Genomic DNA, 288,358 nt, shown 5'->3' with positions numbered 1-288,358 from the left:
AAAAATAACAGAATGTGGGGTTTCTTTTTCAGAAGAGAGAGAAAGAGCTTTACTCCCTGCCCTACAAAGACTGAAACTCATGCTGCTTTTAAAATGAATCCTGAGATTCTCATGTTGTCACATGAAACTGAGAGCTGGGGATTTAAGATAATGATGGAACAGGGTGAGACTTGCAAAATTCTGCACATTGATAACAGTGGGTTTATAATAGCTACATAAAAGGCAGCCCATCCTAAGCTACAATGCCCTTGACAAACTTTTAAATACTTTCAGTAGTCCTAAGGAGGCTCAATCGATTAACCACTGACAGTCCTACCAAAGCAAATATGACAAAAATCTAACAAGACTTGCAATCTGAACAGCTATAGTATCTTGACTGCAATTCCTTCCCTCCTCCCCTTTGCAAGCAAGCTGGGAGAAAAGGTACGCCTTGAAGAACAGCTTATAAGAAACCGAGACTTCTGTGTAGTTAAACTTCTTACATTACTGTTGATGAAATTTGCATATTAGGACTTTAAAGAACACGATTGATTTTCTTCTTTTTGGCCACTTTGTTGGAGTATGACCATGACTCACCACCCCCCACTCCAAATCACTCATGGTCTGGTAGGAGCTTGGAATCACGCATTGTTAATGATGTGGTAGCTTGACCCTAGCTAGATGCCAGGTGCCCACCAAAGCTACTCTATCAAACCTCTTCATCAGCTGGACAGGGCAGAGAAAACATAACAAAAGGCTCATGGGTTGAGATGAGGACAAGGAGAGATCACTCACCAATTACTGTCACGGGTAAAACAGTCTCAACTTGGGGAAACTAGTGTAATTTATTAACAATCAAATAAGAGTAAGATCATGAGAAAATAAAAACTAAATCTTAAAACACTTTCCTCCCACCCCCTTCTTCCTTCTGGGCTTAACTACACTCCTGATTTCTCTACCTCCTCCCCCCAGCGGCACAGGGGAATGGGGAATGGGGGTTGTGGTCAGTTCATCACATGTTGTCTCTGCTACTCCTTCCTCCTTCCACACTCTTCCCCTGCTCCAGCATGGGCACCTTCCCATGGAAGACAGTCCCCATGAACTTCTGAAATGTGGGTCCTTCCCCCCGCGGGCTGCAGTTCTTCACAAACTGCTCCAGTGTGGGCTTCCCATGGGGTCACAGTCACCTTCAGGCATCCCCTTGCTCCAGCATGGGGTCCTACATGGGCTGCAGGTGGATATCTGCTCCACTATGGACCTCCATGTGCTGCAGGGGGACAGCCAGCCTCACTACGGTTGTTCATTATGGGCTCCAGGGTTCTTTCTGCTCCAGCACCTGGAGCACCTGCTGCCCTCCTTCTTCAGTGACCTTGGTGTCTGCAGAGTTGTTGCTCTCACACCTTTTCACTCCTCTCTCCAGCTGCTGTTCCGCAGCAGTTCTTTTCCCCATCTTAAATATGTTATCCCAGAGGTGCTACCACTGTTGCTGATGGGCTTGATGCTGGCCAGTGGTGGGTCCATCTTGGAACCACCTGATACTAGCTTCTAGTAGCTTCTCACAGAAACCACCCCTGTAGCACCTTTGCTACCAAAACCTTGCCAAAAATACCAATACAGTTAATAACTATCCTCACAGGTTTCCATATGCTATATCTTCTCCTTTAAAAGCCAGTGAAATAGCGCTTCACTGTAGACTTTATTGCATAAATCTGGCACCATTTTCTGCTGTAAAGAAGCAAGGAAGTGTCAGATGTCACATGGCATGTAATGTCATAAAAGGTCCATGCAGAAAAGGCATCAGGGAGTTAAGCATCTGGTTAAAAAAACCCTTCCCCCCCCCCCACCTTTTCCCTTTTTTTCCCCCTTTTTTTTTTTCTCTTGGTTTCCCATGGATGCACTGCGAAGACAGTTCAAAAAATAGGTATAAGAATGAAGTAGGAAGCTCTGTTCGAATTGCAGAGGGAGAGAGAGCATCAGCATGCTGAAATGACATCTTCCCCTCTTTGTACCTGTACTTCACAGCAAAAAGAGAAGCTGACAAAAACAGTGCTTGCAGTATCCCAGAAATAATGGAGATGATACTCCCAGAAGACAAGATGAGGCACATTAAAGAAAAGGTGAAAATGAACAGCACACATCCCTGTTTTACCTCCTATATATCACTGCTTTCAGCAACACAAACATCAGAAAAGCAGACACAGTCTTGTTGCTTATTCTCCTGGTTACTGCTCCCAGGACCGTATGTACTTCACATACAGTTGTGGATTAAACACAAAAGCAGTCCTGGCTGCTGGAGACTCCTACTTTTTCACCTGTGTGTGCTAGGCTCTGGGATATGGAGTCAGATGCTCCTTTTCTCACCTTGCCACAGTGAGTATTATGTTGTATTATGCATATTCAGCTATTTGGACTCCACACTTCCACTACTCTCATTATTCACAAATGTATATTACCTGATTTGGTCCCTTTTACAGCCTGACAGGTAGTGTTTACATCTGTTCCCACAGTAAAATTCCATACCAGCATGAAGTCTTGGTTTCTATACTGTTTTGTTAGCTACATACACAAAACTTTGCCCTTTGGTCTTTGCCACTCTGCCTTATGTTATAAAGTTCATTTCTATAGTCTTTCCCTGGAATGGTTTTGATTGATTGGGGTGTGGTGGGGACGAGTGTTGTTGAGGTTTGTTCTGTTGTGGTTTTTTCGAGGGGGGTAGCCTTTCCAGTAACATACCAGTTGGGGTCTCAGATAGTATGAAGATCTTTCCCATTAAATTTCAGCTCAGATGCTGCTGGCTGGAAGGCTATTCTGGGACCTTGGATTTACACGTCATATTTTCACTACTCTGGCCACTGCTTTTTTCAATCTGGACAAACAAATGGGTAAAATGACCGGACTTCTCATATTTCCAGCAGTAGGCTCATTCCTCTGTGTTATTTGCTACTCCAGAGCCTGCTGAATCACAACCGGGGTGCTGTCTGCTTCCTCTTCACTGGAAGCCTGCCCCTCTCAGAGTCTGGTTGCTATGGAGTTACTTGCTGCCTTTCAGTCTGGAGATGTCTGACGACTTTGGCCACTTCTACCTGTGGCATTTGATTCTTGTGTTGATGCCTTTGCTCTCAGCCCTGTGTCCCAGTTCCTTGGTACTGCTCTGTTCCAGCTTACAGATCCATTCCATTTCACTTGTTAGTGTAATGGCTTTATTAAGCAGCACTCAGCCAATTTAGGCTGCAGAACAGCTGTTACGAGGGGGCCCTGTTTGAGAGAGACATGCGTTCGTCAGGAGATGAGGCCATGCATTTGTAAACAAGTAAGGATTTATATAGAAACAGAAGTTTGTTTAAGAATACTGGGATTTGTTTTCTTTTTTCTTTTAATAATTGGACTTCAGATGAAACAGAGATAGGAAGGAAGTAATGCACATAATACACAAAAATAAGTGGGAATAAGGGGAGTGATTTGAGAAGAAAATTGAAAGCTTAGTTTTTCAATTCTGTGGCTTTGGTAATTGTCTTTAAGAATGTAAATGCATTTGATTCTTCTGAGGGAAAAAGATTTCTTTTTAACAAAATTTACACCATGATTTTTTTTTTGTAAATGATTTTTCAATACTTCAATTTATTCCTTGCATACCAGATAGTCTCATCTTTCCATTATATTTCATAGTTGTGTTCAGTGGTTTTCATTTGCTAGCTTGCTACTGTAAATGGAATTCATTAATCTGAGGCAAAAGTAATTATAACAACATAAAATATCAAATTATTAAGCTGATACTTTTCTCTGTTGAGATGGGTTACTTCAATTCATTCATCATCTCATAGAAACACTAAGTTACTTCAGAAGGAATATGTCCTGAATTTAAATCTGAGGACATATCTAAAAGTATGCCTTGTACTTAAGGAAAAAAAAAAAAGCATTCAAGGATGATATCTGCACTATGCCTGATATATTAAAAACTGACTGTTAAATGTCCAGATATTTCACTTCTTTTTTAAAACATTACTCTCGCGTTGAATCAAAATTCACAAAAGTGAATTTTATCACTGTCCAAAGTGCCTCTGTGGTCCAGGAAAGCCCAGGGACTGGCTGATTTCTTTGAATTGCCTCAAAACTGGGCAGTGGAGCCCATTTCACTTTCCCTTCCTTTCCTGAGTGTCATGGAAGCAATCTTTTCAACTACACTCCTCTTGACACAGTCAGAGCAAGGAGATCTTTCTCACGCTCAGCAATACAGAGTGCCAGGTTTGTTTCCCTAGGACCTTTAAACTTGCTGTGCCCAGAGGGAGGTAGATGGCTTTGCTGGGGCACAGCTCATGGGGATACTGCCATGAGCACCAAGGCAGAATGAGCAGCATATGCTGTGGGTCCCTGTTTGCTGTGTTAGAAAAAGGCGTGCATGCATGGATGGATGCTATCCTATAAGATGGCGGTTGTTCCCTTTGTTACAAATTCATCACTGGAGCCTCTCTTCATGGAAAACAACACAACTGAAAAAATCACATACAGTATAAGTTTATGTAACCTCCATTTTCCTCTGATTTATTTGGATGCTAAATAAATTGCATATGTAAACATTGCACAAGACACTAATTTTTCCTGTACTGACAGGATGTCAGTAATGACATGGACTTTTCCACAGCAGTGGTGAATTTTTATTTCACATATCACATAAAATCTGATGGAACAAAACCCAACAAAAACAACCCCACAAAAAATGCCCACCCCCCCCAGCCCCCTGAAAACATTTTTAATTATAGTTTTGAGTAAACCATAAAAGTTGTTGATATTCTGTGGTTTTAGAAGTAAAAAATGAAAGTCTCACAAACACAATGCTTTTGAGAGATCTATTTACTATCTTTCTATGAATGTGTAGTTCAGTGTTTTTACATATCTGTACATATTCAAGCATATTTTAAAATTGAGATGTATGCCCTTGAAATGTGTGCCCTTGAAATTGCTAAATATGACAGTGCCAAGAGAATGTCTTCAGAAACACTCCACTTCTACTATTTTGCTGAAAAACCTTGCTCTGTTTTCTAGAAGTGAGGCCTGTTTTTTACAATTGAAGTGACTGCAGGAAATGGAGTGTTTTGCCCTGCCACTTGGCTGGGACTAATCTAACATTATAATCCACTCGGAATTAAATCCTTTTGTAGAAATATGTGTATTTATATGGAGCAGACTAAGAAAGTCATGATACGAAAATAAAAGTACTTCAGTTACAAGAACATACTCAAAGGAACATGCACTGCAATGCTGGAAGAGGATCTCTGGTTTGCTGTAGAATCTTCTAGTTCAGAAAGGGATGTGCAACACTACAGGAAGTAATGCTACCCTTCCAGCTAACAGAAATCTTGAATACCCAAACTAAAAATATCATCATCTTGATCAGAAATCACAAGACTCTCAAAAAGACTGTAAAAATCTAAGGGTTCTTTACTTCAGCTTTTAGTTACTAAGATTAAAAAAAAATTGTATCCGATATCATAGCTGAAATTCTAAATTTGCATGACATATCAAAGAGAAGAGCAAGTGTCATTGCTCTATCATTAAAATAGCAAGAATAAACTGCGTGGGGCAGATTAAATCATCCAAAACCAAAGCAATTTGTTTTTTTTCACTGAAGTTCATGTGCTATTACAAATTCTCAGTGTCATGCTATAGAATTAAGAGATTGCTTCACTAAAAAAAAAATTGAAAGTGGCTGTATTTGCATTTTTAAAAGGGATTCAGTTTGTGGACTCTCTTAATTTTAATTGTCTCTGTATTGAAAACAGAACCAAAATGCAGTTTGTGTGAAGTCTTTTTATCTGTAGTCTGTTATTTCCCATTTTCTGCACCTGATTGTCAAGAATAAATAGAAAAATATCAATAGCTTCCAGTGATAGTTCAGCCAGGTGAGAATCAGAGCACATTCCCTTAGGAAGTCCTGAGATGGTGACATTTGTGTCAGCCTAAATCAACTAGTCAAACTTTTTTATAGGACAAACTCTTCTGAGAGAGCAAAAAAATTATGATTTAGAAATGACATACTTCCTTGTTTTAATTGAATTTGGTGTTCAGCTGAACATCCCTCTGTTGCCACATCACTGCCTAGGGGCATACTTCATGCTTTTCTCCTCCATTTCTTGTGCTGTATGACATGGCTTTATCAGAAAATAAATTTATTAATGCCATAACCTGTCTAGGAAAGTCTGGGACCACAGGAAACCCAAACAGCATTGTATGCATAGCATCACAATATCACTAATATGCAGAGCTACACATTGAACAACTTGTAAGAAAACTGTATTTGTGATGGTTTAAAATATTTTTATTAGATTCAAATTTATTAATCTAAACCAATTTTTTTCTCACTTCCGTAGAGAAATTTCTATTTAGAAAATTCTTCATTTACTATTCCTTACCTAAGTGCAATTTCTGTGTTTGGCTCACAGCACCTATATATAAAAGGAAAATAAAATTGAAAACTATGATTGAAACTGTGGTGCTAGATATTTATGAAACCTATTGAAGAGAGGAAAGAACCTCTGTCTGTCTCTTGCATCAGGTTTTGCTCTGTGCTGGATGTCAGTAGAACTACACTGGTAGTCATGGGTGAAAGGGAGCCAAATGTCAAGCTGAAGGGTCTTTAAGTGACAGTAGAGCACAGTGCATCAGAAATTGTGGTCTGTAAGCATGCTGTGGACCACCCTTTAGCTGCATCCTTGCCAAAGCAAAGGCCAAGATTCTCCATTTATTTACTTCTGTGTATAAACACTAACTGTAAGAAGTCCCTACAGGATTTTCTGAGGACAATGTCAGTCCCATTTGCTTAAAAGGATAGTGGTTAATCTTCTTGGAAAATACTTTTAACTTCATGAACTAGAACAGAACCCAGTATCTAAGCTGACTACTAAAACTTGAATCACTATTAGATGTAATGTAAAGTTGTACTACGTTACTGAAATACATCTTTAAAATTAGCAATACAACATGTTTTCTTTTGGTCTGTCTGTCACATATACATGTCTTATGGGAAAAAAAACCAAACCCAACCTAAAATAAAGGAAAGATTTTGGCTGAGGAACCTTCATTTGTTACTGTGATTATTTTGAGAACAGGGTGGAGGGTATTATTTTTTTTTTTTTAGCTGAACAGTCTGAAAACCTTAAATTTTCCATTTGGTGTTTTTCTTTAACATTTTTGGGTGACAATTTGCCACATGAATCACCTGTGGTCAGGGCTCTAGGAGTCAGATACTCTCACTGACTTAAATAGTGTACAACTATTTAAGTACAGTGTACAACTGTTCCAAAAAACAGAGGAATAATGCAATTTGAGTGCTTTACAGAATGAATGACACTTCATTTCGTTCAGAAAAGTCCTTCCTGAAATTGCAAAATTATGAAATTGACCTTATTTCACCTTCCTGACCAAATCCCCACCAAAGACATTGAAAAGGAAACCGGAAACATCGATGTCTATACTTAAATGGTCTGGCCACAACTTAGGTAGCTATCTCTGTGTTTAATAGTTTTTAAAGAAGTTTTTAGTCTGTTGAAGTCTGTACAAAGATACCCGTGTGTACCGGGTGCAGGCGCCTATGTGCTGTCAGCACCAGCAGCAGTGAGGCGCTGCTCGGGCGTCCCCTGTGGGGAGCGGCCGCTGCTGCCGGTGCCGGACACAGCCGGTCCCAGCCGGCTCCACCGGCCCCAGCGCAGGGCAGAGCTGAGACCCTCAGCCACGGGCGGGCGCCTCTGGGAAAGCCTGGGTAAGGAAGGGCAAAACGCTGCCCGGCAGCCAGGGCTGAGGGGAGCCGGGTGAGAAACAGCCCTGCGAGCCCCGAGGGCAGAGCGGGAAGAGGGCAGGAGGGGCTCCGGGCGCCCGGCAGAAATGCCCCTGCGGCACCGGGCGGGACCCCGGCGGGGCGGGGGTTTCTCTGCAGCCCGTGGGAAAGCCCCAGTCTGGGCCCCGTCCACTAACTCCCACTTTAAACAACTAGGTTTCCACTCCAAATAAGCATTGCATTCAATCCGTACAGGTGTTGTAATGCAGTTTAAAAGGATGCTGACCTGAATGGCTAGACATTGTGACCCTTGGGGCAAATACGCATTGAAAAGTAAGGCAAGGTACAACCTCAGGATACTAAGCTCTCTGGCTTCTATCCGACAAAGCGTTTTAACACACTCCCCAGCCTAGACTGATTCTGGAGCACTTGACTTCAGTCCAAAGACCTTAAAAACTGATGACAGTGGATAATACCATAATCATAAGGAGCATTGTAATACAGAGTTTAGTTTTGAATGGAAAATACTGATGTGTGTATTAAAAAAAATGCTTCACAGTAGACAAAACTACCACACATTTAATAAGCATTTAATGAACAATAAAAACAATAAGATGAAAGTTACAATCAGCTCTCTTTATTCTTCTGTATTTGTTTAAGCATCATTTGTTTAAACATAATTTGTTATTATTACCATACCATTGAGAAATAATTATTGTGCTCAGAGCATTGGCAATGAAATGCTGACAAACATCTTAATTGTAAATCTCTGAAGATTTGATTCGTATTAATACGGAAATTAAATTTTAAAAGGCTAATGATGGACTTTGCGGTCTGTTATCCTGCATCCTAAGCACTTAAGAGTTTGACACAGATCAACTTTTTCATCAGTATTCCTGAGGAGATTGCCTTTATTTTAGTTCAGAAAGTAGTGGCCTATTTGCTCAATATATGTATATTAGAGGTATTGCTGTTTTAGTACAACACTGGAAATTGCATCTCTGCTAAAGCATTCCTGAAACCACTGACTCACAGCTGGGATATTATTCGATGTGGATGGGTCATGCAGGTTGCACTGGGATTCCAGCAAAGGGATTACATGTTGCCTATGGCTAGCTGTGTGCCATTGGATTTTCTTCCTCTTCATATTGGATATGGCTACTCTGAGGGCACAGATTGCTATGCAGTATGGTCCAGGTCCTCCTCATCCCTTCCTTATGCAGGTCATGACCAGACAATGCATAATAGCAGTGGAGAGTTCCTCCCACCCCAAGCTGGTCCCAGCAGCCAGGGTGCACTCCCGGTTCCTACAGTTACAGATACATTTTTTTTCTCCCTAAAAATACTCAAACTTTCCAAAGGCCTATCTTCTAGAAAGCACTGGATTTTACTTGGAAATCAAAACTCTAGGGATAGCTTTTTTTTTTTTTTGTTAAAGTACTAGTGTCATTTGCATTCACAGCTTCATGAGGAGATATATATTTCATGAAGAGATGCTTTTAAATGTTCCTCTTTGACTGAAGCTTTCAGTACTCTGTGGATTTTTAAGAATTATCTTTAAAGAAATATCGAGCATAGACAGGTAGATAATATACACATCTTCAAGGCATGTGTCGTTTTCTGTCTTAAATCAATCGTTCATTCAAAATTGATAGTATATTATAATTCAGGAAATCCTAGTGCAGGAGTCATTATAATGAGCAATCCTAATTAACTAGAAGAACAGGTTTGTGTTCATGTAAGTTAAGACAAGTTTTTTCTTTCTTTGGGAGTCATTCTTTCCTCCTCTCTCTTCTCCTTATCTGAAGCCAAAAATTTTCAAGCAGCTTGTCATCAGATATGTCTAAAGCGCATATATCCCTAATGGATGGCATCTGATAAATTCTTTTCAATGTCTTACAGGAAAGAGCAGCTGCAGCAAGCAGCTGCAGTTTGCTTGATGTTGTTCATCAAAGTTTCATTAACAACAATGGCACATACCCAGGATGTGTGAATATTATCTGTCTTTGAGTATTCTTGAGAATAGGGCATAACAATTTTTATACCATTGGATGAGGTTATATAGAAAGGACCACTGTTTGACTGGGTTATAGGGTTTATATAAAAATATGCTAAAATGGCTCTTCAGTTTAAAATTGGTCTTCAGAAGTTTCTTTAAATTGTTTGAGTTCACGTCCACCTAGGGCAATATTTTATGTAGAAAGACTTAAATAATAGGTCAGGATTTAGAGGAAAGAGAACGAGCTTGTTTTCCTAATGGGAAGCCTAATAAGAGTATGAGTTATCTTCATGTCATAAAAGCCTTGCCACCAATATTAATGAGTGCCATTATCAGATTTTCCTGTCTAGATTCACCTGTAGGCATAGTGACCAGGGAAGGTGTATTACAGTAAACACCTAGACTACATAGTGGTAGCATTACATAGTGTTTTTAAAAGCTAAATTAGTAACTCAAGAACAGAAATTTCACTACCTGAGATGGTAAATTAATGAAGTTCTACAAAGACATGTGCCAGCAGACTCTGTTTAAAATAAAATATTTGATTCAATCACTGCTTAGCAGCAGATAGTGTTTTCTTACCCTCCCATTTTATATGTTTGTATATTATGACAGACTTCACATATTCATTGCTCAAAAAGTAACACTTAAAATTAAAAACATATGTTATTTGCTTAAGTATACCATCAAGAAGGAAAGCAAGCATACTTGTTGGTCTTACAGGCATTTTCTAAAGACTGGATACTTCAGACATAATTACTCATCTTCCTTCCCTTTCTTCTCCAAATCTTCACTTAATCAGCCATCTACAACCTCCTTTATTCTTAATTTGGCTGGCACACACTTCCAGCTTGATATGTCTATCGCTTAACTACATTTCTAATACATAATTATTCATTAGTAATGGACATATATAAGTTCCAGAGTAACACTAGATGTGGATGATGCAACTGTCCATTGGACATCTTAATTTCTTTTGGCTCCAGCCACGACTGCTTGTTGTACTCAGTATGATGGGCTTACATGGCATTCATTTCCAAGATTCCTCTTGATAATCCACATGTGGAAATGAACTCTCTTTACCTGTCAGAAATTGTCTAGGGTCAGTTGTGTCCGTTTTTGCACAGAAAATCTAGCAATGGCATTTATGGTTTTATCCATTGGTACAGTTCTAGGAATAAAAAATGAGTACTAATTTCCTAATACTTCCCCAAAAAGTTATCTAAGCTTGGAAAGTCTGTTTCGAACTGCATTCTCAAGTTCCTTTTTCCTGCACAAGTACCCACAGTATCCAAATGGAAAAATGTGCAATCCAGTCAGTGCTCTGCATATATAAATCCTAAGGAAGTCCTCTCATTTGTTAATGTAAAAATCCTGTCTGAGTCAGTGTTCCAACATCGTTACTACACTCAAAGTTTAAAGCAGTGATTATGGTTGATTCACTGTTAGCATTTGTGCCACGACATACATGCAAAATAACATGAGTTCTACTCTGCCTAAGAAGATTCCAGAAATTTCAATTTTCCAAGATTAGTCTTCTGTTAGTCTGCAAGTTATGTGTGACAGATCCTTGCCATAAAATTTTGTATCTGTCAACAAATAATTTGATGAAGCCCAGTTTATTGGTGGAGATGCACAAATGATTTCACTGTTGCTGGACCTTTTGACTTGCAGGTTTTTTCCTTAAAAACAATGCTTATACTGGCTCTTTGTTGCATATCGTAGCATCTTTTAACATCTCCCAGTGGATGCTGAGGTCTATATTCATTATTTGACCCAAATCATCTTCTTCATCTGCTAGTCACCAGGTGTGTTCTGACAGGTCTGTATTTTGTTAGCATGCAGGCTAACGAAAGGACTTGGGGATGATGGTTCACAATCCATACTATCCCTTTACCCAGAAATGTTTTGTTTGTTTTTCAGTGTTTCACCTAATATCGTTGATGTCTAAAGAAAAAGATATTACAGTATTTCTCAAATATCCTACCATCTGCCTTGAGCTCCAGCAGATGTGTTTCTAAATACATTCCTGATTGGTTTGAATATAATTTTCTTTCCTGAGATATTCACAACTGCTTTTTTTTTTTTAGTTGATGTCTGAAAACATTTTAAGGACATCTGGTTATACAGTATCTGCAAGGAGGATGAGAATCATCTCACACTTGAGATGACTCTTCTAAAATCATGACATGTTTATCAACCCAGTGACTTCATTAAGTTATCAACAACATCTGGTGGGATTATTTTACCATCTGATAGACTGGCAAGGTCTTTCAGGTAATACTCACTGGATTATTCAGCTTTCTTAAGTACTTCATGCAAGATTTGAAAGTGTCCTCAGTCTTTTCAAATGCCAGAGTCCTAGAGATTTGCAGAAGTTATTAAGGTGTTATTAAGTTATGCCAGATTTCTCAGCAGTCTCATGAAAGTTCTTCATTGCTTAGGAATTAAGCAGTACCAATTAAAAAATTCTGTTTAAGACCTGTAGTCTGAGAGTTTTTGTTTGCTGTCTCTTCTATTGCCTGATATATTGAGGTTCTCCAGTCTGAGCCAACAAGCTTACAAGCTGAGTAGCTGACAAATATATCCATCGTCTCTTCCTAGTCACATAGTACATATTTCAGATTATATATTAAAACTCAGGGAATCATGGAATGGGTGGAGTTCACACAGAGAATCCAAAACTTGTTTCGCCCTTCTCATAAACCGCAAAAAAATGTCAAATTGGTGTAAAAAATCCAAAATAGTGAAAAGCTTCTGTTAGCATCCTCTCTTTGATAACTGAGGTGCCCTTCAAATAGATACATGCTTTATGAAAATGAGCAATTATAAAAGACTTAATCAAAAAGCACTTAGCAGATGTTATATCAAGTACTGCTGATACATTTAAGTGCATCTTCCAAGTGGGCAACATTAGCAATATAATTATCTTGTCGGCAAGGAAAAAATTCACTCCATGTTAATCTAAGAAGTGTTTTTTATACAAGTTCAGGACTTACATGTTCTCCAGTGGCTGGTTCATAACAACTGATGAAGGGCAGGTTTATTTTAGGGGAATGAGTAGTAGAACAGATGATAGAATTTCTTATCAAAGCTAACTAAAACAACACCGCCAGCCATGGGATTATCTCATAAATCAAGTCTGGTATTGGTTTGCTGTGGAAGGAGGCAAACAGACATAGTATGTCAATCAATGACAGAATCAGTATGTCAGTCTTTTTTTTCTTTATTACGTGCACTATGCTGACAGTGTTCTTTTCCTGTACATTAAATGGAGAAACTTCAATCCTTTCCTAGCATTTTAATAGGACAGAAACAATATAGTTGTATTGATTATTCTGTACTTACTTTTTGCGCTATTAGCTAATGTCTTTCTGGATGCTAATCTAGTTAAAAGAGACAGAAAAACAACTTCCTCTATACGAGGCAGCATTCTTTCCTCAGATCTGTCAATTTTATTCCAAGATGGAGTTTCTGTATAGAAAAGGTTGAATATTTGTTGTGGAATGAAAGGGTTGTATCTGTCCCTGTCATAATTCAGTGACATGAACAATGTTCAGAGTGTTTTGAAGGTTCAGAGTGTTCAGGATGTTGTTGAGTGTTCACATTTTGCATGTTCAATTCAAAATATTTTTCATACTCCTGATTAACAGAATCCTGAATGAGGAATATTAATATTTATTATACCTAGATTAATAAACTGGGCACTTCTTCTGTCCTTATGACAGTGTTTAAAAAAAGCTTCTAGCTGGAGCACTTACATTTATTGAATCTTTATTCAATTTTTAGAGGGAAGGAAGCCATGACTCATTCACACATCATACTTAAATGTCAACTATAAACTTGCCTTACTTAAAATTGTTTGTTTTCCTGCTATTTTTGATTTGGATCATTTCAATTCCATCTTTATGTCTTTAAGAAAACTTTTTGGGATAAGCAATAAATTCCCTTTTGGTTTTTTTCCAACAAGAGAGTGTGTAGCGTGCCTATAACCTTACTTCTAGTTTATGACTCTTGGCGTTTTTTCAGTACACTGACTTTCATATGTTTTCTAAACAACTTTAATCCTTCTGTGAGGTCAGTAATTCTTAATATTTTCAAACTAGCAAAGATATTATTTGTGATGAACAGAACCATTTCTTCACAGTGTTTTTCAGAATGTTCAGAATATGGATTATGTCACTCTGTTGTTATTTTGACTTCTTCACTGCTATTACAGAAATGTACCTTTTGATGAGAACGAGCTTCTTCATCAACAGTCTGTTTAATGTGTAAATTGAGGACCTCATCTACCTTTTTCATCATTATACAGATTTGTACATCTCCACCTGCATATAAAGTATTTTCTTTAACTGTGTTGTTGCTCCTTCTCCTTTCATTTAGATACTCACTTTTCTTAGCCAAAACATCTATCCCTTATGTTAAATCACTTGGACCCTCACTGATTTTCTCTTGTTTGTGTAATTTTATGTCTGCCCTTTTGACAGAAGAGTATCCAAAAGTTGGTTAATATGGATATGCTTACTATTTCTGGTGATATCATATCTGCATTATTCGTCCCTTGCTGAAGTTGTCAGTAATGCCAAATTGGGATATGACTGTGAATCTCAGAAGAGGATGCCGTGAATTTATGTCCCAAAGTGACATTCAATTGACAAATTAATCTTCTGGATTTCCGACAATTATTCATGCCTTTCATGCACATTTGAAAGATATGTGTAGGATCTATCTTCACTGTCTAATTTCATAGATGAGACACTTATGCTTCAAATCTGCAATAAAATACTGCATTGATTATAACTTACATTATGCAAATGAGAGAGGTACTAGCAATAAATAAAAAGCCCATTCTTGTGTTGTGACATCAGATTTTAAATAGAAACTCTGTTAACACATACAAATAATCCTCCCAGACTCAGTTTGCCACCTCAAATGATAGTTGTTACGATCGCTTCATTGCCTACAGCTCTGAGTGAGTTAGAGGGCTAGAAATGGTATAACCATAATGAAAGTATATTAACATATCCAATCCAAAAACATGTTAACAGAAGCAATAACCCTCCTCCTGAACAATTCCTGGGATGAGATTCTCAAATTCAATTTATTTCTCATGGTCTAAGGAAGTATAAAAAAGCTGGAAAAACTGCTTATCTGAATCTGAGCACTTAAATATGTTTTCATGATGCACCAGAAAGAACGAAAGTTCAAGTAAGGTATTTTTCCCTTTTGCTTGTCACTTGTGCAATGGGGGGATAGTTTGTGAACAGTGAGGTAACAGGTATTTTAAAGTTTGGACCAATTATATTTTGTTTTGGAAGAACAGTTCTACTTCACAACAAATATATGTTTTCCATGTCCTAAATGATTGGTTTCCACCTTTCAAACATATTACTTTACAAAGACATCATTTTTCTTTGTGATAAAAATTATGGGAGGGAAGAGAAGATGTTTATATAGTACAAAAGAAAACAATCACTAGAAGGGGTCTTAGTGGCTACCAACCTGCTAAGAGTGCAGTTGCCTGAACAAAAGACTTAGGCCTATTACAACTATCTGCCCACTTATTATAAAGGCAGGCTTTTCCTAAAGTCTCTAGAAACCACTCTTATTTGCAATATCTGTTTCCTTGGGGACAAAAGAAAAAAAAAAAAGGTCAGAATATGTTTGACCAACTGTCTGTTTCTTTCAATTTCTTGACTCTGAAAGCCACAGAGTGAGTGATGTGGTATTGGTGATAGCCCTGCAAAAGCTTAAGGCTTTTGCTGCAGTAGGTGAGAAAAGTAAGCCCACAGGAGAGCTGCCAGGGCCATCAGGCCTCCCTGTGGTCAGCAGCTGACAAGCAGCAGTTCCCTGAGAACAAGAACCACAGCAGTAGCAGCATGCCTTTTTTTCTCTCAAGGCTCTGGCATTAACATTTTTGCAACTCCTGTTTTGTGGTGTCTGGCAGGCAGCTTGCTCTAATCAATACTTCTTCTTTTGCCTGTGTCTAAAGCTGGAACTGAAGCAGATCTGTACATTTGAGGCAATATAATAGCAAGACAGATCCTTGTAGTTAAGAGCTGCTCAAGGACAAGTCACAGACAACTGGGACATTAACTGTGTAAAGTAAGTTCGTTTGCAGGGTGAAGAACTTCACTCAGCTAAGCCACAAAGCCTTGGCAGCCTTCAAAGAATCACAGAATGGTTAAGGTTGGAAGGGACCACCAGAGGTCATTTAGTCCAATCGTCCTGCTCAAGCACAGTCACCTAGAACGGGTTATTCAGGAGTGTGCTCAGATGGCTCATGAATATTTCCAGGAAAGGAGACTCCACAACCTCTCTGGGCAACCTATTCCAATGCTCAGTCACCCTCACAGTAAAGAAGTTCTTGCTCATGTTCAGGTGGAAGTTCCTGTGATTTAGTTTATGCCCATTGCCTCCTATTGCCTGGAACCACTGAGGAGTCTGGCCTCATCCTCTTGACACCCTCCCTTCAGATACTTATGTACACTGATCAGATCCCCCTGAGCCTTCTCTGCAGGGGACCTTAGATACTATGATTTTTTTGAAAATAAAAATAAAAATCCAGTCATACATTTTAGGCAATTTGTTAAAAAATATGATTACACAGACTTTCCTTCCAGACAAAATGTGATAACATATGGCCTGCCTGATTAGTGCTTCATAAATCACTGCTGTATGTGATCATAAATGACATATGAAAGGAAACTGTGGTGTAATACTTTATACCTACTTTCATGCTGCACGTGAAGCTCCTCTCAAAAAAAGCAGAATAATAATGTCTGATTATTACCTACATGAAAAAATTAACAAGCTCATATAAAATTCTAAATCAAGCAAGCAGACCGTATTGGCAGGTGTTTGTATGATGTAATACACTTGAAGAACATAGAAGTGCTTGGTAAGGATACTATACAAAGCTGTTAGTGTCATACTGGTCAACTGAAGTGTAATGTATCTGAAGAAAGGATGAAAAAAAATTGAAGGGAACAGTCATGGAAAATTTGTATATTATTTGGGTAAACAAAGCTTTTGTAAGCTGATTCAGGTGAACATTTACGCTTTTTCATATTAAGGTAGCTTCATAACTCAGTCTTTAGAGAACAGGCTTAGCTCTCTGGTGATGACTTGCATTTAGAAACTAAACATATAAATCTATATATTTAATGCAGAAGCTTATTTTATACATGTGAGATTTTCAACTTTTCACATGATATGTTTGAATCACTAATTGCTAATTGCAGATTCTCTCACTGTTCGTTTTAGTGACATATTTGTACCAGCTACTGAAAGATTGCATCAAGAACATCAATTGGTGCATAAATATTTATGAATACTTAAGTGGAATAATCAAGTGTAATAAACTCTCCAGAGATACTGCTGGTATCTGAAGCGAATTTTAAGAATCAAAAAATGTGTACACATGTGCTGTGAAAAAGGTTAACATTTGCCTTGCCAGAGTCCCTCTCTTATTGGAGGAATTAATTTGCTTTTGAGATTTCAAAACAAACTTTTAACTTAAAACACTTGTTGAGATTGGGATGAGATCTCTAGGCTAGTAAGCATTTTACTCCCAATTTACTTCTTGAGAGATAGCAATGATTTAAGTCACAATCATTTGTGACTTAAAATTTTATTATCACTACAGGTTTTTTCCTTCAGAAATACAGAGCTCCTTTAATTTCTTATGGTTTTATTAGCAACAGAGGATAGTAGACAGCCCTGCTTGGTAAGAAAATTAAGCACAGCAGTAGGTACCTACAAGGCACCTTGTTCCACCCCATAAAGAAAGATACTTGCCTTTCAAATGGCAAATTGAACTGTGCAAAGTGGAGAGAGATGTTTCCCATTCTTGCTTCCCTTTAAAAGGACAGCAAGATATTGCTGCTGGATATCTAGAGGAATTTGCCATTGTTGTTGCTAATTGTGTGAAGTTGACCTGGTTTTTCCTTGGGCTGAAAATGAAGTATTGATTATGAAATTTCATAGCAAAATGTCTCTGACAACTCACTGGCTGCTAGGAAGCATAATTATGGGTAACAACTATATTACATTATATGTGAAATACAAAAAAACCTGATTCTGCATAATGATGACACTTACTGAAAACTTTATGGAAAAATAAGGTTTTTGGCAGAAGTAAAGACCTGGAATGCAGATACAGCCAATCCCTCATATTCTGTCTTGCTGCCAGCATGCTTAACCTCTTTAATTCATTATTTTAAACTCCAGTCAGTCCAAAATCTTTCTATTAACTTGCTGCTTCCAGAGCTGTCAACTTTTAGGCTTGATAGACAGCTGTAACCTGTCTGCTTCACTGGAAAGAAAACATTATTCAGGAACCCTGCCTTTAGGCTTTATATCACCATTTCTGGACCACAGCCTTGTCTGAGGGCTTTACTTTTACTATAGTTCTTTACATTTCTAGTCTTAATGGGCTGATTTGTTAGACTTTAAATCTAGCAGTATGATATTTAGGACTGATAAAAATCTTAATTTCAATTCTGCAAGTGATTCCCTCCAGCCTTTTAGTACAGAGACTGGAATTTTTGTTCCAGAAAATAATATTCTGCCCTTCTCCCTGATCCACAAAAATTCCATGAATTAAATATAAAACTAGCAATTCATTTGACTTATTCCTGCATTACTCTTTATGAAACCTCTTTCACTGTGCTGTCAAGGCTTTGAGAGTCTTGCATATTATTTTTTGTTGCTACATAACAAAGCTGATGGCCCAAAAATCCTGATTCAATTTTGGCAGTTCTAGGATATGATCTTGAAATGAAGTCAGTGATGACAAAGATCATTGCCAAAGTTGAAGATCAAGAATTGACACAAAGTAATAGAGGTTAGGGTCAGTGGTGTGTATGCGCTAAAGAACTGATTCATGTGCTTATATTCTATTAACTTATTTAATGCTGAAGTGATTTGCTGAGTTTGTCCCTGGAAGATTTTCATTTCAGTTCATGCCAAGCAATAAGCAGCACAGGATGTTTCCATTGGTCTTACAAGAAACTGGTAAAGTATTGTCATTCAAAATGATCCCAGTCACTCTATCAAATAAAACATAAAATATTGAGGTTTTTCATGATAATCATATAATCCATTTTGTACCACATCCCCTCTCTGTAGTTCAGGCAAGTAGTTATTATAGGTAAGGTACTCAGAGGGAACTGTCATTGCTTGTGCTATCCCTATTCACTGAATAAGAGTCTTCAGCATCCAGAGCTTGGTCTCACATATTTCATTACAATTAAACACAGAGATATAAATAAAAGAGCTTTGATGTTCCAGTTTTATTTTAGTTTCTAAAGGCATTTCATAAAACTCTGTAATGTATGTTCACCCAGTGATACTGATTCTCTTTAAATACCTTTCAATATTAGCAGTGACATGATAATTTTTTTCCATTGAAAATGTTTTCCTCAGTGATAGTTAATCAGCTTCTATGTCAATTATTTTTACTCCATTTTGTGGAGAGATGGATTACCAGGCACAGTTAGATACATAGTTGCAGAACAGGTTTCTATAAATGTATAACTATATTCTATTAGTACTCATCCCTAAATAATAAAAAAATGCATATTTGTAACTATTTTTTTTCCAACTCTTCATATAGGAGGAACAACATTTAATTGTTGTGTTGCTTTGAAAGAAAGGAGCAAAACTACTTACTAACCAGGCTTTTAAGCCTTCATTTAATTTTCCTTTTCTCTTGGGCCATAAAATAACTCATGAAACATGAGATATTTATTATGACTAATTAATCCCCATCTGATGTTTTTGCTAATATTATTACCATATTAATTAGCTAATTACCCTAACATTGCCAATGGTAATAAAATGATAGCAATACTGCAACCATTCTTGTTGAGCTGTAGTCTGGCAAACCTCATTGCATTTAAAGTAGTTCTGAAACAACATACAGTTTTTTTGGAGAAAACAAGGTAAGAGTTGCACCCTATATCAAATCTATTTGTTTGATACAACAGAAAGTCTAAACTGCAAGGTAACTGCAAAGCAACATGCTTATTATACCAATGTGTGTAACTTTGCATACCAATATTCCCTTTCCCACCTATAAAAATAAAACAGGTACCAAAATAAAATTTTATTTTCTCCTTAGACAAGGAGAAAATAGCTCAAAATAGCTCAAAAATTCACCATACTGCAACTGAATACACTGGTTGCTAGATTGATAGATATCAGTTAGGTAATCAAGAAATTATTGTGATGGGATTCTTTAGAAGACTGACAAATCAGGCCAGTTTTCGAACTTTACTGAATGAATCAGTGGCACACTTCTTGCTACAGTTGTACTTAAAAATATTAATCATGATCACTGCATATGCAAAACTGTTAGTCTTTTATACCTACGTTCTGAATTATCTGTGAGTATTCAATAACGTGGAGCTAATGACGTATAGCTGGCAACAACTGCCTTGCTTCTTGGTGGTTTTCGTCACTGACATCCAAGAGATCAGGCTGGACAGTTCTTTGATGAGAGGCCAAAACCAAAGTGGTTTTGTCTTCTTTCTTCTCTGATTTTCTGTACTTATGTCTGATGTTTTTATGCCATTCTCCTCTCCCCCATAAAAGGGGAGTCTAATTTGTCCCAGTCCGGCTGAGTTTCCCTTGTTTTGCCAGTTATCCTTTTGTATATGCAGCACATCCTATTTCCACTCCGTTGTACTCTTCTCTGTCTTGTGCTTTTGTGTTAATTGGATGCCCTTTACATGCCGCCACACCCCACTTTGTTTGCACCTTTGTGGTCATACTGCTTATATAATTACTAAAATGCTTGTACACTTACTAAAATGCTTATACATTGTGTCTGGCTAGGCCATGATACAAAATGTGAGCACATTGTTGTTAAACTACTTTAGTTTACTTATAATCAGATTAAAGGCAAGTTAATATTATTTACATCCTTATGAATACACTTTCAATTTGTAGGTGGTTTAGTTACAAGGTCTAGGTGCAGAGTGTCAGCTCATGTTGATCGTGAATGAAAATGATTACCCTGACATTTTTATATGGTACCTATGCAAGGCTTGTTTGGTTAACTCACTTCAATGAATAGTGAAAAAGTGTTAATGTGTATTCAATGTCTCAGGTCTGAAATATAAAATGATTATATTTCACTATAGTGTTGGTAAAATAAAAAGGACATCACTTTGATGAATAAACATATCTTAAAAACTACTTTGTTCTCTGTCTACCTCCACAATGTTAGCATTAGACTTGGTTGTAGTTTTAAACTTGTGGAGATAGTAGAAAGCGTCTTTGACGAGTTCAGATTTCTGGCCTAATCATCTAAACTGAGTCCATGAAAATAATCTGTTTGGGGTAATTCCACAAGAATGAGGCTGTGTCAAAGTGAGGCTTGTCCTGGCATGAGTTAAATGTTCCATGCAGTCTTCACTCAGTACTCTATCCAGGCAGTTCCCTAGCTGAGTTCAAACTGCTCATACAAACAGGTGGTCACCACAACATGAAAGGATCAAGACAGTAGAAAAATATTCAGTGTTTACTTCTCAATTTCATAGCTCTCCTCTGAACCAACCTGAATCTCACCAGACCTCCTGAAGTGGGTGATACCACATTATCGACACAGAACACATGCACTACATTAGTCATGCTACAATGGCATTTATACTCCACTTGCTTATCTTAAGGAAAAAAAAAAAAAAAAGTCATAAATCCTACTTGAAACTTTCCAGAACTTTCTGCTTCTAGTTTTTCCTCTGTGCTTGCTCCCACTGGCCGATAACCCTAGGACCTGATATATTGCCTCCACAAGCACATGGCAAAACTTGCTCTAAATGAAATTTTGTTTGGGTTTGTGTACCATTCCTGTGGACAGCTAAAGGAAAGTCTTTCAATAAGGTTATTTTCTTTCGTTATGTTCTTCAAGACACTCTTGAGAGATAGCCTTGTGTGATAATGAATGCATTCATCTGAGGGCACTGTGAAACAAAACACCACAAGAGCACAGAAAGCAGCCTATTCTGTGACTTTTCGCTAGGATAACTTAGGTGAAAATATGGGGAATCTTGACTACTTGTTTGTGCAAAGCCACTTTATATTCTTGCGAGGTGCCATAGTTGAATCTCATTCATTTACAGCATTGAGAATTATTAGTGAATAAGTCTAAGAACAAGATAGTAATGGAAGTGAATTTAATCTTACATAAAAAACTACATAGGCTATGTATTTATAAGGTATTTAATGCTTTAATCAATAATTTTGTTATTTTGCACTTTGAAAGTTGGTATTAAAATGCATTGGTTTTGAAAGGTATAAATGGCTTAGAAAAAATGTGTTTATTAACTTCTTTATCTTAAAAATGAAAAAGCTATTACCCTGTCCATGCGGGCATTCTGGAAATGCACACACAGCAGTATAGTATATGCAAATTGACTGAAAAACTGTGTTATAGCTACCAATGACCTTTCTCAAACATATCTCTTGAATATGAGCTCCATGTTATGTTTATTTCAGTTAGAAGGATTTATAAAATGCTCTTAAGAAAGTTCTTCAACTTATTAGATAACATTTGAAGTTCAAGGGGATTTTCTTGACTGCTTGTTACTGAACAATGTTATCATGGTTGTCAATACAATACACATAGGTACATACCGTGTGTTGGTGATTAAACCTCTTTAAACTCTCTGATATTGTGGAGAATGCAAAATTACCTTTAGCAGATTGAGGGGAAAAAAGAAGTTATTACTAGAGCTGCTCAGCAGAATAATGGTCACTTTCAAGTTAAACATTCTCTTTTCAATCTACTTGTCACGATATGTCTGTAGCTTACTCCCACTCCATGCAGGAAGCCATTCCCTTCATCTGTGTTGTGCCAGAAGATGTATCACTGGGTTGGACATGGGGTCCATTTGGCTCAGTGTCCATTCTCCAACAGTGTCAAAAAAGTTGTCACTACAAAGAACATACAAGCTTGGAGGCTCTGCGCATCCTGTTCCTATGAGTCTTAACACTACCCTCAGTTATTGGATGAGAAATGTCAGAGAGCACATACATATCTGCCTTGTCCGCTTACAACCTGTTTATGGGCCTGTTGTCCATGCAGTTGTTTAAATGCTTGCTGAACCTGCTGATGCTGTATACCTCCAATTTTACTGTTTCAACAAGTTCCAGAGGATTACTTATTGTTACCTAAAGTATTTACTTCTATGTTTTAGAACAATCTGCTATTAGTTTCCACTGCGCTCTAGTTCTACTGTTAAATTTTCAATCAATTCATGATTTTGTAAATCTTAATCCTATCTCTCTCAGCTGTCTTCTTTCCAAAAAATCTTAGCATTTTGGTCTGTGTTTATAAGCAGCTGCTTCATCCCCTTGATCATGCATGTGGGTCGAGGCAATTCCAAGGACAAATACAGGCTGGGGGCAGAATGGATTGAGAGCAGCCATGAGGAGATCGACTTGGGGGTGTGGCTGAGAAGCTCAACATGAGCCATGTGTGCTTGCATAGGTGGAGGAAGGTGATTCCCCCCTCCACTCTGTTCTCATGAGACCCCACCTGCAGTACTGTGTTCAGCTCTGGGGTCCACCAACATAAGAGGGAGGTGGACCTGCTTGAGCAAGTCCAGAGGAGGCCATGAGGATGATCAGAGAGCTGGAGCACCCCTCCTGTGAAGATAGGCTAAGAGAGTTGGACTTGTTCAGCCTGGGGAAGAGAAGGCTCCAGAGAGACCTTAAAGCAGCTTTCCACTACCTCAACGGGACTTATGAGAAAGCTAAAGAGGAAGTTTTTACAGGGCATGTAGGGATAGGACAAAGGGGAACGGCTTTCAACTGAAAGAAGGTAAATTTAGATTACCTATTGGGAAGAAATTCTTCATTATGAGAGTGGTGAGGAGCTGGAAGAGGTTGCAGAGGGAACTTGTGGATGCTTCATCCCTGGAAGTGTTCAAGGCCAGACTGGATGGGGCTTTGAGCAACCTGGTCTAATGGAAGGTGTCCCACCTGTGGCAGGGGTGTTGAAACTAGATGATCTTTAAGGTCCCTTCCAACTCAAACTATTCTGTGAGTCTATGATCATTTTGTTTATCCTTTCCTGAAACATCTCATAGTCTTCTACACCCTGCTTGGACCGGAACTGTACAGACTATTCACGAGATGGGCAAAACAGGTTTTATTCAGAAGCAAAAAAAAAAAAAAAAAAAAGCCAAACTTTCTATCTTATGCGAATTATTTTCCTTTTTCCTTTTTTTTTTTTTCCCGGCTGCCACGACACACTGAACTAATGATTTCAGAAAATTGCTGATGACAGCTCCAAGATCTCTTTCCTGAATTGTAATTCCCAGCTCTGACTTCGGCTTTACTTAAATATGAGTTAGATTCTTTTCCCTAGCTTTTCATTATGTACATTGAAGCTTACTTGGCATTGTTTCATTGAGATTCTACCTGGTATCCCTCTGACAGACAGTATAGGTCAAATCCAGGTACATTTAATGAGGAAGTTAACTTGCATAGTTATTTTAGATTGAATTTTAATGGTTTGTTGTTTAAATGATGCAGCACATATATTTAAACTATAGCGAATTCTGATTCTGTACACTGCTGTAAATCAGTAGTATCACACACAGTAGGCTCATGGAGAGCAGAATCTGACCCATATTTTCAATTACCTAGTGTTTTTTTCTAGTGAGGACTGTACAACAACCTTCAGTATTAAATATGACCTTTCTATTTTTCTGAGTTAATGAATGAAGATCTTCTCATTCAGTAGCTCCAGCTATCTATAAATTATTATATGACAAAAAAAAAAATAAATACATTTCTAAAACCTCCGAATTCATTTTGAAGAAACTTATTAAATCTTAGAAGACAAGGGTGTTGTATCTATGAGGGTAGATGTAACCCTGGAAGATGAGCCTAGAGCTCCCAGCAAGAGCACACAATGCACTTAATTGTGCTGGATAAAAAGCCTTTTCTAAAAGGAGATAATAGGTTTGTTGTTGGTTTCAGAACAGTTCTTGGAGGCCAGTGTCTTGAACTGTCACAAAATGTTGCATCCATCTTATCTATTAACAGCCTAGGGAAGACCATTTCCCATGCAAGACCATGCAAATGTTTTGGGGCTGGAATTCACTTCTCAGGGTTACAGCTTTTAATGGACTGACTGTCACTGATAAGAAAATGATGGAGGAGCACAATGTTCTTGCAATCTCATTAGCTGGGTGTATTGTGTGATGTTAAAGTTACCAACCTGCAGAATACTAACACACACCAGCTGCAAAAGAGTGAAGGAGAAAGCAATTTAAAGTTATACATGAAACTTTTATACTCTAGCTCTTGATTTGACATAACAGTTAGCAGTGCCTTTTTTTTTTTTTTTTTCTTCCTTTTTCCTTGTGTTCTGTGCTTACCTCTTTTGGATACAGTTTAGTTGATGTTAATAATAATATGCAAACACTCCCTCAACAACAACAACACCACCAACCAACCAACCAACCAACCAAAACCCTTGCAACACAAACAGAAGCAGTATTTTCTGGATGTGTTTTCTTGTTCCAATGACAAATTTTCTTTTTACTTCCTTCCCTCCCTCCCTCCCATGTTATATCTTTCAATAAAGCTGCCTTCTTTTTGAGAAAAGGACATGAAAATACCCAATAAGAAACAACGGGAGACTCACTCCTTACAATTGCTTGACAGCCTAATACAGTTATTAGAGTGTAAATGTGACATTTTAAATTTCTTACCTAGGGGAAAATCTATCCAGAGAGGCTGACCTTTAGTCATTTACACATCTGCAGTAAGTCCAACACTGATATTTTATAATTGCCTGTCACATGTATTGTTAAATATGATATAAATATCCCTCAATACATCTCCAATCTAATCAATAGTTTTTCTATCAAGATAAAATACTTTATGCAGTAGAAACTTTCATTTGGAAGTCTTTCTTTTTAACTAGGGTGCAAGCTGGCATCTCTGCAAAGGAAACACAGACTAAAACCCAAGAAACACTGAAATATTTATGTTTTTTTCCTTCAAACCACTCATGCTAGAGATATATAAAGTGGGGTAAACTAGACATTTCAGGCCATGGCACTTTGTAATTATTAGCTAAGAACTGTCTATGATAGTCTTGTCTCTGTACTAACTTTAGTACAATCTCGTGACAGGTTAGTGTATGTTCTTAAGGACGTTGCTCTTACGGTCTTGTTAGATCTGTTTCATGGAAAAGTTCAATTTCCTCAAGATTCTGCAATCATTTGCTTCTGGCTGTTCCTTCCCTTGAGAGATGTTGACATCTCAAGCATACATGTACCTTTAGATGAAAAATGCACATCTGTGGTAGAGATACTGTTTCACCACATCCTAGTGCTATCCTAGCAGCAGCAGCTAGTATACCATCACTCTCCATGTGGTTCAGTGTTGTGGTTTACGCCCATCTGGTAACTCGGCACCACACAGCTCGTTCACTCACACCACCCCTCCCCCCCCCCTCTGGGCAAGATGGTGGGGAGAATCGAAAGAATATAAACCCCACCGACTGAGATAAGAACAGTCCAATAACTAAAGTCTAATATAAAACTACTGCTAATGATAATAATAATAATAACAGAAAGAACATGGGGACAGAATGCAAAACTAAAAGGGGAAAGGGAAGAAACAATAAACACAAGTGATGCACAATACAGTTGCTCACCACCCACTGACTGATACCCAGCACAATCTGCCACTGGGCAGCGATCTGCCACTTCTGGGTAAGTCCCCCAGTTTATATACTGGGCATGATGTTTTGTGGTACGGAATACCCCTTTGGATAGTTTGGGTCAGGTGTCCTGTCTCTGCTCTCTCCCAGATGCTTGTGCTGCTCTTCACTGGCAGAGCATGAGAGGCTGTAAAGTCCTTAGTTAGGGTAAAAAGTCAGGGTAAGCATTACTTAGCAACAACTAAAACATTGGTGTGTTATCAACATTGTTCTCAGACTAAAGCCAAAACACAGCACTGAACCAGCTACTAGGAGGGAGAAAAGTAACTGTTGCTGCTGAAACCAGGACGTTCAGGAATGACCCATGGGAACATTCTAGAATAAGGGGATAATACTCAGTTTAGAAGCAGGTAGGGAAATTAGTGTTCTTTGCTGGTGGTTAAGAAGAACTCTGAGTCAAAATGAGGTATATAAACCTTTGTTACCATAAAAGGTAAGAAATATATCTGAGAATGCAACCCTAGAGAAAGCAGAGGAATTTGCAACCAGCTCTTTGTGGGGCTCCTAGCATGGTCAAGTGTTGTTTTGAGCCAGAGGACTTTAAAAGCCTACGAATAATCTCAGCAGATTATCCCTCAAAGGCTTTTAAGCATGTGGCAAATTTCTTTTAAACACATTGTAGCCCATTGTCTCTGGGGCCAGCTCAGATACCTGTAAATACTAAGTATGATTTTCTATATGTAAAAGCACCAATTGCGTCCATGCATGCTCATCTGCATATCACAGAACTGTAAAAACGTAACCTTTTTTTATAACATGGATGATTTTGATACAGAAATGGGAAAATGCTGCACTCGAATTAGTAAAATCAAACATGAGGGTACACAAGAATGTACCAGAGCACACGGATAATTGTTTCCCTTCGTTATAGAGCTGTGGAACCACAATTTAATTTTTCCCATTATACTTATGTACAGAACTGTATGTTCTATGTCAATGCCAACAAGGGACTCTAAAGCTTAGCTTTCTAGATAAAAATTTCTCTACCTTTTGATTTAGAGTGAGGTGACTATCTACTTCTGTTTTCTGGACTGTTTTTGCAATGTCTGGGTCTTTTGCCATCAAAACCAGGATACTGAACTAAAAATCACCTGCTCCAGTACATTCTTTCTCCTTGCACTTCTTGTGTAATAAGGATTCGTTAGAACAATTTGTGTTATCTGATGTCAGAATTACTGACAGAATCTAGATCTTCAAAACATTGTTTGTGACTTGGTTTGGTTTGTTTTTTTTAATCAAGTAGGTATAGTGATACGGATTACTTTTCCCTATAAAACAAAACAAAATGATAGGTCGCTTATGTAAGTAAATGTCACAAAAAGCTTACCAAATACATGACAATTCTTGAATCACCTTTGTTCTCTTGAACTAGAGAAAATCCAGTTTTTCAGTGGTCACAGAAAAGAAATAGGGAAGACTTAGGAAGCGTCTCCATACCTGTAACACAACGCTCTTCTCTCTGCAAACCCTTTGAATGTCACATGCAGCACAGTGCACATTTTTGGAAATGTCACAGCAGACTTGCTTCTCCTAAACAACAGACGACTGGAGGAAGAGTTTTTCTGGCAGAAACTAGTACCTCATGATATCTGAGCTTTAAGTATACAATAGGAGTATATTATTGCATACTTATACAATAGTACAGTAATAGAGAAATGAAGCTAATATTTTCAAAACTTGATTCTTAGAAGTTAGCTGCATTCAGAATTAAATGCTTAATTTATGAAAGGTTTCCATTAGGGACTGATTTTTGTATCCAGAATGAAAATGCTGTGAGCTTAAAGAGGAGATTGAGCTAAGCAGAATCAAATCTATTAAGCCTTCTGGAGGAAAAGCTAATATGTAAAAGATGTTTAAGTTGGATGATTTTTTTGATTGCAAACCTTAGTGCTTCCTTTGAGTATTATGAAAAGTTCCCAAATTTCCTGAATCCCCCCTGCTTTTGAACTTCCCCTTCTGCCGTCCTCTTTCAACTGCATTTGGTTTAAAGGTTTTCAAGGGCACATTCACTGTCTTTTCTTTGAAGTGAAGCCTAAGTCCTGAAAGTCTTAAGTGGTGAGAATTTATTAGTTAGAAAGAGTGGGAAAGAGTAAGAGTTTTCTGGTATTCTAATCAGAAAACGTTATGAAACATTCCCCACACACACACTTCAAATGAAAAATTTTCATTAGAGTTTTAAACTTGAAAATGCTGACAAGTCTTATTCAGAAGATTCAATATTTGTATTTGTATTTTTGTTTGTTTGTTTTAAGGAACTTTGAAACTCTTGTGGGATTAAGATGAAGTGCCTGTACTGAATGTTAATTAAAACTGGTCACTGCATTCTGTTTAGTAAAAATCCCAGCTCAAGCATGTGATTAAATGTTCCAGACTTACAATTGTATCTCTGGATAACCATAAACATATTTTGAAATTAAACCCTTGGTTGGTGGTAGAAGATGATTTATACCTGTCACATGTCAGTGGTGAAACTTTAAGTTAATTTCTTTTTATCTCTAGCTTTTGAGGTATTCACTCTCTTGAGTGCTTATTATGTTTTTCCCAGCTATTTTTGTCATGAAGAATCAGTTAATTCAGAAAAAAAGAGGTCGGGTATGCTGGAAAATGTAGCAAACCTCACTGCGTCATGTTTTAGTACACAGTAAATGTCTTTCAGTGAGAGATGTATGAAAGCATATTTATGTGAAAATCGTCCTTTAAAATATTTTTGCTTTTACTTTTGCATTCTAAATTGGTTACATTTTTAAAAATGTCCCTCATGTCATGAGAGAAGGGAACTCAGAAATGCTCTGAAATGTTTTTGACCAAAGTACAGCTGCAATTCTAATTTCCCAGTTAGGTCATATTTTTTTCTACAATCTTGTTAGCCAGTTCTTTCCTTGACAGGAGGGGAAGAAATGCATCCATTAACAGTATTTAGAAATTGTGTAAGAGCTCACTGTATAATAAAAAGAATACTTATATATGACAATTTTACTTTTTAATCTCTTAGCTAGACTATTGTGTCTTCTTGCTAGTGTAGGCCCTTTCCAGTTACTGGAATATTTCAGCCCGTTCTGGCATCTGGATTTCCAGCATGATAGATATTTTATTTGCTACATGAAGTGTTGTCACTAGCTCTTGCCGCTTGTGAGATCCGTGTAACAGTGAGCAAAGCAGGCCCTGGCAGATACCAATGGTGAACTGATTCCTTGCCTCTTTCCTCATTTCACCCTTCACTTGCAAGGAAAGTGGAATTATCCCAGCTCTTTACTGCTTGTCAAGTCGCGGTCTAATTGACTAGGATTACTCTGAAGAAGTATCATCAGTGAGGTCTTTATTGCCTTTAAATTCTGCTTTCTGTGTACCTTCTGCATACTTTTCAGAAACAAAGAAATATATCTTCTACATTCATCAGAAGGACAAATGAAATTTTAGCTTGCAATCTACATGCTTGAGAGTACATTATGATATTTCTAGCAGGGCTGAGGAAAAAAAAAGTCCATTTTTAAGCTGGTGTTAATTATCCCTAGGCTGATATCAGTAAGAGCAGCTTCATATAACTTGATTATTAAATGTTGATTTTTAATTAAGAGGTATTTGAAATGTAATAGGAGCTTTCATCTGTGTAGAAAGGATGCTTAAAATATTTTACTTTCTACTATTTGCACTGTTCCATTTTTTAATTACTATCTTTTTTTACAGTGAATTTTTGCAGTATATAAAATTCAATAGATACTCCTTTGTAGCACCTTTTTAATAGTTACTATTATAAAAGCTGAGCACTCTGACCCTAATTAACTTCGTGTGTTATATTACACTACGTGAAGGGACCAGCTAAATTTTCCTTGCCGATCATAATCAAAAGCCTGTTTGTTTAGCAATGACTATTGTAATAAAAAAGAGAGAGTGAGAAAGAGAGAGGCAGTATTTATAGAATTGTGTCTGTGCCTATACCACGAAGAGGTCTGTTTTCAGAGCAGGGCACAAAGAAAAAGCCTCTCAGCTCCCAGTGATGTTAATGGAAGTTCTCCAGCTATATCCCTGAACAACCCTTTGAAAACATACCCTTAATGTAGATAAAAGTGTAGGCTTCTTTTTTCTTTCAGCAAAGAGGAAGTCTAGTAGGATTTGTTGTGCCCCTCCTCTCATTCCGATATACTATCTTAAGTGGGCTCAGTGAAAATTCTGCTGAGACAGATTTACACTTTTCCTACAAAAACAATTCCCCTTGGTTCAGGGGGGGGAAGAAAACAACTCACAAACAAAAAACAGGCTTCATCAGCTTTCTTTTTTTTTTTTTTTTTCCCTTTTTAATGATAGTAAGCTTGCTTTTCTTCTTTCCCTGAAAAGCATATCTACAAAGGAGACGTGAAACTGTGATATAAACTGCTGTCACGTTTGGGGGAAGGCAAGTCACCTAGTGTGGACCTTGGAGGCTCCAAGAGCAAACACTCTAGGGCAGTAATCTTCCTGTCTTTATTGTTTACTTACAGACAAAGTTTTCAGCAGGTTGTTAAAAGGAAGCAGATCTGAACAGGTTGCTCTTCATAATCTGCTGCGGTAATCTGTCAGTTCTTGCTTAAGGGGAAGATGGGGGCACCCACTGGGCCTGGACTCTGAGGAAATGCTGGGTCAGAAACCAAATGCATACCCAGAAAAGAAGGCTAAATTTCCTTTAAATCTTCTTTCATTTAATTTTTTTCCCTGTCATAAGAATGGACCAGTTCTCCATTTGAAAATAAGATTCTATGAGGAAGTTGAGGCAGTTTTTCACTAATGACTCACTTTGTATTTCATTTTACACTCAGTAAAGTTCTTTTAAAAGTAATGTTACTATTCTTTTAATGTATTTAATAAGATGGTATAATTTAATCTCTGGTATCAAATTAACTTCTTATTGTAATAAATTTATTAAAGTATGTGAGAACCTATATTTTATATGTGTAAAGCAATTGGTTTAATGTTTTTGTTTTCTTTTTCATGAGACATCTTAAAATTTCTGCTTTCCACTCCATTTTGGAGTGGAACTAATGTTCCAATTGGCAAATTTTCCTTGGAAGGTAATTCTGCTGTTTTGGCTAGTTCTACTCTGTAGGATGGGGTTTTGACTGTGCCGAAAGAGTGAAATCTGGGATTTGCAGAATAATTGATTATGTCAACTGAGAAGTCAGAAAATGTGTAATGATTATGAATACCAGGAAGGAAAACAAACCCAAAATGTTATTTTCTTAAAAAAAAAAAAATTAACAGAATCATGCAATTTTAATGTCATAGAGCTTTAAAACAGCTATGTTTTTGTAAGATAAGGATTGATGCATTCTGCTTACATCTCATGGTTAATTAGGGCAGACTGAAATATTGCATGGGAATTGTGATTTATTTTTTTTTTTTTATATTCAGTTACTGCTCGGTCGAAGGAATAGGGTGACTACATATTCAATTTGAGTCATAATTTACTGTAAGACAAAGCCTATATATATAAGCTAAACTAAGATTAAATGTATACAAATAAATATATGATATTGTATCTCATTTCTTTCTTATGCCAATATTGTATGGAGGCAGAGATCCTGACATGCAAGAACTTGAAGCTATGTTAATTTATGTATAGCAGGAATCTTTGGGTAGCAAAGTAAATCCAGCCTGCATACTTCTAGGATTACAGCTGATTTATTTGAAAAGGGAAGACTGTTCACAGTATTTTACTCTTTTTTTTTTTTTCTAGCATTAAATAAATACCTTTTGAATAAAAATTCTGCATTTCCTTCTTGAAAGTATGCATTTTAGTTTTCTGATTTGTAGGCACATTTTTTTTCAAACAAGATATTTAAGCATTTGTGGAAATACAGACTGTAATTAATAATTTTCTTTTAGGTAACCTTACTTTCATGAAGGACTGGAGACAGATGGGTATGAAAGGCAGCCTTTATACTGTGTGCTTTCTGGTTTCTGCCTAGTTTGCAAAAAACGGCCTGTACCTTCCACAGACCACCGCTATAACAAGAATGCTTATTAGTTAAACTGCTTTTTGTCTTTGTTTTTATTAATTTCACCTTCATCAAAAAGAACACAGATCTACTCTTCAAAGTGCAGACTTGCATTCATTTTTTCCTAGTGATAGGGTATTTGCCAGTCAAACTTAGTTGCAGATGATCACCCAGATGTGTCAAACTACTGAAGTTTAATCTTTTTTTTTTTTTTTTGTAAATTATGGAAATTGTCCTTGATGGAAAAATATTCACTGCATCATTTAAGAGGAAGCAATTTCCCATTATAAGCCCTGTACTGTTTTCTATCAATTTTAAAGAAAATGAGTTCCTTGATCATTTACAGCATATTTTGAAACAGTTTTTACAGCCATATTTTAAAGACAGAGTATTTGTCACAAATGTTTCAAAAATACTCTCGAAATACTTAAAGAACTTTAAATCAGGATATTAAGTATTCAAACAATAAACACAAGAATACTTCAGAGCTCCAATTCCAGCTGTTGCTCATTCCAGCTATGTTCCAAACCCATAACAAGGTGAGACCTCAGTCCTTTCTTCCCTTCCCCTTCTCTCCACCTCCCTGGCTCTTCAACTAGGTACAGCCCAGATGTACTATAAAAGATGTATATCTGACTATAAAATATTTACACAGGGCTAAACAGCACAGGGCTAGTGGCACACAGTGACTTTAAAAATATTCATCCTCTAAAGGCGTTAAAAGGCATTTAAAGACATTGTGAAATCCGCATGTCCTAGTGGACTGTTAGTTTACTCAGGATAAGGGGAAATGGTGGACCAAAAGCAATCTCAAAAGCAGTTTAGGTCATGGCAAACTGGAACTCACATGAGTTGCTAAAAATCCCTAATTCTTCAGGAAGTCTCACTGCGGATAGACCACAGACTTTACGTAAACAACTAAACATAAGCAGTTGTACTTTATTTTCTACTATGTAGTTTCTGAATTGCAAAGTGATGATGAGGATAATTGTCAGAAAGAATCAGTAAATCCCTGGTGAAATCCCTGGCAAATTTCTAATACTCTCATACTTCAATTCAGGGACTCAGAGTCCCTGTAGTTATATGCTGTCTCTCAGACTAACCTGCAAAAGGCTACAGGGATAATCAAGGGACTGGAACATCTTTCATACAAGGAGAGGCTGAGAGACCTGGGACTGTTCAGCCTGGAAAACAGAAGGCTAAGGAGGATCTTATCACTGTGTATACATATCTGGTGGAAGGGAATGCAGAAGGGCAAGCCAAAATTTCTCAACGGTACTCAGTGAACAGAAAAGATGCAACAGGTACAAGGTGAAACACATGAAATTCCACACCTAAAGTATGAGTGTAACCAACCACTAGAACAGGTTGTCCAGAAAGGTATTCAACCATGGAGGTATTCAAAACTCAATGGCAAGATCCTGGACAACCTGCTCGAGCTGATCCTGCCCGGAGCAGGATCCCCTGCTGTTGGACTAGACAATTTCCAGAAGTCTCCTCCAATGCCAGTGATTCTGTGAGTCTATATATTGCAGCTCATGAATTTACGAGTGAAATCTTGGCCCTAGTTGTGAAAATAGAAACTTTTTTTTGGCATTGACTTAGAATTATAGAATCATAGAATAATTAGGATTGGAAGGGACCTTATGATCATCTAGTTCCAACCCTCCTCATCCAGGACGTCAGGCATTTTATTCAGTATGCTAGCTTTTCAATACTTTTTGCAAAGAGAAATTCATTCTGCAAGTTTATTTTTACTTTTGTTCTCTGCTAAATGATGATGTATCAGCTTGGTTGACCAAAACAGTTAGCTTGATATTTATGGCCTTTAGGTGCACTGCATCTAATCTTTGTGGAAATATGCTCATTCTGCTTTGATGGAAAACTTATGTCTGTTGTTTTGGTTGGCTTTGCCTAATCTAAAATCTATTATCTCAACAGAAACTAAGCATTCTGCCTGAATACGACAAAAAACCCCAACAACCCTTGGTTTCAATTCACTGAAATTTCTACCGTTTTTTTCTTGAATACCCATTGAGAAATATAATGAACTTTTAAATTTCAACCTGTGCATAAATATTGACATTCTAAACCTTCTAGCACCAGGAACTGTGACAGTCTTTTTTTCCCCATGTTCAGTGCTCCAAAAGGTCACCTAAAACAATAATGCACTCATCACCTAATAAGAGAACACTGTGTTTTCTTAAAGCTTGTTGAAACTTCAGGTCAATGACTGATAGAATGAGGCTGCGAACCATGCCTTCTCAATACACATCTAAACACTGCCAGAACCTGACTGCAATAACTAGTAGTCACAAAATGTAACACCTGCAATCTTACCAGGTGACAGAAATACCACACACACACACAAAAAAAAAAAAGATTGTCACCATCCCTGCATATAAATGTGAAATGAGAAATCATGCAACTCTTCTATGTTCTGGTTGTTACAGGAAGAGTGGCAATTTCCTCCCCCTCAAATTGCTAGCCCAACCTTTATTACACTGCTTTTCAATTCATTCTGTTAATATAAAAGAGAGGCAGAAGGTGCAAATGAAACCCACTGTTTTTACGTAAGCAAAAGTGTTTGGATCTAAACTGTTGATTCTGCCTCAAGAAATGGGCTGACCTTTCCCTTGAGGCTGAAATTAGTGGCTCCCTGTTCATTTATAGCTTAAATACTTCTCACTTAATTGGTCATCTCCACTTCAGGAACCTGGGTTTATTTTGTTACCTAGCATTTTCCTGGTTTTCTCCTCTTTTTAATATCTTATTTGGATATTTAATGCTTAACATTGAGAAGCTACTAGAAAAGAATCTCTCTTTGAAGGACATATATGAATTAATAGAACAGCACTGTTTGAAGAGGACAAAGTCTGTCCCCTAATATTTTGGGGTTTATTTAATAAAATGTAATATGATTTTCTCTGCATAAATCAATTATCTCTATTTTCCTCAGTTTCTGCCTTATAATCAACCTCCTTTGCAATTTCATGCAGATACAAATTCCTAAATTATCCCGCTTATTTGGATAATAGGAGTCAATTAAATTTGTACTATGGGGGTTCTTCTCTTCATGCAACTCTATTTCCCATAGGATTTTTTTTCTAAAGCAATCTTTTAAATAAATATAACAGACCTTGCAAAATCAAAAAGAGTCTTTGTACAGAGTACCACCACTCAACTCACTGGAAACCTTATAAGCCCTTTCTTAACTCTAAATTACAGTGGGGGTTTTTTCAGTACTTCAAATCTCTGAAGAACATTTCACTTGAAACTTTGTCTTACCTCATAGATATACAAATCTAGGCTTTTATATTAAGGACAAAGGGTACAGGTAAAGAAACATACAGTTACAAAAAGGTTATATGGAAATGAGCAGAATCATTATGAATGACAGCTTAATACATAACTTCTATTTTACAAAAGTGATAATCTGGTCTCTTGCATGGTTAACCCTGCAATTTTGCTCTATGCCCTGGAAGTAACACCTGAAATTCCAGAGTGACCACCATTCTTACAGACTATAGGCACAATTTGGTCCCTATCTGAAATAACAAAGTTATAAAAGTTGAAATAACTTTTTTTTCCCCCAACAACACTGTTTACAAACAGATTTCAGAACTGTATCAATTTATGTAAAAAAACCCAAACAGTACTAAGTTACAGTGAATGTGAGTAATGACAATACAATGTTTCATAAATTTCAACCCTGTTATTTCTTAACTTACATAGGAATACAAAAGAAGGGGTTGTTACAAGCAAAATTGGTGAGAAGTTCAAGAAACCTGGTAAAGCATCTGTTGTTCATCTGCTTGGCCCTCTCTATTTTATGTTCACTTGATATTACACTGACTAATAGAGCAAAGAACAATATCTCTTAAAAACTGAAAAAACTTGAACTGATGATGAGTCATTACTCGAATATAATGAAATAAAGAGTGGACAATTAAGCTGAAGCAAAAGCTGTGTGTACAGATCATAGAGACTTTTCTGAGGCTTTCGTGCACAAAGTATTTACCAAGCTAAATCACAGATCTGTTGAAGTCAATGGGAATTTATAAATCCCCTAGCTTCCTCAAATAGTAAGAACAGGAAAATGATATAAAATTTAAGTATGTTTTAAAGTAGAATATAAGAAATAGGCTTCTAAGAAGTAAAAGAATCAACCCGAATTCTTGCTATTATAAAGCTGCTTTCTTTCCTCTTTTGTTTATACCATGTTCCTAGTAATATCCATGTTGCTGGGATGCTTTTTTATATGTGTCAGCTACTCAGGTTTTCCATATTGTGTTCCAGTTTTCCTTTCATGATTGGACGCTAGATCTACCCTGTCAAAAGTATTTCTTTTATTGATTATTCTAACTCTAATTATATCATAGGACACATATGTATTTATTCTATTAAGAATACCTTCAAATAAAGGTTCTATATTGCCTAGAACCATAGATTTTGCTCAGCTATAGGCATTAATCACAGTTACAGGTTTTTATTGATGAATTCTCCTCCATTTTACAGTTAAAACCAAATGGATATTGCTTTGGATATTTGCTTCTCTAAAAGCAATCCATTTAAAGAGCCTGTGCAGCTGCAAGACCAAGCTTAAAGTATTAGTTGGGTGGCAGTTATTTTTCAAATCAAATATATTATTGAATCTTTATAAGTAAATAATGAATACAAGTTTGCATAATTAATTTTTTTCTCCTTTGTTAATTTTTTTCTTATTTTCATACTTATGGGTTCCGCAACAATGTATTCGAGGTAGAAAAAATTCTTTAAATGCTTATCACAAATTATAGCTTATTCAAATAAGTTAATTTATTACAACTGCACAAGGGGATTTTATTAAATATTCATTTTCTTCTATCTGCACTGATATTAGTAATTTAAGTTTGGCTATAGTGTAATCAATTACAGTGAAACATGCTGTGAGAAAGTGAGCCTAGCACATTAATTTAATCTATTTTAGCTACTCCTGCTGTCTCCGAAATCATTTCTATGGTTACAAGGCATTTGTCAAAGATTTCTAAAAGAAAACATCCTGTGTTGCTGATTCTTCTCTAAATAAGGCTAGCATTTTATTATTCTCTCTTGAAACACCTAGTTTGGGATTTCTGTATCTCTAAACATTTCTCACTTTGTAGAAAAGAATTAAAACATTGTCATCAATTGGCATTTTCTATACACAAAATGCATGGTAGCTGCTTGTAGAACAGATACAAGAAACATGCAAATGTTTGTAAGTAGCTAGGAGAACTTGACTTGTCTCATCTGAGATATCAAAGTACTCAGATTCTTTTCACCTCTTCAGGATATGTGCTGACAGATTCCACCACGGGTTTTATAGCTGTAAGAGTTCTAGGCTGAGATGGCTGTAAATTGGTACCGATAATATCAAGAAGGGATAAAGGGCTGGAATTGTAATCTCTTACTATGAATGCACACCAGCTTTGGTACTGCATTTGATACAGCTCATGTGTGGTCCCAAGTGGTAGAAACTCAGAATGGGAAGAGTTATCCTCTTGACAGTTGAGTGTAATTGGCATCAGCCTTATATAGATTGGTTTTGTGTGAAATGCATTCTTTTCAGTCATCATTTGAGAGAAAAGAATACAAGCTGCTCTGAGACTCCAATATGAAATATCACCAGTAGCCTAAAAAATAGGCCATGACTACTCCCCACTTTAATCTTGCATAAATTTGCACTGCTGCCCAAAGGAACAACCTCTGACTCTTCCACTTTCTTTCTCCCTTGTGCCAGAACAAGAGTTCATGAGTCGGAATAGCAAGCTGGCTCTAAATTCCTATTTTGTGTTAGAATTCACATAAAAAAAGTCATATAGTAGTCACTCTAATTGAGATCCAGGCTGCAATGTTACTCTTTTATCCTTTATGTGCAGAAAGATCAAAACTCCATCCTCCAAATTAGTCTCTTGCTTACCAGTTTAACACAAAATAAATATAATTTATTTTTTCTGTGAAGAAATGATGTGATCTTTTCAAGTTTTATTTTATTTATTTATTTACTTGTTTGTTTGTTTGTGGGTTTTTGTTTGTTTGCCACAGGGGTATGGCAGTATTGTTACTTACTTATGTGATGGCACAAGTTAGTTCAGAAGGTACCTGTGGTCGACCTAGTCCATCCCCTGCTCAAAGCAGGTCTAACTTCATAGTTCACTTGGGTTGCTGAAGGCTGTGCCCAATTGAATTATAAAAAACTTCAAGTTTTAGGATTTCATGGCCTTTCTGGGCTTCTGCCCCAGTCCTTAACTACTTTCATGGTGCTTATTTACTTATCTAGTTGGAATTTGCCTTTTGCAACTAATGTCTGAACTCTGTTCCTTTCTTCTTTATAGTAGCTCATTAGGTAGTTGAAAATAGCAATTCGATCCTCCCCTGCCTAGTCACCTCTCCTCTGCGCTAAACAAATCCATTTCCCTTTTCCTCTTTTCATCTATCACATGCTCCAATCCCCTCACCATCTCAGCAGCATAGTACTAATGAGTATATCACTGAAAAAGTAAATTTGATCAAAGACAAATGAGGAAACTAAAAGAATAAGCAAAGTGATCAAAGTAGTGCTAGGCACATGTCTCTGGTTGGAATGGGGAAAGAACTGTTAATGTAATATTTTTCTGGAAAAAGAAGTTCAGCCACTTAAAATCTTTCTCTGAAGACAATCAGCCATGAAGAACTTAGGCGTTAACTCCCAGACTTTGAGCAGCAGGCTCTTTCTCCTCTACAGAAACTTGTTCAACCTCCAATTTTGGTATAAAGACCTCACCATTGTCTGCAGAACATTTATATGGAGCTCAGATTCCTTGAAAGATTATGAACTAGACTAAAGCCTTTCTTAATCTTGTGATTCTACGTTATAGTCACTGCATTTCAAAATAGAAGATCTAGATTTTTTCCTACTTCTAGAATTTATTAATATTCTTAATATTCTTAAATTTATTAATATTCTTTAGTATTCTTAAGTACACAATTTGATGGAAGGAAGCAGTGAAAAAAACCAAGAAGTTGGTGGGAAAAACAAATCCCTTACAAGATAAAAAAGGTTCTTTTCACTGTGCAAATTCTGACTTTAATAATAAAGTAAAAAACAAAACCAGCCCTTCTAACCCTCTGTCTCATGAAACTAAATGTACCTTCCAAGTATTAACTGCCCTATTGCTTAGATTAGTGTTTGTGCTAGAGATGAGATACAAACACAAATTAAATTTTTAATGTAAATTAATTATTTCTTTGTGTTATGTACACAGAGCCATGGCTCTATTTTGAGGTCAGGTGATGGCAAGCCTATGAATAACACCCAAAAGCTGACAAGAATCTAATCCTAGTATTAAAAAGAGCAGAGAAAACTGGAGCACATTCATAAAGTGAGGGGTTAGTTGCTCTCTTTATTTTTCTTATATGCATGGAATATGGAAATGGACATTAATTCATCAAAGGAACCTTGCAATAATGAAAGTATTAGCTTCACTTAATATAAAAATTTTTTGAAATTTAAAGAGTAATGCTTACCAGTTCTAGGTGAATGCATATGTTCCTGAGACATGGTAAGCCATGATTTACTCTTCGACTGTGCTGTATTAATCCAAATGATGAAGATATTGTTAAAAGACAATAAGGACCACCATTCTGTCACTGGAATTTTAGCAGCAGACACTGCAGAACATATCGTCTTGGGCATACTTATGTTCTGTGATTTGCCGGTTTAACTTTAGTAGCAATTTCCCAGGGGTTTTGTTATAATGAAGAGTTTCTCTAGATGCAAATGTTCCAAAACCTATCCAAACCATTAAGTTAAAAATTTTTTAGAGAAGTGGGATCTAAATTTGCTCATCCTGGTGATTCAGAGAGTAAAACAGAATCATAGATTGAGGTTTAAGAATTTGTTGGAATTTTCAAAGACATTCTGTTGCTAATATAGATCTACTGCTATTTGTATCAATAGGAGAGAAACTGCGTATGACACACAGTAACAGAAAAAATTAAATGTTGAATACTTTGAAAAATACTATAAAGTACTTGATTCAGCATTTTTATTATTTATGTGATTTAGATGCGTTACCAAAAATCACAGAAGGTAGGCCCTTTCATCTAGAAAGACCTATTGCAGTGTGAGGGGAATTTTGCTTGGGGAATAAAGTCAGACCTCAGTTCCTAGTTTTCCAAAGAAAATCTGGCTACTTGAATCACTATGAAAATAAAGATTATTTTTTAGAACTAAATAGGACAGTATAACGTGCAACATATTAAGTTTGGATTCTGTGGTAAAGTAGAACATTTTTTGTAGATACATAGATTTTCTACTGTTTTATAATTTTAGCACCTTTCTCTTCAAGCACACACTTACACTTCTGAGAACACACAGTCACACTGAATACTTGGCCACAGTCCATTGATCACAGATGAGATTATTTCCTTCCTTCTGGTCACTGGCAGTGAAATGCAAGCAGAATGACAAGGCAGGTCACTGCCTCTACCAGCCTCCAGGTGCTGGGGCTACTAGTCCTCAGCTACACCAATTTTTAAGAGCTTTTTCCACTAGTCCAAATAAGGTATCGAACTGCTATATTGACTAATCTAAGAATTATCAAGAGTTCCTCAAAAGATCCTAGCAAAATATATCTTTTTTCAGTCAGGATGCTATCCTGGAAGACGTCATTTTCTGTCAGTTTGGTGTAAAAGGTTCTGCATTTTTTTCACCCACAAATGCGAAAATTCACTCATGGGACTTGACCTGAATGCAGCTAGGAATCTTGATTTAAGATTTCTAATTGCCGTATGACTCAAACTCCATATGAAAACACTGTGAAAGCAAGGGCGGGGTGGGTTTTTTTTGCTTTTTCTCTGGCATTTATACAGTGAGAAATAAACAGCTGGGGTAAGCAGCAGGCTTTTCAATATGTTTTATTTATTTATACACAGAACTTTAAGCATATGTCATATTGATGGCATTTACATCATAATATATGTTGTTCCCTATAGCTGTGCAAATTCATCAAAAATTGTCTGAATATCTACTGAATGTTAAGGCAGGAACAGCTTACCAAACTTTTTTTTCCATCTGGTTCTTATCCTGCAGGCTCAGCTTTTCTGCATAAAGCACTCAGTGAAGCAAATGTATGTTTTAAAATGTAATAGTCTGCCTCTGAAAGAAAGTGGTTCCTTTCTCAGTCCAAAGGAAAGAAGAAATAGACATGAGAATTTAGTTTGTTCAATCCATGAGAACAAAAAGGATAGAAGGAAAACATCCACAGGAAGAACTAAGAGGATTGCATCTAGGTTAAATTAAATACCTTAGAAAATATGGTTTTGTACAACACCTTGTACAACAAATACAACTTTTCAGTTGTATAATTCTCTTTTAGATTGAGATGTAAATATATATTCAACAGTTATTTTTACAGTCAGGTTCTTTAGTTTTATCTCTCTGACATGTTAATACTTTGCCCTTCATTATGTGGTATCTAAGATAATGGGGCTACTAAAGCCTGCAGCTCTGTGGCCATAGCCTGAGAATTACTATCAAGAAATATTGTACAGGGCTTCTACTGGCCTGTAGGATTGCAATTAGTCCATGCATGCTTCACTCATGATTCCCTGGGGAGACTATGTGCTGTTGGAAAACTCCATCTACCTGTCCAAATTAGAATAAAAAAGTACTGATTTCTCTGATCTTTGACAATGTTTGAGAATCTGGTTTGGTTTGGTTGAGTCTAGGTCAAGCCTGTTTCATGCCTACCCAGACACCATCAGTTTTAATAAAAATTGTACAAGATGAAAAAAAGATCTACCTCTGCATTAAACGACTAAAATGTTTTCTTTTAAGCAGTAGACATACTTGAAATATTCTTTACATAACAGCATAATACTAAGTGCCATTTTCTATCTTGCATAAGCACACAAGCACCATAACAGTCACAGTCCACTTACTACTACAAAGCATGGGAAGACAATATTCAGAAAAATGGAGCCAGTGAATAGTACTGTAACCATGGCAGCAATTGTCTGGTATCTCACACATGCAGTATAGAATGAGAAGACACATACCTTTGCACTCAGGGGGATACACTGTCCAAATACCAGTGACTCACCTTCTTTTTTTTTGAGCACACAGAGCAGTGATAGGTACCTTCTGTTAAGAAAAATATGACAAGTTGGAAATACGGCAGGTGAAATGGAAACCTAGATAAGATAGAATCTTCCTTTTATTCCCAATAGTTAAACTTTATTTATTTCCTGGCAATGCAAAGATTTTCAAGATTGAAGATAGTAGAAACACTTTTTATCCTATGTATCTTGGAACCATGAATCTTGTTAAGAAACAAGTCATCTCAGTATAAGTCAGTTTTGCAATATGCCTACCATCTAAGCTGTAAAATAATCAGTGTTTAATAAAAGGTTTTTCTTAGCACGCTAACTTTTAGAAAGCATACAAATTATGCCATATGCATTTAGTTCTAGTGATATCTTGATTTCTGAATTTGTGACCCAGTTTTCTGGCCTCCAGAAGCAATTTCAGGAGTGTCTACTTTTTGCATTAGTCACTCACTGACTCACTGACCATTTTAATATGTTAAAAAAAAAAAAAAACCTACAGAAAAAAAAAAAATAGTTCCAATTACATGGTTGGCACCTGAAGTTTTCTTCCTTGGGCGATGGTATCCAGAGTTATGTGCTTAGCTTGTTAAATATTCACAAGCTCAGTGGAAATGCTGAAAATAAACATGACATTTTATCCTTGGCAAGACAGATAATAAGCTGGAAGAATTTCTTTTTACCATTCCAAAATCATTCTTTGTTCTCTACCTCATGTTTATTTCTGCAAATAATAAAAAGAAAGAACTCTCATTTCAAAATCCACCTGTATTTTGTTACTACATGGTGAAATACAGAACAAAAAAACATCAACTAGAGTCCTTGAGCTTACTCACAGTCCTATAATGATGTAGCTGAGTGGAATTCTTTCACTGATACAAAAGAGTCCACACAAATGCAGACATAATATAAAAATGTGTGTATGCTATAATTCAGTATCATCATCAGGAAATTATCATGAAATTGGTTTGTCTAATGAAAATTGGCTCGTATGCGTCCCATTTAATACAAACCAGAAGATATTACTGGTTACAGTAAAGCTGAAGAAGTGGACAAAATACTGGCATGCGAATTTTTCTGTTCATAAATGCAAGAAAGCATCTAGTGAGGAGAAAAAAAAATTGACATTCACTATTGAACATGAAATATGTCAAAAGTGTGCCTCTCTGGATTGCTCAGCAAAAAACGTTTTCTCACTGCAGTTCTAGAAATGAACCACAGAAGGATTAACGAAGACTAAATAAAACCTAAAATGAAGGATAAACAAATAAATATGCCTGAATACATTTTACATACTGTAGACCATAAAAAACAACAGCATATTCCCACTTGTAATACTATGCTTTGATATGGACCTTAAAAGATATATATTCAAATATAAATAAACATGATTGCATCAGAAGTTTGATGACTGTCATACAAAAGTTAAGTAAGATTACTCTTAATAATTTTATTTGAAACAGGACAAAGAAGACAGGCAAAAATTAGACATTCCAAGAATATAAATGTAATCTTGCTGTCTTAGAATAGCAATAATAAAACCTTTCAATTAATCTTATATAGTCACGCCCTTAGCAGAGGTGTTGGAACTACGTGATCTCTAAGTTCCTTCCAACCCAAACCACTCTATGGTTCTATGATTCTATGATCTGATGATCCTTCAGAACATGTTTTAAAAAATGTGTCTTTGTAGAACATACTTATTTTGTGGACCTTTCTGCCGCAAAATTTCATTAGACCAACAAAATTCAGTAGTATACCCGTACCAGTATACCACTGAAACACGTGATAAAGGTTTATGAAAATTTCCATGGTTAAATCATACTGACTGAAATATTAATTCCTTGAATTCCCATGACTCAGAATGTATCTTGCCTTCTGATTGTCAGAGAAGAAACTTTAGCTAAGCATTAAGTTCAGCTATAGCTGCCTATTGTGAAATTTTCTTGTGCCTTTCTCTGAAAGTCCTGCTGGCTGTAAAAAGAGACAGAGCAATGAAAGACAACACACTCCAAATAGTAATTGCTGGTTTTTCTTCTTTTTATTTTTTTAGGTAAGATGAAATACACCTATTCATACTTAATTTTTAGTTTAAAAATGCACTCTTGGTGGCATCCAGATGGTAAATAAAATTAGCTAAATCTTGCTCTGTTGTGCATTTAGGCAAAACAAGAATCAAGATAAAATAGAAATTAACCGACTTTATTTTTCAGCTGTTCATTTCATTTTACTTTTATTTAAAAACTTTACAACTGTTTTACACAAAAATGAAAGATCTCCCTTCTTTCTGGAAAAAAACAAATTATGGTTTTTAAGTTGCCAGAAAAATTATGTGACATTTAATGTTGCTTTGTGCCCAGGAATGCCACTGCCTTGTACAGTGCATACAACCATATGCACTGCAGGGCTAGATAAATGGAGGCCAGTGAGGGCTACACATTTCTTCTTCTAAACCTTCTTATAGCCACTTCATTGAGAAAGAAGATAACAGGGCAGGGCAAAAAGTATGTACTAAAATTGTTTGCCATTTCTCATTGCACACTTACTCAATCACAATGTAGGACAAGCACCATAGGGAATATTACTAGAGGTAAGCAAGGAACTTCTCAAGTACTTTTTGCCATAAGGGCATTTAGATATCCATGCAGCATTTTTTTTTCTTATTAGTCCCTTAACAAAACCATTCCTTCTTTAGTGAAAAATATTTGCTCTCGCTAAGCTGCCTGTAGGGATTCTATAGGAATGATTTAACAGTAGCCAGAAAGCAAGTAAGCTTCGTCAGAGGCATGAAAATGAAATGTAATCATACCTTGATTTAGTTGGTGGAATTTTAATGGAGGACTCCATACAAATCTCAGAGGTACATCACTGCTTTAATTGTTTAAATTTAGTTATTACTTCTGATATGAAACAGATGTTTTTCTTGGTAACCTCATCTACCTGAATATCACTTTGAAACATATGCTGAATGACCACCTTGAAATTGGGTCAAGGGATTAAGAAGACAGCCAGATGGTTGTTTAATCTAAACCAATACTGTTAGGAGGTTTTTTTAAAACATGTTTAGTAACACTTATAGTTTTTGCATATTATGTTGTTTCAAAGTTTGACTGGTAGCCTGCTGGTGTTCTTGGATTTTCAGTGCACCAGGAGAGGGTTAACATTGATTTCTCTATAGTAGCTCCTGTTTGATATGAAACTTTTTTCTTTTTTCCATTTGACTGTTGAAATGGTGGTGGGAGAGAACAGCCCTAAGAAAAATGAGCATATATATCCGTTATTTTATAAAGGTACAGAGCAAAGTTCATCTCCGTAAGCATGTGAGTAATAAACATTCCTTTTTTAGTAGCATAAAAGCTTATAATTCACACAAGAGTTGTAGAGCTATCAGTCCTACTGGTCAAAAAAATCATGACTCAGACTCTCTGCAAGATCATGAGGTTGAACTCAAAACTAGGAAGCTTAAAAATTATTTTCAAGTATTTGTCAAGGTGTTTTGGCTTTGGAGGCTTTGGGGGTGGGGTGGGGGGGGGTGTTCCTTGGTGGTATTATTTATCTTTATGGAGACATTCATTTTATGGAGACTTTCAACCTGAAACTCATCCTTAAATATCCCATCAGCACTGTTTTCATTCAAACTTATTTTGCTCTTTCTTAACCTGTGAACCTGCTGCTTTTATATTTCTTTCAATGATGTTGTTCATTGTTACTTATGATTGGAAGTGCTATTGAAGTTTCCTGAACACATATCTTTGTCCATGTAGATTTTGAGAACTTTCTAACTGTATCTGGCATTTCCAAACATGCAGCTGAGAAATGCACAGCAACTCCAGACAACCTGTAACTTCTCTGGAAATGACAAATATGAATCTTATATATGTAATTACCTATTATACAAGCAACATACAGTTGCTCTGTTCATTTGCAATATGATCAGCATTTCCTAAACAAAGCAATAAAGTGTCATTCATGAATAGGATCTGCAGGCATGTGTGCCCAAGTGAATCAGAATTTACAGAACATATGCACCATTGCATAAGTACACCTATATCTGCTGAGGTATTCTCAAACAGATATATTTTTGCATTCCCCTGCCTCCACTGTAAAGACCATTGGGAAAAGAAAAAAAATAAATAAATAAGGGAAACATTGAATTTAACCCAGTAATGCTTTTTTCAATAAAAGTAGACAAATGAAGTCATTATACTGGATTTCTTGAAATCAGTTCTCCTCTGTTTCTGTTCTACCAATAATACAGTTTTGTCCTAATATGTAAGTAGAAGACTGAACTTGTGGAACAGAAATTGTCTCATTGTTAATCAATCAAAGCCATGGTTTAATATGATTTAGGGCAGTGAAATAATGCTTCTCAGTGAAGCTTGATTGCTAGTACTGACATCACCACTTTTATTATTTTCACTGCTTTGGAAACCAATTGACATTCAGTTCAGAAATAACTCTTGTTTGCGCAGCCAAACTGGCTTCTATGCTCTCCCTGTGAGCTGACAGCTGGCTTGCAACAGATGATGATGAGTAATCAGCTGATCATGGCTGAAAACAGAACCATGCACCTGGAACTGTCTTAAATTCACATTTCTATTACATTTGGAATAGTTACAGAGGCCTCAAGAATTGATATAATATCGTCATATGTCTCATCAATATTAGCTTTTGCAAATTCAGTTACTTCCAACTGAATTTGCATAGCTGAGTTTACCTGTGCATATTTGGGAGACTCTTCTCTAGTTCTGAAAATGGAAGCATTCACACTGTCTTTTACATCTGCGGGGTTTTTGTGTCCAGAAAATATTTCATCATACTAAAGTTAAAAAGAGATAGTTATCATCAGAGATTAATGTCTCCACATTCAAATAAGAAAGCCTCCCATAGGTTTGGTTCACCAGCCCACACTTTTGCTTTCAGGATTTTTTTTACCCTCTCTCACCGGGTCCTCCATAACTATAAATCTTGGTGATATTGGCGTAAATGTTTATGACTTAGCTACTGAAATGCTTGTGTTGAATATTTTTTCCTAAGAGTTGCACACATGTAAAATGAGGAAATGACATATTAGCTGATTTTATTTGTTGACATGTCAATTAAAAAATGGAATAATAAGATTTTAGTTTTGTGATACTGTTGCTCAATTTCAGTGGTTGGATTGCTGTTGCTTCTGCCTAGTCATATATTTAGGAGAAGTAGCAAACAATATCCATAATTAGATAGCTGAAGAACATCAACATATATGCTCCACTATGTGATATGTACACCAACAAAGATCTTTGAATTTGTCTGAAATGTAGGAAGAAGCCTACAAAAAAGGAATTTTGTGATCTTTGATTATCCAAGGACATTATTACTGAAGGAACTGCTAACTGACATTACTGATATTATACTATTCATATGGTATTTTTATGGGTTATTATAGTATATATACTACCAGGGTCCTATGTATAATCTCCCTTGGTAAATAAGCAGTAGGCATGTCTCTTTGAAAATGAGGGAGTCTTTCTAGAAATTCTAACTGGATGTTACACCCCAGTTGTACCTTGCAACAGATATTTATCAAGAAGTAAAAGCCTTATGGAAAGGTTTGCTCTGAGGGGACAGACACATGGATGCTGGTGAGAGAATTAAATTTTCACATTTTAAATTGTGAGATATCTGTGTTTTAATGGACTTGGGGGGAAAAAAAAACCCAACAAACAAAACCTGAAGCAATCTGTGACAGCAGCTATATTTGATTCTCAGTTGCTCCCAGTGGTGTTGTACTCCTCTTAGAAGAGCGGAGTCTGTGGCCCAGTTTAACAATGTGTAAGAATACCTGATGGATGGGAGTAAAGAATGAGGAGCCAGACTCTTCTCAGTGGCATCCAGTGACAGTACAAGAGACAATAGGCACAAACTGAAATTCCTTTAAACATGAGAAAAAAAGTTTTCAGTAGGAGAGTGGTCAAGCACTGGTTATGCAGAGAGGCCATGGAGTCTCCATTCTTGGAGACATTCAAAAGCCAACCGGGCCCAGTCCTGAGCAGCCTGCTGGATTAGATAATCTGCAGAAGTCCCTGCCAACCTCATCACTGACTCTGCAGCTATCGTGGAAGGACCTCTGTGTTGGAGGAAATTGCATTTTTTCCTGGGAAACAGGCAGGTTTGTCCAAGAGGAGAAGTTTGTAGGGACTGTAGGATGCCGAGAGCAGAAGACATGAGAGAGAGGAAGGTCAGCACCTCACACCGGTCCTGTGAAAGAGGAGAAGGGAGGGAGGTAGCCAGCAGCTGGGCCTCAAGGACAAAGGAGAGAAAACTTCCTAAAGTGCAAATACTGGTATTCTGACCTTGGTTTGGTTGTTACAGATAAACCTACACACTACACATTTCACTTTAATGACCTCATCACAGAGATGACTTTTTAGAGTTGTTCACTTTCCCATTTATATAATCATATATTTAAATTCTGGCTGCTGATGCACCAGCTACATTATGAAGTCTAATCAACTCTTCAGACACATGCGTATAATCAACCATACATCATGAATACAAAACCACTTACTTTCTGTTCATGACCATTTCATCTATTCTTGTCTTATCTATTATCATTGTGTGTCATATCCAGATGTTTTCTCAGAAAAACCCTGTAAGATTTTATTAAAAGATATCCATCACATCAATAAGGAAAACCGGACTTGTGAATTTCTCTTAACTCTCTTTCATACCAGGATGTGTTTTACACGCAAACAAAGCAGCTGAAAAATGTTTCAATCAACTTCTATAATCAAGGGTATATTTTCTGCTTTTTCAATGTAATGGCCTCACAGTGATAGCAGATAACATACTGCCCCTGTTTTCATTAGAGTATTCGTTTTCTTTATTTTGAAAGTAAATTAAAATTTAGCACATCATCAGCATACACTGTAGTATTTTGAAGAATATCAACCACTTTGTGGTGGCAATGAAGAAGCTTTGCTCTCCCTGAAGTTTCAGTGAGAGAACCCCAACTGCGTGAAAACTTCCTCTGTGTGTAGAGTATATTGCACTTAAGAGCCGAACAAACAGAGGAAACGAAGTGTGCTGTTACTACCTCTAGAGTATAGAGAGTTGTTGAAATACGTCATGCCAGGATAAGCAGAAAAAAAAAGAGGCTTGTTTTCCAAAGATGTGTTCGGGCAAGAGCGTTACAGCTGATGACAAATCTCAGAAATAGCAATCTTATGAGAAACCAGCGTTATATCATTGCTGTGGGCAGTAGCTGAGGGAGCTCAGTACTGGAGCTGCCTGAGATTGATTCCAAAGTATAGCATCTCTCTTCTAAAACAAATATACTTTACCTGTGTTTGTTACTGCTCAGTGAATAAGAATAGTACAAGATTGCAGAATTAAAAATGCATAGACAAAATACATGTTAAAAAAAGCTAAAAGAATTTAGCAACTGTTTTGGTTTGATATAGCCACTATATGTCTTCAGCAGCAGCACAGAATGTGGCGGAATGTTACCTATATTAGCCTGGACATCAATTTCCCGTCATTTTTCTTTCTCAGAGAATTAGGATGTTTCTCCAAGATTTTATGCAGACTTGGTCAATAATATTGCCATAAGAAAACTTACAGTAGATGGCTCTGTGTTCTCCAAAAATGATGGGATTCAATTCACAGTCTTTTGAAGAAGAGTTGAAGTATCATAAGATGATTTTGCCAAGCCCCTTTACTCAGGCCTGTCTTTTTCTTTCTTAAGAGTTACAAAGAAAAGTGGTGAAAGTTGCAAAGAAGATTCAAAGAAGTAAAAAAAAGAGGTGCCCTTACAGAAAAATCACTATGACAGCAGAAAATAGAAAGAGAAGGATGTCAAGCATCTGGGGCTGTCAAGAGGCTAAGGAGAACAAATTTTAAGTTCACAGGTGGACTCTCCTTACTGCTATTACAACCTAGGGTAGCCACTTTCAGTGTACTATCCAGTGTCAATCTATTTTCCACTCCCAATAAGAGGTCTCCTGCCTGCTCATGTCAGGACTGTTAGTTCACCTTTGAAATATTGCTCCTCATCTATTTTTTCTTCAAAATGAATTTCCAGAACTCTCTTTTCCCTTTAAAATTCTCAGCCCTGATCCTGCTCTTATTTTCTCCAGCACCTATGGCTCTCCCCAAGACACTTGTGCCTTCTTTAAAGCTTCCGACATTACAATCAAATGCCTATTTAAAAAACCGTTTTCACTTTTTTTCTTTTTTTAATTTTTTTTTTATTTTAATTTTATTTCTACAATTAGGACTGCAAAGAAAGAATGAATCTGGCAAAACTAGAAAGGGTAGAGATAAAGCAGAACCCAAAAGTTTTCTTTTTTTTAAAAAATGTGATTTTTCTTAAAACTAATTTAACAGAATTTGGATTACTTAAGGCATAGGATTTTTAATTTTATACTCCTTTTCTTCCCACTGCTATCTTCTTCATATATTCCTGTTTCATTTCCCTGTTTCCTAACAATGGATTATAATTTGGTCCTAGCATTCTTCTGGAATATTTTTTATATCTACCGTATTTTCTTTAGTTTGTCTTTTCCATGCATCCTCTTTTGGAACGACACAACACCAACACGAAACAAGACTGAAGCAAATGCAGAAAGTCAGCAAACATGTTTTAGAAGAGTATTGACTATGAAAAACAAGAACAACAAACCATAGGACTTTAAAAAAAAATTACTCAAACCTTTATGATACTTACAGCACTAATGTGAGAATCAACAATTTTGAAATTATAGGTTCTTTGCAGAAGTGGCCAAAAGGGAGAAATTCTGCTCTGTCATAAAGGAGAAATAATCTGGCCCTTACTATAGGCTTAACTAGAAAAAAAACCCAAAGCAATAAAATGCAGACTCCAGGCCATTTTATCTGTTGTTTTGTTGTTTGTTTGGTTTTTTGTTTGGTTTTTTTTTTGGTTTTTTTTTTAATTTACAGTGAGCCTTAGCATTCTAACAGATACTGGGTGTCAGCTGAAGTTGCACAGCAGAAAATGCTTATCACCCAGCCCTGGAATAAATGGGTAGTTCAGTTATGCCTGTACTGGAGTAGCAGTATCTGGCAGAGTAATGGGGAGACACTTAGTGATGCTATCAGCTTCAGCAAACTAATTTTAATCTATTGCCATAGGTCACTGGGGCCCTTAGCCTGCTAAGACTTTATACACATTCAGCAGTTCCACCGAGAGTCTTTACAACAAAAATATGTAGTTAGTTGGTAAGGTATGACAGCAAACACCAGTCTTCTGAGTACTGTGAGTCATGTAATTCGTGCAATAGAAAAACCTAGAAGGTCACTTTTGCGGAGAGCTTCAATCAGGAACTTGCTTCAGAAGTGGACAGCTGAAATATTATATAGGCAATTTTAACTTTAATCAGTGCCTGGATATGCTACTTTGGAGTGAGTCCATCAAGACTTAGTTTCTTGTATCTGAGAACATTCATATGGATCCATTAAACTGGAGTACATACAGAATAAAGAGAGAAAAAACAAGAAAAAACTCCAAACTAATGATTTTTTATAACATACACGAATTATGATAAAAATTTCTTAAAGAATTGTTAAAAAAGAGGCCAAATTTAAAAATTCTTCTTTAAATAAGAAAACTGCCACAGTGAAATTTCCATTCAGTAACTTGATACTTGTATAAGAATATAGAACTGCCATAAAACAAAACCTTTTCAGTTTGTATCTGAAAGTTTATTTTTACTTTTCCTTCTTAGTAAAAAGACATTACTTCTTCTCAAAAAGAGGTTTATCTTGATTTTATGAATTACAATTTCTGTTCCTGGGTGTTCTTTTCTTTAAAACCCTTTCTAGGATTTTTTTTTTTTCAACTTTGTTTTAGGATGTCAAAGTCAGTAATAATTGTACCTTCTCAGTGCCCGGAAAGTTTAACTGCTTATTATAATGGCAGTATTACCTTAATATAAATACTTACCCAAATCAAGACATTTTTGATTGTAGAACAAGGTTTAGCATGTCAACACTTAATCCAATTTCTTATTTTTAATAAAACTTAAGCAATTTTTTTTTCTGTTTGCACATTATGCTAGATGATATGCAGTTTTTATGCAAGATTCATGAGGAGAACACAACTATTTACAGCATGCAAATGATATGTAAATATGCCCCTGCTTTCTGACGGAGTCATTGATGCTCAAGGATATCCTGCCTTTCCCAAATGAGATGCAAAGAATGAAACGCTCTCAAGTTCAGCAACTGCCAAACTCGACATCTAATACAGCAATGTCTAGCTTTCTCGACCCTGCAAGTTGCATAGGAAAGTCACCATGTGTCTGAAAAGCATGAAACATTTATTCTCTAACTAAGAAGGGCAGACAGGTCCTTGTGAATGGTACAAAGGTGGAAGAGAACAAAAAGTATAGGAGACCTCCCTAGGAGATCTCAGTGCTCTATTACTGGAGGGAGGATGGACTCACACCTTGATCACTGAAACAGCTTTTGATTTCAGCTTCAAAAGAGCCTTGTGTCATCACATAGTCAGGGATTTGGATCAGGCAGAAGCCCATGTCCTGCACTTCGCTGTCACGTTGTGCACCGCTGCCATAGAAATCTCACTTAAATTTACTGCTCTTGAGCCTACTCCAGAGGTAATACTTAAATGAATAAGGTAATCTCATGGCCAGCCAGTCATCAGGTGTCAGTTATATTTAAAATAAAATCTATGAAGAAAAATCTTACATTTCTACCAGTTGGGGTCACTTATCACAGGATTTGTCTGTCAAACCGCCATTTACAGGAAGAAGGTAAACAGCAATAGCACTAATAAGCAGCAAAGAATAGTTCTGAGCAAAAAGAAATGACATCAAAGGTTCAATGTCCGTAAAGAAGCCTAGACAAAAGAAAGAGCTGAATAGTTGTGACTCTCCAGTGTTTATAAAAGCAGTTATGCATAGTGCACGGTGAGTGTCCAGAATAAATTATCTCTCACTTAGAATTAAGGATGCATGAAATATGACCAGAAATAATTTTGTTATGAGTCTATAGGTTGGGTACCACATCCTGTGTTTGTATAGCATTGCTGAAGTTAATAGAAGTCAGCTCATTAACCTCCTCAGGAGTTCTTACGCTAAATATTATATGAGCTATTTTATGTGTTCAACTTCTATGTCTCACACACTTCATACAAAGGAAATGTAAGCAGTTCTCCTTCCGATTGTATTCAATATTTTATGTGCTGAACATACAGAGAGACTCAGTTTCTTCACTTTCCTTTTTTTTTTTTCTGTAATTAACATAACACTATATGAAATAACAGGTAATATGGAAAATTGGTATATCCTAACAGAATTACTGCTTTTCCAGCAACCACACATTACTTTAGATAGTTGGCAATATTTTTTATGTTATTTCCTAAACTCTGTTTCAACTATAAGAGAAATTGCAATTACTTTGATGACATAAAGGAAGGTATGGTAATTATTAACTACTTGATTTTTCACAGTGAACTGTGAATAAATATATTTGCTCTTTATTTTGGTAATTTATTAATCTGCATTCTATTTAGTTTCCATTGGAAGCTATGAGAAAGAGCTCCAAATATGCAGGTTGTCCAACTGCGCTGTTTCAAAAATTGCTGCACACTGAGCAATGCCTTTCTTATTGCAACCACTACTGTGTTAAATGCACATTCAGCTTGTGTAAACTGCACTAGAACTCCATTCAGCTAGCAAAATGTTACATATCCACAGCCCATTTCCATGTGAAAGGCTTGGATCAACCAGGTACACACCCAAATTCAGTGGTTACTTATCTCAGTCATACACCAGATCTGGGAAAAAGTGGCAGATAAAGACAAACGAAAAAAAACCTGCCACTCTCCCTTTTGGAGAAACAGTGGAGAAATGTTTCTCTAGGCTGTTTCATCTAATTCTTTCTCCCTCATATCCCTGCCTAATATATTTAATTGAGAAAGTGGATTCAATTAAACTTAATCTCCACTTCCCCACATTTTCTTAGCCCCTTCATGCATTTTTTTTTTCCTGTAAATTTAATATACTAGTGCTTTCTTATCCACAATACTGGCTTTGCTCCTCAGTGGAATTCAACCATGATGGACACTCTGAAAACTTCTTCTTCCTCTGTTGCACTTAAAAGCATTTTCCACTGCTCTTTTAATGTGCCATTCTCAGCATGTCAACACTTTTCAAAAGGTGGTATAATGTTGCATCGAATCTAAAATTAATGAAATGAAGCATTTTTATATAACACTTCAGCTGCTCCTCTGTCTTTTTTTCAATATAAGTCACTTTATAGTATGGTCTGAAGGATGCCAGATTGCTCAGTCTTACCCTGAGGGAAAGATGTGAGGCAGCTGCTTGTCTCACTTTTTCTTTCCTCCTGCTCCTCCTCATCCTAGAAAGGCAGCAGCAAGTGGAGGAATGAGCAGCCAAAAAACCTTACTTAGTCCAAGGACAAGACTGTTTGCTCTTGTAGGTACCTCTCAATGTGTGGCAAAGAGGCTGGGAGGGGAAAGTATTACAACTGATTGCCAGAAAGCCAATGGCTAAGCTTGGAGAGGAAAGGAGAAGAGGGCTGGAATCCACTACTAGAAATTGAGGGCTTTAGGACCCCTTTTCAGACAATGTACTGTAATTTGTCCCTGCTGCAAGGTGAAATCCCCATGCAATCTGCTAGCTCTTGTGCTTTGGAATAGACAATTCGCTAGAGTGTTGTAATTGTCCACTATGTTTTAGATGAGTTTACAGCCAGGATTGGTTTCTTTTCCATTTAATCTACTTCTATAACCTCTTAAAAGGAAAAAAAAAAAAAGTTCTCACTGCTTAATGAAAAGAAAAAACAAAATACGAGCTTTGTCACAGAACTGTAAGAAGCCTTTAAATTTTAATAATTCATGGCTAGGAAGAAAAAATATAAATTTCCTTTTTGTGCCACATTCCCAATTTTATATAAAATTTACACAACATGCAGTTAATCAGCTTAAAAATAAACTGTTAATACACTTCGCTTGCAAAGGGCAGACCATTAACAGAAAGTTTACTTTAGGCCTTTAAAATTCTTCCCCTATCTTCTGCTCTCTCTGGCTCTGCAACCTCAGGGGATGTAATCCCTTAAAATGCAGCTCATCTTCAATTAGCAGAGAGAACATATGTATGTTCTTCACTGAAATCCCCAGGTATCATGCAATGCAGTTCACTTCAGATTTTACAGTTAATTAAAGCCTCATACACATTTTCTGATTCTCCAGCTGGCACTAGAGAGGTTTAAAGCTTAGACCACTTTAGCTATTACTCTGCTAAAAAGCTTGCTAATAAACATTAATGTCCATGTGGCTTTCTTGCTGACCAAGACACTGTAATGGGAAGTTTATAACTACTGATCTTCTCATAAAAACAGGAGGAGAAGAAACTGAGGTTGCAGGAGGGACAACGGTTTTAACTGTCTGCTTAGAGCTAATCCCCCATAGGCATCAGTAATGAGAGTTCACTGAGAAAATGTACCTTGAAAATGTGAAAATGAACCTTGAGGAGAGGTTGGAAAACATTTCCAGGTTATAACCTTGAAAACAATAAGTAAAAAGTCCCTTTCTCTGAATAATGTGCTTAGAACTTAGGGTAAGTACATGTGACTTGCTGACATTCATAAGAATCAACAGCATATTCTTTAAAGGAAATAAAGCACTTTGTTTTCTGCCCAACCCCTTTCATCAGTCAGTGAAAGTACAGTATGTGTTGAAACATTTCTTTTTGCCTCACAGTCCATTTGATCTCTTAGGATGAATATTCAGTGCTTTTTTTTTTTTTTTTATTCTATTAGACTGTTTCCCAGTCATGTTTCTCTTCAGAAGAGGAATTCTGAATAACTCAGTGCTCCTTTCTGCTTTTTTTTTTTTATCCCTCAGCTAATATTGATCCTTCTTTTACCAGGTTGCTCCAATCACCATTTAAATATCTCAGTCTCTTTCCCCACTTCTGATTGCGGCTTCTTTTTTCTCCACATTTGTCCAGTCTTCCCTCAATATCCCATTTTTTTATTTTTCAACATTCATGTACTTCTGAACTTTCACTGGAGCTAAGGCAGTTAACTGAGCCACACTTGGCTTAATACTCAGCCTCTCTGAAGCTGAGAAAGAATTCATTCATAGAAGAATGAAGAGGATTTTTTGATACTTGAAATATTTCTTTTCCTAAAGTTCCAAAATAATGTATTAATAATTGAAATGATACACAATCAGGATGGTAATCCACCTTACCCTTTCCTATCTTTAATGCAGTAAAAGGCATGTGAAAGGATGTAGATTTCTGAAGCAATTCTTTTTGTGTAGTCAGTATGTACTTGACTACTTTGGGAATTATGTTCTTCATAATTTTTTTTTCAGGTAAACCTCTCTAAAACACTGGGCATCTGAAAAATACCTTACTACAGGTACTAATTTCCTGTGCATCCTTGCTGGAACATTTCCTGAATTATTTTGACACTATTCCTGTGATTCTAAGTTCAAATGGTTTATGACAATTATTTTCTTTTGATCCTTGTCCTTTATTTAGTCTCTTTCAGAAGCACAGCATGTATTTCTTTGATGAAAAATGTGAATCTGCAAAAGCTAAGAAAGATTCCACTGGATCTGTGTATATTTAACTTGACCTATTTTTACATCTGCAATAACATGCCTCATTCAACATTCTAGATTTTTTTCTTTATTTTTGGTGGATTTGTGTTTTTGTGGGGCTCTTTGCTTTATCTTTGGATGTATTTGGAGTTGATGAAGAGTTATTACATAATTCTATACATTTGAAACTATTTAAATAACAATACCTTTTGCACAGAAAAAAATGATTGTACTCCATAGTTTCCCTTTTGAGGAAAGCTTATAGCTCTCGTATGTCATCATGTAAATGAAATGGCTTGTACAACTTGGCAGTAGATGGCTAGGAGTCCATTGCTGGTAGTGGAAATGAAAAAAGCAACTCTCTTTTTCTGTGATTCATTCTAGTCGGAATAGCAACCCGTTGTAACTTGGTAAAGTGAGTAGAAATGTACTTGAACCATAAATATTTACAGTTAACAAAATAACTCTTTTGTAACACAAGGTCAGGGAAAAATTATACAACCACAAAACCTTAGATTTCCTGTTAATACTGTACAGTAGTATAATTTCTAACAACTCCTCTGCCAAAGATTAAGAATGCTGAGCAGGTTTATTACAGATTCTCATTTAATAGCCAATTGGGAAGAAAGACAAGGAAAAGAAGTACTGTATTTTCCATGTAAAATGGGTATTTTTCTGCTCATTCAGCTATAATGTTATTGCTGAGTAAAGAAAAATTGCAGAAAGAAATGTTTTCCGTCTCTGTCAATACATAACATTTCACCTGTGTGTATGAGAGCTGGAACACTTGCTGCACCAGTTTTCCTATTAGTAATCTTTAATTTTTCCAGATTCTGGGGAAAATAGGAGATTTTTCTTTAAGAGTACCTTCAGAATCTTTTTTTTTTTTTTTTTTTTTTTTTGGTAGGGGTATGTGTATTTCTTTAATGGAATACAAATTGGTAAAATGGGCTAAGTTCTAAATGTTGTAAATTTTTTTTTTCTTTTTTTTTCTTTTGCATGATATAGAGTGAGTTTTCCTTTCTCAACAGTTTTTAACATACTTATCTTAGCATTTTAGTCTCTTTTGGTAACTAAGTGTCAAAGCAGTGAACAGTTTAGTGGGATTAAGAAAAATTACATGGGTAAATACTAAATAATGAAGAAAAGCTTATGTATCATTACAGAATTATTAGACCTGAAATATCTCAGGACTAACCACCCAGCAGAGAAACACATTCAGATCATTATATTATGCTTTACTATCTTAAAGTTCAGAAAATTTCAGGAAGCATTGTATGTAAATTCTGCATAATCTGTATAAACTGGTTTTAAGCTATCTTTTAAAATCTGCAATTATATCAATACAAATGTGTCTACATTTTTAAGGTACATAGAGGAGGATTTATGATTTAGGCTTGGATTCATCTATATCAAATACATTTGTGAATGATGCCCTTAAGAACTTAGTAATGCTCAATGCCTCATGCCTCTGATATGGTTAGTAATGTACATGGGCTACAAGACATATTTTTTTAAGGGAGGGTATGTGATTGCTGGTGTGAGCATCAGAGGAACATGAAGACAAATCTGTACTTTAAAAGTAACAGGAAACAGTTATTTTCTATAATTTGTAAATGTGTGCATACAGTTTGGCAGGGTTCCCCTCTACCACACTTCGCCTCTCCTTTAAGCTCATATTAAAGCAAAAATCATACATGGCATCTGGAAGGATGTATGTGAGCAAGAGAGGGAAAAGGTGCTTGGAAATCAGTTGCTGTGAATGTCAGTGTTTTGTCAAGGGTGGACAGTCCCTACTCTGCCCTTCTGATTCCTACTTTGGTTTCATTTGTGTCTGTAATAGCTCATCTGCTTGCCAGTTTTTGGTTTTATATTTAAAGAAAAAACACCAACACTTTCATTTTAATAAATCTGAGATTACTTTTTTTTAGTGTTAGCCAAGTGTGTGCTGTATGTATTTTAAGATTTTCTTTAGTTTATTGGTCAGAGGATAGTAGGGAAAGGCAAATTCAGTTAGAAAGTGGTATATAATAACCCATTCACTTTACAGTTAATAGCAAATAAACTATAATATGTTAGAATTTACAGTTCTTCATAGAAAATAATTTATGCTGGTGATTTATTTTTCATTTTTAGGCCCTGCTTTTATCTTCCTTTCACAGGTAGATTTTCATATTTGTTGAAAAGGATTACAAATATTTCCATCAGCACCTGATTAAGCATTTTAAATCCGTTCATTTTGTAGGGGTTTTATTGTTTCACTGTTTATCAGAGCATTTTCAAGAAAGCATAATCTGTGAAGAATGGAGTTGAAGGTATCTTCTGATCATGTCCCATTGTATTTTCTCTTACTATTTAATGTAGAAAATATTAGCTTATTTTATAGTGAGATTGATTTGACAACGTTGGGTCCTAAAACATGCATAGATTTCCATATGGTATATGTCAATGAGAACATGCATCTCTGATAAGGACATGTGGTCAAGTTTCCTCTGCAGTTTAAAAAAAGACATGCAGTCTTGTTTCCTTTGCAGAACTAGACCTGAAGGAGACAGGGTATTAACTGAAGTTAACAAACATGTCAGCATGTTTAGGTCCTAAACATTAGTTACAGTGAATAAACAGAGACTCTTCTCATAAAAATTCTAATGTTTTCTTCTTGTAAATGTACCAGATGTTGAGTCATATAACGTAGGAGGTTTAACATTAATTATTTAGATCATTTGTCTGTCATTATATTCCCTTATGCCATACAAGTTTGAAGGCAATAAATACGAGTGTTAGAGGAAGATAGAGTTTTTCTGAGAAAAACAACTTGATATCATCTTTGTTTAAATTTTTTATGAAAACACAACAAAAAAAAAGAAAGGTGAGTCTTGTTTTTACGACATACAAATGCTCATTAAATAATGGACATACACAGATTGTGAAATTGGATGAAGAAGATGGCTGCAATCTTTCTGAGAGGTCTTTCTGATGGCATTTCAGATAGAAGGGATAGATCAAGAGTTTCCATAGCTCACAGTAAAGATCAAGAGAAAAAAGCCAAGAGAAACAAAGACCTGCCCATCACTGAGAATGAAATTTCAGCCATGCAGGGCGCTGGGAGACTGCAGGGGCAAGAACAAAGGGCTGTGTTTCTCTGATCCATGTCAGAAGGTTTAGTAATTGTTTTAAGAAAATGGTCAGACTAGATGACATTTGGAAAAGAATGAGTCTGTGAGGAAAAGTAGATGATGGGAGAAAGTGAGAGATGGTTGCTAAAAGAAATGACTAGTCATAGAACCAATGTTCACCTAAAAGATCATAATAGAATTATAAATTGTTTAGTAAGTCAATTTTATGTGATAAACTATAAAAACTGCGTTCATATACTACTTCCATGGGACAATTTCCCATTCTGGGGAGAGGGGAGGAGGGGGAAATGAGAATACAAATGCTAGTCCTTTTGTGTTTGACCAGGCATCTTATTAAATGGAAAACTGAGGATTGGTGTTTACTAGTGAACTTGTAATAATTACTCAACAGAAAATGGTAACAGTGATATTTCCAACCAGGAAAAGAAAAAATAAAGGTTTAAATGATGAGGCATGTTTATAAGAAGATTGACCTAATATTCTAATAAGCACTACTGCCCCAAGATAAAGATGAAAAAAGACACTTTAAAGACAAGCTCAGCTTTGGAAAAAAATAAATAAATAAAAATCTGCAGTTTGCACTTAGTCTTTTACAGTCTGTATTCTAATTTATACAGTGTGAGTTAAAGTTACAAGCATAAATAGGGCACATAATGTATCTTTTACAGAATATATCAAAGTTCTCAGGAAGCCGGATTTAGGGCTTATATAAAGATACACAGTAATCTATTTCTGAGATATTCCTCTCTTTCCCTCTTCAAGGCAAATAAAAAAGGCAAATGGATTTTCTGGAAATGAAAAAGGAGGTGCTCCCTTTCCTGAGCAATAATGTCAGCTGAATGCCAAACTGGTTACAGAACCTAATGCCCCCGTATTTCAGAGCCACAAATGACACCTATGGAATGTTCTACATGTATTCCAGACATACATTTCCAGAATGTGATGACAATGATACGAACAGCTTGTCAAGCTACATGTGATGGTATAGTTGGCTTGTTGAAACAGCTAGCTGATACAATGAATTATAAAGAAAACCTTTATAAGAGGAAAATGAGGGGAATCCTGGAAATTCGGAATGAAAAAGAGTTGATTGCTACGTTCAAACTTATGTTGAGCTCAGCATTTCTTGAAATAAGGTTATGGACCATGAGGACTAACAGGAGCTGTTTGTCCTTCAAAATTCCATAAAGAAATATGTGTGTCACAGGCTATAATATAGTCTTTCTGCCATTTCTCCCCAATAGAAATTTACAATCTTAAATGAACATATAGTATTACTACTGAATTTAATGGAATTGTTATTGAATTCATTGCAACATATCTGTAATTCTCTTCCTCACTATTTCAAACACTATCTCAGAGGCTATCAGGGTTGCGGGTTTACTGGAGGTTATATTGGTGGTGTTAGGAATGCGCAAGCATGGGTTTTGAATTTCCTTCTGCTAGTCCCAGTAAGCTTCATATTAATATATTAGTCATATATTTGTTATGTAAGTGTCATAGCTAAGTAGTACTACTTTATTGTTTTTATTAATGTGGGCATGTTCCTCCCAGAAATATTACTTACATCTCTTTATTGATTTCTTTCATTGGAATGTGATCCTGAAGAACTCCAACTCATGAGAAAAAGACCTATAAAAAGATATTCAGCTATTCAGGGTATTATGAACCACTCTTTTACTAAGTACTTACGTAATGAACAGTTTACAGGATAAGGCCCAATCTGCATGAAAGGCTTTTCAATAAATATGGAGTATAAAGAGCTGAAAATGTTCATTCATGGAAAACATGAAACCGCTAATTAACCTATGTGACTAGAGACTACACAAAGAGCCCTAAATTCATCTCTGAAAAATCCTTGATTCTCAACATGTAAAAAAAATAAAAAGATTTGTCAGACTCTGTAGATTTGTCAATTCTAAAAACATTGCCATTTTACAAATAGATTATGTTTGCTTTAATTAACACCATGTTCAGATGACAACACACCATGCTGTCCATATGCTCCATTTTGACAATAAATGAGGCACTAATTCTTCCTGCTTGTAGTATTATGACAGATAGTAATCTTACCATATTTTTCTCATGCTGTCTTCAGTTTTTGCTTTTTTGTGTTTGGGGGTTTTTTTAATCTTTCTTTGCCTTCATGCAGATATTTTTTCAAATGTTTTATCAGAAAATTGTGATTTAAATACATAAATAGGATACGGAAGTCATAAGGGAAAGGGCAAGAGAAAGGGAAAAGGAGGAAGACAAAAGGGATGAGGAAGAAGAGAGAACAGTAAGGGAATGGGAAGGATGATGATGATTTAAGGCAAGCAAAAATTAATTCCTTAACCAAGGAATCTCTGTTTTCACTGTAAAGATAACAACCCTTACATTCTCGTAAATGCATTTAATGGTGTTTTCTCATGAAAATAAGTTGATATAAAAATAACCATTTAACCACACCAGAGATGTATAGATTTGAAAACCTGCTTGACCATTACATGCTACTCCTATATTTTCTTCCCTGTATGACTGGAAAAATTAATGATAATAAGAATATTGTTAGACATGTGGCTCAATTCAGGTTTAAGGTTTTGGTGTCTTCCTTAAGAATAGACTCCTTGGGGTTTTTTTGCAATGTGTCTTTCATAATATACATAATACTTATGTTTCTCAAGTGTAAAAACCTTCTTATTCAGAAGAACCAGAGGAAGACATGAACTTGAAAAATGATAAAACAGATATAAAAAGGTGGCAATGAAGAATGGTAGGAAGATAATGAAAGGTCAATAATAAGTGATTCAGATACTGAAAGCTCATTTAAGGCAATGGCAATCTTGCCATTAATTTAAAGGAACTTTGGAAGAGATCCAGAGAGAAGAAAATGAAAAGAAATGCAGTATCTGGAAATAAGAAGGGTTATATTAACAAATAATGACAAAAAAAATTATAAAACTTACTATAAGAATGGAAAAAAATTAGAAACAAAAGTTGCAAGCAATACAGGCACACTAACACTTTAGAGAAGTTGTACTAAAATCCTTACCACCTATTTCATTATTTCTTCTGTACCAGTACAAGCAATAATGATTACAGATTTAGTCACATAAAGATATCTTAGTAATTTGGTCACTTTTATAACCCACGGGGACTTTATGAAAAGGGAATGAAGGACAATAATATTGAATCACCTGAAAAACAGCAGTTCTGTTACACTTCAGCTCCAAGGTGTGATTCCACATGATATATATCCCTGTAAGGACAACACTTGTGAGTGTTCCTCGGTGCTGTGGCAGAACTGATCTGAAGGCCAAAATGACTCCTCCTGGCTGGCCAGGTGAGGCAGGTTTCGAGTTCAGTTACAGGGTTGTAAAATGCTGTACGACAAACCAGTGGGGCTGGGGCTCCTTGGGGCAGGCACGCACCACCACTGATGGTCCGCAGAGGCTTCCTTGCATTTGGGCTAGCCAGCAAGCAAAGACCTGACCACGTTCCAAAGCCATTTGTCATAGAATCATAGAATCATAGAATCAACTAGGTTGGAAAAGACCTTTAAGATCATCAAGCCCAACCGTTACTCGAGGACTGCCAAGACTACCACTAGACGATGGCACTGGGGGCCTGCCTCATCTACATGTTTTTTGAACACTTCCAGGGGCAGTGATTCCACCTCTTCCCTGGGAAGCCTGTTCCAACACCTGATCACCCTCTCAGTGAAGAAATTTGTCCTAATATACAATCTAAACCTCCCCTGGCGCAGCTTGAGACGATTAGCTCTTGTCCTATCATTTGTTACTTGGGAGAAGAGACTGACCTCCACCTCACTACAACCTCCTTTCAGGTAGTTGTAGAGAGCGGTAAGGTCCTCCCTGAACCTTCTCTTCTCCAAACTAAACAGCCCCGGTTCCCTCAGCTGTTCCTCATAAGACTTTTTCTCCAGATCTTTCACCAGCTTTGTTGCCTTTTTCTGGACCTGCTGCAGCACCTCAATGTCTTTCAAAACTGAACACAGTATTCGAGGTGCAGTGCCGAGTACAGGGGAATGATCACTTACCTAATCCTTCTGGCCGAGCTATTTCTGATACAGGTCATAGAATCATAGAATCATAGAATAGTTAGGGTTGGAAAGGACCTTAAGATCATCTAGTTCTAGTTCCACTTCTACTTTTTGTCGTGCATCTGAACTATCTCCAAAGATAAAGCAGCATGAAAACAGCAGTAAATCTAAGACACTATGTAAGCAGGTAAAATTTAGTTGGTGACTGTGCAGATTAAGTTATCAAAGAAGCAGTAATGAACAGGCAAAAATATCTTATCCTGAATCTCACTGTTCCGTGGGAAGACAACATCAGAGACACCCGTGCCCTTTGGAAACTGAGACAGTGTCTAGACTTCAGCACAGTAACAAGACACTAATTCAAATGGCAAAACAGAATGCTGCTCTTGTAATGCTGTTCAAATACATTAAAAAATGTAGATCAATAACATCAAATTAAATTGCTTAGGGATTATTTAGAGGTTTCTCTTTTACCAGCAGTCATGTGTTTAAGGACTGTCACAAACTGTTCCAAATATTAGGAGCATCAACTAGGCAAAATAAAATTTTTATTTGCAAATAAATATGCACTAAAATAACAGCTAAATGTAAGTAATATTAATTCATACTCTGACAGCTGCACAGCTGAAAAATTAATAAAGCTTCTGCCCTTGTTTCCTCTGGTCCTAACCTGCCCTCTGCTTAAACTGTTCTGGAAAACTTGATTCTGTCTGGGGCACTTGGACAATCGTTGATTTTCTCAAGGACTGCAGTGAATCCAAAAATTTCACTTCTTTGTTATACTGTCGGAAATGTTGGAAGGGGGTTGCTGTAACCTTACATCTGCCCTTTCTTCTGACCCCTGCTTTTTTTTTTTTTTTTTTAAGTTTTAAGCTTTCCAATTTGACTGTTGTAGTCAAAATACTTGTATTATGGTTCCCTGTTTTCCTTATTTTTGGCAGAGTGCTTTCCCTATTTGTCTGAGACTATACTTCAGCAGTTCTGACAACTGTTACTATTCTATTTATCATAAACATATGCATTATACAGTATTTCATTGTCTGTTTTATGAAAGAGTAGTGCAAAGCTGTTAGACTTTGCTCATCATGGCTAACATCTCCCATTAACTAATGAAAATGCTACTACCCACACTAGAGCAGTCTGTTCCTGAAGGGCTGCACCCCATAGAAGGGACCCATGTGAAGAACTGCAGCCTGTGGGAAGGACTCACGTTGGAGAACTTAGTGGAAGATTGTCTCCCATGGGAGGGACCCCACACTGGAGCAAGGAAGAGTATGAGGAATCCTCCCCCTGAGAAGGAAGGAGCGGCAGAGACAATGTGTAATGAACTGACCACAACCCCCATTCGCTGTCCCCCTGTGCCACTGGCAGGGAGAAGGCAGAGAAATCAGGAATGAAGTCCAGAAAGAAGGGAAGGTTGGGGGGAAAGTATTTTAAAATTTGGGTTTATTTTCTCATTGTCCTACTCTGATTTGATTGGCAATAAATGAAACTCTTTCCCCATGTCGAGTCTGTTTTGCCTGTGATGGTAACTGGGGAATGATCTCTCCCTGTCCTTATCTTGACCCACAAGCCTTTCATTATATTTTCTCTCCCCTGTCCAGTTGAGGAGGGGAGTGATAAAGCACCTTTGCCAGCCAGGATCAACTCACCACAGAGTTAGAGAGAAGCACTGCTGATGTTGCAGGTGAATATGTAAGAGGAGGGGGAGGAATGATGTCAAAACCATGAAGGATAGTAAGCATTGCAAGTGAAATTCCTAAAGGATGAAAGGTTTATATCTTTTTGTGCGCATGTTTAAGACGGGACTTGACTTTTAAGAGATTTCATGTGGTTTTGGATCCAGAAGTTTTCCTTAAAAGGAAAAATAGAACAAACTGAAACAAAAACCTATAGAAAATGAAAGGCCTCAAAGTAATTATTTTAAAAAATCTCATGATTTTTGAATCATTTCAAGACTTATAATACTACTTTAGGTTTCCCTTTTGGATCACCTGTGATTGATGTTAATGGCACTAATTCTGTTCTCTTAAGTTAAGCAGCATTTGTAGGAGTCAGAGAAGAATGAATCAAAATTGAATCAGAACTACTGCAAGAGTAGAGAACAGCTTTCAACAGAAGATAACTCTTACGGTTACTATTTATGAACCAAGATTAGATATCACTCAATCTTGTGTCAGTATCTTGGCAATATCCTTTGGTCTGGTTCAGATTTCTGGGGGTATTCCCTAGAGGAGACAAAAATGCTCCTTCATGTTCTCAAGGGAATCCTTGAACCATATGTTTTGCCCCATATCTATTACTATTTCCTGTTCAAGTGTCAACACACATCATGACTACATTAAATAGAAGGTTATTCTAACCTGAACCTCCTTGTACAATTAGCACAGACACATGATTATATTAATGTAATTACATTTTTACCACTCTAAAATCTCCATTGCACCGTATGTTCTGATGTACAAAACTTTTAGTTTAAAACACTGATCCTTGGTATTCAGCCTTCCCATTTCCTTCTAAGCAGCGTGGTAGCATTCTCAGTGTTTAAAAAAGACCTGCTTCAAAGGATGCCTTCTGAAGTTTCATGCAATTTTACATCTGTATCTCCTTCTTTTCTGTTTTGTGTAAACACTTTCATGCTAATTCACCTGCTCTTTCAATAAAGCTTTCCAATCTAAGAAAGAAAGTATGGTGGATATCTCTAAAGTTTTCAGGGGATTTTTAAGACATCTGTTCTTTTTTTTTTTTTTCTTCAGGAAGCCTCTGCCTTCAGTTAGGGATGTAGGCCTGATAAACATTTTACATAGGAATATGCAAATGTTTCCAGTCATGAAAACATGCAGGCAAGGTATTCTAAACTCAGGAAATATAATCCAAATCACAGAAATTCAGATAATAGCATTAGGGATTAATAATTATATGAACTATGCAAAAATACTGATAAATTTCTAAATTAGGAGATTAACCCAGGTACACTGAAAAGCTATTATGGCTGTGTAAAAAAAACTATGCAAAATGGACATGAACCTCTCTCATTTTTCATTGTCTCTAATGCAACATCCAGCCTGTGGAATCTGATACAGTGAAATTTGATAAAGAACTCCAATCTGACAGAGCTAGTTTTTTGGTTTTTTTTCTTTTCTTCCTTTTAGCAAGTGCTTTGTTTATGTACAAAAGTAAAATTACTTGGGAAAACCATACATGTACTCTTTTTTCCTTCCATTTGCTATATCCTTTTCCTTTTTACAGTTCTTTCTTTAGTCTTTGTAAATGTTATTTGTCAATGTACTCTCCAGACTTGGAGCAGATTGGATATTACTAAGCAGCATCACTTTGTCAGAGCTGAAAGGGCTCCCTAGCCATAACATGTCTGGTGGTTGGTAAACGTTAAACACCAACCTCGCTCTACTCTGTGGGCTGTTTCTCACACTACTGCTGCTCAGCCAGTCAACCTGCAGGGAGTAATTAAGGGTGAGTACAACTGACAAAGGCTGTGAAAGCAGCAGGAAATCATTTTACTGAGCTGATCTTTTTCATTATTCTTACTATTACTATTTTTATTATTTCTTTCCTCTCTGCTTTAACAAAACAAGTTGCTTCACTTCCCCTGTAGGACTAGTAGTCAAAAACAGTGAGGTGCAGACATATCAAGTAAAAGTCAGTCCTGTTAACCAGAGAAAAGTCTTTAGGTCACTTGCTACCATGATCATAATTAAGCAGTGTATCTTGGGGCTAGTTAAAGGTTAAATGAGTGGAAAGAAGGGGAATAAGTGTATTGAAAAACAAGGAGACAGAAACGAATGTAATCTTTTCAGAAGGTTAGAGATGGGACACGGTATGGTTTATTGTATGTGTGCATGGTCACAGGGTTGGAGAGCCCTGGAATGGAGTGCAGAAGTTGCCCTGGCACTTCTGAAGTAGGTCACAGCTATTGCAATATGGAGAAGAGATTGGTTCTACAAACAAGCAAATTATTGTATATTAATATGTTAAGGCACCAGTTCATTAGACTTGCTAAACATTATTAGCAGGTGAAATGACATTTCTTTTTACATGCCTAGTGGACAGCTTTTTTCTGGAACTTTAACTAGCAGAAAGTGACCACACTGGATTACAAAGATATGGATTATCTAAAGTAATGGCTAAGGAGGCTGCAGGTTGTCCCTCTATACAAACATAAGCACCCTATTTTGTATTAACACATTCTATGGTTATATGGTTATATACACACATGGTATGTACATGCTCTCCTGAACCTGTGAGATTTTAGCAGTTACAGATTCACATACACATCCACCCTCACAGGACAACTGTGTCTCTCTGTGTGGTTGAGTAAAAGTACTATGAGGGCTATTGTTTGGCTTTGGGTTTGGGGGTTGTTTTTGTTTGTTTCTGTTTGTTCTACAGTGAAAAAAACCCCAAAGCAATGGCTTCTTTCAGCAGAATAAGTCAATCATGCCTTCTTTTAACTAGTGTGATGTATACTGAATCTTTATTGTGCCTTTGCCACACAACAGGCATTTGTTCTGAAACATAATCCTAGCAGGCCAAGGAACGTCTATGCATCATTTATTTAATCATCTATATATATATATGTGCTAAGAAACCCACCTGGCTGGTATGCTCAAATACCTATGGCATGACAAACAAACAAATGAAAAAAGCCCCAACAAAGCTAAACCTACCTAAGGTACAGCAATTTTACTTTTTTCATTCTGTACCTGTTGTAAAGATATATAACCACTGACTTACAGCCTAATGTGAGGTCAGGGATGTCTTTTACGTATTGTTAAATAGATTATGAGAAGACTACTTGATATGTTTAGTTATCTAGATGCTGAATCTTTATGAACTTACTTACACATCATTAGAAGAATATATAAGTATTTAATAACTGAAGGCTGAGAAACCCTGGGTCATATGGTTTTGTGTGAGGTGTCCCTGCCTATAGCAGGGGGCTTGGAACTAGATGATCTTAAGGTCCTTTACAACCGTAACCCTTCTATAATTCTATGATTCTATGATTCTAAATACAATAAAGTTAGAATATGTAAGATTTTGGTTCTGTTTTTTTTTTTTTTTTTAGAATTGTGTGATTTACTGTTTATTGAAGGAGATTATAAACTTTGATGTATAATGACAGTATCAGGGATTATATTGCTTGCATTTTAGCCATAATATTTCTGCTGTTACTAACTTCAATCACATTAGTTTCTTGAAACTAAAACAGTACAAAACCCTCACTGTGCTTGAATTGTCAAAATTATTGAAGTTGTCCTTTTTTAGGTAATTTAATTGTTGAAAGATGGCCTAGAAAAGAAATATCATTATTCAGATGTTTTCAGACAGAACTACATTAGTACCTTGATAAAAAGACTGTTCTTCCCTGCAGGTGGAAAAGTAACCACTTCCTTTGTCCTGCTTCTCCTGTTGATTCACTTATATCCTGAAGTTTTCATGTCTACCCATATCCTGAAGTGTAGTTTAAACCCAACATCTGTTAATCCCTGGTGTGTTTACACAGCAAATGGTTAAAAACACTGTTAAAGAATGATTATTTGGTTAAGTTCGTGATTTGGACATGAGTCCGTGTTAACATGATGGACATAAAACATTCTATGAAGGTCCCTAATGAACCCTATGGAGGGATTAAGCCTTTTGATGACTATATCAGTTGTATCACTGTAGGAGAATACTGTTAAATTATGATATGAATGGAGAAGTTTTGTGTTGTTTTTGTTTTTTTAAAAAACCCCGATTTTTAGAGTATGTAATGCATAAATTATCAGAGCTTCTTTCAGCATATTTTAATTTACTCATCATTTAATGTAACAAAAAAAAAAAAAAGTAAGCCTCTCAAGATCCTCTTGAGATTTGCATAAAACTGTTTAAAAATACATAGTCTCTCAGCTGAACTCCTGACTTTTATATTTCTTATAGCCTTCCATGTTTAACTATAGCTCTATCCTTTAGGGGAAAAAAAAAAAAAAAAGGCTTCAAAATTCCTACATTGTTTTTGAAGAAAATTTTAAAAGAATCTACATACTATTCATGCCTAATAATAAGAATACAGAGACAGTGTTTGAAATTAGCTTTTAAAGTTTTTCAAAAGAGATTTCAGACTCCAATGTAAGATAGCTTTTCCTTTCTCTCCAAATATGAATGTCTCTCTCTTTCCCCATTCTATACAGCTGCAGTTTAGAGCCACAAGTGAAGGAATGAGAGAGACCTATACTGTCCTGTTATGCAGTCAGTATTAAATCCTGGATTAGTGACAGGTTTAAGTTTTAGTATTTCATGAGCCATCTGACTTTGAATGGGTGCTTTATCACATTAGAAAGAGGAAAGTCTTCTCTTGCAATGAGAGATGGCAATCCTTTCTAGGTCTGGCAGGCTGGAAGATATAGGGTCATAAAATCACGACACTGGAAAGCAATCTTAGGTAATATTTAAAGGCCTGCACTGTTTGTTTTTTATAACTTTTCTCCCCCTCTAACCCTTCAGAGTTCAATTTAATGTTAAGTTTTAGTCTAGAACAAAGAATAGACAAAAGATTCAAATTTGTAAATGCTCTACTGATGAAATATGCAACAGAAGAAAATTAAACAATGAAAATTTAGAGGTTTTATGAATATTTATATTGCTTTATTTTTCCTCTTTGGACTAATGCTGACTTGAAACATATCTCAAAGGCATACATGAAGAAAAACACAAGCACACGTCTAAAGATTATATGCCTCCAGACACTAACTGTCAAAAAATGTACCTCAAAAGAGATTCAGATTTGAAAAACTTGCATTTCAGGCTCAAGATTAATAGCAATTAAAAAATACTAAGGTTCCTTATCTTATACTCAGAAGTTAGTTAGAAAATAAAAGTAACCTAAGAAGTATCCTGTGGAGAAAGACTTTGGGTCAATGAGAAACTGAATGTGAGCCGGCAATGCGCGCTCATGCATACTGGGCTGCGTCAAAAGAAGTGTGACCAGCGGGCTGAAGGAGGTGATTCTGCCCCTCTACTCTGCTCTTGTGAGAGCACACTTAGAGTACTGTGTCCAGTTCCAGTATCCTCAACATAAGAAGGACATGGAGCTGTTGGAGCAAGTCCAGAGGAGGGCCACAAGGGTGATAAAGGGGCTGCAGCACCTCCCATATGAAGACGGGCTGAGAAAGTTGGGGCTGTTCAGCCTGGAGAAGAGAAGGCTGTGTGGAGACCTCATAGCAGCCTTCCAAAATCTGAAGGGGGCCTCCACAAGGATGCCAGAGAGAGACTCTTCATCAGGGACTGCAGCGATAGAACAAGGGGAAACAGATTTAAACAGGGGAAGTTCAGGTCAGACATAAGTAAGAAGTTCTTTACAGTGAGGGTGGTGAAGCACTGGAACAGGTTGCCCAAAGAAGTGCTAAATGCTCCATCTCTGGCAGCGTTCAAGGCCAGGCTGGACAGACCCTTGGGCAGCATGGTCTAGGATGAGGCATCCCTTCCTATGGCAGGGGGGTTGGAACTACATGATCTTAAGGTCCTTTCCAATCCTAACCTTGCTATGATTCTATGATTCTATGAAGACAAGACAGGTAAGTGAATGTGATAGCAAGAAAAGAGATGAGAGATGAGCAAAAACAGAGAACAGAGGGAAACAAAAACATGGTTTTACTTGTTATCTGGAATTTGTTCTGGAAGCACCAAGAGACAGCAAACATGGAGCCTTTTGATTCTGTTTCAGTAATGCTGCTTTCCAGTTGACAAGCACACTTGTGTGTACAGGACATATACTTTTTCAAAACTCAAGGTAACCAGATGGGAACACTAACAACTTAAATTTTTAAGTAAACATTTGGATTAACAAGAGGCATGAAATACTTCATGGCGAAGGATATTTTATTAAAATATGAAACACGCATGAAATCATGAGCTTTAAGGAAAATGTTTTCTCAGCCACAGCAACTATGTAATATTGAAACTGCAGCATTATAGTAAATATTAAAAATAAATATATATTATGGTGTGCAAAAAAAATGCAAGTTCATTTTTGAAATGCTTATTATTTATGTGATTTATTTTACATATAATTTACAAATTTGAAGGATAAGAAATATTAATTTCTATATGCACTCCAATAGATAAATTTAAATATTAAATATTATTTTCTTATTATATTATGCATGTTTGAGTATGCACTGATGTGGACACATTTATGTATGATTCCAAACATTAGACCATTAAATTTACAAAATATTTTAAATAATTTATGTGCAGAGGTTTACATATTAATTCTTAGAATGATAAGCAGATAAGCTGAATATATTTGAAAATGTAGTGAGCCAAGTTCTGTTCTGTTCTTGCTAACATTAATACACTTTCATTTAGATAAATCAGAAATTAGTTTAACCCCACTATCGTACCTTTAAAGACTAATCAAATAAATCTCTATAATAGCATTAAGCTTCATTTGGAAAGTTCACAATCCATAATTAACTCATCTCTAAAAATGTAGTTTCAGAACAGCTTACAGTTCAAATCATACATGTACATGGAATAATTGATTTGTTCAAACATGCCAATTTTAAACATTACTTAGAAATGAACTTAAAGATTCACATAATTTAAGTACTTTTATAAGAGCACTAACTATTAAATAATAGCCTAACCTTTAAGAAAAATTGTAACCAATACCAAAATTAAAAACAGGTTCTAAGATTCAGTTACTGATCTTTCTAAAAGGGCAGAATGAAAGCAAACAAAATTCCTTACAGTCACATACTCTTATTTTCTTTAAACTTTTTTTCTGGGTTTCTTTCCCTTGTATTTAATTTTATTTCATTATGTGCAGCAAGACTAATTTTTCAACAAACTATTTTGATTGTGCTCATTTGGTTTTGCCCACTTTGACCGTTATATTTTTTACCTTGAAGTATTTTTGCGACAGAATTAATTTTAATTTATTTTGTTTTATTAAGCTAAGGTTGTCCAGTGTTTTATACGTAAGCAATTAAATAGTGTTACTTAATCTTGTGAGGTCTAGAGGTCCTGCAGAATACTTAGATTTTACTAACGATATATGAAACACATATTTTTTTCTATGAAATAATGAATTGATTTATTGCATTAAACTTTACATTTTCTAATAGTATTTAATTTTTAAAATGTTACAATGAATAATTTTTGCCTTTGCTCCATAGAAAGGCAATTGTAAGAATTTTCAGGGAAAAAAACCCAACTTCTTTTACCTGAGAATTTCATAATGAAAATAGCAGACTAAAACCGAAGTTCTGAATCAACAGAAAGGTCTTTTTCTGTGTTGGTTTTTTTTTTTTTTTTTTTTGTTTGTTTTTTGGTTTGTTTTGTTTTGAAGGTTTTTTTAGTTGATAAATTATTTGAACAGTGATATAGAGACAAACAAAGAATGTGTTAGTCCTAGTCTTACTTGGATAATGTGTCCCTTGTTTTGGTTTGCTGGTTTTGGTTTTTTTCTTTATTTTTTTTAACTTTGGCTATGTTCTGATATGTTACCATCTCAATTAGTCACCGCCTTTCTTCTTCAAGGAAGACAAAAGAAAGGGAAAAGGAGAGCTCTCATTTCACCACCTTCTCTGCAGATTCACTCGGTATTCTAGTAAAGAGGAGCTTAATTTTGCATCAGGTGACAGGAGGCAAAAGGCCCTAGATAAGCATGTACAACAGTTACTCAAACAGAAAAATAACCAGACAATTTTGGCAATAAGATCATAGGAAGAACAAAAAGGAAGACTGGGTTTAGCGACAGCTCTGGCCATCTGGCTGCTATGTGTACTGGTGCCTTTTATGTCTAATAAAAAGAAGGTGGTAAAAGTTTTAATACGGAATGATAATATGCTGTAATAATCATAACAGACATTTAGAGAAATGATTCAAATTAAAGTGATTTTTATATTAAGTGCTGTGAGCTATTTAGGAAGGGTAGTGTTAAAAAAAAGAAGTCATTCCTTTGCATATCAAGGATGGGACTGTTCACTCTGAAGACCAATATGCAGAGGAAGTTAGGACTGAAGAAAGCCTGGCTAATACCAGAAAGAAAGCACTAATACAGCTGCCAATATGCTATGGATGTACTACAAACCTTGAAACCAGAATCAGCTGAGCAAGACTTACCAGTGATTTCCAGAACAGGATAATTAAGAAGCAGAACCTGCAGGATTTGTAACTATAGAACCAACCTTAAGATAAATAAATACCTGATTTATTCTCCTATATGGTTACACTGTTTAATGAACCATACTGTTCATGTGAGATGAATATTAAATAAAATACATTTTATGCATCTTGTGGCTTTATAAATATGGCATATATTCAAAATATTAAGTAATTCATCTAAAGCATTGCTTCTTTCAGGGCAACAGATCCCTGTATTGAGATGAATGACTTACTTCTATTTACCAAATTTACTAGATAGGGATTTATCCTAGCCTGCATACTAAAGCATACAACTCATATTTCCCTGACAAGAAGTCTCAGATAGTTAAAAAAATCTTCATATTGTTAAAGGAGATTTAGCTAGGGAGGCATCTGCTGAAAATCAAAATATAAAAGGGCAAATGCTATGTAGCAAGTACTTGTTACTCATCAGTGATGACTTTTTAATATAAAACCCAGAGAAAAATCACCAATCAGCTGGAAGGAGCCAATTAAAAAGGTGAATATGAGGGACAAGAGACAAGAGAGAGACCTTTGGACAGGGGTAAAAGCATAACAATAAACCAATAGCAGACAGTTGGAACTAGATGATCTTAAGGTCCTTTCCAACCCTAACTATTCTATGATTATATGATTCTGTGATCTTCAAGGTTATCCATGGAATACAGGTGGAAATAATCATCTGCAAATATAAAGGATATGAGAAAACTGGTTGTACTGCTGAAAAGGAACTGGACATTACAGTATGTCACAAAGCTGAGCAGATATCAAAAAGGTGATGCTATAAAAGGCAAAGAAAGGCAATACTCAAATATATAAACAAGTGAGGTATTGCCTGTGAAAAACAGAAAACATTCCATTCTAAGATGTTCATAAGATATTGGTCACTGGGGGGAGTACTGCATTCAGCCTTGGAAATCCTAGGCTGGGAGAGAAGTAGATGACTTAAAGAGAGTGCTAGAAAAGGAATAAAAATGAACATAAGTTGAGAATGTGTGACATAGGTAGAAAGGAATTAAAACTCATAACAACTACTTGGTCTAGAAAGTACCAGACTGAAGAGTATGAGGAGAAGCCATCATAACTGTTTTCAGATACATGACAAGCTCCTGAAAAGAAGGGTGGCCTCCGTGACCTTCCTGAATGGTGCGCTATAAACATGTGGTTCCATGTCTGTGATGAGTAGAATGAGAAGATTTAAGATTAAACTGCAGCAAAGATCATTCAGGGTAGATTAAAAAAAAAAAATCCTCATACCAGTATACCAGTAAACCACTGGTATAAGTTTCGTGGAAATGTGACTGCATTAGGCTAACATATCTGAAATGACACAGATAACTTTGGTCTTAGCTGGTACAGGGGATGGACAATATTATGATTGAAGCTATTCTCAGATTTATATTTTTCGTAATTTTTCTGGATTGACATAGTTTCTAAACGCAATAAAACTAACTTTTATATACATCAAATCTTAATAGTTATAAAGGATAAGCAAAAAATGCCCACAAATCTCACTGAACAAAATTCTGTAATGTCATTTTCAGAATGATTGTGTCACCATTATGGGTGTACATGCTGAATGCATAGAGTCCACATAGCTTTGCTGAATCAAAAACCAATGAAGAAATAATAGAAATGTAGAGATATGCAACTAGTTAATGTTTAGGCTATGGGATACATAATGAGCAACTGCACCAAAGTCTCATCCAGGATAATATAAATCATACCTGTACACAAAGGAAATCATGCTGCTCAGCATTATTGAGTTACATGGGCCTCCGTAGTTTGCTGTAACAGGTTTCAAGGTGGAAATGCTCTTTGGAAGCTTTTCTAACATCTACACACCCCACCTTGCACCAACTTGCTGGCTGTGGCTGAATCTTCATTTTGCTACAGGGAAGATATAATTTGCTATCACTGTGCAGTTACTGGTTCTTTGCATCAGTGAGTAAGAAAGCAGTCAGGGAAGAAAATGTGACTTCAAAACCACTATGGTGTTTGAAGTGCCCTGACTTCCTGTACTGTTTGTTCTGATGATGTGTTGCCTGGGGAATGCAGAAAAGCAAGTTTCTCTCCTGCACCTGTAATCTGCTTGACACAAAGAACAGTGATCAACTATCAGGGAGCTACAAATCATCTCCCAGTTCTGTTGACCAGTTAATATTCACCTCAGGAGGAGGTAACATGCCACTGAAGTGATAATGTACACCAGCAAGTTATGACAAGATCATTCAAACTGCAGTACGCCATCCCTCTCCCATACCCTGCTTCTACCCTACCCTGCCTGGGAAGGAGCCAGAGAGTTGGTTCCATCATATGTAGAAGAGATGACTTTTCCACTCAGAGGATGCTTTGCTTTTGCTCCTTTCTGACCCAATTATGCTACTTGAAGGCAGCTGATATGGCTGTTTTGTGTCTGAAAAGTACCCGCTGAACTTCTAATAGACCGTCAAGGACTCTGAGCAGTCAAGGTCTGCTGCGAGCAGTTTCAATAGGTAACAGGTCCTCCCTTTGGCCTGTCACTTAAAGAAGTGAGAAGGAAAGCAGGTGACACTGAAAAAGGATGCTTGCTGGTGCAGAAGAAAAGGACAACCTCTGCTCTTGAATGAGAAGAGACAGAATGCTGCTAGAGGGGAAATCTGTAAAAGGGTCCTGAACCTGGAACCAGCAGCTGCAACCAGCAACATGGGATCACCCTACTGCAGAGGCAGCTTTGGTGAGAAAAAAAAAAAAAAAAGAGGAAAAATGATTGCTTAGAGACCGGAGTTCATGGATACGTAGCATAGTTAGCTGCTAACAGCTAGTATCATTAAGTGTTAAAGGCATTACTAACAGCATCAGCTGTTACCACTGTTGTGTATGTTAGGTCACATATCTCTGAAAATCTAACCCTTATTCAGCATTAGTATGCAGCGTTGTGAAATACCAAATATATGAAGCAAACCAGCAGGGGTGCTGCATTTGTTGTGTTGAAAATCAGAAATGTTCTAATAATTTACTAATTAATTCATACTAAATTAAGGAATAAGTAGGAAGAGCAGGGGCTCAATGACATTTTGCATATCATACACGAGTCCTTGGTATGTAATAGTTTGGTTTGTTCTACCTTTTCCTTTATCCCTGATGTCACCAACATGCATTTTAAAGGCTTGCATGGGATTTATTCTTTTTGTTTCCATGGCAGCAGTAAGACTGATCCCTCAGATACAGAAATATCCATTTATTCTGAAAATTGTTTCCTGGCAAAATTGCCTTGGATCAGAATTCTGCAGTTGAACATGCAGGAATTTTATCTTTACATATATCATGTATAGATTTCTTTTTGTATGTAGTCAAGGACAGAGACATTTGGCCTGCTTCCTGGGCTATCAACTGTACTAGCTGATGCTTTTGTTATGCTCCAATTTCTATCTTGAATTCGGAGTTAACTTTTTTGCTGGTCTTTGGACTAGTATAACCACACTTTTGGCTGTGCAGCTTGTAGCATTTCTGTTTCCAGCAAAATGAATGCAAATTTTGTTACTTCAACAGAGGAAAGCAAGAGCACATCTGCTATTTAGCGTATTTGATGATTTTAGTTGAATGATGATAGACTTTGCAGGGAATTATTTATCTGATTTTGTGGATTCATCTTCCAATCAGTTATTCAAAAAGTTACAGATGATATTTTTGTTGCATTTATGTTGGGCCTCATTTTATTTTACAAAGCACTTAATTAATCTTGCAAATCGATATTAAAAAAAAAGAAAAAAATCCCTTTGCCTTGCTTGCTAAGCCATCCATTTTATTTACAATTCCTTCTTATCCTTGATTAAAATTGAAATCAGATAGGTTTGCCTGCAAGCATAAGGGAAATCAGGCTCAGACACCTGAGAAGAAATGAAATTGGACCAGGAATAAATGCTTCTAGGTTAGCAACTGTGGTGAGATAAATGACAGAGGTAGGAGTGAAGAAGTTCTGTGATGATGTCCTCAGTGTTTCCTATGGTCAGCAGCTCTGTCTTTTTTTTATTCACTCTGTACCCCTTCAACCTCTGACATAGTAATAGGTTAAGCTACGAAATGCCACTCATTTACATGGGGGTAAAATATTCAAATGACTTGCTAAAGGAGCTTAAAGCACTATAATTAACCCATCACAAAATAAAATATACCACAAATGCTTTTTAAAGTTTAATCTACTAATGAAGCTCAGCATGCATTAACATTTTCCCCTTTTTTTATGTGTCATACATCAGTGGTTAGATAAACATGCTGATTGCCATCAGTTTTATGTCACTTTGAGAGTCCAGGTTGATAACTGCCATTAATCACAATCTCAGCAGCACAGCACTTTGAACATATCTACCACAGAGCTCTGACAGCAGTGACCAATAAGGGACATAACTTGTTCTAGTGAATACAAAAAGATGTGCTTCATTGCTTTATCCACATACCATTTCAACCACAGAGAAACTGTAAGAACCGTGAATATTAAAGATGCAGTTTGTATGCTTTGTACTCAGGATAGTTTTTTCCCTTAGGAGCTAAAATAGAAACTTATAGTGATTAAACCAAGAGTGGCTTTGTTCATGCTTATTCGTATTGTATCAACTATGATAAAAGCCCTCTGGCCTGTGAGGCCATGTATTTTCTAACTGAGAGTCAAAGGGAGATAAGCTGTTGCAGAAAAAGTGAGCTATGCACTGACAAATAGTTAGGAGAAATACCAGTGCTGGGAATATCATTATCAGGAATTGTTCATAAAAGAACTTTGGTCCCAGTTCAGCAATTTCACAACATTCCAGGTCTAACAATGGAACAATTACTGAACATAAAGCTTCTGAACAAAAGACAAAATTTAACATGAATTGTTTCAAGCTTCATGATTTTGATAACTTGTTTGTGGTGTTTGTGGGTTTTTTGGTTTTTTGGGGTTTTTTTGAGGTGGAAAGGGAGGGCCTAGTTTATGTTTCTTTGAACATTGAACTATTATTGACTCTGCATGATATGATATATTGCTTGCTTTATTGTGCACCTGCAATTGGTATCCATAGTTACATAATTACTGCATCTTGGGCCTGGGATGAAGTGAACCCCTTGAAAAAATAAGGAACTCATGGGCACAACCAGATCCTGTTCATATTTGAAAGATTGAAAGAGAACATTTGGGATTGGCAGTACTAAAGGATGAGTTATTTGACAGCTTGACAAAGTGACCATTCAGTTGCCTAACTTAGCAAAAGAACTAACTTTTAAAGTGTCCTGAAATGATCTGCCTTCATTTTAATTCTAAAAATTACACACACAGGTCAAAAAGACCTTGGCCCAGGTAAAGATCCCTCCTCTGAGCATGCATAGTGATTAGAAGGAATGACACAACAAATATTATAATTATATGTAGATTACAACCAATCATTGAAACTGGGAGTGTACTGCCTTATGACTTTTGTATGTAAATCTAAGAAGCCAGCATTAGTGTGCTTGATTTGTGGAAATGCACCATTGAGCACCCTGTGCAGAATAAATACAGTATCTCTCCTCAGTGTGTAGCATTGGTTTACTGTGCACCAGGCATGAATCTGCTTTTCAGACAACATACAGATTACATATACAGATGTTCTGAGCTATCAGATCTGCCATGACCTATCTATAAGAAAATGTGAGTTCATTCGCATGCATTTTGGTGACTACCTGAATGTCTATATACATGCGATAGTTCCCTTAACATATGTCAAATCCTTTATATATTTAAAAGGCCTTTTTTTTTTCTTGTTCTCTAGCTACTTCAACAGTTCAGATGGAACACTGCCTGCTAATAGGTCCCTGAGAAAGTTACAAAGTGAATCAGCTAGATTGATATTTCTCTGTAAACCAGTTATACTACTATCATTCAATAGGGGAAAGTCAAACATTATTAATGTTATGGAAAAAAACTGAAAGGGAAGATGAAGTAAAAAAATTAAACTTTATTATGACTTTATACATGCCATGTTAAAGAGATTCCATATGTAATATATGTAACTATTATTCTACTTAATGCTTAATTTATTTTATAGACATAAACTATCATTCCTTAGTGTGAACATTACTGTTCATGTAAGATTAATGTTGCTACATACAACATGAGCATGAAACACAGGAAGTATAAGCCAAAGCTGAAGATTTTAGAGCCTTATGGAATAAATCTATGGGATGTATAAAAAGGCTGAAGAAGTTAAGTGAAATTGAAAATCATTGTCCCTGAAGGTGTTTAAAATTGGGATATATGTCACTGTGAATAGAAGCTGACTTAGCCTATATTCAGTCTTCTTATTTTTAGACAGAATATTCGTTTTTTAATTTTAAATATTTACAGCCATTCTTCTCCAATTTAAGTGACTGACCTTCTTCATAGTTCATTAATGTAGAACTTTTTACTGTCTTTTGAACTGACTATACTTTTGCCCAAACATAGAATGAAAACAATTTTAATGGCCTATGATACTGAGGAGGTGAGACCAGATTAGATAAAGGTCTCTTTTGTCCTTAAAAAATGCTTACATAGAAGTTTTTTGCTGGAAATGTCGTAACAATAATCCTGTCTGACTGCATGTTATTAAATTAAATCATATGCTTAGTGAAAGCTTACTTGTTTCTTAAAAAGTACAATTAAATCAAAAGTATTGCATTTAAACATATGAGGCAAATTTTGAGCCCTCTATTTTACTCTTTTCAGATTAGGTTTTTACCTACTATCCACAATGACTGTTTCTTGCAGGCATATGCTAAGGGGTACATTTCATGTCTGAAACATCTTCCCAAGCAAAGAAAGGTGTATATTTTCTTTACTGAAGTAGTTTCTTGGAAAACATTTCTGTTTGTTTTTTCTTTTTTTTTTTTTTTTTTTTTAATTTGGAGCTTTTGTGTTTGGTTTTTTTTTCCTATAATATGGCATTTTGTTTCAAGTTCATATGTAACTATCAATTTGTTTGGCTAGAAGGGTAAAGTTATTAAAATAACACAGCCATACCTCCTATCTGAGTAGAAAGTGCTAAATTACATAACAATCCTTAGCTCCTAGGAAAATTTGGCTATTGGTAGGTTTCATCTCCTTTACAAGATGACTTCTTCCTCCTTGATTAAAGGGATGTAATGCCAATCATGACCTCTGGCCTGGAGGAAGTGTTTTTCACTGTCCTGAGCAGCAGATGTGTAGTTCTGCTGGCGATAAGACAAGACTATAACTTCAATTCCCAAAAGAAAACACAGTAACAGTCACTTTTTAGAGCCCTGACCTCTCTTTCTGTCTTGCTGTGCTCAGATTTCTTTTATTCATGAGCAGATCTCATGCAAACACTGGGTCAGCCTTGAAGAAATCACGTGGCTGCACATTGTAGTAGGCAGGCAGGCTTACATGGCACATCCCCAGGTCTCCTGAAGGTTGCATGCTAATTTTAAAAATACATCAATATGTGATCCTTGTGAGGATCCTAGGAATAAGATATACAAGGACCTGTTACAACTCAGAGGATAAACCTTTAGGGAAGAACCAAAACTATTTTTAACATTCACTTCCTTTAGAGGTGGTAGGATCTCCGAATCAGTCAGATTTTCTGCTCACTGGATGGATCATCCAGCAGCGCCATTCTGCTTCATTTCCTTGTCCTGGAATGAATCCCATTTGCGTCAAATGCAGATAATACATGTAAAATATATATGATATCATATCTTTTAGGCATATATAACTTTCATACTATATGAAAGGCAGACATTTGTCTAGCTTGTGTGTGACTATGCTTATTCTGCAGCTGAAATCTGCTCTGTATACATCAAACTTGCTTTCTGAGCTGTGAATTCAGCTACAATGGAAGACAGCGACAAAGGTACGCCTGATTAGCTCATTCTCTGTCTCTTTCCACTACAACACAAAGTATGTTCTTGAAAAGTAAAGACGGTATTTTAGACATGCATTCACTCCTGTTTTCTCCTGCAATCAAAACATTATTAACTTTTCAATTTTAATTTTACACTATTCTAAATCATAAGGAAGAAAATGGGACGTAAATGGCTAGATAAAAATAAAAGGAGATAGCTCTATTTGTACTGCCTTCAGTCTAGAGTGCTTCCTGCTTATATTTTTCCAAAAATTTCCTTTTACAAATTAGTTGGAGAATTCCTTTTTTTTTTTTTTTAGATTAAACTACAGACTCTCATAAATGTGGTATTTAAAGTACTAAGTGAGGAAAAACAAAACGCAACTCACAAAAAAGCCCTCAACCAATGGCCCCCAAACAAACAAGCAAACAAAACCCCCTTAGATACTGAAAATTTGATTCAGTGTAAAAATATAGCCATTTTTTTCCAGAAGTTCCCAAGAAAATATAGGCTAAGGAACAATGAGATTGCCTCACAGAAAATCATAATACACCACTTTGAAGTTTTGCCAAAACATAATGTTTTTTTTAAATATTTGTACTTTCATTTGACAGTTTTTGAAATATTGTATTGTTGTGACTGTGACAGTACTGCTATGTGGTTATTTTTTTATCCTAATGTTTATTATAAGCACTAATAGTTTTTAGTTTGTTTATATTCAAAGACCTTTAGGTGTCTCACGTAAGGCTATTTATAACCTTGCTAAAGTCACACAATCACCTTTGAGTCCATTTTGTGATGTGGCCTAATTAAGCACAAACTTTTGATATTGTTTCATTTTAATCCAAAGCACTTTATATGTCTGAATTACTAATCCAGAAAAGTAAAAAGTATCCTCAGGACATCATGAGTACTGGAGGATTGACTGAAGTCCTCTATCAGCAAATTCTTGTTTTGCATATTTGTGCCTCAGGTACTTCCGCGATATTCAGTTTTCTGCACCTGTGGGTGCTCTCTCAGGACAAAAAACAATCCAAGTTCAAATGATTCCTTGGCTTATGTTAGTTTTCTGAAATAGTGAAGTATATCCCAAAGATCAGATAAAAAGGTGACATTTTCTAGCTTCTTCACTATATGTACTAAAGATTGCTTGAGTACATATTTGCCAAAGCAAAGGATTTAGCTCACAGATTTTAAATGGTGAGAGCATTTTGGTTCTAAATAGCACTATCAGTTCAACTTAAATTACTTGGAAGGTAATTTTTCAATGTGTGGTTGGGTTTTCTAAGTGAACGTGATGACCACTTCTGTGGCACTCCAAAGTACCTTTTGGTTTTATTTGGCTTTATCAGTGCTGTGCATTTAGCTGTCTACTGTTCCTACACTGACAAACAAAACCCTGAATGACACTTTGTGTGTGTGGAAGTGATCAGAATGTAAGATCATGTACGTGACCTATATTGTTGGAAATGCTATATATCAACTGATACATACCTTACACTTCAGCTGCCCTCACTCAGCTAATATTCTTAATATCTGGGATCTGCTGCAGCATAACTTAGGTTTTTCAGCCAAAGGACATTCCTGTATGGTCACTTTTCTGTAACCCTAGTAACTTGTTTCTCATGCTTGGTATAGTATTTCACCTTTGAAATAACACATGCTGCAAAGGAATTTAAAAGAACAGGTTTTTGTGTTTCAGCTGCTGCCAACCAACTGCTCCTTTTTGAGTCTGTAGAGTATGATAGATAAAAAAGATTATATACCATGTTTTCATTTCTTCTCCTTGGAGTAACCACCATCTGGTAAAAAATGATAGAATCACTGCTGTTTTAAGCATAGCAGAATACTAATTTTACTTGAACTTATTTAAGATCTGATGTCTGTTAACACCTGATAGGGCTCTAGCAAGTTGTCGAAGATGTAAAAAGAAGTCACTAACTCCTCAAGTTACCATATGTAGCAGAAAATACTATTAAATGAATGAACCTCAGTGACTAGCTTTGTTTTTTGGGCACACTCAGGCATTCTTGTACTTCCCAAGTCTCCCTCATTTCTGTATATCTAAGGAGTAAAATTGTAATCTATATTACTAACAATAGAGACAACAGAAAGGATAACATGCAAACAGAAGATTCATCTATGTTTTTCACTACAAGAATACAGCATATGGCAGCAACATATATTAATACACATACTTTATATATGTATAGAAAAATAGGCAATGGATTTCAGACACCAGGTTTTCATAAGGTAAAGGTAGAAATCAGTGAAGTTTATGCATTTTTACTTCTTCACATTCACAGGCAGTATTATTGAATGTATTTTGAAAGCTGAACAAAACCATTCATTGTGTCTGAAGAGCACTCTGAGCTATTTCTCTACATAAGCATTTTTCCACACAAGTGGAAATCTGTAGGAAAATATCAAATAACTTTTCTCTAACAAATGCAGAGGAGAAAGCCTGTAATACCAGCTCAGTCAAGTGACAAGAAGTTAAACATGTTCTTATTTTACTGGGGGATAATGTTACCACTGTTGTGCTTTCAGTCAAAGATGATTAATCCTGTGTATCCTGGAACATTAGTATTTAACATCACACTAACACTTCTTCTAGCACTTGAACTTTTACAACTTATATTCAAAACTGTTGCAAGTTTAGCAACAAATACCAACAATCTGCCTTGAACATCCTTCAATTCTGGGCAGTTATACCCTTAAATTGGGAGTGATTGATTCTGAGAAATACATTATTGTATTAAATACAAATACAAATGTAGGGGTTAAAAAAGGCATAGACGTAAAGCCTTACTTTGTATAGTGTTGTCCCATCACATACCTTATAATACGTCAACATGACTTTTCTTTGTCATCCTGATGCTACTTGGTCTTATAGTTCTTTACCTGCAAAAAAACCCTACTGAAGTAATTAAATTCATCTGAGGTGTGACATCCAGAAATACGGTACTTACAACTCCTACAAACCAACATTAACACAATCATTTCACTGTATTCATTCTTCTAAAATGTACCCTGCAAATCTTCAAAATTTACTGTTTCTTTTACTGAACCACTGAAAGATGCACACAGAGGCCACATTAAAGCAACAGTATGAAGTGAAGTCTCTTCTCCAACAAAGATAATTGAGCAAAGGCGCATTTACAGAAGGCTGACAGGAAAGATTGCAGTGTTAGAGAGATCCATTTCTTATTTAAACCTTTTTTCCCCTGTAGCATCTTGCTTTAGCTGACTAGAGAATGTTTTGATTTGACTAAGTTTTCTAAGTTACTGTAATTATCTGTCTTTATAGGATTCTAGAAAGCATAAGGTTTGTATCAAGTCCATCATAGATGATGAAATAGAATGTCAGAGGCCGGAGAAAAGTGGTATTCCCTTCCCCTCAATGATTGTGTTCAGCACAGTGCAGAGAAACAGCAAAAGCTGCCACTGTGGGGCCATGGCATAGCTTTCCAACTTACCTTCTCTCCATTTAAAAAACAAAACGGAACTAGACAAAAAAAAAAACCCCTCAACAACAAACCTCAAAAACAATCATAGAGAGCAGGGGAAGAGAATGGACAAATGACTTCCCAGCAGCCACAGAAGGAAAGGTCAAAACAGATATATGAATGAAGGTCTGCAAGGCCCTGGGGTTAGCGTCAGCACTGCAGGAGAAGCCGTCCTCTCTGCAAGAGATGTGGAGTAATGTTGATTGAATGTCCATGCTGTAGAACACCTACATTTTATACTGTACCATGATGGATTTTTTCACCTAGCTTTTATCTCAAAAGCTTGATTTTGAAGCCTTTGTTCCCTTTATTATTTGCTTTTTGATTAAACACCACCCATTGTTATATATTCTCAGAAATGCTGGCCCTGCAGCAGTTATAGATTGATAGCTAGATGTGGAAGAATAGGACGGTGAAGGGAAAAAAAGAAAAGGAGGAAAGTTGCTCACAGTTAAGTGAGAAAGAAAGTTAATAAAAATAGGTCAGGCAATTTCAACTCTTTCTCATATGAAACAAATGGGCTAATCCTAAGTAGGAGTCACACATCAGGATCTTCAGCATATCTGGGGCTTATTAAGAAGTGGCACATAAGTAGAAATATAAAAATCCTTTTTCACTCATATCAGGAAGTTTGCGGAATAATAGATGATCTTGCAAAGAATTTGTATTACGCCTGGCTTTTTACTTAGGATTGAATAAATATTGCAAAAATTAAAATAATCAGTTATCCAGGTCATGTACTCCGTAATGATTAAGTTTGAAGAAGTATATATGGCGATATCAGAATTTTTCTTAAAAATCTGTAAAACTGTAGTCTAAATGGTTGAAAAAAAAAATCCCAGAAGATGATGGGTTTTTTCCCCCTCAAAGGACAGTCACTTTGGTTACATAGTTCCTGGAGACAGAACATTCCATAATATAATGAAACAGTGTCCAAAGTAACTCACTTAAAAAGTCTACAAATGGAAATCCTACTGAAACTCCTACTTAACGGTCTGCTGTAATTAAACTCATCATGAAATTGTTTAAAAAAGAAAAAAAAAGGAAAGTATTTAAAATGCAGAAGGGGAAGAAACTTTCAGATTCAGGCAGATAAATAGAGGATATTCAAGTGGAACGAAGTTACTATTCAGGAAAGATTTTGCTAGTTGTATTTGGATCACAAGCTATAAAAACTGTTAGCATGTGTCACTGTATCTAATGGTATATGGGTTCAATCAGAGCACATAGAATGCCAGATGGGACTTGAGGAAGCTGTCAGCAGAAAGAAACTATACTCTCTGATTTTTGCATTCCTGTGCAAAAAGCCACTACTGTCAATTGTTTTCATCTGTAAAGCCAACGCTTTTGTTATAAATCTTGGCGTGATCTGGGATTACAAAGCCAGCATGCACCAGATGGCTGAAGAGATTCAGGCCAGGTCTACAGCCTCCTGCCAGCCCTGTTTCAGCAATCAGGAATACGCAGAAATGTGATCCCTGTTAAACATGTCTGGGTGAGCAGATGCTCCTCACATATAGACACAGAAATTACACTGGCAAAACAGTAGTTTGACTGGTGGTACAGATGCTTGATAAAGGTAAGGAAGAAGGTTATTTAGACCAGTGCAAAGTGCAGCATTGCTACAAATCTGCTGTGCTGGTTTTGGCTGGGATAAAGTTAATTTTCTTCATAGTAGCTGTTTTGGATTTGTGCTGGAAACAGTGTTGAGAATATAGGGATGTTTGAGTTATTGTTGAGTGATGCTTACACATAACCAAGGCCTTTTCTGCTTCTCTGGACACACTCTAATAGTTTGACATCCTTCTTATATTGACGTGCTCCAAACAATGCACAGCACTTGAGGTGGGGCCGTGCCAGTGAAGTGTAGAGTGGACAGTCACCTTCCTCAGCTGGCTGGCTATGCTGTGCTTAATGCACCCCAGGGTACAGTTGGCCCTTTTGGCTAACAGGGCACACTGTTGACTCATATTCAACTTGCCATCAATCCAGACCCCCAGGTCTCTGTCTGTGGAGCTGCTCTCCAGCCTCTCATCCCCCCATCTGTATGTATAACTAGGATTACCCCACCCCAGGTGGAGAATCCTGCACTTGCTCCTGTTAAATTTCATACAGTTGATGATAATTTCCCAGCTCTAGTTTATCCAGATCTCTCTGTGAGGCCTCTCTGCCCTTGAGCAAGTCCATAGCTCCTCCTAGTTTACTATCATCAGTGAACTCACTTAATGTACATTTGATTCCTGTGTCTAGATTATTTACGAAAATGTTAAAGAGCACTGGGCCCAAAATTGACCCCTGGAGAACCCCACTGGCAACTGGTTCCCAGCCTGATGTAACCCCATTTTCTGTAACTCTTTGAGCCCAACCTGTCAGCCAGTTACTCACCAAAAATATTATGGATGTCAAACACATTTATGTGACACATCCAGCTAACATCAAGCTATTTTTTGGGGGTGGGGTCTGAGTCCACTAGACAGAAACGAGTGAGGCTGTTGCAGCTCCATTTGCTCAGGTCCAGTCAGTAGTAAGGCTGAGCATGAACACAATAACTACAGTCACACTGTACCCAATATACAAACATATACACAGGTAGCTACACAAATTAAGACAAACACTCATACAAACACAGATGGCTCAAATGGGCAAATCTTGTCCCCCTCTATGGCAATTCAGGGCAAAGATTGACTAGTGAGAAACATACACATGCATAATGTGGGAATATAAACATATATGTATATATTTTCTACCTACTAAGGACAGTAGCTTTCCCTACGCACTCAGCCTGTCTAGCAGTTGACTCTCAGACCATGTCACTCTCCCTGCTATTCAGCCCAGGTTCATGGCCACTCCAATAACTGCTTCCCAAGCCACTTATCCTACTTGCTGAGTATCCCAGCTTGACATACATACTCACAGAATATGCACACAGCCTGGTCTTTCTAGCCACTGACACCACAGACACACAAGCCTTCTGAGCCCTCGCCCCACACTAGTTGCCAGCTGTCACACACAGACATGCACACAGATGGAGTCCCTCACCCAGGAAAACAGTAGAAATGGCATTTAATAAGAAAACAGGACAGACACAGAGCATGGCTGGACCAAGATACTGCCCAGCCACCTGTTTACATGTGACTGGCCCCTTTTATCCCACAAACACCTTGACCTTTCCTGCCTGTGATTCTTCCTAGTGTGACACCTGGACACAGGGGCTGAGGATCTCCTGGGACAAGCCTAACAAGATCTGGGACTTGTGCCTCTGATGGGGTTATTTGGGGTCCCCCACTTGTCACTGTGCCTCTGCGCTCCTTTGTAAAGCAGGATGAGCCTTAAATCACATAAACACACTTTGTTAACTTAAAAATATAGGTTTATGACTGTAATGATAGTTTGCCCCACTCCAGACAAAGACAATAATTCTGTAATCATGTTATAGAAATTATCAGGCTGTGTTTAACAGAGCTATTATCATTTGTTACAAGTCGCTCTAGTCACTCTGGGTAGGAGTTGTAAATCGCCTGGAAATTGTTTTTACCTAAAACCATCATAATATATTGAATTTGATATAGAAACACACTTGTGCGTGTATGTGCTAATCTCCTTCAATAAACAGCTAAAACATTTTAGACAATATTTCCCCTGTGTATTACATATTAATAGAAGGAATACCAATATCTCAGTAACAGATCCAGAAGGGAGAAAAGAAGAAAAGCTTATTGAATTGTCTTTGCAACTCAGAACTAAGCTGTGGGGGTCTCTGCCCATTCTTATCTCCTGTAAAAAAGTGGAGATGATGGACTATGCCAGCAATGCATGAATAACAGAGCTAGCAAGTATGCATGTATTCCATTTAGTTCATCATCTTTCCAACAGAATATAATTCAAGAGGATAAATGCCCTGTCCAAGTCAAATGAAATATCATTTACAAAGTTTCTTATGTATCCTCTCTCAAGGGACAGGGCTGTTGTAAGGAAAGGCCTACCATTGATTGAGCTTTAGAATGTTTGAGTACAAAGACAAATGCATTTCATATACAATTTGCATTACCAAGACTCAAAGAAAATCCAGAGTCCTGTGTAGCTTAGCTCATTCCCAATACAGATAAATTTTAAAAATTTCATTTAATTGATGATTCCTTAATAGAAAAAATAAATTAAAAATATAAGCATATAAAAATAAATAAATTAAAAATGTAAGTTCATATAAAATCAAAAGAGGCCATGGTATCTTGTTTAGATACTTGACAATCCATACATATCCACACTTCTCATACTACGAAATAACAGAAAAGTTTTAAGGCAATAGCACTGTACAATATGGATGATGCATAATCTAGAGAATGAAATCTTGACTCCACTGACACTTGCAGGGAAACTGCTAGCTCTGAAGGAGCTGAGGCTTCACCCGAAGCATTCGAGAGTGACAGTAGCTCTTCAGCACAGTACTTTTCAAAGTAATGTGTTCAACTCATCACTACACTGTCATATCCTCTACTACCTTTTGTTAAAACAGATCCCACTTATGAAGAGTACTAGAAGGGAACAGGGAGGAAGCAGTGCCCAAATGTTTAATGAAATCTCATCACTGGCCCGGATCCCTCTAGGCTTTCCAGCAGGGCAACAAATAACAACAGTACATTTCAAAGAATGCACAGACCATGCTGTGACATGTCATCATTCCTATGGGCTCCATACATGACAGAAAGACAGTGTACAGAGAAACAGCCAATTACAAAGCCATGTCCAGCTATCTCCACAGCTCATCTTTAGCTCTTCTCAAAGCTTCCACTAACCAGTCCTCAAATCTGACTTTTCGTCGTTTTAGAGATACAGGCTGTTTTAATTAAAAACCCAAGACTGGGGGCTGTGAAATGCATGATTGCACGAAATAAGTGGTCCAGATGTCATTCAGCCTGTTTCCTTTGGGAAAAACAAAATATGAAAAAAAAGTCATGTGCATTAGGTAACGTCAGGGAAATAGCTCCTGTAGATTCCTATTGAATTTGGTTTCTCTCCAGTTATTAGGAAAAAAGATATTCTTTAATATGTCTTTTAACAACAAAAATTGACTTCACATTTCGAGTATACTGTATGTGATTATGTTCCTTTATAATTAAGGTCATTTCCCTCCTTTTCCTATTACAGAAAGAATAAAGCATAGAATGTCAGCATAATTAAGAAAACAAGTGCATCACATTCATACATACTAATCCCAAAACAACATTAATGAATCTTAACAATTTTTCAAGAACCCTAGTGCTACTGGACTAACAACACCTTGTTCAAACTGTACTTGTGGAAGTCATTGGAGCTATGGTAAATTCTACCAGCTGGGAACATGGCTCACTGTGTTTCAAGTTATTGCTTTCTATGTCTAAACTAGTGACAAAATATTTCTATCAAGAGCTTCTGAGACGCTTTCAGACAATTACTACCATTCACAAATGTTTTAGAGAAAGCTAATGAAAAGGCAGTGCTACAATCACTACTTGCTCATGTTAAAAAAATAAAAAATCCTTTCTATCCTTTCTATCTTTTAAGGACATATTCTCGGTTTCTATAAATTGGTGCAAATACTGATTAAGCTGTACTACTTATTCTCTCTTATTTTTGGTTAGGCAACTTTGAGTTCAGTTTTTCTTGACTTTCTTAGTTCTACACATCAACGTTTCTCAAAAGACTCATTTTATATAAAAAAAAAGTATATACCTTTTTTTTTTTTAAGTGTGTTGGGATCACCATGTTGACAAACCAAACCCTAAAAAATAACAAAACCAAACACCAAAAGCCAACACAATGACAGTTAAAGCTTTGCTACACAAACAAGTGCCATAATTTTATAAAATAAGTGGATTAGTTCCTGCTCTCCAGAGGCTGGGTTTAATCTGACACCTATCATCAAAGACATATTCCATGGAAATCCCAGTGAATGAGACAAATTTCAGCTGAAGTAGTGTTTGCTTATATATAAGGAGATGTTTCTAATGCAGAACATCAACAAAGTGAATTAGGGGAGGTGCTGACAGTAACAGATCATATCATACAGTTTCATGCAGGAGGCATCATTTTGCTGGTTCTATCATAAGCAGAGAATTAAAAAGACAGAATCAAGAACTGTGGACTTATGTACATCCTAGAAATTTTATAGTGGAATAAGCTGTATGACACAGTAGGAGAGCTTTGTAGTAAGTAAAGTTTTTCAAATAAATTATTGCCTAAGATGTAGAAAAAGTTTGGACGTGCGTATCAGGGAAACACTGCCTATGACTATACTAACAAATTAAATTATGACAAGGTTATTTCTATGCACCGGAACTCAGTTACCTAAGTTGTTAAAATAGTGCCTGCCATTGTTTTGGCCTACACTCTCCCAAACAACATCTGTATATGTTTAGGGAATTATCACACACTTGCAGGTACGTCATTTTTGGATATGTCTTACCTATGAGAATCTTCTTTTGGATAGTTTATTAGCATGGACATGGGCCATTATGTGTCACGTCATCTCAGGAAATGGCCACTGACACATTTCATTTAATAATATAGCCATACTCTCTATAATTAGTACTTTGTTCTTTATTTTCATAACAAATTCATCATGGGGCAATCATACGATCAGCCTGTGTTTGTGTCTGCCTGTTACATTCTACAGATTTCAGCCAATTTCAAATTAATTGAGAAGTAAATCCCTACAGGTTTAATGAAAACAGGAAAATGAGTAGAGAAATTAGACCTAGAAGTGTCTCCTTTTATGGAAAGGTTGTAATATGAGCTTACCCCTCACTGACACTAGAAAATCTGCATAACAGATCAACTTTGAGAAACAAACCTATAGAAAATTTGGCTTAATTTTCATTTCTGCTTACTGAAATGTTCATTGATTATTTGTTCCAGTATCTTCGAAATAAGCAGATTTAGACTCTCCAATTTTTATTTCCCCATTTCATTCTATCCTGCTGTCCTTACCACCTCCAGGTATTTCTGTCTCTTGCTGGTTTTGATTATTTCTGAATCAAGACATTATTTGAGATTATAAGTGGCTGCTATTTTAGGGAGCTATAGGATAATAACTAAGGTCTTGCGTAGACAGTCTTGTGGTAATTTAAGGGAATCTGTGACCATGTTTGTGTGGTGATGTGTCCTTAAGACAAATGACACTAATAGCCCCTGTGCTGTTCCAAGCATAGGGACTCAAATCTGACAGTCTGTGGCTGTATGTTCACATAGGATTCTTTATGGATTTTCTCTCCCCTCCATCCTGAAGGTCTGCAGGTGATGGAATGTTTAATCATATATAGCATGGAAAAATATGGCTAGAAATGATAGCAAGAGGCAATCTACTTCATTTTCGTGTTCTAATTTCATGTGTGTTGGTCCTGAGAGACATTTATCTGATCTATTCTTAGAGATCATCGGTGGTAGAGATTGCACAACCTGCTGTTCACCTTTCTATGGCCTGTGCTGAGTAACTACTGAAATGCTTTCTGAAGTGAGTATCCACATGGCACTGTGTATGCTGGAGACTCTTACTATTTCTGTCTTTCAATTATTAGTTACTCAGAACCGATCTATTGATATTACTGAATATATTCTGTCAGGGAAGGGGGGGAATTGTATCCTTTAATGTGAATAATAGTGGGATAGCTATTATATTTTTGTAAGACCTTGAGTAACTCCTGTAAGTTTACAATGGTAGAACTCACACAATTATTTACAAAGGTAGAAATGAGAAAATGTGGCCCACAGATCTTGAATGCCTAATTACTTTTTATACATCTATTTGAAGGCATGTTAAAAAAATGTGTCAAGAAGTTTTTATAGTTGCTATCATAGTGTTGTTTTTCACTGAATTTACCGCGCTTTAGCTGCTGTGTACGTGTTATCTATAGGTCTTTAAACTTCAAAAAAGAAATCAGATATGTAGACAAAAAGCTGCATAACACTCACATTTCGGAGAAAAAAAGTACATTCAAACTGCATTTACTTTAGCCTCTGTGGGACACTGAAGCACTTGTCAAAGTCCAACAGGCTTACTGAGCTTCAAGGATTCATGGGATTTAAATGACTCTCTCTGGGGGAAATCAAGTGTGCAGGAGACCCCCCATGGTCCCACTGTCTAATTAAAGAGAACTTTCTTCTTGATCGTCCTCGTGTAAATATACAATAAGGCATCAGACTAGAATCATCCTGTTTACACATCATCTGCCAGTCAGGAAAATCAATGATGAAAGCAAACACTTTATCTGCTGAATATGTTGTGGCTCATCTAACAGATTTCTTCATGAAGAGTTGGATCTCCATATGCAGACTGGGAAGCCTGAAGCAATTCTGAATTCTCTTAAGATGCTGTTTTCAGCAGGGAGGTAAATTCTCAAGTTAAAAAGCTCTAGGAAACTTAATTTTTGGACATAAACTATTTTATTCTGTGTGTAGAATTCTTATAGTTGTAGTCACTCTTCTTTCCAGAATCAGAGATATCATAAGAAGTATTCCTTTATGAACAACCGTACACATAATAAAGACTTCATATTTTTAAACTTGATGCTACCAGCATCAGCCATTGAACTAAATAAAAGCAGACCACTCTCCAGTCTAATGAGATAAAGCAAAATGGTTTTACAGTGGCAAGGTAGTAGGATCTGTTCTGAAACATCACTGCAGTAAAAAAATGACATTAATTTCATAAGTAATCAGAACTGTGTATGTTGGCATATTTGCCTATGTTTGAAAATTGTGCTTTTAAACCATTTAGAAAAGAAATAAAGGCTTTTGGAATAGGTCAGGAAGATAAATTTAATTCAGAATTTTATAAATCATCATATCACAGTTCTTATTCTGGGAGACTCACTGTATATAAAGCTACAAACAGCTAATATTCATTTGCTTTTGATAGCTTCTCCAACTGCCTTCCTATTTCACTTTATTAGTTCAACTTTATTTCTGATTTTATCATCATCATCAGACTTCAAGCTGGTTCATGCAACTCTTCCCTGCCTTTATATTTTCTTTTTCATATAAACAGGAGTTTTTCTTTCTCCAAGAACTGCCAGAAGTTTCTCAAAGGCATGGAAATCCAACAAGTGAGGCATCTTTTGAAGAAGCTACAAAGGATTGTATGAAGTATGAATGATACTAATTAGACCCTGTAACTTTAAAACAGTTTGAAAATTTGGGAACTTCTAAAGGCAAGATAATCTCCTTTCTTCCTAGCTTGCCTTTTAACCTTCAGTGATTACTCTTTATTCTCAGACTGTAACCAAAGAAACAAGCCCAGATGAATGCACACACTATTTAGCATTTTTACTGGGGACAACTGCCAGTTCTTTGATGTACGCTATTGTCACATTCTTTGCTTTGGTGTTAGCAAATGTGATCCTTACACTAAACCTCTACTTTTGCTCCATTCATCTTGCTTTGTGTTAGCAGAGAGGCTCAGCTAAAGCACAGAACCATTTTATTAGTGAGAGAATTTCCTCAAAGGGTATGAACACCTACATTAATATGATCTGATAAATCAGAATGTAGACTTACACATTTTTTCATACAAAAACAAAGGATATTTTTTTCTTATATTCCACTAGAAAGAGGAATTCTCTAACCTACGCTAGACAGACCAGACTGGATGATCATTGTGTTGTCTCCCTCTGTAAACAAATATGCATTTGGGAAGACAGCTTAACCAAAGACACCAAAAGGAAAGGAATTTTGAAGAATAAATACTTATATTCAAAATAATAGCACTTCAGATCAATGCCATACCATTCTATTATGCCACTTCATCATGATCTCCTTATGCATCTGCTGTCCTATATTATGTTTACAAACCTCCAGTCCTCCACTTGATATGTAGGCAACTAACTACCATTTCCTTATCACTGGTGATTTAGTATTTAACTTTTGATACTGACCTTCATGACTCTGCCACATGGAATAATGTGAGGACACGTTCAAGTTGAGCAGCCTGCTGTTGGAGAGATTGCTTCTTCCTTCATGGCAGATTCAATTTGCTCTAGGCCATTCATACCGACTGCAACTTTGTGATTTTCTCAAAGCAATCTTTGTCCCACATACTTAAATTTCTGGGAGAAAACCATCCATGCTATTCAATTTATTGCCACCTCCTTTAATGCCACTACAGTTCCTCAGTCTTGCAATCTCATCCTTTTTTATTTTTTTTCCTTTTGTTCACAGTAATGCTCAATAGTAAGTATTCACCAGTCTGCCATGTCTTTGTGTTCTGTGCAAAGAAAATCAATGTCATCACTTAAATTCTTTTTTTTCTTATTTCTTCCCTCTCCCCCTGCCCCCAAATCTTCTTACTGTGCATTTTTTTCCTAGCTGTTAAATTGGATCAACCTCTCCAAACAGATAGAAAGGCACCAAGAACCATCGCTTCACACTGACTGCTGCCAAATATTGAATTAATATAATCACTTTGCTCCTTGATGTTAGACTGCTGACATCTTCCTAACATTTTGCTCACCTCATACCACTTCAGAACAATCTGTAGCTCACAAACACATAAGCTCCAGTGCCTTCCAAAGAGTGTTTCTATTTCATGGTGCAGTCAGAAGTGGATGAACAACAAAAGAAGACCAGCATTACCACAGCACTTATCACACCATATCTGAGCTGATAGCACCTGCTGAAATGACATACAGCCTTTATACAATATCACACTGGATTATTTTTTCCAACTAAGAATATGGCGATACTTCATGTAAATCACACATAACGTAAATCATACTCTTGGAAGTCAATATGGAAGAAGTTCTTGGTAGTACTCTGAATTTTGAGGCACAGTCTTGAACCAGACCTGACTCTCTTGCCTTTAGTGCCTCCTTTGGTGACTTGCTGCTGTGACATGTTGAGGCAAATATAACTCAATCTTTTTACCTCTTTTGATCTGGGATCTTCTTCTCATACTATCTACATATCTGATTGTTTGAGTCAAAGTATTATCTTTTTGCTGTTGATATTCCAGTTCTCATTTGCTGGTCTGGAGTTTTCTGAAATCCCTATTTTTCTAGCAGCCTCCTTGTGAATGAATAGTACTGGAGAAAGTTTTGCATTTTCAAATGGTTCCTCAGAGCATTGACGTGTCTGAGTCCTATAAACTTCTGATTAAATTTCCCTTGGGATTCTCATTTTACTGTAGGGTTTTCTGGTACCTCCGTACTGAATCTAGTCTTTAGTACTTACAGATTTGGTTCAAGCAAGCCTAATGTTACAACATAAGCCCTACAAATAAGGCAACCTTTAACAACAGTATTGACATACACCAAAGATTTTCATAAATTTTCTTGAATAACTGACACTATTTAGCAAAGGTCACAACAAGTATTTCTGGATTTCCTATTCTCTACTTCTTTTGAGTATAGTTAGCAATATACAGCATCATGATTGCTAGATGAGTCTCAAGCAAGCCAAATATTCCATCTCCTGTACCTGTGCTAGCAATTCCAAAAGGGACAGTGGCTCTTTCCACCACTTCATGTTCACAGTGAAGTTGAACATGATGAGAAGAAAGAAACAAGGACCTTGCTTAAGACACACAGCTTAAGTTCAGTTTAGCAAATGTTTACAGGAAGGCAGGCATATGTCTACCTTTCCTAAACTGACTCAGATTTAGGGCATAACAGGACCCAGTCATCAACCCAATAAAAAAACGTGTCCTGAAGCAACACTGAAATGGAGTTATCAGAAATGGAGTTAATAAATCAGAATGTTGAAAATGCAATAGTTAAAGCAATTGAAAACTGTCATTAAACCATAAAACAATTGACACTAGGCTTAGAACATCTTATTATGCATGATCCTATCCCAAATAACAAAATTAATTTTACACATCATGCTACTGTGTGTCAGTTACTGACTGCTAGGTATGAGGAACTGATTTAATGTGCACAGATTGTTCCACAGCTGTTTACTTAAGGGTTACTTGTATCCTACTTCTACCAGCTACTGTCAGACAGAATATTGGCTGTGGATCACATCCAGTAGGGCAATTCTTATGGCCTTAATTTTACAAACATTAATTTATACGTGCATTGTATTTGTATTTACAGAACCCGTAAAATATTTATTTTAAAGTTTTACAATAAATTTGCTTGGAGGAAAGTGAGGAATAATGAATAATGGCATGGAGCATGAAACTTTTAATTGACAACTCCAAACTAACTGTATACTCTTTTGTTCACCTACTTTCAAAAGACTGTGAGGATGAAAAGTAAATTCTGAGCTCACACAGTTGGTTGCAGAAATGGAAGATATATGTCTAGAGAACTCGCTGGTATGGTATCTTGTGTAGGCATTCTATGAGCACAGAGAAGAGTCTCTGACCCAGAGAGAAATATACACTATAGATGCAGAAAAAATTATAACTCTAAGTTATTTAGTATTATTTAATTAAAAATCCTACCAACAGACTGCTAATCTTCCTTGAATAAATTTGTTTAATACTCGTATTACTAGAAGGGATTAATTGTACACTATACAAGCTGCCTCTATAAAACACTGTTGTAGACTTTCTTTATTCAAATAGCTTCCAGCTCCCTGTTATGGTACAAATGCATGTATAAGAAAATTGCAATTACATAGCTGTCACAGCTATGGGAGTAATTGCCTCTTTGCCCTATGCTGATGTCCCATCTAGGAGAACAGAGACTGGAGAAAATGTTTTTTCAGCTTTTCAATAGTTGCGTCCAGCTCTTGAGGGCAGGCTTCCTTCCCAAAGAAGGATTGCTACCTGTGCAACCCTGAGTATCTGTAAGATAGGATTTGGCTGGGTTTGCACTTAGACTCATCAACCAGATGAGGTCTGACATTCAGAGGTCCGGATATAGGGTCCACCTATAGGCTTTGAGACATTCCCTGGTCACCTGCATTTTTTGAATCTAAGTCATAAATTTCCCAGAGATTGTTTTATAAGATCTTAAGTTTCAGTAACCATTATCAGAAGATTTGACTAAGGTTGTGGTTCTTTGAGAAAGTAGAGTCAAGAATCATTGTGTAAAAGGGGAAGTGGGGGGAGGGAGGAATCCCAAGGTGATTTCCTGTATTTGCATATCTGAAGTTTCTTATTGTAATGGAAAGTAATCTATTTAAATTTAAAATGTTAAATCCTAAATAAAAAGAAATTGTAATATATTATGTACAACAATAGGTACACCCCTTTATTACTGATAGGTTTGGCGTTAACATTTATGTATATTTTATTTTGTGTATGGACAAACAGAACAAAATACAGTCCTTATCTGTATATATTTTCCTGTTTAACAAGAAGGACAATATAAGATTGTTTTCTATAGTTTGTCGAATTTGCTTGGTATGTGACTAAAGGTATATGTAATCACATGGTCTCAGTTTTTAGACTGTCTGAAGGTTCTGTTATACTATTTCAATATTAATTACAGCATTTCAATTAAATTTCATATCGAAGCACAAAAAATTGAAGTAATTCGGTGTTATTGACCTGATAATTTTGTTTCTGGTTTTAATCATTCTCAGCATATGACTCCCTCTATCACTTTAAGTGCAGGGAATAAACTGCTGCAGTAGACCAGGAGTCAGAGTGCATATATGCGCACAGCTACAACATTGTCTAATGCTTTGGCCAGCAATGCATATATCTTAGTAAAACTGAACATTTAGAATTACTCCTCTCTCTTAAATAAGTTCTTACATATGTTTGGACATATAAAACAAATAAACCCATATTTGTATATATGTATACTTGCATATGCATAAACCATCTCTCTATATAGTATGTGTGTATATATACATGTAAGTATGATGCTTTAAAAAAACAATCAATCTTGAATACACTGAGGACATTTCATATTTGAAGATCTAATTTGGAAAGTTACCAGTAAATATCTAGATGCCACCTTAAAAAAGCATTCAGATGTTAGTGGCAATGCCTGGCAAGATTAAAAACGTCAGAGATACTGCAGTTTCAGTGGAAAAAAGAAGACATATCAAGCAACTTTATCCTAGCATAATCTGCTTCTTTGATTGTCTCTTTCATTTAGCCTGGCTGTTGCACTATATGTAACTCATGAAAAGAAAAATAAATAAGTCTGAACTTAATGGTTGTTGAATTTAGGAGAACTTTACATCATTCTACCTGCCTGGTAGACTTATGACTTTCCGTCGTAAGAATTTTATTTGTGCAAATGCTTAGTTAAAGGGGAATTGTAAACATTTAAAAAAAACCCACGTCTTTGCTGTGCGTATAGACAATAAACACCGTATGAGCCTTCTTATGCCAGCTGGAGGGTTTGAGAGGAAGGAAGGGAATCTCAAATCATTGCTCCAGGTGAGATGGGAGCCTCTAGGTGAGGGCATGCAGGAAATAGCGGTGAAACTAGCCATGCCTTCATCCCAGCAGTCCTCTCTCACCTCTTACAGTGGAGAGGTAGGGAGAAGAGACTGACAGGACCTTAATCTCCTCTTCCCATCCCCACTAGCACCCACTGCTACAGCATGACTGTGTCTGCATCAAGTACTGCCCTGGCACATAGGTGCTGGGCCTGCACTTCCAAGGAGTGCTCCGAAAACAGCCTGCTGCAGAGACATAGTGAGAAAGGAGGTGTATGGTAGGGGTCACCAGCATGAAAATCCTGGGCCTTTATACAGTTCCCAGGGAACACTATAGGAGAGCTGTCATAAGTATAACAGCTCATGGGCTTGCTCAAGGTTGGGAGGACACAGAAGTTATTTAGACCTGTGGCACTTCTCGTTTGCCAAGCTGCAATACTCAGGAAGGAATTCAGTCCTTCGCAGTTATTTCACTCTGAAGTATCTGTGCCAACATACTAGATAACGCCTAAGCAGCATCGTGTGAACATACTACAATCTAAAAAAAAAAGAGGCAGTTAAATAAAATGGGATTGGAAAGAAAAAACATGGACAATCTTGTATGTTTCATTTTAGATTCTTACAGCATTAAACTTAGCAACATGGTTATCCACTTGAAAAGCATTAAATATGCTTAGTAAAAATGTTACTGTCCTTTAAAATTGTAACAATGGGCCCAGCCTTCAGAGTCTTGATTCTGAACCCAGAGATACGCAGGGGGTTGAAGAAGGAGCAGCCTGTTATAGTTCATTAGCTGGTGCTGTTAAAAATAGCCGTGTGAAGGTTTTTTCTTTTTAAGAAGCAGAAAAAAGGTTATTTTTAAATCAGAAGATGTCCATTAGGAAATTCAGGTTTGGGAATCTCATAATTGGCCTAATGCATGAACCTCAAAATCAGTTTCAGACCAACATTTTTGACTCTTGTTTCAAAAGTCACATTTGGAACAGAAAAAAACCAAACCATAAAGGTTTGATTTTATGGTTTGCAACTCCTAAAGCTTTCTACCTAGTGACAGATGTTCAGCCCTTCTGAAAATCAGAAAATAAGTGATCCCTGGTGGGTGTAAGTATTTTTTCTTTATGGTGTACTTTTGAAACAATACACAACATGCTTTGAATCATCAGAGTCAGCTAAAAAAATCCACTGCCCTTTCTCTCAGGCTTTCCTCCCTCTCTTTCTAATGCTTTAATAAATCAGACTCATTTAGAGACAAGTGAGAAAGGTGGGATTCATGAGGACTTCTCTGTATTTACAATACCACATCTTCACGCCCTGGCAGCCCAGTGCCATTCTTCAGAAATCAGACAGCAAAGCACAGATTGATTTTCTCTTTTTAATTGCATCCCTGCCAAGACCCTATTGGGAAGAAAACAGAGGTACGGACTCAGGTTTTTTAGACGCACTGGCACAAGCTGATTTGTCAGAGATCAAATCTCCAGTGAACAGCTTGCTGCAGCTTTTATTTCCAAGACTTTGATAATAACATCAAATTGATGTTGCATTGGTGTGCACTGAGGCAGCAAAGAAAACTGCAAAGATATTTGAAAAGTACAGCAAAGAACAGAAAGAGAAGAGGAAATAAAGCTGATGTTTTTAAACAGTTTAAAGACAAATATGTAATACTTTTCAAGATATACTGCTGAGCAATATGCTTTATCAAGCATAATGCAGCAAAACTAATTTGCCAGCAGCTATGCTGTTGATTTGTTTCTTCTAAAAGTTTAACTTTCTGTCAGTAGAATAGGATTTAAAGCCATTAATGAAACTCTTGACACTCAAGAACATGGTTAAAAACACATTTGCTTGGATTTCAAGCGAGATGTCGTCTTCACACAGGCCAGAAAAAAAAAAAAAAATCTGACACCAAGAGTTGCTTTGGTGGAGGTGAATTGTTGGGGCCTCTAATTCTTCAGTGTTTTAAATCAGAGTATGACTCTGAAAGCAAAAGAATCTTGCCAATCTTGAGAGCACTAGAAAGCCTTGTCCACTAGCTGCTAACATTTATGAAATATACAATTCCTTTCAAATATATTTCTCCTTCCTCCTCTCCCTAGCATCCCCTGCCCTTTCAGAAAATGGGAACATCTACCTAAAAGAACTGAAACTCTCCTCTCTGCACTTTCAAAAGTAGTCTATAACCACTAGACCATATTTCTAGACCACTAGACTTTTCCTTTTCATCTACTTTAAAATTGTGCTGCTGCTAGTTAACAATAATAATCTCAATGAGTCAGGGAAAAGCAAGCCTGGGAAAATATCATTAGTGTTGCCAATTTCCACTGAAGATTACAACTGCAGTTATTAGTCTCTGGTCATGTTATTGTATCCAGTGTCTGTGACAGGTTTCTATGCCTCAGTAATCCCTATAGCACTTAACAGTAAGCGAGGAGCAATGGGACTGTAGCCCAGATGTGGAAGAACCAAAGGCAATAAGGAGCCTCATACCTCATCCCTTTTTTCTGCCTACTCCACACTCCTCCTTGTGTCTGTCTTTCATTCTGCAAGAGCCTGTTGTCACACAATATGTACCAGACAATGCTTATTTTAGTATCCATAATTTAAGACAACAATAATGTGCCCATCTCTTAGCGGAGTGACTCACTGTCTCTATGAAGGAAAGATTTTTATACTGCAAAAGTAAAATTTCCCTCTAAGTGTATTCACTAATTCCAACCAGCTGTGTAAACATATGTGTACGTGCATACAAACAACATACTCTTGTAACTGCTGGCTCAATCCAGGCAGATACATTTTCTCAGCCCTCTTCTACCGTCATGAAGGCTACTGAAGCAAGGAGAGGGAGAGGGACAAGCTAATACAAATAAATATTCAGGGACTGTCATCTAGCACTTTTAGAGTTTTCACATGCTTACACAAGCAATTCAAATGTGAGATAGTATTGCAGGTATGATCCTTTCAACATATTAAAATAAATCAAAAGACAACATATGAGTAATTGACATCAAACACTTCAAAGATAAATTAAAAAAATCAAATTAATGATAAGTACTATAAAAAACATAACAATTGCCATTAGAAGGGGGACTGTGTGACCTCAATACTTTGAAAAATGCCTGTAATTCACCTTTGTCAAAAAGTTTCTCAAATTTTGTTTCCACTTTTTTTTACTTTTTTTTTTTTTTTTTTTTTTTAATGAAAGCATAATCAGTCCTTTCCATTTTGTTTTAAAACACTGGCTTTAAAATTAATGAAAATGTAGACAGTATCTGCCAAATGTGACCCACATTTTTTCACAATTTCTTTACTTCAATGTGATACAAAGTTAAAATCATAGCATACAAGATTCAGTTAATAGAGGTCCTGCATAATAAAGCTGACAACTTACCAGTAGATCAACAGTCCTGGGGTAAAACCACAAACATCTGTAAGTTTTCTGATTACAGAAAAAGAACATCTGAGAAATAGAAAAGTATGATTTAGTATTTACCCATTTATATGCTTCTTTTTGTTCTGTTTCATGGTTGCATATACTTTTTTTTTTTTTTTTTTAGTTGTTGTTCTTCTTCCTCTTTCTCAACTTCAGTTAAATTTCATTGCTTCAGGAAAATTTTCACGTCATTCAAGTGGTGGAAGAACTGTACTGGTTTCAAGATTTGGGTTTTCACTCAGGGAGCCTGTCATCACTAACGCAAGCCTGAAAAGATGAGGTGCTCATATAGGGTTGAATCAATCTAGGGAATCGGATCTAAACAAAAGTATACAAAATAAATAAAATCAGTTAAATCTGATTAAATAAAGATTTTGTTTGACTCTGCTTACTTAACTATTTTGATAGGCAATTAAGTAGACACCCCAATAAAGAGGTACAAGGACACAAAGATGGTTAACTAATGATTAAGAATATAGAATTAAATTGCTTGCCATACTCTAGAAAGAATGTCAGCTTGTTTTCATAGAAAACTAGATTTTCTAAAATGAGAACTGCACTCAAAATTTCAATCCTTGTTAAAAACTTGGCTTCCAAAAGTCTCTGCATTAAAATCAGTCATGGTGCACCTAGGAGCTGTATAAAACAAGATGCCTTGTTAAAAAGGTAACCAAATCAATTATTCTCATCTTTAGCCTTGATCTGATTTAGTGGAGTATGATCTCCTAAAAATTGGTACCTGTAAATTACTTTCCTGAAAACTAAAATTAACTCTTAATTCCACAGAGAACAGGAAGTAATTCTTTATTCTATCTATCTGTCTACTTAGCTTTTCAGCAAAAATAAAAAGGAAAACAAAATTCAGTCTTAACTGGAGCATCTTCCAGTAGTATGTTGTTTGGTGAAGATAAACAGAGATTTTGGTTTTATCATATTTTCTGGCAGACCTTGAGTAGGCCAGAGCACTGTTCTGCAAATTATTAGAACATGAAAGAGATCCAGAATCTTTTTAAAGTAGAGAAAATATAATCTCAGCTCCATAATCCTTAGATTTCTAGAGATTTCATGAAGAGGAATCTCTTGAGCCACATTCAGAGGTATCTATCAGTTATCAGCCACATTCACGTTTTCTCTTATTTCTAATGAATTATCATCTAGCTACCACATATTGTTGTTTTGTACTATAGACAAGTGGTCTTCCCTGCAGGATCTTAGTGTTTGTGAAAGTTGTTTCTTTTCACCTGGGCATATCATCTTTCTCCTTCAGAGAACATTTATCCAGTAACATTAATTCATGATCCCAAAACAAATCTGAGGGGAAAAACCTATTCTTTCCTGCAATAATTTTCTCTGTTTGTCCACAGAGCTCACCTGCGCCAAACAGTGATTAATTAGCACAAAAAGTGATAAATAATTTGCCTTCAGTTTAGTATTCACCAAATTAGTTCCTGTGAAGTATAACTGTTCTATTTAGTCTACTACTTTTCTATCCTTGTAAGCCACTATCGTGATTTCTGAAACTGTAAAAATGCCTTGGTGGTTGCCACAGGACTGTTGTGCCCATTTTCACAGCCATTAACTTACAGTCTCGTCTCCAACATTATTAGCAAAACCTTATTATTGTAGCTCTGCAGACCCCATCATTCAACAAAGGAAATTATAAGGTAAAACATAAACTTCATATTGATTTTTGTGAGAATTGGATCAGACCTTGATTGTCTGGTAGTTAAAGTCTCACTCTCATTACATACTTTGTACCAAGAGCTCAATTTCCCTCTTCTATTGACTTACAGGGGCTTTTGCAGATTGTTTAAACATGAGTCAGCAAGGATGTCACAATAAGGTACTTATCTTACTTACATCTTGGGGTTTTTGGCAGACATAAGCCACCCTGATGCATTATGTTCTGTAAGTTTCTGTGCGTGTGTGGTTTTTTGTTTTGTTTTGTTTTTTCTTTTTTTTTTTTTTTTTTGGGGGGGTGGTGGCATTTTGTTTTAAGTTTAAAATCTTATGCTGTGTAGATTGTACATCACAATTATGATAGGGAATGATTCAAAGTCTGCTGTGGTCATTAAGATGCTTTTTATTGACTTCATTAGGGTCTGAATGGGTTCATAATCTCTTCCAGCCTCCACGTCATCTTCTCTTTTGTGACCTGGCTTTAGAAGTCTAACTTATAAGAACTTTAGAGCATGAGTATAAGGTAAATACATACAAAAGTAGATGGCAGCTCACAGATACTAACTAGATATGAAATTGTGTCTACAGATAAGTATTATGGACCCCATCCCCCTGAATGCTAGCAAAAAACCAAAAATACTGCAATCCACGTCTACTTGGAAATATATTAATATGTTTTTTCCCAGTTTTCTGAAGTCCCTTTCTTCTTTTCTTCCTTTCTTCCTTTCCTCTTTTCTTCCTTTCTTCCTTTCTTCTTTTCTTCCTTTCTTCCTTTCCTCTTTTCTTCCTTTCTTCCTTTCCTCTTTTCTTCCTTTCTTCCTTTCTTCTTTTCTCTTTCTTCCTTTCTTCCTTCCTTCCTTTCTTCCTTCCTTCATTCCTTCCTTCCCTCCTTCTTTCCTTCCTTCCCTCCTTCCTTTCTTCCTTTCTCTTTCTTCCTTTCTTCCTTTCTCTTTCTTCCTTTCTCTTTCTTCCTTTCTTCCTTTCTCTTTCTTCCTTTCTTCTTTTCTCTTTCTTCCTTTCTTCCTTCCTTCCTTTCTTCCTTCCTTCCTTCCTTCCTTCCTTCCTTCCTTCCTTCCTTCCTTCCTTCCTTCCTTCCTTCCTTCCTTCCTTCCTTCCTTCCTTCCTTCCTTCCTTCCTTCCTTCCTTCCTTTCTTCCTTCCTTTCCATCTTTCTTTGTCTTTCCGTCTTTCTTTCTTTCTTTCTTTCTTTCTTTCTTTCTTTCTTTCTTTCTTTCTTTCTTTCTTTCTTTCTTTCTTTCTTTCTTTCTTTCTTTCTTTCCTTTCTTTCTTTCTTTCTTTCTTTTTCTTCCTTTCTTCCTTTCTTCCTTTCCTCCTTTCCTCCTTTCTTCCTTTCCGTCTTTCTTTGTCTTTCTTCATCTTTCCGTCTTTCTTTGTCTTTCTTCGTCTTTCTTCGTCTTTCTGTCTTTCTGTCTTTCTTTGTCTTTCTTCGTCTTTCTGTCTTTCTGTCTTTCTGTCTTTCTTCATCTTTCAGTGTTTCTTTCTTTCTTTCTTTCTTTCTTTCTTTCTTTCTTTCTTTAAGCACAGTAGATCTTGTCTATAATTTATTTTTTAAGGGGCTTTAATCAGTTAAAAAGGATGAATAGCATAATTATCAGAGTGGAAAGTGTGTTTAATCACTTTCTGAAGAGTGAAGTGGGCTTGATGGATTTTCTTTAATTAAGCTTTCCAGATGACTCAGAAAATATAAATATTTTTTGAAACTTTCTTCTATTATGTACTGAAGCAGGTAGGTTAGGTCAGTAAATATTTCCAGAGTTTGAATTAAGAGGGCAATATATCACTCCATATAAACACAAAAGGGAAGAACGTATTACTCAGGAAAACAGATTCGTGCAGCCAGCTTATTATCTCCTTACATTAGATTATATTCCCATCTCTACCAAAATGAGATAACCTCAAGGATCTTATTATTAATAAAACCCCACAAAGATAATGAGAAATGTCATTTTGATGACGTAACCTGGAAGAAAAGAAAAAGAAAAGAACCCCCAAATATAGTTCTGAAAGTGGAAGTCAGCCTAAAAATCACCAGCTCATTACAAAACCAAAATCCAATATAATTTTATATTTTTTTTTGAGCGATGCTTATTTTATCAGTGAAAATGAGTATGGGCATCATTTGGCCGGCATCCAACCTATTTGGCCAGGTGGAATTTGATGACAGGAGGTATATGGATAGTGTTATGTGAATATTTTGTACCTGCTGTCTACTCAATGAATGGCCAACACAAAATTTTACAGTCTGCTTGTCACTGACTGTGGCAGACCTGTGACTACAGCCAAAGTTATTGCCCTGATTATTTATCTTTTTTTTTTTTTTTTTTTATGTGAAGTATTTAATTTTTAGACTGTGGCACTGGTGTTCAACTCCACTGACTGGGTCAGGGTCAAAATGTATACCTATGACTGAGATTTTGGAAAAGCACCACAAACATTCAAGTGCGTTTAGTAAGTACTAAACCTGAGCATTAAATGACAAATGCATGTATTTGAATAGAACCTATTCTCAATAAAAAACCACAGCATCATGTTCTTTATTTAGATGAAAATTATTTTAATGATAAAATGCAACACATGCAAGGTACATATCTCAGATTATCTTTTAAGACCACTTAAAATTCAGTATAGCATGTACCGTCATGGGACTAGTAATTATGTGGGAATGAGTTAACAAAACTTCATTTTTGAGGAAATCTTAGGTGGTAATATAGAAGAAGGAATACTTTCTAGCAAATTATTTATTAGATAATTAAATCTTTTCCTGCTTATACAATCTGTGAGCAGACCATACTTTTCGCTAATGAATTGTTTATTCAAATGTATTCAACAAAAGTTTATTCAACAAATGTCTTGTAAAAAATTTGCTTTGTGGATTGTACATCTTCAAGATGCACCTGTTGATTGTGATTGACCCAGTAAGTCAAAGCAAGTTGCTTCTTTTCCCTCATTAAACATCCCCACAAGACATTTCTCTGAAAGTAAAATTCTTGGAAAATCTTCGGATTAGTATAAGCTCTTATAGTTGCATTTAAATGAATAGCACTGGAATGCTTTGTAGCATCTGGCCTTTGACTTTCAAAGGCACATGTATGCTTTTGATAACCTTGCTTGCTGATATGTTCCTGGAAATTAAAACCAGAAATAAATCTAAGCATAGGAAAATTACTTCATTATACTATTTAGTTAATATTTGTAAGGCTTTTCTCTGTCTTTTAATGAGTATTGCAGAATTTTCTCTCTTTTTCAAGACCATCTTTAAATTTTATCTTGAATATCAGTAGGAAGAAAATAATGGCAGGAAATTGTCACATTTAGCATGTGACTTACCTTTTATTAGTGGCACTGGAACAGCAAAACACTGGGAAAAGAGAATGAAGGAAAGATTTCATCTATATGCCTTTGATCCAGCCACCACAGGTAACCTGTAGCTCAATAAACAGTTTGGTTCTTATTATATTTTTCTGCATTACTCTGCAGAGAAAAATGTTTTAAAGACAGTTAAAATCAACATATGGTTTTTCATGGAGAATGTTACTGTCTTCTTGAAAAAGTTGTCTCAGAAGCCCATTAATCAATCAGCAAAAAATACATATAAAATGGATTAGCAGCCCTTACAATCAAAGGCATCTACTATCAATCAGGCAGATAAATGCATTACAAATACCCATTTTATTTGTAATACGGGTATTTGTTAGATTATGGGTAAACATGGGTATTTATTAGATTCTTCTTATGTAGTACGAGATTTATAGTAACTCAATGCTATTAGTCTTGATAGAATCTGTGTTCTTATTTATTTAACTTGTTAAAATCAGCCGTTTGATTTGCAATTTATATCTGCTAAATATGCCTTAAAAGCTCAGGCCCATGTCCTGGAGTACATGTAGAATAACCATTTTCTGCAGCAGAAAAGATTTGTGAGGCATACATGAAGAAATTACAAGTAAATATGAACTTAACCTTTAATAACTTTTCTTCTTTATACATTTTCATTTTTTTTATGAAGATCAATACAATTACATACAGGTATGGAAAACCATGCAGAATGGCATTCACATCAAACCAATTTTTTCCCCCAATGTTTTAAGGTGATGCTCAGGTATTTTAAATTAAATGTGAAGGCATACCTTCAACCTACATCATTTTCTATATTATTTTCACTAGAAAAGACATTCAATGATACTTTTCCTCAAGCAATTACTAGAAAAGAAAGTGTGCTTTTTGTGATAAGGAATCTAATGTCCATCCAACCAGAGCAGGCAAACAGGTCGTGGCATGTCAGCCAGGGTGTGGTGCAGAAGGTTGTGTGGCAGTTCATGCAGAAGGATGTGCAGGAAGGGCGTAATGAACCTAGCAGCTCAAGAGGTGAGTTCAATTGGTAGTCATCACCGTCTCAGGAGGAGCTTAACTATAATATCCACCCAGCAGAAACCTATGTCCTCTGCATTCACCAGAATGGAGGTGGGAACCCAGACAGAGCTCCCATGATAACATGAAGCTTTCCAGGTCTCAGGCTACAGCGTATGCCAGAGAATCACTGGTAATAGATGGCAGTAGTGAGAGCAGCTGTGTGACCAAGTGATTCTACGACAGGAAGTAGAAACGTTAAGGAGCATCAGGAAGTCTGAGAAAGAGATAAACTAGTAGAACCATGCTGTGCCCTCCTTGAGACAGAAACAGGAAAAGCCACTAGAGAAAAACACAATCAAGGGGATCCTGTGTCCTCCCCCTGCCAGGCTGAAGGCAATAGCTTAAAGGAAAGGAATGAATGGTGGCACGTCCATGCTTGGGGCAGCAAGCGAACTCTCTCCTTGCCCACCTCTCCTTCCCAGGTGCCTCCCGTGGCCTACAGAGTACAGGAATGAGGCTCTGAATGGATGAAATGGAGGACAGTCCATCTACACCTGAGGTGTTGCCAAGGTCAGAAAGGCCTGCTCCCTGTATCATGACCACCTCCATGAGGAAGAAAAGATGGGTTATAGTTGTAGGTTACTCCCAGAGGGTGTTGGACTAGATGTGGCATGGGGGAGTTGGAACCAGATGACCTCTAAAGATGCCTTCCAACTCAAACTATTCTGTGATTCTATGACTTTTTTATTTGCTCTGTTGTTTTGTTTGGGTTTTGGTTTTTTTATACACTCAGAATTATTTTCCAGATTTATACATGAAATCCTGCATTCATTGAACCCAATGACAAAAATTTCATGTTTTCTTAAAGCCCTAACTTTAAAGCATTTGGGGAAATTAAAAAAAAAAAAAAAAAGTTTGCCATTTGTCGTTGAAAGTTTGATGTTAATCTGCTTTAACACACTGCTGAGGAGATATAACATGGAGATATTCCACACATGTACCTTCACACCTAACGTTACAGTATCTGTTCAGAGGAATGAATTATTCAATTAATTAGGTAAAACAGTTCAAAGAAACATTCCTCACAGTTTACAACTGTCTGTTCTTGAAATAAATATAGCTTTTACAAAATGACAGGTGGACAGATCACTTTCAGGGAATTGTACAGATCCATTTGAAAAATGTGTAAAATTGCCTCAGTGAGATCTATGCCTCTATTACCTTATGCACCTTATTACCTTATTTCAGTTTCCTTTGGTTTGAACAATCTCACTTTTGTCTCCTTGATATCACTCAGTAATTTCCATATACTTTTTTCTATCAATCAGCAGTAATCTTCAAAAAATCCAACAAGTACAAAATCCTTACAAACAATGTTTGTCATGTCAGTCAGAAAGACTAGTGAGTGCTGAACATTTAAATTGCTTAGATAAATTTGTGAATCCTACTACCCAGGGCTTGCCCAAGCCTTTCTTTTTATCATCTTCACTATTTTACCCTAATAAACCAGAAATAAAAATATGTTAAAAACCAAGATCCCAAATTGTCCACTAGCATACATCAGAATAAATCCAGTGCTAAAGCCTTTTGTACTGCTGAAATGTACAGATGTTCCTATTACTTTTTGCACCACAAACTTATCACATGGCTGAGCAGTTCTTCAACCTACTTTCACACAAGCTCTGCATAATTGTTTCTGAGAATTGTAAATTCTTGGTGTAAAAATTATTCTATTTGTTAAATTCAAAACCAAATTGCTTTTGTATTTTGGTTTGGTCTTACACATCTATTTAGAAAATATTTTGTTGTTTGCTTTAACATTCAAACCCTAATTTGTCATTTAAAACCTCGTACTGCCAATTCACAAATTCAGTGAAAGCCGCTTAAGTCGGGTATTGTTTAGTCATTCTATGAATAGTACAGTAATAAACTTATTGATTCAAGTTTAGAACTTCTTAGCTAAAAGGTTTGTTATAGTGCTGACAATATTTCAGTAGGTCAATAAAATAAGGAAATATAGGGTAAGTCAGTCAATAACTTTAACAATGTCAATTTGTTTGCAAGCCAAACCTCCAAATCAATCAATCAAATGTGCATACAAATGGCTCTATTAAGTCTAATCTGGATTGAGAAGATACTTAAGCCTATAATGAAAATTGAAGCTCTTCTTTAATTATCTGCATAAAGTGCATCACCATCAGCATAAAAAATACAGTTAATGCTCGTCAGATAACAATCAACTGCTTAACCAATGACAATAATACTAAATTTCTTATAAGATTTGTAGTCCTGATTCACCCAAGTACCTAATTTCTTGTCTAACTTCAAGTAAAAGCATAGCCTGGTTAAAGAAAATGGGGTAAGCTGTGTAGCTGTTACAAAAGTTGAATGCTTAAGAAACTCACTTCATATCATGGATGAATATACAATCTTTCCTTCTAATTATGTGTGTTGTGAACAAGTGAACTTTAGAAGTCGAGTGGATAAACATTTCACCACTACCTGAACATGGACTTCAGTCCCGCAGGTGAATCAATGTCAAAACCTGCACCTTTGGAAACCTAACAGAGAAGAACTTTGAAACAAGCATTTGGGTGAGGGTGGGCAAGGAAAGTGAAAGAGAGGAGGATAAAAGAAGATAAAGGAAAAATACATACTTATACTCTATTTTATTTTTTAAAGATAGTCTGATTGACTTTTGATCTTAGTATCTCTTTCGTTCACATTTATGAATTGCAGTTCCCTATGTTTCCACTAAAAACCAAGCTGTGTAAATCTGGAATTGCTACATACTTCATACCTCACTGACAATTGTTAACTAGTTCTTCTAGTTAGATGGATTTCATGATACTTTGCTTGGCATGTACACTGAAGCAACTACAGGATCAGCACGAAAAAAAACAAACTGAACAAGAAGACCTGTTGAGGTGTTAAGGTGTAGTTTAATCCAGAGTTCAGTGCCCAGGAGGTGGGGAAACTCTGTATGAGTCATCTGAATCTCTAATGTGTATGTGCTCACCAACAAGCTACAGAGGATTTTGAAGATGTTTTTCTAATTCTGCCTTGTTGCAATTTTCAGTATGCATATTATTGTGGTTTAATCCCATCTGGCAAATAAGCACCACACGCCTGCTTGCTCACTCCCCTACCCCCAGTGGGATGGGGTAGAGAATTGGAAGAGTAAAAGTGAGAAAAATTATGTGTTGAGATAAAGACAGTTTAATGAGACAGAAAAGGAAGAAAATCATATTAATGACAATAATAATGATGAAAGAATTAGAATATACAAAACAAATGATGCACAATGCAATCGCTCACCACTTGCTGACTGATGCCCAAGCAGTTCCCAAGTAGTGTTCCCCAGCAAGCTTTCCATACTGAACATTATGCCACAATGGTATGGAATATCCCTTTTGCCAGTTTGGGTCAGTTGTTCTGACTGTGTCCCCTCCCACATTCTTGTGCCCCTAGGGCCTTTTTGCTGGCAGAGCATAAGAAGCTGAAAAGTCCTTGACTTACTTAGTATAAATACTGCTTAGCAATAACTAAAAACATCAGTGGGTTATCAACATTATTCTCATCCTACATCCAAACCACAACACTATACCAGCTTCTAGGAAGAAAATTAACTCTATCCCAGCTGAAACTAGGATACATATGTAATTAAATATTTATTGGATTGGAAATAGATTGATTTAATGATAATTACCCTAGCCTCATAGTAGATGGAGAGACCTGAGTTACAGTTCCTTTTCCAATGAATTGCTAGGGGTTTCATATTAACAAATTTCATATTAAGGTATTATTGAAGCAAAGGACTAGAGTACTATTCTTATTATTCCTCCCTAACCAGTAGGCAATAAAGTCATTCTTACTTTCTCTCTGATTCAATGAATATTTAATTTACTGCTAAGCTGAAAAAACATCAACAAGAATACGCCCACCCTTACCGTATTCCATAACCATAAGTATCTGACTATTCAACTCGATCGTGATGTAGGAGGAAAAGATATCCATAGAGATGTCCACAGAAGGCGTGAATCGTGCTTATAGAATCATGGAACAGTTTGGTTGGAAAGGACTTTAAGATCACCTAGTACCAACACCCCTGCCATGGGCAGGGATACCTTCCACCAGACTAGGTTGCTCAAGGCTTCAGTCTTTTATGTTTGGAAAAGTGCTTTTCCAACTGAGCTTTAGCATAAAGGCATATGATATCACACAGCTTTGTCTTATATTTTCATAAGACAAATACTAAAACTCAACAGATTTTAATCAACGTAAACTGCATGGACAAAAGTACTTCTTGGCACAAGGGTGTGCTATTTTGTGGGTGCCCTATTTTGTGGGTGCCCCTGCTTGTCTTGATTCCTGTGGGCAGATGTCTAGATTCAGAGAAGAGGAGAAAGCTGAGATGTGGTTCTGTCATCTGTAATAAACCCAGAGTGACTACTAATTGAAGTTACTTAAGTAAAGATGGACCTAGAAATGGAAAGAAAGAAGAAAAAAGTGTAAGTTGAAGAAGTGCAAATACTTACGGAACAGATTAAATTCTTCAGAACCGAAGCTGGTGACTAGAAAAGATTTACAAGAGAAATCAACAGCATTGGATTTACCATTATACTACTGGGGGGGGGGGGGGGAGGGGGAAGAGTCAGTTATAAGACTGGACTTCAAGAAAGCAGACTTTGGCCTCTTCAGGAACCTTCTTAGTAAGGTTTCATGGGATACAGTCCTAGAGGGCAGGGGGGCCCAAGACTGCTGGTTGGTATTCAAGGATCACCTGCTACGTGCTCAAGAGTGTTGCATCCCGACTAGAAGAAAGTGCAGCAGGAGGGCCAGGAGACCTCCATGGATGGACAAGGAGCTGCTGATGAAACTTAGAGGGAAAAAAGAAGCTTATAGAAGGTGAAAGCGAGGACAGGCGGCCTGGGAAGAATATAGGAGCATTGCCCGAGAAGCTAGGGACCAGGTTAGGAAAGCTAAGGCCCAGCTAGAATTAAGTTTGGCAAGGGATGTAAAAGATAACAGGAAAGGATTCTATAGATACGTAGCAAATAAAAGACAGAGTAGGGACAATGTAGGCCCTCTCCAGAAGCTATCAGGAGAACTGGCTACCATGGATTTGGAGAAGGCTGAGGTTCTTAATGACTTCTTTGCCTCAGTCTTCACCAGCAAATGCTCTGACCACACCACAAAAGTCTTGGAAAGGAAATGCAGGGACTGTGAGAACGAAGACCTTAGGCCCACTGTAGGAGAGGATCAGGTTCGAGACCATCTTAAGAACCTGAACGTGCACAAGTCCATGGGACCTGATGAAATCCATCCGCGGGTCCTGAAGGAGCTTGTGAATGAAGTTGCTAAGCCACTGTCCATCATATTCGAAAAATCCTGGCAGTCAGGTGAAGTTCCCGATGACTGGAAGAAGGGTAATATAACCCCCATTTTCAAGAAGGGGAAGGTGGAAGACCCGGGGAACTACAGACCAGTCAGTCTCACCTCTGTGTCTGGCAAAATCTTGGAACAGTTTCTCCTGGAAAACATGCTAAGGCACATGAAAAACAACGAGGTGGTTGGTGACAGCCAACATGGCTTCACTAAGGGGAAATCCTGCCTGACCAGTTTGGTGGCCTTCTATGATGGAGCCACGGAACTGATGGACAGCGGCAGAGCAGTTGACGTCATCTACCTGGACTTATGCAAAGCATTCGACGCTGTCCCGCATGACATCCTTGTCTCTAAATTGGAGAGACATCAATTTGATAGATGGACCACTCAGTGGATAAAAAACTGGCTCGATGGCCACACGCAAAGAGTTGTGGTAAATGGCTCGATGTCCCTTTGGAAACCTGTAACGAGTGGTGTCCCTCAGGGGTCGGTGTTGGGACCGGTCCTGTTCAACATCTTTGTCGCCGACATGGACAGTGGGATTGAGTGCGCCCTCAGCAAGTTTGCCGATGACACCAAGCTGTGTGGTTCGGTTGATACGCTGGAGGGAAGGGACGCCATCCAGAGGGACCTTGACGCGCTTGTGAGGTGGGCCGATGCCAACCTTATGAAGTTTAACCAAGCCAAGTGTAAGGTCCTACACCTGTGTTGGGGCAATCCCAGGCACTGCTACAGGCTGGGCAGAGAAGAGATTCAGAGCAGCCCTGCGGAAAAGGACTTAGGGGTGTTGGTTGACGAGAAGCTTAACATGAGCCAGCAGTGTGCGCTTGCAGCCCAGAAAGCCAACCGTATCCTGGGCTGCATCAAAAGAAGCGTGACCAGCAGGTCAAAGGAGGTGATCCTGCCCCTCTACTCTGCTCTCGTGAGACCTCACTTGGAGTACTGTGTACAGTTCTGGTGTCCTCAACATAAAAAGGACAAGGAGCTGTTGGAGCAAGTCCAGAGGAGGGCCACGAGGATGATAAGAGGACTGGAGCACCTCCCGTATGAAGACAGGCTGAGAGAGTTGGGGCTGTTCAGCCTGGAGAAGAGAAGGCTGCGTGGTGACCTCCTAGCAGCCTTCCAGTATCTGAAGGGGGTCTACAAGGATGCTGGGGAGGGACTCTTCCTTAGGGACTGTAGTGGTAGGACAAGGGGTAACGGGTTCAAACTTCAACAGGGGAAGTTTAGACTAGATATAAGGAAGAAGTTCTTTACAGTGAGGGTGGTGAAGCACTGGAATGGGTTGCCCAGGGAGGTTGTGGATGCTCCATCCCTGGTGGTGTTCAAGGCCAGGTTGGACAGAGCCTTGAACCACGTGGTTTAGGGCAAGGTGTCCCTGCCCATGGCAGGGGGGTTGTAACTAGATGATCTTAAGGTCCTTTCCAACCCTTACAATTCTATGATTCTATGATTCTATGATTCTATGATTCTAAGACTGCAGTACATGAAAAAATATGCTACCTGAATTTACACTAAAAGCGCCTAAGGGTAATCATGTTCACATCAGTGTTTCTATGACCTAAAATGGAGGAAAGCCGCTACAGCACACAGTATCAATGAAAAGAGCAAAGCCAAACAAAGCATGTGATGCTTCAGAAACTACAAAGCAGTGGTCATCAGCTACAAGACGACTTATAATAATTGATATAACAGATTGGACTGCCAGCACAGTGCATGTCTTCCTAGAAATGAAGAGACATATGTGTAACCGTCCCTTAAGACACTTGTGCTGAACCATCATACTCTCTATTGAACACCATGGAATATTCTAACAGTTAGTGTTAACAACGTCATGGATTATTAAAACAGAAATTTTATTGTGTCGAGATCACCATTTCATGAGGATAAAAGCTGTGGCCTTATCACTGTTCTCATAAAAACTGTGCCTACATTTATAACACCACAATTGTTCCTTCTCCATATGAAATTATGGAGAAATATCGTCCAGGATCAAGTCCCAAGTGACATGTGAACAGAATCAGCAAATCTCTTTAATTCAGAAAAAAAAAAAAAAGGTGGAACACCTCATTTAGGGTGTCTGATCAAGTTTTATTTGATCAGGTTTTTTTTATTCTGGATAAATACCAATGTTCTATAGTTAGAATAAATGGCACTACTTTAAAAAGAAAAGTGAAAGGAATGTAAACCTTTCAATTAGATCTTAGCAAACATTAAATGGTTTATAAGTCAGAGAGGTAATTGCATTTATTACAACTTCATCACATTTTTATTCACACAAATTGGAAAACTTATTATCATTTGTGAGATGTTAGGTTAGCTGTACTCAGTTCTCTTTCTGCTAAAAGGATATAGTGTGAAATGAAATGCCTCCTAAAGCTTTTTTTTCAGTACACAGACTAAATGAAGTGTAATTTTCTGATAATTACTTTTAGCAATACAAGATACGTAAATTTTCAGTATCAGTACACTGTGCTTTGGCATCTGAGCCTTTGATGACAAATTATATTTACTTTTGGTATGCTTTATTCTGTCAGATCATAAAAGGACTATCCAGTATATCTGAAAGTTCAGGCTTTTATACTTACTTATGCAAGAGCATTTTGAACACTGATTGCAGCAGTGGAAAAAAACAGGCATAATGACAGTGTATCTGGTGACCTAAATTTAATCTTTGCATCAAGATATGTCCTATCTGATTATTCCCAAACTACGCCTAATAGCTAATATCTGTCTTCCATCCCACAATAATGCCAACATTTACCATTGCCTAGATGTTCCTACACGAGTAAGATTTCACAAAATATTTACTTAAATTGTTTTCCTCTGCATCTTAAATTTTGTTCATGTTACATATCTTAGCTCAGAATCTATATCTTCCAAAAAAAGTAAAAGGTCTTCAAACACATCTGTCTATACAGTTTAGGAATTTTCTACCACAGAATAAGTCCTGCCTATAAGAGGAGTATTTTTAATGACATGTTGGTAAAAACTTATAGATGTTAAAGGACTGAAAAACCAGGCGAATTAGCAAATGCCATTACCATAAAAGAACTCAGTGGCTCAGAATAAAGAAATGTGATGCAATTGTTTACTGCTTAAGAGCTTACCTCTCTAGGTTCGGCCTCCACAGTTGTAGGGGCTGCAGATTGGTTTTGTTCTCCTCTCTTGCTTTCATCAGAAGCTAGTCCCCATTCACCTTCAGAGAAGTAACATTAAGCATGTCAGCCTAGGAGCCTTTTCAGTATACAGACCATAATCTCATGGCTAGATGAGATGCTCTCATGAGACCTCACTTGGAGTACTGTGTACAGTTCTGGTGTCCTCAACATAAAAAGGACATGGAGCTGTTGGAGCGAGTCCAGAGGAGGGCCACGAGGATGATAAGAGGGCTGGAGCACCTCCCGTATGAAGACAGGCTGAGAGAGTTGGGGCTGTTCAGCCTGGAGAAGAGAAGGCTGCGTGGTGACCTCCTAGCAGCCTTCCAGTATCTGAAGGGGGCCTATAAGGATGCTGGGGAGGGACTGTAGTGGTAGGACAAGGGGTAATGGCTTCAAACTTCAACAGGGGAAGTTTAGATTAGATATAAGGAAGAAGTTCTTTACGGTGAGGGTGGTGAAGCACTGGAATGGGTTGCCCAAAGAGGTTGTGAATGTTCCATACCTGGTGGTGTTCAAGGCCAGGTTGGACAGAGCCTTGAACCACATGTTTTAGTGCAAGGTGTCCCTGCCCATGGCAGGGGGGTTGGAACTAGATGGTCTTAAGGTCCTTTCCAACCCTTACTATTCTATGATTCTATGAATACTTATTAAAAACTTCTCTACTGTAAGGAGATAGTGCAGTGCCATTAGCAAAACCTAGAGACTGGTGCTTTCTTTTACATTTACTCACTTACTAAAATATCTGACTTTTAGACATGATCAACTTTCCAGTGACATTTGCACATTTAACATTTACAAATCAACTAAATTTTAAACATATCACCTTTATTAAATTCAAATCAAGATATGGTAATTCTCCTAACTATATTCTAGTGATTTTACAAGTGTCAGCAAAAGGCAAAAGTGTCTAAGTTCGAACTGTAGTTTAGCTCCATCTCAAGTAACCCTATTGGATACCTGATTTGCATGATTTCCTATTGATGGCAAACAAAGAATTATTGAATAGTTAGCTGACATTAAAGGAAAGAAGATAATTCAGGTTACAAGTTATCAAATGTGACCTAGAAACCAGGTAGGCAATAAATTTAAAGCCATTAGTGTAACTTTTTTCCCAATTGATTTTCATAAAATAGGAATTTTGGCTAGTATTTTAAACACACCTAAGGGTGTTAGGGACTCAGATCCCAGTGAGATTCTTCATCCTGAATATAATGAGATTAGATCCCTTAGGCTGTTTTGGAGAGCTTGATCTTGATATTTTAGCTTAAACTACAGTCATTGAATATATAATACAAGTTGCCTGAAGACATGATGGTGTCCTATTCAGCTAATAAGGGGCCCCAGTCTGAAAAGAAATGTACATGGATTATTTAAGAATCAGAGGAATGTTATATTTCCTTACTTTATGTTAGAAATGTGCATTAAACCTCAAATGGTTCTGTGCTTAAAGTATAAAATTCTAAGAGCTTTATCCTGCTGTTGCTCCAAATATTGACAAAGCACTTAAAATAAAACTGAAATGATATAACATTTTTTGGGGGGGATGATGGAATCTGATGAGGAAAAAAACCTGTTTGCTTGTACTGCAGTGTGTAAGTAAGTCAGTTGTTATATGCAGGTGGAGATTTGTCATTTTCAAACAAAAAAGAAACATGCCTGTATATGGACTAACTGAACTCTTGGGAGGGATTCCTTTAACCAAAAGTTTTAATTTACCAAGAGGGATTTTTTTTTTTTTTTTTTTTGTTTCCTGAGTTATACTTTTGTGAAAAGGAAATTTCAAATTTCATGGGCAAAACATAACTACCAAGTTAGTTAGAACTAACCCAGTTCTAACCTATCTATCTTAGTTTGAGCATAGCAGTTGCTGGTCTGCAAAAGTGTATTTATGAGTATGGAACCTGGATGAGGAAGACAGAAGGACATGCAGTCAAATCAGCATGCATACGCTATCTGCAAATGCATGGTTGCAGTTCTGTCATATTTAGTGACAAATTTGTGAATATTGTGACCTCTAAGAGCAAGGCCAAGCCAAAGAATGTACACTCTGCCCAGTGATTTCTCTCCAGTGAATTCTCTCCAGCTTTGCTCCTGCCCTGTTGAGGTCTGTAAGTCTTTGAGATAATGTGTGCACACTGAAACAGCATGGAAAATGATCAAAAATCCACAAGAAGGTATTTGACAGAATGAAGAGAAATGTTAACTGAGGCCATATACAGAAAAACTTCTCTGATAAGAATGTGAGAATGCTTCAGCAGAGTACTGGAGCACAGCTAGAAGCCTATGCTGCCTAGATCCTTGACAGCTAAAGTGGAGAAAACACTCAGCTGCTAGAGGAGTTTCTGACTGTGGATATTTTGGAATGGAATGATCCATAATTAAAGAGGATGGATAAGCACTTATAAGAAGCCATTAGAAAATTTCTAATGACACTTTTTAAAAAGTGCTGATGATGACTGTACACTTCTGCTATGAATCATGGCACTGCAAGGTGAGAATAAGACAACTGAACAGTCAAAAATGATACCACATACAGCAAGCAAGACACAGCCTCCCAAGAAGCACACAGATACCTACCAACATGTATAAAAATCTTCATGTCTTTGCATCGAAGTCTCCAGACAATTCAACAGTATTCAGAAGAGGAATAGTGCAGGCTGAGGGGAAAAAAAAAAATAAAATTGCATTTCAGGATTTATTAGATCACAAGAATGAAGTGACACAAATCACTTTCCTATTAAAGTATAATGGGAGAAACAGGTTTGTGCGAGACTGATATTTGTTTAAATGAGAATTGAATAACAATCCCAGAGATTTTAAAGCATCATAAACTCTATACTCCTGGGGCAGAAGGTCAGCTGAAGCCTAAACACAGAATATGCAACTACTGGTGAAGTTTGACGGGTCAGTTGCAATATATATATAGACTATAATAAGGTGTGCAAAATGGAAAGTGAGTGGTTAAAGAACAAACCTCTACAACTCACTGAAACACTAGACCTGATACTGAGAAAAGGCAACATTATACTGTGTGAAAAATATGGCATAGCTACCGTATATTACTGCTGCATTTCTTGAGATGGCGAGCATCTGGAAAATATTCAGGAAATGAAAGACACATTTTAAGTATCTAAGTCTGCATGAAAGAGGCACACAGTACAGCACAGTAGAAGATGAAAATCTGAGTACCAGATGCTTTCTACTAGTCACTCAGAGAGCGTTTGAAAGGGCAGTTAGCAGAAAAGATGCCTGATACTGATGGCAAAAACAAAACAAAAGAAAGGCAGTAACGAGAGTAACAAGCTGGTGATATTTAATTACTATACATCATTCCAAAGTCCAGATTGTAAGATAATAAGGAAAGAAATAAGGAAGAAAACACTGTTTCCTGATTAGACGAAATACTGTCAGGCTAAGATAACTTTATGAATTTCTGATTTTACAGCCCATGTACTGTATTCATAATTTTTAAGGCTCTTTGAAGGGTGAACCTTTGCATATCATACTGTTAGGCACTTTTTGACGTCATTTGTGCAGTCTTATTTACCAGCACTTTCCTCCCTCCATTGTTTGCATTTTTATCCTGTTAAACACAAGTTTGTCAGTCAGCAAACGTGCTAAGACTGAAACTAACTTTTGGATGGTACAGTCACTCTATAACTGAAGCACTGGCAGAGTGCTGGTTTATACTTAAGTAAGGCTTAGAAGTTCCCCACTATGCATCATAAGTACAACTTACCCTTCATTTTACTTTTATCAATTTGAGTAATAAATCATAGTTCCTTTACTGAGAGAGAACTCAAGACCATTTTCTCATTTAATAGCTTTCATCTGTATGATGTTCTATATAATGGATATCACAGTACACTAATGAGTTTGCCAGCATTATCAGAAGATGTATCACCATGTACATAGTTCCTTTTTATCTCTGAAAATACTATGAAAAGACTGCATGAATTTATCAGTTTTATAATTTTTCTTCACAGGGTTGATGACAGGTAAAAAACCATGGTTCTTTAAAAATACTTTGAAACAATCTTCTTATTTAGCAATGTGTACAGTTACTGTTATTTTTTCTCATTAGCAGTGATATATTTTGTCTCAGTCAACAGTCAGTATTTGTCTAAGGAGAGTGTGACCACACACAAATTACTTAATTTTAAAAATAGAATTAAGAACTGATCTATAGAATATGGATTTCATTTATTTTATTCACACGATAATAAAGCCCATGTCTGAAATACAGTATTAAAAATAATACATTGAATTTTGTGTATCTCTGTTTGAGAATCATCCAATGTTTTCATAAGGATGCAGGACAAGCACTTTTAATGGAAAGGTGTGAAATAGATCAGCACATTTGAAACACAGAGGAACAAAGAAAGAAGCTGGAAGATGGCTTTTCTGCAACATACCTTTAAAAAAGAATCTTTACTTTTTCAAATAAAAAAGAAAAAAAAAGTGGATTTGCAACTTATTTTTGTTATTGTACATCTTGTGCTTAAAATTACTACCAAAACTAGCATTAAAGATTTTCTATCCTCAGTGGCATAACCTGAGGGAAGACTAGAACTGAGCCAAAAAGTTGTCCAATATTTGCTGGCATCTTGTAAGAGCTATGAGATAAACGGTTTCTAGCACTGGTGCTCTCGGGAGGCACCTTGATAATGTTTTGAGTTTTTACATAAAACTTTGATTTCCACATTAGAGACAAAGACTGAAAAAAAAAAAAAAAAAGGATGATGCCTCTGAAAAAAATAAAATAAGCCACAAACCAGATGATACATTAAAAGTTTTAAAAAATATTTTCAAATTTTTTTATTAGTTTTGTTTTATACCAGCCACAGAGACTGATGCATATTCAGTACTGCAATGCACCCTGGCCTCCATTTTGCACAGAATTCATGCATAGCCAGCTTTATGGACTGTGAACGAATTCATTGGTTTATTTCTTCATGTAAAGTTGTGTACAAACACCTTTGGGCAATCATGGCTTTAAGAAATAGTGTTGCATAAGGGGAAATCTACAGCTATGAGGAGTCATGCTATCATTTCTCACTTTCTACAGCTGTCAGCTAGGAAGTTCCTATCTGGGCAAGTAGAATGGTAGGCTTTTTCTTGAGTGAAGACTGTGAGATGGGAGACTGGATCCCCTTACTCTGAGTGTCTGATTCAAAAAGGTACCTAGGTACCTATATTTAACCTGAGCCAGAATTAAAGTAAATATACTGGCTATTTCTTCTTACATTATAATTTCACCTTCCTTCACAGACTTTAAGCATATAACCATGCTCTAGTGTTACTGAAAATTAACTAGTTTGAGAAAAGCATAGTTTGGTTTTTTTTTTTAAAAATCACTGAGTCTCCTCAGTCACCTATTCTGCTATCAGTGGAGGAAGCAGTCAAATTAAAGAGAGCCCAGTTTCACCAAGCACTTACGAACTTGGTGAAATACAGTTATTTTCAGGCAGGATCTTAATTTCCCTTTTTAAGCCCAAAGACAGTACCTGAGCTGAGTGCTGAGTTCTTATTGCAGGCACTTTCTAAGTCACAGTTAAATAAATAAATGATCCAGCAAAGCTCTCATAATGCAGGCAGAGAAAATAAAAATGGTGGCAGAAATGGGCACAGAGAGGTGAAATTATTTGTTCAACATTCTCTGGCTAATTGGATTTACAATAGTGCACAGAACGAGTATTCTGAAATAAGCATACAAGCTGGTAGAAATTATTATCTTCTCTCAGGATACTCACATATATCATAGGACAAGCTCACTCACAGCAACTTGAGATAGCGAGAACATTGCCAAGATAAATTTTATGTTACCTCTGCAGAATCTAACTATTCCTCCATTATCACTGAAGATGTATTCACAATCACACTTGAAATACAGTTCTTTGTTGTCATTTGCATATCATTTATCCAGCTATTTATCTCTTCAAGGAGTTTTCCCTTACCAAGAGCAGACAACTTGTATGAAAGTATTTTAAATGAAAGTGATACACCTTTAAATAAAACAATTGTCTGAGAAGTAATTTACCCTTCCAAGCTTACTTGCCATAGAATTCAGTAGTTCTGAAGAGCTGGACATAATGAACGCTAACCCCACAGGGCTAAGCCATAATTGCCATTTTTCTGTCTTAAAGATTGCAGCTATTATTTATTTATAGTATAACACACTCAAGTTGTCATTTAGCCCATGGCCATGCCACCAAACACTTTCATTCTGCAGTATAAAAGAAAACTTCCCAGGGGATAGATTTCTATATGCAAATTACACAAAAGCTATTAAAGCAACAATTGCTCATAATGCTGAAATACTGAGGAAGGTGAGGCAAAAGCCAAGGAGGACAATGACAGATCCTCTGCTCACTTCAGTGGGCTCTATCTGAGATATTACTGTGTCTCAAATCCACGCCATGAAAAGTAATGCTACTCTTCATTTAACCATGCTGATTAACTTTCAGCATCTTTCACAGTCCTTTTGCCAGTTTTGATGAACTGGAAAAATGGCTAGCACCTATCCCTGCAGGAGATGAAAGCCTGATTCCCGATGCTGCAGCGGGATTCCAGGCCACACAGCAGTGGGGAAGGCACTCTTGTTCCTCTGGGAGACAATAAAATCAATGACTTAAACACTGATGTTTAAAGCCTTCCACCCTGACCCCACAAAGCACATAAAAAATACATGCACATGCACAAAACTGAATGAAGTAACTGAGTTTTGTTGTGTGTTATCATTAGGAACTTGTGAAGTGATTGCTTTCATCTTTTTCTGTAAATGGGGGGTGTGGGTGTCTCCATCTGTGTTTTAGTATTTCCATACATAATAATAATAGTAACTTGCTATCTCTAGGATAGAGAGAGAAGCTATCAGTGTGCCATTTTGATGAAGAACTTTTCTTTAAAACAGGAAACAAAGCAACAACAATCTCAGATTCTGCACAGGGATTGAACAGCCAATTCAAAAGCATCCTGAGGAATCTGAGTACATTTTCTGAACTTCAGGGCTGTATTTAATATGACTATTTCTATTTTTCAAATGAAGATAATTGAAAGAAGCAGGCCAATCATAAATTCTTAATGCTAATAGACCTTTAATTCCTATCTAACATAATTTTTACATGTTTATATGAATATGTGTTCCACATTTATTGTTAATAAAAATATAAGAATTTAATATTAAAAAATATTAACTTTGGATGTTAAAATTTAACTATATTGATCTTAATGCTGCAAGTTATCAAAATACCATCCTCATAATTAGATAATGAGATACCTAAATAATCTTCAAAGCTTGCGACTTCTAGCCTGATTTTCATTAGCACTGAGCATTCCCAGCTGGATCTAAGAATATCCAATACCTTACAAGATTGTCTCTTTATATTTGAGATTTATGTACTCAGGCAAATTTCCTTCAGAAAAATTTATAATAATTTACACTAATGAATTAATCGTGTTTAGGAAATCTTTAATTCATCATGCAGAGCATAAGACCTTCACTTGCTATTTATTTAGTCATGTACCAGGAAACAGTCATCTGCTAAAGTAAGCATGTGATTCATGTAGGCTAATTCCAAACTGAAGGACAACCAGTCCCTTTCTTCTCCAGGAAATTCTAGTGGAAGAGGGCTTCTCAATGAAAAATATTTCTTTGGGAAAGATTTTGTTGGATCTCTTGGGAAAAGAGAAAGGAGCAGTGAGATTCATTGCTGAACAAATGGTAGATTTCTCCAAATCTGCTTTCCTAAGCTGAATGTAAATCCCTGCATCTGTGCATGAAGCACTCAGCCTGACCAATTTTAACATCCACCTATGCTGTAGCTTCAGACTGGCTTCAGCTCTCCTGGTTGTGCATACCCACTGAAGACCAACTCCCCAGAGGGTTAGGTCTCCTTGTAGTACTTTATTTAAAGAGCCTTTGAAGAGTTCCAAGAAAAGGCCATTCATCTTAGGCTTTAATGTCCTCAATACTGCAAATTCTTCAAGGCAGGGTAACAGTAATGCATGGTCCTTAGCTTCCTCCTTACCATTTCTGCTTTGAAGACATGGGATCCTACAAAGACCTCTGCCAGGAAAAAAGAAATGAAGAGATTTGTATCAGGACTAAATGATGTAGTCAAAAGGACACTGTTCTTTTCAGACCTTTTTTTGAAGACTTACAGATTTTGCTATTGTATTACATTTTAACTGTAGACGTAATGTTTTTACAGACACATGTAGATCGTTTGTAACACTAAGGTCACAGACCAAATTCCATTATTAAACTACAAAACCAAAGCATTTTAGCCCTCTATAGCCTACATGGCAATGTGACCTCCCAGAATGTGAGAATACGAGAAAATTTTGCTCCTTAGTATTCACAATTTTCAACCACAAAGAGCAGCCTGCACATGAGGGTTCTCCAGGTACTGACAAATGATAAAAAGACTGATTATTGCTCTTCCTTTTTCTTCTTTTCTTACTGATTTGGTAATGGTAACTGCTCAGATGTCTTTGCATGTCTCATTGTCATCATTTTTAGCTATTCCCTATCCCCCTTTTTCGATAAGACTGGCCTAATTATCTAGTGATGATACATGCTCTGAGACTGAAAAGAGAGAGATCTGAGAGCTAAATGAATCAAGTCTCCTTTAACAGTGACTAGTACTGATACAGACTGTGAATCTCATATATTCCTTCAACAACCAGGACTGTGTTCCACGTTAGGCTGTGTTTAAGTTGATCCTCTTACAGTGTGAATGAACCAAGCAGTGGTCAGCAACACACAGAGCCATTGTATTATCAGAATATATTAAGTGTTTAACATGATCGTGCCCAGGTTTTGTCTTTATAATAAAAAAAAAAAAATACCACAAACTATTCTGTTCCTCAATTTCTTGACAATCCTAAATTGTTTTATTTTTCTCTTCCTAGTAGCTGGGTCTGTAGAAGTTATTTGAAGCATCGTAGCTAGATATTAAGGAGAGATGCTTTGAATTTGCACCACTTTAAGCATGGGGGGAAATAAAAGTAAGAATTAACTAAAACTAAAAATTTCATATCTTCCAAATTTAGAAGATGAACCTTAGTCCACTAACGTGTATTTAGTGATCAGTAAGTCTGAAATTCAGAAACACATATGGGAGTGCTCACCTGGTCCACCCTTGGCAAATAACTTGGATAACAATAATTTTTAAAATAGGAATGTGAATGTAAGTGGTATGGGTCAATCAAATGCAAAACCATCTCGACAGGCATTTGAAAGAGGAGTACAAACACCAGACAGTTCAAACAGTAACCTGAGAATTACAGAGAGACCTCTGAAACAAAGATGGAGTCAGCTTGGAAAGACATAGATAGATAAGCAGCATGGAAATTATAACATAGAGAAGAGACTTTGGACTGGAAACAGCAGCAGTCAGCTCGTGGTTTGATGCTGCTGGCAGCCACCCCACAAGCATCGCAATCTTTGCCTGTGGGGTGCCAGGAGCAGCCTGCATACAATTAGGGCAACATGTGCAGGGCACAGCATGAGAGGACCCACACCTCGGAGTGGGTGTGTGGGTTCCTGTGAGGTGTTCATGGGTGTCACTGGGTCTTAGGAAGCATCAGTGGTACACACAGAGCTGGAGCATCCATATCTCCCACAGAAGGGGTGCGCAGTTGGGGAATCTGTTCTATCCCTCCCAAAAAGGGATGTGCTGGTAACACACACTGCCTGGAGGCAGGCAAGGAACATGCATTGAACTGTATGCATGTGCATGCTTAAAACATTTTCAGATTGCTTATAACTAATCTTACTGTTCAGAAAGATGCTTAGAAATCTGTAGGTCTTTATTAGCATTTTGTTAGTATAAAATATAATGGTTTGTCTGCTGTTACTGATACCAATCCTGAATGTATTTCACTGATTGCCAGTTAATTACAGTTTGTTAGAAAAATCAGTAAACTTACAGTTTGTTAGAAAAATCAGTAAACTGTTTCAATCCTAATTTGGTTTGAATTACATAAGCAGAGCTGGTTTCCCATGAAGCATACATGAACTGCCTAAAATGGTAAAATAGGGGTTAAAGGATGCATAGGTTTTGTGCTGTCCACCAGCATGGAGGCGAATTTCATTAACTTTCAGAGCTTAATACTCCAAATATTCCTTACATTATTGGTAACTACTGAAACCTTTCTTTTATGATTGTGAGGGTGAGCATTTAAAATTAGGTAAAGCACAAATTAAGTTGGCTTGCACAATTTCTGGCCTTTTGTCAAGTGAAGAAAGTCCAAAAGAGAAAACAAAGCTGATCAAAGGTCTAAACCACCAAGATGAGCCTATAAGAAAGGACTGAATATATCGGACTATGTAGACTAAGGAAGAGAAGAATTAAGGAGAGATGAGAATGTTTTCAAATATATGAAGGCAGCTATTAAGAAGTAGACAGCATTGTATTGCCAGTGATGTGGGCAGATAGGACAGCAATAAATTGCAGAAGGTACCAGATCAGGCGTTAGAGAAAACACTCTTCAGGTTTCTTCTTCACTTCTAAATAATAAAGCACTGGAATGGGTTCTTGCAATTTTAAGTTTCTCTGTATTTGAATGACTGCAAAAACAGACCTCTGCTTGGATCAGGAGTATGATTAGGCATCCTTACAATGTCCCATCCTTCATGATTTTATGCTACTATATAATAACAGCTTACATCATAAAACACAGACTGTAAAAGTGGGCCCATAATCAGGTAGAATGAGACTATGTTATGAAGGACACTTGACCAGAGCATTTCAGCTCCTGAACAGATTTCAATGTATGCAGTGGAGAAGGTGGAAGACTGCAAGTTGGTCTCACATTAAAGAAGGCCTTAACGGCTGGCTTCTTTCTCCTTCTGTGGTACAGAGATCTTCCCTAACAACAGGCAAAATGCAAGGTTTGCTGAATTATAGTCACTGAGTAAACAGTTATGGCCTCTTTCCTCCATGTTGCATATATCCAGAAGCAAGTTCCTTTGAGGCTAAAAGTGGTGGAGGTTCACTGTTTCAAGACATTTAAAACTAGAACAGGACAGGCAAGCCACAGATCTGTACAGTTATAATTTCAACGGAAATCTTTTTGAGTATGAGGCTCTAGCACATGCAGGTTAGGCGCAACCTTTGAGGAAATTTATAGTTAAAAGTTAAACCAGTAATCATGTCTAAACTGTTTTTTTCTTAAGTCAGGGTAGATTTTCATGGGATAACAACATGCTCATCCCTGATTTAACAATATTTCTCTATCTCAGAACATTTTCAAAAAAGAAAAAAAGGGTAGGATTTACTCTTCAAATGAGCAATATATAAAAATACAAATATTTTTTATAAATTTGCTGTCCTGACACGCCTATTTTCTATAAGCTTGAAACATATTAACAAATATTTACCCCAAATTCACACAAACCCATATCAAGGAGGGAAAATTGCATGTAAGTGCTTAGAAGTTGATGGACTGAAAGAAATTTTTTAAGAGAAATATGTAATAACTGTAACAGTACTTGTCCAGCCTATGTGAAACACCATCTTCTGTTGGGATACTTGTGTTCCTAATATGGGACTATTTATTGAAGTAAGGATATCAAGACCAGGTAATGGCAATGCATGACTCTCATACTCCAAAATTAAGATGGGCAAAGGCAACTTCAGATTTTCCATGATATTACAAAGAACTTGACTCATTTAAAGAGGTCCTTGAAATGCCTGCTCATCCATTGATGCTATGCCTGCCAGTGGAAGTTATCCTTCTGAGATCAGTAGTACTGGTAGCCATCAGTTGCTAATAATTAATTTTTCCCATCTCCCTGGATGTAGCTCACATTTTATAGCTGTTCTCTTTCACCTATAATAAATTATTTCCTAGCTCTACTACTGACTTAGGACTGTTGGATATGTTCAGGTCTAATTTCATTAAAATGAATCTCATGCTGACATGTAGGAGAGAAGAGGTCTAATGATATTAGCTAAAGAACTTACATCTGGTTCTTTTTGCTAATGCTGTCTGGCATCTGTGAAGGCAAAACCAGCTGACATCCACAATGTTAATCTTATTAATTTTTTTCGAAAGCTCTCTGAGGAGGAAATGTACACTGCATAGTTATTGTCTTCCTTTGTATACAATAGCAACAGTCATTTTGATCCCTGTTTGATTAGATAACAAATCTAATTTTCAACTCTGCTTTTCATTGCACAAGAAATTTTTAACATTTACACTCTCACACCAAGAATCACTTTGTTGAGAAGAGTACAGATAGTGAGGACAATGAGCTTAGGTTCACAAAGGATTTCTTTGGTGGGGGCAGGGCGTGAAGAGAAGGTGAAAAACTATCTGCCATTCTTCACACCAATATGCAAACTATAGATCCTGGGGGCCTCCACTAAAATGTTGACTTAATGACAAAAGCAACTAAGCTCCAGAAACAATTCAATTTACAGCGCTCTCAGGTCTCTAAACCCAGATCTCTATTACTTCTGTCAGCTGTGCCTGAAGGTAGCCTTAAGCCATCTGCAAAATGGAAGGAATTTGGTTGTCTTAGACCTTTCTCAGTCTCTTGGTGAGACAGGAAGACCTGGCAGCATTAAAATGTGGATCTTACATGTATATCACAGACATGGCTCTTGACACTTCCTTACATAACCTGGTACTCAATCATGGACAAGAAGTTTCTAAAGCAGGGTCAATGGATGGGGTATACTAGCTGTCATCTTGTATTTGCCCTTTGAGAGCCTTCTCTGTTTCCTTAGAGGTGTGTACACAGGCTGAGATGGCTTTTTGCAATGCAGCACTCACAGGGGCTATTTCTGTATGTAGAAGATACCTGAAAGTAGAGAGGTATCTAATTATAGTTTGAACAGTCTATGAAATCTTTTTCTGTATGTTGTACTTTAACCATGTGCATTTTCATTTTTCAAATATTAAAAAAAAGAAATCACCTTGAATATGTACAACTGTTCAGGTACATTCTATAATGGATTTTCAGTTTTATTATTAGTGAAGGTCATCCAGGAGTTTTGCTTTACCCAGTTGGCTTCTAAAATATTGAAGGTTAGAATTTTCCCATCTAAGAAGTTCAAGAACAGCGCATAAGGACCAAAGAATACTCCAGTCTCATTAATTAATCAAGTCATGTCACAGCAGATCTTGTTAATCCATCCTCAGAGGAAACTTGAATGATGTTTCAATTCTCTATGCAAGAATAGACTGAACAGTGAGTAGTGATAATGCTATACAATTAAAGATAGATGGGCACCATTTGAAGACACCAGAAATTAAACTAAATTATTTTTTTCCTCAACAGCAACTAGAAGATTTTTTTTTTTTATGTTATCTTTGTGAACTAATCTATTTAGAGGACACTAGCAGGATTATATTTTGAGGCTAAATGTTGTGACTGCATTAAAAAAATCCATCGAAAAGACCAAGAGTTAATTAATTTTAAAAGTCACTTTGCTGCATAAAACCAGACAGCTTATTTTGGCATCTTTTATCTATTTGAAGTCACAGCAGAAAAATGCAGGTGTTCACAGTGTACTAGGAGAGTGACAATGACAGGGTATACAATAATAGCTGTTACATTACTTTTTCTTGACTATTAGCAGCATTTGCTTTCTAGTCCTAAAAAGAATCAAATTGCTAAATCTAGCAACCAGGCTCACAGAGTAGTAGTTCGTTTTTCTCCAGGATGAACAAATATTTTAAGTCTGAGATTTACTAGCAGTACTCTTCATTTAGTCAAATTGAGTATCTGGCCTCTGTCTTGAGAGTTAGTGAGCACCCTTGACCTAATCCCACCAAATGACGGAGCTCTACATAACTGTTTGCAGGGGAAAAGCCTCGCAGAGGTCAAGGGATTATTCTGATACTTCATGTTCAACATGTTTAAGTTAACAGCTGAGCTTAGCTCAGTGACTTACAAAACTGGTACTTCCATATAGATAACACATGCTCCCTGTATGAAAGGAAAGTAGGAATACTCCACATTTAGCCTAATAGGAGTTATGTAGGATACGACTGATGCAAAAGTTCTTGAGGTGGCTCAATTCACAGGAAAAGGTTTAATTTTTTCTAGCCAAGCTGGCAAGTTAGCAATAAGGGACTACATTTATTTAAATTTTAAGACCAAGAAAAAAATCATAGTGGTGTTTTTCAAAATCCTTTTACTGCTCACATCTCAAGGTCTCTGTCCAGTCGTAGGTGTTCTTTCCCAACCTTTCCTAAGGTTCTGATAGGTCTGACAATTACATGTGAAATTATCCCTCATACAGAAGTGTGATGCATCTGCAGCATGGGTCTGATCCAAAGATCTGCGAAAGCAATGGAAAAACTCCTAGTGGTGCAATTATTTGTGGGTCAGATCCCTGAACTGATAGTGATGAAGCACTGTATAAAATGTCAGCCCCAATTAAGCTATGGCAAAATTCCCATTCTGTAGGGTCAGGACTGCAACTGTAGCATTTTCTCGGTTATCTATACTCAATGGATTCCAATTACTTTCCAGCCTAACACGTCTTCAAAAGTGAAGCTTATTTGTAAAACCAGTCATCCTTTTTCCATTAATACCAACACTTCTAGAACTATTGTCATATAAAATGAGTTCCTGTTTCTTTTTCATTTTAGTTATTTTTGACTCTTCTTCAGGAACAACAGTCAGTAAAAATGCATGCTCATGTTTGCAATTATGTGCTCTTTCTTTATGTTTATTCTTTATCCCTTTTTGGTTTAAGTTTCACCACTGTCTATGCAACTGAGTTGTCTGTTCATAATTTGAACTCCAGAATTTCAAAACACAGATTTTTAATACAATGTGAATATTTACATCAGAAGCACCTCCATACTACTTTAATCAGAGATCAGAAAAAAACACCAAAGGGTTTATAACCAATGTCTTATGCCACTTCAGATGAAGGATACTATGGGCTGGGGCCTCAGATGATATCCGGAGAGTCATCGATTTCAGCTAGTTTACCAAATGAGGATCTCTTTCTACCTGTCCTTATACAGTTCTTTTTGGCTATTCTATGGAATTAAACCATGGAGAAGACCAAAAATCAATGACGATCAAAGTGAATAAATATAAGAAGACTTTGATCTGCTGCCAGACATTTTGTGCTTAGTGAAGTAAGCTAAATTTACTGCAAAGTTCCTTCTTCTGATCTACACTTCACACATTCTTTAGACTTAAAAGAAGTCCCCTATTTGCTCCTGTTAAGAATAAAATCCTTGTCATGACTAGTTAATTAGCTTATTCAGGCACTCCATTTTGGCATAATTAAATTTTTCATCCAGTTATCTTATTCCTAAATCTCCGTTAACAGGTTCAGAACGTAAATATGGAGTCTCTCTGCAGGTTCACTGGCTACCAAACCTTGCTATGGTAGGTTATGATTCTTCCAGGCCCCACCAGAGCCTCAATATGGAGGTTTTCCACAAAAATCTGAAGAGAGATTTTGGAGACTGCAAATATCTGGAGACTGCAGATATCTGTGCTGTATCTGTGGCAGAAACACTTTCCCATGTGTTTGGAAATAAGCAAAGCGGGATGAGCCCGCCTGAACTGTGATCTCCCTGCAACAACCCTATGGCTACCTTTTAATATTGCACATATATCTTATTCCTACAGATAGCCATGCCCCCACTCGCCAGCATCCTCACTGTTAATCACAGTTCAGTAAACAGGCCTGGCATTACTGCTTATCTTCTCAGCAACTTTTCTGCATCAGTCCATCCACAATAATAGTTTTGCATTGCTCTTGCATACCAGTTCAAATACTTCCTATCAACCTGTCCTCAGAATTGGATAGATTGCATCCTACAAAGGGGCTGGAGGGAAGCTGGAAGAGGTCTAGACCATTCCACCTCGGTTTAGGAAGCTGAATGCCGAATTTGTTTTTCATCCAGCCCCTACTTCCCCCAATCAAACCCTTTACTTCCTCTTCACTTCTTTCTCAGAGCAATGTGTGCATGTATGATGTACATAGCAAGTCTTTTGTATACAGATGAAAACCAAGAAAACTATGGATGACAGGAGACATCCATAGCCCTGCACCTGGTGATGTACACTTACCTTGCTTGCCCATTTTCTGATCACCCTTTTCTATTCTGAAATCATGAGAAGGGGCCCATCTTCTTTGCCGTCATTTCTGTATCAGCAGCCACACAGAATAATAGAATCATAGAATAGTAAGGGTTGGAAAGAACCTTAAGATCATCTAGTTCCAACCCCCCTGCCATAGGAAGGGACGCCTCACCCTAGACCATGTGGCCCAAGGCTCTGTCCAACCCAGCCTTGAACACTGCCAGGGATGGAGCATCCACAACCTCCCTGGGCAACCTATTCCAGTGCTTCCGCACCCTCACTGTAAAGAACTTCCTCCTTATATCTAATCTAAACTCCCCTGTTTAAGCTTGAGGCTATACATACTGGAACAGTCTCTGAAATTCTCTTAAGTACCACTTTCCTATAGCATTTCATTGTACAGACACCCAGCATAGGTTTATATAGGTTGATGGAGTCATGACTAAAAATGCATTCCTTATCAGTTAATGCCTTTAATATAGACCTGAATTTCCCTATTCTCAGTATTATGAAGATTGCAGAATGACTGTTTAAAGTATGTTATAGAACATAAAAAATAGAGGCACCATAAAATCCTCATAAGAAATCAGAACAGTCTGCCATATTTGAATGATTTTCAGTACATATTTTAAAAATACATCTCATCCTTTAAAATAGAAATATTGGATGGAAATTCATGAAGATTGGTGGACTCTATTTTTGGAAAATTGGTAGTAATGAAATAAGAAATTAACAGATAAGTTAGAAAACATGAAAATAAACAATTAGTAAAACATCCAAACACTAACGTTCACATGTTAATATCTAAAAAAAAAAAATCTAATGTTTCATAGAGGAAAAGAAAATTTGTTGAGGAGAAGGTAGCTCATTACAACACTCTAGATTTGAATTTATTTTCTTTCCTCTCACAAAGCTGTTACATTTATGTACTGGTGCTAACTATAAACTACAAAACCAGAAAAACCTAAAGAAGTTATTTCAACATCATTTACAGTTTTCTGGTTTATTGATTTTCTCTCTGCCACCTACAACTCACATTTCCTTTGAGTCATTTGTTTTACATTTTAAAGGAACAGCCTTCCAAACACAGTTAGTTTTACTAAGGCTTTTAATGTCATTGGCTAGTCAGTATTATATTAATTACTGTAACACTGATGTTTACAAAGCAGAGGTATGGGGCCAAATCTTGATTGCTCTACTCACAAAATCGGTTACACTGATTTTAATAGCACAATAAACATCAGTAAAACCAGGAAGAACTGACTTCTTACAGCTGTCAGCATGCTTTTCCCAAGAAAAATCTTGTCATTCTTCGCTAACTCTAAAAGCAGTGTTTTTTAAAAGCTGCAATCACATTGCTTTGCTCAGGCCCTGTTTTCAGAGAGATGGGCATTTTGAGTGAATCATAATGTTCTTAGTATGGGCATTTTCACTGTTAACAATTGAATCAGAGTATTCTAGAAAACCAGCAGGCTTTTTGTCTTGTCTGAGCAAGCTCACATCTGACAGTCATATGCTTCTAATTTGATTTTACTTTTGCATGTGTCAAATTGGCTACTTCATCAACAGTTACACGTAGCTCACTGGCAGGTATACACGCTGGGAAACCATGCAGTGCTTTCCATTTGATGCCTCTTGCAGGCTCATTGTGTTCAGTGCTGCATCCTTCCTTGTGCTCTGCAGTGAAATAGATACATAATGCAGGATTTAATTCAGTGTTCACCATTTAGTCTATAGCAGCGTGCAGAACTAACTGCTCTGAGTGATCCTGAAATAGAAGAGAGCAGTCACTGCCCCAGACAGAAAAATACTGATAGGATTGAGCACTGTCTACCTAACATGCACCCTGAATCTGAATGCATTGTCCACTGCAGTACCCAGAGACTTGGCACTGCCTCCTACATTCCTGCCTTTGCCTGATATGGGGAGAAAAAGATAATTTCATGACCCAAACCATGTATGTGTGTTTCCAGTTTCTAAGGCCAGAATGAAACATCAGCTTCACCACTAAGCTTTAAAATCTCAGACCCATAAGTTTCTATCAATCAACTGGTAATATTGATCATCTTATTTTGAGAGACAGAATTACAGCATTTTCTGACCAGCTTCCTCTCATGAAATGCAATGATCAGGTGCACCTCTGTGCTTTATGGCAAGATTTCCGAAAGAAGCACGATAAAAACCTTTTTTTGCTTGGTTTGAGTATTAGCTCCCTTTTGTACTTTATGAGACTTCATGCAGTTTTCTGTCTGCTTGTAAGGAAATTTGATATTTCTGTAAATAAAAAGCAACTTTATTTTAAATGTTTTTCTTGGCAAGTACGAATAGAATAAAAATAACCCTGCAACACAATTAAAAGTATCATTGTGAAGCAAATAACTATTTCTACATTATACACAAAAAGAGGTTAGTTGCTTTAAATATATGCTTATGTTCTTTAGATACTCACATATTTGAAGAAAGATGGCTTTTCAAAAATACTTTAAAACCTCAGAGAAAGGGAGAAATGTCATAAGGAAAGATTCCCACATGCCAGTTCTCACTGCAGTGAGATTTGCTGAACTTAATTACCTAAAATGCAGTGCTGATTTGCTGAAAGATGCATAATATTGGAGTACTGTTAATTAGCACAGAAAAGCTGAAGGGGCTTCTCACCAATTTATATCAGCTGGGTAATGAGAAACACAGGAATAAAAGACTTCTCGGATCACTGACTACACTCTTTCACAATCACAATCAAATCTTAACTCAAACTATACTGGATACCTCCTTCCATTCTGTTGGTAAACCATTGGTAATTTCTCTTCAGATCTGATTTTCCAGGTGTATTTGCACCCTTTCAACCCTCTGAGGGGGTCTCTACATTTACAGAGTAACTTTACTCATGGCCTGTTTATATTAAGTTTCTTTTAAGTCACTTCTGCCCTCTAAGCTTCAAAAGCTCTTTCCCTTCTAATCTTTTTCCCTTCCTCAGTGCACAGAAATAAATCATATCCACTTTCACGTTTTGTTTTTCTGCGACAAAGAAGCAAAGTTCTTTTAGAGTTGTCCCAAGGGATGGGCTTTCCATTCTCTTTTTATTCTAGCGACATTTTCTTCATCAATTCTAGTTTGAAATTGATCTCTCATGAAGGGAAGTGGCCAGAATTTTAAACAATCTTCCAGAGGCCCCATCAGTGCTTTGCACAACAGTATCAAAACTTTCCTTTCTCTACAAAAAGACCTCTCTAGTATGCCTAGAACTGTATTTACCATTTCTGTGTCACATCACAATGACAACTCAAAACCATTCAAAAATTAGCTACCAAGCACTGCAATTTCCTCTCCCCTTCATTTCTACCTTGTGAAGTAATATGCTATAACAGATGTTCTTCTCGTTAGTTCACAAATGTGTGACTGCATTTTGTATTATTACATCTTTCCCCATTTTTATTACTTAATTTCTCAAGGTCCTACACCTCTCTATGGCATTCCAGTTCTACGTTTATGTTTGCATAACATCTCAGGTTCTGCTATCAGCAAATTTTGTTAGCACACATCTATACATTTTTTTTCTCTCTAATGTAAATTTAAATACTTAATTAAACAAAAGAAAGAAAAAAACCAGATAAAACTTTTTTAGCTATATCTTAAATGAATGCCCCAAAAAATCCCTTCCTACACGCAACCACCCTGTAGCCTATGACTTTTCCTGCCACTAGAGTCATTACTTCAATTAAGTATCTCTTTTCTTGCTTCAAACATTTTTCATACCAACTCCTAAATTCTTTATCTTTGCTAGTAACTTCCCATGATGCCTTAAAGCACTGTACAGCAGCCCCAAAAGAGAAGGTATTCAATCTAAGTCAGAATACCAGTTATCAGTAATAAGGTCAGGTTACACTGGATATATTTAGGTAAACTTCTGTTATTTTTCAGCTCATTTACTCCCAACCCATTAATTACTCTTCCCTTCAAGCATCATTCTAAAGTTCTCTATAGTACTAAATGCATTTACAAAATTTTTTTTTTTTTTTTAACAAAATGTCTGGATTTTATCTTTGTGCAGTCTGGGAGTACTATCCCTGACTTGTGTGAGTTTTCAATTCTTTGTTATATGCACAGTTTCACATACCATTTATTTCCCTCTTTGAGAAATAATTTACACCATTTCAAGTGAAGCATAATAATTGCATTGAGTTTTACCTTAACTTGTCACATAAGCGGTTTTTAGCTATCACTTTTTTTGTTCCTCTGTTCAACATAACTGATGCAATTGAAGCAAAGCATTAATTTGGCTCTGAGTCATAACACCATTTCCTTGACTGCAACTTTTCTTTATGGTGGCCTTTTTCTCTTTCTCTTGTTTTTACTTTCATTTTATAAATAACCTTTTCATATTTCTTTAACTTCCCTTGGCAAAAGTAATGCAACATGACCTTATCTATCTTCTCTAATTTTAAAAATTAGCAGATGAGATCAGCAATCTGATGAGGGTCAGTACATGCATCTATTCATGCTGAGCAGTCCTGAAGAATCAATTATTCCTTGAGTTCATGGCAATACAGATCCCTCAAAAAGGAAACTGCAACCCCAATAAGCTGAGGACAGAAAGGCCCTGTGACACAAGGAACTATTGATCAAAATGATAATTGTCTGGGTAAACATGTTATCATAGTTTCATACCCTGTTATGATGACAGGCTGCAGCCAGGTCCCCTATGAATCTGAAAGCATCAGAAGAACTCCTAATTGACGTTTGCCAAAGGTTTTGCAGGAGCCGACATGCCAAACAAAGCAAATAAAGTTGTCTGTCTCAATCCAAACGATTACTTATGATCACCTGGAACCACCTATTTTTGAAAATTGTTGATATTAGCAGCAGGAAATGAAGCCATAAAACTGAAGTGAGTGGAAGTAGCACATGCCAGGCACCGCCCTCATACAGAGGCTGAAGGAGCCAGTCAGGATCAGGCTGCAGTGCAGCCCAGCTCAAACAGAAATTTTGATCAAAACATCACTGATATGTGCTTAAATTTGTCCGGAACTGAAAGATTAGGTTTGGGAAACTTTGAAACCTTCCTTGGCTTAAAGAGCTCTATTCTATTTATTAGGCAATAGGAATGCATTTTAGTATGTATGGAAAAGGCACATACATGCATTTGTACATGTTCTTAGTATATTTTCCACATTGGGCTGATAGTTTGTCTCTTCCGTGCAGATTAGAGGATTGTTTCATGAGTGAGTGCAGCACTTTTCCCCAGAAGTTAGTTTTTACTTTCTTCAGAAGCTGTGGAAGACAATCAGGTACTCTGGCCTGTCAACAGGGAAGATTTATTCAGGAATGTGGTTTGTCTAGTACAGGGGATCCACTTTACCGACAATGAGATTCCTACTCCAGCTCAGGGTTAAAACTTATCTGCCATGTTGAGAACTTAGCTTTCCAGTTGGTTTATGTTAAAGTGTATATGGGATTGATCTCTCTCAAATGGTTTATCCAGTCTCTGTTTCTTTTCTGGAAATTGATGCTATTTCTCTCCTCTGGTCCCCAAATTAAACCTGCAGGATGACCTCTGTTCACACGCATGCTGGCCTTTATCAGAAATAGTGTAGCCAGCAGGGGCAGGGAAGTGATCATCCCCCTGCACTTGGCACTGGTGAGGCCACACCTCGAATACTGTGTTCAGTTCTGGGTCCCTCACTACCAGAAAGACATTGGGGTGCTGGAGTGTGTCCAGAAACGGGCAACAAAGCTGGGGAAGGGTCTGGAGAATAAGTCTTATGAAGAGTGGCTAAGGGAACTGGGGCTGTTTAGTCTGGAGAAGAGAAGGCTCAGGGGGGACTTTATTGCCCTCTACAGCTACCTGAGAGGAGGTTGCAGTATGGTGGGGGTTGGTGTCTTCTCCCAAGTAAAAAGTGACAGGACGAGAGGTAACAGCCTCAAGCTGCACCAGGGGAGGTTTAGATTGGATATTAGGAAAAATTTATTCACTGAAAGGGTGGTCAGGCATTGGAACAAGCTTCCCAGGAAAGTGGTAGAATCACTGGCCCTGGAAGCATTCAAAAACCATGGATGAGGCCCTTAGTGGTATGGTTTAGTGGTGGTCTTAGCAGTCTCTCCATCAGGCAGAGGGGATTCCTGCGAGTCTCTGCCACTGCCTCTTTACACACCTGCCAGCAGATGCCCCCAAGCCCCTGACTGCAACATTGCTTCAGTAAACAGGGAAATAGCAGTCTGGCATACTAAGTCTCTCTCTAGCAGCACACAGGTCTGCCCTTCACACTCTCTCCTACCTGGGCTCTGACCCCATGTTTTTATTTATTTCTATGGAAAACCTTACTGCATCCTGCACTTCATTAAGGTAATAAAAGACTCTGGCTCCCATTTCACATGTCCATGTTTCATATTCTTTATTTTAAACACTGATTTCCTTCCAGTTTATCAGGAGTAATTACTATTTATCTTGGCAATAACTATTTCAGCTTGAAAATATGGTCTTGAAAAAAGCAGAATGATGCGCTGATTTAAAGACCCTGCCAGCAACATTAGCATTACTTAGTTTACATGAGTAATATGAACATCATCTTTTTTAAAGGACTATATTTCTTCTGTCCTCCTCTGGCAAGGCTATATGTTAAAGGAAAAAAAGTGTGTCAGAACAGATAAAAGACCTTTTTTGAGATTTATTGTGTTATATATGTTAATAGAAAATATCAATTCTATAAAAAGACATTAACTTTGATTTGTTATACCCAGCATCTTATGAAACTGAAATGCAGATTAAAAATATCAAACAACCAACCAACTTAATTTTCAGCATTTCTACACATACTCTCTCTTCAATTCCTGAAGTTTTGTGTCACTTTCCTTAACCAGAAGCAAAATATCTAGATTGCACAGATTATTTGGTATCAGTTTCACTGTACTTCAAACAAAAGTGATCCAAAGGCTAACAAGGGGAACACATTTGCTGCTGATTAAGAAGAGCAAATATTTAATTTAGCTAATTTTTTTAATGCCCAGATTTGTCTTTTTTCTACTCTTACTACAGGAATCTTACAGTATATACAGACAATCAATCATAGGATGAAATACCCTGCTGAAGTGATCATACCACAAATATTGTTTCTACCTCTTCTCTCTCTACTGCTGCTGTTCTTTTTGGCTCACATTGTTGTCTGTCTTTCTGTAATTTCTTCATTAGTTCCTTCTTTCCCCTGCCTGTCTTTGAGGATAGAGCCTGGGGCAGAAGAGAAATTGGTTGGACTGGGAATACTGTGCACTTGTGCTTGCAGATCATTTGCCAGAGCCAGTAAGGTGTTTCAGAGACTTCTTTCACTTCCATACCATTTCATTCACTCACTTGTTTTTCTAGCATCCCATTGTCAAATCCTGCAAACCCATATCTTCTGCTTCTCCTTTCCTCACTATCCCCCCTCTTTGCCAATTTACTACTTCCAGTCTGAGCAGCCCAAGAAAACAGACATGCATCCAAAAGCAAGTTCGGATGAATACTGATTTAACATATTTTTTCCAGAAAAGTCAAATTATACATGTTCCCTATTTTCTGAGAAATGTGCATGCAGAGGTTTGCAAAATACCACACATGATGGATTAATAAGGCAGCCCTGAAGTTTTTAAAATTACATACAAAAAGCCCACAAAGCCCAAGTTAAATGATGTGTTTGAATCTCTCTTTGCTTTCAATATTCAGAGAGACTTCTCCTCACTTCAGCACTAAACAATCGTATCTATTATTTACAAGTCACTGCAGCCTTTTCTTAAGAGATCCCCAGCACAGAAGCAATGGCTGTGCCTAAGACAACAGTGAAGATACTGCACAGCTAGTGCCTTAAGGCATTTCATAATGAAGGTAAAATTAGAGAAGTGGTTCCTTTGACATCTGTAGGACTGAAATTTTCCAAATACGATAGCACAATCTGTGGGGTTTTTTTTGGGTTTTTTTTCCTCCTATTTAAATAAACTGGAAAATTCTGCAAATGCAGCAGGAGCAAGGCTTTCTTTTCAGAATGAAGTCAGTTTCCTTCCTGAGCTTGTAGTCGACAGGGTTTGGTGGTTGGTGGGTTTTTTCGTTGTTGTCGGTTTTTTGTGTGTGTGTGGTTTTTTGGTGGGTTTTTTAATATATATATTTTTATTTACTGGAGGAACCAGTGTATGATTGAAATGGGAAGAATGGGTGAAAGCTGCAATGTCTTTTCCTATGAATATAAGTGTTATCAGATGGCTGCTGTACTCACACTGGTCTGTTGCAGTAAGAGGGAATAAGCAAAAAATTTCTTCTGTGCACAAAGTTCAGGATTAACAGAATTACTTCTTTATACCATCACTCTTATGTACTCCATAGTTACAGAATGTCTGCAGCAGATGTCTACACTGCTTGAAAGAAAGGGACAATTTTTAGTGTAATTTAGAGATACTTCCACTGTTTTCTTCTAATTTTTACAAATAACCTCTAGATCAGTAATTTTTAGAAAGCAAAGACCTAGGCATAATTCAGCTTAAGCACATCCTGGAACATGGACTGAGAATGTTTTGCTGTCTGCTCTACCTTGCCCATTCCTCCCAAGCTTCATGGGAGTCAACTCTTAGATTGGGCAAAACTTGTTTATAATAAATATATTGATTCTCACATCATGGTCATTCAAACTCAGTCATTTCCTGTTTTATAGCAAAATCTTTTACATGGTAAAATTACTTTAAATTTCATAACAAAACCTTGACCTATGTTTCTGAAAGCTTGTTTGAGGAACAGGAGACAACTGGCTTTCCATATGGCTTTGGTTTCATTCCTTGGCCTGTTATTTCACTCTGGTATATAACTCAGTCCAAAGGTAAGGAAGAAATCTCTTAATTACCTTCTCAAATGTTATTTCCTTCAGCTTTCTTGTGCACTCGTAAAGTGGAGTCTGGCCCGTGATAATATCACCAATTTGCAGCTGTGTAGTTTCATCTTTAGGGTACGACTGACCCACACTGCTGATTCCCTATCTCCCAGGAAAAGTTAGCATTTTCTAGCCAGCTAAATATGTAGGGTGGTCACAATTTCTCCTCTATATATGACTTAACTTTGTAAAACAACTGTATCTTAGCCAATAATAAATAACCTGGTTTAGAACTCACAATTTTGTCCTCAAAACAATTCCCAATGCATTATGTATTTTGTATAATATCCACTGAAACAAATGCCCTGGCTGTTCCTTACTTCAATGAGACACCTTATACATAACCCATCAATGCATAATGTTAGAAGGGCTGTTTCTAAGCAGTTACATTGTTTTTACCAATGAAAAAAAAAAAAAAGAAAAAAGATAAAATTTTTTTTAAACAACATAAGGTCTGGACTATTTATTTTTCAAGGAAATATTTATACATTTCATTTAACTCTCTGACTTGTGCATCAGGGAATCAAGCTCATTCTTTTCCACTGACTTTTGTACAAACCTCAGATCATCTGGCTTTCTGTACCACCCTCTTTCACCTTAGTGTTGTGAGAATCAATACCTCAAAGATTGTGAGGAACTGAGATGCTAAGCAGGGAATGAAATGTAAGAGGGTAGAGAAAGTATTCTCTGCAGGAAGAAAAATAAGCACAAAACACTACCATGCATAGATTTTAAGTAGTGTAATTTTTTCCCTCAACTCAAAACTATCTGTGTAGGGAATTTCAAAAGCAGAAGGGATATCTGAGAAAGACATGTAAACTGGGCAAGCAGTTTAGAAAGACACCTTAGGTGCCTTAGAAAGACACCATCCAAACTTGTCCTGCAGTTTGGATTCTGTATTTGAGTGCAGATATTTCCGAAGGTTCAAACCCTTCATTCTTCAGTCATTAATGGGCTAGAAAGGGAATCAGGCCTGTTGTTAAGAGATTTCATTTCAACATTATTCTATGCCTTTAATATCTGCAAATTGAGCTTTACTTCTCACTAAAAACTAGCTGCCAACCATATCTTCAAGATTACCAAGACTGGCTTATTTCTGCACTAGCCATACATAAAATGTCATCCAGTAATAACATCCAGACTCCAGATCTTAGATTGTAATGAAAATGTTCTCTGTCTCTCTCTATATATATATAAAGCTACATATAATATAACAAAATGAAATATATACATTGTTAAAAACAGCTTCAGTGCTGAAATTCTAGTATCAGTTTGGAGCAGATGTCACCATCTGGCTTCCTTCACTAGTAACTCTACAAGACTATTTAAGTCTCCTGATTTGCTTCTATACAGAAAGTAATTAGAGTGAAACACATGGGATGGGATCCAACTGTGATAAAATTGGGGTGTTTTCCTTCATTAAACTGAGTAAAGATTATAAAAAAAGGTAAAAAAAAACCCCTGAACAGTTTCAATTTGCTGAACACCATCTTTTCTTCCTCTTCCTTAAATAGCAAAAAATTTGTTTGTTTGGTTGGATTTTTTTAATTAGTATTATTATTTATTCATTTGGCAAGTATCTATATGCTCTCTTTTTTTAAATGCAGTATTAATATTTTTCATCTAATCCTTGATTTTCTTTTTCTCAAATATATGGTCAATTGATGTCATAAAAGTTTCCTTTTTATTTATCTATTTTTAACCTAACAGTTGCTAGGATTTAGGTCAGGTTTTTTCCACTTCCTTGAATTAGAAGCAGAAATCTCATTATTATTTTCAGCATCTTACTGGGTAATTAGTATTGTAAAATGGCAACATATTTAGGCAATGTAAAATATTGATTAGGTGACTTGAAAAAAGCAGGGAATCTAAAAAAGAAAATAGAAAATCTAAAGCTACAGTTTTGAATATAGTTCAAATTTTGAAGATTCAAAGGTCTCTTCAATTATTCAACAAAGCAGGAAAAATGAAATGCAAGTTTTAAAATAAACAAACAAAAACTTTTGGGCATAGATAACACCATTATGATCATATATTTCAGGTAAAAGTTCTCCACTGGAGTTTATAACCTCAAGATATAGTTCATAGGTACCAGATGAAATTACATACAGCCATACCTAGAGAGACACCCACTCATATATACACATAAATATCTATTTCCTTAAGTATTGATTTTTATTTTTTTTTAAATAAGAGTTTGAGTGTCCTTTCATACCACTGATTCTCCTTAAAATCCATGAGAGGAAGGAATTAACACCAATTGTCTTGGCTCATATTTTTTTCTCAGCAAGTTGTTCTCTTATTTACGTTAGCTGTCTCTAGTAAACAGAGAATGTTCACTAGTGTGAATTTTCAGAGTATCTTGCTTGAGGGTCCAATATTTTAAATTATGTAAAATGGATTACCTAACCTGTGCATTCTACAGAGCAGCTTTAACAGCTGTGATGGTGTTTCTGTGTTGTTTTACTTATTTATTTATTTTCTGATTGGTACTGGGATAAAACATTCTCAGTTTATTCTTCACTAATGTACAAATGGAGCTGCAATGCATTTCTAACTTGCTGTGTTTCATTTTTAATTTTTAAAAGCATTCAACACAGTTCGAAAAAATTGCAGTGATTTGCAGTCAGTAATGTGAAACTAAAACCAAAAGAAACATAAGTAATAATAAACTTATTGAACTTTATTAAAAAATAGGAATAATGTAGTGTTTGTATCTGGGAGGAGACAGAATACTTGGAAAAATGTTTCCTAAGTGTCCCCAAACCAAATGGTATTTTGTTTTCCACCTTCATTCCAAGCTTACAGAAGGCTGTGTAAATCACCTATATCGTGCTGGCTACACTAATAAGGAAACAGAAGGTAACAGCCTTTTCTGGCATTCACCACAAATCTTTCTCAAGCTAGCCTTTCTGACTAGCATACTCCTTTAGTTAATAGCACAGTACACAATGATTTGAGTTATGAAAATGTTTATTTCTTTCTGCTAAAAATTGTACCACAATTTCCTGGCAAATCATACTATTCTTTAAGTCAATATCTTTCAAATCTTCCCCGCAAATCTTAGTAGACAATTCACATCTTACTGTCTGCCACACACTGATGGTCAATGATGGTTTACCCAGTTACAAATTGCCAATATCTGATAATTCTAGCAAAGCACTTCTTTCCAGTATCAAGAAAGCTACAAAACTACGGATATACATTCATTAAATTTTTCAAGGCTGAAAGGTGCATCCAACACTGGATATCATATCAGTGCAACTGCCAGTTGTGGAAAACTGCAGTATGGCTGCTGTGGAGTTTTGTATGTGCGCATATACAAGACAAATGGCTTACAGATACTGTAAAAGAAACATTTCAGTATGTGTTCATAATGAGTGGATGTGTTACATTTAAACACATTGCAGCATATTTTTTTCTGGCTTGTTGCAGTATCTATCATTTTGTGTGAGAAAGCTGGAGCAGAAACATATAAACTACTTCTTAAAGTTAGATTTTAACTTAACTCAGTTATGCATGATTTCATAGTACTCTATTGATGCTTAGGCCTTTGGTCATTGATACAAGCACAAACAACAGTCAGAAAGCCAGAGTCAGAAGACAGGGACAGTAAAAAGAAATAGTTAACACCACTGATGCAGAAATATTAGTAAATAAATGGTTTAGAAAAGAATATTCATTAAATTTGGAAGCTTGTGTCAGAATTACAGAATCAACGAAGTTGGAAAAGACCTTTAAGATCGTCACGTCCAACCATTACCCCAGGACTGCAAAGTCAACCACCAAACCATGTCACACTAAAGGCCTCATCTACAAGGTTTTTGGATACTTCCAAGGACAGTGATTCCACCACTTCCCTGGAACCCACAGGGAAGCCTGTTCCAGTGCCTGACTACCTTTCAGTGAAGAAATTTTTCCTAATTTCCAATCTAAACCACCCCTGGTGCAGCATTGTAAACCACTGGAAAAACACAACCAATGTGGTGAAGGCAGTGCAAACATTAATTCATGGCAAACAAGATGCTAAAGTTACCACAAAGTCAGTAGCAGTACTGATCAGTGTATGCCAATGGCTATCATGCTTACCTGGTGCAGATTTGATTACAATTAATTGGAAAATAATTGTTGAATTAGAATTAAAAGTAGAGATGGAACACAAAACCAAAGGTACTGTTAATATGAAAGCAAAGCAAGCCTGAATTTTTTAGCTATGAAGACAATAGAAGGGACAGTAACGAAAGAACCATTGCAAACTTTTTTGGTTGTTTTTTTTTTTTAACATATTGTGAAAACTGCATTAAGGCTGTGTATGCTATAATACACATGGGAATAACTGCAAACAGAACAGAGCTGATGCCTCTGGTACAACGAAAATAAATTGGAAAATCCTCCAGTTATGATTACAGCTATAGATGAATCAGCCTGTTTAAGGTGAGATAATGGTGCTGGTAACACATTAGCCATGCAAACTGTCTATGGGCCATTATTCTGCTGTGGCATTACATGTCTTAAGCGCTAACCATTATATCTGAGTTACAGTAATGCCAGTAACATTTTTCATTTTTAACACTTCAGCAAAACTATGCATTTTTCTTTGCCCTGTTCACATTCGGTGATTACAATATAACATTATTAAAATTTGAACTGAGAGAATTCCAAAATTTAATATTCTGTTATCATTACTCTGGGTTACATTGATTTTCCACCAGCTGGACTTAAAATATCTTGTTCAGGTCAACTCATTTTTATTTTTTAATCAGGAGATAATACACAGTTTTGAAATAAGAAACTTCTGTCAGTGACATAGTATTATTTTCAGCTGCTTGAAACACAAACAGTATTACTGATTTATTCAATCACTTCCCATAATCCTCAAAGTAGTGGAGACAGATACACTCATTATTTTTGTGATCACAATCAATAATAGGTGTACATTTATCGTCTCTGAAAGAAACAAGTTTTCTCTTGTTCGCAGATGAAGACAGTTTCAAATTAGATTCATTTTTTCTTATTACCTCAATCTGTTTCCATTCTTGTGCTTTCTAATGTCAGCTACTGCAACTAGTCCACAAAAATGTATCACATCTTCCACAGTTATTTATACACAAGGTAGAAGCAACAAAAGCAAAATCAAGCAACATGTATTAAACAGCATGGTCAGAATAAACTACTTACTCTGCTGTGCTATGAAGAAATGGTACAAAGAGTACTAGGAAAGAGGAATTGTCTGGCTGGTAACTGTAAAGTGTCCATACCATTCATTCTCTAAATTATGTTGCTTGGTGCCAATTCCACATACATAATACAGCCTGCTATATTTTATAAATGCATATTAATAAGAATAACTTTATTTCTCTTTTATTTTTTCTTCATTTGCTTGTTCTATTTTTTTTTCTTGCAATTCTAACTACAGTAGATGTACCCCAGTTACCCAAGCATTCCCTGATTCCCCCTAAAGTCTTAATGTGGGAGTGCGGCAGAAAGTCGATGATAAGTTTCAAGAAAAGCCACTAACTAAACAACTCTTACTTATTAATTTATGTTTAAAAACATTAATGCACCACAAGTACAAATGGGAAGATTATGTTCCAACCATATCAAATAATCCCACTTCTTTAGTAATCTGCTAAATTTTATTTAGTTACTAATGCTAGCACTTTTATTCGCTAGACAATACAGAATTTCTGTACAATTATATAAATTTTATACATATTAAACTATATGTGTATATACTTTTTACTCAGGAAAACGAATATTTACAGAAATAAAGCTTTTTGAGGAAGAAAACAACCCATCTCTGAATTACAAACATGGTTTCTCCCCTTTGTCTTCTCCCTTTTGAACAGCCACAGAACATTGTATATGACATGCATGGTTGCAGAAGCCCAAAAACTTTTAGGTCGCAAACTGTGAAATCCAAACCACTTGAAGGTGACTACCTCAAAATAGACATAAACTTTTGCTAATACGTTACACTAACCTTCAATCACATTTTGCAATGTGTACAGTTCTTATGTACATTTTGTAACTCAGAACTTCCTTTCAGGAGATGAATATGCTCCTAAATTAATAGTCAACATCTATGATCAATATAATTATGTGTGTGAAAGTTCCAACTATAATTTGCTCTTGCAAAATGATCTACAATGTATTATACAAAACAGTATTGAAAGTCGAATCAATATGTGTAGGCATGTACCAAAACCACTCATGGACACACATAGACAGAGTTCTATCCTAATCTGCATTTAAGATTCCTTTTGTTATTTAGAGTTACATGGATTTTGAACTGGGAAAGTGATCTACAAATCCTGTTATTTGGCCTGTAATCGATAAACATATATGAAATAAAATGAACTTCATTAGCATCTCTAATAAAAACCAGTAACTGCATATGGTCCACTACTAAAACGGAATACATTCATGATCTTGCTGTAAAGCTACTTTGTGAGACAAAATTAGACTAAAATCTGGAAACTGTTTATAGTTAATATATAGTAGAGAAGGACTGGAGTTCAAGGAACCAAAAATAAACACAAGCCATCAGTACCTGGACAGTTTAACACAGACAACGTGAGTAAATCCATACTAAATAACTAACAAGTGCCCTCCTGACAGTATCACCTGGTATGAAAAACATGTATTCCCAACTGATCAAAAAACATTCTTAATGAACTGCCAATCTTTTGATGATTTACCTATTAATTTTTTATCAGCTTCTTAGCTGCTTGATGTATTTTTGTATTAAGGAGAAAAAGGGAATCAGTGAGCTAAGCTGAGACACTAAAATAATGCTTTATCTCAGACAAGAACCGCTTATATGATCCAAAACCCACTGAAGATGTCAATAGAAATGATCTCATTCATTTCAACAAGTGCTGAATCCAGCTTCCTTGAAGATTCTTCAGTTCTTTATTTATGTTAGTAAAAGGGAAAAATTACCATCTCAAGCCAGAGGGAAATGATACATTAGCTTACTTTCATGAAGCGAACAACTTCATTGCCGTTTTCTGGTTACTAGAGACTGCTGGACAGTACATAACAATACACAAAGGTCACCTTTCTGCTTTTACAACATCAGATGATCTAAAGCATTTTATGATTTACGTAAGTGTGAAACAGACTCTTGTGGTCACTGTTACAAAAAAATTCCAAAGCAACTGAAAAAGTCTGTCTGTCAGTTTTTGCCTGCGATAGCCTTTGCCACTACCCCAATATTCCTCCTCTGAAGGAAGGAGGAGTCTTATCTGGTGATATACTTCTGCAAGATGATACTCCAGTGGCCAGGCCAGCCTTCTGCTGAGCTAAAGACAAGTACAAATGAAGTGCAGAAAGCTTGCAAGGGAAATAGATGTTTAGCGAAGAAGAAAAGCAAACTCATTTACTAAGGGACAACCAAAACCAAAGTTGGTGAAATCCAATTCCACAGTATTACATAGTTGTTATTTCCGATAACACATCTGTAACTGATAGGCATTTCAATTACTAATGTGTTTCTTTAAAGAGTGCACCTTGATTATCTGTGTACCATCACTGACTGCACAGGTCAGTGCATTCAGCTCATTAGATCACAACCCTATCTCTTTCCCTTAAACAAATGGCTCTTGGTCTTTAATATCTGCTGTTCATTGCTACTGACTGCTGCTTTGCAGTCTTAGAGCTGATAAGAAGTGATTCATCTGCTCTGAGTAGAAGAGCTCTAGTCATTATGACTTTGTGACTCCTGTGTAAGTGGCTGAGCCAGAATGGCTTTGTCGTGTTGCCAGAGTTCCCGTACAAGGCTAATCCAATGTGAAGGACCTCAGATTTTACTATGTGGTATTTGCTTCCTATCATTTTCCTGTGACTTCATGCATTTAAATAAATCATCCATATTTAGTGACAGAAATGCACTGATGATCCTGTTCCTTGCTTATCTGCAAGCTGAGCCACGCCAATTTATGCCTGCTGAGATAATGCCTTAAGCTTTAGAAGTTCCCAAAAATATTGTGCAAAGTTTGCTCACCTTTGATCTAAGGAGATCATCTTCAACTCTAACAACAGCCTCCCTGCCTACATCTTCAGTTTCAAGATTTACAACCGCAATCTGTACTTACTGTTTTAATGTGAGCTTACAGCATGTCAACATCCAAACTTGCCCTTTAAGCTGATGATTGCAAACTTTGGACAAACAGAAAAAAATAAATTGTAGACTCAGTGAACTGTTGTTTATTTCTTTTTTGTAAAGCAAACCAAAACATGTTAGGCATTACAGAAAGGTTACAACACTTCAAATAAATGTACCAGGAGCTTGGGGGGAAATGGATGGCTATATAGCCCTTTGAAGTTAGCTGCTGAATTAAATTGTGCATTACACTGATCTTAATTTTCTTTGGAAATGAAGGAAGATGAGAAACTATCAGGAACATTAGAAATCTCTTTTTATTTCCTGCTGCTAAAAGATGCTATTTTTAGAGAGTTTCTGATTGAATAAAATGATAAAGCTATGAAGTGGAGGCGGCTTTATTTTGTTTTGACCCTCCCCCGCCCTTAGTGAAAGGAAACAAAACAAGTGGTTTTAATTGCAATGGTCCTGGAATATAACTAAAGGTCAGAAATACCTAGGTGACATTAAACACAGTTATTAAAAATTTATTTCAAAAAACCCCACAAAACTGTTAAACTGTTCAGTTTCTTCTCTGCTTCAGTCTACAGAACATGATAAGAGACAGTTTTATCTTCTGAAATTTGGATATGTAACTTTATCATAGAATCATAGAATAGTTTTTTTCGGAAGGGGCCTTAAAGATCATCCAGTTCCAACCCACTTGCCATGGGCAGGTACACCCTCCACTACACTAGGTTGCACAGAGCCCCATCCAACCTGGCCTTGAGCACTTCCAGAGGTGGGACAGCCATGACTTCTCTGGGAAACCTGTTCCAGTGTCTCACCACCCTCACAGTGAAGAATTTCTTCCTCATATCTAATCTAAATCTACCCTCTTTCAAGTTAAAGCTATTTCCCCTTGTCCTATCTCTACTTGCTCTTATAAAAAGTCTCTCTCCAGATTTCTGTAGGTCCCCTTTAGGTACTGGAAGGCTGCTCTAAGGTCTCCCTGGAGTCTTCTTTTCTCCAGGCTGAACAAGCCCAACTCTCTCAACCTGTCTTCATAGAAGAGGTGCTCCAGCCCTCTGATCATCTTCGTGGCACTTCTTTGGACTTGCTCCAGCAGGTCCATGTCCTTCTTATGTTTGGCGCCCCAGAACTGAACACAGTACTCCAGGTGGGGTCTCACAAGAGCAAAGAAGAGGAGGAGAATCACCTCCCTCTATGATTTGTTTTACATCCAGTTAGACTGACACGTACTTATAGGTAATGTAAGTGTGTTAGTATGTTTTTAAAATTAATTTCAATCTTTATATTACTTTACTGTTATTATGAATAAAAAAGCAATAGGAAGACAATATGAAAACAATAAGTGGGTCAAACCTGAGTTTTCATTTCAGTTACATATTTTGACATCCACTTTGGCACTTTTTATAAATAGTAAAGATCCATATCAGATTAAAAGACATGACTTCAGAAAAATAAAGTATTAAAAATATTCTAATGAATAAACAATTCACTACACTGAGTCTTGGCTGAATATTGCAATATTAACATCAAAAAAATGTGGTGATATTTCATCGTCTAGTACAAGAAGTAATTTTACTTAGGGCAATGCTTGTTGGGCCCGCAATTAAGAACAAGTAACAAGATATATTATGTGGCTAACTTGATTTACCCCTAAGCCCCAGTTCTGGAACAGATACCACAGGTAAACAATCATCTCTTTCAGCTTCCAGCAAAATGCCTTGTTTCCACAAGGCAAGTATGTCGCAGGCATTGGCTTCAAACAGAAATTGAAGTCTTTCATTAGTCTCCTTCTCACAGAACTTCACATTTTATAGTCATTAAAAGCTAAAAATCATATTGTCTTTGAAAATGAAAATGTATTTATGCTTGTGAAAACATCATAGAAGAAGCCCATGCAGTCCTGTCATATGCTGATTGATATATCCCCCCCAAACCCAATTAGAACCAAATTAAGCTAGAAAACTTAGATCAGTGAGACTGTCTGTTCACATGTATGCAGCCAGTAGTCAGTTCTGCTTACTCTTTTAATTGTCAGGTATTTTCTGTATTTCAGAAATTATATAAATCTCAGTTAAACTGATGGTTGAACCACAGATAAGAAACAGCATACCCTTTACAATTTACATCTTAAAGTTAGGGCACTCATTCCATTGTGCATCTGGCTCCCTATCACAACAAGGGCAGCTCTTACCAAGAAGTCCAGGTGCAAAATTGGAACTTACCATTAAATAATCAACAGCGTTTTCCTCCAGATTCTCTTCTTCCCCACTTTAAACAAGCCTCTTCAATAGCCCCATGATATTTGTGGTGATAAAGCCATAAAACAACTCGGATCACGATTTTGACTGTGTCTATATTACAAAGTAGCACAGCGCAATGAGCTAGTGGTGTTGGAAAACACAATTGCTGCTGAGGATCTAAAATCAGTAGTACATAGATATGGGGGTGGGAGGATGAAGAAGAGTGAGAAGAGTACTTCAAAGTAGCTCGAGACTGGCTGCAGGGAAGCAACACTCACCAGCAATTGAAGACCACCAAGCTCACTCCAGAAGTACTTCTTTTGCTTTAGATTAACACAAAACACAAACACTGTTCAAGCACTCCAAAATGGTTGTGTGAGGCAGAATAAAGCCCAGTAAGTGGGAACATCCAGGAAATTGACTTCAGTAGGATGCTCCCTGGCAAAGCTGAATTGCTAATGTAGATCCACCCCTAGGAACTGTTTGCAAAACTCTGAACCACTCAGTAACTCACAGCTGGACTCCAGTTCAAGAGACATGAAAACTCTCTGGACCAGCAAGAAGAGCTCCACTACTGGCCCAGAAGCTGAGTAAACACATGAACTCTGCCTTAAGCTCAACCTAATGAGTCCACCATAGAGATGCAGTAGTTCAGGACAGAGCTATACTAAGAGTTAAAATGCTTACAGACTGAAGCTTATTTCTGACTGGCTGAATTAGATATGTAACTGTATTCATCCATGTTGAGGCACCCTAAGAGATGCATGTAGGAAATGATCAAGCACTGCAAAGATTGTAAGACTGTATACACACATAAATGCCAACAGACTCCCTACATGGTAATTCAGAGGCCTTTACCATTTGGTGTTCTTTTGTCTGAATTTTTTTTCTTATCAGTGCTCAGATGGATACCATGGTGCCCCTGAAAATTAATAATAGCAGAGCTATAACTCAAGTTTTAAAATAAAATGTGAAATCTGAAAATTCAAGATGCTAACAGCATTGTCCAGGCAATCACCTATTTTTCAATTCATCCAAAGGCTTTAAGCATTGGATACTCTGAATTTCCGCAAAATTAAAGAGAGATCTCTCTGGTCTTTGCCTCCTAATTTTAACCAAAGTACTCATAACTTTACAGACTGAGGATTCCCCAAAAGAGGGTACAGTGCGCTGTTTCTGTAACAGTAGAAAAGCTATGAAGTCTGTTTCTTGGGATTTGGAGATTTAAAAAGTCATCCTGCTTGTGACAGGAACTATCCTCAGTGCCTTTTTTAGCCTTTATATGTGGGCCATCCACATGAGTACAAACAAAACAGTGACCAAGTTGAGGATCTATATGAATGTGGTGCTTCAAAAAAGGTGAGGAAGTCAGTAGTTCTTGACTTGGTAAAATGGAACAAGGTCTAATAATGAAGTTACAAAAGCAAATAACTAGAAGGAATCTAAGCAGAGACACCACAACCTGCTACACTGTAAAACTCCCATGGGAGACCATCACTGCCTCTGGAGGCCTCAAATGCATCTCTGCAGATGGAAGAGGAAAGATCTTGGTAAAAACAGAGCTGAGGTGTTAACACAGTTCCTAAAGTACAGCAAAAGGAACAACTATAAGCTAGTATTTGTACCAGTATCCAAAATAGTCAAAAGCATAAAAAGAAGAATGTTGACCTTCATATAATTGCTTTTGCTGTCTTTCATCACCATTGTACAGAAAACAGATATATTTCAGTATATTTGAGAAAGCTATGAATATTGACTGAGCTAATCACACCAAGAAAAAGCCAATGCTGCTACACAAATGCTAGCCATGATGAATTAGCTAATGCCACAGGCCAGTGGGACAAACTGTCAATTGTCTTTCAACTAGAAGCACCATTTAGTTATTACATCAGTTAGCAAAAGAAAAAATAAATAAAAGAACAGACTTGTGGGAAAAGCATTGCTTGTGTTGCAGATTTGCAACATAACATAACTCAAAATGATTCAATACTATCTGTATGGACAAAACTTTCCAAAGTGATTAAGCCATTTAGGAGTCTAAGCTACAGCCAAGTCAGCAGAATTAGGAATTTTCTGTACCACAGTGAAGTATTCAGGCCTAAATGACCCAACAGTTAAACTCATATTGAAAATAATCTTAATCTTTAAATAAAAATAAAGATCACAGCTGTAAAAACATATGTTAGAGTGGGGAAGTGAGAGACCGATCAAAATAAATACACAATTACCATGAGTAAGAAAAACTATTTGAAAACAGATTCCTCCACATGAGATTGCTTTAGGCTTCACAATGCACTTTGCCAGACACATGGATTTCACTGTGTACACGAGACAACAGTACTGGCTTCAGTGACTACACAGATTTACTTCTATTTATTCTGGATCTGTAGCTGCAATGATTGCAATGCCAACAATAAAACTGTGGTTTGTGTGTTGCTTCTGAAAAAGCCCCTCAGATTTATTCATCTTTTTAACGTTATTTGACTAAGAAGGAGATTGAAGCCACTGAAATCATTATTGCATAACACCAGTGAAAATCAGGCTCAAGGGAAAAAAACACCAGTTATTTTCTAAAATAGCAAACTAACTTTACAAAAAGCACTCAGAAATCTGGGTTACTACCTGACTTGTAGCCATTATGTCCTGACCTTCCCAAATGTAAAAAAGATAACAAGATCTTCTCTTCTGCTCCAGTGATTCATCACGAGTAAAAATGATTGAGGAACATATGAAAGCTTTAACCCTTATTGCAGTCAGAAGAGGCCACATGATGGAGACCTTGATTAGTCTTACTTAGCTTTGAATGGAGGTAACTAAATTAATCAGTAAGTCATCCAAACCTCCTCAATCTGAGGAAATAAAACATTCCTCCCCCAGTGAGCTGCAGCGCAAACAAAATAAATCAGCCTGTAAAGGCACATAGCTCTGTGAAACAGCTGTGGAAGATTTGAGGGGAAACTTTGAACTTCACCTTGGTGTTTCAGGCTCAGTGAGAATAATTCTGGTTTAAGACCACAGCTGAAACTGGTTCTGACATCTCCTTATGGACATTTAGATGTTGGCCAAAAATCATTTTCCAAATGTTTCCAAACCCTTTCTACCTCCTTCCACAAGCAACCAACACCATTAAACTATCACCCCAACCCTTAGAAGAACACCATTTTCAGTGGTTTTTATTCTTTCATTTTTTAACATGCAAACTAGATTACAGAATTATTTGCTTTCACAGACAAGAGTCAAGAAAATTCTGTAATTCTGGCTGACCTAAAAAATGCAACTGACAACTGTGAAATTTCTAAGTCCAAGCAAATTCTTAATATTCTGTCCATTCTTGCCCTAAGTGCTCCTTTAAATAAAATTAACAATTTCTTGCTGCATAATATGTTGCAGTGTATATACTGTATGTATAAACCTGTACCTGGAGCTGAAAATTGCATTTAAAACAAAACTAAAACCTCCACACAAAGCAAACAAAAACATCAGAAATGACCTGCAGTATCCAAGCAGTTTTATCAAGTTTTCTCAAAAAAGTCTGGTTATCTCTTAAAAAAAAAATAATCCATTGTAATGGAAATGCTCTGACAGTGTCATAGGTGCCTGCTTACTTCAAGCCGGTGGTATTGAATTGCCTTTGCTTTCCTATAGTTTTTCCCAGTTTCAAATACAATAAACTATCCCTATTATGATAACTTCTTTTGAAGTTGATCATTATCATGTACTGCAGAATACTACATGTTAATGGTGTAATACAGAAAAGATAAAAACATATGAGACAAAGACTTCATAGATTTGCAGTGCTTATTGTTTGGGGAATACTTAGAAGTCACTTAAGAAAGCAGACAATTAAATAAACATGATTACAGTTTGTAAAAGCCTTACTCCAGTTTCCAAAAGAATGGTGAAATTGGGATTGCACCTGATGTAGCCTTTGCATTAAAAGTAAGTTACTTCAAGAGGAAAACTTATAGCTATTACACTTGAAGCAAAGACAAGAATTTTCTTGCAAAGTGAACACAGAAAACCTAATTTGAGAAGCCAAGTGCTGTTACGAAATTTTACATGAAAACTGAGCAGCCTGCCCATACTGCATATTCCTGACATATAAAGTTCACAATAGCTGACATTTTTAAACCATTATAAAGCTACACATTTGTACTTTCTACAATGTGGCTTCTGAAGGGCTGTAATGTAAACCAGGAAATGTTTAGACTATTTTTGATACCTATAAAAGGGCAAATGATTTTCTGCAATGTTCTGCTGCTGAGAACTGATATTTTAAAGATAGAATCTGATAAATTTCAGCAAAAGTGTATTTTAATGGTATATGTTGAATGTAGCAAAGATATAATCTCAGTTCTCTTTGCGCAGCTCATTACTTTGTGAGGATAATGCCTCAGAACAAGCCGCCATTTGAATAAAACAGAACTTCAGTAAGGGAAGGATCCATTTGCACATCCAACTATGTACTGTGTGTCTGATTTTAAGCACGTGATTTGGTGGAACTGGCATGCTCGAGTACAGGCACCAGCTGAAATACCATTCTGGACCAGAGGTGACAGCCCTAAGGGTGAAGGCATCACCCTGACTAGCAGAACCTGCTCCACAAAGTACATGTAGGAATGAGAACATGGGATATGTGAAGGGATTAATAGGAGTATTACCCTGAATAGGAGTAATGGGCTTGTGTTGGAGGTCATTAGGCCAATGGCCCTTAATTCTGCCTCAGCCAGGTGGAAGCGAGAGTCATGTTAATGTTTCACGGTTCTATTCTGCCCTTGCACAAACCCAAAACCCTTAAGCAGCCTGACTGAAGGTAACCTAAACAATAGTTATCCCTCATTTACACCTAATAAACACACCAAAATGAGAACGTGGCTGTCTCCCACACCGTCTATGACAGCAGCAACAGGTAATTTGACTACAGTCTCAATTCCACTTCTCTCAAAAGTATAAAGTTGGCTTTTGAACTCCTCCACAGCAGAAGATGAGAATATGATTTCACTTTGCAGACAAGTAGATGGGCTTGTATTTCTCTCCTCCCTAAAGCAGGTATGCCACTTTGGTAAGATTTACGTCTTTGACTATGTCAGACAATATCTGTGTGAAACTAAGCTTAATGAAATACCCATTGGCTATTTTTCCATATGAGCTTAATTAATTGTTGGCTAGCTTTGGATTTAGAGCTAATGCGATTAGTGAATTTATCAGCGGCAATTCTGTATCTGTATTTTTGTTGCTTCAATAAACTGCACTATTGACAAATCTGTAATTGTGAAAGTTCTGGATGTATAAAGTCGAATTGGTTATAATCAGAAATTAAGCCTGGCTGCACTCAGCCCCTCTGACCTCTAAGGACTGGCTGAAACACAAGGGGATTTATTTTTTGCCAAATTTCTATACAATTAATGCAACAGTACAGACAAATAGTAGCATACTGCAAGTTATTATTTGTCATAAATTGTTTTGCTTAAATGATGTATCATGAATTATGCTCTTTCTTATTACAATACATACTACATCAGCTGATAGTGTTTTAGTCAAATGTATACATATATACACTTCCTTTCTCACTGCCTGTAGAACATAAGATTCCTATTCATCAGTATTTACAGGAGTACCATGTGAATATGAGTAATGTTACAAACAGTTACAGGTACATGAACAAATCACATCAGTGCAAGTGTCAGAAAAAACAGGGCAAACAGAAGAAGCACAAATTATGATTGAGTCAGCACAGATCAATAAAGGACCAAAAAAGGAAGCTTTGGCAATAGTTGGGAAAGGAGTTTGAGAGGTGATCAGACTGCTTTAATAATAAAAAGCAAAAATAGTATTTATTGTAACTATACCAAATAGAATTCAGAATGTGTCATTTGAAGTATCTTTGCTTTGTAAAACAGTTCATGCTTTAGAAAGAACTTTATGGCATGTCCAGTACATCTATATTCCACAGAAATAGATGACTAGCTAAGCTATTTGTGAATTCTGTGACGATCCCTCAAGAACTAAGGGATCTTGCTTTGAAAAGATTAACTAATGTGATTTTAATACTATTTAGACCACAGTGCTTGCGTTTCTCATGTAGCCAGTATTTCACATCCAAACTACCCTCTGTTCTGTACAGGATGTGGTATCTCCACTCATCTTACTTTTGAAAATATCTGTATTGCAAGGAAGCAATCATGAAACTGGATATAAAACCACAATCAGTTCCTTCAAGGCATGAACCTCACAGAAACTTGCTTCTTGCATGAATGCTTTTACTTGTGTCTCTAATCTAAAGTCTTTATTACACACTGTGCCCTACATCTGGGCCTCAGCAGGTTCAGAGGTACAAGGTAACTACAGCTGGTATTTGACCTGAATAAGCTCTACAGCAACCCAATGCCAAACGAACACGAACTCCCATGTAAAGATCAAATTGAACGACAGTAATTTAAACCTGCATTAAAACAAAAATAATAAAATTTTTGTGCCAATTTTGAGGAGTATCATTCAGCATCACTCTCAGTATGCAAAGGTTAATTATTCCTATTCAGTGCATGGGAAAATTTAGGCAAAGATTAATTAAATGAACACAGCTAAATGCATCAATTTGGGTGAAAAGTTCATGGGAAATGTGCAGCTTTTTCCACACAGAAGAGTCTGTTTTACTTATTCAGATAGGCAGTCCTATTGAAACAAACTGGTCACATCTGTAAAGTTATCCATGTGCATAACTGCTTATTAGATCAGATACCCTGAAAGAGCAAGCAGCTATCTGGATGCTATCTGAAATTATCCCTGATAGTATTATTTCCAGCCAAGGTCAGTGACTTTCTAGTTGATTCACTGATGCTTTTAGAAACTGTCACATTGACGACTGCAACAGATTCCCAATCAAAAAAGAGCAAGAGCCTGTCATTCACAGGGCAAGATAGCAGCCCACTATCAGAGCACTACACACACCTATAATGTCCTTCATCACCATAAAAATGAAAACACAAAGATAAGCATTAGCAAAAGCAACAACACAAGAGAGACCTGATGCTTGAAAAGGATGATGTCAGGCAAATAGATTAATGAACACTGCAACTGGCAATCAGTAAAGCCAAATGGCAAATCCAATAGAGAGTATACACACACCTTATTTTATAAATGACAGTGCAACTGGAAGGATCACTTCTTTTGCATGAAGTGGAATGCATTACTATTCCCACACTCCACTTCTTTGTTAGTTTTGTTAGTCTATAAACTAAATGGGATAAAAACCAACACATGTGGGTCACCACACTTCAAAAAATCCCCCTCCTATTTTCCAGGGTGTACACCAGCCTTTTTTTTTTTTTTTTTTGGTGTGTAACAGAGCTATCTCTGTTTTTTTTAAACTGTATTTTTTTTTTTTTAGACTGAATTTTAGTTTGGATACCATGAATGTAGCAATAAAAAAATTGTACACTGAGAGGAATTTTAAATGTATTCCAACTTTCATTGAACAACAGTGGGTTTGAGCACTTTGCTCCCTTAGGGTTTTCTTAAAATCCTAGCCTGCAATCTTATCCACAGGTCAAATTTATTCTGAGCACCCATTAAACTGATGTAATTGCTATAATTTGAAGAGAAGGAGACTTTTTTTTCCTTTCCATATGCAGTGCTGTTAACCTTGCACATATCACTGGCAATTCAGTGATTTACAGTCTTGGTAAATGTGATAAGAGGTCAAGCCTCACTTCTAGCATTGTCTTAATTAAACATAAGCGCATTAAATATACACTGATACAATTTATAATATGCTAAACATTTTTCTCGTATTAATGATGTTCCAAGGAAATACACTATTTCAATGAAATCAAAACTTCCCATGGAAAAGCATAATTTTCTAAATATACTAGCAGCTTCTGCTAGCAGCTTGTGTCCATTGTCTTTTTACAAAGTACTGAAAATTATATAGCTGTATAATCCAGGGCTAATTAACAAACTCCATTCCTGCAAGAAACCCTGAAGTGAGCTTCTCTGAGAAAAGACTTAATCCTCAGCTTTTCTATTTTTAGTTTATATATATAATTTTACAAACAATTACAATAAGAATGGAAATGAAAAAATGAAACAACAACCAAAAATGCTGACTGATCCTAAATTGTTTTCAGTATTTGCTCTAGCCACGCCACTGAAGTCTTGGAAGACAAATGCAGGGACTGGGAGAACGAAGATCTTAAGCCCACTGTAGGAGAGGATCAGGTTTGAGAGCCACTTAGGAACCTGAATGTGCACAAGTCCATGGGACCTGGTAAAATACATCCGCAAGTCCTGAAGGAGCTCTCAAGTGAAGTTGCTAAACCACTGTCTGTCATATTTGAAAAATTATGACAGTCAGATGAAGTTCCTGATGACTGAAAAAAAGGAAATATAACCTCCATTTTCAAGAAGGGGAAAATGGAAGACCAGGGAACTACAGACCAGTCAGTCTCACCTCTGTGCCCGGCGGGATCATGGAGCAGATTCTCCTGGAAACCGTGCTAAGGCACATGAAAAACAAGGAGGTGGTTGGTGACAGCCAACATGGCTTCACTAAGGGCAAATCATTCCTGACCAATTTGGTGGCCTTCTATGATGGGGCTACAGAACTGATGGATAGGGGCAAAGCAGTTGACATCATCTACCTGGATTTGTGCAAAGCGTTTGACGCTGTCAGCACAACATCCTTGTCTCTAAATTGGAGAGACATCAATACGATAGATGGACCACTTGGTGGATAAAGTATTGGCTGGATAGCTGCATGCAAAGAGTTGTGGTCAACTGCTCAATGTCCAGTTGGAAAACAATAACGAGTGGTGTCCCTCAGGGATCAGTGTTGGGACCTGTCTTGTTCAACATCTTTGTCAGCAACATGTACAGTGGGATTGAGTGCACCATCGGCAAGTTTGCCGATGACACCAAACTGTGTGGTTCGGTTGATACCCTGGAGGGAAGGGATGCCATCCAGAGGAACCTTGACATGTTTGAGAGGTGGGCCGATGTCAACCTCATGAAGTTCAACAATGGGAAGTGCAAGGTTCTGCACCTGGGTCGAAGCAATCCCAGGCACAGCTACAGGTTGGGCAGAGAAGAGATTCAGAGCAGCCCTGTGGAGAAGGACTTGGGGGTGTTGGTTGATGAGAAACTGAACATGAGCCGGCAGTGTGCGCTCGCAGCCCAGAAAGCCAACCGTGTCCTGGGCTGCATCAAAAGAAGTGTGACCAGCAGGTCAAAGGAGGTGATCCTGCCCCTCTACTCTGCTCTTGTGAGACCCCACTTGGAGTACTGTGTACAGTTCTGGTGTCCTCCACATAAGAAGGACATGGAGCTGTTGGAGCAAGTCCAGAGGAGGGCCACGAGGATGGTAATATGAAGACAGGCTGAGAAAGTTGGGGCTGTTCAGCCTGGAGAAGAGAAGGCTATGTGGACACCTCATAGCAGCCTTCCAGTATCTGAAGGGGGCTTACAAGGATGCTGGAAAGGGACTCTTCATCAGGGACTGTAGCAATAGAACAAGGGGAAACAGATTTAAACTTAAACAGGGGATGTTCAGGTCAGACATAAGTAAGAAGTTCTTTACTATGAGGGTGGTGAGGCACTGGAACAGGTTGCCCAAAGAAGTGGTAAATGCTCCATCCTTAGTAGTGTTCAAGGCCAGGCTGGACGGAGCCTTGGGCAACATGGTCTAGTGTGAGGTGTCCCTGCCCATGGCAAGGGGGTTGGAACTAGATGATCTTAAGGTCCTTTCCAACCCTAACTATTCTATGATTATATGATTTCCCAGAAGTTTGTTTCCATTCCAAATTATAATAATTTCTAATTCAGTATTTGCTACAGGTTGGGAACTAAATGCCAGCTATGAGTAAAACATAATTCCACATCATTTTCAGTTCTTGCTCCACACCAAAGAAGAAAGGAAAAGCGCTCCCTGGCTTTGAAATAACATTTATTAATCTTTTGTTTAAAGGAACACATTTTATAAAGTTTAAAGGAACAATTCAGAAAGATATCTTAGGCAGTACTTATGCACCAATGAATTACACCAGAACAGACTATGCTGTGTCAAAGCCATGTTTCTGTTTCTAGGGCCTCCCCAGATATTAATTATTTTTATGCAGAATTCAACTAGCATAGAGCACCTACCTGTTTCTGAATACTTTCTGACCTGTTCCAATGCAAGGTAGAGTGGAGACAATACAAAAAAGGTAAATTATATGTCCCTTTTTCTACACTTAAGATACAGTAGTCCTGACATTTATATGACTTATACAGGAAAATATTTTCTAAGTTTTAAATGGTCTTTAGCATTCTCAAAATGCTGTAAACTGGCTTTTAAGTGTAAAAGAACAAACCATTTTCAAATGATCTGGCTTTATCTATGGAAAAAATTTGTCTCGCTCTCAGACTTTCATTTAAAAGTTAAGTCTTCAACCTCTGATTCTCTGGGGCTGTGAGGCTAGCATGCTGGACAAAATCCCTGGCACTCCATATAGTGTTGTATGGACATAGCTATAGAGGAGTTGAAATCAGATTAGGAGCAGTTTCCAGCTTTGCAATATTCATGGGAAAGCAGGCCAACCATTGCTGTAACTATTGTTTTGTTAAAGTGGTGGATTCTGGCATTTGCAAAACAGTCCCCTATCATGCAAGCAAAACAAGCTTGGAAGCCTGCCTGCATATATGGTAAGGTACATATTTTCCGAAGTACAGTTGTAAACACACTTTTGATGCACACTGGCTGCATGAATCCTGTAATGCTTTCAAACTTGAGCAAGTAATAGGTTGTTCTACACAGTTCTGACCATGCTGACTGTTATATAAGGGGAAAAACATATGACTAAATACATCTGAAATATGTTTAAAAGAAGGGATGCAGACAGCCTGGTTATCCGCTGAAGCTTACCAGATTAGACCAGAGGAGTAAGTAGCAAATACTTGCTTGCAATCCCCCGTTAACTAGAAACTTGTTTATGCCATTCGATTAGGAGAAAAATAGAATTAACATAGAAAATATTTGGTACTAATTATGCTGTTAGTTTTTTGTTTGTTCGTTTGTTTGTTTTTTAATTTTGTACAAGAAAACTCTTCTGTTTCAAATATATTACTAGCCTTGCCTAATGTAACTGAATCTTAGACAAGCTGCAAAAATACAAAACCAATGCAATCCAAAAAAGTTACTCTGCTTACAATAATTTAACCTCCAAACTAGAAGTTGTTTTCTATTTTTCTGTTCAAATTAGCCCTGAAAGGATCCACAGGCATATGTTACAGCTTGAGCAACAAGTCATATGAGAAAAACATCAAAATAATATAAAATCTACAAAGAAGAATCCATGAAAACAGTTAATTGTCCTTTAATTAAACTTGCTTGGTTGAAAAACAAGGAGACAAACAACAATCTTTAACAAAAACAAGTTTTTAATAAGCAGATGGATGAGAAAAAAAGAACTCTAAAACAGCAGAGGTGCAAGAAAAATAGGATAGTTTTTATAGTGAAACTTGATTATTTATTATTTAATATCATGATCAATTCAAAGAGTAAATTCTCTAAGAACTGCAGAATCCGCATATGTTTTCTTTTTCCTTTCACTTCGCTATATAGCTTCTCCAGTATTTATATTAAACAGATAATGTTTAAAGTGAGAGTACTGGAATGGATCATCCTAGGACAAAGTGGCAAAAGTCATGCTGGTTTATTGTCTCAGACAATAAATCTATCTTTTTAATCCATCTTTTACTTCCTATTCTTTCAGTGCTTTGAATATGATCTTGATTGAGTTACTGTTTACATCTTTTTCTTAATGTGGTTTTACAGGTCCTATTTAGGCAATCCACAATTCAATAGGAAGCTTCCTTCTATGGTTTGAACAAACTATTGAACAAAGAGAAGACTGCTGCTTTTAGCTGAATGCTCTGGGTGCTAACATGACAATAATTCATTAGTAGCGTACCCCAATATTACCAATGTTTTTGTATTTTAAAAAATATATTTTATGTATGTTCTTTCTTCTCTACATTCATCATGTGAAACTGCAAGGCATATTTTAGACAAAAATTTTCTAGTAAAGGTATAGTAGAGCTGTGCTTTATGAGAAGAAATCATAATTTCTTCTGTAAATTCTATAATAACCATCACATCTTTTTATTAAACATATTGTAATATATAAAGAAGGTGAAGAAGGTGACTGGGTTTTTTGTTTGGGTTTTTGTTTGGTATTTATGTTGGTGTTCCCCCTCTCCCCTCACCCCAAAAGAATGTTCAGTGAATGGGTAAAGGAAAAGTGAGAGAACAACTGTATCTGGATACCATCTCAGAATGTCTGAGACGTGAAGAAACTCATGGTGGAGCTGATAATATTGGAAAGTGCAAAGAAAGATAACTTTTTCATTAGTTTATCCTAACATACTACAGGGGATTATGTTTGAATTTTCCATACAATGCATAGCCAGGTCTTTGGCATTAGTGGTTGCTGGATATTTAGGGGATTCCAGATAATTATAGCATTGTCAGGAGAGATACCACAGAATACAATTATCTCTTCAACCAAATAATTAGAAATGCTATATCTACTTTAATCTGCTTTGTAACCATACAAGAACATAAAACAGGACACACTGGTAAAACAAAAATGGGGAAGGAAAGAATGTTAGTGTAAACAGGATCAGATGATGTTTGTGAAGTTACCGGAGGCAAAGATCAATCATCACACTCTTCATGACAGTGAAAACATAGAAAGCATCAAATGTGTACAGGGAACTAAACCACCACTCATTTTTTCAAGGACGCATAAGAACTATCCAAGTGAAAACATTAAACATGTACTAGAGATGGTAATCTGTCATTTTTATTTGATCATTTCTTATACAAAACTACACAAACAGCCTCATGGAGTAATAAATCATCTGATCTACATAACAGGATTATAAGTTTTCTTCAGTTACCACAAGAACTGAAATATGAAAAATAATAAAAAAAAAATATTAATAGACACAAAATGTTGTGTTGGTTTCTGTTTGGTTTTGTTTTTTAAAGCATTCCAGTTATTATATCTCCTCACCGTAGACCTTTGTGGAATCTTTTTTTTTTTTTCTCTTGTTAACAATTGATGGACTCGTCAGAATCCAAACGAAATATCTGTCCCACTATATTATAACCATATTACAAAGAAGATACAGTTCCATCCTGAAGGAAAAAAACAAGGAGGGAGGAACTGAAAAGGAAAAAAGAAATCTTAATAAAGTTTAATTCAGAAATTATAGAAATTTTCTGAAGAAAAGGTACTTGATATGACCTTGCAAAACAAATTGTATCAATGACTCAATCAAAGCATACTATCCTGATAAAGGGAAGTTATGGTGATGGTTATACTTTTCAATAATCAGATACTCATGTTCCTCAATGGAATGGGGAAAAACTGTTATATAGAGAGCATAATAATTGCTAATAATGTTACAATAATGGATTATGTTAATAATAGTAATATACTGCTAAGATAATGCTAGCAATGTTAATATACTGTATTTGACCCTAGACAACAGAATATTTTTAGACATCTTAAGCAATCAAATGCTATGAATCAGTGCCTCTATTCCAACTAATTCAACAAATGTATCAAGCGCTATGTAACTCTTTTTGATTTGTCACATCCTCAGCTCCACCAAAAAACAAGTGTGTGAAATATGCTTATGCTGTGCTTCACAGTTTTTCAAATAAAAGGGATATTTTTCCTTATTATTGTGTTGATGCTTCCTTCCTACTTGTATATCCTTACTTCTTTCTCATCCTTCTGTAGAATTATAAAATGCCAGTATAACATGACATTTGCCACCTCTTACAGATTTTTTTCTGTAAATTCTATGATCATCACACAACACAAAACTCTTCCAATATATCCAGTATACCAAGAAAGGATACTCCACTCACTATCAATAAACATTTTTCTACACCTCAATAGCCCAACAGTTGTTGAGAAGTTAAATCTGCTCATCATTTAGGCCTTTACAGAGCAGTGTGACAGTTATGTGTTTCACATGAGATTTGCTGGTTCTTCCCAAATTAGTCTGCTCAGGTACTACATTTAGTTCTAGGCATGCAATACAAAAATGCGTGCGTTATCCTAAGCAAATTACAGCCAGTTTGTGAAGGCAGCCCTCAAAGAATATAGCCATCTACTACACCAGTAGAAGATGTTTCAGGCCTTCAATAGTCGACAATTTAAAAACCAGTTCCTAAGGAGGTCTGAGAGAAACAACCATCTTACTGAAGCATATTATGAGACTTGAGCTTGACTAAATGAAAGTGTCCATGAAGTCATCTGGTGAATTACAGAAAGATGTTATAAAATTTAATTTTCCACATGAAAAGAAGACATTTGCCACCATGTAAACATGCTTAAAACAATCTATTTTTAGATCTGAGGAGCAAGCTGGACGGATCAGGTTTCCTCCGGAGCTGTTTTTATTTCAGATTATGCCTTTTCTACACAGCTGTAAAGACTACATCAGTGTCTGCCTGATTTTGTTCTTGGACAGCACAGCATTATTAAGAGATCTATCCAAGAACATCTTTTGAATCTTCAGCAAATGAAATTACAACTTGGCTACATAATCACTTACTGATACCACCGCAGCTATTTCTTCTTTTTTTTTTTTTCTCTCCCCATGAGGATGTTACATTTATCATGTTTTCCTTTGCACCCTATATTCTTTTCTACATTGTTTACTCTCATATTTATGAAGTGTTGCTGGTTCTGATTAAAGAGTTCTGTCAAAGTACCACTGGGCTGTTGAGCTGATTGATAGTCCACTGAATATTGTAATAAATCCAAATGTCTTGCAAAGATGGCAGCATTATCATTATACAAGTTAGAGCTTTTCACAAAGGTAATTTTTTTCTGCAGGAAGATATTAATTTCTTTATTACTTGAAGCACTTTCATTTTTTGATGCTGCAAATTTAAATTTATGTCCAAATAGAAGTGTTTCTGAGTAGACTGATATAATAACTGGTTTGGCATCCTAGTTTCATATTTAAATTGTTAGTTAGGCATTGGGTTAAGCTTGCTTTTAAATCTGGACTTGTAATTGCCCACAATGTTTACAGAAGGGCTCAGTACTTTAGTGCATGTGTATACCATTTTTGTGAACATACAGACCTACTCCTTTCACTTCAATTACTATTAGAACTATTTTATAGTGATTAATCTTACTTCTGCTATTCCTCCTGAAGCAGATGTTGATGGAAGCTGCTATAGACAGAAAAGAAGCAGATCACACAGTTTGTATCTATCTATCTTCCCCCGTCACCCTTTTGGCATTGTACAAGCTGTTCATTAAAATATCAATATATCTCCACAAACTACGCCCAGCTTGATGCTCCTACGTGACCTTACCTACAAGACTACAGTTGTCCTTTAGTGAATGGTTATTGATCTTCTGGACGTGTGAACTGTAGCTGAGTCAAGAATCAAGAAAGATTAAAAATGTCTCTGAGCAGAAAAAGTATTGTTTGTTTTTTGTCTCTTGCCATCACTCATTAAATAGATTATTGATAAATAAAAAGTAGAATATAGTTCTCTAACGTGAAGTTATGAAAGACATATTTGCTGTGTTTGTTAAGAGATTTTTTTAATAACAGCCCTATTCTTGTCTAAGTGAGCATGAGTTATATCTGAGGAACTCCTGAAAGGCTTAAGTGAACACGTACCCCTCAGGGCCCACAAGGACACATTAGTGGATCATAGACAACTTGTTGTCCTCCAGGATTCCCAGGTCTTAAAAGCTCATACTGAATTTGTTTCTAAGAAGCCTAAAAATTAGATGACCATGTGCTATTAAATATCTCTTTATGCTCTTTTGAAACAGCCACAGGACAATTACTTGTTTGAAATATTCAATTCTCTACTGAACAGGCAGAAGTCAGAAATAGAAATACAACTGCTTTCTCAGTGCTCCTACTAATTGCCCTCAATTTTGTAGCTCCATGTAAAAGCTTCATGAGAAACAGTGAAGGTCCTGAGACAAAGGCAGGGGGAAGTAGTTGCATGGCATAACATCCTTTCTGTACCACAATGAGTAATCCTACATAGCGCTCACTGGCACAGGGCCGTGGAAGTTAATGTAGTTTTATCCATGGAGGGCACTGAGAAGCTAGTTTGGTATTTCTCAGAGAGCATCAGCTGCCTGTAAATATCTTTAATATTAACATATTCTTTTGCCTAAAGAGCTATACTACTTACTAACTTTTTTTCCCCCCCTTTAATCTCAAAAAAGTAATGTTGCACATCTGACAATTTATGCTGAGGAAATAATAACATTTATTTTGCCAGGGTTTTCTCTAACCTTCTATCTCCTGCTATCACTTCCTAATATTCCTGAAGGCTGGAACAAGTAAAACAATCTTCCAGGCCACTGTACTACAAAAGTAGTACAGTGGCCACAGTACTACAACAAAAAAGTCCTTCATCACAATAAGAACAAACCATTTCAGAGCATTAAGCTAAACCTGGAATAAAAAGGTGGTAAATCTTAAGAGTTCAATGTGAAGAAAAGAAAGAACCGCAACTGCTTTGTATCCTGCAAATGCCCTCATAAGAAACTTAATTTTTGCTTTGAGATGTTTGTGCCAACAAAGAATTTGTAACTGAAACACAGTGACAGAGAAGGAAAAGCTGCTTACTTGGGAGGTGTTGAAGTAATTATCTTGGATGCTTTTGCAATTTATCATACGATTCTAGACTTCAAACTATCTAGTGCATGTATGAGGATATCCACAGAACAAAACCAAACAAAATCAAGACCCTGCCCAACGCACCAACGCACAAATGTAAGGACCTTTTTTAGATGCTGGAAGAGTCGATATGCTATCTAGATTCTGAAGACATTCCAGATGTATATAATTAGAGATTTATTTATCTATTAACCACCTGCATTAACAAGAGTATCTTCAGAAATGTAAGCAGACAAGAACAAAACTGAGTTATTTTACAGCTAACAGAAATCTTCTGCCTCTGCCTTAAAAATCAATAAAAAAAAAATACTCTTGATATTTTGAAACATTGCACACGTTTGGCTTGTTGGGTTTTTTTTTAATACTGAATTCTTTTATGATCTTAAAACCTGCTTAAAAGATGACAGAAAATTCAATATCTAATATGGTTACAACAACTGTAAGTGTTGAAATATTATGGAATTAAAGAAAACTTTTATTCTTGCAAATGGTCAAGCTTTATTCCAATCATACGCTGTGAAAGCCTGTGGCATCTATAAATTATAAATGTACTGATCAGGACACATTACAAACTTGCCTTAAACCCAAATACAAGCATACTAAAATCGCGTACCTAACAATAGCATTTTAGTATTTTGTAACACTGTGATTGCATAGCCAGGCAAAATTTTAGATAAGCATGTGAGCCAAAGAGGCAAAGGCGGATGGATGGACTTGCAGGTAGAAGGCATTCAAGTAACAAAAGTTGTCAGGCAAAAACAAGATAAGCAAAGGGAGTGCAAATAGGCATAACATCTTGTTGAACATGCTGGAATAACTATTGGCAAGACAAAAGCAAACCAAATGAGCAGATAAGCAGACTCCCCTTCTGGGGAGAACAGCAATGGCATAAAAACATCTGACATATGACAGAAGAAAGAGGCAAGCCTATGCCGTTTCTGACTTCTCTCATCAAAGGACTGTCAAGCCTGACCACTCAGATCTCTGCACTAAGGACCATCAAGAACCATAGCCATCATTACTAAATACATAGCATCATCTCCATGCTGTTGAATACTCAAAGCTAACTTAGAACACATATTTTAAAGTATACGTATTTTGTATGTAGTAATGATCACCAATATTGTGTAAGAACTGCCATGAGTAGGAAGTGTGTTGTTCATGTGAGAAGTTAGTAAAGTTCAGTTTAAAAGCTTAAAACTGGCCTGATTTGCCAGTTTGAAAATGTTTCCTTCCCAGATCTCCAATTCCCTAAGTCATAAATACATCTATTCAGTTGTAGCACATCATTCACTCCGAATTACTCAACTCATCTTCCAAGCACCATAAACTTATGGCAGGTTGGCTCAATTTGAAAAATTCTCCAAAATATACTATTTGTAGAGTTACAGGGTTTGGGCTTTTTCATGTCCGACCTGTCCCTCCTGGCCTGTCTTTTTAGTTTAAATAAAACCAATTCTACATATATTCATGTTTTCTACAGCAAAGTAATAGGTATATAACGACACATGTTGCCCCAAAATTTTTTCCAAAAGTTCCGCCACTTGTCTGACGCCTTCAGAATTCATTTCATCAGTGTACAGTAGATGTTCAACCACAACTTCTTCTGTATTAAGCTTGCTAAATACTAGGCTCTGCCAGCAAAAGCAAGCTAGGTAGTCACAGAAGTTAAACAGAAGGCAAAAGCTTTCCTAACAGTAGCCTGGTTATTAAAACCAGCATGCAGGGACAAACGAGTCACTCACTAGTTCTGGTGGAGCTAGCCCTTTTTTCCCCTCCCTCTGCACATAGGTTTGACCTCTGAGGAAGCCCGGGCTCTGCTTTCAAAACTGGCAGATTGTGGTATCATCCACATATGCTTGGGATGGGGATTATTTTTCTCATTTATCTTTTGTAACAATTTACATTTAGCTTTTGTGATTTGGTAGTTTATTGCATTTTCTTCACTATCACTCTGTAAAAATGGAGATGATTTCAACAGAGTGAAAGGCAGTCAAAAAAGCAGGCCTATTTTATGTCTCAGACTGCTTTTCTGCACAAAATTACTCTGGTATTGTTGCCTAAAATACTTCATGCTTCAGGACTGCTGTTGTCTGAAGTATTTTCTCATATGATCAAGTTTATATCCTCCACAGAAAAAAAATCCATCTCAATGAGATATATAGTATTTTTAACTTTAAGGACTTGGACTGCTTCTTTAAGCATTTCCAAAAATTATTTTCCTCTTAAAACCATTGCTACTGATAGAATTTGTTAAGTATTCCTCTTACACAGTATTGCAAAGCATATGCTCCTACTCATGTCACTGCTTAGCAAATGTTACACCATTTTGCAATATGATTATATCTATTGGAAAACATAATTCCAGCTGCATCACAGTTGCAATGAATTTAAAGCCCTGTTCACAAATGATTTATTTCAGATTTAAACTGTCAAGTTTCGGCTGATTTCAATGACACATCTCAAAGCTAATACTAATATTATGCAAGGCAATTCTGAAGCTACTGTAAACTGTTAAAATGTTACCATGACTTGCACAGCATAAAGCAGTATCATGAATTTCTGTGGCAAGCATTACGCCAGTTGTTCTAGGTTCACAGATGCAGATGAATTGATCGGTTTTACCAAACTCCCCTTTTCACTTTGCCTATTACTCATATTTCAATATAGCTGTTGTTCCCACCATATTTTTCAATGCAATTACCTCACATATAGAAACGACAATTAGATTGTATGTTTCCTTCAAGTAACAATGGGCAAAATTAATATATACTGAACTTGGATGAGCTGTGTACCTTTCTGCTGAATTCAAAGGATCTTAGAACTCATCAGGAAGCCTGTCAATTATTACAAAAGAAACCAGCATGCGGCATAAATCGCAAAGTTAAATACATGACAAATATAAATCTATACCCTTTCTCTAGAGGCTGAGGCTCAGGCAATATCCTCATGTGACATTAATGTTTTTGTGCTTGAAAGACCTTGCCAGTATCTTCAGGCAAAAAGGAGGAAATTAAGATTTAATAGCAACAAAATTTTTTTTTTTTCTTTTTTTAATGGCAAAAGGATTTGTGTTGTGGGGAAAATAATAAGCCTTATTATACATTATAAAAGAAAAGGAAACTTTCTCCAAGGAAACTGTCTCCAGTTCATCAAGCCAATCTGAAAAGTCTGAGTGACAGACAGGGGAGAAAAGTATTGCCTGAAGGATGAAGAATATTAACATAAAGATCAAGTGACAGACAGATCCCATCAAGACCAAATCTGGAAAAGCTTTCCAAATACCAAGAATATGGTGATTGTAGGAGCTCAAGAAGCTCTAAGGAAATCTTCATAAACATGTAAGTGCTACATCAGGTTCCAGAGGATGAAGATTTATTTATTACAGATAACTGATATTACCAATTGAAAAAAACATTGGTCACTTCTGAAACAAAGATTTCCAGTTTCTTCATGATTACTATTTATTGAAAAACTAAAATTGCAAGAATGTGAGTTAAGCACACTATTTAAATGCATTTATTAAAAAGAAACCACTAACCTAATCTTAAAATGCTAGTTAGAAAATTCAGATTTTTTTTCATTTTTGTCCTATTTAATGGGAACAAGTAGGGTTGTAGAAGATTAGAAAAGGATAATTTTAATGTCTACATTTGAAAACATAAAAGAAGAAATACAGAATTATAGAAAAGGCAGCCTGCTTTTAAATTTAGGAAATCTTATGAGAGAAATATCAGATTATCAAGAAATGTTTGAAAGGTAAGAAACAACTAAAACCAAACACTGATGCTTTAAATCTAAATGGTGTTCAACCTTTTGTGTGATGGATTAAAAGATCTGTTTAAAAAGAATAACTAGGAGACTGCATATATTGTAATTTTAAGTAGGGATTTTGACAGCACCTCACATGCTATTCCTATATGCAAATTTAGAAAAAGTAATATAGATAAAATAGTTATGGTTTATGGCCTGAAGCTTCATCTTGTAATGTGGGGATTCAGTGCAATTTCTCAAGGGATCTATCTTGAGTCTGGTTATGTAGAGTGTTTCAATTAATGATTTGGTTGGTGAAATAAACACTATGCACATTAAATTTGCAGTTGATAAAAAAAGTTGTGATAGTTTGAAAGCATGATGAAGATCAAGATCAGAATTCATAATCACCTAACCCTATTTTTTCCCCCAACAAATGATCTGAGAGGAAAACAGGAGTATGAGTCAATAAAGACAAGGCAAGGTACAACACCTAAGTAGAAATAATCTTCTACCAAAATACAGGATGAGAGAAAGTTTTTCAGAAAAACAGTTTTTCAGAAAATATCTCTGGATTTATAATGGATCATAAACTTAAATGCTACTCAAGTATCATGATCCTACAAGAAAGGCAAACTTCATACTAAGGTGTATAAACAGAAATCTTGCTTGTAAGACATGCAATTCCTCCCTTTACTTTCCTCAGTATTAATCAGGCACCAGCAGATATTCAGTGTTCAGCTTTGTGCACTGATTGTCTAGAACAACGTGGACTCACTAGAAAGATCAATATAAACTTAGGTTTGTTTAGGTAAAAAGAAAGAAAGATCAGAGCATCTATTACTTAGCTTTCAGATGCACAAACGACTTCTGAATTGAAGAAAGAGGGACCACTATTTCCTCCATATCTATAATGGATAGAAAGTAGTGCACTGAAACTACAGAGAAGAAGAACCAAGGTAGACATTGAAGCAAAATTTGCAGACTAATGTGACAGATGATTGGCTGGGAATATGGTGGATCTCCATATTTGAATGTTTTAAAAAATGAATCATATAGAGGATTGACCCATATTCTCTTCAGGTTCCTTCTAGCCCTATTTTCAAAACACTCTGTGAAGGTTGTAAAGCATTGAGAAGAACACTGGAATATCAAGCAGGAGGAATAAGTTGGTTATGATAACTGAAAGAGAGAAATGGGACTTAAGATCAGTCAACAGAGTCTTGGATTTAGGGACTAATAGGCGGACCTTCAATTACAAGCTAAAAGTTCACCATCCAGAAATAAAAGGATTAGAAAGTATGCTTAGTAATCTTACAAGGGGCATCCATCATAACTTTTTGCTTTGAAGAAAAATGTTTTCGTGTGGTATATATTAGAAGTTATTTCCAGCAGAGAGAAAGTACTGTAAATGCCATCATGAAAGGCACTTGTGATAGGTTTATCATCTAGTGGTATGGGGCATCTCTTGGTTGTCCTTAGAAGAACATCTCTTAATCATCCTTAATGTAAGAATTATTTAATTTTGCCTTTGACACAAACACAGAGTGACTATGAAGATAATCAGATGACTGGAAAGCTTTGTTATCATGTGATCTGAGTTTTCCTGACCAGTATTTACCAGACTAAGATCTGAGAGCAATAGTAATTGGGTTAAGGATCACAGAATCATAGAATGTTTTGGAATAGAAGGGACCTTAAAGATCTTGTAGGTCTAACCTCCCTGCCATGAGCAGGGATACCTTCCACTAGATTAGGTTGCTCAAAGGTAACATGGAAAGAATTAAAATACATATGTACTACTCAGGAACAAACAGAGATTAGACCATCAACAGATTTATGTCATAGGTTTTATAAAGAAGTTTTTATCAAATGAATTTGCAATGGCAATAAAGAACTCTCCTGCCAATAAGAAATCAGTTCAGGCCATCTTTCAGTCAAAATAGGATGATTCAATTTTTTTAAAAATAAGCATATTATATAATCAGCCCTCATTATTTCTGAATATTTCTTACAGTGCTTTGAAGAATATCTGGAAGTAGAGCTTTGGATTATAAACGGGCTTAATCTGAACCAAAAGAAAACAATATTTTAGAATTTCACACTGTATCTCATAATTCACTCAGAAAAAATATTTTTGTACTTTCACCCCCTCATTATGAATAATGTAATGAGCTAATTAATAAAAATGTTCTGTATTTTGAATTAGAACCAAGTTAAAAATGTAAAATTACATAAAAACAATGAATGCTTGTTTTAAATTCCCTTTCCAGACAGGTAAGCATTTTTAACTACAACTGCTATCCACATTTGATCTATATCTTTATTCTTATGGCTAATGAGGAACAAATTACTTATTACTCATGAATGACACTAACTACCCATTCTTGCACAAAAGAAGAATATTACAATTTACATTTAAATGAGATTTGAAATGTTAATGAACAGAGCCAGTATTCTCATTATCTATACAAATACATTAAATTAAGGTGAACTTTAGTAGATTAATTACTTCAGAATCATACTCTGTTTTCCCAGCAACATTACTGAAGAATAGTTCAGTATTTGTGGGATAATTCCCAATAATTGGGGGTCAAGAATAGGCAAACAATGCCACTATGTATTCGATGTCATTTGATAGGAGGAAAATAGTTAATCATTATCTCACACATAAAAAAATATCTTAAGAAAACACCCCAAAGACATTTGATATTTTCTTTAAGTTTATGTAGAATGTTAGATTTAAGATGTGATTCTTCCCAGAGTCATTTGGGCCCTGGTGGGCATGAAACCTTGGCCTCTATCTCCAGTTGCAAAGCTTAATTTCCCTTTGCCTGTATTTTTTTTTTTTTTAATGTAACTGTCAACTGTCATTTAAACATTTGAGAGCAAGATAGTAAAGAAATTCACAGAAATGCTTTGTGCACATGAGCCAAAGAAGCTTTTTTCCATTAAAAATACTAAATGAAAACTTTTTTCTTTTCTGACAAGTCATACTGATTTTACTGCAGTCCTAGCTCTTCAGTAAAACCAAGAGAAACAAAGGAACATAATTTCTGTCGTACAGCCCTAGCTGGCAACTAAGCAGCACACAATAGCTTTCTCTCTCCTCCTGCGTTGGCATGGGGGAGAGAATCAGAAGAGTAAAAGTAAGAAAACTCAAGGATGAGATAAAGACAGTTTAATAGATAAAGCAAAAGCTACACATGGAAGCAAAACAAACCCAAGGAATTCATTAACCACTTCCCATCAGCAGGCAAGTGTTCAATCATCTCCAGGAAAGCAGGGCTCCATCATGTGTAACAGTTGCTTGGGAAGACAAATGCCATCATTCTGTCTCCCCCCTTACTTCTTCTTCCCCAGCTTTATGTGCTGTGCATTACATCACATAGCATGGAATATCCCTTTAGGCAGTTGGGGTCATCTGTCCCAGTTGTGTCCCCTCCCAATTTCATGTGCACCCCCAGCCTACTCACTGGTGCGGTGGGGCGAGAAACAGAAAAAGCTTTGGCTTTTTATAAACGTTGCTCAACAATAATGAAAACATTCCTGTATTATCAGCACTGTTTCAAGCACAAATCCAAAACATTGCCTCATATTAGTTGCTATGAAGAAAATTAACTCTACCCCAATCAAAAACATCATAATCATTGTGTTTTCTGACCGAAGCAAATATTTTCTTTAGTTAGTACAATATAATACTATTACTACTAGTAATAATAATAAGGGAAATGACAAGGAGAGAAAAAATAAAACTAAAAGGGAAAAAAAAAAAATAAATACAGCTGATGCACAATACAATTGTTCACCACCCGCTGACCAATATCCAGTCTGACCTGAGCAGTGATCAGTCCCTTCTGGGTAACTCCCCAGAGTTTATATACTGAGCATGAAATGTTGTAGTATAGAATATCCCTTTGGAGCATGAGACTGAAAAGTCCTTGATCGGGGTAAGCATTACTTAGCAACAACTGAAACATCAGTGTTATCAGCATTATTCTCATACTAAAGCATGATTTAGTCACAGCACTGTACCAGCTACTAGGAAGAAAATTAACTCTATCCCAGCTGAAACCAGGACACACAGGAAAGAAATTTGGTGTTGTGTTCATCATTCAGCTCAAAACCCTTCCAGTGTTTATTTTTTTACATAATTCAGTTTAACTGTTTTACACATTGGCAGATTCCAGATATCATTCAAGGATTGAGAAATCAACTTTCAAACAAGACTTCTAAGACAACAGTCTTTGCCATGACAAAATTTCTTTTTTCATTTTTTTCTTCCTTTTTTTTTTTTTATAATAACCAGTGCAACAAGTGCCTTATTAACTCATTTTATGTGAAAAGGATAGTTCTCCAGAGGGTTTTAATTACAATAATTCTGTAAACAATATAGTTGGATTGTAGTAGAATGACATCTCCAGCTTTTCATGGTAGTTCAAAAGGCACTTAGCAATACCTTAATCTTCAATAGTGTGGCCACACAACATTGGTGGAAAAGATGGCAAAGTCCAGAAGTCCAAACAGATTTAATATTTGGATTATGACAACATTCCTGAAAGAACTCATTATTGTATTATTAAACTATAGAATTTGATATCTTTTAAATTCTATAAAAAGTCCATACATTAGTTTGAATCACTTTCTGTTCAGATACTGAAGTAGTTTTTGACACTTCCTTTTGGTGATACCCACATGTATTTTCAAATTGTTCTTCCACTAACTTAACTGTCTGCTCAGATATTCATTCTAGTTCCATTGTTCATGGGACCTCTTGCTCATTTACAGCATGCTTTGTTTCAAACTCAGCAGCAATTGCTAATGCCTGGAAACACATTGAAATGAGTCACTGATAGTGAATTATGCACAGAGTTAAACCCCTATCTGAGTCTATTTTTTAATTTATTATCACTATCACTATCTTCCATTTCTCTTAATAATAAATAAAGAAATATGATAAGAAGAAGCTCTCAAGATTAATTTTTAAGAAAGTTTGAAGTTTAGTTGTCTCCAGGTGCACTAGGTCAATACCAGTTCCACCCTCAGCATCCAGCAAATTAGCTTTATAAGAGGATAGCAGAGCTGCTTGTGATTGAAAGTTACAATAACACAAGTTAACTGTGAATTGTTCACAGCATTTGGCTCACATATTTGCATTGAATATAGACAGATGGGACTTTTGTGCCTGTCCTGGTTTTGGCTCAGATACAGTTAACTTTCTTCCCAGTTGCTGGCACAGTGTCTGTTTTGGTATTCGTGTGAGAGTAATGTTGATAACAACTAAAACATCAGTGTGTTAAGAAGTGCTTACCCTATGTCAAGGACTTTTTAGTCTCTCATGCTCTGCCAGTGAGGAGGTGCACAAGAAGCCAGGAGAGAACACAGCCCATACAGCGGATGCAAATTAGCCAAAAGGATATTCCACACCATAGAACATCATGCTCAGTATAGAAACTGGGGGTTTCTGTACTTATTGCTGTTCAGGACAGGCTGGGCATTGGCCAGTGGGTGGTGAGCAATTGTACTGTTGCAGCAGCTGCTCTCAACTATACACACATAAGCTTTTTGCATGTTATAACTACAGTAAAACCCATTATCTTGCTCATTTTATGTGGGTTTTTTCCTCTCTTTAATCTCACTGCTAGTCCTTCTTTGTACCTCTACTTTTCTATTTCTCCATGTTTGCGATGTTTTAGTCAGCACCGTTTTAGTCTTAGACAGGAAAAAAAGGAGCCAAGTTGTATTTGTCTCTCTGTTTTATCCTGTCTCTGAAAATTCACTTCCAGTGAAATACCATTTTCTGGTTGGACTGTATTCTATTTTTAACCTATATCTATATCTAGTTTTCCATGTAAAATTTCTGAGCATTTCATTACTTTTTTTGTTATTATTACAAACTCTTCAAGGTTGTCTCTTTTTCCAAAACTTCTCTGAATTGTTTAAATAGGTGGCATTAAGCATTAGACAGATTTTATTTATTTTTTGTTTTTTCTTGAACTGTCAAAGGCTATGAATTGTATTTGGAAAGATTCAATACAATTCCTGAGTTCTAGGATTTTATTTAGACGCAGTAGGTGCTATTTTCTCCAACTAGCATATGACATGTATACCTGACTTATGCAAAAAATAAACAGAATTTAACTTGCACAGGGAATCTGTATTTTATATTTCCATCAAATTACACTGTACATACAATCACAGTAATCACTGTCAACATGTTTCAAGTCAGCGATCACATTTTAAAATGCTGCTGGAGTCCAGGAGTAACCTTTACATCAGAAAGCTCTTTCTAGGAAGTTTAGAAAAATAACCAAATTTTTAAACTTCCTTCTTTATGCATGCTTACAATTATATTGCAAGTGTTCTTTCTTAAGGAGCCAAGAAAGTGTTGGTCTGTATTTCAGACTCTCCATATAAAACTGGAACTACTCAGCTGAAACAAGCCACTACAAAATCTTTCCAGCCATCAATATGAAATGAAACTTTTAAGTCTCTCTCAGCGTCAAGAAAAAATTCTACAAGCTTCAAAATGGCAGATTCACATGAGTAACCTGGTGACAGAAAGTGAATTCACACTATAGTCATTCATTCTTGTCATCTCCCTACAGGTCAAGAATAGACTAATCTTTGTGGCTTTCCCATGACTACTTGCAAAATTTAGTAGAAGAAGTTTCATTTCATTTGTACGAAAAAAGATTTCTGAGTTAATCCAAATATTGCCCAAAGTAAAAGTTAGAATTTGGGCTTAACTTCCATGCAAAAGAAGAAACTCCACAAAATATTAGTGCCAGTGCCTGATCTTTATTTTAACTATGGATTTTAACTGTTGTTTGCATTTTACCTGAATTACTCATGTAACTCAGTGAAGGAAGTGCAGAATAAAGTTTAAGATTTTATCTAACAGAGCTAAGGGCTTTACAAAGTATGAGTTGCTGAGTGACAGGTATAGCTCCTGCGTGGACAGAAGTACAAAATAAAATACTTTGTATACCTTTTGTTCCTTAAAAAACACTCTTAAAATTGTGGTGATGACTAACAAAACTCAGCATTATCCAATGCTTTTCTGACCTCAGTTTTGTAGAAAGTGTGGAAAGCGTTTGCATGTTTTTAACTTCCACATACATGATGACAGTCTCCATATGATCGCTTATCACAAAGGGGAAATAGACTCTAATGATGAAAATCTGGTCATTTAAGTTGTACTGGGTCTGGCTGGGTTGAAGTTAACTTTCTTCATAGAAGTCCGTATGGTACCATGCTTTGGACCTGTGACTAAGCCAGCCTTACTAACACACCCGTGTTTTGGCTATTGCTGAGCAGTGCTTGCACTGCACCAAGGATTTTTCTGATTCCCAGTCTGTGCCCCCAGTGAACAGGCTGGGGGTGAGCAAGATGTTGGGAGGACTGACCCAGATTGACCAATGTCATATTCCATGTCATATGACATCATGATCATCAATAAAAAGCTCAAGAAAAAGAGGAAGAAGGGGAGATATTTGTGGTTATGGTGTTTGTCTTCCCAAGCAAGCTTTGTGAATGCTGAAGCCCTGCTTACCAGTCAGTGGCTGGACACCTGCCTGCTGATGGGAAGCAGCGAGTGAATTCCTCCTTTGTTTTGCTTGTGTGTGCAGCTTTTGCTTCACCCATTAAACTGTCTTTACCTCGGTCCATAAGACTTCTTGCTACGCTTCCACTTTCTCCCCATCCCACAGGAGAGGGGAGGGAGCAAGAGGCTGTGGGGGTTTGGCTGATCGCCACAGTAAGCCCATTACAAAGCAAATAAAATAACCTTGAAGGTGTATTTAAACACAACTCATTTCACAAATTTACAAAATTGTGTATTATCTTGTCCAGAGATACCTGGGTAGATACTCACGTACATTCATCCCAGAGGCTTTTTGTGAACAGAAAGTTGCTCTGACTTAAGGGAGCATGTGGGTTTTATACAAAATGCCTGTGGGTCCTATAGGAAGCTAGCAGCAGTCTGGAAACACCAGACTGCTAATCTACAGAGATACCGCGCCCCCCTCCAGTGTCTTAAAACTAGTGTTTATTCAACTTCCACCTCTGTGCTAGACACTAGGGACTTGTGAAGAAAACAGCAGTAGACTCAACGTAGGCCTTCGCTGCTCTATGCTGCAAAATTTTTTTGCCCGGCAGTATTCTTTCAGAAAAAAAGTGAAATGAATTCAATGTAAATAATTCACCTGGGGTAAGAAAGCAACACTGCAGCTATGTGATAATGGGAGGAGTAAACTGGGTTAAAGCAGCACACCTCAACAAGCTGCAGACAGCAGAAAAAACTGGGACACGAGAAAACAAAACAGAACAAACCAAAACAACATGACAAACTCCAAAGCATTTGCAAATACAAATTTAATCTGAAAAGCTATTTTTCACTTGACCATGGTTCCTGACTCTGAATTGCTTCCTGTGAATATTTGACTATTAGAAACTGACTGAAATAAATGCTCAGATTAATGAATTTTAAGCTTAAACATTCAAATATTTATCCAAACCTAGTTTTGAGTTATATATTAACTCAAAAATTCCAGTAAGTTTCATACTGGCCATTTAAATCAGTTATACAGACTCAGGCAACTGTAAGAAAATAGATGAAATCTGTAGCTCAAAAACACTTACGGATTTTCAAATGCCCAAACCAAACTTCAGCAGCTACATAGAAAGAACTATTAGCTAAAATCACATGTACATGTGCATAGAGATAGATGTGCATCCATGAAGAAATATAGAACTCTTGAACATGCACAAAGGCTGCATTTGTTGAATAGCTACATCAAATATCTGAACTATTGATAATTATCCATTGTCAGAGGCTGATGTAGTAAAGTACATTCCCTTTCATATTACAGAACATAATATCATGAATTTAACTTATCAGATGGTAAGGCCAGATCTCCAAGGTATTAATTAACTGAGTATCAACAGCTTGTACATTTATATAATCCTTCATAAATATACAATTCTTTCTCTAAAACCTTGGAAGCTATTCAAAATGGTTAAATAAATAATCACTCAGCTGTCAGTTAAATTACATGAGTACTATTCTTCCATTCAATGCTGTACACAAAACCTGTCTTCTAAACAGAGAAGCACTAAAATAAATTTACAAGATCTTGAATTTCAGGAGCATCTGGCTATTCCTTATCTTGCATGCATTAGGATGTAGCAGCACAGCTTATTTTATCAAATGTGTCAATCACCAACTTAAATCAGATAATTTTGTCTTTTCCACGCAAATATCAATGCAACTATGTTTTACTGTATCTCATTTTCTTTTACTTTTTTCATTTTCACTCATCAAATGTTTCAGTTTTCCTGACATTATAATATAACATCATCCACAGGAACGTAAATATTTTCAATTGAGCTGTAAATGGTGACAGCAAGTTGAATTACAACTATGTTAGTGAGTAACCTGGAGCAGAATTTATCAGGGTGAGTTCAGGCATGTGGTATGCACATGCCTTTGCCAGAGCCTGGCCAGCTGCATCCAGAAGTCTCTCTTTCCTAGGCAAAACAATGCAGCTGATGCTTTCTGCTTTGCACAGTTCAACCATGAGCAAGGCTGCTTGTGTATCCTGGACACACATACACAGAAGACATTAGCACAGATGGCTGCACAGGGCACTGCATTTTAACAATACCCACATACTACACCACCAGAATTCACATAAAACCGAAGTACAGACAGCCAAATCTTCTTCCTCCTCTCTGACTATTGAGACTGAAGATCACTATACAAAACACATGCCCTCACTCTCTAGTCACAGGCATACTCACGTTCACAGGTCCCTCAGACACCAGCATGGGTCCTTTACCTCTCTAATGGCTCTAATTCTGGGCTCTCTTGCCTACTATCAATGTAACTTACGATTTACAAGGGCCAGCTTGGCCCTCTCCAAGATTACACGTGGAGTTTCTTAATGGTTTATCAATCAGTGGCTGGACATTTTTTGTCTTAGACAAGGGCTAATAGAGAAAATGCCATGCGCGTTTGTGTGTGTCTGCATTTTGCTTATAGCTTTCCCTCTTTATGGCTCTCTGGCCACTAGAGTCATCCTTGATCTGATCACCTTAGTGGAACATACGCTCTCATATTTCACATAGGCTTACTGAAAGTATAGTAAACATCTATAATGCCATATGGACAACCGTTTAATAAGGTGTTACCAACCAGAAACAAGTTCCTATCTTTACTGCTTTATCTGTGTAAGACTGCATCATAATCGAGTCTCTTGACATTCCTCTATGTTAAACTGGAACACCTCTCCTACACAAATTCTGGATTCCAAGCAGGAACGTATGAAACCTATATGTTAGCACAGAAGCAGCAATATAGCCAATCCTGGAGATTAAACCGTAGAAGAAAGCAGAAGCACTTGACACATCAGATACCACAAAGGAGCAGCAAATGTTAGATCTTCTCCCTGAGTGGAAAACACCAAACAAATCTCTTGAGATTTGTTTCTCCAAATGATTGGGTGAGTTAATGGCAATAAAAGTAAAGAATTGTCAGAGGAGGAGGATGGGGTTTCCTGTGTGTATCAAATGAGCTTCTCCACAGCTGTGCTTCCAATGTAAAGTAAGTGGCCAAAACTCACGAAGCTTAATGGCATTTCACACAAGCACTTCTTCAAATGACTTTGAAGTTTTTCTCTCACATCCTTTTTCCTCCTGCTGAAGACAATTCAGAGTCCAAAAGGAAAAGGTAAATTAAACTTACTCTTTATCTGCAGAGAATAAAGGTATATAAATTACACTCCCAGACTGTTGTCAAAGCTACATTGAGTCTGTACTTACGCTCTGTACAGAGAAGAAACATACAAAACCCCAGTTACATGGCATATGCTATATCTGTGCACTATGGCATGGTCAGGCTATGGGTTCAGAACATGCAGGAGAATGAGGGGGCCTCAGGATAGTGGAATTACATAATCTGTCTTTTCGTTATAGAAGAAAGGTCTAAAGGTTCAGTACATGCATCCTGATGTTACCTGCTCTTATACTCAATGGTTTCAGACAAATTTTAGAATCATGGAATGGTTTGGGTTGGAAGGGACCTTAAAGATCATCTAATTCCAATCCCCTGACATAGGCAGGGATACCTTTCACTAGACCAGTTTGCTCAAAGCACCATCCAACCTGGCCTGGAACACTTCCAGGGATGGGACAGCCACAACTTCTCTGGGAAACCTGTTCCAGTGCCTCACCACCCTCACAGTGAAGAATTTCTTCCTTATATCTAATCTAAAGCTACACTCTTTCAGTTTAAAGCCATTCCCCATTGTACTATCACTAGATGCCTTTGTAAAAAGTCCCTCTCTATATTTCTTGCAGGGCCCCTTGTACTGAAAGGCTGCTATGAGGTCTCCTTTGAGCCTTCTCTTCTCCAAGGTGAACAAGCCCAACTCTTTCAGCCTGTCTTCATAGGAAAGATGCTTCAGCCCTTTAATCATCTTCATGGCCCTCCGCTGGACTTGCTCCAGCAGGTCCGTGTCCTTCCTATATTGGCAGCCCCAGAAATGAATACAGTACTCCAGGTGGGGTCTCATGAGAGTGGACTAAAGTGGGAGAATCACCTCCCTCGACCTGCTGGTCATGCTCCTTTTGATGGAGCCCAGCAAACAGTTGGCTTTCTGGGCTGCAAGCGCACGCTGCCGGCTTATGTTGAGGTTCCCATCAACCAACACTCCCAAGTCTTTCTCCTCAGGGCTGCTCTAAATCCATTCTCTGCCCAGCCTGTATTTGTGCTTGGGATTGCCCTGACCTAGGTGCAGGACCTTGCACTTCACCTTGTTGAATGAACATCATGGGGTTTGCACTGTCCCATCTCTGAAGCCTCTGGATGTCATCTTTTCCCTCCAGAGTGTTGATTATATTGAGTAGTGGAAATACAGCTAACTGCCATAAAGATAATAGGATGATAATCAGTCCCTGTATTTGCAAAAGCAAAATTCAGTAGATCTAATAAGGCAGAATTGACTCCACAGGAAAGGTCATGAGTGTTTAATGTATGCAATACACATTGTACTACATTTGTTATCTAGTTGTAGAAAAAGGTCATTTTGTGCATGACAATTCATGATCTCATAAAAAGAGTGCATAAATATATCCATATGCTTTTGTTACACCTGCTAACATTTAAATTTATATACTTTTAATGATTTTATAAATTGTCTCTTACTGAGACAGAATGGGTAACCTGAATTTACAGGCAGTAGTAAGTCAGCAGTGTACATGAGTGACATGCAACAGCCTTTAGCCTTCTGACTTACTTCTCAGCTGCACAGGCATAGCATTATTTTGTTGCAATTATCAATTCAGAACATATTCATAACTAGCAGATGTTTCCCTCTTGGTTGCTTGGCAATTAAAGGAAGTTGCTGCAGCTGAATTTTGCACCTGAAGAACAAAATGACCAATAGATTTCTGTAAAAACTTTGACTTACAAAAGTTGTCTCTTAGAGCAAACAATCTAATCATTTGAAAGTAACACTAGACTGTGTTCAAAGATAATGAATTAATCTGGAATCACTGGTAAATGCAACCAGATAGCATTTAGTTTCCAGCTATTATATGAGTATATAAAGCATCAACATATATATATAATAACCATCTTCCATATACACCTAACAAAGTCTGAAAGGAAGGATTTGTATGTGCAAATTTGTCAGCAAGTACATACGCTAGTTAGCCAAGAAATTAATTTGGCAATAAGGAGAAAACAAAAAAATTCACACTACGCTTTCTGATAAGAATCACCACATATCCGTCACAGGCTTCTATGCTGTGCTGAAATACCTGGCTGCCAGACACTGCTCCAAGCTATATTTCTGTTATAGTAATGAAACACTTTGATGCCCAAGAACAAAATTATGCTCTTTACTCTCTCTCTCTTCTGAAAACTAAAAAGTTTTTGCTTTATTCAGGGGATCAATAGTAAAAGAATTACTCCCTATTTCTTCAAAAGAAAGGTCTGAACATATAATTTAAGATCTGATAAGATTTGATGGAATGAAGTCCTTTGGAAAGTAGTATGAGGCATGCATATTTAATGTATACTGATTAATTTCTTCATATCAGAAAAAAACCTTAATGAGGGAAGAGCATTATAGAACATGGAGGAATTTTTCTTTAAAAAAATAGCATGAAGCACAGTTAAAGAAAAGGCAATAGCCCAACAGGCAGTATGGAGGCAACTAAACACAGACTGCCTCATACCATCACTTCAAGATGATTCCTTTATTATGCCAGGGAAAAAAACCCATCACTAACACTTTCTGTGTCCAATCACCGTGAACTCATTTGTTATTCATTGAAACATCCATCAAGGATCAAAATAGATTCATTTGCTATTCATGATGCTCCCATATGCACTTCTGCAGGTCTTGCACTGTATTTTAGCATTGAAATGACAGATTATACAGTTGGAAGTAGCATTATGTATTAACACTTTAAATACCACCTTGTATCCTAATCCAGAAAGACACACAAGTAGATGTTTAACTCTGAACACGAGTTTAACTGAGCTAAATGGAATTAGACATCCATTTAAGGTTAAATACGTACTTAATCGTGGATACAGGGTGAAAAAATCCAGAACACAAGCACCTCTGCCCGCAGTACATGGGCAAAGTGTTTTTACTTAAGTGCTTTAATAGTTCAGGGCTTCAGAAAACACCTAGAACCCTAGGATAGATAGCACACAGAAGACCACAGGAAGCAGTGAGCTAGTCATAAGTATCTAGCACTTATCCAGAAATGTCATTTTTTCCCGGAAACTAGTAATAGATATTTTTAAGATAAAAAACAATATAACAACAGTATTACATACTATGTTATACTTTGTGGGGAAGACAGCACATTTGGAGAACTTGTGAAAATTTTCTTGAAATGAATTACATGAAACTCCTTAGAGAGCTGGAAACAAAATTTTAGCCTGGGACTATAGCCTGCAGCATAACCAATAATTAGTATAAAATAAAGGAAGTCTGAGGATGCTTTCAATTTCAGCCCATCCTGTGCTGTCTGTAAGGATGGGCAAAGGGAATAACAAAATAATGACAAAGAAGTAAGAAGCACCAAAGTGACAGACACAGGGGAAGTAGTGAGGAGCACAGTGGTATGAGCTGGAGGGAAGAAAACCTGCCCAGTAAGAGACAAAAACACCAACAAAGATAATGGAAGGAAAAAGTCGATAAAGCCATGGAGAAGAGTCTCACAAGTGGCTCTGGAAGCTTCATTTCTATTTTTAGGTGGTTCTTTGAGTCCGTTAGGAGAAGAGTGCCAATGAAATACACAACCAACACTTATTTCCGTTCCTTTCAATATCCAGACACATACAACCTCTGTCCTGTGACTTCAAACAAACTTTGGGACAAAGTTATGTCTGACATTAACATTTCTCTTTTCAATCAAAAGCATCACACTCTCGTCCTTTGATGAAAAGGGAGCTGTTATTCTAAAAGTACAATACTGGCTGACAGGGATAAGTAGCTAGCAATACATGTACAACTAGAGAACACACATAAAATTGTTAGCAATGAAGCTTGGAATGTTTGAAACATTTTAACTTTTTTGCAGTTTATAACTTAAAGCATACTGTAGTCCATCATTAACCACTGCTGCTGTACAGAGCAGGAATATCATGATGAAAACATTTTAAAAAGTAACATAAGTAATTGAAGAAGTTATATTCTCTTTGCAGAATTGGCTTGTGTATTTTTGAAATTGTCCATCTGTAAGACTTGAATTGTCATTGTCTAATGCTGTTCCCCGGTATTTAAGACTCTTAAACATTCCAATTAATATGCCTTTCTACATTCTGCCTGAAACTTCCTATACAGTTGTTCTTTGGTCTACTCACACTAGTGAAACGAAGAGCAAGACTACCATCGTGAGATCTCTAAGTTGGAAAAGACCTTTCATGCTCCTAAGCAGAGTCTCTTGCTATGGAACACACTGCGTCATATAAATCCCTTTCATAATCTAATCCACCTTGGGTTAAAAAAAAGTGAAGGAAAAAGAAAAAACCATCATGGCTTCCCTCCCAACAATTGCATTGGGTGAAGGATTATTCCAGAATTTCTTTGCTCAAAGAACTAGCAATGTTCCAGTTTCTGAATTATATTTATTCAGAGTAAACTATTACCTGTTTATTGGGTGTCAGCATGGCTCTTCAGCTAAATAGTTGTTTTATTCCCAGTATTTATTCCTGATATACTCGTGACTTTCACTCATGTCTTCTTAGCCTTTAGCTTATTAAACAAGCCAAGAATTTTCAGTCCAAGGTAATTTGATGGTTCACCATTCTTCTGACAGTGTTCTGCACTTGCAACCGGTTCAGCTTTATTTTGTTTTTTCTCTTTCTCCTTGAACATAATGTTTCAAAATTTGTTTCATCAAGAACTTAATAACACCAGTTGTTCCTTTTTTTTTTTTAAGTAATATAGTTATTCTAATATATCAATACGTTAAAGGGATTGCATTTTGCCTTTGTTGCAGATGCATCACAATGTCAGTTTATCACTGCACCAGTATGCTAAGACCTTCTTGTCATCCTTCATTTCTAGGAACTCTCAATGGAAAAAAACCTGAATGACAACAGGAATAAGAGGAATGAAAAGAAAACAAAAATCTAATGACATACATCCAGAATCTAATAGCAAAACCCCGTGGCATGTGTTTTGATACATTGCTATTTCCCTCATTCTGTAACCCTGAGATATTCCAATATTCTTAAAGAAATATTCTTACTTTTAAAACAGAATTTGTATTTCCTGAATAATATACAGGTTTGCTTTCAACTTTCCATTTCAAAGGTTCAATTAATTCAAGTATAAGCTATAAATTTATTCATCATCCAATCTGACTCAAAATGCATAGGAAAAAGGTAAATTAATCTTCTCCCATTCAAGCTTTAACAGAAAAAATGGAGATTCACATCAGGTGAAAGCTTCCATTCTTTACAAGTTTTTCTTCTAGCTGTCCCTGGCGTACAAATGGATTTGTGGCAAAAAAATGTAATTGGTTTAGCAAACTTTAGAAAGGCTGAGAGAGTTTGGGTTGCTCAGCCTGGAGTAAAGTAGGCTCAAGGGAGACCTTACAGCAGCCTTCCAGTACCTAAAGGGAACCTACGAGAAATCTGGAGAGGGACTTTTTACAAGGGCGTGTAGTGACAAGACAAGGAGGAATATCTTTAAGTTGACAGAGGGAAGATTTACATTAGATTTTAAGAAGAACTTCTTTACTACGAGGATGGTGAGACACTGGAACAGGTTGCCCAGAAAAGTTGTGGCTGCCCCATCCCTGGCAGTGTTCAAGGCCAGGTTGGATGGGGCTTTAAGCAACCTGGTCTAGTGGAAGGTGTCAGAGGAGTTGGAACTAGATGATCTTTAAGGTCCCTTCCAGCCCAAACCATTCTATGATTCTACAAATAAGATTTTTCTACGCATTTAGGACTAGCCACGCCCTTACCAATATTTCAAATCATAATAAACACTATTGGAAACACACATGCTGTTCGTCACACTGCTATCCTTCCATAAAGGGTTTGAAATGTGAGTGTAACTATGACAAGAAAACAAACTGTCCTTCCCAAAGGTAATATAAAGAATAAAAAGCAGAACTAAAAGCAGTTCATAATAGAGTGCATAAAGAACATACTAATAGTAGGTTATAACAAAGTTCTGTGATTCTCTAGAGCTGGCTGGATCCAAATCCAACTGCAACTCTTTCGAGTAACACTTAAAATTCCTGAGACAGTGGATCTTTCCTCAGGTTTTGTATCATTGTTAACACATCACAAAATCTGCAATTTTGTCATAGCCTGAGCCAAACAAATTATGGGGCTTCAAGGGCCTATGACACTTCTCTAATTTCTGAAATAGCTCTTTTCTCCTCAGACCAATTCAGCAGCTATCTGCTGGGGAGGGGGGAGAAGAGAAGGGACATTACACAGGGAGGGAGAGGGAGATCTTCTGTATTAGACAAGGTTTATCTTTTTATGTCCTCCATTCCCTGTATCTTTTCCTCTCCAACTGTAAGTCTGACAGATGACAACACCAAAATGGAAACCTATCTTCAGGACAGTTGACAGACAGCATCTTAGATCAGTATTGTCACTAATTAGTTTCATGAAGACCATGTCTACTACATCTTCACAGTAAAAGGTAAAAAATTCTCTTCAGAACAAAGTTAAGGAATCAGATTTTCCCTGAGCCATTTTCCATGGCAAGGAAAAATTGTCTCAAACAAACATTAAACAACAGGACTCGTGATCCTCTGCCACATTCACAAGAATAAAAGCTTAGATTAAAGGACAGCATAACCCCAGATGATAGCCACAGGACTAATATCACATTAGGTCAGTGGACACAAGGTTGAAATATTACTTTTAAATAAATGGGTCTCAGTTTTTCATCTTTATTACCTATTTAAGAACCATTAGTGAGTTTTCTTATATATGCATTATATACATAAAGAAATATAATGGGAAAAAAAATGTTCTTGGCTGTTCAGTTAAGGAAAAAAAAGAGAAACTGTGCCATTCACTGTCATGTAATTAATCATCTCATAGAAGCACAATTAGCTGCGTGTTGATCCAGTAGCATTATTTAACCTCCATCAGTAAACGCGGACACTGGATTGAAAATTTAAGAATCTGATGGAATACTCATATTCTGCAAGAGTTATAACCTCTGAGCATCAGCTGGAAAACCAATAATTTTTTTCACCACCATTGAAAACAAATTCTGCCAAGGATGGTAACTGGCCAACCACGAAATTGTGCATTTAAGCGGACTTCACACTGACAACAGAAATGGCAGATGAAACTTACACAAGTATGCTAGTATCACATCTGCCGAGTCTTAGCAGCCTAACCGTTTGCTATATCAATGTCAGTTTTCAGTGTCATATTGATTAAATTCTTGTTCCCTGAAGTTTAAACAGCAGAAATTATCCCCTTCATTCAAAACTTTGAAAAGGAAGGTGGCAGCTAACACTATGTGTGAATGTTATGAACAATATAACTATCTCTGAAACTACTGTACCTTGTCAGCATTTTGGGGATTTGTGAGGAGAAAAAGAACAACAACAAACCAAACAAAAATACCCCCTCCAAACAAAAATCTCTAAACTCCTCCTCCCTCCCCCTAGAATATACTATAAAAAAACATTTATTTTACAAAACAAAAAAAAGTATTTGTATATACTGTATATTAGTATATTTATATAATTAGCAAATACCACTTAGAAGATAGGAAAGTAGGTTGGTTTTAGAAAAAGGTTCAATTCTTTTGTCCTTTAAGAAAAATGGTGAGTGATAGAATTGCATTTATTTTGTAAGTAAGTTTGTAATGTCCATTTTAGCATTTGCTTGGGAAGCAGGAAGCCTTCATATGGCTACTGGAAAAAATGCTGAAGTTGTATCTAATTCATTAATCTGAAATAACACCAACAAACTTCTTAACGCTCTGAAAAATCAATATTTTTTTAATGCATTTCTAATAATGGATTTACACAAGAAACAGGATGCTACATCCAAAATTACATAGATGCCTAACACAGAATTTTGCAATACAAATATGATGCAGATAATGTGAGAGTACCTTAAGATCAAAAAGCCATAAACAGATCTATTACAGGAAACAAATATATACCAAACAAGGTCTTCTCCCTTTGTTCCTCCCCCAACAATATTTAATGGTTGTAAAAATAGCCCCTTTCACTTACGTGTAATTAGAATTTTCCTCAAGAACAATCTTTTGCCACTTAAATTCAGAAGTCACAAATCTAACCATCCATACTACATGCACAACCTCAACATTCTGCAAAATAAACACTGAAGACAGCAAAGCATGGATTCACATACTTATAAATCTGCAACTTATAGGACTTCGTCTGGACAACTGCTGTGACAGCAGAGTGTCATGCAAGACAGAGAGTCTATTCACAGATAGCAATCTACTGTTTTCTACTATTTTTGCTGCCAGCAAATATGTACATAGACTCATGCACACACACACGCTTTATCAACTGCCAGAGCACAGTCACAAAAAAAGAAAACACTTTCTGAAAACTTGACCCACTGGAGCAGATCAATTATTAATGACCAACAAGTTCTATTAATTTAAATTGATTTTATGCTGATTTATATTACCAGGGAGCCAATCTATTTTAGAATTATGTTTTATAAAGAACATTTGGTAGGAACAGTTTCCAGCTCCAACAAACAGAGCATAGTGTACTCAGTGGAAGTCTTCCTAGAGAATTGCCACCAATGTACATAAAGACGAGTTAGAATCAAACCTCTGGACAAATAAAGGGGAGTAAAGGAATTAGGAAGTAACTCCTCAGGTTTTCATCATAGTCAAAAGCAGCTAGGATCACAGTCCAGGGAAAACTCCATACCCTTTTACATGCTGGGCAGACAGAAAGCAGGCAGAATCGCCCTTGGTGCTCTTCCCAGTTCAGTAAAATAAACTTTTTACTTAATCATGAATAAATAGAAACCATTACAATGAACTGCACATGACTAGGAAAGTCCAGCCTTCTGGCTGAAATACAATTACCCTCATGGAGTCTATATACAGCTTGTACTTTTCCTGTAGTCCCTGGTTGTTGACTATAGGTAGCTATCTCATTCAGAATGTGACAGCTCAGTTCCCTGATTCAGCAGCTGTTAAAACTAGTTCATTTCCCCAGCAGATTTCGATATGTTACCAGGTGAATTAAGTGTAGGGAGTAATGCAAAACCTTCTCTCTCTAGGTCCCAGTTGATTTGCAGGGAAGACAGGATTATGTTTCACATGTACTGCACAGTAATCCATCCCGTGAATAGTTTGGGTGCCCCTTTCAGCACTCTTGCTCCCTTAAATAGCCAAAGGCAGGGGGAGTCACCATGACCTCACTCCAAGGATGCTACTAAGCAGCAACCTCTGCTGGTATTAAAAATGGTTTTCAGTATACAAATCTTCATAGTAAATTTCAATAAACCTATTAACCATATGTTAACACCAGCAGAAAATTATACAAACTGTGTTAAATTGGCTCCTACCACACTCTCAGTAATGCAGACAGGAGCTAGCCAGCACAGCAAGAGGTAGATGGCAAATAGAAAGTTATTTTCAAGAAGGGATGTCATTACAGCTGCATTACCCTCTGCAGCTGATTACAATGCAGATTTTTTGTTTTATGGCCTCATTCAAATATCTGTAACAGCAAAAACCATTTTCAGTGACACTCTGTACCAATCTAAAATAAGAGGAGGAAAATATTCATAACCTATCTACATCAGGCCTACCAGTTAAACTGTTATTTTTAAGAGTTTCCATTTGCACATTGATGTGAATAGGACACTGCAGCCAGCAAAGCAATACTGATGTAAACGGGGTGGCGGTCCAGGCAGTAAGTAGCTATTATCACTTCTATTATTACCCTGTGAACTCTCATTAATAGAGTTCACAGTCTAAACATGCAAAGACTATCTTTAATTCTTCTTTCACCTATCCCGAGCCTTCAGTGGAGGGTGTATTTCTCCCCTGTTTTGGCACAGTCCAGTGCAGTCCATATCTGGCTATCAATCAGGACAACTTTTTAATTTTATTAGGAAAGAGAATGAGCTGCCAGATTCTCAAGGGACCAGTAATTCACACCACAGTTTCCTGCTAGCGAGCATGTGTTCACATCATCAAAATGTTACAAATTAAATTTCTGAGGCTACTTGAAAAAAAAACCCCAAAAAAACCCAAAACACGAAACAATAAAAATACTGCATAGCCCAAGGCATCCATAATTTCAAGTAAAAAATTAGAAATAGTGATGTTTGTTTGCAAAATATATCTTTAGTCAGACAGTTATATTTCTATAGCTTTCGAGAGTCCTTTCCTTCTCTCATTCATAGTAATATTTTTATCCCTTAAAAAAAATAAACCCCAAAACCCAAACAAAAAAAAACAACCCCCAAGCACACCCCACCCATTCGTTTAGCATAAGTTTACAAAGATGTGCAGTTCAAATAAGGATAATATTTATATTTAAAGTATCACTAAAGCAGAACTGAAATATTAGCTATAAAAAATTGTACAAAATTTACACAAAAAATGAACAGATACAGTAAATATTATTTTATGCTTGGATTTTATAAATTTGACCAACACAGCTGTTAGTTTTCAGGAAAAACATACCCATGACAGTATTATCACTGTCACAGAAGTATTCCTGAAATTTCAGTATATATCACATTCACTGTAGAAAGACAATACCTTCAAAGTAGCTGGCTTCCTATAACATCAGACCTTTAACTACCTTATAGCAAATTGTGCTTACATTCAAACTCTTACAACCATTACTGTTCAGACACCACTAGCATTCTTAATTAGCTGTGTCTCTTGAGAAGTTCAGTGTCACAAGTTTTCAAAGTAAGTTCAAAACTGAAATTTTTTAACTGGAACTATGCTTAAAAAAAAAAAAAGTTCTATATAATGCGAAGTACTCAGAGAGAGAAAAATATTTTGTCTCCAAATTTAAAATATATTTGTTGTCCTTGCATTAGAAAGGATGAACAAAGAAACAAGACCCATCTCACTTCACAGGAGTGTTGTGAAGACTAAACTAAACCTTCAATCTTAGATTAATGAGATAAAGGGGGTTGGAAATCTATACGTGAAAGGGAATGAATAACTGTTCGTATATCGGAATGGAATTGTGTGAAGGTCATCCATGGCCATTACTCGAGCACTAGGGATGCTCCATATTTACTAATTTAAAACTGCGCAGCCTACACACTGAATAAAGAAGACTATTCAAAACCTAATATGTGATCATGCAGTTAAAAGCTTCGTAAATTTTTAAGAAAAATTAAAAATGTTATAGAAGTTACAGTTACTAAACATTTGCGTGTGTCCCCTTTGAAATGGCATATATACTTCCAATAATCTAGAACATGAAGATTTCTGGGTATTTGTCAAAAGACAGCATCCTGCTGTATACCAGTTATCACAGAGGTGAATGAGAAATTTTTCATTACAAATCTTTAACATGAATGAATTTTCAAATCTGTCTGCAAAGCTAGATTGAAAGAAAAAAATGCTGTTGTTTAGCTACATTACAGTGTATGGAGTCCTGAACATGGTGGTTCTATAACCCACATTTAAGGACTACCAAATACCTAAAGAACCCTTTTAACCAGTTACACTAGTAGAAATTATTTTTAATTTAAATATTTAGAGAGAATATTTGAAGAAAACCTAAAACAGGAGAATCAAGGTTTGAAGGGAGAAATAAAAAAAATTAAAAAAAAAAAAGAAAAAAAATCAGGTTTACTATACTTTTCCAAATACCAGGGTCACTTTCCACTAGCATCTTGATCACTTCCTTTAGACATGCACAAGGCCACGGATTTAATCTCTGTACATATACTGAGTTTCCACTTGTACCTATAGGATGCTTTTTGTTTGTTTATTTTTATATTCTGTGTCTTAGAAGATCTCAGAAATCCCATTCAGATGCAGAACTTTCCAAAGGTTATCCTTCTTTTTTTTACTTAATGTGCTAGTCAGTTTTGACACTACCCACAATGTATTCTTAAATCTCACTGTGTCTTCAGAAATACAAATGTCTTATTGGCATTTCAAACACCATGTCCTGCACTTGATTAGATGATTAGTAAATCAACCTCTCATTGCAGAGGAAAGAGTGGGGAAGACTACAATTGGTTTTTTCTGATGTGATTAGGCAGTGATTAAATTTTAGTTTGAAACCTTCTGAATGTATCTGATTGTTGCCAATTGATCCTATTTCCAGCTACAGCAGCAACTGATACTTCAGAAAAAGAGACAAGGCACCTCCAAGATTCATCTGTTGTATGTCCTTGTTTGCAGCTGGAGAGTCTTTCTGACCCTCACGCAGACCAGTGTCTCAATTCCTGAGCATATGATTTGATTTTCTTTACCATCTTCACTACACAGAGGTACGTGTTAACATTTTAGAATTAAAATGGAGGTTAATGTTCCACTAGTGGTGTATAAGCATAAAAAGGGAGGCATGAAGTGAAAGCAGAATGAGTTCATACATCATATTGAGAAAGATTATGCATCCTTAATCACCTTGAACAGCACTTCACTGAAAAAACGTGAAATTCAAATTTGGTAGAGCAGAGCCATAATTTGCTCTATAAGAGCACAAGTATGTTCTTTGTACAGCACCACAAACATCCTTTTACATTACGATTGGTTAAAACAAGTCTATTTTAGTTCTCTAAATATTGTTGGGAGAAGGCAGTTTTTCTAGAAACTCTAATGAAACTACATACTATTTTGCTTTAATGTTTTTTCCCAAACCACCATTCAGAAAGAATCTGGAACACCGTGTTCTGTAAAATCTGCAGAAAGTTCTACCAACTTTGTTAGACTGAACCTTGCTGTTGATATAACAAATTTTCTACCCTATTCAGCCTAACTTTAATAGCAGGTCAATATCATTAACAGAAATAGGAAGTGCAATAATAAATAGGTGACGCTACCTCCATAGGGACACACCAGATACATCACACCTTGCAGTGACAATCTTTCTGAATTCTACCAAAGGAACAAAGATAAGACATTAGTATCTGACCTCTATTCCAGTATGTTATGTGTTTATGCAATCTACCAAAATGTCATCATTTGTTTTCAAATTTAGAATGAGAGATACAGTTAAAGAAGTTTTAGAATATTAGATTTGCTGAAGTTACAACCTGTATTAATAAAGGTAAAAATACACCAGAAACAAGACAGTAGAGTGTAAAAATTATGATATGGGTGGTAAAAGTATAAAAAAGGCAAAAGCAAAAACATTGTTTTTTGAGTTCTATAAACTACCATGCCTTCACTACATTTTAAAATTTAAAAAAATAAAGATTTTTGGTGACTACCAAGTTAAGCTAGTTCACACAAAACCAAAATAAAAACATCTGACATCAGTTCTCTGTAATGACAAGGATATTGACAAAAAAAGCAAGAGGTGACTCTTGCAGTAAGAAAAGGATATTTGAAAAAAAAAAAAAATCCAAAACCAAAACCCGAAAAGAAAAAAGCAATAAAACCCCAAACACCTGGTCACATGGTCAGAGCCTCTAATTTAAGAAAGTAAGTGGAGTTACTTTCTTAAATAAGAAAATAATTCTTTCTAGACAAAAACGAAGCAGAGTTGAGATTAAAATGTTCGGAACTTACATTCATAGGGAATTCATGATGTTAACTTTTCTACTCATTACGCTTGAAACTTGCCATTGCCTACAGTTTTAACTTCTTGCAGTACTTGTCTAAAAAGTGTATGTAAAAGTGGTTTGAGATTACAAGCTTCTGAACTGTTTGTTTAGGCCATCAAGTACACTACAAAGCTGCATGCATTTCTGTATCAACATCACTAGCTCACATCCTTAAAAAGAAAAAAGAGATTGAAATTTCCATAAGGAGACATATTACATGCTGGATTTCTGTCAGTGAATGAGTCTACAGGTCTGAGAATTGCAGACTGCAACATATTGGAAGGGGTCTTAAGTAGATTTTGCCATTCAGCAGTACGATGATTACTGCAATATGAGAGAGATTTTCCTGTCTTCAGTCCTGATCTCTAGTTCTGAACCAAATTGGTACATTTTTCTGCTTGTTCTTATACTTCTAATCCTAATTCTTATCATATCCTTTTTTTTTTTTTTTTCCTTCAACACTAGCAGAAGAGAAGAGTTCAGCATTGAAGTCCTTTCATGAAACAAAATTACAGTGCAAACTCCAGAAAAGAGTCTAACCTCTGGCTGTAAAAGGTTACAACATATAATAAACTATCCTCTTCCCAGGTATAAGCACTCATCTATGATGTGCGAACATGGAAGAATAAATCCAACTGTACAGAAAGAAAGTCTTGCATGATGCAAACACTGTAATTACACGGCAGTACCGAACAAACCTAATCAACATCAGGAAAGTAAAGCTCAGCGGGAGCAAACTAGGTGTGGAATGTGATTGCAAACAAGAAAGGCTCCTGTGAGAACTCTGGAAAAAAAGCAAGAACAAGGAAAACCCTTTGCTGCTAATCAAGGTCGAGTGATGAAGGAAGAACACAAACAAGCTTTATTACTGAATTTCCTCTGGTCTTCGCTTTTACAGGTGAGATCTTACTCTCAGTACTCTTGTTACTGTACTTAGTTGCAGTCTCAGTGTCTGAGGGAGTGAATTATTACCGACAAAACAAAATCAAGGCAGAGAGGACAATCACTTGATCAGACTGGAAATATCAAGTCTGCACTGGACTCAAAGGCACTAAGAAACAGCATTGAGGCAGCTATCACCTTCAAAAGACTACTTTTCTGGCACTACTACTACTAAAGGTCAATAATTTTCAAGGGGGAGGGAAAAGGAATAAACACTGAGCAAAAGCCAAGTCCACAGTTTTCCTGTGTGAGGCTAGACTAAGTATTTAGCATCTCTCAAATGTGCTTCCCACTGCCTACTGGTAGCACACCACCACTAGTCTTGATGATTGCTAGAAAGCATTGCCATAATACAAAAATAAAGCACTGCAGAAATCAGTGCTCACCAGCAATAGAGTAGCCTTTGTTCTGTAACACAGTCCTAATAATCATAAAGTGCTTCTTCAGCACTCCCCTGCTGTCAGGACATTGAGAGAGTAGCAGCACAGAAAGCTGTGGAACAAGAAAACAAGGTATGCTTGTACATGTTAATAGAAAGCTGAAGTATTCCTACCAAGTAGAATAAATCCCACAGGGAAAAAAGAGTACCTATTCCTTAAAACCTAAACAGGGAATTTCCAGAAATTTTGGAAGTTAGGGACTGAGCAAATAGGCAGACTGCTGACTGCTTACACCTTCAAAATTTCTTCTACATTTTAGATAAGCTCCCACATCTGAAGTTCTGACAAAAACTGGAACATCTATAGTACTGACTTGCTTACTGAAACCAGAGTTCTTTTCCTTCTTTTCAGATGAAGAATGTAATATAAATAATTTAGTTAATTTACAAAGTACTGCATTAGACATAGAACTGTGGCGCACATTAAGGTACTTCAGAGCTGCATCAGTGGGGGTGGGGTGTGCTGTGTACAGCGATCGTAAGTGAGAGGGAGTGGTGAGCAGTAGAATAAAATCCAGAAATAGAAAGCATCAATACTGTTAAATTATAAACATACAGAAAAGGCTCAGAAATAACATGCAAATAAAGACCTGCTGTTTTAATACAGTCACAGGAAATAAAAAAGGTTTCCGAAGAAAAGATGAACTTGACATTTATCCATATATTATGTATATCACTGCACAATGTTAAAGATCACATTAATGTGGTGTGTATATATATTCAATTATTACAAAGATCAGGTTCTTGAATATTGCATTGTCACCATACATAAAATGTCACTATTATATATTAGGTATTTATTTCTACAAATTTTGAAACATTTATCTAAAGTTTATATATCTTTGTTTGCTATGTGACCTGAAATGGTAAATATCATGCAAAATAATTGTGTTTGAAAGGAAAACTTTGAAGAAATAAAATACAGAAACAACAATCTTGCCTTCCTCTAAAGGGGTATTAAGGGTCATCTGTGCGTGGCATGAGAAGTACTTCATACAAAGTGTTATTTCCCATGCTTACACAAAAATCTTGTCTTGCATGCCTGAGACCTAAGGTAAGAGAAAAAGAAGTTTGGATATTTTCATATTTCAAAAATGTTTTCATATGCCAGACTGCACATACAAGTATTTCTGATAGAATGCCTAATCACATACTAACTGGCAGTGCAGTATTTAAGACCTTGATTCCATTTCGTTTAGTTCAGACATCCACAGAAGTTTCATTCAGGTATTATGATAAAAAGCATATATATTTTATGTACCACAATCCATCCATCTTTTTTATCTAATGTTTTTCTGGACTGTATTAGCCTGTATCAACTTATGTCAGTTAGCATTTCACAATTTGACAATTTCATTTGATTAATTAGCGATCAGACACAACTTAGGTTGCCTAAGTATAATTGTGAATAACTTAAAAAAAGTTCAAAAAATTCATAATTACACAAAACAGGTAATTCACAAGAAGTTACAAAGGTGCTTTTTCTAAATAACTCTAGTAGAGTGGAAGAGAGCAGTGACTGTTGCTAACCCAAACTTTAGCAAGGCTTTCAAAGCAGTGTTCCAGAGCAGCCTCATAGCCATGTCATGGAAATACAGACTCAATGTATGGCCTACGCAGCATAGGAAAGGCTTGCTGGACCAACAGCCAGTGACTCAGTCAAACTTGCAATTAGGTGTTCCTCAGGGTCAAGACTTGGGCATATACAGTTTAATTCCTTTATCAGTGAGCCAGCCAAAGCAATAAATCCTCACTAAGTTTGTAGATGGTATCAAATTAGGGGAGCAGTCGGCAGACTGGAGGAGAGAGCAGCTCTGCAGAAGGATGTGGCTGCCCTGGGAGAATGGACCAAGAGAAATCTTACAAACTTCCAGACGCAAATGTAAGGGTTATTCTCTCCCTGCATGTGGGAGAGAGCAACCCTTTGCAACACTTCACACTACAAAAAAAGACTTGGGGGTTGTGGTAAAGAAGCTGAGAAAGGTGCCTTTCAGTGATAAAAGGTAACTGTGCACCCGGCTTCATTTGCCAGACAATAGGCGACAGTCACTGGAAGTGGTACTTTTTAGTTATTTAGCCTTTTAGGAGCAAATGCCTCTTTTTTGCCTTTCAAGAGCCATGACAGCTAAAAGCAGAGAGTTCAGAAGACGCATCAAGGTGACTGGAGGTTGGAGTACCTGACAAAAGACAGGCTAAGGCAACTTGGTTTGTTTAGCTTCAGCCACAGAAACTGAAGGGGAAAACCAGCTGCAGACTTCTACCACTAACGAGCGTGGGGTTGGGGAGTGCAGAAAGGCAGAAAAGGATTACAGAGAAGACAAAGCTTAGGCTTCCAAAGGGGAAAAGAGCAAGACAGAAAAAAAAAAAACAAGTCAACCACCATAAATTACAGCAAGGGAAATTCCAATTTCATCTGAGGAGAAAAACAAAACAAAAAACAACTTCACTGAAGGAACAGTCAAAGAATTGGTTGGGTGTCCAGAGATATTGTGGAATTACCTTTCTCAGTGACACTCAAAAACCTGACTGGACAGCGCCACCATTTAACTCGTATCCAAGTTCTTAGCCAGTCCTAAGTCCTAAAGCCAGTCCTAAAAATAAGGAGCCTGGACCACAAAAGGTCCTTTCTAAACTAATTTATTCTTGGATCCTATCATTATGTTCTAGCTTGCATAGCTTATCTGTGCATTGTGCAATGTGCCAGTGTCAGATCACAGAACTTTTCCTAAGACTTATCTGTTCTACTTTTATTACAACCTCAGTCTGCACAGATCAGGGTTTTTTTTGACTAGTTCCTGACTTAGGTTCTATTCCATCACACACTTACCTTGAAAACAAAGAAGTTATTTAAAAACCAAATTTTCTTCGTTGTTTTGGAAAATCAGGATGAGCAAACTGAAATAAAAATCACCAAATAAATGTTACAGAGAATATTGAAAATCATATGAATTATGAACATGTGCAAAGAAAATATGAAAATTTTAGATGTGCTGTTAACTAACATTTGAAAGCCAAATGAAGTGAGTTTGGAAAATAATGCACCAGATGGAAGAAATATATATACCCAGGGAATAACTGTTTCTTTACTTACTATTCTAGCTTACTTTCAGACACACTTATCACTGCTGAAAAACCCTGCTTTACTCCATGTAGCACCTTGACATAATGTATTATTCTTTATGTCCTGGTTATTTTCTTCCTTCCTTGTAGGAAATAGGAAAGTAGCAGTAGAAGAAAACACTAGAGACATCTTTATTTAGAATATGAAATGGCTGCTTATGACCAATTATTACACATATTACATAATCATAAGTTTATCTATGGCTCCTCATAAATGAAACTAACAGTTTATATAGATAGCTTCTGTTTTACATTTCCTACATTTGGGATATTTTGGGGGTGTGGAACTATACAGAAATTGATTTAATTGGCAAGTACTTCGGATATATCAGGCTGCTTTGCCAGTACATGCTTAAATACAAATGCATATGCTGAAAATGGTGCTGTCAAACCACATACTTAACTGAAACCTGAGGAAATTGTACCAATATAAAATGCGCTAATAGACTGATAGGAAATAAAGGTATTTCAAATTAGTTTGTTAGCACCACAACAGGAGGATATCTTGGTTTAAGTTTTCTCAGAACGCCTAGGAAATTGACAAAGATACCTACCCTTCACACAGAAATCCGTTTTCTACATGTGAAAGCTATGTGTGGTCTACAGTTACTGCAAATCCATCTAGCTTGTGATTTACAACACTTTAGGATACTGGCTGATTTTTGTGTGCACTAATTTCCTTACATCAAAGGTTTTAAGCATAAAGTTTCACAAATGCTGGCACATACTAATAAATGCTACTCATGTGCACATATTATTTAAAAGTAAATCTCAAAACTCAATCAGATTATTCATTATTTGGCTTCTATCGCTATGAGGCAAAAAAAATGCTTTCAGAGATATAAACTGCACGATAAAAACTACAGAAAACAGTGTGATGCACACATCAAATACTAATGTACTTCCAGCATTTGCTAAACCAAGAATGAATTCCTCTGTTGTCGGTATAGGTTTTAATGTTGCAGCTAAATGAAATTAGTACCCAATGTATAGAGATAAAAAAAAAAAAAAAAAGTTTTTTCTTGTTTTGTTTTATGACTGTAATGACTTTGTAGAATCACTGCAGCAAGTTGTGGAAGAGGCAGAAAATGAATAAAACCTGCCAACTGCACAGAGCATAAAGTCATTGCTGTGAATTTTCAACTATGCCACACTGTGCTATTTACTGCATACTACACAATGTTCAGTTCAGATGCAAGCAGAAAATAAAGGCCTTACAAGTCCAGATGTCTTAACACTGAGGAAAAGGTAAAAGTTGAATTTTAAAGGGTTGATATTTTATTTCTAAAATATTTTAATTTTAATTTCTCACCCCCTAAGGCACTTCTTTTCCTGTTTTCTTTAATGCAACCAGATGGTTGCAACTTGTGGAAGAAGAGCTATTTGCACACTTCAGTTTTCAATCTCTACCATTTTTGGTTGAAAACTCAACATTGTTACTTGAGAATAAAATTTTCTATTACTCATACAAAAATACCCTTGTTGAAAGAAAGGTAGCTAAGAACAACAGCTAAATTCATTTCTTCTCAAAGACTGCAAATCCTTGCTTAAGGAATAATGAAGGAAGGTTTGCTTGCCTGAGCTACCTGTAACACAGAGTTCAGCAAAAGCTAGCGTAGCAATAACATGAAGCTGTAAGAATCAGAGTTTTCTGAACTACTCTAAAATCCACAGCAACTCTGTGAATAGTGCCAAAATCACTTACAACTAGCATAATAATCAGATCAGTGTGAGACCATCTGGGTAGCTATAGATTCACTGCACAGGGAGCTAAAATTGATTTACTACATCTTTAAAAAACACATAGGCAGGCAGCAGTTTGAATTGAGCCCTGGTTCATTCCTAAATTCAGAACTTTCTGTGATTTGGAAACAAAAAACCCTATTAGGAATTGTCAGAGCTGTATTTGTACTTTATTTCAGCCAATTGGTAAAGTCCACCCTCACTGTTTCCTCACCAGACAGGAAGACAGACTTTAGAGGAGCCTAAGCTTCATCTTGGTCTGACAATTTTGATGATAATACATACCAATTGTGCAACAGCTATATAAAGTTAGCCTTAGGAAGGGAGAAAGGGAAGAAAAATAATACAGCTATTACCACATCAAGTTTTGAACATGAGCTCCATCTCCTTAGAACCATTCTTTAATTTAAACTTGCTTTGCAGTCACACAGGTCAAATCTATCCTCATCTACATAAGTTTAACGCAAGCTTCCAGAAACTGTAGAGAGGAAAACTTGGGTCTATGTTATCCTTTCACATAAAAACATGTGCTCACTTATTGCAGTGCACATGACTGATGTTTTTCCCTGACCATTTCTTCCATCACACAATGCTTGTTTTAATGTCAGCAAATATAAGACAAGTCAGTTATGCTCTTTCTGGAATAGCTTGATGTTTTGCAGAGTAGTATGGGTGTTGCAATCAGCCAGACATGGGCATCTGGGCTGCTATAACATGGAGAGATAGTCTAAAAATCATTGTACTGTTCTATTTCCAGTCCCAGGCTACAGAATTCCGTCTAAACCAGTAGCAGCTGGTAGTACAGGCTGTCCTGGGTTCAGCTATAGCAGTCATTTTTCTCCTTCTTAGTAGCTGGTGCAGTGCTGTGTTTTTTTAACTTTCAGCCTGGGAACAACGCTGATAACACTGATGTTTTTAGTTGTTGCTAAGTAATGTTTATTCCAACCAAGGACTTTCTCAGTCTCATGCTTTGCCAGGGAGGGGGGGAAGCCGGGAGGAAACAGAGACAGGACACCTGACCCAAATTAGCCAAAGGGGTATTCCATACCACAGCACGTCATGCCCAGTATATAAACCAGGGGGAGTTACCCGGGAGGCCCAGACCACTGCTCGGGTCAGGCTGGGTATCGGTCGGCGGGTGGTGAGCAATTGTATCCTCTCCCCTTGTTATTTCACTAATCATTATTATCATTGGTGGTAGCAGTAGTGGTTTTGTATTATACCTTAGTTGCAGGACTGCTCTTATCTCAACCAGTGGGAGTTACATTCTTCCGATTCTCCTCCTCATCCCTCCGGGAGCAGGGGGAGGAAGAAGGGGGGTAGTGAACGAGCGGCTGTGTGGTTCTGAGTTACCGGCTGGGCTCAAACCACGACAGAGGCTTAAGTCCTTTGTGAGTTCTAAGCTCTTTCTGCACCAGGGAGGAGAACTGGAAGAAGGAGGAAGGTGGATGTATATAGAAACACAGAAACTATTCCATACACATCCTTGTTAAAAATAGGTCTTTTTCCCTGTTCATTCTCTCAGGATTTAGCAGTGTCCCTATGAAAAGTTTTGGCCCTCCTATGCCCTCAGCCTATCTTCTTTTGGTGAAGCAAAAGAAGCCTTCCTTCGGTGAAGCCCAGAAGTCTCACTATAGGATTTAATCACAAGGAACAGTGTTTGTGAAAATCTAATCGTAAAACAGAACAAAAACCTCAAGGAAGCTGCGGTATTGCCTTTAGAAATATCAGAGGATAGGGGTCGAAGAGGTCAGTGTAGTATTAACTGAGCCCCACTGAATGGGACCTTTCTTCTTGCAAGGTAGTAAAACCAAACAAACAAACAAACTCAGCAAAATAAAACAAACCATCCTCCCCCTTCGAATTCTTCACATTCCACCTATTCCAAAATCAAAAAGACTAAATGATAGAGAGCTTAATGCTATAGAATTTAATGGATAACAGATTCAGGCTAGAGGACCTCAGGAGTTCCCTAGTCCAACCCCTCACCTAAAGCAGGATCAACTTTGAGATCAGATCAGATTGTTCAGGGCTTTCTCCAGTCTGGTCTTGTTAACCTTAAAGGATGGAGTCTGCACAGCCTCTCCTGCTCATGTTCAGGGTGAAAATGTCTTTATAGACAATCTAAATCTCTTTTATCAACTTGTGCCCATTGTAATTTTTCTCCTGCCAAGCATCACTGTGAAGAGCCTGGCATCTGATATATTTTAGATTAAATTAATGTACAAAATCAGTCATTGTATAAAATATAGTAAAGTCTTTTAAATATGAACTGAAACTTCGACATTTTCAGCTTGTGGAAGGAGAGCAAAGAAGTATCCTGCCTTCTCTGCCCTGTAAGTTTTAAGAGACTGCCACCGGGTTTTGTAGTGTCCCTGACCTATCAAGCATACTTTGAAAACTTCAGTTAAAGCCCTTTAGGAAAGGCAGACAAAGAAGTGCCAAATTTCTGAAGACAAATTTGCCTGGTTTAAATATCTACCTTCTCTGAAATAAAAGCATTTACAAGCACTTCAGCTCAGGGTCAGAACTGCTGCAGTTCCAAAGTATAGGCAGCTTTGAAGCTATGTGATAATGCACACATTCTCAAGAGTATGTTTTTTGGTTTAAACATTGAGTTTCATTCCAAGAGAAAAAAAAAACAAAACCCAACAACAAACCCTACATTCACTTGCTGCAGTCATTTGTTAGAACTACCTCACATACCTCTCTTTTTCAGCGTAGCACTTTAGGCACTTCATAAATATTAATTCACAGAGTAGAAAAAAGGCATAGAACTTTTTCTCCTTTTTTTTTTTTTTTTTTTTTTTTAAATAGAGAGGTAAGACAGACAGAAGATCTATTCCCTGCTTCACACCGAAAATCATCAGAGCCAGAAACTGGACCTACATGCCTCACTTTCTCAGGCAGACTCAAGCACAACAGCTTCTTTTGTCTCCAGACCACTCTACTACTTAGTTGGCATGACCTTTTGGATATCTGAGATAAAATCTTGACAAAGAGACATGGTCAAGAAAGAGGTGCTCAACTGTCAAACCCATAGGGAGACCAGAGGCCATGCTCCCCAACAAATGATTGGTTACAACGTAATAGGGACTTCTATTATCTTCCTTGGGTAATAGAAATTTCTGCTGCAAAACCAAATTTAAAGTCAAGAATGAAACACTCTCAAACAAAGTTTAAAGCAAGTTCATCTGATAACCCCACTATATGCAAGCCAACTTTCGTTTGTTTGTTTGTTTGGGGGTTTTGTTTGTTTGGGGGTTCTGCAAGCTTTTTGCTGTTGACAGGCAGCTCAAACAAAAAATAGACAACTAGACAACAGCATTAAAACAATTGAATCAACAGCTGCATACAAAAAAATCTTCTTCTATGATAAGTCTTTCTGCTGATACAAACAAATTAACATGAACATAGTATTGCAGAGGTTTGGGTATTTTTTTAATTTTAAAAGATTTGCATATGAATTTTTACTGCTGTTGTTCCTTAACTTTAATAGCAAAAAAAAATGTTATAACCAGCCACTGAAATAAAAATGGACAACTGATAAACCAGTGCTAGATAAATTCAATCATTACTGATACAGTGTTTTGCTTTCAAAGTTTTTCCACACACTCATGTGAAACCCCTTGGAGTTAGCAAAATGGCACCATGTTCTCTCAGCCTTTCACCCTCACAAAGACATTTTAATTCATAGAGCTCTTCTTCATGGCATTATACAGTTGAGATTTGCACGCTTAGCAGATGAGTTAGGGAGAGAACATGCTGATCTTGACATAACCTAAACATTTCCAACATAGATAGGCAGATGGCACAGGCTAGTACTTTAGCACCTTATCAATACCTGTAATAGATGCTACTGGCCTTGGTAAATTCTGAACATGTTCACACAGGTGCCCTGTAACAGGGAAAGAGACATGGAAGTGGTCTCAGGAACAGTGAAAGCTGAAGTTATAACAATCGTGGAAACAACAAGCACTTCTTCAATTCACAGTATCCTGATTCTTTGATACAATCAGACGTGCCTTCCAGATACGCAAGGTAATTCTGTGAGAAAGACTTGGAGGCTGGGAAGAGACGTACATATGCAGTCTCCTATTACTTACCCATTTTTCATAATTTGGTCTGGATTCTTCTTCTCACATCTCCAGCAGAAAGAAAAACAAAACAAAACCAAAAAACAGATGCAGAGTTCCCAGTCTGTCAAATGAAACCACATAGCTTGCTCAAAGCTAAAGACAACATCAATAAAGCATTCACCTGCTATAAAACTATGCCAGCTCCAGATCGTAGAGTTGGAAGAAAAAAAAAGTAAAACCAACAACAAACCAAACCAAACCAAAAAACAACAGTTCACACCAGGTGCTCACCAAAGCCGCTCTATCACTCCCCCTCCTCAGCTGGATAGGGGAGAGAAAAATTTAACAAAAGGTTCATGGATCAAGATAAGGGCTGGGAGAGATCACCGTGCATAAAACAGACTCAACTTGGGAAAATTAGTTTTATTGCCAGTGTAATCAGAGTAAGATAATAAGAAAATAAAAACTAAATCTTAAAACACCTTCTCCTTACCCCTCCCTTCTTCCTGGACTTAACTTCATTCCTGATTTTCCCTACCTCCTCCCCCTCAGTGACATAGGGAGATATGGAATGAGGGTTGCGGTCAGTTCATCACACATTGTCTCTGCTGCTCCTCCCTCCTCAGGAGAACCACTCCTCGCACTCTTCCTCTACTCCAGGATGGGGTCCCTCCTACAGAAGACAGTTCTTTGTGAACGTCTCCAATGTGAAGTCTCAAACCCAATACATATTTTATCCCAAACGTAGTCCAAAGCTGAAATTTTGTCAGAAAAGAAGCTGTTGACAGTTAATTATTGTTAACTTTTCTGCATACCTAAGAATACCATTCCTGGCCCCCTGACTTTTGATTACCCTAACTAAATCTGTGACATGAGACAAACTACTAGGATTTTCTACAGGAGAAAGGTCAGATGGAAGAGCCCAACTACAAAGCAAACAATAAACATCATACCTATACCATGGTACAGTTGTATCCAATTATATTAAGACATTTTGTAAGGAAGGAAAGATTTTACCTGCCTCTATTCAGACATCTGTATAAAAGGAGTACCCAAACTTCTCATGAGAATAGATTTAAAGATCAGATAAAATAAGCTATCTGTTCTAGCACATTAATTTTCCACTAACCTCTTAATACTTTTCCCCCACTTAAAGTATCTATTTTTCCCCTTACGTTTATTTTGTCATTCAGCAGTCATATAATCACTTGCATACAGTTCACACCATTTCTGCACTAATTTGCTACAGCATTTTCATTTCACATTTTTTATTCACCATACCGACTGCTTAGATCAAGAGATTCTTCTCAACTAATTTGATAAATGCATAGTCTTTTATGAAGTCAATTCATTCCACTGTTGTTCTCAGCTAATATCTGAGAGTCAACAAAACTCATCTGTACTTCAGTTCAGAAATGCCACATTTTTGTGCTCCAGGAAAGTGTTCTAAAGTTTTTGAGTTCTGCAAAAGCCTCATGTTGCTTCATTCTAGAGAATCTCAGTGTAACTCCAGAAAGCACAGACTGCAAAACACCAGCAGCAGCTTTTTAGTAGGCTTCAGATTTTCTTCAAATTGCTCTAAAAGTACCTGTAAAAAAAAAAAAAAACCAACCCTCAACATATACAATAACTTTCTCAAAGAGTTTCGCTTTTAATAAAATAGCTTTTTCTTGAACAAAAATCCTCCATTAATGTCCACTTTTCAGTATTCATTAGCACAGAAAAGGATTTAAAAAAACTTTATGTAGTTGCAAATCTGAAAGTTTTTACTTGGCTATTTTAAGTAGCGCAGTACTTGTTTTCAGTGTTATAGTTTAATTTTCTACCTCCCTTAGCAGCTTTGCTATGTAGAGGAGCATATTTTCAATGGGAGGAAGAAGATTTGGTCTAAATATACATATATACACACGTACACACATATATCCCTTTTTATATACAGATAATTTTGTACTGAAACAGCCATCTCTGCACATTGTTTGGACAATCTAGCGTAAGAGGGTTACAGTTGTTTCTACATGTATTTCACAGATACAGAGACAGTTTCTTGTGCTTCTATTCTCATTCTATGCCTATTTAATAGTATATTTTAAACAATCAAATAAGTGGAAGATTAAGTTGCATTGTTAAAAGACATGTAATTTCAGAGTTTATTGAAAGAACATTTCTGAAAAAAGTGCACGTCTCTGTGCATCAGCTGGTGATAGAAACAGTTGTCAACGACTGATGACAACCATTGATAAGAGAGATTACAATTTTTAATAAATGAAAACACCATCACTGCTTCTGAACGCTGAAAACACTACACTGGCAAGGGGGGCTAAAAGTGTTTGACTGCCACCTTGTACTCAGGGAATACCTATCACTGATAACAGACCAAGAACTGTCCAAAACCCCAAAGGAACTCATATATACTAGTTTTGATCTGAAGACAGAATAGTTATGTTAACAAAGCATTGCAGCAGATGGGCCTTAGTAATAGATACCTAGTTTCGTGGTAGGCAGGTTCCATACTTTGCACTACTACGGAAATAAACTCATACTTCGAAGTGTTTTCATGCATCTGTTGAAATCTTGTGAAATCTGCAGGATAACCTTCTAGTTTTGAGGAGGCTGTGCACAAGTATAACTGTCAGTGTACAGAGCTCAGTTAAAGTGCACGATCACAGTGGCTAGATCTCTATGTGTAAGTAATTTTCTCTCTGATACGAAGTCCATATATTACTAAATATTTTACTATTATTACAAACATCCTAAAATAAAATCAATCTTTAATCAGAAACTATTGCATCATCATTCCTAGACCATCTAAAACTCCGTCCACCATTTGTTTCTGAGCCTCCATGTTGTTATGCCAGGGGAAAAGATATTCCAAGGCAAAGTACTGGAGACTTCTGAGTAATCCAAACACTTGCTTAAAGAGTTTGGACTGCCCAAGCAGAAACACCTATTTTTATCTTATTATTATTTATTAATAACAAATTACAGAGTCAACCCATTGTCTTAGCACTACTTTTCCAGTTTACTCTGTTCATGTTACTGAGAGGCAATTAACATTCAAGTCCAATTAATCCAAATTCTGAACACCGCAATGAGCGTGAGAGCAAAAGCATACCTTTGCAAAGTTTCCATTCCTTTTTGTAAACCATTTTTAATGCACAGAAAATAATTCAGTCATTAACATGCTAAAATACTCAACTTGTTAGTATTGTGGTAAATGTGTCACCATTTAAAACCATATCTGCCAGCTAAATGTTTTTTTAAAAAAACAACAAAAAAATAACACAAGATTTCAATGGGATAAAACAAACAAACAAAATATTAATCAACAAGGCATAAAGAAGTAGTCTATTACTAATGACAAAATTTCATTTTCTTCCCGTCCCTGGTTCAATGGCAAGTCACTTCTTTCAGAAACACTTCCAGATGTCTTTCAGAAAAAACCATAGTCATACACCTGGGTCCCTCCAAATCATCTGGGAATAAACCATCAGAACAAACACAGACAATAAAATCAGAGCACTCAAAACTCATTTAGCTGTGGTTGGGAAGCACCAGCTCATTTTGCAGAAGACCTCTGACATTTGAAAATTTGTCTGCTCCAAATCAAACTAAAAATGCAGAGGAATGATTTTCTCCATATGATTCCATGAAAAGCTCCACTGCAAAGTTTTATAATTACTATATGCTACTGACATATTTTGATAGTTTCAAAACATTGGCGTTGTGCAATATACAACTCACAGTTTAATGTAGAATGATATGAAATAGTTACTATTGCACAGCACACACAGATAAAATATTAATATTGCCTTGACACTATTAGAAAACGTTTTCTGCATATTTATATATGCATAATGTATTTGCATATATATGTGCATACATCCATATATATGTATATGTCCATATATATCTGCCTAACTCCATAAAAATATATTCATTTTGGCAAAATGGCATTTCATTATTAAAAGCTGTTTCAGTTATTTTTTTTAAACAGGTTTTTTTCATAATTTTGTTATTCAGATATTCATTCCTCCCACAAGTGCCTCCCCACTGTCCACTCAGCCTACATCAATATTCATATCTTTCTCTAATGATAAGATTAGTTCCCTACGGGCCTATAGTAGTTATAGTAGTTTATATCACCATTAAAATAGATAACTGGTTTTGCCATTAAGAGTCTTTTAGCCTTCTGTGCTGTTACACAGAAGAGCTTATGGTCCAGTTCCTAACAGGGAATCCATTCTGACAGAGCCCTAGAGAAGCATTTGGGGCGCTGCACAGGCAATCTTGCCAATAACTCATTGAAGTAGAAAGTTAGTTGAACGAAGTTCTTGAACAGAAGTTAATTTAGCTATAACCTTGAGTTAAAACCGTACTGAAGAAGTACATTAAAAAGAAATCTTAGCTTAAATTAATTCAACCTGAAAGCTCAATAGAGACATATTCACATTTGTAGCTAGACAAATCAAAGCAGGGAGGCTTCTGGAAGAAAGCAGCACTAACAAAGTTAGAAAGAAGAGCTCCAGAAATTTCTCTAACCTAGAAAACTTTCAAAATCAGCAGTAGAGCAAACCAAAACACATTTTAGATTAACAAACATCAACCAATAAGCTCACTGTTTAACAGAACTGGTTTCCTAAAGGCAATTATCTATAGTTTCTTCATTTTTCCCCACAATTTTTCATCTCCCTCAATTTGCCCCCCTATCTAATTTCCTGTTTTCTACCTCCTCTGCAATTCTTCTCCTTCATGAAGCCTTTCTTAAGTTGATCAATTCAATGAGACTAGCTTTCTGACTGTAACTACACAGATATAGGCTATCCATTTAAGGGCTAATTTAAGCACAAATATGACAAAAAAATAACAAGTCCTGCACACACCACTAATTAAACAAAACAAAACACTCTCTGAGAACTTTGATGTCTGAAATGCTCATGCTTGCATTCAAAGCCTATAAATTCAGACTACAGGAACATGGCTGAAGGCGGGAACGTTTTCCATTGTTGATCTCTCAACTCATTCTTGTTTTTTTATCTGTCTTGTTTGTTTGGCAAAGCCACAGTTTCATTTTACTTCAACACCTCCTGTTTAGCTGTAGCTCTCTCAGAATTTAAATAAATCAAATTTTGGATTGAAGCTCTTCAAATTATACCATAAAAATAATTGCAAGGGCAAACAAAATTCAGTGCTATGTCAGAATATCACTGGGGTGTGTTTTTAAACATAAATGTCAACTATGAGGAAACCATTATTCTATACTATTCAGACATAGACTGAAAGTATGATTTTATACAGATACTAAAAGTATGTCCTGGGTGTTTTTTGTTTTGTTGCTGTTAGAAGATTATAGAGTAAGCAATGATTCTGGATATTTATTTCAGATATTGTTTTTATGAACGTTACACACCCCTTCAGTACAGATTAAGGAGGTTACTGCCTAATATTTAATAGATTTCTTAACAAAAGGTCTCCACTATAGGAGCAACAAATAAAGGAGGTTTAGCTTTCATTAAACTACAAACCAGTTCTTAAGTACATGATACTCTAAGGGTATGACCTCTAATCCTCAAAAAAATTGAGCATTAAAATATCATTACATAAGTTAATGTGATTAAGCCGAGATATAAAGAACAGAGTGAAAATAAAAATCATTAGTAGCACAAATAAATTTTTACATAGATGTTTAGACAGATTTTCTGAAGATGCTAAGGACAGCAAAAAAAGGGATTACAATTATTAACATCTCTGGTTATTAAGATGACATTATAACTAATAATAGTTATTTCAAGTCTACTTCTAATATAGAAACAAAATATTCTTTCTCTTTAAAATCTAAAGTCTATTTCATACACTCAGATCTTTTGGATTATATTGCTAACATGCTAATTATCATTAATTTGACATTTATCTGCTTAACTCACCTCCTAAAAAGGCACATCTTATTTCCAGAGGCAACAGTGCTTCAACATAGTGCAGAGGTATGCTGAAAAGATCAGAAAATAACGAGTCCAAAATCCATAGTAGCAAAATTCCATCCATAATGCTGTAACATTAACACATAAAGATCACACTTGGTAGAAAGGGCAGAAAGTCACAAAAGCAAGAGAGAAACACTGTTTGATATCTTGAATTAGCCAAACACTGTTTGATATCTTGAATTAACCGATTTCTGAAAGCATATTCCATCTTGTACTATGAAACATCACCATTCCTATAAGTCCCTGAGGCACATCAACATAAGGGAAAGAAAGTTCTAGAGGTCAGTTTGTAAGCTATTTAGAAGCCTATCTTGAAATCAGTCAAACTCTAAGGAATGACCAAGGCAAACCCCTGCAGGTATTTGGAACAGCTATTTCCCTAGAAGACTTCTTTCTTTCCTCCAGTAAGAATTCTTTCATACTAGCAATCATATCTTTTTTAGCTGTAAAGAAGTTTTGTTTTCTGCTTACCTAGCTTGGTTTATTACCAGTTACTTTTCTGATGGAGCTTTCTAAGATAATAAGATGGGAATGGTTATACTATCTGCACTGCTACATGACCATTACTGCAGTTTGTATAGGTGCTACCAAACCAAGTATAAGCTTGTGACTCAAGTACCATTGCCATGGTGTAGCTGAGGCAGGAATAAAGGTGTTCATGTTCCCATGCTTAGAAATAGAGCAAGAACAAAATTTTAATGTGTGAAAACAGTTTTATTTCAGGTCAGTTGAATGGACCTTTTCTAGAAGTGAAAGCCAACCAGTAAAACAATCTGGAGTGGTTAACTGATGGATTTTCGATTCCTGAAAGACTTTCGGCAGTGATAGCACTTTATCCAAAGCTTCTGAAATGGTTTTGAAACTACTTTTCATTGTCCTGGATTTGGCAGAACTTTTACAGTTCCTTATTTTGTACAGCAGGTTTTGTTTGGATAAGTTAAATTTGTTTCATACACAACCACTAAATCAGGTAAGGCAGGCAATGGGTTTCTATTATAATATGCAATAACACTTCCAGTTTTTCAATAGCTGTTGTCAAAGTGACAGCAGGAAGTTTCTCTGAAAGATAGTAAATACTTAAGGAAGACCAGATCACCTGTTCACTGGATTAACAAAAAAGGCTTCTTTAGATCAAAGTTCTGTTGAAAGTAGGTATGCAGTAAAATACAAGCTCAGGAGGAGGTTTCTTCCCACTCTGGAAACTGCTGATGCTAATATTGCTTTAGCATACTGAACAGAATAGGTTGAACAACTTGTGCCTCTAGGCCATGATACACCATCCCCCAACAGAAGCACAACTAACAGCAGTAGCATTGTTTCCCCTAAATACTACATTCTGATTTCAGAGTATTGAATGTAAAGACTATAAGCAGAAGAGGGGGGGGAAAAAAAAAGTGTCACTTGAGGGTGTTGCAGAAAAAAATTCTGAATCCAGTGGATGCCGGGACCCAGACTATTCCTTCACCCCAGCTACTGACATTCAATATGACACAATCTCAGGTCTGGGAGCCCTCACCTGCCCCTGCGTGGCTGCCCGTGTCCTCTTTCCAGCCAGAAGCAGGACCCATTCCAAAGGCACACATTCAAACACACTCAAAGTTCTGACATAGACAGCAACACAGACAGTACCTTTGCCAACACCTGCTTAAACACCAGCAATATGTACTTCAAACAAAACCACCAAGTCTTGTTTCCTCTTCAGCTGTTAGGGTTGAAGTCCATCTGTGAAAAAGTACAAACACTCCCCCACTAACTCCTCTCCCCCCCGTTGATTCATGAGTGTAGCTACATTTGTGGTGTCTCTGTACTGGTTTTGGCTGGGGTAGAGTTAGTTTTTTTCATAGTAGCTCTTATAGTGCTACGTTTTGGATTTGTGATCAAACCAATGTTGACTACATAGGGAAGTTTTATTTACTGCTGAACAATACTTACCGGTATCCAGGTTTTTTCTGTTTTTCACGCTGTCCCACCAGTGTGTAGGCTAAGGGTGCAGAAGAGGCTGGGAGGGGACACAACTGGGACGCTGACATATAAAGACATATTCCATACCATATGATGTGATGATGAGCGTATAAAGATGAAGTGAAGGAAGATGAAGGACAACACTGAGTTATGGCATTTGTCTTCCCATAACTGTTGCTTATGATGTAGCTCTGCTTTCCTGGATATGGCTAAACATCTGCCTGCCAATGACAAATAGCGAATGAACTCCTTATTTTGATTTCAATATTAAACTGTCTTTATCACAGCCCATAAGCTTTCTCACTTTCACCCTTTCAATTCTCTTCCACATCCCACTGCAGGGCAGTGAGGAAGTGTCTGTGTGGGACTCGGCTGCCTACCCTGGTTAACCCACAACAGTCTCAAATACCAGCACAGACTCCATACCCATCCTTCAGACCTTCAGTCTTTCCAGATGCAGGTCATCCTGAGTCCAATTTGACATCTGCTAGCATGTTACATGTACATATGCACACAGAGAATTGCTGTTCACTCGGGAAATTTGAATTGGTTGCTGGCTGTAGACCTGCGCGCCCTGTGACTCACAGTCACTTCTCCAGTACTAGACCTTTTTACAATACGCACTTGCAGTCCCTCCACTTGCAAGTCTAAAGGTATTTAGACCTTTCATCACATGTACAGAACACCTTACATTGAAAAACAGTTAAGAACAGTTTATTAAGAAGTTTATTTAACAGTTTATTAAGAAGATAGGATAGACTGAAATGACCAGGTCGTGGGCTCTTTATCAGCCAAACGTACCGACTGGCAGCTTCTTACATGTTACTGACATGTTATATCTTCTCTCCATTTTCTCTTGTTCGTACATCCACCCCTGTCAACCCCTATCCTTCCTTTTCTCTGCCTTGTTCTCCTCCTAGACAACCAACCTGCCCTAAACTACTTCCTCCTGCATTGGTACCAGTTTGCCTTCACGCATACTCAGATATGGTATTTCTGACACTATTACCTAGGTCACCTTGGTCTTCATGGCAATACTGGTAAAATTAGTTACTGCTGTTCTTGCAAGATAGTGCTCCCACAAGGTCCCATAATACTCCTCTCCAACCACTTCCAAAACTCAGACATTCCCTGCATAACTGAAATCATGTCATTCCTCTTAGCAGTATAACTATGTCAGCTTCTCACAGTGTTATGCAGTCTCACATCACATCCAATATTTTTTCACAGTCCACTCATTTACCTAACCCTCATGGCCAAAGCCTGCTTATTTTGCCTGCTTATTTTAGCAGTACATTCACATGCGCATGTGCCTTCAACTTCAAGGTGCTTTCAATCAACCTTCAAGGGAAGACCTTTGAACACAGCCACCCTGTGAGCTAGCAAGCAGGCTTTCTTTCACTCTTTCAAACTCATTCACCACTGCTGAAGTTCTATGAATCTCCTAACAACAGTTACTCATACTCTTGACGGATGTAAATTACAGTGGATTGCTTCATAACTGCTGAGAGGTTGAAAAAGCTTTGTTAGTTGAGTACAGAGAAGCACAAAAATGAAATACAGAAAGTTGCCTGTGTTTCAGCAGTTGCTAGGGTACTGCTCTTCTGGCGTAAGGAGTTCTACAGGTTGCTGCTCTGTTACAGAATTAGCAATCTGATCCCATCAACAAGCCACAAATGAAAAGCTTTGTGGTTTTTTGGTAAGGTCATACTCCAGTATGCTAACAATAGGCTGAAGCCTCAAGACAACTAAGATGTTTGAAGAACCCTTGATATTGCCAAAACAGCATATGGAGACTTTAATACAAGTGAAAATTTAATGACTTTTTGATTAATATTGTTGCCAAAATCACAAGTCGCTGGTTTGACACAGAAAAAAAGCAATCAGTGCATTTGCCTCCTAAAATTAAATTAAGTTTATTAGACAGGAAAAACCACAACTAGAAGTTGCTTAATTAAGAAAAGCAGAATGAAACTCCAAATCCAAAAGAGGCAGCAATGCCTAAATTGCAAGGGCTTACAAAAAGCTACTGTTGCTGAGCATGGCCTCCATTATGTTCTATAAAATATGACATCTGTTGTCTTCTCCAAAAGTAAATATCCATTAATAGATTAGTAAATTTGGTCTCCATTAAAGCTCAGTGAGGTCATCTTATGCAGTAAATGGAATTTATTAGTTTGGGCTGAGGTCCAGCTACATCAAGTGCAGGACTGCCAAATGACTGAATATCTATTGACTATGCCCCTGGAATCTTTACATGAAACTGAAACCCACAAGAAAAACTGAATTTCAATCCATCCAAATGAAATCATAACTTACTTACTTAAACCACAGACCCTGGAGGAACTAATCTGCCAGCAAGCAGTATAAATTGGAGTAGATCATGCCTGCTTGCAGACAACACCCATTATCCTAATATCTACTGAGAATGTTTGTAATTGTTAATCCATTCCCACATATATAAAGGTCTATGAATTCATCCACTAAAATCTAAGGACAGAGAGAATCAATGGACTCCTTGTAAGGCTTTATTAAAACCAAGATACTAGCAGCCCAGAAGAGTTTCAGAGTGTCAAAAATATTGTGGAGATCCTCATCAGGAGAAATAGCTTTCCATGAATCAGCTATGATTTTAAAGATGCAGAGATTTCTTGCAAGGAAAGCAAAAAAAATACACATAGAAGTTTCCAACTAGATGTTCCTACAGAGCTCTTGTAAAAGCTCTTGTAAAAGCTGTTCTAAAAGCCATTAAGTGTGAAATAGGGGTGAGATATGGATACCCATGATACTGATTCATGTTCCAAATGTGTATATGAGAAAAAAAAGTGAGCTCATCACAAATATTCTTTAAGGAGTTTAAATCGGACCTTCTATATCAAGCTTTAACTGAAAGAAATTTTAATAAAACCAAAGTTATAAACCTCTGTACCCAAGTTATAATGAAAATGCCAAGCAACTTGTACTACAGTGGCAGCAAACACTGCTATAATCTAATTTTTCCTATGATTCATCAAAAAGTCTGATTTTTTTTTTTCTTAATGACATTCTTCTACTCTGACCATTTAAAGCTTACTTACTAGATCCAATATGGCCAGATACATGAAAAAAGTAACAAATTAAATAGAATCATCACTTTAACCCTTTTTCACTTTAACTGCCCTTTTGTGAACTGACCAAGTTTTCACTTTCCAATAAAGCTTTTTATATTTTCTTAAACAAGTGTTACCTCTTCTTAAAGCCAGTTAGATTTGTTGAGGTCAAGAAAGGGAAGATGACTGATTTTTCAAATACCGAGAATACAGATCAGTTGGATAAGTGAGGTGAATTGGACTCTAATTTTTTTGTTTGTTTGTTTTTTGTTTTCTGGTTTTTTTTGACAGAATTAAAACAGAAGGTAAGAAAGAAATCTGTGAAGGTTAGCCATTATTAGCATCGGTAATTAAGTCACAGTGGTAGACATGATTTGAAAAGTAGCCTTATTTTGAAAGCATATGCTTGCAGTTTATCTTGCTACAACTGTAACAAAACCCTCAAAGCAGATTCAACTGAATCTGTTAATTCCTGCAGAGTGGTGCCCTGACAAACCCTTATTCAGTTTTCACCAGCATCACTCAGGTCGTATGTGATTATTCCTCACCTTTGGAATCCACCTTCAGCGGGCCTGGAACCTCAGATCTTGCCAGGTGATTTACTGCTGATGCAGAAGTTCACAGAAATTTCTTCACCCGTACAAAAAGTCTACGTTTCTTACAATGTTCCCCTTCTTTGCACCTACACAGAAGTTTTCATACCCTAACAAGAAATAGTAATTTTGATTTAGTTTTCACTATGGATCCAAATAGCTTTTAAAACTGGCTCTGTACCTCAGGCTTGCTGTTACTGAAACAGGTGTTTTATGAATTTTGAATTATCCCTCTTGACTTCTTGCACATGCAAAAAGTTTAGGTAATGATGCTCTCCATATTTGCCAATTTATTAAACAGCTTCCTCTGACATTACAGCAAATGTCAATTTACTGAGGCCATTTTTGTTTCTTTTTTTTGGTTGGTTGGTTTTTTTCCCCTGTAGACCATGCTTCACCCCAAAACCCCCCAAAAATGTAAGGTTTGGCAGGATGTTAAATTACCACCATAGAATGAGATTTAGAGAACACATGCATACTTTCCTTTAACTACAGTTCGGCTACCTGAATTCTTTGTAAGTAGTCTCAATTCCTTCAGATTTGCTGGTACCATTAACAAAAAGGGGAAACAGGTTGCTATTCTGAATAGATATAACTAATGTCCCTTTTAAAATATTCTGCTTTTGTGAGGAAAAGCAGATTAATCCTGCATGGTGCTGTACTATCTTCATCTCCCAAAGGACAGCTAAATACAGGATATCAGGGAAGGGCACTATAACTTTCACCTTTCCTGTGACCAGCCTGAACTACACAGAGCTTCAAACCTGGCCACTTTGTCCAAAGAGAAAGTGAATCTTGCTGGTTATTTTTCCTCAACTGCTGTTTTTATAGGCCTAAACACATTTGAATTTTGACCATGAGTCAAAATATTATAAAATGACTGTTTATAAAAATTCAGCAATTAATTTATGTTTTCCATCAAAACCATGACTTTCCAAATGCATTAGCTGATAGGTGCAAGATATGCTGCTTCCTATGGCCAAATGCTGGTATAACCTCTGTTGAAGATCGACATCAAGGAGCTGGGAGAGTAAGTCCACTCAGACTGTGGGACTGCAGCAAGGTGCACACAACATACTGCGAAGGCTCGGATGAAGAAAATAACATCGTAACATGAAAGGAGAACTAAAAAAAGTACCTGGCTGCATGGTGGCAGGGACAGGCTTGCATTTTAGAAAATTTGTTTTTAAAGTTTGTCTTCTCCAGTTTGAGATATCTGTAGCAAACAAACGAGCAAAAAGAAATATTCCAGGTTCTATATGAACAAGAAATGGCTGAGTTAAAAGTTTTTCTGTCTTATTTGGGAGCCCACTGCAGTTCTAGGTAGGTCTGCTTCAAAGTCTTGTTTAAATTAGATTCCAGTTGGGCAGGGGGAAGGAGGTCTATATTAGATGGATATCTGGTGCTATTCAGCAGGACTGCTCCTTAGAGCTGTGAGATAAAATGTTGGACTTCGATTCTAAATAGAATTAAGTTCCTGGCACTCTGCCTGGTCTTAAGGTCACTCATTCATGTGTCAAGCCCTCTGCTGCAGGAAGAAGACAGCATCTTCACCTTCTCCAGAGGCACAGTAGAGTTACAAAGTACCACAGGAATGGACAATGAAAGGAAGCAGAGGCAGCATTAGCTCGTTATAGAAACCATGGCGTTGCAAGGGTGATACCATACAGAACCATTACACTTAGTTACTCATTATGCAGGTAAAGTATTCTCATTTGTACCTGATAATCCACAGTTGGTGATGTAGGAACAAGACAAAGCAAGGTTTGAGACTGACACTAGCTAGAAATGTGGCCTAGTTTATAACTCTACCAAGTCAAGGGTGACCACACTACAACACTGCCATTAGAGCATGTTTGTTATCACCAATCTGACCTCTTGTGTGCCACAAAGTACTCTTCTCACAAAGAAACCACATAGTTCACACATTTTCTGAAAAGGAAATAAAGACAATCTCTCACAGTCCAAACATCGCACTAAAAATAATAAAAAAAAAATCAATAATGCAGAAATTGCCAAGAAAAAAAAAGCAAGCTTGGTATCTGAAAAGTAATGCTGCATTTCATATGTTTCAGTGTCTTAATTTACATGTAAGGACTAAACCAAGGAGAAGCAGGAAGCAGTTTGAGTCTCAGTTGATGGAATTCTCATAGATACTAAAAGATTAAAATACCTTAAACAGATTATATTGAAGGTTGTATCATCAAAAATATGTCTTAACTGTATTGTATCACTAGGACATAGTGTAAGCCAGTTTCATGCTATTTTTAGTCTGAGTTTTTATTTTGCTAAATATGTTCAAATGTTCCCTTTTTAGCTTCAGGATGTGTCTCACAATGAACAGTATAGCTATTATTAAACATGATTTTAGCTTTCTCTAGCTCCTATTTTCTCTCTTTGTAAGGGCACTAGGAATTTTAATTTCAGAATGCTATCAAATATTAGGCAAGGCAACTGGAGGAATGGCACATGTAATCCTACATAAACTACATGGGTTATACTTATTTAACACTTCCGAGGTCTGTACTTCCCTTACCCAGATAACTGAACCTTCTAATTGTGCCTAGTTTTGTGATTTTTATTCACCCTTAATGCAAGAGCATTCTCTGTCATTTAAGTTTAAAAACAAAACAAAAAAAACCTCAATCCCACACCTACTCTAACTACTTATACAAAAAACCAATTTTAGGAAAAGTGATTTTGTAAAAAAACATGAAAGACTACTAAAGAAAGAAACAAAAAATTAGAGTCCAGAACTGTAGAAATAACATTTTCTGAATGAAAGCAGATGAAACTGTCAAGAGATGTGAAATCAACAAGATTTCTCCTTTGTCTGAAATACAGAAATGTTAGAAGTTGTACACGCACAAACTGTTTCTGTTGCATGTTTTCACAATGACAATTTGGGCCATTTACAAAAGAACATATTGTCCAATAAATCAAAACCACCGAATAACTGATGCTTATAGTGAACTAACTCATTGACTGGAGTCAAGAAGAACATGGCTCTACTTAGGCACTGCTACCCATATTTCTGTTCTGCATCCACTTGGCAGGTAGGAAGTGTTGCAGGGACCAGGAATTGGTGCAGGTTAAAGTCCCAGAGAGCTGCAAGGAAGGGCAGCAGCAGAAGGCAGACACTGAGCTTTGGGAAAATGTGCTCCAGCCTGCTCAGATACTGGAAGGATGGATGCTGTTCAGATCTGTCCCAAAGGACAAAGATGTCCCAAAGAGCTGGTCCGTCTTCATAGATTATAGAATAGTATCAACTGGGTTGGAAAAGACCTTTGAGATCATAAGTCCAACAGTTCACCAGCACTGCCAAGGCCACCCATGTCACTGAGGGCCTTGTCTACACAGTTTGTGAACACTTCCAGGGATGGTGACTCCACCACTGCCCTGGACACCCTGCTCCAATGCCTGACCACCCTCTGGGGAAGGAATTGTTCTTAATCTTCAGTCTAAACCTCCCCTGGTGCAACTTGAGGCCATTTCCTCTTGTCCTGTCTTTGTTCCTTGGGAGCAGCTGCCACAGCTTGGCTTGACTTGAAAATTGCAAACAGCACACATCTGGCAACAAAAAGGGCTTTCTCAGGCATGCAAGTCGCAAGGGAGACCACAGAAAACATGGTCCTGCATCAGAACAGGGTGGGTAGCCCAACGAAGGACACAATAAGGCGAAGGTGGGTGATCAGAGACTTCCTTGCCTCAGTCTTCATGGACCAGCTCTGCTCTCTCACCTCAACACCTAGTGGAAAGCTTCAGGATGGTTATTTATGCAATAGATCAATGCACCTGCTGGAAGAGTATATTATCAAGTCCACTGGATAAAAATACTTTTCCTGTTTATCAAATGTGAAAACATTGATCCAAAATAGTTACTATACATAAAAAGCAGCAGTGATACAAAGTTAACAAAGGAAGCAAACAGGCAGATAATTTGATCTGACACCCAATACTGATGCCAGTGGCATACCAGAGAAGGCCCTACCTCTCAGATACTGCTGAAGTTTGCAGACTCTAGCTGAAGTTTCTGTCTCAATACATGCTTAACTACAGTATGATCATTCACATTTGCACATGCACTTATGTGCTTTGAATAAGCCTAGACAGACTGTTCAAAATAAAAAAAGGGTTCAAAATTCCTCTCCAACCTGGAAAGCCTAGATAAAGCTCACTTAAAATGATACAAAGATTCTCTTTGAAATTTATCTAACTTGTGACAAACTCAAATTAACTTTCTACAGACAACTGTAAGTCATAAAATCAAAACCATAAATTAGATGCCAATTAAAATGATTATTGTAACAGAATTAACTAGTATTGCTTTACATGATAGCATAGTATTTAGAAACAGGATTGAACTGGACTTCAATGGTGTATTTAGTCAGATTCAGTTATGAAGTAGTGTCAGCAGTAATGCAATGGAAAATTCATATAAGAGCTTGTGCTTGTAGGTTTTTGGGATTACTTTTTCCAAACAATTTTGGCTCACAGCATTCTTATCCTCAAAACAAAAAGGAATAGTAGAAACTGTATGAGTAATTCTTTTCATATTTGGAAGAAGTCTACCATTAGAAGTGGCTCAGTAATTCAGCTAAGATGAAAGTTAGATGATAAAGGAGAAAAGAATGAATTTCAAAATGGGAAGTCATGTGTATTCATCAGTAATTCTTTCTTCAGCATTAAGAGATCAAATTATTCAGAAGGCAAACTCAAAATCCATTAGTAGCACTTAAAAACAGGCTTTTATATAATTCCTATATAAATGTGGTAAAATCATTCTATTTATAATAAGTAGCCAAAAATGCAATAAAAGCAAGCAAACAAAAAAAAAAAGAAAAAAAAAGAGCTAAAACAAATACATCACCTTCAGTTACAGGTGAAACACTGGAATAAGTTGCCCAGAGAGGCTGTAGATACCCCATCCTTGGAAACATTCAAGATCAGACTGGACAGGGCTCTGAGCAAACTGATCTAGTTGAAGATGTCCCTACTCATTGCAGGAGGGCTGGATTAGGTGACCTTTAAAGATCCCTTCCAACCCAAACCATTCTATGATTCTATCTACCTAACTAAATAGTTAGGTAACTCAACTAGCTAACCTAATGTTCTGGGTTCAGCTACAGCAGTCATTTTTTCTCCTTCTTAGTAGCTGGTGCAGTGCTGTGTTTTTGACTTTCAGCCTGGGAACAATGCTGATAACACCGATGTTTTTAGTTCTTGCTAAGTAATGTTTACTCTGACCAAGGATTTTCTCAGTCTCATGCTCTGCCAGGGAGGAGGGGAAGCCAGGAGGAAGCAGAGACAGGACACCTGACCCAAACTAGCCAAAGGGGTATTCCACACCATGGCACGTCACGCCGAGTATATAAACTGGGGGGAGTTGCCCAGAAGGCCCAGATCACTGCTCGGGTCAGGCTGGATATCAGTCAGCAGGTGGTGAGCAATTCTATCCTCTCCCCTTGTTATTTCCCTTATTATTATTCTTATTGATGGTAGCAGTAGTGGTTTTGTATTATACCTTAGTTACTGGACTGTTCTTATCTCAACCTGTGGGAGTTACATTCTTTTGATTCTCCTCCCCATCCCTCTGGGAGCAGGGGGAGGAAGAAGTGCGGGAGTGAGCGAGCAGCTGCATGGTTCCAAGTTATTGGCTGGGTTTAAACCACGACACCTAACTAAATAGCATGCTCAACTTTGAAATCTCGGATCTCAGATTTTAAAGGCAGGAATCCTTCAACTTCACAGAGAAATACAGATTTCAGGAGTCACTGTGAAGTGTTTCATTAGCTGAGCAAGAAATGAGGAATGATTTAGCAGTGGCACAGCATTCTGATCTCAGGCCAGCATACTGGATCTGTCTGGAAGTTAATTTTCTTCATAGCAGCCTGTATGGTGGTGTGGTTTGGATTCGTGACAAGCCCAACATTGACAACATACCAGTGGTTTGGCCTACTGCTGAGCAGTGTATGCGCAGTGTCAAGGGTCCTTCTACCCCTGCCCACTATGCCTCCCCAGCAGGTAGGCTGCAAGTGATGAAGAAGCTGGCAGAGAACACAACCAGGACAGCTGACCCAAACTGGGCAATACCATATGACTTCCATAAACACAACATTGTGCTCAGCAATAAGAGCTCAGAGAAAGGAGGAAGATAAGGGAACATATATGGCATTTGTCTTTGCTTGTGCACACAGATTTATGTCACCTATTAAACTGTTTTTTCAACCTCTGGATTTTCTTGTCTTTGTCCTTCCAATTCTCATCTCTATCCTACTGAGAGGGAGAGAGCAAGTGACTAGCTGGGGTCTTACTGTTTGCCAGCTGCTTAGCTGTCAACCCTCCACTGCTAGACAACCCATTTCCTGAAGGATCTTTCCTACCGAGGAATCCTGTTTAGAAGTTCAGTGGGACAAAACTCAAAGCATCACATGTATGAAGTGGTGGCAAGTCCCAAGAGTTCAAATTACAGTCATATATTTTCTCTAAGAATACTGCACTCATTCAAACCTACAGCAGCCTTACTGAGCTTAAAAAAAACCAACAAAACACCAACCTAAAAACAAAACCATGCAACATTGCATTTCTGGAGAGCTACCACATGGGCAGGTTTTTTTTTCTCTAGAAAACATTAAGAGCAAAGATCTAGAGCAAGTGATGGCAGGCTAAAAGGAAAATTCCAAAGAAGACATAGAGAAGTACAAATGAGGGTTGCGTTACTCTAACTAGTCAACATCTCACAGGTTCCTGCACAATCCAAACTGGCTTTACCAAAGTCTTTCAAAAGGCTTGGCTTTACCACAATTGTGAATAAAGTGTCTAAAAGTTATTTTTCCCTCGTATGTTGACTGAGGAATATATGTGCTCTACTAATAGGAAACTGCACATTTCCTTGCTCTCTCATACTTGTCCACATAAATAATGTTGGGGTTTTTTTAAATTCATACTTTCCTTAAATCCATCTATAAATATTTTTTTCTTAATATTGAAAAAACTCACTAGCTGATTAAAACTTAAGATTTGTTCTGCTGGTTTTACAGATTTCACTAGCACTTCTAAGGTTGTGATCTTAATAAAAAATGATAGCCACATACTTTGATTAGACAGAGGTTTCCTGTGCTTTTATTATTTCAACTTTATTTTACCAATATCTATGCAGACGAAATGTATAATATTACATGAAAAGCAAAGACTTTCTCCCTCCTCTCCAGTTATTGAGCAAGAAGTTATGAGTGAGTTATTATTCACATCTTGTTTAGAAGTTTGAATAATTTAAATAGCTTTGTATATCCTCTCTACTCCATCCTTCAAAAGTGGTTAGCAAATATCTACTTCTCAGCCCTCCCTCCCTCAAAGTAGGTTTAATCAATAAAATATTAAATAGTGACTCAGACTTGCCCCGATTTCAGCTGGGACAGAGTTAATGTTCTTCCTAGTGCTGTGTTTTGGCTTTAGTCTGAGAATGCTGATAACACACCAGTAGTTTAGTTGTTGCAAGTAGCACTTACCCTGATCAAGGACTTTTCAGTCTCATGCTCTGTCAATGAGGAGGGGCACAAGAAGCCAGGAGGGAGAGGACAGGACACCTGACCCAAATTAGCCAAAGGAGTATTCCATACCACAGCACATCATGCCTAGTATATAATCTGAAGGTAGTTAACTGGAAGGGATTGGCTGCTGCTCTCGTCAGGCTGAGTATCGGTCAGTGGGTGGTGAGCAACTGTACTGTGCATCACTGATGTTGATTGTTTGGGTTTTTTTTTCTTTTTCCCTTTTAGTTTTATATTTCCCTCATTATTATTGTTGTTAATATTATTATAATTGTCTAATATTTTATTTTAATTATTAAACTGTTCTTATCTCAACCCATGGGTTTTACATTCCTTTGATTCTCCTCCCCATCCTACCTGGGGAGGGGAGAAGGTTGTGGGTGAACGAACAGCTGCAGGGTACTTTCTTACTGGCTGGGGTTAAACCATGACAGACTATATAAAAAAAAAAAAAATTAAACGTCAGTTTTTTTAATAATTTGTAATCGATTTTACATAAAGAAAAGCTTCACTGTAATTTTCTAAGAAAAAAAAAACCCAAACAAAACCGTAAACCAAAAAAAATACAAACCCCAAAACAAAACAACCCGCTGAAAAAACCCCATAAACCAAACGACCAAACACACCCAACACACACACAAAAACCTACCACATTTGAGGGAACTGCTTTTGCTCTTCCTCTCACAGATTCAAATTTTAATTTCCTTCATTAGAGAAGAGCTACGTTACTTAATGAGAAGTTCCATTGGCTTCAGTGGAAGTGCTAATGGAGCTCATTGAAAATACCAAAACCTGGCTTTTAAATCTGGGAAAGGAAAATAAAGCGTACAGAACTCTGTTAAACTGTAAGGGAGGACACTCAAGGGACAAACGGGGAGCAGCAGAGCCTACCTGACAAATACCTGTACCTAGCTAAAGCAGAAACTTGCTGTAAGAAATTATAGAAGGCTTCAGTTAAAGGGACAGTCTAAGATGTGTCTTCTCTAGGCACAAAGATGTGATTTTAACTTTCAAGAGCATTATAATTTAGTCCAGAATTAAAAAAATGTGTTTTGTCATCCAGCTCACGAGTACATTTGAATGCACATACCATAGCAAGAAGTATAAAAAACCACACAGAATATGAACATTAAGATAATTTCACTACAAGAGTTTTGAAAAACTGATAATGAGTCACTTGCTGTGATACAGCTTTCTGACTCTTGTGGGAAAAAAGATTGCTCTTTTAAGAATAGGTAGTTCCTTTTCACTAATCACATCCTGCAGTTATTCTCTGTACAATATGCAAGCCTAACTGTAAAAAGCTTATAAGACCTTTTGCTTCAGTAGCTTTTTGGAATGTATACTGTACTATCTACAGCAACCAGCTGTGCTCACATTCGATATCCCCAGTTAAGCAGGATCAGATTTCGGCAGTGTTATTATTAGCTCTAAGCATTTGTTTATTTCCATAGTGCCAAATATGCCTAGTTGGGACTGCTAATGACACACAGGGATTCAAGAGGTAGATTTAATAAACAAGCTTATATCAGTGACAAATATTCCATCAAGGTGTGAGAAAGCACTGTGTTTAAGTTTTTGTTATTTTTAAAATGTTACAGTTAAATTCTGGACAAGAGGAATCTTACTTTTTAGACATTTGAGCCTCCAATGGACTTTCAGATTACCTGTGGATGTGAAAAAATTATTAAAGAGCAGTCCCCAAATTTCACCAAACAATTCCTCATTTAAAAACAAATGAGTATTCCTGCTTCTTGTCCAGTGCAATAAAGTCTTTCAGTTTACTCACTCTGAACTGACACAAAAATACTTTTTCCTTGTGTATTTACGAGACTAAAGTGCTAGCTGCAAGACAGAGTTTTGCTTTCACAAAGCTCAGCCATATAGACAGCTGGACCTCTAAGCTGAATTTAGCCAAGAAACAAGCACAGAAATCCATCATTTTGTATTATACTGGAATAAGCCTGGTGATCTGGAAAAAAATAAGATGCAGTGATTCAGACAAATCACTGTAAATTGCTAATAGCATCAGGCATTAAATTCAGTCTCGGAGACTTGCAGTCTTCGCTTCAGAGAACAGTAGAAGCATCCTTTGGCTTCAGATAATTCCAATCCAGGAAACCCTGAGGGCGAAATGAAGCTATAAGGCTGGTTGATCTTGAAGCTGATTGCACGCTAAAATAGTACCAAAACTTGTCTTTTCACCATAAAACCATAGTTTGCTCAACCAGACAGGATGCTGACTATGCTAAACACAGTTGGTAAAGGGCATATTAATTGTCAAATATTAAAAGATTTGTCAAGTGTATTATGACTGCATTCAATGCTATCTCTGGCCACAGAATCAAGTTAGAAAACATCTCAAGATATGAGTGTTTCTTCCGGAGAGCAGCAGAACAGAGCCCGGGATTCTCTTAATCCTTATGTTTTAGCATTACATAAAACTAAACAAACAAACAAAAACTCATCAACATAATCCTGATCCTAAGTTTGTAACTTAAGCAAAGCCCATCTATCAAGGAAAATAAAACAAAACAACACAACAACGACAAACAAACAAAACAAAACAAACAAAAAACCACTAAAACAACACAAAACCAACCAACCAACCAAACAAAACCAACAAACCACCCAAACCCAACAAAATCACAACCTGGAAGTTTTGATTACACTATTTGAGGAAACCTCTTACTTAGCATTCAAGAGACAGATGTGGTGGAAACAATGGAGGGTGACACACTAGATAACTGCTGAGAGTTTAAACTCTCAACAGTTTTGCTGGAGTGTATAGGTCTATCACTCTCACTACAGTTCAGACCTTAGTCACAGCAATCAGAATGACAGTTGTGAACCACTGAAATAAAAGAGAACGAGGGGGCTAATTGCTAACAACAATCTGTGCCAAAATTATTCTATTTGGAAAAAAAATCCCAACACCTAAAAAACCCCAACAAAATCCAAACTAAACAAACAAAAAAACCCCAAACAAACCAAAACCAAATTAAGCCTGAACATTATATGCCATGAACTACGGCAGCACCATCGTTCTCCAGTTGGAGAAAACTAGTCATTCTGATAAGCTTCTTAACCCCCATTAAAAAGTATTTAAGATAATAAGAATCTAGCAAGGAAATCAAAAACAACAAAAAAAACCTCAACAAATAAAAAAATCCCAAAAAAAACCCCAAAACCCTGAAACATGAACAAAAAAACCCAAAACCCCAAACCCTAAACAATGTTCTATGAGATACAGTAAAAAAATAAGTGGTCGTTAATGAAAGGAACTATATGGAGCTCAAAGATTCCAATGTTGCATCTAAATCTGCATCATGTTTTCCACTTAAAGAAAAAAATAAAAATGCTTTAAAAAATAGCTCATGTAGTCCTTCTCCATAAAACAGGGCTCAAATATTTTTTTTCTTACTTTGTTTACATTTATATACTTACAGGAAATGGAAAGCTCTAAAAAAATTCTATTTTGGGGAGATTATCTGTTTCATAAAATATCATCTGCACTGGATATTTATTCAATCCTTTTATAAGAAGAGATTTGGCAGCTGACTATTATGTATAACAGACTTCTTTCACACCATCTGCTATCTGTAGCAAATCAGAAAGCATTTTTACATTGCTTTTTGTGCTGAAGGGTGGGTACAGTTCAGAACACTTCAAAAAAGTATTTTCTATCTGTTCGAAGAGAAATAGCTGCTGTGGCCATTCAGTTCTTTGTTCTTCCAAGATCCTGCTCAACAGTACACTAACAGTATGTCAGAAACTTTAAAGATTACAGAATAGGGAAATAAAACCTTGTTTTCTCTTTCTAATATGCTCACAGTTGATACAACCCAATTGTTTTTTGTGTGAGCTCCGTTCACAGAGAAAGAAAACTAAGCTCATGTGAGGCATTGCTTTAACTTCAGTTGTCTGCCTTCAACAGTTTCTTAAATTATGAACTTCTGTTGTTATCTGTTAGTATGAACATCCACTGAAACCAAAATTTTACTTCACAGTATGGGTACCTTCCCTGGACTGCAGTTCGTTTGATACAGAGTGACGATATAACTAAAACTATAAACCAGAAAAACTGCAAAAAGTTAGGTTAATTTTATATTGGATTTTTAGACATCTGAATATAATGTATTTATTTGTTCAGTTTCATGCTACAGGAGTGTCAACATCAGTTTCTTTCAGTAATCATGAACATGAGTTTGAGGCGCAGAAATGGTTTGGAAACAGATTTACAATTCTACTTGCACCCTTGCCATGGCACAATGCATCTGGAAGTGCTGTAGCACTGGAAAGAAGCTAGAACATAAGACTTATTCTGTTCTTGCATAAGTCACGATAAGTACGTAACATTTTGCAAAGTAAAAGCTGCATTTAAGGAAGGAAAAAAAAGGCATATTGCGAGCTGGATCAATCCCTAAAGCTCGACAAAGTCATGAGAAATTCAGTATGAATTCCCAAACCAGTCTAACTTCCTTGACTTCTGATTCTTTAGAATCCACAAAATGAAACTAATTTCATAGCAATTCAGGGAACTTTCAACAACACTACACTGAACATAAGTAGACCTTCCAATCTGCAGTTTAAAAGACACAAGTTCATTCTTTGAAAGCTATGCTAATACTATGAATAAATTCTGTCGTACTTCTATTAAACAGATACACGAATGATAGCTTAAGAATTTAACTAAATACACTGTTTTCTCATGAAAAAGCAATCTACAGTTTCCTTTGCACATTGTTGTCTCCTGCAACTCAAAAAGACATCTGGATACTGTAGGTTGGCAGGAAATTCTTTCAAATATAATAGAAAGTCTTATGAAAACTTAAGAAACCAGAATTACAATTGTAAGAGATTGTCTCATGCTACAGAGATGCGTAACTGAGGTTGCTTTTGGGGATCTAATACACACATGTGCTGGGTTCAGCTATAGCAGTCATTTTTCTCCTTCTTAGTAGCTGGTGCAGTGCTGTGTTTTTGACTTACAGCCTGGGAACAATGCTGATAACACCGATGTTTTTAGTTCTTGCTAAGTAATGTTTACTCTGACCAAGGATTTTCTCAGTCTTATGCTCTGCCAGGGAGGAGGGGAAGCCGGGAGGAAACAGAGACAGGACACCTGACCCAAACTAGCCAGAGGGGGATTCCATACCATGGCACATCATGCCGAGTATGTAAACTGGGGGGGAGTTACCTGGAAGGCCCGGATCACTGCTCGGGTCGAGCTGGGTGTCGGTTGGCAGGTGGTGAGCAATTCTATCCTCTCCCTTTGTTATTTCCCTTATCATTATTCTTATTGGTGGTAGCAGTAGTGATTTTGTATTATACCTTAGTTACCGGACTGCTCTTTTCTCAACCCGTAGGAGTTACATTCTTCCAATTCTCCTCCCCATCCCTCTGGGAGCAGGGGGAAGAAGAAGAGGAGACAGTGAGCGAGCGGCTGCATGGTTCTGAGTTACCGGCTGGGCTCAAACCGTGACAACATAAAAAATTACAAACAAACAGCTTCATTTTATTTTAACAATACTATTTTACCCCCACATGGATTCTGCCCTACTATCTTAACACTATCAATTCTTGTCTGTCTACTGCCTTAGAAATATATGATCCTTTTCATATGAAATTTGATATCTCACAATAGTATGTCTCTTTTCATTGCCCAGCTCCCTAATTTCATGCACACATTTAAATTATTTCTCTGGCCCTGATTAGATTGCAAATTGAACTAAGGGCTTCTTCTCTATTATCTGTATATGAATCCAAGATTACAATATAACTGGACTTCATTTTGACCAAATGTATTTCACTTCAGTATGCTGTAAAAATGAGGAAATATTTTGATCTATCTGCATTCATGCTGTCATACTCATTTAGTCTCAGACCTGTTCCTGCTTGTGTTCCTAAGATGGCCACTTCTCATTAGCAATTTCAATTCCAAACAGGTTTCCTCAGTGATTCTTCAGCTTTTCTGTTATTTAAAAACAAACAAATCAACCCCCAAAACCTCACACACACACAAGTGCTATAACATGGGAGTTCAAGCCCTTTTCCTCCTCTGCCTAGAGATAAATTAAAAAAGATGAGGGAGCAGGTCAAGGAAGACGAAGTCTTGGATGCAGTTTTAGAAACATTCTTAGTTCCTTTTTCTCCTCCAGAAGGAGGAAAACATGTTATCTACTTTAATAAAGATAAAGACTAGCTGCCCTTTGGAGACATATTTTGGACTTTGCTTTGATAATTCAATATATTCTTATATTGATGTTTATGCAAGTTCCATGACAATTCATCATTCAGGTATTAGCATGATTAAGAGTACCACAAGTGTCTTCATTCAGCATAAATGAAAAATTCCTAGGTTGGGGGTTTTTTTTGTCTGTTAAGAGTGTTAACAGAAACTGTACATTTACATCAAATCATTCATCTTAACTTTACAACATAATTCCTGAATAAACATATTTTTCTAGCATTCAAACTAGAAAAATTCTGCTTCCATTCCTAAGAAGCACGAAGACTTCTCAGCACTAACAGGAGCCTTTCCCCTGTCAGTTATGATTGGCACAGTGGGATCTAATGGTTTCTCCTCTTTGTCTGCTTCCTTGCTAGTCATTCTAATCGGACATCCTGCCTCCAGTTATAACACATCTAGACAATTTAGTCCTTCATTAAGCCACATCACCTTCACTGTTTTCAACAGAAAAATACAAGTTTCAATACAAGCTTTTACTCCGTGAAACGATGACTGTACTGCTTTCCAGACAGTGTGCAATCTAGAAAACATTTACCAGAAAACAAGACAGTTCTCTCCACCTTAATTCACTGTCCTGCTGCCATTCTTGGTTCCCGGATCTCTTCCTCTCTATATTAAGACTGGAGTTCTATTCCTCATTCAGCTAAAGAAACCCCAGAATAACTAACAGAAGCCAGTTTTTCAAAATTAAAGAGCTATTCAGTCCACTTTAATCTTTGATTTTCACAAAGTTTATAACACTCTAAAAATCATGTTTGGATCTCAAATCATCTTAAACTCACCACTCAAAGCTTAAGATCAAAGTATAGATCTTGTAGGAAAGACTGTATTCTCAGATTTGGTAGTATATTTAACGAAATGGTAAAACCTTAGCACGCAACTGGTACATGCATTAGATTAGCAAATAGAATTCCTATGGTTTGTCTGCTGTTCTTTCCCTACAAGCCTTATTAGATCAGGCTGAAGTACTTCATTACTGTTACTTTCAGTATGTGTGACACTGTAAAATTATTAACAATTAATGTCAAGTCATAGACTAAGAGACATTATAATGAAAACATCCAAAATCAAGATAGCATTCTCTATAACAAACCTTACACAAAACTCCTTGGAACAGCAGAAAAGGATGGAGGGGTATCACTCTATGGAAAAAAGTCCAAACCCCTATTTCTTAAATCTACTTCATATATTATGTTATCTATCTTACATATTCATATACTTTACAGGACATTAAGTGCCTTTCACCACTGAATAATCAATTTGCTCATATCCAAATAATTTCTATTTGTAATATTATGGTCACATAGAATGGTTAGGGTTGGAAAGGACCTTAAGATCATCTAGTTCCAATCCCCCTGCCATGGGTAGGGACACCTCATGCTAGACCACGTAGCCCAAGGCTCTGTCCAACCTGACCTTGAACACTGCCAGGGACGAAGCATTCACCACTGCTTTGGGCAACCTGTTCCAGTCCCTCACCACCCTCACAGTAAAGAACTTCTTCCTTACGTCTAACCTGAACTTCCCCTGTTTAATTTTAAACCCATTTCCCCTTGTCTTACTGCTACAGTCGCTGATGAAGAGTCCCTTAGACATATTTTATTAAAATTCCATAGGTTGGCAATAACTTCATATCAAAATAACCAAACCGAGGTATCAAAACTCCCTCATTATAGTTAAGAAAGATGCCATTATAACCTTCTGGAAACACTCCAATCTAATAAACTGGCATATAAAGGCATTTTTTACTGCTAAAGGCACATTTTTTCCCCATTTCCTGGATACCTGCAAATTACTTCCAACCATACACAGAACATAGAAGCCTACTTCCTTCCAACTTTCATGATGATTAATCTAAAAAGTAATTTAAAAAAATATTTTAATATCACAGAACTGACATATAGCATCTTAAGGCTATCTCATGAGATACACAGTCCCACTAGCTATACTGTATATAGTGGACTTCTTGACAGTAAGGCCTTCTATAAACCCCGGTATCCAATCAAGTTTTAACTTTGCATATATAATATGAAAGCTTCATAAACAAACAGAACACAGATGTTATCCCCAAAAAATTAAACAGTAGAATCACATATGAAGTAATCTGTAGTTTTTCAGGGTAAAGAATAAGCTCTACAAACTACCTAGCCCATAAAAGTTAATGCAGTTTTTACTCATTAGTTAGTTTGATAACTATTCACTAAAGATCAATTATTATCTGCAAGCTAATGGGCATCAGGTCTTTCAGATCTCACTTTCATGACTAACTGCAAGAATGATCTACAGTTTCTAGAAGAGAGTTTATAACAGATAACAGTGTTCTAAAAAACAGGATCAAGCTTGCCATATTTCTGGGAAAATCTAAGTCAACTAGAAGAAAAAACATTAGAGATATTAAGTAAGCGCCTTGATGGTCTGAAGTCCTTAATCACCTAGAATTAAAAAGAAAACATAGCCATTGCACACTATAAGAAAATGCTGATGGTTGATTCTTTGGGTAGACAGAACAAATTCCTGGAAATCTCCTGAGCAACCGGCTCATCCTCCAACTCCTGTAGCTAACAGGACTCATACAACAGTTAGCTTTTCCATGCGTATCAGTCCTGACACTCACTTTCCATTTGAAAATCTGTGGATTTCAGGTTTCTTTTTATAGATAATTCTTTCTCACAATATTTGTAAGTGAACAGTGAGGGAGCCTGGCTCATTCTTGTACCATGATTGCAGAAATGATCTGGCTTATCTGCAGGGTATCTGGTTCAGCTGACAGAGGTAGTTGACTATAAGAACAGAAAAAGAAGTTGTTACAAGAATAGTTTTCTTTCAAAACTTGTAGTGGGAATGTTATGTAGCTGGAATATAAATCAGTGTTTGAAGACTACCAGAGTGGTTTTGTACAGCTGGTTAAAGAAGTGGACATTTTCTGCTTAAAGACAGTGAGGCAAATTCCAGTCCCAGGCATAGAAGTACAGTTTCAGAGCATAGCATAGTTATTCCTCACCTTTCCTAATAAAAAAAAAAAAGAAGTGGCTAAACAGAATTCTTGAAATAATTATTTTTATAACTAATTTTCTGATTTTTAATCAATTCCCAGAAGGATGCTCTTTCCCACGTCAGCTTACAAAAGTCTGAGCAAGACTCAGTGACAGCAGAATGGAGACAGAGTGTCTGAATATTCTAGTCTTTCCCACTAAAAATTTAGTTTTAAAGACTTCCTACTTTCTTGCTTTTTAAGCCACTTACTTAGGATCAAGAGCTAAAACTCTGAAGCTGATTCCTAATTATAGGAAATCAAGTCTTTACTTCACCTGCTAAAGAACCAGACATTTTCTTAAATGCAGAGAATTCAAAACTCCATAGGCAGACAAGTTCAGTCCAGTTATTCTGCTACCTAAACAGATTGAAAGACCTCTTACTTAAAGGAAAATATTCAAATGCAGATGACTAAGTAGCACAAGGTCTAAAATTTCAGTCTCTTATCTCCCTAAGCTTCCACCAACATCAAACAGAAGTCTGGGCCAATACGAAGCACAAAAACTGGCCCTTCATACTCATTATGCCTGAAACTCAGTTACCTTTTAATCCAAACTTCTAGGCCAAGTTGCACTTTTACTGAAGTGTCAGGAAATAAAATATGCTTTTTATACTGTTATACAAGCTGCAATAAAGTAAAAGATTCCAAAGAAGAACGCCCATTACATTTTAGGAGTCTTGAATTGAAACAACAATCTCTGAAATATCAAAGATGCCATTTTGTCTGCAAGACTGGCATATAAACAGTGTAAACAGTAAGAAGCAACTCATCTTTCCTCAAAAATAATTTTCATAAAGTTATTTCTAGTCAGAGAAGTCTCCAGTCATGTGAAAGGCATCATGCAGTTCCCTAAGGGGAACAGTGGGAGAAAATAAATTTTATATTTGTGGAGGCATGGCAAGAAAAATTAGATCTTACAAATGGGTTCATTTTCACTAGGATGAGTGAAATAATTGGTTTAGCTTGATAAGAATGTGTACATATTAAAAAAAAAAAAATGGCTGTAAGTATTTGTCAGTATGCAGAAAGAGGTGAGGCCTTGCACAGAAGTCAGTCTTCCAATCACACTTTCTGTTTCAAGGAAGTTTAGTGCTTGTCCAGGGCGTGGATCCTCAACCTTGCAGAGACTGCTGGAACTCAGCTAGCTCTCAAATTGCTGCTTGCTGTTGCCCATTGTTACAACCACATAGGCATGAACAGTTCTGCTCAGGAAGGCTAAGGTCAAGGGCAATTATATGACTGAGGACTCTGGTGAAGAGGACAGAGATCTGTGGCAGAGTCTCAATGAAGTCAAAGAGAAAGGCTACAGTAGAACCAGATATATTCTGTCAGTCAACACATGGCTTGGCAGCTGGCAAAGGGCTTTGGCTTCTACAAATACACAATGGCCTTCAAAGAGCAGACTGCTGGCAAGGATCAGCTATAGTACCTGACAAAATTGAGACAGCAAATGAAAAAGGCAAGATGGGATAGTTTTCATGAATGGAGTTGTGAGACAGATGGATACATGATTTTCTGGAAAAAGGGGAGAAAAAATACTACATTCTACATAAAGAAACAAAAATATGTGGAGCTCTCCTATGGTATGATAGTCTAAAACAGGATCTGTGAGAAGCCAGAGAGGGAGATGTTGTTAATGAACATCTCTGGCAGCTATCCAAGAAGTAGATAGGCAAAGCATTATTCAGACAGTTGGAAGATGTTCCAGTCACATGTCTTGGCTCTCACAGGGGACTTAAATCACTCTGATATCTACTGAGAACCAATACTGTGCAGCACAAGCGATCCAGAAGTTTTCAAAAGCATGTTGGACTTCTCCTCACCCCCCACCCCAAGAAAGTAGGTGTAAGCCAACGAAGAAGGTGCTCTACTACGTACAAAGAACTGGTAAGGGATGTTGTGATAGCCGCTTACAACCTATGCTGTTGTGAACTGCAGATGGAAGAATTTAAGATCTTGAGGAAAGACAGGGAAACTAACAGGAGGAGAAAGACCCCAGACTCCAGAAGAACAGAGAAGAATGTTGGAATGTCCAATCACTTAGCCACACTTCCATCCCCAAGAAGATCACAGATAGCCTCAAAGCCATTTCTAAGCACATGAAGGACATGGAAGCAGCCACACAGATTTACCAAGCACAAATCCTCTATCTGACTCACCTTATTGCCTTTTGTTGTAAGACGATTAACTGGGTAAGGGAAAGGCAGGTAGTTTCTTTGTATTGCTTATTTTGACTTGAGAAAAATATTTCAATATAATCTCTTACAGCGTTCTTTTAGCCAAACTGAGGAGATATGGATTGCAGAGACAGACTACAAGGTGGGCAAAAACAGAGATCGTAAGGTTCAGAGAGCCATTGTAAGATGCAGAGAGATATTTCAATGTCTGTCTAGCAGCCAGCTGAGTGGTGTTCCTCAAGCTTCAATGCTTGTCCCAACAAGGGACCAATACTCTTCATCAATGCCACCTGCGACCCAGATGACAGAATGAATTGCCTCCTCACACCCTCATCAAGTTTGCAGGTGACACCAAAGTAGGGGGAGCAACTGATATGCTGGAGGGCGAAGGTACAATTCACTCACACTGGAAACATGGGTGAACAAGAATTTAATGAACAAAACCAAAGTCCTCTGCCCAAGAATAGTAATCAGTGAAAAACAGCTAGCCAGCAACTGTCTAGAAACAGGTTGACAGCCAAATGCAACTCTAACTCATCCTACTAGCAGCCAAACACTAGCCATGTAAAGGACAGCAAAAGCACAGACATGAATCTCCTCTGTTCAATGCTTATGAATTTGTATCTAAAAAGTGCTTAGTACTGGGCTCAAAGTACAAATGAAATGTTTGCTAATTCGAAGGAGTCCAGGGATGGACTAAGATGGTCAGGGGATCCAGCTAACTTGGTGGAAAGGGATATACAGTTCTTTTTAGCACCTCTACTTAACTAACTACACAGAGTAAAACAATGTTTAAAGGCAGAGTCAAAAAGATGTAAAATTATTGAGGTTTTGTCCAGAAAAAGTATATGTGTAAGAGGAGCTAGGGTTCTTTGCTTGTTTGTTTATGGTTTTGTTTTGGTTTTTTTTTAAAAATCCCTCCTTCAGCAAAACATGCACTGGCAGATGCAGAATCTTACACAGCCGCTCATAATAAAAATAAGTGTCAGGTTTGAGCTCCATTTCTTGTTCACCTGTTTCCACGGTCATTTTAACAGTCCTGAAGTTTGCCCAAAATATGAGAGGAGAATTTTTTTTCTCAGAAATCATATCTATCTATACAGTTAATGAATTTGGTCTGTTTTAAATTCTACTTCAGCAACTGTGTCAAGAATCTCCTTAATGAAAGAGGGAGCACCTCAGAGAAGAACAATTTTGGTTTACTTCTAAAGAATACCATAAATAAAATAGCATTCATTGTGTTCAATATTGTATATTTCTGAATTCTGTTATATTAGAGTTACATGTAAAGCACTCAGAAAACATGGACCATTTCATCTGAATAAATATAATTACATTGCTGTTCAAATTTCTTCACGATCTACAAACATTTTGGAATACTATGAACGCACCAAATTATACTCTAAAAATGTCTGCATCTAACACTTCAATCAAATGCATGGCATCTTTAGTCTATATGGAATTTTAGTTGATAATAAAATCTGCATGATTTGAATACATTTAATAAGCAAATTAAGACAACATTAATCATACAAGTTTATAAACTTAATTTACCTATCTCTTTCACTCAACTTCTTACAATGTGAGGATTTTTTCTTGAGAAACAACCTAAACTGGTAAATCAATAGTCTCACTTTTGGTGATCAGTACAAATTTTTTCCCCTCATAGTGGATGTATGAACAGAGTGATTATCACTACTGATCTTAACAAACAGAAGAGGAATAAATAAAACACAGAAGAGCAAGTAGGAGGAAACCCAACTAGTTTCAGGTATACATAATCTATCTATCTCCAAATTTTGTTAAATTCCACTTATTTCTAGTGGACCTTTTTAGCTTAGAATATGTATGTCAAACTATCAAAGAATGATTATAGCATTAAATTAATAGAACAAGAAGAAAAAGTTTTTTCTAACATAACCAACTTTTCTTTCCAGTTTTATTGAAGCAGAATCATGCACTCGGAGGGAAAAAGCAGTACAATACTGTGATCTGTCTTCAAATCACATAGTTCCAGTACACAAAGAACTGAATTCAGCAATGCTAGCACAAAGTAATTAAAAATAACCTCTCCAAGTGAGTAGAATCAAAACAAGCACTTTCATAATTATGCTCTCTAATCTCCAAATTATCCTTGACAAAAAATTCTTCAAATTCCCTAATTCCAACTCAAACACCATCTTACTTAAATCTCCTAACATTTTTTTAGGTTGCCATAAGCTACGTCAGTTATTATAACGGCAGAATCAGGAGAGGTGTCTAACAGCAAGCAAAATGCTAGTCCTTATATACAAACCATTCATACATTGGAGCTTGTCTCAAATAACCACTTCTCCCCCAAAAATAAATATCAGGATAACATTAGCTATCACTAGCAAACCTACTTCAACATCTTACACACATAGCTGTGATGCAATTACAGTGGTTATGTAAAACAGAATGAAAACATAACAGGGACAGCAAAAACATCTATTGGAGTAAATATTCCATGAGTGTAGGATTTCCAAGTATCATTCATGCAAAAGAGGCTTTCCACCTCCACCACTGGTCAGGAATGAGCTTCCTTTTCTGAGAAAGCTTAGGTTCTAGAAAGCAAAGGAACATTGAAAGAGCATGGTAACTGAATTTTTCCTTTAAACAAAAATAAGCATGGACCACCTCTGTGGTATTGAATTAACATTTTTAGTTTATGACTAAATATCTTCTTTATGTTCCTTTCTTCCATTTTTGTCAATTTGCATTTGAGTACACAGAGGCTTTCATTTTATGGCTCGCTAATTAAAGAGTATTGATCTGGTTCAACTGTGACAGTCACCTGTTCTCTATTTTTAAAACTTTTCACTCCACCAGTTTAAGAGCATTGCCTTCTCCTATATCAGTTAAATTAAGACCTGATAAAAATTTGTCTAAAGCTTTGGCCAATGAAAGTCTCTTCTTGTCTGTAGGGTTGCCTTAATTCCTGCGCTCTTACACACACTTTGATACCCCATTGCAATGTTGATAAAATGTTTCACTTTGATCATTGAATGACCACAGCAGAACCATTAGGGGACAGAAGAATTAGGAAGAAACAAAGGTGTATGAGAAACTTACACAATAAGCCTGAAGATCAGGACCAATTTTAGCAACCTTATTTTGGCTTAAAGTCTTCTATCAGAAGAGGAAAAGCATGCCAGACCTCTCATAATCATTGTGAACATAAATATTTTCCACTATCAGTTAACTTCTACTATTACAGGGTCAAGCTAAAACAAGAGCAGGCGATAAAGAAGGAAGAGAAAACCTTTGAATGGAGTCTGAAAGGGAACAAGGAAAGCTAACCCAGAATCGAATTTTTACTTTACTGCACAAGAACCAATTCATTCCCAAAAGAAGAAAATATTGCAGTAGATCAATTGGATTACCTGCAAGATAGGTCAAGTAACTTAATCAACTCATAATAAACCCCTGTTCCCACAGGCAAAAAGCAATCGTCTGAGGCTACTCAGCTCTGAAATTGCTCTCAGTGACTCTGTTAAAAGGGCAGCAAAAACAGTCAGTTTTGTATATTCCCTCTTCTTGGTATGAGATCCTATCTTCAGCACTTTTAGCCATTAGTCTTTCAGCATTCCCCGTTTCAGCCAAGTTCAAGGAAAATCAGTGTTCTGAACCTATGTAATCACCACAATATTGAAAAAAAAAAAAAAAAAGGTAGAAAAATGACTGAATCAAGATGCCTACAATTACGGGGTGTTTCTAACCTAAATTTCCTTCTGTACTTAATCTATGCCACAGGGATAGCAAGACTTGGACTTTGGAATGGTATTGCAAACAAGTTACTTTGGAAGCAGACACTGTGATCACAGAAAACTCTAAAAAAATTTAACTCAATTTTCAAACAGGGTGCAAGTGGCAAGTGGTGTTCAGAAAGCAGTTTAGGGTCATACTTGAACATAGGCCAGTGTGAGAAAAGACTTTGTTCTGTGGACCAAAAGAGAAATGCACAGGAAAAGTAAGATCCCATGATCACAGCACTGAACTTCATGATAATGAACAACTAAAGAAACAAAACTATATTTATTATTATTATTTTTTGTTGTCTGCAGTGGTATTGCAGTTTTAGCAATCTGGAATATTTGTAAGTCAAATGATTTCCAAGTGTTTCTTGTATTATTTCTAGACATATTAGGTTCATAAATACTAATAGAAGTAGAAATTATTTAATCCATTTCAAAGTATGTTTTAGTGTTCTTTTTCCAACCCAGTGTAATGTAAAATAATATGTCCCAATATAGTTTCCCAGTGCACTGTGATATAATTCTCACTCAGAAGGGATGATACATATAAAGCAAAAGTTTAATCTCTCCTGGGCGAGAGGTCACTTTTATGGGAAATTCATTTCATAACAATTTCATATCTGTCATACTTGAGAATGATCTTCCAGGATCACAGAATGAAATAGAAATCTTCTTGGGAAATGATACTACATTTCTCCTTAAGATTTAGGTCATCTATGTTTTAAAGAATTATGTTTCTGTCAGATTGTAAAGGTGTCCTTAGTGAATTGAAAAGGGCACAATAATAAAAGTATCTGAACTGGGGAATGTGTGCAGTAGGAAATAATTTCGGTAGGACACAATAGAACATAAATTGAAGGTTAGAAATGGAAGCATTATAATGACTTCTCAAGAAAAGAAAAAGGTACCAGATGCATATCACAAATTATCCTATTATAATGAGGGAAAAGCTGGACAAAAGAAAAAACGTATTTGAAATGTAAGAGAAACATTTCTGCAAATATCCTTCCTGTGACCTCTGAATCTAGTCTTTCTGCCATTTCATATAAATGAGAAGGCAGTTAAGCTCCTGCAAAGAATATGCAGTACTATTCTGGAATTCAGGATTATGAGACTACTGATAATTCACAAGGATTCCTGTTAGGAAATCCTACAGATTTCTTACTTTAAATTGCTCTTATTTTAAAAGGGCTGATAATGAATGTCTTACAGAAACAGCTACTTAGAGGAACATGAAAGAACAGTTTACAAGATGCTTGAGCCCCACATACAGGACTTCAGCAAGCTATATTCTCTTGATGCTTATTATTGTATTATTTTACCACCTTAAATGACCCAACTCCAAGATTTAACCAAAAGAAATCAAACAAAAAACCAATATCATGTTCTGTTTTTTATCTGAATGTTCTAGCTTAAGTTTACAATAAAAGCAGTAAAACAGAAAACACTTTTATGCAAAATATTTACTTACGAGCCAAAGGCCACACTGTATTTGTCCCATCCAGGTGTGAGGATACTTAATATGAAAATTATACAAAAATATTTAAAATCCCAAACCTTAGAAAAGGCAAAATAATCTGCATTTCAACAACAGAGTACTCTATTTTCTGTTGAATACAGCCAATACATCATACTCAGTGTTTTAGCTTCAGATACCTTGGAGGCTAGTATTCCTGGGACACATTCCATCATCTGCTACAAATGTCCTTCTCTAACTTACATGGGCTACTTGGTAAACAGTAGGTATAAAGTCCTAGAGCAGAAGACGTATGTGTATCCAGAGTGGTGTATCATAACCTATTATTACAAAATGGAAGATGTTTTCTCTTACTATGACAGTGTGAGCCATAAAAGGTCAATCCCAATAAAAATATTCATTAGTCTTCCAAAAAGGAGTTTGTTTGTTTGTTTTCATAAAAACACATTAAATAAGTTTTGTCCTTATATCATCTGATCATGTTAATATTTCCATGCAGTAATTACCATCAGCTATATACATATCTTTTCCATTAGTATAAATCATCTTGCATGGATGAATAACAGTATCAGAGTCTACCAAGTAGAGTGATTTTGCTGGCATGACATTTCCAGTTAGTGTTAAATTATAAGTTTGTGAGAAAAATACAAACATTTGAATAGAATAGAATTATTTAGGTTGGAAAAGACCTTTAAGGTCATTGAGTCCAACCTTAAACTTAACACTGACAAGTTCACCACTAAACTATGCCCCCAAGCACCACATCTACAAGTCTTTTAAATACCTCCGGGGATCGTGACTAAACCACTTCATTGGACGGCCTGTTCCAATGCTTGATAAACCTTTTGGTGAAGAAATTTTTCCTAATTTCCAATCTAAACCTCTTCTCGCACAACTTGATGCCATTGCATTTCATTGCTTGGGAGAACAGACCGACACCTGTCTCACTACAGCCTCCGTTCAGGTAGTTGTAGAGAAGAATAATGTCTCCCCTGAGCCTCCTTTTCTCCAGGCTAAACAACCCCAGTTCCCTCAGCCAATCCTCATAAGAGATTCTCTAGACCCTTCACCATTGCTCTTCTTTGGACACTCTCCAGCTCCTCAGTGTCTTTCTTGCAATGAGTGGCTCAAAACTCAACATGATTTGAGGTGCGGCCTCATCAGTGACAAGTACAGAGGGATGATCACTTCCCTGGTCCTGCTGGCCACGCTACAAGCCAGGATGCTGTTGGCCTTCTGGGCTGCCAGGGCACACTGCTGACTCGTGTTCAGCCGGCTGCTGACAAATACCCCCAGCTCCTTTCCCATCAGCCAGCTTTTCAGCCACTCTTCCCCAAGCCTGTAGCGTTGCATGGAAGAACCCAGCACTTAGCTTTGTTGAACTGGCCTCAGCCCATCGATGCAGTATTTCCAGATCTCTCTGTAGAGCCTTTCTATCCTGAAGCAGATCAACACTCCCACCCACTTGGTGTTTACTCGATGCTCTTGTCCAGAATATTAATAAAGATATTAAATAGAACTGGCCGCAGTACTGAGCTCTGGGGAACACTGCTTGTGACCAGCTGCCAACTGGATTTATCTCAATTCACCTCAAGTCTTTGGGCCTGGCCATCCAGACAGCTTTTTACCCAGCAAAGAATATGCTTGTCCAAGCCGTGAGCAGCCATTTTCTCCAGGAGAATGCTGTAGGAAATGGTGTCAAAGGCTTTACCAAAGTCGAGGTAAACAACACCCACAGCCTTCCATCATCCACTAAGCTGGTCAAAGAAATGTATTTGTCAGGCTGATCAGTTCCACAGCTTTATGTTAGCACATCACTAGTGTTTAGGCACAAATTTTTATTGGTGTACCCCATACAGTCAATAGAATGGTTCCAATTTATGTTGTCCAAAAATCTGGTCTGCTATATGGCTGAAAAAGTGAGGTTAAGTTTGACACAGTTTTCCCGTCTTTAGCTGAATAAGTTTCCAATCTGAAAAAAGCCTTGAAGATTGTTTTGGGTTTAAAGATTTCTTTCTGGGAATGTATTTGATGGATAATTATTTTCAGAGTTAACTTTTTAAACAAAGCTTATTTTATCAAGATACTTCTAATCCATAGCTCACTCTTATTCAACTCTCTTAATATAGTACTGTTGAAAATGTAATATGCTGAAGTAGACCTGCACATGTAGAGCTCTGATGTAGCCCCATCAGAGATTTTAATGTGTTTTGAAGAATTGCCAGGAATGGCATGGCCAACAACTGAGTGAGATGGCCCTTTAAGATATAGAACCAATCTTTGCATAATAAAGAGATCTTTTACATCAGTGTAAGCTAGTGGTGAAACTTTTTTTTTCTTTTAGTTATCTTCTACTTTTCATTCCTATAACGACCCTATGACAACTATGCCAAAGGAAATATGCTAGTTACAGATAAAACCTCTGCAAATTAAATACATATTTTTTCAAGAAGTATTTTAGTACCCCTTCTTGCTTAGAAACCATTCATATGTACACAAAACTATTTTCAGGCCTGATTCAAAAATAAAAGTTGTAAAAGGGCCAAGGCAATATTAATTAGGAAAGTAAAAACAAAGTATCCTTGGTAAATAAGATCACTATTTAAACAGTTACTTCAAACATCAATAATAATTCCCCTTTTCAGTGTTTCAGATCAGTAGGGTTCATTGCATGCTGAGTTTGAAGACTCTTAGTAAGCAAGTAAGCAAGTAAGTAAGCAAGAAGCACGAACTAGGACATGGTTATATATGCTCTCAAGGTGTATAAGGGACAAAGTAATCAGATAAATTCTTTTAAACTACTTCCAGTGTCAACAGTTGGAACATTTTCTAAAAACTCTAAGAAACATCACTACATAAAAAAAGAATTCATCTTCTGGTTAAAAAGAGCTCAAAAAAATTATCAACTTTCCTACAGGTGATTGATCTGGAAACTGCCTTTCCAGTTCTCCGCAGCCCAGATGAAGGGGACAATTGCAGCTGTTGCATCTGGAGCGGGTACTTCCTCATGTTTACCGCTCTTTTCTGCCTCACTCACCTTCTTCCTCCCACTCCTTTCGGCAGGGGTGGGTATCAATAACTCTTCTTCTTCCTGTAACTAACTACAATGTAACAAGAACTGATACAGAGTGCTCTCTTGAAAACTCACAATGAATAGAAGCTGCCTATATAGTATGGGCTGCTTATAGAGAGAATGGCTAAACAATCAATTCTCCTCTTGTATGCTTCCTCTAGAGGAAGCGTATTTACTGTCAGCAAGAGGTAAGCTACTGTTCCTGGGAGAGAGGCAACAGTACAGAAAGCATATATTTCTTCCTTCCAGCATCAAATTAACCTTCAAGAAAACTTCACAGCACTTCTTCCTACTAATTCTGATCTACCAGCCCTCACCTTTGCTACTAGGAGTTATTTTTCCTTCTTTCCATGGTTGTGTTGGAAGTCAGGCCAGGCAATGCTCACTCCAATCTCACCTTTGGAGGAACAAAAAACATCATAGCTCCTCTGGTTCCCCAGAAAAAATAAAGGGTTGGAGTTGCTCTCAGCTTCCCCTTCTTCAACTTCATCTTGAGTGGTCACTGTTGCCTATTACAGCCCTGAGTCATAGAATATAGGAAAGGATTTTTTGCCTATCCCACGAGAGTAATCTTTCCCAGAAGTTCAGTCATTGCACAGCTGACTTCTAGCCTGGTGAGATCTTGGCTGCAGCTGGAGACAGCGATACTATACTTCACACACAGTCCAACATCATCTTATTTGAAAGATTTGGTGGTACTTTTTCTAAATGAATACTAAACCAAGCAAATGCTGAAATTTCGTGTAATATGAGACCTCCTGCACATCAAAACCTCAAGTCTGTTGTTGCAGTTCATGTATTTATTAAGTAAAACTTCAACATATTCTGCTTTTACAGCTCATGTCATTGTCTGATCACACAAAAAGTTATTACTTTACCAGCCGGTCAAGATTTTAATCTATCTGCAGCTGATTAAGCACTTATCTAGTGTCCTCATTAGTACCAGAGCCTGTACTAAGCTGTATACATTACATTACATATAATATCAGTACATTCAGTATCACCCTAAGATGTTAGAATATCCAATTCAAGATGTTTTATGGTTTAACTAGAGAGTATATGTTGCATCCTAAAAAACAAATTACACAGTTGCATCCTAGAAAACTAGTTATACAGAAAGGCACCGAAAGAATTAAATAGCTGAACCATAGTTGTGCCACTAATGATTTTCTATGTTCCCAACAATTTAGAAAACCCCAACAGCTGTGCCTCAATTACAGCTGCTTTATAGGCGATAACACTGTATGCATTCTGAGGTCAACAAGGAATCTCTCAACCTATAAAAGAACTTGTCTTTTGTGATAGCTTTTAGGAGCTTCCATCAAAATTTGGATAAGAGATGTTTCCTGTATTGTCTATTCTCTCACGGGAAAAAAATAAAAAATAAAAAATAAAAGGCATTTTCAGAGTTCCTTTATAACAGTTCAATGAAGAAAACAGAATCCAGAAGTTACAGGAAGAGCATACAATAGCTGCTGTCTTTCCAAATGCCTTTTTCTTTCTTTTTTTTTTTTTTTTTTTAACATCCTGGAGTTCTCACTTATAAAACTTCGGCATTTTCAGTTACTGCAAGTTTCACCTCTTACAAGTAACAAAATAATCAATAGCTTGCCCATTTTTTCCAATTTACCATCACCTGCAGATTTATTTGTGCTATCATTTAGACTCAGGGTTATTACAAAACTACATTTTGCATGTGGTTGTTGGTCCTTTACTGAAAGGACTAATGAACTCTCAGATTACAATTTACACTGGTCCCTGCATTTAGTCACTATATGGTGCTTTGCTTCCAGTCCTTCAGTCAATTTTCAATTCAATGAATCTGGATAGAAAGTAAAATTGACAAATACTCTACACCCACCTAGCTGCCCTCTCCCTCCTCCACAGGACTGAAGGAGAGAATAAGATGGAAAAAAACTTGTGGGTTGAGAAAAGGCAAGGACATCCCTTACCAATTACCATCACCAGCAAACCAGACCTGAGCTGGGGAAAATTTAATTTCTTGTTAGTTAATGTAGGGGACGCTGCAGTGGGGCAGGGGAAAGGTACAAACACGTAAAAAAAAAAAAAAGAAGTACAAGCCAAGGACAAATACAGGCTGGGCAGAGATTGTATTTAGAGCAGCCCTGAGGAGGAGAACCTGGGGGTGTTGGTCGATGAGAAGCTCAACATGACCTGGCAGTGCGCTTGCAGCCCAGAAAGCCAGCCGTACGCTGGGCTGAGGGAGGCGAAGGTTGAGGGAGGTGATCCTGCCCCTCTACTCCACTCCCGTGAGACCCCACCTGCAGTACTGTGTTCAGCTCTGGGGCCTCCAACATAAGAGGGATGTGGACCTGCTGGAGCCAGTCCAGGAGGGAGGCAAAGATGATCAGAAGACTGCAGCACATCTGCTATCAAGACAGGCTGAGTAAGCTGGGCTTTTTCAGCCTGGAGAAGAGAAGGCTCAGGGGAGATCTTATAGAAGCCTTCCAGTACCTAAAGGGGGCCTACAAGAAATGCGGAGAGGGACTTTTTACAAGAGTACATAGAAACAGGACAAGGGGGAATGGCTTTTAGCTGACAGAGGGTAGATTTAGATCAGACATTAAGGAAGAACTTCTTTACTATGAGAGTTGTGAGGCACTGGAACAGGTTGACCCTAGAAGTTGTGGATGCCTCATCCTTGCCAGTGTTCAAGGCCAGGCTGGACAGGGCTTTGAGCAATGTGGCCTAGTCGAAGGTGCTCAAAGGCCGGGCAGGTTGGAACTAGGTGGAATTAAGGACCCTTACAACCCAAACCACTCTATGATTCTATGGAAAAGACATCATGTCTCCCAAAAACAACAGAACAGTGTGCCTTATCTTATTTATAAACAGTTCAAGATTGCTTCTCTAGTTAGGGTAGCTTGAATATCCATTTGTCATTCATTAGAAGTGCTTCGTCTTAACATTTTTCTTGCATTACGGTTCTACCAACCAGCTCTCCTACTAATATGAAACCACAAATTTGTAATCAGTTTCACAGGACTGAGGCCATTTTTATCTTGATACATGTTTAAGCCTATAACAACACAAAAGAGATCAATTTGTACAAGAATTGAAGACCAGCTTGTTCCTGTACCAGTCCAGTATTTTAGTTAAACATAATCATTGCAAATGTCCAATGAAAATAGGATTATGGAAGTAGCAGGTAGAGGGCAAAAAGGTCAATTAATTATTGCCATTTCTGCTTTGACATAAAATTAACACAGCATCAGTAATAGAACCTCCCAAGTCCTTATTAATGTAAGATAGCTTAAGTCAAACACTCCACTTTTTCCTCCAACACTGGGAATTCCATTTGCATTTCCCATACTTTCACAGCTCTTACTAACATTAGTTTCTAAATTGAAACAGAAGAGATTGCAGCTCTATGAAGATTTACAGTTTAATGGTTTAACCCTCTTCTAAAAGTGACATAAGTAACAGAAATAAGGAACCCCAAAAACATTCTTCCAAATGAGTTGGTATTACCATAAGCAGCCAAGCAAATATTTTCAGTGTTCTAGCAGCATGTTTCTTCATTCTGACTGTCTCCAAGGCAATTAAATAAGCTACTTTATCTCTGAAACCTCCTTCCAATTTCTTTTACTGAAAAAGAAGTGTTCTCATTAATACAACCATGGTCTCAGCAAAACACTTACACGGTGGGTTACTAGATCTCTGTCCAGGTTTTGGCCAGGATAGAGTTAGCTTTCTTCCTAATAGCTGGTATAATTCTGTGTTTTGGGTTTAGGGTGAGAGTTATGTTGATAACACACTGATGTTTTAGTTGTTGCTGAGCAGTGCTTACAACTAAGTCAAGAACTTTTCAGCTTCTCATAAAGTTCTGCCAGCAAGGAGGCTAGGAATACACAAGAAGCTGGGAGAGGACACAGCTGACCAAAGGAATATTCCACACCATATGACATCATGCTGAACAATAAAACTGGAGGGAGTTGGCCAGGGTAGACACCCTGCTGCTCAGGGACTGGCTGGGCATCAGTCAACAGACCATGAACAATTGCATTGTGCATCACTTGTTTTGTATGTTCTTTTGTCATTATTATTATTTTCCCTTCCTGTTCTGTATTGTTCTCAACTCACAAGTTTTGCCATTTTTCCTATTCTCTCCCCCATCCTACTGGTGGCGGGGGGGAAGGGGACTGAATGAATGGCTGTGTGGTGTTTAGGTGCCTCTCAGTGTAAACCATGAAATCTTTTCAGAATGTATTTTCAAGTATCAAATTCTATTTAGAATCACTAAAGATATTAAATATTTTGGTAGGATCTTTATGCTTCTGCTCTTGTCTATGTTTAGTGTCAAAATACAGCATACTCTAATATACCCAGGTGTGGGCCTCACACAGCCTTCCCTGTCCTGTAATTCATATCTTCCTTTCTCTGTTAGTAATCTCTTTATAGAGAGCATTCCAGGCAATACGTGTTATTTTTCTTGCTTCTGTTTCAAAATACTAATTTGGTAAACATATTATAGGATTGGCAGCATGAATGAAGGCTGTAAAAGTTATTGCAAAACACTGAAGAAACCTAAGTTGAGACTTCTAAGGCAAAGACACATTTCTTCTATTTTAAAGCTTTACACAACAAAAACCAAGGATTATTCTACCTCAATATGGCAGTCTTTGCTTACAGAACCAATCTTCACCTCTGCAAGAAGTCTTGGTTTAGATTTACCAATTTGTCACAAAATAAGGCTATGCAACAATTGATACTATGCAACTCTGCTAAGACTTACCATGGAAGCTTAAACTGTACTCCAAGGAATTCTGTAATTCTGTTTTTATGCACTCTTTCAGTAGAACAGCAATTAATATCATTGCCAAAATTTCTTACTGAAGAACACAGACCCAGGAAATGTCATTTCATACATGGTCACCCACACTTCAAGAAAACAAGATCTGAAGCTGCTCCTGCTGGTGCTGGGAAATGTTAAGTGCACTGACTATGTACCCTTAATATAATAGTCCTTGTGCCATGTAAAAATAATACATAGAGGATGAAAGCAGTTTACTCAGATCATATATAGTATAATTCAATCTAATAAATTGTTCTTTACAAAAATTTCAGGCTTTTTTCACTTTAAAGACAATGGGCTGGTTTTGTTCCACTGTTCAAATCTAGAAAATAAACAGCTGTGAACAACATTTTCTTGCAAGTCATGTAGTAATAAGACACTTTGAGAAAACGTAACTTTTATTATTCTAAAAATAACAATTTAGCTTAAATCAAGCTTCATTTTTCTGTAAGCAAGGAGAAGTACTAAACCAGATTCAGCCTTGATGATCACAGGTTCTAACAATCATTCACGTAACTTACCCAGATGACTAAACTTGTATGTGATAAGAAATGCAGTTTACATCTTAATGCTTGTATAGCTGCCATGTTAACTCATTCCTCTCTTTCCGTTCCGTTAAAGGATAGTGCAGTTGCTGAGGTGAATGGCAAGTATTTGACATTAAGAACTTTCAGTAAATACCTGTAGCTGCCTTTAGTACACTGAGGACAAGAGGAACTGGAATATACTAAACCAATGCTGTAAATAGACACCTTTAACACAAGAAAACTACTGACTGGTAACATGGTGCTATGGGTATTGCCTGGTTTATTTTACCTCAGTTTGTATTGCATTCCTTTTACAATGAGACATGAGTCCCAGTGAAGCCCTTAGGAAGAAGGGAGAGCTGTTCCTGGAGAACTTATGAGTATTCACAGGGAGAGATATTTAGATGGCAGGATCTGTTACCCACAAGGAGCTAGCAAGATAGAAACACCTAGAAAATTCACAGCTATATCTCAGAGGCAACTGATAATTTTCTAGGGACTAAATGGAAATTCTTCATTTAACTGCAGATCAAGAAGTTAATGCATAGCCTGAAACCAAGCCTGAAACTCACCTGTAAAGGCACAGTGAGTGGATAGAAATGATTATTTGACTTCTGAATATCTGTTCTCTCGGACCAAATCGCTGAGTTGCCCCCTTTAAAAGGTATTACAGTTCTTTTAAGCTGAATTATATCTATCTGAAAACCCTTCAGTCTCATTTGAAGAGTTTATAATAAAGAGGTCTATACAGGTATTCTGTAAAGCTCTGACCAAGCTATGGCTCCCACACTACTTTGACAGCATCTTATGACAGAAAAAAACCTTATTTGGACTTTCTTCATTGAATGATATGTTGTCATCAAACTGGGAATAAAGACTTTGTTCAGAAGTCAAACAGAACTGGTAAAGAAGTCAACAGAGAAAGAGAGACTGAGAACTGTTAGAAAGTCCAGAAGCAATTTTGCAATTAGTCAAAGCATAAATTTTCACTTGAATAACCCTCAGTCCACAACCCCCACGGTTACAAAATATTTGCCAGAGCAATGCCTTAGCAGCAGCCATTAGCAGGGTGGTAGGGATCCTGACAATTTCAAATTTACCCAAACATCAAATAATTCTTTAATACAAAGGTGAAGAATAAAAACCAACAAACAAAACCCAAACCACAATTTTCCCACCAAAACTCCAAACTTAAGAATTGCATTTCTATCCAGAGGTAGCTCCTGGTTTGGGTTCCAGGAAGGCAATAGCACCTCAGTAATTTCTGTAATGGTCTAGTGACTGGTTTAGCTAGGTAAAAAGAAATTAAAAAAAAAAAAAAAATTAAAAAAAAATCCTGTAACCTCTATTATTTAACTACTGCTCTGAACTTCAACGGGGCTTCGCCAGTCAGTTGAGTATTTACAACATTCCCACCCTCTGAAGGGAAAAGCCAGCAGATTGTCCATTGCTGCCAAGGCACCACAGAACTGTGTGCTCAAGCTGACTAAAGCCAGAAAAGAAAAAAGAGCAACCATCTAAAACCTTCATTGCAGAAGGTCAGGCCACCAAAGTTACAAAGCATCAAGCTGTGGGGGTACAGACAGAGGCATATCTGGGATACCTGTGAAGTCTGAGGGACAGATAAAGGCAGTAGGCTATTGCTATTTTCATCTGTTGACATCCAGCCCAGATTTTTACACTGTTAACCATACCAGATTCCCAGCTGCTGGGATCCTGAATTCAAAGCCATCTCTACTTTTAATGAAATGAGAATCTTGTAAAGCACATGAAAAATTACACTGACTTTTAGCGACCAGTTTCAAATTTTTATTTTTCTTCTAATCCAGGAGAAACCCAAAAGCATTTGCACTCATATCCTTTTATTGAAAAGTACTTATAATGAGCATCACGTGAGATGATAGGAAACTTTAAAAAGGAGGCAGATCACCTTCTGAGCAAGACCAAGCCTGTATTTGGGAGTAATCACTTAGTCTCTCCAGGCTGGTTTAACCTTTAGAGATTTGTGACTGAAAATGCTTGCTAGTTAGCAAGTTATCCAAGTGAATTCACTTTACAATGTAGAGACTTGGTCTCTGAAAACTGTTAAAAATATTGTTACAATGTGTGGAAAGAAGCATGACCTTGAGTAATGCAATTAGGTTCTTTCCATTAGGTGTTTGTATTGGACATAGAACCACTGGTGAATAAGAACCTTATTTTGCATTGTAACAGCTCACTTCATGTTTCTTACACGAGCTACACACAGTAAGTGAACATGAGGAAATTCAAAGTTAACCCAGGGATGGACTGTTCAAGAACAGAGTTTGAATTTGAAAGTAGCTGAAGGAAGAAACGCTTGGCCTGACCTTTTCCTATCCTGCATATATTCTTAATAAAGTATTCTTATTCACTCAGCTGATATTAAGGAGCATTTTCTACTGAACTTGCATGGAACAATGGTGACTGAGTGAATGATTATGCTAATCATACATCAGTATTCACAATAGATCTTACACAGCATAAATCCCAGTCTCCTTCCTGTTAAGAAAGCACTACTGAGAAGATGAATCACAGTCAACTACCAAGTGTTTCAAACATTACTTGTATTCTACATTTGAACTCTAATTAAACTACCTTGAACTTGCATAAAAAAAGAAGTATTTTCAAAATACAGTTATAACTATTTACAACAGTGATAGTTCTTTACTTATCATACATTGTGCTTGTATATTAAACCTTGTTTTAACAGAGCTATACGAATTACAATAATACGCTGCTGGGCTACAAGCAGTTATAATACTTTAATCCTTCAGTGTGACACTGTAGGAGTGGGGAAAAAAACCCAAAAAACAACCACCAAAACAAAAAAACCCAAACCCAAACCAAAACTACCAAAACAGTTTTGATTTAGTGACTGTTTTGTTGTCAGAGTAGGATTCCATGCTTGAGGGAAATGTTATTAGTCACTAACTCCCTAGCACACTTTAAGAATAGTTAAATGTAAACTCATTTCCTGTAAACATAAATCACCTTTAGAAAAGTTGTATATGGCTACTAAGAAGCCCTTTAAAGTACAAATATCACTTAAAGTAATCCAATAGTATTATAGCTGTCTAATGAAGTTTGAAATGAACCTGTAATTGCTAACTCATTCTGTGGCAAAGAACAGGTTTTTTGTTTGTGTCATCCCACCCCTTTGTGTATTCCTTTTTTTTTTTTTTTTGCTTGTATGTTGATCTGATTTGAATAAATTTCTTAGCTAACCTATTACTGCATGAGCATTCCCTACTCTCTAACTAGAATTTTTTAATCCTTATATTTTGAGTTAAACATAAATGAAGTCTAATCTCTGTATCTGCAATTATAATCACTTAATACGTTTTGTGCTAATGAGTCTTTTGTTCTAAAATTACTTATCATCAACTATTTCACAGAAGAATGATTGAGATGACAAGTATATGGCAATACATTTTTGGAAGGCAGCAAGGTGGTTTGTTTTGGTTTGGGGGTTCTTTGGGGTTTTTTTGAACTAAATTTTTTCCTCCAGTCTGATATAAAACCAAATTACCCCCAGTTTTAGCAACTTAGCAGTTTATCCAAATATCTCAGTATGATCTGCAATAGAGTGCATTCTGCCATAAAGTTGTGTCTGTGACATTTCCGCTTATTAAAAAGAACTGAAGATTCTTATTCCCTTCTCTCAACTAATATAAACTTTTAAAACAAAGATTTTGCACACTGATCTAAGCCTCACTGTACAGATTGATAGGGTTCTGCTCACTTCCTGCTTCTAAGGATAGTGAAAGGTTGGCCAAATAACCACAAGTTTCTCTATAAAGGTTCTTTTACTAAAACAAACCATCAAGGCCCCAACTAGTACAAACCTGTTTCCTAGAGGTCCGACCAGTCTGTATTCCTCTACGTTACCATGGTTACCATGGACATTTTAGGCTTAATCTGAGTAACCTGTATTCAATCTTCGGACTAATCTGTACATATTCAAGGAGATACAAAATGTCTCTGCCTCTCTATATCAGTCTGCTTGTTCACCAATTTCTAGTCTAGAAAAAGGAGTATTCTTATATCTCCCCGCCAATGACAAGAATTCTGCCAACCCCCCTCCAGAAGTAAAAAACACCAGGGGAAAAAAAACACTCTGAGGAAGAGTGACTATTAGCTGGAATCAACTTCAATAGCAAGTCTTGAAAAAGCATAATGAAAACAAGTATATCATAATGCAGTAACTTTCATCAGCCTGCAAAATGTTTGGTTTGCTTGCTTGTTTTAAAGAGACCTTACAGTGATGACCAGTATTTAAACATAATGTAGGAGATGATAGAGTTTTGTAAGCAGAAAATAGTTAAAGTGTTCTTGCTTTTATATTAACTAGGATTGAGGACAGTGATGAATATGTATTTTTTTTTTCCTCCTCCCCATTTTAATCCTAACCACCAACCTGAAGTGCTAAGGAAAGAATGCCCAAAGCTTCTGGTCCTCCAAAACTGTATTTTGAAGTTCTCTTATGCTAACTGCCCACCTCTAAAATGCACACTGCAGATCACTCCAAAGCAGTATCCTGACCATCCTTCTAAGTGATCACACCTCCACAAATTTGACCTGAAGTTTTACATGCACTGCCTTATCCTCTCAAGCCTGACTTACTAAGCATGTCCTGTTTTATGCAAAATACACAAAGTGCACTCAGACATCCCATTTCCTGGATTTCCCACATGTCTATTAAACATGAACAAGGCTCACTGTTAGTTCTTGCACTGCCTCTCCTTCTGAAGAACTTGCAGTCTTTATGCTGCTCATGAACCAAAAGCAGAAAGATGTGATTTCATCTAAACTACATATGCAGCTCAGTACAAGCCCATCTTCCTACAACTGTGTGTCTTCACCTGTCTTTGCTGTTGAACAGTTTATAACACTTAAACTTGCATAAAACAGGCAATGTAACGTAGGAGATAGATATATCGGGTACATTGGAGTTCCAGTGATATTTCACAGAGGCAAGAAATGACACAGAATATAAAGATTTTTTTCATTGTGTAAATGTATCTCTTCTTGTTGTATATAGTTTATTTTTCCTATTTTTAATGGTATTCATATCTGCCTGTCCCATCTATGTTGGACTCTGCTGGTAGGCAATCGGTTTTTTTACCAGGTGGAAATAAAACTACTGATTTGATCAACTGGAAGTTTTTGTTCTTTTAATCCCACTGTGAATATTTATTTATTTATTTAATAAAGGCAGGGGGAGATCCTACATGCCCAAACCTTTTGGTTACTTTGTCCAGCATATCTTGTATGAGGCAGAGGAAGGAGGTGCTGCCTAGAGCAATTTCTATAGCATGTCTGCGAGGATTGTTTCCACATGCAAATGCATGAGGATGTCTGCTGGAAATCTGATTTCTTTAATGGTCCTAGAAAGAGTGGTTTGTGGTGGACCTGAACAGCTGCTGTGTGAGTAAATGTACTATTCTGACTGATGGCAGTGCTAATTGAGCTCCTTCAGCATGTACATTTTCTAGTGATCCCTGTTCAGAGAAGACTGAAGCCTTTCTGCATCTTCTGGTTGCACTGTTTTTCTTCCCTGCCCTCTGTGCCCTAGTTGAGACTCTTTGGGAAGAAGCTTTTCTTTGTAAAGGCAAGAGGCTAGATGTTCTGCAGTTTTTCAACAGGCACGTGCAAAGAGAACTTGAGAACATAAAGAATATAAAAGAACGTTCTGTTTGTGTGTGTTAGATGAGTCTAACACTGTGGAATTGGTCCGTGGTGGATCACCCCGATCATCTAGAATGAGTGTGTACGGCAAAGGGCCGGCAAGGCCACTCCTCCTGGCGCAGACTGGCCCCCTGCATCAGGATGAGTCTGCACTTTTGACATATAAAAAGCCCAGGGTTTGAGAGAGATCATGTGTGGCGTATGAAAGGCACAGACTCAGAGCATCTTCATGCAGTGAATCATTTTATTGCCTATTGCTCTAGCTTTTATACCATTCTAGCAAAAGATATTTTTAGCCTATTGCCCTACCTTTTATACCAAGCTAGTTTTAGCACATCATGTTTAGTTCCTGGTTTACAGTTTTGTTTTTTCAACATTCTTTGTCATTTCACAAACAGTCCCAAAATAACCAGTTCCTTATCTTTCTGTTCTCCTGCTCCTGTTCAGCTGTGTTGCTCTGCTTAATCACACAGTGTACTTTGCTTCTTCTTTAACTCTTTCTTCTCTAGTCAAGCAGCTACTTCTCTTTGGCAATAATCAAATAGTTTCCATCCTCTCCTACAACCAAGAAGGAGGCGAATCCAACTACCTTTTATGGTCGACTTTACCTCTGCAGGGACACCCGTTAAAGTAGCGCCTGCCACCCCATCTCTTCACAGTGTACCTTGGAGCTGGCCTCTTGGTCATTGTATAAGTGCGTGGGTCAATAAGAATCTGTGCCTAACCTCGTTTTTGGTAGCCTTTAGTTATCTCTCTTTCTAGCTGGTTATATCTCCGGATTTTATATCTGTTCTGGATCTTGTAATAAACTTTCTAGCAGTTTGGTGTGTGTGTGTGCATGGCTTACATCCTTCTCCACCTGGAATCTTTCGATCCCTGGAACATGGTGAACAACGTTAAACACTGAGATAGGAAGAAGGAAGTTGGAATTAATATTTTCAGGTTTGGTTTTTTTGTTTGTTTGTTGGTTTTTTTTGGGTTTTTCTGTTTGGGTTTTTTTTGTTGTTGTTGTTGTTGTGGGGTTTTGGGGTTTTTGGATTTGGTTTTTTTTTTTTTATAATGTCAGGATATTGGTTGCATTAGGGAATTTTGAAAGTGTTCGGAAGACCAGTTCTTAGGAGAACAGTGACTGAAGGAAAAAGGATTTTTTTGTAATTAACATTTTAAGGTACAAAACAGTCCTTATTTATTATTTTTGTATTGAAAGCACCTTTTCGTTTATTTTTTTGAGGGCTGGATTATTCCCTCGCTCCCCCAAAACCAAGAAAAATTTATATCTTTTGTAGTTCCATGTTTTTAATAAATAAAAAATAATAACTAGAAGCATCTTCAGTAAAAATGTTTCTATTAGTATTTCAGCTAAGCTTCACAGCAAGACATGCCCCTTCATAAGTACATGGAGAGGTCATTAAAAATGCTTTCAATGTAATGGTTTGCTGAGAACAGTAACATGTGAAAATTATCTTGCAATTCATTTTATACATTTCTTGCAAGCTATATATGGAACAGAGAGTGGATGTTTTTCCCCTTTACATCAGCAATAAAAATTTAGCCTTTTTACTACATTGTACGTATGCAGTTACCTTTCTAGTTCCATTACAGTTGAAATTAATGAACATTCCAAGATTTTCTGACTTTAAGGTAAAGCTTCTTGTACATTAAGTTCTCAGAAGCACAAAAGATATTCCATTTTTCTTGCCTCTACCTGTGGCTACCTTTGATGAGGACTGAAATGCAAACTTCAGTACACAAGAACATCACCAATCTGTATGCTGAATAATTCAATCCAAGAAGATTTTATAAAATTGATATAGACTAAGCGGTTCCAAAATCCAGAAGGGGAGGAAAGGAAAGAAAAAAGAAAATAACCATTGAAAGTATGAAGACTTCTAGAGGCTTGGACAGATTTTCTGTGGGGAAAAGAGGCATACAAGACCCAAATGATAATATAAACCAGACACAGGTATACAATATCTTTTCAGATCTGATTACAGCTATACTCATCGGGATTGATTCAAGTACAGGGTATGTTACTAAAGATATATTAAAGTCAAACTAGGCAAAACCATGGAACTTAATATTTCAATGGGCTTAAAACAGTTTAACAGTTTCCTAAGGACTGTCACTTAAAAAAGTAATAAAGTTCATCCAAGGGTTTTTTAGAAGTTTGTAAACCTATCCTCCCTCCATCTACAATGAACTTGCAGAATTCAGCTAACAAAAGCCCCTTTATTCTCTGTGTAATATCTGTATACTTTGGAGGATTTCATGCAACTCTTTCAAAAAACTTCAAAAATCAAGTCATAACCTATATATCCAGACTATACTGAAATCAATATCAAAAGAATATTTCTGTGAATATTTCTGCAATATAATTTAATTTTTTTTACAAATTCCAGGTGAATTTAGCTAGTCTGGAGCATTATCTGCTTTGAGAATAATGATGAGAAACTACTTCTTTTCTTCAGATAGGAAGCAATGTTTTGAAAGAAGTATTCGTGAAAACATTGTCAAGAAAGATTATAATTATGTAAACCCATAGCACATTGCCGGATAAAAATGAATGGGTATAAAATGCAGTCCTGTGACATAAAGTTACATTGAATCTGGTTTGTTCTTAAGAAACTTGTGACTCTTTCAATTTAGTTAAATGGAATTAAGCATGCTATTATGAAAGCAGTTTATTTTGAAGTGGGATTATTTAAGCATCATGGGACATCAGCACCTTTAAAATGGTCTATCAAGTTATTAAGAATCCACCAGAGATTAGACCCCACAGCACAACATTGTAGGGTTTCTTAATTTTAAAAATTAGAAATTAAGGATTTCCATTTTCAGTTTTGGAGACAAACAACACCAAATTTTATTGCCTTCAGAATGAAGTTGTCAGCAGAATGAAATCTTTATTTAGGAAGCAATCAAAAAGATAGAATGAAGCAAAAATCAGAAAATTTTCATTGATCTAGTTGTAACTCTGGCTAAGACTTCTAACTCTGTTTGAAGGTGCCTTCCAAACCAAACCATTCTATAACATGCCTGGTCTCCTCCCCTACTGTTTCTGCCAGATTATGACCTTATTAAGCACATTTCTATTAACACAGATGTCCCTTTGGTGACACCAGTCAGCAAAAGCCATGCACATGGATGTCATATTACAAGTATAACGTGAATTTCAGAACTCTGTAAGCTTTCCTTTTTACTGTGATTGCTGTAAAGAAACAGGATCACAGACATCATACAAACACTGGCTGAAGTGTTTGTACAGTCATTAGCAAAATAGTACTCAAAGTGAGGTAAAAAAACTATAATCCATAATACATACCTCACCAAGAATCCTCGCAGTATTTTCCAAACTCTGACACAAAGATCAAAGGTGAAATAGGACACTTCAATGTATTAAACATTTTATTACCAAAAAAAAAAAAAAAATCATATTTTCCTTATAGTCTTGGGAGAATTCCCCCCTGGGCAGGGGGAATTCCTTGAATAAGAGAGGCTGAAGAACATATTTTCAATAGAAGAGAAAACTGTAGTGTTGTCCTCAAAAGGTACAACGTTAGCAGATTCTGTATTTTCTCACTTAATTGTAGATGGAAAAGTCATCTCAACTGCTTTTAGGATTTTAGGGGTCTCTTAACCCCAGTTCCCACACAGCCCTTAACAGTATCTTAGTGCCCCAGATGGATTTACTCATTTTGCACAACAAATTTATTCTCTTTACAACACGGCTTACACCAAGATTATCATTATCATCTTTATTTAAAGATAAGTAACAGAAGCACAAGAGTGCTAAGAGGCAGTGCAACAAAAGGACTCATATGTCACTAGGTTGGCCATTATGCTGTATTTTCTAGGAATTCTTTTGTTTTCTTTTTTCCTTCTACTCATTTGTGAAAAAATACTGCAATGGTTAAGCCCTCATCTGATCTGTCAGATCTGGCTCTTCAGGTAATATCTTCTTAACTTGTACACACAGAAGTGACTCCAGCACTCCAGTAATCTGTTGCATTAAGGAGCGACACTTTTAGACACACTTAAGTTATATTTGGGAACTTAGGAAGCAACCCTCTAACCTTTGTGAGCAATCGGATAACTTACATGAAGCTGAATTTTGCGCTCTGTGTATATGCCTAATAATGTTGCAGGATCCACAAAAAAATGTAAAGCCAAGATGGCAATAGAACCCACCCTCTGTCCACCCCACCCCCATATAAGCAAAACCATGAAAGGGTGTTACTGGTCCCCAAAAGAATGTAACCTTGAGCACTAGGTAGAGATTTAATAAATAATAAGCAGCACGCATCTAACATCCATAAATATTGTCAGGAAATAGCACAAATACAAAAGTGCAACTCCAGTTATGACCCTTCAGTTATGGTAACAGAGAAATAAGAGAGGAATCACTCCTGTACCACCTCTCACAGATCAGGAGACAAAAACAGATCACCATTACTACTTAAAGCATAGAATAAGTCATAGATAACATTAACAACTGACACGTCCTTTCCTGCCCTCACCTCCCTGAAAGACTTTCAGTTTTCAATTTACCTCTCACAACATTTTGCTAACGCAGACTCAGCAAACTTAAGTAATTTAGACATTTAAAGTGTCTTCCCATACCTTCCAAACCACTTTTCCCCAAGGCAGTGATATCACAGAACTGCATCAGTGTAAATTCAGCTGCTGCAATGTAGATGATTCTGTAATTCATTCCACTTGACTTTTGGGCTAAACAAACTAGGCCTAAAGCTGCTTAAGTACAGAAGTCCCTTCCAAAAAACAGTTCTGGTTGCTGATTTACCACCTGAGCAATACTCGTAATACACAGTGGGGGGGGGGGGGGGGGAAGAGCAAGTATTGACAAGGATTAATACAGGAGCTGTTTGGGAAAAAATATTACAAACAAAGAATGAGAATAAAAAAGTAAAGCATCACAATAACGTAGCAGCAGACATGTGCATCAGGTAGAATGCAAACAGCACTGCAGGTAAAATACAAACTTGGAGTTCAAGTTGGTCGTACATATTCCAGGAGATAGGCATTGCTTTGGAGTACCTCAGTGTAATGCACTCAAAACTCCCTAGAAATATGATTAAAAGAGAAGTGTATGTCAACCCCAACAGATGATACTAACAAAAGCCATAACCATTATTAGAAACAAAGCTGGAAATGCTGCAGGGTCTTGTGAACAGTGAAACATCATTAGCTCCCAACATTTGTCATAATGTGACCGAATCTAGAAGAAGATCAATGCAGTAAGCACTGAAGCAGTGAGAAAGATTTCAGTGCAAAATAGTGATTTATCCATGAAGGTAACCAACCACATGAGGAGATTTTTGTTGTTAAAGAAAAAAAATCCCAAACAACAAAACCTTCACCATGGATAACAGATGAAAGGTAGAACTGTGTGCTATTAATTTCTACCTGGATTTGGCAGAAGCATTGAAAGTTTAGTTTTAAATACATTAACAATATAGCAGCACTTCAACAAACAAGAATCTTCAAGTCAGTAAAGGATGAAAAGGATAATTAGGAGAGACTGTCTTTTCATAGCAGCTTTTACAGCACAGTCAGAAAGTGCCAATCTCAAGGCTTTATCTGATTATTTGAAAGATAGAGTTAGAGGTTGCAGATGACAACAGATATTCAATATGGGTGAAACAGGACTTTTGGATACATGTACCATGAAAAAACATTGACACTGAGAAATATAAACTTCAAAATTAAAACTGGATGGTCTTCACAGCCTTGAATGTTGTGCAGCAATGCTACTGGTAACTTTAAGTATAGTCCTGTATTAGTTTACCATTTATAAGATTGAAGGATGGGTAAAGGCTTAAGTTTACACACTTACAAGTTCAGTAGCAATTGACACAAAGGCCTGGCTTAATTTCCAAGTTACAAAAGACTGCTTAATGGACTGCTTTAGATACATTACTGGGCAGTGTTGCTAGGTGAATAAACTGCTGTTTAAGGCCTTACTGATTCCAGTTAACGTACCAAGACGTATGTTAACTAGATCTATCTCATCTTTGCAATTTGCATCCAAATGTTCTATTTGTGGTTTTTTGCCAAACACTGCCTCACTTTTGCAACTGCTAGACCGAGGAGTAATTGGTAATTTTAGGATGATTTATTTACAACAAACTTTGATGTGTTTACTTAAAGTGATTGACAAATCACACAAATCATCAATGCATGAATTTTTGTAAGAGCTTCAACATGTAAGGTGCCCTTGAATACATTCTTGTGGCATGGGATTTGTGAATTAATAATACAACAAATGGTGTTTGAAAGGAATGAATCCACAGCTTTTAAAACTTTGAAAAACAAAGCTCAAGTGTTAATTCTTGCACAAACTGTTGTGTTTGATTAATTAGAGACAGATACTTAGGAACTTGGATTCACCTCAAGTTAAAAGAAGATGAATTAAATCAACTTGCTGAAGAACAGCAAAGGGAAAATGAGCTTGCAGAAAATCAGAATGTGTTAAAAGAACGTGTATCAAGAATGATTGAAGTTAGCTTTTACTAAAGAGTAAAATACATCACAATATGAACTGAAGTTTGGGATTAAAAAAAAAAAAAGTGGCTGTAAAAAACCAACAGTAACTCCTTCAAAGTGGCTATCTCCCACGTAGCTTAATCCTCCAATACAGCTAATGTCTTTTCTGTTTCAGGTGGATGTATGATGTTTCACATGTTGAGTAGGCAAGGCAGAGAAGAAATACCAGCTGTGGCTAGTGATAACTACTCATCCACCTCTACCAACCCCCTCAGTTCTCCAGCTAGATTGACCATATATTTACAATGTCAGGAACATTCACACAACTACATTTTTTAAAAAGTGCATTATTTTATTATGTTTATTATCACACAGCCTAGTAAAAATTAGTCTTTGATTTAAATAATTTTTCATTAAGTACGTGTGGATATGGAAGGAAGTTTAGTCAAAGTGGTTAAGAAATTCCCTTATTTTCCAATTGTCCTGGTTTCAACTGTGACAGTTATTTCTTCTTCCTAGTCCTGGTGCAGTGCTGTATTTTGGCTTCCGTCCAAGAACAATGCTGATAACACACCAATGTTTTAGTTGTTGCTAAGTAGCACTCACTCTGATCAAGGACTTTTCAGTTTCTCATGCTCTGCCAGTGAGGAGGGGCACAAGAAGCTGGAAGGGAGCAGAGACAGGACACCTGACCCAAACTCCAAATAGGATAGTTTGAGTCACTCCCAAAGGGATAATCCATACCACAGCATGTCATGCCCAGTATATAAACCAGGGGGAATTAGCCAGAAGGAACCTATAGCTACTCAGTTGGGCTAGGTATTGGTAAGCAAGTGGTGAGCAACTGTATTGTGCATCACTGTGTTTTCCAAGCTTTCATTTCTTCTCTGGTTGTTTCCTATTATTGTTATTGTTGGTATTCTTTCTATTAGCACTACATTTTACTTTATTTTAGTTATTAACCTGTTCTTATCTCAGCCTGCAGGGTTTACATTCTTTCGACTCTCCTCCCCATCCCACCTGAGGTGGGGGAAAGGGGAGAGTTGAGCAAGCAGATGCATGGTATTTGGTTACCAGGTGGGTTTAAAACAGAACTCCAATAAATAATCTATAAATGCATACTTTCCTAAAACCAAGTTCCCTTAGGGATGCATCTCTCAGTATTAAAGGCAGACTGTTACATATTGGATTGAGCACCAAACTGTGGGAGCTACCCTGCTGTGGCAGGATATAAAGGTTTCAGTATATTGGCTCTATGGTTGGCAGTTGTACAAAGGTAGCTCACAAATAACAGAGTCCAAGTGCTAGCAAATATATCCAAACTCATCCAATTAAGCACTATGACTTTAGCCTCTATGAGACCAACCAAGAAGTATGCAGTTGCAGAAATCTTTTCTAGATCGAGATACAAGTTTTTTGTTCAGACCCACAGAGCCATTTAGTAGAGATTAATTCTTAGATTCCTTTTTAAAACCATGCATTTCTAAACACACTGATAGCGTAACAGCTACATTCAGTTGGGAATCTCTTTAGACACCAGGGCACATGAATATAGAAAAAAAGAGCAGATTAAATATAGTTTTCACTAGACAGAACTTCTCTATGAAGACCTACAAGTAGTCAGTCAGTAAGACTGACTATTTGCATAAGTATTTTAGTCACAGACATCAGCAAATTTAGTTCTTTGTGTAAGTATACAACTAAAAACACAAATACATGAATTTTCTTACATTCTGTCTTAGAACTACAACAGCAGTTAGAAGTTCATAACTATTGACTTCAGATTTCTCCACATCTTTAAACACATTTCATGCTGAGAAAATCAGACTTTTTTTCTCAGCCCAGAATCATTCAAATAGAAAATAAACAAATAAATAAATAAAAAACCCCTAAAAATTCTCTTCACAGCCTAGCAGAACACTAGGCAAAAACAGTTCAATGTTAGAAGACATACCTACAAAACAAAAGACACTCACTCTATTGTATATTTTCTTAAGTACTGCTACCTTCAAGAAAACCTTTTTGATTCACTCCTAAAATTTCTCATTCGCTCTTCAGAATCTGATCCGCCACACACTGACCTCATAAATGACAGATTCGCTGTCATATTCACCACATTATACTCCAAATAAAAAGTTAAGCCCTAGGGCAAGCCTGCACTATCCCTTTCCCAAATATCCTTGGCAGTAAACTTCTCAGTGTTTGTTGGTTCCTGACTACAGCTCACTCACCTCATGAAGGCCAGACCTTCCTTTCATACTATATTTTAAACAGAAAGCAGAGTTTCTATTCCAATTAAAAACAAACCAACCCTCTTTTTTGAATTTTCATATGCTGTGAACAGAAACTTAAACGTTCTCTTTTTTTTAACTTACAGAAAAAGGAAGGTGCAAAACTACCCTTTCCCATTTAATTAGCTGAAGACACCTGGTGGCAATTTGCTAATTGAAACTGATCAACCAATTTATACTTTGTCACTTGCTTTGTTTTTAAATGCTAAGAGGGTTGGCTTGTTGAATGTATTTTGGCTCAGTTGTGTAAGTTCTCTTACTGACAATTTGTACTGAATTTTGTACATCTAGCAGACTCGTCATTATTATAAATTGTATAAAATTGTGGATTCAAAGTAAACTTGTGTGAACATGGTTTTATAGCACAGTGGCAACCTGAGGGAACAGCTAAGTTCACTGTTTAGTTTTTGACTTGATGCTGAACACATAGAATAAGTCTCTTTCCTGAAGAAGTCTATGGCCAAAGCAGAATTCATCTAAAATTCCCAAACAGCCTGCAACCAGCTATACAAAAGAGAACTTGGTTATGTGATGCTGTCAGTAGGACCCAGAGGCACAGATCTTTCACAAACAGATCTATTAAAACTTCCTAGAGACCAACCAGACCAAAAATGAGTGGGCAGGTACTGGAACTACACAAAGCTACTATTTAGGAAATGTGCAGGGGAGGAAATAGGAGCAGATGAAAGCATTAGATCAGAGTCAGAGGTTAGGGAGCAGAAATATATACTATGCATCAATAAGCATTAAGAATGATGGATAGCTCAGCCCTTCTGAAGTCAGGAGTTATCTGCACAGCTGGTAGTATTCACTACTGCTGAGGATAGAATTCACTGCATTAGTTAGTAAAACCCTATGCAAGATAAAAGGGCAGAAGAAAGGGTTTACTACTGTAAGTCAACCATTCCTTCCGGAAAGAACATAAGTTACATTAAGCATGTATATAAAGTGTATTTTGTTTTGTTAACTACTTCAACATTAGCTTAATACTGTGGTAGAGCTGACGACTGACTTGGAGTTCCTTGATCTGTAACCCTGCTGTTTAAATATAAGGCTTTTCATTCTCTGCAGAGGTTTGGGTTTTTAGCTAATAACCACCTCTGGTAATTAAACTTGGAAAAGAGACTAAATTCAAAAAATAAGTGAAGTTAATAATCCTTGACCTACATTACAATCAGCCATTCACTACTTAACTACATGAACTATCAAACTTAGTTCTAAAGTAAGCTTGCACAAAGTGCAGAAAGAAGAAATGGTAGGAGTGCAGTTAGAGTAAAAGCTTTTAAATAGAAATAAGAACCATAATAAAATAGATACGTTGTCATCCTTTGATTCTCTTACTTCACATGTTAGCTGAAGGCAGTAGCATTCAGCACACCTTGGAGTAAGATGGCAAGTTCTAATTATTAAATGCAATTTCACTGCGTTTGATCATAGATACAATTTTTTCTGTGCAGTTTCAGATACAGATATGTGACAGATATGCCACAAAATAGGAAATGTGATTGCTTTGTGCATGTGCTACAAGGTAAATTACTGGTAGTTTATTGTAGTTCTCCTTATCCAGTAGGAGAGTGGAATGTGGAATATTTTAGATCTTCACATTCTGGAACAGATGTGTCTTTTCTTTAAGAAAATATACTACATTCAGTCTAAAAGTCAATGCACATCAACTTTTTGGAAAATGAGGCTCAATTTTAAAGATTTTGTGCTTCACCAATTTTAAATTATTAATAATTACTACCATTGCAAAATGTCGGGCAGCATTAGTGTTATAATGGGACAAGATTCATTGCCCAGGTGTCCAAGAAGGCAAATAGTACCCTGGCTTGTATCAGAAATAGTGTGGCCAGCACGACTAGGGAAGTGATCATCTCCCTGTACTCAGCACTGGTGAGGCTGCATCTTGAACACTGTGCTCAGTTTTGGGCAGCTCACTACAAGAAAGATATTGAGGTGCTGGAGTGTGTCCAAAGAAGGGCAACGAGCCGATGCAGGGTCTAGAGAAGACTGGCTGAGGAAACTAGGGTTATTTAAGCGTGAAGAAAAGGAGGCTCAGGGGAGACCTTATTGCTCCATACAGCTACCTGAGAGGAAATGGCATCAAGGTGGGTGTCAGTCTCTTCTTCTACGTAGCAAGTGATAGGACAAGAGGAAATGGTGTCAAGTTGTGCCAGGGAGGTTTAGATTGGATATTAGGGAAAATTTATTCACTGAAAGGGTTATTAAGCTTTGGAACAGGCTGCCCAGGGAAGTAGTTGATTCACCACCCCTGGAGGTATTTAAAAGATGTGTAGATATGGCATTTAGAGACATGGTCTAGTGGTGGACTTGGCAGTGTTTGGTATACAGTTGGAATCAATAATCTTAAGTGTCTTTTCCACCCTAAGCGATTTTATGATTCTATGATCTTGCTGTCTAAATTTTGGAAAAGCTGTTAATAAAAACTATCAACACCAAAAGAGTCACAGATCCTAGGAGCATTTCAGAAGATAAAAAAAGTGTGTAAGAAGATAAAAATATTAGGATCCACATTTCTGATAATTGGAAGTTCAGCTAGTAGAGATGTCACAATATCAGCTGATGAGTTGCCTAAGAAAACTGCAATATGATGAAACAAGAGATGCCATCTCAGAGTATGTGGTAAATGGGGTTGTAAATGATGTTTTACTTAGGAAATCACAGGCATGAGATGAACAGCTAGTTCATTATCTAGGCCAATGCACTGGTCTGCAGTATTGTAACCAACTTGATGTCAAGTATGTGTTAAATAATATGCTGTTATTGAGCTAGCTGTTTATAACATCCCTGTGTTTTCCTCAGTACAATCTCCAAACCCAATTCCCTTAAACTCCCAACTACTTAAACTATCTTGTATTCGACGTGTTATTGCAAAGATTCTTATAGGATGGTGGTGTCAGCTCTTGCTCCTCATTCGCACCACTCGAATACTGTTAGAGTTTTCGGACTAGCATCAGGAAAGAATTTGAGGTTCTTTCCAGCTTTGTTTTAAAATACCAATTGCAGGACCTGGGCTTGCCATCTGGTGCGGAGAATTTCTCCATGCTGTTTGGTTCATAATGCCACCAGTCAGTATTGCTGAACAGAGAAGAAATATATCAGTGTACCACTCAGAAAACATTCATTCCTCGTTAGGCCACTTCCACAGATGGTAAAGCAGAACACCAGCTTTTCTGTCCCTCTCATCTCCCATGAATTACTATTCATGTCTTTCTGGTAATGCTTGTAATCACCTCTATTACCAGCAGGGTCTTTTAACACAATGACCTTAGCTATGGTCAATGATTTTTCCATATGCTTTCAAAACACAGGGTTACTTGAAAATTGTAAATGTACATTTTTGGTTTTCAATGTTAGAACAAAGAACCTTGAATTAATACAACATACTCATGCCTAGTTCTAGAGAGGAAATGAAAGTTAGCTTTACAATCAGACATACATTTCAGAAATGTAAATTAACTACAGACTTCCAAAAGCTGTAAGTTACACAGCGTGTTATGGTTATGAAGGAACTGTTTTCCAGTCAAGTGCTGCCCAAAAGCTAGAAGTTCTTTCCACCTACTTTCCCTTCCACTCTGCCTATCAGGTCATTTTAATTTTAGAAACATTTCTCTTCCTGTTTAGGAGGACATTTAAGCAAGTACTCAAGTCCTTGCTTACTTGTCAGTGTAAGTAAGGCGACATCCTTTTATGACCTTAAGGTCTTTATTGACTAAAGATTAACAAATAATACTAGAAGACTAGCATGAATAAATAAATCACATAAGAGGAAGCTTTCTATAACAACAGGGAAGGTAGCCCCACCCATCCACCTTTAAAGCCATGTACATCTTGGAAGAGACTAATGCATACAGAAAATGGATACAAACTTTTACCCTCCTTCTGCTTCTAGAACATCCAAAATTTCAGTTATCTCCTCCACAAGGAACAGGCTGTATAGGACCTTGTAGGATCCTCTCTTCTTTTTATTGTGATAAAGTATCGTCAGCTCACAAATAAAAATAAAAAATTCACTCTACCTCAGATCTGATCTATCACAGTAAATACCATAGATCTGCAGGAAACGCAAGGTTAAGACCATACCGGACACTTCTAATTTCTCTATGAAGTAAAAATCCCCAAATCCACAGCTCCCTTTCACCGCAGTAAATAAAATAACATTAAGCATAGATTTTTTTCATTATTTGGGCTAATGAGTGGGAACAGACAGAGCAAGAACAAGTAATTCAAAGCATGTAGAAATTAGTTAAACTATTTTAGCCTTACTTTTGAAAACACAGACTTGTAAGACAAGCAAAAGCCAAATACCATTGAATGTCAAATAGATACCTTTTCTAATTACACTATGCATGCTGTCCAGGCTACGTACTCAGGACTCTTGACCCTTTAGGATGCAAAATATTTCTCTTTAAAAAGAAAATTATAAATTAATTGGGTCAAGGGCAGAATGGGCTAGCGCCCAAAGAGCTTTCAGAATTGTTGTATTCACTTTTAACAACATAAAAAAACAAGGATGAAACAAATCAAAGCTGTGGTTCTTAATTTTCTTCTAAGAGATAGTAAAGTTTGTCACAATGGCTCTGAAGAAAAATAACAGCTATGTTTAGGAGAATAGACAACATCTTTTCTTATTATTGCACCAGCAGAAAAAATAAAGTACCCAACTCAACTCAGCAATTGTTAATTCAGGATTTGCTTGGACCATGAAGCAGTCAGCACTTTGAGATGGCTATGCCTCTGATTTTTTTCTCTATATCATGTATGATATGATTATTATTGCAAGAAACACTTTTTGTTCTAAAACTTTTATGAGTTAGAGTAATTACTGGTTTTGGCTGGGCTAGAGTTAGTTTTATTCTTAGTACCTTATATGGTGCTGTGTTTTGGATTTATGATGAAGACAGTGTTGATAACACACTGGTCGTTTAGTTATTGCTGAACAGTGCATACACAGTTGTCATGGTTTAAGCCCTTTTCTATTTCTCACTCTGGCCTGCCAGCAAAGAGGCTGAGGGTGCACAAGAAGTTTGGAGGGTACACAGCTGGAATAGCTGACCCAACTGACCAAAGGGATCCTTCGTACCATATGACGTCGTGCTCAACATGTAAAGGTGGGGAGCTAAGTTTACTGGGTGTGGCTGGGGATTGGTCAGATGGTGGTGAGCAATTGTTTCAGTTTTTTCATCATCTATTTTTCTTGGATTTGGTGTTGGGTTTTGGGGTTTTTTTGGGGGGTATTTTTTGGGGGGGTGATGGTGGTGGTGAGGAGGTTGGGTTACTGTCTTTATCTCAACCCGTGAGTTTTCATGTTTTTACCCTTCCTATTCTCTCCCCTAGCTCACTGAGAGTGAGTGAGTAAGCAGTTGTGTGGTGCTTAGCTACCTACCAGGGTTAAACCACAAGAAGTACTCTTTGCAAATTTTTAAGTACTCAAGAAAAGCTAAAGAGTTTGTTTCACATGGTATCTTCCAGTAGCTGAATGTAGTATTTTAGTAATTAACTGGCTTTTAAGTGCTATTAGCTGATGCTTCAGTGTTATAGTGCCTTCCAGTAGCATGGCAGATCATATGCATGTGAAACAAATATTGTAGAGATTGATTTCAGAGCTACCAGAGATCAAATGGGTAATGATATTTGTTTTATATTCTAATAAAACAACAGTGTACATCTTTAACTGCATTAGAGTCAGGCTTGCAACGACATGGAACCATGTCTGTTCTTTTTACATTAGTGCTTTGTCTCACTTCATATGACTTCCCAAACTAACACTTTCACAGTATCAAATGGTAATTTATTTTAGATGTATCTTCACAAATGTTTATTCAAAGAATGTCGTTTCATCCCAAACTTGATTGATATTTTTTTACTTTTCAATACCACCAGCCAGAGAAATTCAGACCCTAAGCATTCCCAGGAACTTCTTTGTCTTCTACTCTCTAATTATTTATGTTCATAAAATCTCAATCACTTACAAATCCTCCTGACTAAATAATTTATCTTCCTCTGTAGATGTGCCCAACCAGAACACCAAGCCTACACATCTGTGCTGGGCCTCTATTCTTTATTTTCTGAGGATATTCAGATGACCAGTAGTCCACAGGTCACTTTCCATACCATCCTTATTCCATCTCAGTGAGAGACTGAACTGAAATCAGACTCCACTGTCCATCATCTCAAAGATTGGTATGAGAAGCTGAGGTCCACTATCTTGAAGATGGGTGTGAGGTGCTGAAATGGGACCCCTCTGTCCGTTATCTCAAGGATTGGTGTGAGAAATTGTTGTCCATTATCTCAAGGATTGCTGGCAGACATATGCAGTTGAAGAGCTGGCTACAAGACCAGCGAAACTGGATGCACATTATTCACCAGGAATGTGCAGTATGCGACATTAAGAACAGAGGTACTCACCCCAACACATAATAAAAGGGGAAAAAGGTAATTGCCCTTGTGGCCACCCACTTCCAATGATGACTATGGACCCTGGGTGACACCCACCACCGAAGAAGATGGCTACAGACCCTCGGGACACCTCTGGATCCATGGTGGTGACTATCTCTCTTTGCACTCTGAAGTCTTGCTAAATTTCTATCATTTTTTCTGATCTGTCTTATCGCTATCTTTTTTATAATAATTATCTTTTTATAATAAACAAACTGATTGATTACGGTACTTGAGCTTGTTTGCACTTTAATTTCACTCTGGGGATCACAAACAAAATATTTCTGACACTGGGTTTTATCCAGTTGGACCTCGACAACTTCTTGTTTTCTTTATTTATACTATCTCTGAACTGTATGTCCTTATTCTACCATGGCTGGTCCTGCAACTTTGTGCCCTACACAAAATACTGCTCCAGGAAATGGATGTTATCCCAAAATCCACAAGTTGATTAGCCAGTCTTCTTTTCATGTGATTTTATGGGTGTCATGGGTAAAAATTAGACAATTTCATTGAAAGTCATGCATGGTGCTAAGTCTTGTGATTAAGGACTATATATTACTGTCTATAGGCAGGCATCACAGGTCACCAACTCCTCATAAGGATCACAGTATAATTTAGGTTGAAGACATCTCTGGATGTTGTATAGTCGAACCCCTTGCATAAAAAGCACTAAATCCAAACTTAGATGTGGTTGCTCAAGGCCTTGTCCAGATGAATTTTGAAAATCTCTAAGGATAATGGTTCCACACACTCCCTGGGACCCTCTTCCAGGGCTTCTCATTGCAAAAATTTCTTTCCTCTTGTTCTGTTGGAATTTTCCCCATTGTAACTTCTGGCATTTTGACCTCTTTTCCTTTTGTTCTGTGGATCTGAGAGTCTGGCTCCACCTCTACAGCCCTCTTTTTGCGTAGTGAAAAGCTATAATGAGATATTCATAGCCTTCTGTTTTCTAGGCTAAACAAATATAGTTCCCACTGAAGTTCCTTGTATGTCATGTGCTACAGCACGTGACCATACTGAGGTATGGTGGCACTCTGTTAAGCCCACTCCAGTTTTTCAACATTTTTTTCCTGCTATGCATGCAAAGCAAGAAACAATAAGTGTAGCTTCATGAGTGCTAAATGAAGGGAAGAAATGACAGCCACTGTTCATGTGACTATTTACTTGTTATTACAGCCCAATGTGTGATTAAAATTCACTGCCGCAAGGAAATATTGCTTATTCATGTCCTATTCATCCACCAAAACTCTCTGATTCTCTTTTTCATAGCTGCTACCTACCATATGGATCCTCAGACCTCACAGAGCTGTTCTGTCTGAGGTACGGGTCTATGTATTTGTGTTTGTTGAAGTTCATGGGATCTGTGTGGTCCAGTTCCTTCAGCTTGTTGAGTTCCTGACAAACAAATCTCTGAATCCATCTGTGAATACTACTTCAGAGCAGAATCTGAGATAATGGGATAATTAACATGAGAATCATCAAAACCATGCACCAGAGAAAGAGTAAGTCACATAAACATGATATCAGGTTAGAAAAGACAAATAATGAGTGCTGTTAATAGGCTACCCTTAAGCACAATAAAGGGCTGTATTGTTAAACTGTCATAACCTAAGGGCCAAACCTAATTTTCATATGCATTTAGATTTGTCTCTGAAAGGTAAGCTTTAATTGCTGCTAAGTTGCCCCAGGCTTGATTACCTCTTTTATTCTAAAAGGGGAGAAGAGGAAGACTGTCACAATGTATCTTTATGTATATTTAAGCAACTCCCAACAGAAGATCTCACTAGTATTACAAAATGGAATATAAAATATTTAAACACTTCTGTGTAGTAAACATAACATAATGCACCTATTCAGAATCTGGGTTGGACTCAAAAAGTGGAAAGAAGAAATTGCTTTGGTGTTTAATGAAATCTGCTACATACATCCATATATTCTCTTCCATATAATTACCAAGGCATGAATCATGGTATGTGCTCATGCATGCTTTGATAATAGTAAACAACTTTTAGGACTCATTTCTGAGTTAGTTGTGTTGAACCACAGCCAGAGAACATCCATTTCGTTTGCCACTTCAGACAGTGGGAAAGAGGACTGGAACAGAGGAAAAGAAGTAACTAAGTGACTGACTGTGTGAAGGATCACAAACAAGATATGCAATCCTCTGAAGTTAGCTTGTAGAAAAGGTGTTCCATTAAGGCTTCTTACACCACTTAATATTTCTTTACAGTCAGTAGCATCCAGAGAGAACCATTAAGGTCAGTATAGACTTGTCAAATAATTTTAAAGTTGAGAGTAAATACTGGAATTACATGTATGAAGTTTGAACATTACTTTGGGACCTGAGAGAGAGTAACATATTGTATATGCAGCAGGAAAGTTCAAATTACAGACTTTGAAGTAGCCATTTTTTAATCTTATCGTTAAAACAATGATTCCTAGTTAAACAATATGAAGTCCAATTCTACATACCAGAGAGTTACTAATAAATCCTTCTGAAACAATGCAGAAAATTCGTTCTTCCAAGCGGCTTTTTATGATGCTTTTAATAGCTGTATTATAAATGAGTGGTGTTTCCTGCATACAGACACACATTTATACTATGCTATTAAGAGAGATCTTGTTTTCAAGAAAATATGAGAAGGGATTGTAGGTTTCTAATAACTATAAAGTCATGATAACTGAAAGCAAAGAGCAAAAAGATAAAGGCACAAGGTAACATATAAAAATATTCTGGAACCTGTATCACATCTGAAAACTTAAAAGAATTACACTCTTTACAGCATAGAATACAAAGCTTTTCAAAGACAAAGTATTTTGCAGGATACTAAGAATAGTGAAAAATTCTTTGCTTTTGAGTTATGAGACTCTAGCAATCATTTTCAATGGAAAAATAGGACAAAAGAAGTAGAAGAGAGAAATAATGGGTTACCACCCAAAGCAAAGTATTATACACATTATATCTGTAAATGCCACTCATATTCACATTTTTAATATATAAATTAATTAAAAAATCAGTTTATCTCTGGTGTTCTAAGCTTGAATAAAATTTCTCACTTTGCTAACAAAGTATGTGAAATAGAATACCCTATGAAAAAGTTCTAAGATACACAGCTACAAAAGCTAACAACCGCTATCTGCAGTGAGCAAGGACAGCACTGTATGAAGATAGTTTTGCTTCTTAGAAAAGACACTGAAAACTGCAGTTCCCTTTCCTTTTGCTCATTCTTGCTTGCTTCTCATTTATGCTATAAGAGCTACAATTCTTTTCAGCATGTTACTTTTTCTAACTGGAGAAAGCACAAAGCACTTCAGAAGAAAATTTTTTTCTCTTCAAGTAACACCAAAACATAAAATAACACTGGTGTAATCTTGGCCAAGTTGAAGTCTGTAGAAAAATCCCTATTGAGTTCAAGGAGACCAGCAGTAGATCTGTGTTTTTTTAAGACCATGCTATTTGACATCCAAAGGTTTATAAAATGCTATGGATAAATGACTGAATTAAGCTTCCTGGGGTGTGGCAGACCCATCCATCTGTGTTCTGCCAGCTCTGATTTGAAAAACGGACCAGTCCTTCACAGAGTTTCTTCTCCTAAAATAGCACTTGGAAGAGCTCCCTTACATTCCTGTAACTTTAGCAGCTCTTCAACATGCATCTCAGTTCTGCCTTCAGGTGGATATAAGGGGATTGAGCTTTCCTTCTTTCTAAGACTGAGCAGGGATCAATCATCACTGAATCATTAGTGAAAAAAGCACACATTACAGCAAACATCTCAGGCAGTAAACCACTTTTGCAAACCATGCCACAAAGATGCTTATTAAACACAGAGCACCCAGTCCAACCCGTATTTCAGCTGAAGAACTGCCACTGAGGAGAGTATTGTACAAGAAATGAACTTGATCTAAAGTTCTTGAAAAGGTCATTTCAGAAAGCCATTTATGCAATGAGAAATGACATAGATACAGTTGTGAGAGACAGAGGAAGGAAGAGGGCCATAGTTCAGACGTCTCCATATGACCAAAATTCACTGATTATGTCCTGGAGATTTCTGCTTCTTTTAAAATTTAAATTAACCACACAACTCAGCCCTTGGTTCTCATATTGGCACTTGGTTGCCTTAAAAAATGTTCCATAGCTAAGGTGATCAGAAAAAGAAAAGCTTTTTTTCTCACCCATCTCACTAAAATTCTTTTTTTGTTGAAGCAGAGAGAATGATATGGCCTTCTACCTAATCTTTACAATAGGATTGGAGGTTTGGCTTTTCAGCAAAATCTGAAAAATGTTGTGAATTTCTGAGAAAAATATATATCTTCTCATAAAAAGTAAAAGAGGTGGACGGGAAAAAAAAGACATGAATATCAGAGTGACAGTTGAGGGAAAAGATTTCATTTCAGGGGAGAGTGGCAGGGAGGGAAGAGAAATACAGCATCTAAACAGTGCTGTTTTAAAACCCCATTGCAACTCTGAAACACTCCGTAATACCCACTAGACAAGGAAATATAGCTAGATGGATTTCATGGAATGGCCAGTAGAGGCAGGCAGCCTCTAAAATTTTATTTTCATTTCTCTAGGTTGAATAAATTTATGGTATGGAAATAGAAAGCGTTAATTGCAGACTTCACAAATCTGGGGAAAATATAAAAATGTTGAAGGCATGATGTCAAGATACTGATGAAAATGCTTATATAAACAATGAACCTTTTTCCTGCTTCCCCCTCCATCTGTCAAAACATAAAAAAAAAAAACCCCAAACGGCTCTCTCCATTCTTCCCGAGTTATGAAAAAAATACAATCAGATGTCCTATTCTTTCTCCTTCCAACAATTTTTCAGGTACTTTTGTTGTCTCTTGACTCTAATGCAAACAAATCCGATGATCCTGTTTTCTGTGATTTATTCCCAGCTTTATGTTGCCTGCATCTTCTGTCACCTGCATCTCATATAGTTTGCAAGCTCCCTTGTTCTGTTAATGTCCAATCTCTTGACTTGTAGTTATTCAGATTTTTATTTCTCCAAAACACCTAAGGAGATTTATTGGATTGGGTAAACTGATGTCTGCTATCAAGTGGGTATTTTTGTTTAGCTTATGGCCAAGCTGCATAAAGACATTACTGTAATTCTGCCAACAACATCTGCTGGTTCATTTCAGTATTTTTAAAGCGGCAAGTTATCAAGGTATGTGAACATTCAAACCCATTATACTTTTAAAACATTTATCTAAGATGAAATAAATGCATATACCTTTTATACTTTACTATTAACAATGAAAAAAACTTTAAAGTAAAATAGGTCAAAAAAAGCTCCAACTGAACAGAATGTACTTAGAGAAGAAAGTATTTCCTCTGTTGACTGAATGAATATGTCTTAACTACAGCTGTATCTAGCTCAGGAATGCATTTGCAAGTGTATAGCATGTGGTATGTAGGGCTAATGACAGACAGATTAGCATTCTGTAGTAGGAAGATTGAAGATGAGAGATTTTCTTTCACAGAAGTGACAGAAGAAGGATTAATGTACAGTCAGGAACTAGTGTCTCCTAACAAACATAAAAGCTTCACAAGAAATGACTTAAGCCTCGAGCTGTGTGACTTATTGAAATCCCAGTTTACCATCAATTCAGAAAAAGAGAAGGAATGGAAAATGTTTTGGGGTTTAATTTTCAAATTGAGAAAATAAAATAATTTACATTAGTGAAAAAAAAAAAAAACTTTGACTTCAACTTTTTCTGTTTAGATTTGGGTTGATTTTCTTTTCAAAAGTGAAAGACATCAGAAAAACAATGTGAACAGGAAAAAGTCACTAGAACAGAATTTTTAGCTCTTTCAATCCAAAGATAAAAAGAAAGATGAAGGGCACAAAATCTGTTGAAAATTGAAATTGCAGAAGATTTTTGTGATAGTCAACAGTTTTTTGTTATGGATTGGGATTTTATGGCAAACTAAAATGAACCATAGAATTTCATTCAGGTGTACCCAGAACACTTATAGGACAGAGAAAACACGCTGCAGAGCAATTTCTGTGTCAGTTCTTCTATCAAAACTTTACTGTGGTCGATGGAAAGCTAACTGTGAGTTTGAGAGGACTTTGGCCTGCAATCCTGAAAACAGGTATATAAGAAATGTACTAAGAGACTACCTGAGCTCACACCTACCTGATGTGTCAAAAGGTATGATGGGAGATAGCAGATCTTGTCTCAGAAATTCAGAAACTGGAAGGCAGTATGGCCTGGAGTCAGTCGCTGCCAGCTCATCATCTACTACTAGAAAGGCAAAGGTATGTGGCACAATAAAGTGACTTAAAAGTGCACTTAGAAGAATGCGAAACAAATAATTTAAAAGTTTTTTATAAATATGTGGGACAGGGTCCCCTAGTCCTGAGAGACAGTCTTTTTAATTTAATTCAATTCAGTTCAGTTTAAACAGTATAACAACGAAATGATCTTGTGTTGTCCCAGGAACAACACCACTTGTTAAATTTAGAAAGATTATTCTGTGGTAAGAAAAGTACAAGAGTTTGTGTTTTTACTTTCTAAGGGTGTGCAACATGGTTGTAAACTGTCTAGAGGTCACTTATATTGTCTTAAGCAAATGTAATGTTATAGCAGCAGCTACTGTCTAAGCTTTCCCCTGGTATTAGAGAAAGAAGTTCGGTTTTTTGTAAAATTTATTACTGCATTTACCCAATCTTTTTATGTCCAGAGTCTCTCACAGAACTGAGTCTGCTTTGTCCAAAGCTAGAATGATTTTAACTGAATTTCTCGCCCCTCAGCTGATTCTTTGGATCACTTGAGTGAGTAAACAAAAGCCTAGGAAAAAAAATTAAGAGAAATACCTGGGTGACTAAACAACTGTCAGCTATCTGTGCTTAGCACATGCTAGGGAGACATGCAAATATGTATCTCAACAAGCAGCAAGTATTTCTTATTAGGATGTCAAGAAAGTATACAGAGTTCTGAAGCCTATTTGATTGTATTATGTCACATACCTGTCCATTGTAGTAGCAGATAATCCTGAAAAGAAAAAGCTCCACAAGGAATACTCAAGGTTGACCAATTTTTGTACAAATTATACTGGAAGAGTGTAACCATGTTTTCTTTATTGAAAGGATGCTATTTAGATTGCGTACTTCTCAGCGCAAAGGCACCTGTATTTTTTCTGCATGCAACCATCTGCAACACCTCAATTTCAGACAGTCTGTATCAGCAGCTCACAGGTCTGCAAGTAAACTGGCAAAAATACTATTTGTTCATTGTCAAATCCTTATACTATAGGAACGTATGCTGCATAGTGCAGATCTCATGACAGGCAGAAACTTTAACTGCCAATACCCATTTTGTTTTAAAAATGATATTTTCTCTTTAGAAAGTAACTTTCGCTGTACCCATTTCCCCTTTTCTAGATATTGTGCTCTATTGTTAATTCTTGCTGGCACATCTCATTCATCAGACCTTTCCATTCAGTGCCCTTCTTTTTTTTTTTTTCTTTCCTCAGTCCATCCCTCTGATTAGCATGTTCTAGCCCATGTTTTTATAAGAATCCAGTTAAACCTCAAAGCAAAGCTTGTGCAACACAAAGTGTATGCACAAGTTCCATGTTGGCCTTTGAAATATCTGCTGTATGTTATCAATATAGAAGCGGGAATTTCAGACAGATCTTATTAATGTAATTTCCATTTTGTTTATCAGCCAAGTTGATATTACATCATAGACTGTTTTCCATTTTCTTACTGTGTAAAGAGTAGTATCAGTAATTAGCAAAGATGCTACAATGGAGTTTGTGCAGCAAGAAGGACTGATTACATTGCAGCTTCCCAGTTAACACTGCCAGACATAACATGTTCTGTCCCTCAAATCATAACATTAGTTGCATGGTTGTGAACCACTTCAAATGGGACACGAGTCAATTCCTATGTCAGAATAGCTATCACAGAACAAACATGAAAGTCTGAAGACTCCTGATTTGAAACTAGGGGCAATGTAAAACTAGTTTCAAAAGCTGTGCTTTGTATAGAGGCATTACAGAAGAAACTTCTTTCTCTCTCAAAATGGAAGATTTCAAAATTTTGTAACATTTATAAAGTTCTTCCCACATGAGAAACATATAATAAAGAAAAAAGAAAAAAGTTGTATGTGTGGAAATATATATAATAGTAAGAAAATTCCTTTTCTTTTACAGAAGGAGTAATAAAGGGACAGTCAGTCAACAATATCTACCTTTCCTGCTGTGAGTGAATATGTGCTTATTTACACAACTTATCAACTAGATAGCAAAATAGATTTTCTGATAACCAGTTCTGAAATTCTCATAAACTAAATAAATACATCGTGTGTTTCTGACTTCAGCATTCCAATTTGGATATTTTCTGATCTGGGGGAGAATCCAGTTGGTTTAGATGATTTCATGGTGCTTTCCAGTAAGAGAAATGACAGTTGTCTTACACAGCAACATATAATAAACATATAGCAGAGAGTTGGAGGCAAAGAAACCTCCCAGTTTTTCTTTATTATCTAGCCCTTCACTCAAAGTAAGTGCAACTTATTGTTATTTCAGACTTCTTTTTAGTTATGCTTACTGTACCTCATGGAATAAGAGCAGTAACAAAATCACTTGAGGTTAGACAGTTTGGTTATTACTTGCAAATTGTGTCACATGAACTGGATAGGATATAGGAGAATGTGGAAGATTGATACTAATCTGACTTTGTTTAAATTTGACATGGTTGAGATAAATTCAGTGAGAAAATTATTCTGCAGTTCCTATTGAAGTAGAAAGGAAAACATCAACAATCAAAATCAGTTTATCTCTGAATATTTTCTCCCTATGTATCACTATTAAAAGTGACAGAAAGTTCACTCTATTTTTCATACAATTTGTTTAAACTGTGTGTTTGTCAGCATTCTGTGTGTCAGTCTTGCCTGCACAGTTTCCTCTGTTATGAAATTACATATTTACTCAATGAAAATTATTCCACTTGAAAATCGCTTATTTTAATATGATGGTTTGGCTCGAATTCTCATTTCAAGCCAAACAAGAACATGACTACTTTTCAGATCTTTTAAATAAAAATTTCTTATTCTCACTTTGTTTTTATTTTTGGTAGAATGTAATAGGCATATATTTTTGATCCAGTTATCCAGTTTTTGTCTTCTTCACTGAAGCTTTCTTTTTTATTCTACTCGATTTTTGCGTAATATGTCAGTTTTTCACCACCATTGCCATTGGAAGTAAGAAAAAAAATGAAGCTCTACATTGTGAATTCCACTTTGTGAGTTTGGCTTTCTCATATAAATAAGCATTGAATATGTATTTAATGTACTGCATTAAATAGTCTTGAAGGCAGAACTGGAATCTATTCACAAATGCTTCTAGCAGGTGACTGCCTTAGAATTAATTTCTGTGTTCCCAGTGAGTGAAAATCTCAAACCTAATGTCTTCAGTTACTGATCACGTGCATGGGGGAGCAGAGCAGAACATTTTCAGTTTTCCCACTCAGATGAGTATTGCCTATTAGCATTTCAGAAAACTCTTCAAGGAACTCTTTCTGGATATAAGCCACTATAATTTACAAGTCATTAAAATCAACATAGTGATGTCAGAGTTTGCAAGCACTGTCCTTTAGAAAGGCTAGGCATCATATGGTCCAATTAGGGTAGTTTCCCAGCTGGGACAAAATGTCACTGAGGTACAGGTACTTCTTTCATTGAAAACACAAGTCACAGTGTATTGAAAAACCACAGGTGAAGTCTTTTACCAGTGAAATTTACAGAATATTTGCCATGGCTTTTTGTGAGATTAAGTTTTCATCCTCATTACTTGTGCCAAGCTCACAGCTGTCCCTAACAGAACTTAGCACTGGAGCGTTATTAAAGGTAGAGCTGGAAATCCAACACTGCAGTTTCCTCTCTCTTTTAGATGTGGCTGAGTCTAGCAATATATGTAAACAGCTTTCCATAAGCGGATCTACTGAAAAATTTCTTCACAGACAGGGATAATAAAAACATTTGGGGGTCACTTTTAAAATTACTGATGCATTCACTCTGTAAATATGAAGAAAGCACATACATTTTTAACTATAACTTGATTTGTTATTGCTGTTGCTGTGTGCTGTTTTCAGAGAAACCTGAAGTAGAATTAAATCTAAAATGAAGAATTTATTTTATTTCAGCTAAAAATGATAGTTGTGTAACCAAGATACATATTTTAGTTAGATGCTACTGTGAGTTATGAAATATTAGTTGCTTCTTCAAAGGTTGCACTTGGCTTAGAAAATATTATTAAATAAAATATACATCCTCTTCCTAACTGCATATTTGATACATTTTTACCAGATGCATTTCTACTTAGCATTGTAGTTATTAATATTCACTTAGTTTTAGCTGAGGCTGCAAAATTTTATATTATAGTGTGATAGTGAGAATTCTATAGCCATTTGCCTTTATACTAATGTAAATCACTGCTGTATACAAATGTTTCTGGTTTTTATTCCATGTGTCTCTTTGAAAAATATTGATTAAAAAACAACTGATGTCCAGAAAATACCTCATTTCTCAAGTTAAAACCAAAAAAACACCACACCCCCAAAAAACCACAACCAAACACAAACAATATTCATTTATATTAATGAAATATGGGGGGAGAGGGGGAACATAACCAGAAGACAACCAAACTATTGATTGCAATATTGTCTGTCAGGGTAGGATTATGTTAATCTAATTTTACCATTTAAAAGTTAGATGTTGTCTAAGATTGCACTTAGGCTTTCTATGTAGTCAGTGAAAGAAAAACTGATACAGCCGAAGAGTCATTCTTTCTATTCTCAGCTAGATGTTAGGACCTCCCCTCTAGAGGTATCCATCTCTGTTTCTAGGATTCTAAATAACCAGCTTAAATTTGGACACCTAGCAGGAACCGATGAATTCAGGTGAGCTGAATTCCATCTCCTGTATTTTCTTTATATCTGAAGGTATTTCTGCAGTTTTGATAACAGGTTTAAACAGAAAGGACAAATACAGCAGCATTTTGTCCTTCCTATATCCACCAATTGTAGTCAATACTAGTTGTTACTGGCAACAGTAAGTATGATCAATGGGAGAAAGTAAAAAAAATTCTCCTGTTTCTGAAGGCCTCATTTCACACTCAGTAATGTGAGGAATCCCAATACAAAACCAGATGTATGTGTCCAGAAAACAACAACTTCAAACAGACAAAAAATATTCAATAAAGACTAACAGTTTTCCAAAGCTTGCAGTGAAGTAGTTTGAATTTGAAGATGATTCTTTGTAATTTTTCTACACAGATTCTTATGTCTGACTTCATGACAGAAAGCTTTTTGATAGTTCATGCACTTACAATAACAGAAAAATCTCCGCATTTTCTGTTGAGTCACTGGAGACCTCAGCCACATAAAATAACTCTTATCTTCAGAAGACACAGCAATGGCCAACCCAAGAAAATCTGAACTGGATTAAAAAAATTTTAAAAAATTTTCTCCCCCCTCTCCCCCCAGAAAAATGAAAATCACTGATGGGAAATATTGCCTTAATGTCCTGCCTACTTAAAGTTTTGGACTAGGTTAAGAGAGATGGGCAATGCGATATTCTCTGCTCATTATAAATGTAAGATTTTCAATTTACAGTGATGGAGTGATTCATAATTTTAGCAATATTTTGTCCTTCCTAATGAAAGACTTTTCCCTGTTTACATTTCAAAACCCTGTATGTGTTTTTTTATTATCACTAAAACTCAAGAATTGGTTTTCTCCTAAGACAAAAATCTGTCCCCCTTCCTAAAGAAGTCTTCTCACTGATTTTCTGTGTTACAAATGCCTACAGTGAAATTATTTGCTTTCAGTACCATTTCAAAGCTAACATTAGTTTACACAGAAATGGGCTAAAATAAGTACAGATTCTTAAAGAAAACTGAAAATCTCCACTATATTAGAAAGTGTCCCAAACCATTCATTGCTACAAGTATGAGCTTTTCTTGAAGAGATCCCTGAATCCTCCTCCCCCCTCTGGCTTAACCTTTTATGATTTTTCAATAATAATACTATAGTTTAGCATACTTGGATACAACAGTATGTTGTACATGTACAGTTTGAACATGAATAAAGTATTAGGTGCAGAATCTGATATCTGAAATACACATGAATTAGAGCCCTGCAGCTTTAGAAAAATAGTTAAGAATTTCTATAATGCCCTTCCCTTAAGGATATCAAGTAGGATGTGATCCCACTGCAAGCACTTTTATGGAGCAAAGAAGAAAATTGAGAATTTTGGAAGATCCATGGCAAATCAGAAGTCCCTGAGATACTCACTGTTGGCCAGAGGGTTGCCACATTGAAGTTGCCTTTCAATCTCTTGCTGGAATAGTCTTTTGGCAAAGATCAGCTTCATAACAACCTTTTTGGATACAGAGATTTTGTTAACAGAGAAATATTTGCTTTCATAGTGTGTATTTTCTCAACTGGCATTCAGTCAAGGTAGTCAAAGCATTTCACAGCTGTGAATAGCCTGCCTGACTTTGCATTTATAGCTGTCACTATAAATTCAGCAACTGAAAAAGGGGACAGAGAATCTGCATTGACTCTGGGTAACAGATGAGGCAAACCCTTCCTGAAGATCACTGTTCCCAAGGGATTTCTCTCTTTCAATTTTCACATCACTGTTTGAAATCCCTGATTGCAAACTATTTCCTAGCACCAGTCTGAAACACAGTAATGCAGGAAAACATCATCAGTGGTAACTGGAGCTTTATACAAAGTGTAAGGAGGGTGAATTATCAAACACAAACATAAAACAATAAGACTTGAGGTCTTTCAGGAATCACTGCCTCATCGGAACAGTGAGAAATTCAGAAACTGTTTGCCTAGATTGTCTTAAAAACACTGGGGACTCCAGAAAGCAAGCTGTCTTTCTGAATAAAAGATCTAGTAATTAATGGAAAAAGTCACTTTTAGCAGACAAACTCTTTGCAATAAATTTATACTATTTTGTTGCATCATTCTGTGCATTAATTCTCTTTGAAACTGAATTATATCAGGAATAAAACTGTGTAGAGGTTTGCCCATAATTAAATTATGACATTTTTGATGTTCATGATGTAAGACAGACTAATATCATTAGTACAAGTCTCCACATTCAGGTGAGTTCACATGCGTTCTTGCTACTGTATATACAATTTCCAGAGATGCAGTGTCAAATGCTTTATTGTCTACATCAGAATAAGCAATAAAGAAATTTGTTTTGGAAATGTTCTGTAGAATTAAGCAGAGAAACAAATCACATTTAAAAAATAAGGGCAAAATTTGCCATGGGAGAAAAGGGAAAATAGGGCGTGCTGTAAAGTGTATGCCATTGTTCATCTTTCTCATTAACATTTTTACACCATTCTTTAAAAGGCTGTTGCTAGGAAAAAAAGAAGAGGAAAGTGCCACATTCCTTTTTATCTAGTCATCTGGATTATCCTGCATCATGAGATTTCATAAAATCTAGCTTTCCAGTTTAAAAAATGTTCTGGTGTATTGATGTGCTCCTTTCAGAGAAGAGACAGAAGAAAGCCTGCTTCAAAGCTCTGGCCAGTGCAGGACCATCTCACACAGAGAAGAGTTTGCATCTTATCACACCCCAAGTCAGTTCATGTTCTTTCTGTGTCTGGCATACAATGTCAAATACCAGTTAAAATAGTACACCGAGTCAGGAGAACTTCAGAAGCACATTTAAAAACAGGATTTACCCTGTATTAAAAACAAAACAGTTATTTTCTCCCTATAATTCTAATGAGGAAAAAATAACAAAAAGATTATTCATTTTCAGCCATATATAAAATCAGCTTGTGAAATAGAAGTCAAAAGCATTCAACTTTTTTATTCATCTGTAATTTCTATCTTCTATAATAACTTTTTTTATCTAGAACCTCAGTTTCTTGCAGTCTTGATGAGAGGAGAGAAAGAATATATTTCACAGGTTTAGCACTCAGAAGTTTTGAAAGTCAGGTCCCTTCACGGTCCATTCCGCAATCAAACCCCAGCACACTGGGGTTGTTAAAAGTCTGAGTACCTGTTGTTTAGCATATAAAAGAAATAGTCAGCATGCTAGTGAAGTTATTGATATCATTATAGAAAAATACTTCAGCTATTGAGAAGAAACTTCTAGAACAAATTTAAGTTTGACATTTACAAACTGGCAACACAGAGGAGATGCAGTCATGTTCAGGGGCAAACCAAGATCTGGAGGCGAAGCATGGCCAAGAGAGGTGGTGCTCCTGAGAGCAGGCACAAGCACAAACAAAAGGTTGCTCAACAGAACAAGATCCAGATAATGTAAAACAAGGGTCCAGAGAAAGGGGATGAAAAAGTCTTGAATAACTATCACAAAAAGGTTCACAAAAATGCATACATTCTACATCCTTAGCTACCTATTGATAGTCTTGGAAGTTCCTGTTGCACAAGCAAATCAAAGTTAGGTCTTTTAAATCTAAT

This window comes from Strigops habroptila, chromosome 1 (assembly GCF_004027225.2).
Source record: "Strigops habroptila isolate Jane chromosome 1, bStrHab1.2.pri, whole genome shotgun sequence".
Lineage (NCBI taxonomy): Eukaryota > Metazoa > Chordata > Aves > Psittaciformes > Psittacidae > Strigops > Strigops habroptila.
The sequence above is the reverse complement of the archived record's forward strand: the minus strand, read 5'-3'. Positions refer to the sequence as shown.